The 244,955-nt window shown below is 41.9% G+C and overlaps 2 protein-coding genes and 2 pseudogenes across 4 annotated transcripts; 1 reads left to right on the top strand and 3 right to left on the bottom strand.

Moving 5' to 3' along the window:
- Window positions 1-15,111: 15,111 nt before the first annotated feature.
- On the bottom strand, window positions 15,112-151,230 carry LOC118581843 (annotated as a pseudogene).
- Window positions 151,231-152,049: 819 nt separating this feature from the next.
- Window positions 152,050-153,440, bottom strand: LOC118581842 (annotated as a pseudogene).
- A 1,108-nt stretch (window positions 153,441-154,548) lies between these two features.
- Window positions 154,549-174,611, bottom strand: LOC118582968 (APAF1 interacting protein). Of its 3 annotated transcripts, XM_036186154.1 has the most exons (7): window positions 174,442-174,611; window positions 163,627-163,727; window positions 160,145-160,193; window positions 158,557-158,674; window positions 157,730-157,865; window positions 155,422-155,589; window positions 154,549-154,725 (listed from the first exon to the last, which is right to left on the bottom strand). In XM_036186154.1, exons 1-7 carry the CDS (start codon window positions 174,493-174,495, stop codon window positions 154,626-154,628), a joined length of 726 nt encoding a protein of 241 aa, XP_036042047.1. In that variant the 5' UTR covers window positions 174,496-174,611; the 3' UTR covers window positions 154,549-154,625. The 3 variants fall into 3 exon arrangements, with proteins under 3 accessions (XP_036042047.1, XP_036042048.1, XP_036042049.1); XM_036186155.1 differs by lacking the exon at window positions 160,145-160,193; XM_036186156.1 differs by lacking the exons at window positions 160,145-160,193; window positions 163,627-163,727; window positions 174,442-174,611 and adding an exon at window positions 159,749-159,779.
- A 225-nt stretch (window positions 174,612-174,836) lies between these two features.
- Window positions 174,837-231,985, top strand: Pdhx (pyruvate dehydrogenase complex component X). Its single transcript, XM_036183936.1, has 11 exons — window positions 174,837-174,996; window positions 190,722-190,802; window positions 201,413-201,513; window positions 208,207-208,409; window positions 210,811-210,909; window positions 216,431-216,608; window positions 218,147-218,294; window positions 221,651-221,709; window positions 223,688-223,846; window positions 228,479-228,543; window positions 230,837-231,985. Exons 1-11 carry the CDS (start codon window positions 174,837-174,839, stop codon window positions 231,093-231,095), a joined length of 1,512 nt encoding a protein of 503 aa, XP_036039829.1. The 3' UTR covers window positions 231,096-231,985.
- The last annotated feature ends 12,970 nt before the right edge of the window (window positions 231,986-244,955 follow it).

Genomic DNA, 244,955 nt, shown 5'->3' with positions numbered 1-244,955 from the left:
AGCCTTACCCTTCACTGCTTCTGCTGTTTTTCCTCTCTGCAAGAGACCTACTTCTGTGTGTCTTTTCTTTTTATAGACTTTCTGTTCTGCTTTCTCATTGGTTGTAAACCCAACCACATGACCTCCTCATCACTGCCTGTCTGTACAGACCTCCAGGTCTTCTATGGTTGGTAATGAGATTAAAGGCGTGTGTCACCATGCTGGCTGTATCCTTGAACACACAGAGATCTTCTTAGCTCTGCCTCCCAAGTGCTGGGATTAAAGGCGTGCACCACCACCACCCAGCTTCTGCTCTGGCTTGCTCTGACCCCAAGGCAACTTTATTAACATACAAATAAAATCACATTTCAATACAAATAAAATATCACTATATTTCCCCTTTTCTATTTAATAAAAAGAAAAAAAGGAAGTTATAACTAAAATGTCTAGTCCATTTGTATTTGACAAATTCAGAGAAAATAATTCCATTATCTATCCTATTTTTGTAAGTCCAAAATGTACCTGATTAACTTTCTATCCTAACTTAATTACTAATGGAACTGTCTTATAACGTCTTTCAAATTTATACACTTACAGCTCTTAGTGAGTTTTTCTGAAATCCTTAACAAAGAAAATTATAACTATAACTAACTGATCTTCAACTCCCTCAGAGACCCAAGAAGGAAATAATACTACCTAATAAAAAATAAAAACAGAAACTGCATGCAAGCAGCTTCCAAAACAAACAAACAAAAAAGTGAGTTGACAGAAACAGCCAGCTGCCCCATGTTGGGCGCCATTTGTAGTTAGAGTTTTCCTGCCTGGTCCACAGTCAGGACAAATCTCTCTCACCCGCCACTCCCACAGTCACTCAGACCAAGTAAGCACACAGAGACTTATACTACTTATAAACTGTATGGCTGTGGCAGGCCTTTTGTTATCTGCTTCTTTTATCTTAAATTAACCCATTTCTATTAATCTATACTTTGCCACGTGGCTTGTGGCCTACTGGTGTCTTTACATGTTGCTTGTCATGGTGGCTGCTGGCAGTGTCTCTCCCCCCAGCCTTCCACCTCCCAGAATTCTCTTCTCTCTTGTCCCGCCTGTACTTCCTGCCTGGCCACTGGCCAAACAGCATTTTATTTATACAGAACAATATCCACAGCAATTATTTATTATTTTATCATTGTCTCTATTATCTCATTTTTAGATACTCCAAAACAAGTTACAGGACCATGGAGTATTTTAGTGTATTTATGAAGTGCTAGACTTTAGAGAAAACTACAGTTTTCCTCATGTATTTTGCATCAGCTAGGATGTTGAAGGGTGAGAACAGTACAGGCTTTGGAACTACAGAGAGCTGCATCTCAAATCTGGCTAGCCCACCCCTTATCAGTATGTATTTGGGCAAGCAAGCCACTGTAGCCTCATGACCCTCCTGTTCAGTGATGACAGCACTTACTTTGCATAAGTACTTTGAAGATTTAATTAGAAAGTTTCATCAGTAGCTGTCCACAGAAAATCTCTATTCTCACAGTCCCTATACCCACTGTTCTAGGTGTTGTGATTGTGATAATGGAGCAGTAAACAGAACCTGCTGCCCTCGAGATGCCTAGAGCCCAAGGGACATGCTATGTAAACACTACCTGATGTAAGGGGAGCAGCCAGTAAGGAAGTGATACCCGGACTTCCACTAGACTTCATTTAAAAGGAAAATAGACTGCTTCCTTTTCTTTGTGTGTGTGTGTGTGTGTGTGTGTGTGTGTGTATACATGCGATGTGTGTGTCTATATATGTTGATGTGTGTACTCAAGTGTGCACAGGTGTTGCATACTTGTGGAGGCCAGAGGACAACCTTGAATGTAATGTGTATTGTTTTAGATAAGGTCTCTCACTCTCAGTAGACTAGGCTGGCTGGCAAGTGAGCCCCAGGGACCAGCTTTCTCTTCCTCCCCAGAACTGAGATATAGGTATATGTCATCATGTCCAGTTGATTGCTTTCTTTTTAAACATGGTATCAAACCCATGCTTGACAGGCCAGCACTTGACTGAGCTGTCTCCTCAGAAGGTAGAATGGTGATGTCTCTGAATTCTGTGCTATCTATGTTGGAAGGGCTGCTGTGGGGCCACTGTTTCAGGACAGAAGATTGTGTTCCCTGTGGTCCTGCCTCTGAGAGCACCTCTTGGTGGTCCCTGATTTATGGTGGTCTCTTTCTCCCAGCTCCCTTCTGCAATGTGCTAGCTTCCATCTGTAGGACCAGCAGAATGAGGTGGTATTGTGGGACATAGATTCTAATGCTAGGCTTAGAAGACAATGGGACTTCTGCCTTAAATATTCCTCTTCTGCCTCCCTCAGATGAGTTACTCTGAGGGAGACTTGCTGCCATGCTGTATTAACCTAATGATGGTTTCCACAAAGGGAGAAACTGGGGTCTCCCAACAATGGCTATGTCAGTGTACTGGGATACCCTAGCCTCAACCACTTTGTCAGATAGTTGTATCATTGGCTAACAATGAGTACAATTTTATGGGAGGCCCTGAGCAAGACTCATTCCAATAAATAATTCTCACACACCTTAACTGTTAGAAAACTAAATATTTGTTACTTTGTATATTTTGTCTTTGAGAATATTATTTGAGCATTCTTGGTCGTGATGCCTCCTAGGTCCATTCTCCTTATATTCTGCCATCAGCCAGATGACACAAGGTTAGCCCCTGGGTTCTTAGACTAGGATTGGCCCTTCTGTAGCAGCCATGAGTGGGCCTTTCTTCCTTCAGAGATGATAATCCTGGCCCTACTGCAAATTGAGAAGTCACAGGACATTTGTTTCCCCCTTGGGCCTATTTTATCTACACATTGTGACACACCAGTTAAGAAAGCTTTCACCTGAGCCCCTGAGGAGAACTGTCCCTTCAAAATCATTCTATTGTTGTCTTCACATTTCTCCCTGGAGATTAGGCTCAGGGTGTGGGGCACTCATGCTACAGCAGGTGAGCTCTCCTCTAGTCTTGTTAGGGCACGAACTGAGACTATCAAGGCACAGGCTGATAATGATTTCAAGGTCAAGCCAGGTCTTGGAGATTCAGAGTCTAAGGCCTTAGGCAAAGCCTGGCCCTCTAAGAAGCTGCTAGGTTCATCTTGCTGTAATCAAAACGAGTCAGGACTGCTCACACTGGGAAGAGCTCAGGACTGTGTGTATTTGAGGGTATGCATGTGTGGTCATGTGCACTGGACACCAAGTAGGTACTAAACCACATTTTTTTCTACCGTCCGTGTGTGTGTGTGTGTGTGTGTGTGTGTGTGTGTGTGTGTGTGTGTTCATGTTCATATGGGCAAGTGTAACTATGCATGTGTTACAGTGTGTGTGTAGAGGTCAGAGGTCAGTCCTCCCCCCTCCTTTTGTGAGACAGGGTCCCTCACTGTTCACTGCTGTGTACATCAGGCTTAGCAGGCTGAGGGACCTCAGCAGGTTCTCTCTTTTTCTGCCTTCCATCTTGCTGTGGGAGTTCTGGGATTGACAGTTCTACAGTGCTGCATCTGACTTGATGTGGGTTCAGGGAATCTAAACTCATGTCCTCACACGTAAGCAGTAAGTGCTTTATCCACTGAACCATCTCTCCATCCCCTATATCACATTTCTTCTTCCATTCAGCATCATGCATTTCTGAACACACAAGGAATATGGGAATATTGTGTATCTTCCAGTTTCTGGGACTATATGCCAAAGATAAACTTTTCTTATTCATTTTAACACTAAAAAAAAAATCACTTCTTCATGCCATAAAAAGAACAAATCACCAAAGAACCCTCAGACTGATTACCTAACAAAGTGTGTGTGTGTGTGTGTGTGTGTGTGTGTGTGTGTGTGTGTTTCAATCTTCTGTGAGGCACATACTATTGGAAGCTATACTAACCTACTGCATTTGTTTCCTCCTCAAGTTCCTATCACAGTCCATTTTCTTGCTTCCTCAGAGCTCATACTTCATAAGCAGAGGTGAGTCTAAATCTAGGGTGTGTGGGTTTTAAGGAAAGACCCCTGCACTTTCCATCACACACATTGCTTCCGACTGAGCATGGGTGACATGGTCCTTCAGTCTCTAACTGCATGGTCACCCTGTTGAGCGAAGAGACTATGTGCATGTGAGGGCTCCTTGGAAAAGACAGGCCTCTGTGCTGCCATTCATTAGCAACAGAGTGCTTCTACATCAACTGTTTTTCTATTTGGAAAGTTTCATTTGGACAAAGCATTTCAAAGCAAAACCAAACTGAATCCAGCTGGAAAATCCAGAATGTACTAACCTCAATGTCTTGGGAATGTCTAAGACTTAAAGTTCTGGTCCAGCTCCCCACTCCCTGAGCCATCTGTGTGCCGATATCAGGGAAAGGCCAGGGCTGGACTTGGTACAAGATGATGGCCATTCTCTTCCAGTTAGGCTCAGCTTCAGAGTTTAGGTGCCTGGGAGATGGTGAAGCAGAAGATGCAGAGAAACATTAGACTGAAGAGATTCACTATCTAACAGCCTAATCACCAAACCTGCAACCCAGCTGGTATCCTAATGTCTGCCTACCAACTTTGGACTCAGACATATCTAAATTTTTTTTTTCCCCAGGACACAGCAAATTCCTCTACTCCGCCAAGCCTCAGGTCATCCTCATTGGTAAATAGGAGACTTGAATAATGACCATTTCACAAAGTGGTTAAGGAGGTAAGAGAACACACAGAGGCAGCCCTGGAGATGTCATGAATCGAACATTTCCCATACACAGGCAGGCGTTCTGCTGAGAGTCTTTATTCATCGCTCCAGTGAGTCTTCCCAGCAATCCCACAGAGGGAGGGTTTGATCGGTGACTGGTTACTTAAGAAGCAACCATCGAGTGGGAGTTATCATTATTGCTGTGACAAGGACATGGTGTTGGGTTAGCCACGCAGGATGACTGAGTGCCCACATGCCGGACAGGCCCCTCCTTCCGGCTGCCCTGCCTGGAAGGGAGAACGGCATCCACCCAGAGCTGAGGATGTCTCTGTGATCTCTTCTGTTCAGTTTCCCTCTCTTTTGTTGTGAAGAGCTGCTCCTATCTTCAGCCCCGGTCCAATCAACTTCCTCTGACTCCAGCTGACAGTCGTCGACAAGAAGGGAAAAGAATATTTAGAAAGTGCATTAGCTTGGTTTTATATACATATAAATTACATAGATGTACATATACATGTACAGGCCAGAGGTTAATGTCAGCTCTCTTCCTCAACTGCTTTCCATATTAGTTCTTGAAACATGCTCTCCCTAAATGTAAAGCACACAGATTTGGCTAGACTGGCGGCCAGGGATCCTCTTGTTTCTGCCTCTTTTGTCCCGGGAATATATGTGTATGCTGTCACTACTGGCTTTTTCAAAACACGAGTTCTAGATTAGGTTTTCATGCTTTTGTGGCACACCCTTTGCCAGCTAAGCCATCTATCTGCCTCAGAAAATGCATCAGATTTAAGATCAGAAAACCAGACCTGAGTTCTTTTTCTTCCACTTTCAGACAGAGAAGGCTAACTGCCATCTGCCACTGATGTGGGAGACTGCAGAATGGTAGTGCCTCACTAAGCCTGAATCTCCCTATGTCACAGAAGTGAAAAGGCAATGCTATGGAGGACCAACCACATGTCAAGGGAACCTTATGAACTGTCTTGATTGTTCCACACCTTGTGGTCATTGTCACCACTTTACAGGTTATAAAAAAAATGGCGGTTTAGGGATGGTGAGACTCAACCAAGATCTCCCTGCCATGATGCTGCAGAAGTAGAACTGGGATGCTAGTTAGCTGAAACCAAGTCCCAGGCACTTCCAAAGGTTACTCTTAGGCAGCCTCTCAGTTCTCCCTTTGTCCACATGTGAGGACACAATAACTTTCTACTTGCTTGGCCATTTTGTTGCTGAATATCTCTGTAAAATACTCACACATTGGGGTACACATTGCTAATGCTGTTCACAGGGCTTTTAAGGCTACAGTACCACCATCTGCAGGCCACCTAGCCTATCACATTTTGAAAATAATTTGAACATTGATAGGAGTTTCTAATTAGTTCCTGATATGGTTTCCTCTCTGCATCTTCAGGCTTAAACAAAAATGTGGCTTTGATCCCTGTCAACAAGCATGGCTACACAGCCAGGTGAGTCACACACCACTCATTCCCAGTGGCTTTCCAACGCGTGGGCATGGAACAGTACTGACCACTTAGCTTATCTAGTTTGTCTCCATAGAATCTGCTTTTTAGTACATGCCTGGAAAAATAACTCACGTGTCAGCCACCTGTGATGCCATCCTGTGAGCATACATTTAGGAAATGAAGGAACTCTTTTAGTAAGAGAGATGCCTCCTTTCTGTTTGAGGGCATCAGAGACAATCAATTGATTTAGAATCTGATGAGAGCCAGGCTCCTAGAATGAAAAAGAAAAAAGGATGACTTGGGACTTGGAAGATGAGAGCAAGTTTGGAACACTGCTGACTAACACAGATAGTAGATTATTCAATAATATGACCATGTGGGAAAATCTGGAATCTTGAAATATGCTTAAGATATGGGACTATTCCATTAATCTTACAATCTCTTGGCCATGGAAAACCAAGTATCTGGGAGAGAAATTTTCTTTTCAAGTCTGCTATATATTGGCCACCTAAACTTTCATCTTGAGATTTTAGCGTATAAGTGTATTGGTGAGGAATATATGAGCCAAAGGATAGACTTCTCTTAGGATGCTGTCTCCATTGACCAGAACAGCAGCACCGGGCTACTGTGTTGAAGTCTATGGTGGGACAAGTTTTTGGGTGGAATACAAAATAGTGGAGAAGGTGCTACATGGTCACCTTGATTCACCTTACAGTAAATGCACTCGTTCGCTCAAACAGTGGTGGTACTTGAGTGTGAAAGAAACAGCTAGGAGCGAATCTCAAAAATAATCAAGATGCTTTTCCCATTAAAATTTGCAGAGCTTAGAAAGCCAGAAAACAGTAAGTATTAGAGAGAGAGAGAGAAAGTTCATCTCTCTTCCAAGTATATGGTGCATATGCTAACAGATGTGATGAAGTTTTGCTATACACTTATCTACAGTTCCATGGAGGACTGGTTGCAGGAGCCCCTTATATACAAGACTCTCAAGGTCCTTTGTAAATTGGGATTATATTTGCAAATTCTTTTATGCACTTAAATTATCTCTGGATTACTGGTACTCCCTAATACAGTACACTACCAAGTACATAACTGTTATACTGTTGTTCTTCAAGAAATACTACAAGTAAAATGTCTGTACATGCTCAGTACAGGCATTGCACTTGCTAAATATTTTTGATCTGTAGCTTTTCAAATCTCCAGATATAGAACCCATGAATGTAGAGCTAAGTGTGTTTCTTTCTCAAATTCTTTTGTACATTAAGTTTTGAAAATATAATTCATATCAAATTATGTATCCTGCTTTCCTGCTATACTAGACCATAAGCAACCTGGACATTATTATAAATATTTATTAATATTAAAATAGCTAACCAAGTAGTGTTAGCTGCTATGTGCTAGACACAATCCAGAACCACTTTGCATTCACTTAGTTTCTGCTGGAGTGAGCAGGCTCTCTCACTGCTCTGATGGCACAAAGATGCCACCAAGGCTTAAGTATGTCTCTTCACTCACCAGCAGGCACTCACTTCAAAGCCCGACTTGGAATGTCAACACAGGTTGGCCAGGCTACAGAACATGAACTAATTTTTTCTTAAGGATCCTTGCATTGACTGCTTTTCTTCTTACTCAATAGTACAGAGAATATGGAGGCCTTACAATCAATGGCGTTTTTGAATTCGTGGAATTAGTGGTCTTATGCCAAGATTACTTACTGTATTTCTATTACCCTCCACAGGAAATGGCGCGCGCGCGCACACACACACACACACACACACAAACGGGCACACGGACACATATACACAATGCATTTCCTATTTTTCTCCATTTGTTGTCATGCTATTGTAAGCCACAAATGTTCTGAATCCCCAACAGACCGGCAGAAGTGTGGAATCTATTTAATTAAGCATTTCACATTGAGGAAGAGACAAAACACCAGGTTTATCAAACCAACATTATCTCAATGGTGGTAAAATATTCCAGCAAGTGGGAAGAATGGATCACTTGATGGTTCCCTTATCTACAGGTATTTCTGTTGGGTCACTTTTTTACCACATAAACAAGATTGGAGAAGTGAGTAAAAGATGATGGGGGAAAAAGAGAGAGCAGAGAACATGTCCATTTTCTCTCTTGGTACTATTCTTGTACAAGGCTCATCATGAAACTAGGAACACAGGCAAGTATACACTGTGTCTTCTTAACAGTACCTGTAACAGATGTGTTCACAGGGCTGTCCTTTGTTATTATCCTGATGGTCAAAGTGCTTGTGGACACGGTGGTGTGTGTGGTACTCAGTTTTTCCACCTATTCCTCTCATCCCTGTGTGACAGGATGCCTCAGACTGATGCTCAGATTTTTCCCTGAATGAATTGTTCTGTTATTACCCTCCCAGAACTGTGGAAGACCATTCTTGATGATAAAAAGGGGATTTTGGTCTCTGTACATTCTGTTTTACTAGACCCTGTGCAGACTTAACAAGAGCATCTATATACCAAGTGTGTTCTCTTTGTCACAAACCATGGGAGTAACTTAGTACAAGTGGGAGTTCATTTACACCTGTAGCATCTTCTTCTAAACAAACAATGAGCACACAGAGGACAAGAACCTGCCCATTGGCAAAGCTCATCCCACTCTGCAGTTTCTGGAGTGTATTTCATTTGGTTCATAAAGTATTTATTCTTTTTGTATGTGTGCATGTGTTATTTTTCTTTTTCATACCCACTCTCAGATCCACACCCATGCTTATGAGCCATATGTGTTTCTTCTTATGACTCACATATAAGTCTTTTAAAAAGTTATTTACTTATTATGCACTTGTTTATTTACTTGTTTTTTGATACAGGGTCTTACTGTATAGCCACATATGGCTTGGAATTTGCAATCCTCCTGAATCAGCCTTCCATGTACTGGACTACAGGGATGTACCACCATGCCCAGCCTACAACTAGGTCTTTCATTTAGTATGTCATTTAAATATATCTTTCTAGCCATGTGCTTTATTTCAATTATGTGCAAATTGCATTTAACTGCACATCTCAATCTATTTACTTTTCCCATAGAGACATTTGTGAGGCTCCCCTCACACTGCTATTTACAGCAAGTCCATTGTGTTTATAGCTACATAGTGTTCCAAGGCTAGTGCTCCCATCACCTGCCTCTCTCCTCTCCAATGGGAATGCTGGTTGCACCCAAGGCTTTGTAATCACAAACAACAATAGAGTGAACACTTTTGTACACAGTCTCCTCTTGGGTTTGTAAAGAATTTATTTGGGGAGTACAGCCAGGTGTGTGGAATCACTGGGTTTTGACTCCTCCTCAGAATGCAAGAAGGTTATGTCTGCCTGCCTTCCTCCCTCCCTACCCCCTCTTCCTCCTTCCATGCTCCCTCCCCTTCCCTCCCTCCCTCCTTCCCTCCCTCCCTCCCTCCCTCCCTCCCTCCCTTCCTTCCTCCCTCCTCCCTGTCTCTCTCTCTTCTTTCTTTCTTTCTTTCTTTCTTCCTTCCTTCCTTCCTTCCTTCCTTCCTTCCTTCCTTTCTTTCTTTCTTTCTTTCTTTCTTTCTTTCTTTCTTTCTTTCTTTCTTTCTGTCACAAGGTGAAATTCAGAAGTCACAGTGGAATTTTTTCCATTTGCATTCTCCATTTGCAGCTCACACCTAACTAGGTCTTCCATCCACGCTTGTTTTTATAGTTTGATAGGCAGCCAATTTTCTTCATCTTATAGTTTCCCAATTTTCCAGTGACCTTTGTTGACCAAGGATTGCCCTTAGTGAGTCTGCAGTCAGTATATTTATCTGCTAATCTTTTGTTTTCCACTGTCAACTTCTATTCTGTTGGCTACTTTGGTTTCTGATCAAATGTCAAATTTTTCATTATTGGTTTCAAATATGCCCTAGAGTTAATGTCTTCAACATTTGTGAGTCAATATAAATTTTCAATGATCTAGTTCCTAAAAAAATAACCAGTTGGAATTTTAATTAGATAACATTAATTCTTCATCTGAAGCCCAAGGGAAATTTTGGCTGTTGGTGACCTTGTGACTGCTGGCCCTGGGCCAGCTGTGGCACTTAGGATTGGCAATGCCAGAACATCTGGTGAAGCCAGCACTTCAAGACACTCTTGGCTCCTGGAAATCCTCTTCATGGGGATGACTCATGGTTTCATGAAAAGCTGCTGATCTCATGAGTTTCAGAAACCATTGCATGGTTGGGCAGGGACTCTCGGCTGGATGCCGTCCTGACGGCTGCCTGGAGCAACACCTCTCACTTCTTCTGAGGTGGTGACATAGCCAGAAACTAGTTCCCATCTAAACCCTGGAAAGTACCATGGGTGAAGTCATGTCCACGCATGTCAGGACCTTTATGAGATTGCTATCTTCATAGTCCCTACAACTACTTTCCACCAAATCTAAATGATGGATGGAGAAAATAAATCCAATTGTGTTGATTTCCATCCCTTGTTATTACTAAAGGAATGTGTACTAACCACTCCCCAGAAGGAGAAAAAGCTGAAATGTTCTGCTTTCAGAAATAATAAAAATGAATTGGCTTTCTGAACAACAAAGGAGAACCAGAAAAAGAAATCTCAAGGCAGAAAAACAAGACTCAAGCAAACCCATATGCCCAGAGATGACAACTACTGAAACCTTGAGCTTTTCTCTTCTGGACTCTTACAACCATTGCAAAATATTTCTTATGCTGAGGAATTCTATGGAGAGTTTTCCTTTCTTTTTGAGAAATAATGAGTTAAAATGACGGGTCCAGCCAGAGACCTCAGTCCCAGTCTCTTGTTTCTCTTCTGAGGGTTAACTAGCATTTTGAATTCCCTTGCTTATCTGTATACATTTGTAAGCTTGTCTGCATGCCTAGACTCCAATAGTAAAACCTGCCCACACTTCAAGGCTTTGTACGGTGCCCTTACTTGGTCTGTGTCATTGTGCTATTTGTTTTTGTCGACACCAATACACACTGTTCTCACACTATCATTTTAACTGCTGAATACTCTGCCACTATATAACTATAACACAGTTTGTCCATTTTATTGATATTGAAATCATTTCCAAAATTTCAAACACACCCCCAAAACCCCTGCAACAAATCTCCCTCTCCTCTCTTCTACTACCCCCCCATGTGTATCTATGAATGTATTATCTGCATGTTCATGTGCTTGCAGAGATGTATGCAGGTACATATGTATACACATATGTAGAGACCAGAAGTCAGAGTCAGGTAATTCCCTCACTATCTCCCTATCTTATTTTTTGAGACATGGTCTCTCAGTGAATCTGGAGCTTGACAGTTGATCAGACTGGCTGACCAGAGGGCTCCAGGCACCTGCTTGTCTCTGTCTGCTAAGCGTTGGGATTGGCAGCTGCATGTTGCTACCCTTAGCTTTCTTATGAGTGCTGGAGACCCAAACTCAGGTCCTCATGCTTGCGCAGAAAGCACTTTGCCAACTTAGCCATATCTCCAGCCCCCAGTATACGTATTTTTTCACATTTACTTTTAAGTGTTGTTAGAGTTTCTCTAGAACACTGAATTGGAGTCTGGGCAGTTTTAAAGTACTTGGGTAAGATCAATTGTCTCTAGACTAGTGGAATCAATTACCCTTCCACCAGAATTTGTAAGTACCAACAACGTCCCGGGTCCTTGCCAACACTTGAGATTGTCATAACTTTGAACTTCTATGAATCTGGTCAAATGGCATCTCATTGCTATTGTACTTTGTGTCATATTAATGATCACAAGACATTTTCACACACTCACTGTCTTAGCTCTCCCCCTGCCCTGCTCCCTACATTTTCTGTTCACATTATTTTCCCATTTCTTTGTGTTGGGGTTTTAAAATTTCTTTATCTGTAGAAACATTTTTTTTAGGATTTATTTTTGTTTTTATTTATTTTTTTAAGGGTATATAGGTGTTTAGCCTGAACTAGGTCTGTGCACCATGTTTGTGCCTGGTGTCTGTCAAGGCTGGAAGAGGGCACTGGAACTCCCTGGAACTGGCATTAAGATGGTTGTGATCTGTTATGTGGGTGCTGGGAATCAAACACAAGAGCATCCAGTGTTCTTAACCACTGAGCTGTCTCTCCAGCTCTGATCTGTAGGAATTTTTTAAATGTAGATAGGTATGAGCCTTGTCTGTTTATATAATTTACATATTTCTACACATGGTACTTGGCATGCCTTTTATCTTGTAGAATATATCTTCTGTTTTGCAGAGGTATATATTTAAATTTATCAATATTTTTCTTTATGATTTTTCCTCTCACATTATGTTTAAGAAACAGACATTTCAATGCTCAGCTCATATTCTCCCCAATTGTGTGTGTGTATACATATATATATGTATATATACATATATATGTATATATACATATATATATAGTATCATTTTTGCTTTTTGTAATTTGGTTTTATATCCATCCAGAACTTTTTGTGTGCAATGTGAGATAAAGAATTACTATGTCTGGGTGGTGGTGGCGGCGCTCATCTTTAATCCCAGAACTCAGGAGGCAGAGCCAGGCGGATCTCTGTGAGTTTGAGGGCAGCCTGGTCCACAGAGCAAGATCTAGAACAGGCACCAAAACTACACAAAGAAACCCTGTCTTAGAAAAAATAACCCCCCAAAAAGAAGAATTCCTATGGGAACCCTGACCCCATTTTCTCTCACTGTGTGGTCCTGGCTGCCACAGTGTGAGCAGCTTTGCTCCTCCAAAGGCTCCTTGACATGGCATCCTGCCTCGACATGGCATCCTGCCTTGCCACAGGCGCAGAAGCTAGGGAAGGTACTGACCACAAACTCTGAAATTGAGCAAAAATAAGCAACTCATCCTTTAAAGCTGTTTTCTCAGGTATTTTCCCACAGCCATAGGCAGCTGACTGAGATGCATTAGAAGTATAATTATCCCAAAGGCCATTTCACAAGAGGCAGAAAAAATTTTGAACAGAATTATAATTTGTTACCTGTGCTCATAACACTTTCCTAATGAAATCTAATGTAAGAAAGCACATCATATGCCAATATAGCCCCATAGAAGACTCAGCGCAGCAGGAAAAAGGTCTCTAACTACACAGACCACATCTGTACGTGGTTAAAATAGTCAACAGAGACATTTTCTTCTCGACAACTCTTATTGTTGCCAGAATATGAAGTCCATCTGTACTGCTCTCTACCCAAACCCGTGCAGTAAACTATGTCATGTACACTCTGCTCTGTCTGAATTCTTTTGATGGAGATCAAGGACTTGGGAGAGCTAAGGGGAGGCCAGAGAGATCCCAGTGAGATTGCATCATCCCAAGAGCTGGTTTCTTGGCATGCACACTTCATTTAAAGAAGGTGCTATTCTCTGATGGATTGAACTCCCTTAATGACTAGACATTGACAATTTCTAAGAAATTCAGCAGATGCCATTTTATACCTGTAATCTCATGCCATTTCTTACTTTCTTAAAAACCTCTGCCTTTTAGCCTATGTGTTTGGACAGCCTCCATTGACTGTAATCATCAGTTTGTTGTATTTGAGTTTGTTTTGTGGTGTCTTTTGTATTTACACCATGCTTTTCTTCTTCTTTTCTCCTTTTTCTGACATGGCTTCTTTTAAGCTAACTGAGTAGATTTTTAGTTTCATTTTGTCTCTAGTATTGTCTCGCTGTAGTTTTCTTTCATCTCTGTTTATAGTTAACCTTTCAGGTTGCTTTAGATGTAGTGGAATCGTTTCTAACCTTTGGTGTTGCAAAGTACCTACTGCTGTTCCTCACGAAGCAGTCCATGTGCACACTCCTAAAGTGCCAATGTGACACCAGCAAATTTTGCAAGCCCCAATTTGACTGAAAAATTATTTCTTTTCTAAACATGAAATATAGTCTTGATGATCATAGAGTTCTAGCCTCATAAAAGCTGCTTCTTTTGTCCTTGGTGGTTGGTTACCCCACAGTCCTGGCATCTCCACTGCTTGCATCTTCTTCAGTGGCCTTCTGGCCTCGCTTCAGGGACTCTGAGCTTGCCACATGGTGCACAGCCTTGGCAGCTCTCCATGACTCCCTCACACCACCTAAACCAGTACCATACTGGAGACACTTATACATGACCAAGTTTGGCTGCCAACTGGAGATACAGCCTCTGTCCCCTCTGGACCACAGCCTCTGTGTACTGATCCTAAGGAAATACATCCTAAAGGATTTTGCCCCAATGACACTGATTGCTTGTCTGCCACAGTTGATTTTGAGACTCAGCTGACCAGCTTTCACTGTCCCAACAAAGCAAAGGACCCATTTCCACAGGTTCTTAATTCAGATATATCATGAAAGAGCCAGGGAGAGTCTCAAACTCCCCCTGGAAATTCACATGCCTCTCTCCTCTGCATTTCTCTCAGTATTCTTCCCATCCAGGCCCCCACAGAACAGGCCAATAAACTCTGAGACCTTAGCAGCTTTTCTGGGGCAATGTTCCAAATGCCACCACTCTCCCCCAAAGACCACGTGGTCAGGTCTGTTACGGCAACGCTCTCTGATATCAACTTCTGGGGTAGTTTGCTTCTCCATTGCTCTGATAAAACATAGACTGGAAGCAACTCAGGGAGGAAAGGGTTTACTTCTCCTTACAGCTCACACCCATCACTAAGGGAGGCCGAAGCGGGAACTCTCAGCAGGAACCTTCAGGAACTGAAGCTGTGGCTGTGGAGGAACACTGTTTAGTGGCTTGCTTCACATGAAGTTTTATTCTTTCTCTTCCTGTTCTCCTTCCTTCCTTCCTTCCTTCCTTCCTTCCTTCCTTCCTTCCTTCCTTCCTTCCTTCCTTCCTTCCCTTCCTCCCTCCCTCCCTGTCTCCCTCCCTTCTTTCCTCCCTCCCTGTCTCCTTCCCTCCCTCCCTTCCTTCTCTCCTCCCTTTCTTATACTCCAATGGTTTAATTGATTCCGTTCTCCTCAGAAGTAGCCGAATACTTCTTGGCAAGAGAGCTGGAAGGGATGCTAAGAAGCTCTGGCCTCAGTATGGGTCATTAAAGGGATACAGAGGCTGTGTGGCATCTCCAGGAACCTTTCCTCTGTAATCCTGGGTATCATATCACACCAATGTTTATTCAGAGAGTCTACTTGCTTCATCTCAGGGCTGAAGGTCAAATCCAATGCCTTGAATGTTCTGAAGGATAGGAGAAGGAGTGACACTTTTGGGGATGCAGATTACATTCTGCTGAACCTGCAAGATCTAAGCTAGCAGACAAGTTTTCCAGTTAGGGTGAAGACCATTTGTTCCTCAGGCAGGACAGGCTCATCAGGATGGCACCAAGCATGATCAGAGGAACACAAGAGGCTATATAAGCAATAACCTCCAAGTTTGTGTTTGACAATGGGCAACGAGCTCATTTTGAGCTGGGCATGGGTGGCACACTCCACCTGCAAGACAGCTGTGCACAGAGAGGCCACACTGAGGACATCATCAATCTGCCAACAGCTTGTTGGACAAGCCCAGAGCTCTCACCAAGCCCCTTCATCAGCAGTGCCTCCAGAGCCTTCCCTGTCTCCTTATAGTGGGTAGAGTCACATTGGACAGTCCTATTGGTGTTCTTGGGGAAGGGAATTGTATCCCTGTTCGAAGGCATTTGGCCAATACAATAAGTACAGGTCTAGATACTCCAGCTGGATATCAGCCATTGTCTTCTGGAGGGCAGTTTCTACATCCTCATAGTAGAGTTTAGTGTTACAGAGCTTGGAGGTCACAGAAAGTGTCTCCCAAGGCACTGCCATGTCTGGTTCCACATTCTCCTTCAGGACCTCCCATCTCAGTCTCAATCCCATATACAGCAGCACAGTCAATGTGGTGGTAGCCTATACTAAGGGCTTATTCGATGGCTGTTTTTAACCTGATCAGGTGTTCTCTTCTATATACCCAGACCAGAAAGAGGTACCTTCTGTCTAGTGTGCAGGAGGGCACAGGAAGCTGTACTTGCCCTCCCCACATACACACCAGCAGTGAACCCAAGCTGCAGGGAACACAAAGTGGCAAGAATTCAATTCTACACTCTCATCTTGCTTTTTTGTAGAACCCAGTACCACCTTCCCAGGGATGGCACCACTCACAGTGGGCTGGGCCCTCTCACATTAGTCATTAATCAAGAAAATGCCCAACAGATATGTCCACAGACCAATCTGATAGAGGCAATTCCTCAGCTGATATTCTCTTTTCCCAGATGACTGATTTGTATCAAGTTGACAAAAAATAACCAGCACGCATTTTCTAAATAGTTTTGGTAACAGCAGCAGAAATGAATCTGAAGTTATTAGTATTGAATTTAGTGAAAGACATAGAAAACCCCTACACTGAGGACTCCATGACACTGAAGAAGAGAAAGATGAACCAAGTGTGAAACTCAATATTAGTCAGGTTCCATCCTTTGCAAATTAATCTCATCTATAAATTCAATGCAATCATAGTCACAATATCAATATACTTTTTCTTGGTAGAAATTAATGCTATGATGCTCAAATACACATCGAATTGCAAATGAATTAAAAGATGCAGAACATGCCAGGCAGTGGTGGTGCAGACTTAAAAGAGGCAGAACCAAGCAGATCTCTGTGAGTTTGAGGCCAGCCTGGGCTACTGAGTGAGTTCCAGGAAAGGTACAAAGCTACACAGAGAAAGCCTGTCTCGAAAAAAAACAAAACAAACAAACAAACAAAAAAGATGCAGAACACTTATGAAAAACATCAAACTTATAGGACACACACAAAGCTCGAAGACTATTGTAAAACTACAGTTACTAACACTACACCCCATGGGTAAGTAAGGATTGTATTAATTTCCTAGGACTATGTGAAATAGAAGTGTCCTCTGTATTAATAGCTATTTCAATTATATTGTACTGCTACTATAATCTGAGAAATGTACTTTTAAGTTGGCACAGTATGTCATATATAAATTCTCTTTGATCTAGTAGAGGAGTCTGGAGATGATGCCCAGAAATGGCACCTCACAAGGGGAAGGGAAAGAAGAGGGAAACGTCTTCAGTTTTGGACCTCAAGTGGCTGAAGGATAGGATGTGGTTGGTGTCTACCACATCTTTGCACCCTTCGGTGATACCTTTGTCCATGTCACCGATCTTTCTGGCAAGGAAACCATCTGCTGAATGACTGATGGAATAAAAGGAAAGGCTGATCTAGTTGAGTCCTATCCATATGCAGCCATATTGGCTGTCCAGGAGAGCCCAGAGGTGCACGGAGCTGCGTATCACTGCCCTGGATATTAAACTCGGTCACAGGAGTAAATAGGATCAAAACCCAGAGCCCAGTCAGCCGTCAGAGCTTTTGCTCATTCAGGGATGAAGATTAGTAGATAAGGATATCACCCCCATTCCTTCTGACAGCACCCAAAGGAAGGAGTCATCATAATCGCTGAAAATAGGACTTCTCGGATTATTTTTTGTCAATAAATTGATTGTATAAGCTAAAAATTTAAATAAATAAATAATTTCACTATGAAAAGAAAGTCATCTAAATAAGTACAAAATTCTTGTCAATGAGTTGACTACAGGACAGACATAACCTAGTGTTCCACAAGGCCAACTTTGGTGGTTCTGTTGAGATGTGTATATATGGTTGTAGAGTAAGACAGTGTTGGACTGAAAGGTAGACATACAAGATCTACCAGAGGCTACTGCAATGATCCTAGTGAGAGTTACTGGTGACTTGAACCACTCTTGAATATTGTTAAGTACCAGCCTTAATAATATTCTTCCCAGGGGCCCAGGAGAGAAGCTACAAATGGCGAGAATTATTTTTGGGAAAAGAATCTCAGCACACTGAGCTCTTAGTTCATTGATTTATTCCTCTGGGATAAAATCCTATGTACATAGCTTCAGTTCTGTTCTCATGCCTAGCTCCTTTCTTGCCTGATTTCTCTCTACATTTGTCTGCTGTCCCCTCTAAGTTTTATCTTAGTTCTTTCCTCTTAGATCTGCTCTATCTTGGTCTTTCTCATCTTGTTCTTCCCCATCTGGCTCTTTCTCATCTTCCATCTCATTCTTCTAGTTCTCCATCTAGTTCTCCAGTCAAAATCCTCTCTCAGACTCCGAGGTTTACAGTTATATACCCATGCAATAGCAGTGCTCTAGCCAAAGCAAGGTCACCAGTCTTAAATTCTTACAGGGTCATAAAGGTAGTTAAGAATTTTCCTCAAGTAGTGACCATCAGGCTTTCTTTTACAACTCAAAAAGGGAGTGGTAAGGGAGGAGGTCAACTGAGAGCTAAAATTGGTTAATATATCAGAAAAAGGGAATTTATGTGCTCAAAATACATTCCTAGAAGTGGTTAGGTAAAAATGTTAGGAGTCTATAACGTCAGTAAGGCTGTATGAGAAAGGAGGGTCTCAGCTAAAATTGCACAAGAAATAAAGCTATCCGCTTGACCTAGGAGACAGTGTTGTTTTCATAAGGGTGTTACCTTAGTTCAGGAGATCGTTTGGCCTTGGATGCTTATATGTGTTTTAGATAAATAGACTGCTAGGAATTCTTGGGGGCACACAAGAAAATCATTAAGAACCAGCTAAAATATCACCAAGACTTCTTAAGCCATGGCTTGACCTTTGGAAAAGTCCTTGACCTTTCCAAGTAGTAGCTTTTGTGATAGTAGCTGGATTCCATTCCATTTTCCAACGGCTTTCAGCAAACCACAAAAGGGGGGCAGGCAGAAGAGAGGTGGTGATAAGGAAGTATAACCTGATACTGTGGTGGTTTGAATAAGAATGTCTCCCATAGGCTCATACATTTGAATGTTTAGTCATCAGGGAGTAGAAGCATTTGAAAGGATTAGAAGGATTAGGAGATGTGTCCTTGTTGAAGGAAGTATGCCACTGGGGGTGGACTCTGAGGAGTTAAAAGCCCATGCTAGGCCCAGTCTGTCTGTCTCTTGGCTTATGCATCAGGGTGTTGCTCTCATCTACTACTCCAGCTCCATGCATGCTGCCATGCTCCCCTGCCACATGATGATAATGTATTAAACCTCTGAATTTGTAAGCAAGTCTCCAATTAAGTGCTTTCTTCTCTGTTAAGTTGTCTTGGTCATGGTGTCTCTTCACAGCATAGGACAGTGACTAAGACAGATACCAAATGTGTTTTGAGGGCAAATGGCATGATTTGTTGCTGGATAAAAGAGAAAAGAGAGTTGAGGGATAGTAAAGATTTTGGCAGGAGAAAATGAAAGGATATTGTTCTCAGCATCTGAAACCTGGAAGACACTGAGGCAGGTTCAGATGCCTTAGTGGACATTTAAACAGAGATGGTAGATAGGCAGTGAGATTCACAAGCCTGGATCAGAGAAGTGTGAGTTACTACACATATTTGGGAGTTGTTAAGGCAGAACTGATACTGGATGTTATAAAACTAGATGAGGTCATTTGAAAAGTGATTATAAATAAACAGGGCCTGAGAAGGAAGACCCAACTGTGTGGCCTTTGCAAGAATGTGGGACTGATGAGGAAAAATAAGGGAAGGAGACTGGAAAGGACTGACTAGAGAGGTTAGAAGAAAACCAGGCAAATGCGATGCTCACAAAGGTCAGTAAGTGTGTATATTAAATCACATAGGACAGTGAGTGTGTATATTAACTACTGCTAGAGAGGCAGAAAGAGCAACCAAACATTGGATAAGTATCATGGTGATCACTGGTGACCTTGATAGGGGATGAGAGAGATTAGTTAGGAAGAGAGTTAGAAGAAGCTATGTCAGATTCTTCTGTGAAGGAGAACATGGAATAGTGGTTGGGAGTAAGTTTAAGTCCAGAAGGCAAACAATGGATTAAAAACTTGTGAGAATTAATGATCCTAACTTTATAAGAGTATCAGAGACTCAGAAAAGCAAAAGTGAAGCTGTCTATCTATCTATCTATCTATCTATCTATCTATCTATCTATCTATTATCTATCAATCATCTATCTATCTATCTATCTATCAATCATCTATCTATCTATCTATCTATCTATCTATCTATCTATCTATCTATCTATCTTTGACCTTACAAAGTCAGGTGATAGTTTAGAGGAAAGGCAATAAAAAGGCCCCTCAGTTTCCAGTTGGCTGAGTTCTTTGTGAAGATACGGTCTCCACAGTATCTAATATTGTCCCTCTCTAGATCTCCTATTTCATTTGTTCTGGATGCCAAGCCTTATCTAATATATATCCTGGGACTCAAGAGTCCCTCATTTTCTGAACATGTGCTTGGTCACGTACCAGACTGCCTGTAACTTTTCAACCATATGATGAACTGAGAAGCGCCCAGCCAAGCAACTGTTCACTAGGGAAGACAGGAGCCTAGTGCCTCTGGCTTATCTGCAATTCATTAATGAGCTCTAAGCACACCCCATACTGAAAATGGACCATAATGATTTATTTCTTGCAAAGTGATGGTAATATCCAGCAGCAAGAGCGAATCTGACAATATGGAAGAGAGAGGGGAGGATTAGTAAATGTGTTTTTTTGCTTTGGGGTGGAACTATGGCGCACAAATGAAAGACTTACTCTCATTCAGAACAAGAAGTAAGGCAGAGTATTCAGGCTTAAGTGTCGGTGGCTAAAGACAACAGGAAAATGGAGAGTTCTTTTCCAAGGAGGGTCATCAGCTGACAGTGTGTGAGAACAGAGCCATCATGAGGATGCATAGGGAAGGAAGCCATCATGAGGATGAATAGGGAAGGAAGCCATCATGAGGATGCATAGGGAAGGAAGCCATCATGAGGATGCATAGGGAAGGAAGCCATCATGAGGATGCATAGGAAAGGAAGCCATCATGAGGATGCATAGGGAAGGAAGCCATCATGAGGATGCATAGGGAGATGTCCCTTGTTTGACATGGCGGTGGCCACTATAGTCCCAATCATTAAGAAGGCTGGAGCAGGGAGATAAATGAGTGCAGAAGTTTGAGGATAGCCTGGGCAATATACCAAAACCCCGTCTCAAAAGACAACCCCCACCCCCAAAAGCAGCCTTTAATATCTAAAAACTAAACCCAATAAAGTAAAAATGAAAAGCCTCTGCCCAAAGAACTTACAATCTTCTGAGGAAGAGAAACAAACAGAAAACACAGTACCAATATTTGTTTTGCCAATGAGTCAGAAGATGGGGATTTAACCAAAACTCTATGGGCATACAGAGGTGTAGGTAGGTGAGCAGTTCTGCTGTCACATGACCATGTCCTTACACAGGGCTAACATTCTACAAAAGGAATGGCACAAATAAGTACTCTTTGAAGCCCTTCCTCCAAGTCGATAGACTGTTGGGGTAGCAGAGCGTTTCACTCTGACTTTGCTCTGAGCTCACTCCTTGGTTCTGTAGCCTACCATAGTTGGAGGCAGATGTTCTTTGGAACCCATTCCTTACAGGCCGAGTCAGTAAGAAGTTAATCATACCACACTGGCATTCTACCCACAGGTCTGGACGGGGTTATTCAACATGGATGGATCAAGAGTGTATTGCAAGGTATTTTATTTCATGCCAGATGAGTGGGCTGGCAGTGTGAAGGAAGCTTGAAAAGGTCTTGGGCTTTGGCTATCTGTCCAAAGCCCTGTGAGCTTGTGGTTTGGCAGAGCTGATTTTTCAAAAACTCTTCTCTTAGCAAACCAGTTTGAAGCTTTTCTCTGACGTCATTGCGGTTTCTGCTCTGGCACGACCTGGTTGTAACTTTGCCACTCAATTGTGGCCAAACGGAGTTTCTACATGGCAGGCTCTTATGGAGTTGATTACAGTACACTGACCTCACATGGCTCACATGCCTGCTTAATTGAACGGTGAGATAGATGCAGATATAAAGAGGACTAAAATTCCAAACCAAGGATACCTCCTTGTCTAAAGCCTTTGGGAAAGAAGTGAGGCATTGAGATTAGAACATTCAGAGAAAACAGGGACAAGGACCAACTGGGCAGAGAGAAACGCGAGGCAGGTATCATTGAAGAAAATGATGCTCCAATGACGGTGTTGCTGAGACTGAAGAACGGGTGAAGTTCCACTCGTTTGGCTTTCCTATGCCTGTTCTGTTTGCTAGGATGCTGTTCCCATCCTCATACAGTGGTTAGCTTAGTATCTTAGAGGGATTCAATCCCACCCTCCTAACATTTAGAAAAATATAATTAGACAATCCATAGTATATTTCCTTGTTCGCCTAGCGTCCCTTAGCATATGTGCGTGTACATACATACCTATTGTTTGGCAAGGCATTTTGTTTTTTTATATAATAAGCACTCAAAAAAGACATGGATAATGAATAAATATATGAGTGAATGAGTGTATAAATAATCTATACTTTAACCAGCAATGTGTTAATTTATTGTTAAGTCTAGAAGAGTAGAGAACAGTTAGGACATGGGCATACCTGAGTGTCATTCTTATGATTTTGTTGTACTTCACTTGGCAAACATGGATGTTTTTATTAATTTCTTAATTCAAATGCAAATAAACATCCAGGTATCTAATTTGCGTAGGGCATTGTGTTGAATACCAAACATAGAACTGTGATGAGGACGCTCTGCCAGACTCTTGCTGAATGGTGGGAGGAGTCGAGGGAGTGCAGTAAACAGTCAAGAGAGCTTTATTGGAGCTATGTTCCGAGTACATGAACGGAGACAATGGACTAACGTATCGTTATGGAGGCTGTGAGACAATGAATGTCTCCCAGCAGAAGTGACATCTCACTGGGGAATTTAAGGTTCTGGGAGGACAAAGAATATTACTGGAATTTCTACTTCCAATGATATAGAGGGTTGGAGAGTATAATAAAAAAAATCTTTTTCAAAAAGAAAGAAGAACAAACAACTAATGCTAGTACAATATCAAGCAACCCTTTTAAAAAGCAATATGCCTTCTACCTATTACAAGGAGAGAAGGGAGCCCTCGGATGCTCATCCTCCAGTTAGAACATGAACCCACAGCTGACAGCTTCTCTACTAACCTATGACCTAGATTGCTGTGCGTGTTTGTTTTGACAGCTGCCCTTGTAACAAGTGAAGAGAATGGACAAGGGCTTGAGAATGCTCGGAGTGGGCGTTAGAACAGAGACTCCCACATGAAATTCAAGCCTGCAGAGGGCTAGCCATTCCCTCGGTGAAGTAACACCTTGGGAGAGGGACACACTCAGTGCGGGTTGCAAGGGAAGAGGCATGTCTCAGCTTTGGCATGGGGCAGAAGTAAGAATGATTCCCCCCACAAGTTCATATGTGCAAGAAGCAAGAATTAATGTGTACTTAAATTCAAATTTGTTCAACCTATGGTATCAGAAGTAGTTCCTGAGTTAGTTCTCATTAGTACCTAGCACAGCATTCTAATATTACATAAGTAATGTTTTATTGTTTATTTGTCTACCTACCTACCTACCTACCTATCTATCTATATCTATCTATCTATTTATTATTGAAAGAGAGAGAGACAGAGAAAGAGAGACAGACAGATACATATATTGAAAGAAAGCCCCCCACAGGGGATCTTTCCTCAAGAGAGACCCCAAACCCAAGGAACACACCGAGACCACGGATCAGATGCAAACAGCAAGAGGGTTTATTTGAATACACAGGTACCTGGGGCGACAAGTCTCTGGGAGGACTTGCGCGCCTTCCTAGGGGAAGGGGAACTTCTTATAGAATCCTAGGGGCAGAAGCACGGTTACAGAAGCGAGAAGCATAGTTACAGGGTTCCCATTGGTTGATTCAAATAAGGCCAGGGTGAACTTGGGGGCAATCTTTAATTTTCAGAAATGTGCAGCTGTTTGTTCTCCAAGGCCAGGTAGCCAATTATAGATATCTTGTTCTGACTCAAGGTTTTTTCCTCCCAAGACCGGGTGTTTGATATCTCCTGCTTTGACTCAAGGTTACTCTCCCAATTATCTTTCTCAAGGGCCGTTTCTTAGGCTAAGTTACTGAGACGAGAGGGCATTTCAATATACATATACATGCATGCACACACAGGGGTGGAGGTGGGGTAGAGAACACATATGACATTGTTTGCATGTGACAGTTAGATGATAACTTGCAGGCATCAGTTCTCTTGGTTCACCATGTAGGTTCTGGAAATTGAACCCAAGTAATTAGGATTTGTGGGATGCCTCCTTCCCTATATAGACATCCGTGGCCCCCTTATTTATTTATTGAGACAGGGTTTCACTATGTAGCCCAGGCTGTCCTAGTGGAATACAAGTGAAAAATCACAATGAGATTCCATTTCACACTGTGGGACGGCAAAACAACAAAGGCAAAAATCCCCACAATGCCAAGGACGGGCTAGAAAACAGAGCAATAGAAACAGACCCAAGAGCATGTGGCAGTACCAAGTGGTGCCACTTCACTTACTGAAGTTTGAAAGATTCCTCACTGTGGGAAGCAGAAATTATATTTTTCTAGAGTATGAAGAAACTCTCAATCTATGAAAATATCAATAAAATTACTTATGGTTAAAAAGGACTCCTAAGAGTTTTAAGTGTATATTAATAAGAATTTGAGAACAACATTTTTAAAAATCAAATGACACCTATGAATAGCCTTTGTGTATTAATGACAGTAACTCTTACATGGGCTTTAAAGACAGGAATATCTGGGTTGAAACCTGGCTTGCCCGTGTAGCAGCTACATGACCTTGGTCTGATGGTACACTCTGAACCCTGACCTTTGTCCCCATAGATTGAGGATATAAGCCCTTTTTATAGACTGTTGTGATAATTAGGCATGTTATATACAAACATCTAGTATATAATAATAGTCCTTAGATGTCAACTATCATTCCTGCACCATTGATCACATCTGACAGGATCCTTCTATGAAAGAAACAAACAAAGAACCAGGCACTACTGGGCATCCCCAATATCTCAGTTACTCTTCAAGAGGAGAAAAGATAAAATCTTCGAGGTAAATTCAAATGAGAAAAGAATATTCCCTTCAGGTAAAATGTGAAGCATCAGGATGAGGATGGGTTGAGAGAAGGATTTAGAGACTTGAGTTCTAAATGTGAGTTCTGTCTCCATACACTGGACCTCTGACATTGCAAGAGTCTTCTATATCTCAGTTGACTCCATGTAAAAAGACAGTATTGATGTACCAGGTCTCTGTGAGGATGAGGAAGGTAATACGTGCTTTTAAAGCTCTGATATGCAAAAGGTTCTGCAATGTTAAATAGTAATAGCAGCGATGTTTCTGCTCTTATTCTTCTGTGGATAAAAATCCTATGTCTGCACCTGTTTGGCAACCAACATTCTATTGCTAGTTCTGGGACTCCTAAAACTTTGGGTTCTCCCTCCTGGTTATCAAAACTTACCCATCAGGAAGATGGTTCAGTCAGTCAAGTGCTTGCTAGGCAAGTATGAGGATCTGAGCTTAATATCTAGAAACTACACTTTAAAAACTTCGGGCATGGTGGTGTGTGCTCACAATTCAGCATTGAGGAGACAGAGATGGGCAGGTTCTTGGGGCACAGTAGCAAGCTAGCCTACTTGGGAATTCAGACCAGTGAGAGATCCTGTCTCAAAAACACCAAGGAATGATAGTTGAGGTCATCCTTGGGCTTCCATACCCTTGTGCAAAAATGAACACACACACACACCACCCACCCTAAATCTGGATCCTTGGGATATTATTGCTGGAGGACTGGCTACTTGATGAATACTGCATTCATCCACCAGGATAACCATGGACCTTCCCATTCCATCTCCATGTTGTTATGGGACCTGTTCCTATTGGTGACATTTTTCAAGAGGGATAATCTTTTAGTGGGAATACTGACAAACACTCATAACTGTAGTCATTGTGATAGATTGTTGGGTGGGATACAGCATGTCAAAAGGAACTCCCACAAAGCCTTGACCTCCTAGAGCATCCGGGAATAATGTCGAATAGCGTTTTCTGCTGCAAACAGAACACCCTGCTGTTGTCTCATTCAGCCTTTACTCTAGTGTTGTGGGGAGGATGCTGAGACAGAGTGTGACCCCCAGGTGTAGAGATGAAGACTGTGGCTTGGCATGTTAAGGGAGTGGCTTACAGAATCCTACACCTATCTAGTGACCAGGCTTCATGTTCCTCCTTCTCATCTCTGGAGCATCTGGACACAGCTCCCACCTGGACTACCCAACAGACTGTGGAGTCATTGCAGACTGGCTTTTCTCCACTTGGTCTTCTCACTTCCTAGGGAAAATCAGCAAGTCACATCAGCTGGAAGTTGAGACAAAACAAAACAAAACAAAACAAAACAAAACAAAACAAAAAAGTAGCCTGTGGTTCTCTGTATGTCCTAAAATATTTTTGGTTTATTCACACTCAGAAAGACCCAGCTTTCCAGCACAGGCTGAGAGCAAGCTATGAATAGTAGCTGCTTTCCTGTTTCCCTCCCCAGAGCTTTTCCTGTGCTCCCAAGGTTTTTCTCATCTAGAGCATTAGATAGTTGACCCTTTTCTACCAGAAACTTTAGACACAATAATTAACTCAGCCTCCTAATAACTTAATAATCATGCCTTGCGACTCAATGGGCCTGATCTTTTCAGGCAACTCACAGTCATTAATTAATTCTGCATCCAGCTGCCTGGAGCTGTAGGTCACCCTGATCACCTTCAGGGTGTGGCTGAGTCAAGACAGGCCAGGGATCTACCTAAGGTCACCCAGTATCTGAAGCCAGCTGGAGGTAATCAGGGTTATAAGGGCAGGCCTATCTCTAGGATCTTCGTCCCCAGGGTCTGATGTTCTTATCTGGGCCTCATGTCCCATTCTACCTACCTGGGTTAAAGCCTGCTATCCAAACTTAAGTGTTCTGGTGTCCCCAGGACTAATTTCAACAGAGAGAGTCAGTCATATGCAATAATGTACACTATTGTGTGACTGACTTAAATTATTGCCTCAGAGATATGTGCATTTTAACAGAGGGTCTTCTGCAGCTCCAAAAATTCAAACTATATACACAGAAGTGCAGTGTACACAAAGGCAGGTCTATGTACACACACACATGAAGTTTCCATCTTAAATTTGGATCCTAAATCTGGATGATGTTCTGGTGGCAGGATCCCAGGCACATGTCAGCATCAGCACAAAGGCTGCTTTAGCAACGGGGTTCTTTACGGAGAAGTTTCTTGTACTATCCTCTAGGCCATGTAGGCTTGGATGCTTTGCTGGGTTAGCCTTCAGGCCCATACTTCGATAAACTTGGCCCTTAATTCCCTACAGGGACATGAGAGAAGCAGAGAACTTGGATGCAAACATTAGACGCTAACTAAGAGCAGGAAGTCGGTGCTCTCAATTAATTTCACCACATCCCCTTAGACAACCAAAACAGGTACCATGCCACCCTTTACCTTGGCGATATTTGCTCTGACCCAGCACATGTTGCCAAATTCTGGGCTACTGAAGTCCATGACTCATAGTAGTAGTCCAACATACTTGTGTGTGCACATATGTGAATGTCTGTATATATGTTCCAATACATGAAGAGGAGGAAAAGGGTCCCCCTGGGGGCTGAATCTGCCCAAGTCACTCTATCTAGAAGGCTCCTGGGAACTCAATCAATGCATGAAGCTACCCAAGTGGAGACAGCTGTTGACAATGACAACTGAACTTCATATGTTCTAAAGAGGGGCTCAGAAGGCTCAGGGACACAGTGGCTAGTACAAACACCTTTTTGAGGGACTTAGGGGAACCCTGGGTGACTTTTTTAAAAAAAATCTCTGCTGGAGCTATTATTATTCTTAAGCAGAAATTGGTTGGAATTGGAAATCAAGAGAGCTGGGCTAGGATGCCCAGGGCTTGGAAAAGCCTTTTCAAAAACTGGTATTTTCACGTAGCTTCTTATACAAAGGGGAGTTTTGGAACAATAAATCTGGGCAGAAACAATTGGCACCAAATCATTGAACACAATCAAAAGATTCTGGAACTTTCTTTTATTACATTTACTTATTTTGTGTGTACATGTGTGAGTGTATGTGCCACAGTACTGCATGTGTGGAGGCCAGAGGTCACTTCTAGGAGTCAGTTCTCTTTCTACCCTATGAGTTACAGTTATTGAACCCAGGTCATCAGGTTGGGTGGCAAACGGTCTTACTAGCTGAGCTCTCTTGCCAGCCCCTGGAGCAAATTATCCCAGTTTTTTCAGTAATGAGTTTAGGAACTTGGCAAAGACTTGATAAAAATCTCTCATGGAAAATTTTCTTTCTATCTTTCTTGTTAGTCCTTGAAAATTCTAAGTTCACATCTTGTGAGTTATGTAGGCTGGGCGAGTGATAATTCTCTGAGCCTCAGGTTTTCATCTCTAAAGATTTGGCATGGTTTCAGTGGTGATTAAGCAAGATGATAATTAGGATTGTTGTTTGTGATAATGATAATTGTTAACATGTGCTGCATTCTTGCCATCTGCCAGTTGACTGTTGTATTCCTGGTTTACAAATAACTTCTGAGACATCAAGCAGGGGATGGGGGCTAAGGGAGGTGACACAAAAGGAGTTTAAAAATATCTATTTGCTCAAGACAAGATATGTGAAGCAATTGCATTTTGGCTGAGTTGGAAAGTGTGTGGAGATACAATGGAAAGGACATTGCAAAGTATTAATTATGGTTTTATCTAAGAGGTGGGTCTGTACATGAACCTAATTTTTCCCCCTATGTAGTAATCTGTATTTTTGAAATGACTACTTATTACTTTGGTGGTATGAAAAAAATGATAGTGGGGTGGAGAGCATGTGGGTGGCGAGGACAAAGGCATTGCTCCCACCTGCCTCCTGTCCCGCCTTAGGCAACTGAGGCTTGAAGTCCTGTTCAGTTCACTTAGCGGGGATACATTAGCATGGCAGCTCTGTAGAGGGTACTCAGAACTGGACATTTACTGGTTAAATCTGATGAATTTTTTTTTAAATCAGTTTTGTGTGGTTTTAACTCAGATTTTAAAACCTGTATTAAAATCACTAAGCACAATTACTGTTTATTTACATGCACAAACCTATGTGTGTGCCCGTCTTTCCCTTCTCTGAAGACCCAGACCTCGAAAAACCATTAACATCCAGTGTTTACAGACTCAGAAATGACTATGGAGTCAAGGTCACTATCTTGGGTCATAGAAAGGAATGTTCATCTTGGGGTTGAAGAGAAACCCCAAACCCCTCTCAGGACACGAGAATATGGTTTTGTTTGAGGACTGGTCTTGGTACTGTCCTTCTGTTACCAAATGTAAGCAAAGGACCAGAACACACATGTGGTAAGCAGAGGGAGGACATTTGTAGATTAAACCAAGCTCTCTTGTCAAGACATGCCAAGAGCATCTGGTGAGTGGGAACCAGGGATCCATGAACTTGGTAGTGGAGAGAGGAGAGTAGGCTAGGTAGAAACCCCACCACATGCTGAGTGCTCAGCTCCACCTTGTCTGGTCCTCTCATATTTTCTCCTCCGTGCAAGAGATCCGACCACAGACCAGGAGGGCCTTGACAGGTAATAACAGCAGCAGTACCTCCATTCAATGTTAAGTCCTTCAAGCATTATTTCAATCAAGCCTATGAGATAGGTATAATTGTGGTGATCTCACATCTCAGGTGAGGCAGTCTAACTTGTAGAGGACGGGTGCCTTGCTAATGAGTCTACAGTTGCAGAGTGGGGACTCAACTCATCTCTGTATGACTCCTCAGCCCGCCTTGCCAAGCTCCCCTGGTCAAAGGCACCTCAGCTTCTCATGTCCCATAGCTCCGTTTACCCACCACAGGTGTACCAGATGGGGACTCACTCTCCTGTAAGTACGAGCTTCCTTACCTCATTTATTCATTCAGCCTTCAGGCTCAGCTGAATGCTTTCCTTGACTTTCCATCTGGAACTAATATTTCCCCTCCAGGCTCTATCACAGCGAAGTGTAAAAAGTAAATAAATAAGCAGTTTATATGTATAATTTACGTATGCATATTAAATTTGCATGGTTTTAAACAGAGTGTAATATCGCCCCTCCCCTCAAACATTCACTTAGATCCCAATTCCTGGGATCTGTGGTTGTGTTACCTCATGTGGTACCATGAAGATCCAGAGCTGGGAGCATCTTGGGCTATCCAGCTGGTCCTAATCTAATCACTGAGGCTTTTAAGATGGGAAGGAAAGAAGAACAGGTCAGAGGCGTGGTGTGGGAAGACCTCCACCTGCCACCGGCCCTGCTGACTTGAAGATGGTGGAGGGCCACAAGCAAGGAAAAGTGACCCAGTGAAATTTTGGGTCATCATCACCTAACATAGCAAAAACCAGGACCTTAGCCCCATAACTACAGGAAACAGTCCACCAACACCCTGAAGGAGTGTTCTCCAGACAGGGGAACGGCATGTCGACATCTGATTTTAGCTCTTGAGACCTGTGTCAGAATTCCAGCCCACAGCCTATAGAAGGATAAATTTTTGTTGTTTTAAGCCATTACATCAATGATAATTTGCTACAACAGCAATAGGGGGCAATAGGCTTCTATTAGGGTACCACACTCTTATGGATTGTTTGTGCCATTTTGTTCACTGTGGTTGTCTGAGAATGTGGATGTTTCTCAGATTAGCTTTAAAAGTCTTAATTATTTTTTGTTATTTGTAATCCCCACCCCCAGAGCCTCAAATAGCCATGAATTCCACTGCAAATCAGTCAGTCATCTTTATCATCTGAGTAACCATTTTAGCTCAGCATCGTCTTGGGTACTAATGGATACAGTCAAGTCAGCAAGGGAATTGGAGCACTTCCCAGACACCTAGGTTTTTATCCCGTTCAGGCACAACAAGAATTTTCTGCCCACTCAAGATCAAGGCTGTGTGACTTACTTTGGCCAAGAGCTCTGAAAAAATTTGAGCACTCCTCTCTGTGTGTATCTCTCTGTCTCTGTATGTCTCTACCTGTCTCTGTCTCTGTCTCATCTCTCTTCAGCATGCTACCTGGCCATGGTTCAGGATAGTACCTGTCTGATAGCTTGCATACCATTGGGATTATGCTCAGCAAATCCTGGCAGCTGATCCATGATGTACATGGACATAGAGAAAAGGAGAAACAAGCTTTTTGCTTCAATAGTTCAGATTTTGAGGTGGTTATGGTTACATAATTTAGCTCATTTCAGATAAAGCTATGTTCTGCCTTTTGCATTCCTACAATCTCTGTAAGGAAAATGAGGCATATGAGCAAGAGATAATCCAGTTCACTGTTGGGTACTCACTGAACCCCAAAGGAGGAGGAAATACAGCTCCTGACACAGCTGAGCACATTAGGGGTGACGGCCTATGGTTGATGCAGGCAAGTGGGCTATGGACAGAGGCTGTGAAAAGCAGCCTCACACCCAAGTTAGAAAATAGGCTCTGAAAGTTATAGACCTTGTTTGAATTCCATCCCTGGTCTTTCACATGAGATGCTTGGCATCTTTGAAAATGAGACTTTTAAAATCAAGCCTGCAGAGTGCCAAGAATTGGGAAAAAAATATATTCCAAAAGCCTAGCCTGCTGGGGTGACACCATGATGTGAGCATCTCCTTGAAAGAAGTGGCAGTTTGGGAATATGGGGCCACACTGCACAGATGTGAGCATGTCTCCTAAGCTGTGAGCTGCCTGGAAAGCAGGAAAGCTGAAGTCCAAGGCCCCAAGACAGTTTCCAGCCCAGAGTTTCCAGAGAAAGGCCTTCCTCTCCTGGATTTGCATCTTTGTAAGGGCTTCTGAGGAGAGATGACCTCTCTGTGACCTCTTGGTTTGATGCTTGAATGCTTCTTGCAAGCACAGAGCAAGCTCTGACTCACCAATACTATGTGGGCGGCTGGGACCCTTGTGGCTACAGCCAAGACTTAATCTCTAAGCCACCTACAGTCACGTCTGCTCAAGCCCATGCTTCAGAGAGCCCCAGACCATAGGCTGATAAAGTCAAGAGTGCCAAGAATGGGCTCCTGGGAAGCCATGAGCCTTGGTGAAGCCTCTTTTAAGATAAATTCTTGGCTTGCTGAAGCCTTTTCTTTCTTCTTTACTCAAGTATTCAAATACCTTACATCATCTTTTATCATTACAAAAACAAAATGAGACGGTTACAGAAAACGCTGATGAATAAGTAAATCAATAAACCAATCAGCCATTATTCTGCCATTTAATACCTTGAATTTCCCCTATCAGCTCTTTCCTTGACCATGTATATGTGTACATACATATGTACAAACACAATACATAACATATGATAGGCATATTTCTATGAATGTTGCTCTATCACATAATCACATATCACGTATTGTGTAGTAATTTTCACTTTGTAATTACATAGCAGTATTTTGGTAAACTCCTTTGCGATCATTCCTTTTTCTCTGTTCTTCTTTTATTTCATAATTTCTAGCAATAATATTTCACATCTTTTGCTAGTTACTTGGGATGTACTCTAGTGGCACTGTTGTGGAGTCAGAAGGATAATGTGATTTTAGGACAGTCATCCCTACTTTGGGTTCGATTCCTTTCTTGCAACGCCACAGAGCGATAATGAAAAACATCTCTGCGAACCAAATTCAAAGTGTTAAGTTTGGCTGTCTCTGAGTCCCGTGCACAGAGCTGCGCTGTCTTTAGCTATATTTTGGGGCTATTTCCTTCCCGGATTCTGTAGCAGCACCAATCACAGCTGTGTTCTCTGGGATTGCGGTTGCTTTGTGTGCTGTTTTCTGAGACCCCCTCCAGCTGGGCTCACGAAGGAGCAATGGGCCATTTTCCAGAAGCACCTTCACTGGTCTGTTGAAGCAGGGGATAGAGGTTCTGGCATAGCCTCTGCTTGAGAAGGTGGCGCCAAGCTTTGCCTGACCCCTCCAAGCCCCTCAACTCTAACAATAGGCCTTTATGCCGCTTGTCTGGCGACACCTGCGAGAGTGTGGCGTTCCTCCATTGTTCCGCCCTTTTCTTGGCAGGCTCGCATATTGAGTTTGGCTTCTGCTGACTAAAGTAAGGGAAGCTGACCTAGTTGAGATGAGAGGCTGAAAGAAAAGTCCCAATGTTGTCATATGGCCCCAAGGCTCCATGTGAACCTGTCAAAATAAATACAGATGCACTAATTATCCCCAATCCAAGTCCCAATGCTGAGCACAGTCTGTGGCGCTCAGTGCAGCATGCTGAGAGTGTTGCATGGTGAATGCAGGGGGGCACTAAAGAACCCTGCCTTGTCTCGCGGAGGGTTGTGTGTTTTGTCACCAGAGCGAACTGCTTATGTCTTCAGGAATGGTTGCACAAGGAGGTGCTTAGCCCATCCTTCATGGGTAAGGTTAAATGGATGCCTATTCTTCAACTCTTGAATAGACGAAGGCCAAGTGCCTGTTTACAGTAAAGAAGTTGAATGCACCAAGTCACCTATCAAGTGTGAGTTTATAATTAAAAAAACCTTTAATACATAAGGTCTCAAAACTGTTAGAAGATGTAGTTTACTGAAATACAGGGATGCATGGGATCCAAGGTCCAGAGACCTAACTCAGAAGCGGGATTCTGGGTTCTTAGTATGAGATAACAGTCCAGAAGAATAGCAGTAATACAGACTGCCAGAATACCTGGCTACGATAAAGGAGGAAGAGGGATGGTCATGGAAGTTTTTGGCCACATTATAGGTTTGTCTATACAGAGATCACATCCCTGAGGGAGAATGCGGTGTGTGTGTGTGTGTGTGTGTGTGTGTGTGTGTGTGTGTGTGTGTGAATTAATATTGAGTACACAAAGCCAGGCAAAGGAAATAGAACACAACTGTTAACAACAGAGTAAATATATAACAAAGAAACAGAACCATGGCATGTTACTTGGCTCATCTGTGGCCAATATGTTCATATATATTAACATGTAAACAGTAAATGTTGAATTAACAAAAATAATACAGTTATGTGCGAGTGACTAGGTGAGTGGAAGTGTGTACGTTGGAGGAGGATCCAAGAAGAGTCAAAGTGGTAATACCAAGATGTGAACCCTTACCATCCACCGCAGAAAGTCAGAAACAGCCGGCTCTAATAGGAGAAGTGCATTGTTTAAAAATAAAGAGCTCAGTAGCGAGGAGATTAAAGTTGAAGGCCATTGCCTTTTAGGAGAACAAGTTACAGATAGGAAGAAGCATAGCAGGGACTCCATTTTTCATGATGGCATTATAAATTTAAAACTAGGTCCTTAATGTTATTTTAGTAAAATTAATTAAACTTTTAGGGAATATGCAACTGATAAAAAATGATGGTGATTGCTCTTAAGGTCCCAATGGATAAGTCATTGATTGTTTCTTTGTTTTAAATCATGTTCTCTCTATTGTTTTAGGAACACTCACAAGAGAGAAGGGGTGGCTGGAGGTTGTTTGTGGATGTGTCTGTGTTATGTTCTCCTGGTGAGATTTCAATTGAATTAAACGTTCAATCGCTTTTTGTTTGTTTGTTTGACAGCACAGCCCAGGTATGGCAAATATTCTAGCACCAGATTCTCCTTGGATCTTATGGGTCAAAAGTTAGCCCAATGGCTCCCTACAAGATGCAAGATGTTACACAACCACCGAGGAGATACTTTTCTCTTTCTCCATCATGGTCTCCTCCTTTCCTCTCTAGTTGGAAGGATGGTTATATAAAGCATCATCCACATTTTTCACTCATTCATTCCTGAAACCAAAGGCTATTCTTTGGGAGGTCAATAGTTTGAGTGTTGTATGATACTAACAAGGGAAGAAGCTAAGAGGAACCTGTGGCCCTGACTTCACAGTTTTAGTCTCATTGTCCCCCTGCCCTGCCTGCTGAACCAGGGCACTGTGAACACATGCCCAAGACCACATCCATGCTGTAGTGAATCTCTTGGTGGCAAAGATAAGCAACTACGAATCCCTTCATGGTGTCAGGCTTTGCTCGGAGCCCTTCCAATGGATTAATACCTTTCATCATCACGGCATTGAAAGTAGCCACCAGTCCTTCCCACATTTTATAGATAAGGAATCAAAGCCCAGCGATGTCAATGAACAGGTCCACAGTCACACAGCTAGCAAGCTGAGATGTGAACAAAGAGCTTTCATTCAGAGCATGTGTTCTCCACTGCTCCCCTTAATGACCCTTCCCTATCCCCACATTCCTCTTCTGGAATTCTCTCATGGAGGCTCTCTGGGAGGCACTGTAGACCCTTTTCATCCTCTCTCCCATTTTGTTTGTGGTAATTAAATTGGAGTTTCAGCAGACACCAAGCCTGGAGACTAAAGTAGGGAGAAGAAATTCTTCATCGACAGAACTCTTGACACGAGAGAGGCATTTGAAATCCTTGGCGGCAATCTGATCCCCGTGTGGTAATGGTTTGGAATTAAGAGTTAAAGTCTCACACCCAGTGGCTGACACCCAAAGACATTGCTCACTAATCTCTCGGTGCTTGGGCGGAGTGGTGGTGGGCCAGATACATCTTGGGTGACAGTGAGGAAAAAGAGGCCCCTCTGCATAGCAGAAACCAGGGACTCCCCAAACCAGTGCCAAATAGCCCAGGAATAAACTTTCCCCAGCCACCGATTTGATGCACAGAGGGCCATGGCCTGGGGGTTGAAGGGGGTGGAGTGGAGAGGGGCTGGCCTCATTGAGAGCCCCTATTCCTCCATCACTCCACTCCAGCCTCAAGGGGTCTTCTTTGAGGTTCTCCACCAGGCCAGGTCTACTCCTACCTGAGAGGTCTCCACCTCATTAAGAATGAGCTTCCCCATCTGACATTTGAACAGATCTCACTTCTATAACATGTCTGCCAAGAAGCCATCCTGTCACCCGAGTGAAGGCAGCCACACATTGCCTTTCTTGTCTTTCTCCTATACCGGGTTTAAAAGTAACAAAAACAGAGCTGGAGGAATGGCCTGGCAGTTAGGAGCACTTGGTGCTCTTGCAGGGGATCTCTGATTCAGTTCCTAGCAACTCGTAGCCACCTATAAATCCAGTTTTGAGGGCTCAGTCACTCTTCTGGCTTCCACAAGTGCCCACACATATGTGGCACACACCCACCCCAAAATAAATCTTTTTATAAAAAGTAACAAAATAAAACATCTTCATTAACACTTATCATTGGTTGGTTTATGGATTTGGTTTGTTTATTTGTTGTACGCTTCCTTTCTAGAAAAGCAGGGGCTTCATCTTGCATAAATTTCCTCCTGGAGCCTAGAGCCTAAAAATAGTGTTGTTCTACAAAAAATGTTTCTTGAATGAATGAGTGATATCCAGGAGCAAGGCAGGGAGGTGGGGCAGCTTGCTTGGTCCTGAGCCCATGCTAGAGGAGAACAGTGTGGTCTTTCCAGCCCTTCCTCCTACCTAGCCAGCACTGAAGACCTAGTTCCCACTATAAATAAACCCTTTCTATTGGAAGCTCTGTGACTCCTCTGGGGGATTAAAGCCAGGATCATCTAAAGGCCCCCTTGTTTACAGGGAATAGTGGAGCAAAAGCTATCCTTTGAGGATGCCTCCTGGCATCTAATGCCAGGTCAGCCTAGCTGGAACCATTGATCCTGGGTTCTAGAATAAGGGCTTTGTTTACTCTCTTCTTCTCCTTGGAGGGTCCTGGAGAACCCTCTAAGCTCTCGGCCAAGTGAGCAGACCCAGGCATTCTTGAACCAGGGTGCCAAGCTTGCTGGGCTCAGTGGAGGGACCTCTCATCGTCTTTATCTTGATCGGTACAGCTCCAGTACTCATCTGTAACATACCCCTGCTTAGGTAGGATGATGGAGACCGTGATGGTAGGGGAGTCAAACCCAGCCTCAGTGGGGCTTTTGAACCAAGCTTCTCCCTCTCTCCCCTCCAGCCCCACCTTAGTGTGGTGCAACCCTGTCCTCATGGGTCACCAGACTGGTGAAACCTGAATAGTTGGAGGCCAAAGGAAGCACTTGATGACAAGAGGGTGGGGAGGTGAGCAAGTGGAGGAGTGGGGACTTCAGACAGGAGCCTGGTAGGGGCAAAGAGAAGCACTGGGGTGACTTATTTTCTAATAGAGGCGGATTTTAGAATAGCTCTACTGTGTTTATCACAGTGAAATCTTATGAGGTTGCTGTGAACGGGGCCCTGTATGCATTGTTATGCTATTTGGTTTTGATAAAAAGTGGCATTGTACAAGATGTTCCTTGGCCACGTAAAAGCTCGCTGCATAGCTAATGGTGGCACAGAGCCATACCACAAGTTGAGCAATGTCGTGGAGGGGATTAAGGCTGGTATTTTAACATGAACTTTAAGAGAAGAACTGAAAGAAGCAAGAAATAAGAAGAGACAGAAACTGAGAACTGGGAGGAAACAGGAAGAAAGGAATGAAGGAAGGAATGAAAGAACAAAGGCAAAAGATGACATTTAATGGGGGACACACAACTTAGTAAAATGGGAGTGAGCTCCCCTGTTCTGAAGAGGAAGGAGGGAAGGCATTTCTTTGCCCTCTTTTTCTTGTCTGCCTTTGTTCCAAAGCTTTGCTCATTTGTATGTACACTCATTTCTCTCCTTCCTTCCGTTCCAGACTGGGAGCCAATCTGTCTGAGTGCTTTCCCCAACGCTGTGGGTTGCCAGAGTAGTTTAATACTACCCTTTTACTTAGGTCGAAACTGTAGACTTTCCCTTAAGCAACATCTGAACCCGGTACCAGGAGCATGAGCTTGTCAGTGCCCTCCCAGAGATGTGAGCGGGGATGAAGTGTACTCTTTTCTTTTTTGTTTTGAAAGGAAGTTCTAGGGTGTACACAAGGACGATGGAGAAGGAGAAAAATGTAATCTAGAGGAGAGGTGTGGGTTTGGAACAAAAGAGTTAAACGTCTCAACTGTACAGTGGGTTTTAGAAGGAAATCAGAAAGGCATCTAGTATTATCTAGGCATCTGATAATTCTTGTTTTCCTTGTTGACAATTCGTCTCATCCTACCAGAAAATTGTGGGTCATCATCACAAGACCAGTTCATTTCTTCATCCTGTACCCAAGCCATGAGATTGTAGACAGTATAGAATCTGGGCCCATTTCTGAGAAAAACCCAGTGAAGGTCTTGGCATTCAAAACAATGCCTTCCACCATGTGCTGAGGACTAGTGCCTGATGGAGAAAGAAACTGATATAATCATGGTTGGGTCCCTGGAACCATCTGAAGAACCATGGCCAAACCAGTGAGGACAAAGGGCTATGGCATGCCAGCATGAATGACTGGCAGTAGAGCTGGGACTTGGGTGACTTCTGTTCTGTTGTCAGCAACAGTTGTGCAGCACTGATGTCCTCCTTCCCCAAGCAGCTCAGTGTTTGCTTAAAGATTTCCCATCCAGGTCATCCACTCTGACCCCAGCGACCTGGATGTACTTTCTAGGTTATACAGGACCATCATGCATAGTCAGGCCTCGGTGTATGGTTTCCTCTGCCCATCTTCTCTTTGTTTCTTTTTAAACTGGAGTTTCAATTTCTGACATGTGATAATTGCACATATTTATGAGCACAGTGTGACATTTCAATACACACATGCAATATTTAATAATCAGAACAAGGTAATTGGCAGATCCATCACCTTGGACATCCATCATTTCTTTACTAGGCACACTCTAACTCCTCTCTAGTGGCCATTTCGAAACACACAGTTAGCTGCTGTCAATCATAGTGGCCTATTATGCCTATTGTGCCTTTTGACATCAGTAGCTCCTCTGTCCAGCTGCCTCATCTCAGCTCTCTTTTTCCCACCTCAGATGGGCATCTGCTCATCTTCCATGGCTTGTCTGGCTTCCACATCTACACTTCTTAGAGCATCCTTTCCTATCTCTGCTCTGCAAGAACCCAGTGCATCCTTCTTTGTCCCTCAGTGGGGCCTGGACAAACTCCTGACCTGGCCTCTGTGTCCTCTCCCATTTACCCAGAAGCTGTTTGAGCTTGACGATCGTGTCTGGCTTCTGCCTGTATCCTCCCTGTCTAGTACTGTTCTTAATACACTGGGGGGCTCGGGGATTTCAAGTAAATAAATGAAGGAAATGAATGACGGGAATGAGGGAATTTTCAGAAGATGACGTAAATTTTAAGAATCAAGAGGTTGGTTAGTTTTAGCATGCTGTGCTCCATTGGGCGCTTTCAGCATTGCAAAACTATTTCAACTGTATTCTAGTGAATAACCAGCACCTCACCAGACAGGAGGCCTGGGAACACATGCAGGAAGACCAGATGTGCTTTTTGAACAAATGGAACAAAAGGATGAGCTGTTCAAATTGTTATGATCCTTTACACACAGCGGAGAAGGGAGACAGCGAAGGTGAAAAGGGAGAGAAAGATTACCTTACTGGGCCAGAAATGATATCAAGTACTTTGGGATATTTCATTTGTTCTTTGCCCCAGCCAGCGGGGTTTCAACGAGGGCGACCCACCTGTGGGAGAGAATGAAAGGAGAGGGCGACACAAGAGACAGCAGCAAGACAGTATTCTGATCAAGCCGCCAATCTTTATTGTTCTCCACATGGCTTATATAGCATAAGAGGAGAAGGGACAGAAAGGAGGCAAGGGGAAAAGGGGCATGTAGAACATGGACGGGGTGCAAGACGTGTGAGGCAGATAGTGCAACTGTGAGATGTCGGCTAAGGTCACTGGTCAGGGGCAGTTTATTCTGTTGCTAGGCTACCTGACCCTGGAATGCTCTTTACGTTCGGTTGTCATGGCACCTGACGGTGGGATGTTCTCTTATCTTTGGAGGCCTCTGGTTACTGCTCTGGGAAGGGGCTTATGACTTGTTCTCTGGTCTAGCTAGTACTTTCCATGGTTCATGTTTGGTTCCTGACATCTTGGTCCCTAACAGTTCTTCACAAACAGCCCATGCTAGTGTGCTTGTTACATTATTTTCCCATTGCACAGCTGCAGAAATCCCATTATAGATGGTAGACATGATAGCTGAACCAGAGCACATCTTCTTCTTCAGTCTATGGGGTGTAGAAGTCTAGAAATTGGCTTCTGGAAAGTTCTAGGGCTGCGGAGAAGGCTCTATGTACGAAACTTCTGCTAAGCAACTGTGAGACCCTGGGTTTGAGTCTCAGAACTCGTTTAAAGCCAGACATTATGGCATGAGTCTGTAATTCCAGTATGTCTATGGCGAGCTGGGAGGCACAGACAGGAGAATCCCCAGAAGGTCATGGACCAACTTGCCTGCTGCATACAGCTGCAAACAAAAGACACTGCCTCAAAAAGGTTGGCAGATGAGGACTGACACCTGGTTGTCCTCATATGTGTGGTGGCATGCATGTGTCTACACTCACACAGAGACATGGACACACAAGAACACACACACACACACACACACACACACACACACACACGAGCAGGGAGAGGGGAGTCAGGAAGGGAGAAGGAGGAACATACACATAGAGATTAAGATTTGTTTTAACTTTCTAGATTCCCAAGTCTCCTTCTTTCCATTCTCAGACAAGGAAAGTAAAGCACAGATGTGAGCATCTTGGCCAGGTCACTTATTATTGGAGGTAGTTTAAAATTCAACATCAGACCTCAAGTGCAGCCCTGAGAGGAGTCTGGAGGTTACAGTTCATAGACAGGGAACAAAATCAAACCCATGGTCCTTCTGTTTCCAGTCAGATTTCTAAGCTTTGAGTGCCTTAAGTGGCCAGAGTTTAGAGTTCTATGCTTTGAGTGGCTAACAAGCCAAAGTTTAGAGTTCCAAGCTGGAGTGGCTAACATGGCCAGAGATTTGAGACAAACAACTTCAGAAATTCCTCAGATCACAGAAGTCATACAACTTTGGGTCGATGCTGGGAATGGGGAGAGGAGACTAACCAATGTGTTTTTAAATTTTTCAACAAATACTTATGTTCTCACGGCAAGGCAGTCCTACAGACTGCTTACCATCTTAGCTCGCACTGACCTCTCTCTCCGACAACTAGAAAGGAGTGTTTTAGTCTGATGAACTGAAGATGGCATCTTCCACTGAGTGCTTAGTGAGGCGCTGCTGCTTTGGAATTCATACGGGATTTTCAGCGTTCTCATTACAGGCTCCCAGACATGGGTAATTAAGGGAGCTGATGGTGACTAGGGCAATGTGCTGGAAGGGCTTACTCCTTCCCAACTGTGTTCCTAGTACTGACATTATTTCATTAAATGGTGATAAAAGTCTATGAGTTGCTTATTTTAAATTCACTTTTATTGAAATACAATTTAAATTTGAACAAATATTTACAATCATTTAACTGTATCACAACCCAAACAAGGAACGATTCCATCACCCTCTATACTTCCCAATAGCTTCCCGATAACTCTTTATAGCAGTCCTGTCCACTCCACCCTCTGGCTAAACCAGTTTTCATGTCCTAGTTGTTGTTGAGACAGGGTCTCTTGTAGCCCAAACTTGCCTTGAACTTCATATGCAGCTGAGGATGACACTGACTTCTGATCCTCCTTACACCTACCTCCCAGGTGCTAGGATTACAGGTGTGTACCACTACACTCAGCAGGACTGGGGGCAGAACCCAGGGCTTTGTGCTTGCTTGGTGAGCACTCTTCCAACTGAGCTGTATCACCTGACCAGTGTGTCGTCCTCTGCCCTGGCTTCTTTCAAGCAGCACAATGCCTTTTAGAAGCCTTGTTGTGAATCGCTTACTTTCATTAGCACGCAGGATGTATGGTGGAACTAAAATCTGCCATGAATGTGACTTGATCCTGCTAGTAAGTAACAGACCCAGAATTCCAACCTGGCCAGGTTGATCCTAGTACCCACTACCGCTTCAACTCCTCTCACTCCTGCACTGGCCGTCAGAGCTCCTGACCTGGCCTTAACTCACCCTGAGCCCGTACAGTGAGTCATAATGCAAGTTTCACGGACGGAACCCCAAGATGTTATATACAAAAGCACGAGCAGTTGTCTCCTCCTTTTCATCCCCTCTCCTCCTCCTCCTTCATCTTTCAGATTTGACCCAGAAAAGATTTCAGCACAACACTACAGGAGAAAAATCCGGACAAGAAAAATGTTCATCTGATTCCTAACGAAGAGTCTCTGCCGACCCCAGGCCCCCAAATTTCTGCATCCCCAGCTGTGGCTGTCTCACAGTAGCGACTGAGTACTTACTAGAGAAGACTCTGTATACAATCACTGGAGGCCTAGGTTGCCTTGAGCAAGTATGTAACCCTCTAAAGACTTAGCCTCCTTGACTGTAAACACCAGGGACATGTTGAGAATTACAGGAAACAGTACAGTTAGCACTTGCTCCGTGGGGAAAGTGTCATCCTAACTCCACGGCGGTAGGCCTTCTGTTCCTTTCAGTCACAACTATCTCCAGAACTGAACTCCAGTTGTGGTTCAGATGTGATCATGGTCTGGAATGTGGGAGAACTAGGAGAATCCAGAGTTCAATGATGAATTCAACGAACGTTTATTGACCACTGACTTAGATGCTGACCCCTAGGCGAAGCTGTCACGTGACAGATGCATTGTAACAAGGAAGTGGGCCACCTTTAATGACTCCTACTCACAAAAGGCCTGTAGTATATTTTACTAAGTATCTACCAACAATGAGGATAGTGATGCCAGTTAATACTGATCTAAGATCTCACTATGCTGGTGTTACTTCATTGAACCTTCACAACAAGACTCTGAGACTCCAGAATCCCTTTCTCCAGGTGAGGGAAGTGAAACTCAGAACATTGAGTGACCTTACAGGGTCATACTGCAAATTGGATTCATATGCAAAAAGTTTCCAGCCTAAAACAACATTTGTTGTTGTTATTCCTTTTGAGACAGGGTTTCACTATGTACCTCAAACTCAAAGAGATCTGCCTGCCTCAGCCTCCTGAGTGCTGGGATGAAAAGGTGTGTGCCACCATGCCTGGCTCCATTGCATTTTTTTTTTAATTGAAAAAAAATTTCATGAACTAGTTGGGTCTGGTGGGACCTGAGGGAGGCGAAACAGCTACCCTAAGAGATGTGACCTGGGAAAGGTGCAGAGAAGCCAATCAGTCTTCAATGAAGAAGGCACAGAAGAAACTCACACTCCTGTGAGGCCTACAGCTAGAATCACAAAAACTCTGACTCAGAGTGTGTGAAAAAGAGACAGTGGGATTCCTTTGGATAGAGGAAGATCCTTCTTTTAAAAGGGAGGATGAGGATTATCTGCCATTCTCCTGGTGACCTCATGTTGATTTGCACACATAAACCCGCCCCATGTTTATTCATTACTTTTAGGATATGTTAAATTTATTCTTTGACTATCTCCTGTGTTTATACACTGTATTTTGATCATATCCAACTCAAATCTCCCCTCTCATTCTCCAGGTCCCTCACTATCTTCCCCTCCAACATTATTTCTTTCTTAAGTTGGAGATTCCCCAAAGTTTCTCAGGCATCCTTTGTACCACAATGATCTGAACTGAAAGGAGCATTTCACAGTTATGTTATTAGAGACATTCAAGTCAATAAATATTTATATATAACAACTTGGGGGCTGCTGGTATTGCAAAAACACTTCACATACAAGTTCTTTAATGGCTAAGATTCCTCATTGGATATGTGTCTTCTAGGCATACACACAACTTCTCTACCCCTGGAATCAGATTGGGTTCTTTATTCTATGAATGTCTCCTGCAACTATGGAAATATTCTATGAGCTGCTCTTCCTATGGTGGGGATGTAGGGCAGAGGAAACATGGCCATGAGGTCACATCTGGAGGCAGCTGGCTGCAGGTCTGGGTTTCAGGGCCTGCGTTACATAAGACAGGTGACTGTTGACCTTTTCCTCTTGTTGGCAGATGACTGATTGCTTTACTGTCAAATATTGAGCACATACAAAATAGGAAGGGAGTAGGAAAATCAGCCGTGACCCTTTTAACAAGAAAGCAAAGCTGCTTCACATACTGTGCCTCACCCCGGCACAAGCCAGCTGATCTTCTGGAAGTCAGAAACATACCATTTGCTCACTACTGTCTGCATGGGCAAAGTCAACATTTAGCTGTGTGCACAGAACTCCAAGTCATGGTTTAAAGGATGGAAGGCAGGAGGTAGATACTGGAAAAACAGTGTCTACTGGAGAGTCACACTTCCTCACAGAAAGTTCAATGCAACAAGAATTAATTCCTGCTCTCAATAGCCTCAATTCTAGCTTGGAGACCAACATGACCTACTTTGAAAAATAATCACTGTGCAATAAGGAGGAGAAAGGTACTTCATTTTCCTGGGATGACCAGAGAAATTCCTAGGAACAGACTGACCTTACTCTAAAAGAAAAGGAGGTTCAGAGATATAAAGGAAAAATAAAGCGTGCTACATTGCTCCAATAGGATGTCTGAGTGTATCGTGCAGGGTAGGTTGGAGGTGGGGATGACAAGAAATATAGAAAAATCATAGGGACAGGTCCACGTGCTCTACTGACTCTGTGGACAGTAGTGTTGGAAGGATGGTGGACAGCTACTACTTGCCTTTGTTCACCTTGAGACTTGGCATCATTTCCTTTAGGAAATGCTTTTTCATATTCTACAAGACTGCCAGTCACATGGCAGAGAAAATTGCCTGAGAGTTGACCCCTGAAGAACCAATTCAGATCTTTTATGGGATTAATATGGGTGAAGAAAATGAGGCTTTGTTCCAGTAAATAAATGGAGCTACCAAGAGTTATGTTTTTCTTCTTCAGAGAAAAGAGCTTGAAAAATGGAAAGAGGGAGAGTTGGGGGCATGGGACGCTTGCTAGAGCATCTTTCTCATGTTCAGGGAGTCTTGCATTCAATCCTGAGTACTGCTCTGCGGTGGAGTACGCAGAGTCCCAGCACTCAGAAGGTGGATCAGAAGGACGGATGCTCACAGTTATCCTTGGCTATACAGCAAGTGTAAGGCCAGTCTGAGCTACATGAAACATAATAGGCAAATAAAAGAGGGCAAGGGGAAGAAAGGGTAGCAGGACTGGTGAAGTAACTGTAAGACCTGAATTCAACTTACCTCAAACCATCTCTATCTACTTTATGAGCTGCTTAAGTTAGTTACATTGCTGTCTTTAGGGCAGCTGGTTTGAGTTAGCTGACTGTCACTTGCAGGGTCCTTGGAAGCAGGAATCCTACCTGACACTCCCACAATGTCCCATCTGAACCTTCTCATATTTGCCTCCCCTAGCTTCTGGAAGAGAAGAGACAGTTTTGCACTGTCCCTTCATCCATGTGCTATCTGAGAGAGGCTCTGGTTCTCACCCAGCTGGCTGGCTGGCACCCACTTCCTGTCCTGTGAATGTGGGCTGTCTTCCCAGGCTGTTATCAGAATCCACTATCAGCCAGCAGGCTTCTAGGAAAGCAGTGTTCTACAAGAGCAAATGGATGTGGTCAGAGCAAAGGGTAACTCCAGCAGCTAAGGATAACACAATGGGGCTCTGGACACCATTCATGCCTTCTGGTGTTCAGGAGTCAGCCATGAGCTGCCACAAACAAGACAATACACATGCAGTTCTAACAATTCCTCAGAGGCTCTAGGGATGACTTGGCTTTAGATATCTTTTCTTTTAAGTGCTTTGTACCCTTCACACTAGCTGTGTGAGCCTGGGTAAATGATCTCACCTCTAAGCTTTTATTTCTTCACTGCTAAATAGGCCAATTACAATTATATATGGATGGCTTGGTGTGGACCAGACATATTCAAATCTGTGTCAGGGTTGCTTCTGTCTCAGGGGAGGTAACTGCTGTGAGTGTGTTCAGTGCAAGGCTGACACACTGTGACATTTCAGTTTGAGTTATTCATTGTCATTGTTAGCTATGTTGCTCCAGAAACCACCAGCTTCATTCCAGTCTTTTAACGGATGAGGAAACTGAGGCCAAGAAGCAGTGAAAGACTTAGTTAAAGCTACCTAGCACAATCCTTGGCCAGGAAAAAAGTTAGAAGCTAGTGTGTGTTCCCCAAACCTAGGTACACACACAGGAGCGACAAAGATTATAGAGTGCCTAGAATTATTTGACCAAGAAAACTAAAATTCTAACGTAAAGAAACATGAGTATGATAAAATACTGGCAAAGAGACTCCAAGAACACATCAAAACAATTATCCACCATGATCAAGTAGGCTTCATCCCAGGGATGCAAGGGTGGTTCAATATACGAAAGTCTGTCAATGTAATACACCATATAAACAAATTCAAAGAAAAAAACCACATGATCATCTCACTGGACGCAGAAAAGGCATTTGACAAAATCCAACACCCCTTCATGGTAAAGGTCTTGGAGAGATCAGGAATACAGGGAATATACCTAAACATAATAAAGGCAATTTACAGCAAGCCAACATCCAACATCAAATTAAATGGAGAGAAACTCAAAGCAATACCACTAAAATCAGGAACAAGGCAAGACTGTCCACTCTCCCCATATTTATTCAACATAGTAATTGAAGTTCTAGCCAGAGCTATAAGACAACATAAGGAGATTGAGGGGATACAAATTGGAAAGGAAGAAGTCAAGCTTTCCCTATTTGCAGGTGACATGATAGTATATATGAGTGATCCCAAAAATTCAACCAAAGAACTGATACAGCTTATAAACACCTTCAGCAACATAGCAGGATACAAGATCAACTCAAAAAAATGAGTAGCCCTCCTATATACAATAGACAAACAGGCTGAGAAGGAAATCAGAGATTCATCACCCTTTACAATAACCACAAATGATATAAAATACCTTGGGGTAACTCTAACTAAGCAAATGAAGGACCTATGTGAAAAGAACTTTAAGTCCCTGAAAAAAGAAATTGAAGAAGATGTCAGAAAATGGAAAGATCTCCCATGCTCATGGATAGGCAGGATTAACATAGTAAAAATGGCAATCTTACCAAAAGCAATCTACAGCTTCAATGCATTCCCCATCAAAATACCAACACAATTCTTCACAGACCTGGAAAAATAATACTCAACTTCATATGGAAAAACAAAAAACCCAGGATAGCCAAAAGATTCCTGTACAAATAAAACAACCTCTGGAGGCATCACGATCCCCAACCTCAAGCTCTACTATAGAGCTACAGTATTAAAAACAGCCTGGTACTGGCATAAAAACCGACATGTGGACCAATGGAATTGAAATGAAGACCCTGACATTAATCTGCACACCTATGAACATATAATTTTTGACAAAGAAGCCAAAACTGTACAATGGAAAAAAGAAAGCATCTTCAACAAATGGTGCTGGCATAACTGGATGTCAACATTTAGAAGGCTGCAAATAGATCCATATCTGTCACCATGCACAAAACTTAAGTCCAAGTGGATCAAAGACCTCAACATAAATCCAGTTACTCTGAACCTGATAGAAGAGAAAGTAGGAAGTAGTCTTGAACTCATTGGCACTGGAGATCACTTTCTAAATATAACACCAGTAGCACAGACACTGAGAGAAACAATCAATCAATGGGACCTGTTGAAACTGAGAAGCTTTTGTAGAGCAAAGGACATGGTCAACAAGACAAAGAGACAGCCTACAGAATGGGAAAAGATCTTCACCAACCCCACATCTGACAGAGGGCTGATATCCAGAATACATAAAAAACTCCAGAAATTAGACATCAAAATGCCCAACAGTCCAATTAAGAAATGGGCTATAGAACTAAACAGAGAATTTTCAACAGAGGAAGCTCAAATGGCTGAAAGACATTTAAGGAATTGCTCAACATCCCTAATTATCCGGGAAATGCAAATCCAAACTACTCTTACTGCCACCTTACACCTGTCAGAATGGCTAAGATCAAAACCATAGAAGACAGCTTATGCTGGAGAGGATGTGGAGCAAGGGGAACTCTCCTCCACTGCTGGTAGGAATACAAGCTTGTACAGCCACTTTGGAAATCAATATGGTGCTTCCTTAGAAAATGGGGAATCCATCCCCCCCAAAACCCAGCTATACAACTCTTGGACATATACCCAAGGAATGCTCAATCATACCACAAGGGCATTTGCTCAGCTATGTTCATATCAGCATTGTTTGTAATAGCCAGAACCTGGAAACAACCTAGATGTCCTTCAGCTGAAGAATGGATAAAGAAAATGTGGTACATATACACAATGGAGTACTACTCAGCAGAGAAAAACAATGACATCATGAGGTTTGCAGGCAAATGGATGAATCTAGAAAAAATCATCCTGAGTGAGGTAACCCAGACTCAGAAGGACAAACATGGTATGCACTCACTCATAGGAGGATACTAGATGTAAAACAAAGATAACTAGACTGCTATTCACAACTCCAGGGAGGCTACCTAGAAAACAGGACCCTAAGAAAGACACAGGGATTGTCCAATGACAGAGAAATGGATGAGATCTACATGAACAACCTGGACAACAGTGGGGGTAATGAAGGGCAAGATTTGAGGGAAAGAGAGCTTAGGGGAGCAGGAGATCCCAGCTGGATCAAGAACAGAAAGGGAGAACAAGGAATAACAGACCATGATAAATGAAGACCACATGCGAATAGGAAGAAGCAAAGTGCTAGAGAGGTCCCCAGAAATCCACAAAGATACCTCCACTGTAGACTGCTGGCAATGGTCAAGAGAAAGCCTGATCTGACCTAGTCTGGTGATCAGATGGCCAAACACCTTGACTGTCGTGCTGGAACTCTCATCCAATAACTGATGGAAGTGGATGCAGAGATCCTCAGCCAGGCCCCAGGTGGAGCTCCAGGAGTTCAATTATCGAGAAAGAGGAGGGATTGTAAAAGAGTGAATTGTTGAGACCAAGATTGGAAAAAGCACAGGGACAAATAGCCAAACTAATGGAAACACATGAACTATGAACCAAAAGCTGTGGAGCTCCCAACTGGATCAGGTCCTCTGGATAAGTGAGACAATTGAATAGCTTGATCTGTTTGGGAGGCACCCAGGCAGTGGGACCTGGACCTGTCCTTAGTGCATGAGCTGCCTGTTTGGAACCTAGGGCTTATGGGGGTCACTTTGCTTAGCCTGGAAGGAGAGGACTGGACCTGCCTGGACTGAATCTACCAGGTTGAGCTGAATCCCCAGGGGAGCCTTTGTCCTGGAGGAGATGGGAATGGGGGATAGGGGGTGGGGAGAATGCAGGGTCAGGTTGGGACGGGGGAGGACAGGGGAACCCATGGCTGCTATGTGAAATTAAATTAAATGTAAAAATAAATACATAAAAAAGAAACATGAGTATGGCCTAAGAGGAGATAAATACTCTGCATTTGAGTGAGCGACACCATATCACAAATGGTTATTGTTCTTTCCATGTTTATCCACAAGTTCGAAGAGGCCAGATCTGACTCCAGCAAGGCTCTTTGAGAGACATGAGAAGTGTATTGTAAGATGTCTGTGGAGGAGAGAGCAATGGGTAGGTAGCTAAGTCAACTGCAGAAGGTGAGCAGAGACTCATTTCGGGAGAATTATTACAAGGTGACAGTAATTGAAAGCAGCTTGGTGACTTATGCCACTATCACTGTGGGTGACTGGATTTCAAAATAACTGCAGAGACAAGAGCCAGGCTTCTAAACTGGTCCGGCCAGGCAATGTATGGAGTCTCCTACACAGCAGAAGAAGGCATCACAACTTCAGGGTGGAAAGCTCTGGTGTTTAGCAGACTGAGTAGAGGAGACCACTTCATTGTTGGGAGATCCATAAACAAAGTAATTGCTGAATGTATCTGTATATTAAAGATTTAAATATGAAAGATAAAATAACAAGGTGGAAAATACGGACGTCTTGACAACAAACAGCATTATTAATCAAATTGCTGACCAGACAGGGACAGGAAGAGACATTGGTATGTAGCATAAGCATCATTGTCTTGCTACTAAACCTCATGCAAAGAAAAGCAACTCCTGTGAGAAAAAAGAATCTCATAGATTATTAATGGGAAAAACCAAAACTTTGACAGTTAACAGAGTAGTGAAGTGCCCTGAATCATTCATTTCAGGCAAACAAAAATTAAAGCAGTAATATCAATATAATAGCAAATATCCATCAGATTTGATTATTTTACTACAGTGGCCAAAATTGACAAATGCAGGCACTTGAGAGCCATCTTTTCACTACAACACTGTTGTCAGGACAACATAAATGATACCACAAATCATAACTATTCCCTCTGATAGCTCCCCTGCCCACTACGACTATAAGACAAGGAGGGAGGATGTGGTGGTTTTCAGCTAACAAATGTATAAACAGAGCTTCAAGTCCACCAAGGTCTCAGTAGTAGTAGTGGTCTATCCTGACTGACATTCTAATTAAAAAGTCTTAGAATGCTCTAAGTAGAAACAGTCCATGTTTTTGAGTTGATAACTTCATATTTCAATGGTAATAATTATTCCCACATTTATCTATAAATTAAAAGCAGTAAGATCTCAGTAAGGCCAGAATCCCACAGGATTAGTAGTAGGCGGCAAGCATGCACCATCCTGGGCACTTGGTAGTAGCCCATAAATTCTACAAGCAATTCCAAGAAACAGAATCTGTAGACAATGCTAAAGGAGTTCCTATTATTATTTATTATCATTTCCATTTACAGAAGAAGCAACAGAGGCATTGAGAGCTGGCGTGGTTATCCACATGAGTAGTATAAACAGACTGGGATTCAAATGGAACCATTCTTAGTTAGGGGAAATATGTAGGTTAAAGCCAGGCCAGGCTCTGAGAGTGAAACATTATGCTAATGATAATTGGTTTGAAGTTTAATCCATGTACCAGATAACCTGGCCAGTGTGGGTCATGGGGCACTCTCTAGAGTCCAGTCTTCCAGTGGTTCTGCTGAACTGCCTCTTGAGAGATCCCAGCATCTGGGCCTCTGATTACACAGGCCAGTGTCCTTTCCATCCCAGGAGGTACGAATGAAACTAGATCTTGCAAACTCCCAGGGGAAATTGGCCCACAGGGAACTGAGAAAACATGAATGAGGAATGTGATCTGGTTTCAGAGCTGAAGCAGATGAATTGAGCCCTCAGGGACTTAGGTTGGAGCTGTCATTAGCAAAAGCATAGGCTCCAGTTAGGTCTTGGCTTCACGTCAAAAAAAGGGATGAAGAACCAGGAGTTGTGAGCTCTCTCCGGATCTGGGACTAAATTGGCCTGTTCCTCTCACTCTACACTTGGGGAATGGAAATGTGCCCCTCCCTCTACAGCCCAGTCATGCAAGGAGTTAGCAATTATGTAGGACCAGCTATGTTAAGCTAGTGGCTACACAGTGACAGCGTTCCCTCCGTGCCTCAAATCTATGATCTCATTCATTCCTCACAGAACCATATGAAGCAAGAATCTTCTTCATGATTATGACTATTATTCCATTCATTTTCCAGGTGAGGCAGCCAAGGCTGAAAGGTATTCAGTTGCTTTCTGAGAGTTTTATGATTTAGAATAAATCTCTCTGCCTTAAATCATGTCTTCACATATATCTCAGTTTCTCCAACCATTCTTCCCTATCAGAAAGAATAGTACCTTGTAGGGAAAGGGGAGGGCAGAATTCTTTACACTGACTCATCCATGAACAAGGAGTATTGGTGGTTCATGAAGATCAGCTCCATTTTTCAGTCATCCTTGGGGAAATCTGCTTAATTTGAAACTTCAAAGGAGCAAAATTATATCAGGAGAACTTCTGAAAAAATTTAAATAGAGAGTTGAAGCTGAATAAGACTGTGGTAATGGGACTCTTTTCCCAGGAGAAAAGATTTTTGCACAGAGGGAAACTGAGTCACTGTACCTGGCATAGCATCAGTGGCCTGTGCAGGTGGGGAAAGCTCCCTCTCCTCCCCCTCTGGCTGTTTATTGTCTCTGGCATCCCAAAGTCTCTTGGGCATGTTAATCAAATTATTGAAATTAAGAACAATCCTTGTTGGCAAAGCAAGAGATCTCAACTCCAATCTGACTCCCAAAGCTTAATCCTTATTAACTCGCTTCTGCTTTTGAAGATGGATAAAATTAAAAGTCTGGGTGCTGGTGGTTAGCACTCCTAAGGCAGTGGCAGTTCCCAGACTCACCCACACCAGTTCAGAAGGTGCCCACGTCCACTCGCCAGGAGTAACAGATTTCAGATTCACGAAATAAGTTATGCCTGTATGAGATGTGACCAAAAGACCCTCAACTCCTGACTCCTCACTTACCCTCTTCCCTTTTGAACTCAAATCCAACTCTTCGAAACTGATTAATGGAGAGACCTTTGCTGAGAGTCTACTCTCAGCATTCACTCTGAGTGATGCAATCTCTTTGGAATTTTGCATCCTTATCTCATTTCAACAAGAAAAGCAAAAGTGAGATTTACTTTTTAAGAATAAAAAAAAAAAAAATCAGAGCCAGCCCCCTTAGAGAATCCTCTAGTTCCTTTGGGAAGATTAGCTTCCTAATAACAGTTTCTGGCACCGTTCCTCAGGCGACGTAGCTAAACTGAACAAATAGCTCAATGGTGTGGTAATGTGGGGTAGTGGCCTAGTGGGGAGAAAAGGTATTAGGCAGCTGCCAAAGCACACACACATGTTTAAAGGTGGTTCTGACCTGAAGCCTCATGGGCAGAACAGAATCCTCATTCCTTTTCATGCAGCTTAACTTTCAAAACACTTTCCAATACCCAGCTTGGCAAACATCCAACTAAACACAAGAACAGAGCTGGCTTTTAAGGTAATGGAATTCCCAGAAAGTGGAGTTGAGAAGGGTTTAGAACTACTCCAGAAAGTCCACTGAAGTGTTCGTACCCTGCTGAAGCCAAGGTTTCTTCTTCCTCAATGACCTACTTCATGCTTTCTCTTTGAAGAAGAGATCATTGAGAAATGCACTTGATTCTATTTTGAGGTTCAGTTGGTTAGACCCTTACTGACTGTCAGAGCTTTCCTTGAGTGTTTTGGGTGTGTGTACATGCTTATGTGTGTGCACATATGGATGTGCAGACGTGTGTGTGTGTGTGTGTGTGTGTGTGTGAGTGTAGAGGCCAAGATCAATGTTGAGTATTTTCTCGTATTGCTCCTCACCTCTTTTTCTGAGACACAGTCTTTCACTGAACCTGGAGTTGACAGATTCATCTAGACCATTGAGGCCCAGGGGTCTTCCTGTCTCTGCCACCCAGCCCATGTAGTTGCATTCGGCCTTCAGTATGGCAGTGGAGTCCAAACTCAGGTCCTGATGCATGTGTGCACTGCAAGTACTTTCCTAATGGAGCCTCTCCCCAGCCTCACATCTCCTCTTTGCTTCTTCTCTGAATACTCACAAGTGAGAAGCTTATGCTTTGTAAAAACCACATCTTGGATTCTAAGACCATAATAAGATGATATTTTAGATTATTTTGTGATTTCTTATTTCTATGTTTTCAAGTAACAATCCTCCACTGCCCGAAGAGAATTGGTCAGAAGTGGTAACAACAGCAACAGCTTCTGTTTATTGTGTCTTTCCTCAGGGTCTGACCTTGTTCTCACCACCTTGTGGGATAATGTTTCATGTGCTCATTCCAGCGACTTTGGGAGGTGAGTACTGACACTCTCTCCATTTTACTAATGAGAAAACACAAACACGGTGTGTGCGTGTGTGTGTGTGTGTGTGTGTGTGTGTGTGTGTGTGTGTGTGAGAGAGAGAGAGAGAGAGAGAGAGAGAGAGAGAGAGAGAGAGAGAGAGAGAGAGAGAGAGAGACTCACTGGGTTTAATCGTGGTTACTTGTGTAAGCCTGGGTGGGAGGGTATTCTCTGGTGATTCTCTTCTTGGTGTGGCCACCAATGAATTGCTCATGCTAGTAAATGTTCGCATACTCAAAAGTCACGAAGGCACTATATCTGCCTTCTTAAAGGTAAAACAAGTTTTATCTTTCACATATATTTAAAATCTTCAACAAAATCTGCTTGAATTATTTTGTGAACAAATCAAGCTATTTGTAGTGCGCAGCCTAATATATGCATGATATATTCAAATATATGTATATATTAGAATGGGGATAAGTCAAGCTACTAAACATATATATCTCCTTATGTTTTGTTTGTGATCAGAACACTGAAAAACCTACTCTATTATCAATTTTCCAGCATATAATACATATATAGGATGAATTATTATTAGTTGTAGTCACTATGGTGTACAACAGATATCTCTAGTTTAATTGAATTTCATATTCGCTTTGCCTAACATTTCACAATCATCTCCACCCTCTGGTCATCACTATTTATTACCTCTTTAGACAAGCTTGATTTTTTAAATTTAGATTTCACCTATAAGCTACATCATATGGTGTTTGTCTCTCTGTGGCAGCTCATTTCATGCAGTGTCCTGGAAGTTTAACCACGCTATGTTAGTCACAGGATGTCCTTCTTCTTAAAGGCTGGCCAGTGTTCCACTGTGCATACATAGCACACAGCCTTCATCCATTCACTCACTGATGCGTGTGCATGGGTTGACACGCATCATATCCTGGCTTTTGTGAATTCTGTTGCAGTGAGTATGGAAACAGAGATGTCTCTCTGACACATTGATTTCATGTCCTCCAGATGTATAGTCAGAAGGAGAACTGCTAAATCACATTTCTGTTTTTACTCTTTTCAAAAAACATCCACGCTTTCCCATGATTGTTGTACTAATTTGTATTCCCAATCAACTGTGCACAAGGTTTATTTTTTTCAACAATTCATAGACATGTAATCTTTTGTCTTTTGTTTTTGTTTTTTGAGACAGGATTTCTCTGTGTAGTTGTGGTGCCTGTCTTGGATCTCGCTCTGTAGACCAGACAGGCCTTGAATTCATAGAGATCAGCCTGCTTCTGCCTCTTGAGTGCTGGGATTAAAGGCATGTGCCGCCACCACCACCCGGCTCTCATCTTGTGTCTTTTTTATAATAGCCATCCAAACAAGTATGAGATGCTATCTCATAGTTTCAATTTGCATTTCCTTGAAGGCTAGTAGTGTTGAACACTGTTTGATACATCTGTTCACTCCTTACATATTTTCTTCTGAGAAGTGTTTAATTAGGTTCATTGCCCATTTTTAATTGGATTATTTGTTTTTCTTCTTTTGAGCTGTTTGATACAAAAATATATATCAGATATTAACTGCTTATTAGATTAATAGACTCCAAATATTTTATCTTCACTGTGTTAATTGTTTCCTTTGCTATGCAGAGATGTTTAATAACCCTATTTGCCAATTTTTGTTCTTCCTGAATGTAATTTAGGCATCATATTCAAAAACATCAAAGCCCAGACAAATGCTATAGAAGTTTCTCCCAGTGTCTTTATAGTTTGAGAACTTATGCTTACTTTCATATTTTGAGCTGATTAACTTACATTAAATACTTATTTTGAGTTGATTTCTGTATATACTATGAAGTGAAGGTCCATTTCATTCATCTGAATGTGACATTGAGGTTTTTCCAGTATCATTTATTGAAGGAAATTCTCCTATTTCCATTGTGTTCTTGGTATTATTGTCAAGACTAAACTGAGCATAAATGTGTGGGTTCATGTCTATGTTCTCTATGCCATTAAAAAGGCATATTTTATAGCTCTAGCTCTGCAGTATGTTTTATACTCAGATGCTATGATGCTTCTACTATTCTTTTTGCTAAAGATTATTTTGGTTTTAGAAAGCACTTTGTGGATCCACATGAATTGTAGGATTTTTTTATACTTATATGAAAAATAAAGTTGGACTTTTGACAGGAATTGTACTTTCAGCTCACTTTAGAAAAATGGACATTAATTTTTTAAACCCATGAACATAGATTTTTTTCCCCATTTATTGTGTCTTTAATTTATGTTATAAATTTATAGTTTGGGTCTGTGGATATTTTGTTTCCTTGGTTAAATACTTTCTAAGTTTTTTGTTATAGCAATTGTAAATGAGATTTTAAAAATTTTCTTAAGAGAGTTCATGGTTGATGAACACAAACTACTGATTTTGGATCTTGCAATTTCATTTGAGCAAACTGTTTTTCATTTATTAGTTGCAGTATTTTTCTGTATGTTTAGGTTGAATATGAGTACGTGTGTGTGTGTGTGTGTGTGTGTGTGTGTGTGTTTGTGTGTGTGTACATTTGTGTATGCATATAATTTGAAAAGGAGACTAATTTCCCACCCCATTTGGCTGATGCTACTGACTAGATTTGGTTTGTCTTCCAATAGTTCATTTATTAATCTCCAGTGTGACCATGCTCAAGTGACAGGAACATTAAGAGCAGGAACCTAGTGGAAGGTCATTGAGGCCATTTCAGAAGGAACTAAAGTAGCTTTCATGGGATTCTGGGTTAGTGCTCAAGAAAAGGTTTTTATGTAAAGAACAAAGCTGGATCCTCTCCCTAACCCAAGTTCTTGCCTTTCTGATGGATGGGTCCTTCCTTTGGTGCACACACACCCCTCATTGTGGTGACATCCATCCAAGGCCATCACTTGAGCTTAACCAGTGTCAGTGCGATGCTCTCAACCTCCAGGACCTTGATCTAAACAGACATCTTCCCTTTATAAAGTACTAAGACACATTATAGTAGCAAAATGGACTAACGCACATGCCCTTTCTTTACTCTCTTGCCTAATTGCTTTGGCTGGAACTCCAAGTACTATGTTGAATAAGAGTTGTAAGAGGGGGGCATCTTTGTTTTGTTTATAAGGAAGCCGTTTCCAGAGAAAAAGTTTCAATTTTTAAAACAGTATTTGTTTTGAGTGTATGAGTGTTTTCCCTGCTTGTATATCTGTGTACCACGTTCATGCAATGCCTGTGGTGACCAGAAGAGGGCTTCAGATCCTCTTGGTCTGGAGTTACAGACAGTTGTGAACTGCCATGTGGGTGCTGGGAATCAAACCCAGGTCCTCTACAAGAGTAGCAAGTGCTCCTAACCAGTGAGTCCTCTCTCCAGGTCCAACACTCAACTTTTCACTGTTAAGTATAATGTTAGCTCTGAACTAGCTCCTTGTGATCTTTATTTCTGTTGATATATATATTTAACTTCTTGAGAGTTTTTATTGGAAAGGGATATGATGTTAGCTCTGGGCTAGCTCCTTATGACCTTTATTTCTGTTGAGATACACATTTAACTTGTTGAGAGCTTTTTATCAGAAAAGGATGTTAGAATTTGTCAAATGCCTTTTCTGCACCTGTTGAGATGTTTGTGTAGGTTCTGCCCTTCATTTTATTGATGAGGCATACAATTTATTCTTTTATGTACATTGACTCATTCTTGCATCTCAGACACAAGTCAGTTGATCATTGTAGGTGATGTTCTCAATGTGTTGTGAATATTTGTCTTACTTATATGTTGTTGAAGGTTTTTGCATTTATGCTCATAGGAGATCTTGAACTGTGATTTTTTTTCTTATAGAATGCTGTCTTGATTTGGTATTAGGGTAATACTAAACTTATAAAATGACTATGTAAATACTCCCTCTTCAATTTTTAGAAGAGTTTAAAGTGGTATTTATTTTTTTAAATGTCTAGTGGAATTCAGCAGTAAAGCCATCAGGTCCAGAGATATTCTTTAATGACAGAGTTTTTATTACCAGCTCTATATCCTTGCTTATTATTGTTCCATTCACATTTTCTATTTAGTCATGGTTTGGTCTTGCTGGGTTATGTTGATCTAGGAACTCATGCATTTCTTTCAGCTAATCTAATTTGTTGGCATATAATTGCTCATATATTGTTATGGTTCTTTATACTTTTGTGATATCAGGTGTAATGTCTCTTTCAATTAAAAACTTTTCTGTTTTTAAAAAACAACTTTTAATTTTATTGATCTTTTCTATTGTTTTTCTAATCTCTGTTTTACTTATCTATTTTCTCCAATATTTATTATCTTATTCCTTAGAATAAGAACTTTGGCCTTAGTTTGCTTTCATTTGTCTCTTCCTACTAACCTAAAGGTGTTACTTTAGATTGTTTACTTGGGATTTTTTGGACTGGTTTATTGCTATAAGCTTCATTCTTTAATTGCTTTTGCTGTGTCTCAAAAGTCATGAAATATTATGTTTTTACCTTTGTCTCAAGATGTTTCTGAATTTCTCTCTAAATCTCTCTTTTGAACTGTTGGTTGTTTGAGGTCATCTTATTCACTTTCTAGACAGTATTAGTTACTTTTCTTATGGCTGCCACAGAATGCCTAACAGAGCAAATTAAGGGAGGGAGGGCTTGTTGTGACACATGATTTGAAGGTACAGCCCATCAAGATGGCAGTCAGGACAGCAGTAGGAGAAGTGCACAGCAATGAATGCTGCTTCTCAGCTTTCTCACTCGTTTGTAACCCCACCCTGTGGAAAGGTGCCTCCTAGACCAGGGTAGCTCTTTCTACCTAATGAACCTAATCTAGAAAACTCCTCACAGACATTCCCAGGGGTCTCTTTTTATGATGATCCTAAATCCCATCACACTGACAACCAAGATTAGCCATCACACAATCTCAGAGAGATTTCAGTTTATTTGGGCAGAAGCTTTGCTCATAATGATGGAAGCATGCAGCATCTGCTTGTTCATGCTCAAGAGGAGGCAGGAATCTCAGGCTAGAACCGGGGAAAAGTAGAACCTTCAAAGACTCACCTATAATGACTGGCTTATGGCAGGCAGGCCCCACCATCTAAAAGATCCCCAGCTTTCAACACAGTGCCACAAGCTAGGGACAAAGTGCTCAAAGCATGAGCGTGGGGGGTGGGGGGGCATTCCAAACTCAAACCCTAATTTTGAATTTTCCAAAATTCCTATTGTCTTTTAATTGTATAGCTTTATAGCTGAAAAAGATGCTTGAGATAATTTTAGTCTTCTGAAATCGTTGAAAACTTGAGTCCTAACAAATGACCTATTCTGTGCACACTTGGGAAGAATGTGCATTCTGCAGCTGTTGATAGCATGCTCTCCTGTAGCAGAATCTTAAAAGTTCTTATTAATAAAATCAAACCTGAGGCCAGTTTTGGGGGTGAATGCTGGAAGATCAGAGAAGCAGAACAAGCCATAGCTTCCTCACTTCACCAATTCCTCAGCTGATCCTGATTCCTCAGACTGGAAGCTTCTGAGTCCTGATCCAAATGGATCTCAGCTGAACTGCTGCTCAAAAGCCTGAATGCTTAACCAGCCAAACACTTCTAGTTTCTGGTCTTCATGTCTTATATATCTTTCTGCTTTCTGCTGTCACTCCCTGGGATTAAAGGCTCACTTTCTGGGATTAAAGGCGTGAGTCACCAGGCCTGGCTGTTTCCAATGTGGCCTTGAACTCACAGAGATCCAGAGGGATTTCTGCCTCTGGAATGCTAGGATTAAAGGTGTGAGTGTCACCATTTTCTAGCCTCAGTATCTAGTGGCTGTTCTGTTCTTTGACCCCAGATAAGTTTATTAGGGTGCACAATATTTTGGGGAACACAATACCGCCACACTCTCCACTTAAAAGGTTCATTTCTGTAAAATATAGTTCAAGGCCTGGGTCTAAAAATACATCAGTAACTGATTTTTGTGTGTGGTTTGATGAGATAAGGAGGCTTGTGGTTAATTTTTATCTATCTGAATATCTCATTGACTGAGCATGGTTTTTAAAATGATCCCTCTTTTTCTTTGTATAATGAGAATTTTGTCTCATTTCTGATTTTCTGGGGGAAACATTTGAAGGTTTGTCATTAGAGATTGTGGTAACACTGTCTCTTCGGAAATATTCTTTACAAGTTAGAAAGAAAACTCTTATTCTACTTTGTTGAAGACTTAAAATTAGGGTTTGGTTTTCTAATTTCCAGGAGTTTTTTATTCTTAGGTGAGCATAGTTTTCTGTCTTTTTTGTCCATTGATGTGCTTTCTTTAATCAGATGTTAAACTCCACTGGGGGATGATAAGAAACTTTATTCTGGCATAATCCTATTTGAGAATAATGAATTATTCTTACTACCTGATAATTGGGTTATAAATGTTAGTTTATAATTTCCCATCATGGTCAAAAGATAAAGTGCTCTGCATGGTTTGGAGGTTATTCTAAAGAGAGGAGAGAACAGATTCCTCTTTTACTACTCCCTGAAAGAACACACATCAGGTTTAGTTCACTTGTTCTTTGCATGTGTGGAAGAATATACTAGTGAAACTAATTTGGGCCAAAGCATAATTTTCTTTGGGGGAATGATTTTCATGATGGAGTCAATTTCATATCATAATATTAAAAAGAGTCTGGCTTGCTTTTTAAATTAGTTTTGTAATTTAGCTTTTGATTTAATTTATCTATTTGGTTGATAATAAACAAATAAGATAGAAATGGTGCCGTTACTTTCTAATGTCTAGTGATCCTCCATTTTGAGTCCTGAGTGTGATTATATGTGGTTTCCCACTTAGCGTTCTTGATTAATTTATTTACCAAGTCACTGACCTTTTCAATGCTGACTTTGGGTTGCCTTAGTGGGAAAACAAGAGATTAGCAGGCAGGAGTAATGAGCTGTCTAATTTACTGTGGGTTAATCTCTTGTTTTATAAAATTCAAATGCTCAAAACAGTTTCCATTATTGTTATAGAGAGCAGCTGAATGGCCCCCTCATCTCTCGCTCTCTACATATTGTCCAGTTGTGGGTTTCTGTGTTAAATGGGATGTCTTCATTAAATCTCTCTTCTCAAGGAGCAGTGAGGAGGCAGAAAGATTGTAAGGTCTAGAGGTGGTGGATGACTCCAAGGAAACAGTGTCTTCCAGACACAGCAGGGCTGACAACACTCACAGAGACTTCTGGACACTCAAGAGCCTGTGATAACATATACAAAACATACATAAGTTCAAAACAGACAAAAGTATAGCACCGAGAAGGGGCAGTGGAAACAAGTCCCCACCCCTGACCAAGAAGCTATTTGCAATTGATAGTTGCTGCAAAAGGGAAAAAAAAACCAGCCTTCTCTCTCCAAGGCTAGACTGTTCCCAGGAGTAGCTGGGTAACAGAAAACCAGCTCCATGTTCATTTGTTTTGTGGGGAGGTTGTATCATTTTGTTTTAGTCATGTTTTTTTTTAAGACTTATTAGGGTTTTTGTATGTTTGCTTTGATTTTATGAGAGAGAGAGAGAGAGAGAGAGAGAGAGAGAGGAGCAGAACAGAACAGAACATGAAGTTGGGTGGGTAGGGAGGTAGGTAGGATCTGCAAGGAGATGGAGAGAAGGGAAAAATGTATATTGTTTTTCATACACAATATATTATATAGAAAACTGTGTATATGTGGGTTCACCTTTATTTGTTTGGAGGTGCATTTACATGCATGCATGGAGGCCAAAGGATGACCTCAGGTTTCATCCTTAGGAATGCTATAGACCTCCTTTAAGACAGAGTCTCTCACCAATTAGTCTGGTGTTCACCAATCAGCTAGAAGAGCTGGCCAGCAAGCCCTCGGGAGCACCTGTCTCTATCTCCACATGGATGGGATTACAAGCATGCATCACCACCCTTGGCAGTTTCTGGGAATTGAAATTGAGTCCTAATGCTTCTGAGGTAAGCTTTTACAATTGAGTATCTCTTCAGGCATTTGACTATTTTTTATAGATTTCAAATGTCTAATGAAGTTTCCCCCTTTTCCTCCCTCTTTTCAAAGCTATTTTCTCCAGTATTTGCTAACTCTGGGGTCTGGTCATCAGTTTCGTTCCCATCCCTTTGCTGTGTTGTTTGTTTTTGCCTAGACTTTTGGTCTGTGTCCTTAGCATATGAGAGTATGCATAAAGATCAAGACTGTCACTCAGCTGATTCTCTTTGATGGCTAGCCCCAGTTAAACGAATGAATCAGAGATCGGCTCTTACTATAGCTGCCCTGAGGTTTGGCTCCACCCAGAGCCTGGTGGGATGTGGGCAAACAGTTCCACTCCAGGGGCTTAGAGAAAAACAAACAAACAAACTCAACCTTTCTCTTTGAAGCATTTTATTGAAGGACACTGTTATAGAAAACTCTTCCTTTTAAAGATGGTCTATGTCCTAATCTACTCCCTGAGCTATTGCAGAAATCTTCATTGTGTTTCACAGAGTCTTTGCTCTGTGGTTTAAACTCCTAGCCACACAGCTTAATAATTCAACAAAGGTCTTAAGGAAAAACTGGGCATGTGTTTGAGGATTTTCAATTTCAAATTTGTCTTTCTAACCACCACACACTCTGCTGGGTTCTCTTTTCCTTTGCAGAAAACCTACATCCGGGCAAAGCTGGCATTTATGGTCTCTGCCCTGGAGAAAAATCAATTACAGAGGCTTAGCACAACTCTCAACTATTCTTCGTTCATGTCTGTCTTCACCTTTGAATCCTCATTGCTTCACCAGCTCTGCTATGGATGTAAGCAGATTTTATTTATTTATTTATTTCGCCATTTTTCAAGCTCTTTTACTTTCTGTGGAAGTTCTGATTTGTTTCAGACCAACCTTATGCCCAGCACATAGATATTTTAAGAAGAAAGATAACTCACAGAGAAAATTCTGGAAATGAATGCTCTAGAAATGGACTGAAAGAGACTTGATGTGACAAACGACCTTTCAGAGGGTGTCAGAGTGGCTCTGGAGGGTAGACAGAGAGGAGCAGGAAGAAGGGGGTCGGTGACACCTCTTTGATTTGTGAAGGAGGGCTGGCTTTTAGCTCCTTTTCTAGCCAAGTAACCCTTTCTGTGACTGGCCCTAAGTCTCAAGCCATTTGAGCAAATGGCCTTTGCCAATAAATTTTGTTGAATAAGTAAGAGTTAAAATAGGTAGAAAGAATAACCCTCAAGATAGTAATGTTCAACTAACAGTAGAAGTTTGCATTAAAATAGGATCTGTCTTAAGCTTTAAGCAGCACTTACTGAGAGAGATGAGACCTACTTCTACCCCAGACAGCAATGGCCATTGGCCATATACTGGAGACAGAAAGTGAGGGTTATGATATGATATGGGGGGGATTTGTATGTACCACTTAGAAACTTCAGGGAAATCTCAGAAGAGAGACAAGAGTACCACTCTGCTTAGAATACTTCCTTTCTGAAGATGTACCTCCTAGGTACCATACCCAGACTATCAACCAACTGACTTGGTATAGAGGGACTCATGAAACTCCATGTCCTACACATTTTGGTGATGGTTAGAGATCTTACCTGTGAAGTGCTGGGCCCCTGACACTTCAAGGGCTGGGACCCTGATGTGCCATGTAGTTTCAAGAAAGTGCCTTTAGACACAGATATACATCCTAACAGTGAGAGGATATGCAAGAACCATGAGAGTCCGTAATGCCAGGCACGAAGCTTAGGGTTAGAAAAAAATGACAGTAGCCCTTCGAAGTGGCTTCTCATTAAAGTTTTGGTTGAACACTTTGCCCAGTTCATTGAAACTTTTCTCTTTAAATAGTGTTTTTGATATAATTTTTTCTATCTCCATTAATGCCCTGCCTCTGCGCGCTGCTACTACCACACTGGTTACCTCTGAGATTCCCTTAGTTCTCCAATGCCAGTGCCCTCTCGTTTGAGAATTTTTCTCCCTTCCCAGGACCCTGTGCCTTCTCCTCACTATCTGCACTTGATTTTCGTTTTATGACTCTTAGGCACCCTCTACTACACTCAAAGCTTCTTGGTTGAGAAGGATGGCATTTCTCCTGCTTCCCAATGTATTCTCTGCCTTTAGTAGGCATCTGAGAGTATTGGTATAAATAATGAACCCTAGTTTAAGTCACCAACTCTACCTTCAAAAGTTTGCCCTATGGAGTGTTTCAGACTGACTTCTGACCATCAGTCTGTCCCAGTTACAGTTCTTGGTAAGTTCAAGTAAGCCAACAGGGCTCCTTATAATATTTTTGCAGAACAGATATGTGTAGGTCCATTCAACACTGAGAAAACTGATGCTCAGAGAAGCTACCTGATTTTTTCAAGGTGATGGGGCAACCAGCAGAGGATATGAGGGTTGGAGTCACATTCCTTTGCCTCCGGTACCCAGTCTCTTTGGATGACACTGTGTGACTTCCACATTTAAAGTTCCATGAATGCAAGACCTGTTCATGGATACAACCATTTTCTCTTCATGGTGAGTTCCCATGGCCCTTAGTTCTCTGTCCATAGTCTTCTAGGATCTAATAATGAGCAGACACACATTAGTGCTGGAGAAGGCTTCTGAAACCCTGAGAGTGATCTACAACCACTTGATCTATTTCCCCCAGCAAACAAATAAGTAAGCTTCTGGGGGGGGGGGTGCTCTCCTTTCTGACGTACCATTTCGTTTGTTTTTATTAATTCCTCACAGATGTTCTTTCCTCTATAATCTTTTTCCCTATAGGTGATAGTTGGCATAGCTCACATCTGTTGAAATATCTGCCCTACCCAGGGAAATAGCCAAATAAGCTGCAGTGCTTAGCCGTAACAATAAAGTCGGGAGAGCAATAAAAAGATGGTAATGCCGTAGGGTGGAGACAGCATTCCTTCAATCCCTCCCTGATTCATCTGCTTTGAACTGGGCGCATTGGGATTCAGGGCATCTTTTTGCCTCTGTGTTTCTGCTCAACAGTTCCACATGGGCGCATGCAGGAATGGGATCCATGGCTAGTCCATGAAAGTCAATTCTGAAAAAACAAATGCTGGACTCTGGTCACCAGTCCACTGCCATGTCCACATTTCTTCTTCTTCCAAAGTGATGCTTGGGGCTTCTATTCCAAGATATGCTTGTGGAAACCTTACAATGCTACTATTATTTTCCAAGTTGCAGTGTGTGTATGTATGTGTGTGTGTGTGTGTGTGTGTGTGTGTGTGTGTGTGCATCTTATCTACAAGAATGCTTGCTAGACTTGGATTCAGAGTCAGCAACTGTAAGAAGGGGGGGGGGGGTTATTTTAGTGGATCCCAGCATGAGTTCTCTGAATGCCAATGGTCCCAAATGTTAAAAAATACATATTAAATGTATTTGAGCTTTTGTGGCTTCTCTAATAATCTGAATTATTAGAATTCATATTATAACAAGTGAATCATAGCAAGTGATTATAATAACTGAATTACAACTAGTAAATTTTTATTTAAGGGGTGAGAAGCTGTACTGATAAGGTCTCCTTGGGCTTGCTAAAACAAAAAAATGTTGTTTCTCATAACTAAGAAGTATAGAAATAGATGGTCTCCGACCCATCAAAAGACAAGTGCTTCAATGACATCATTGGGACTCCATGCTAGGGTGTCCAACTGTCCTGGTGTATCTAGGATCTTACAGGGCTTAGTCTTAGATGCCCTCTCTATTGGGAAATCCCCTCAGTCCTGTTCATTGGCCTGTATTATTTGTTGACTTCTTTTCCCAGTTCTCCAGGCAAGAGTAAAGATGACTGTTGTCAACTATAGATTTCCATGAGCCTCACCACCAATGATCTCAGATAAGAAAAAGGGATTGGATCCCAACAGCATTCTGAAGATGGCTTTGTTTACCATCCTTGAGTTATGACTTCCTCCATATCAAGTGCTGAGCCTGAGAGACAGGGTATTCCTTTGAATACCAAGTGGAGAAGGGAACAATTTATATGTTAGATAAGGTAAAGCAGATTGCCAGAAAGAATGATACTGGGAAGGTGTCAACTATACAAAGCTATTTATCATTTATTCCATACCAATAATTTATAATATAATTATTACCAAAGAAATGTTTTAGAGGCTAAAAATATTCTAAATAATAAAGAATAGAGGAAAAACTATGTTTAATGCTTATTGACAAATAGACTAAAAAGCATTGATCTTGGCCTCAACACAGAGTGATAAAAGAAATTGTGGAAATGACTTTGACAAGTACCCTTCAGTCCTTTTATTAACAAGTTCTGTCCAGCACCTCAATTTTACTCTGTCCAACACACAAAGAATGAAGAGACCTGGGGATCATTGCTACAGGAGAAGCATTTAGTTATTCAGCTGGAGAAGCTAATCTATGGGGCTAAAGAGATTGCTTAGTGGTTAAGAGCACTTGTTGCTTTTCCAGAGGACCTAAGTTTTGTTCCTAGCACCTATATTGCTTGACTCACAACTGCCTGGGACTATAGCTCCAGGTGATCGGGTGCCTTCTTCTGGCTTCAGGCTTTAGTGGGCACCCACACACATGTGACATATAATCACATAGATAAAAATTAAAAGAAGAGGAATAGGATGAAGGAGGAGGAAGAGGAGGAAGAAGAGGAAGAAGAGGAAGAAGAAGAAGAAGAAGAAGAAGAAGAAGAAGAAGAAGAAGAAGAAGAAGAAGAAGAAAAGAGAAGCTATCTATGGGATCTCCTTCATGAAAGTTATTTCCAAGAGTAATTTACCCAAAATTCCTTTCAGTTAGGAATAAGCTCTATCATCCAATTAGCTCCAAGGGAGAGGATTCTTAGATTGAAATTTAAGATATCCATGACTGATATTTTACTTTTCATAGTTGTTTGACTTGAGCAGGCTAGTAAAGTGGAGAAGATGGATCCATGAGACTAAGGAAGGAATGGACTTGAAAAGTGCTGGGTATGGTCATACACATCTATAATCTCAGAATTCAGGAATCTAAGGCAAGAAGATTGCCATAAGTCTGAGGCCAGCCTGGTACCTAGACTACACGGTGAGAACTTGGTTCAAAAGGGAGGAGGAAAAGGAAGAGGAGGAGGGAGAGGAGGAGGAAGAAGAGGAGGGGAAGAAGAGAAGAATGAGGAGGAGGAAGAGGAGGAGGAGGGGACAAAAGCCTTAGAAAAGAGCAGCCCAGGTTAAAGTGGTAGAAGCAAAGTCGTGTGTGGTTTCCAGGTTCAAAGCATGGGGGATGGGACCCTCAAGTACACGTGGGACATCTGGTCACTTCACTCCTTGCTGTTTTTCTACACAAGCAAAGACTGAATATGAGTGTCTAGATCAGTTCTACTAGAGAGAAAGTCCAATTCTCAGGAACAGGATAATTACAGGACAGTAAGAGTATCCTGTGATCTGTATAGAGGTGAAGGGTCTAGACAAGGTCCTTCTCAAAGCTGACAACACAAACGCCCCTCTCTAAGGGTGAAGAATCAACTCCACTTCTTCAGTTAGGGTGAAGAATCAACCGCTCTAACACCCACCACTGAGAAGTGCCAGTGACCATGGGCTGACTTCATGCTTGGCTTGCTTAGAGCTGGCCCTGGCTCAATCATCTTTCAAAACCAGTGGTTAGAGCATTGGATCAAGATTCAGTATTAAAGCTAACAGAAGCATTAGTTGGGTTTGGCTTTTCTCTTTTTCCAAGCATTGGTAGGGAAGTGCTCACTGAATGCCTGACTGAAGGTTGCAGCACCTTTCCAGGTCCCACGCCTCTACTCATACACCTCTCTGTCTTTGTCTCAGCTGTATTGACTCTGCCTTCTAGCACCTGATCTAATATTCTTGTGTTAACTAACAAGCATAAAGGAGCATAGTCCACAGCAGGTCTCTGAAGACTCTGCTCTTGGCTGAATCCTTGGGACTTAGAACAATGCCCAGTTTCGGTGAACATTGTCATAATCAAAATGGAGTCACTTAACAAGATCATATTAAGGCCAGAAGTTTATGAAGGAAGGAATTGTGTTCACCAGGAAGAACTGTCCCGATATACCCTACTGAGGTACTCCACTGCACAAAACCTATTGCAACCTGATATGATATGGAAGGTACTTCTCCAAGAACACCTGTCCAATAACAGCCTAACCTCAGACTAGTGTCTCCATGGTTACTGATCCTTAAATACCATTGGCTGTTGGTGCAAATTAACTTACATGTCCTCCTCACTGTGCCTCCCAAAGTTTCCTTTTGCCCTGTCCTTTTTGAAGTCAACCTCAGTTCCCATGACAGGCATGTCCTGCATGACAGTTTTGCTTGCTTATCCCAAACATTTGCCATTTTTCTTTATAGAGACTTTCTTTGTTATTTAATCCATTGTTTTTGAATTAATTATTTCTGAAATAATGAGTGATATTAATTTATACACAGAGGATTTAGGAAAGTGTCAAACACATATTTAATACTCAAAAATGTTAGTTATTGAACTTTGACAAAGTAGAAATATGTATTCTGGGTTTTTTAAGTTAAAAATACAGAAAATAGGACTTCCTTTTCATGATACCCTGGAAATAAGGCAGCCAGTCAATCCCTAGCACTCTCTGCTGCTCACATCTCTGTTTCCTCCCAGTCCAGATCACTTAGTTCTCTGCATGCTGTCACCAGAGAACGTCTAAGTAAGCATGTGGAGAACTTCCATAAAGGCAATGATGACATATTTTGCTTATGAAGTCTGAAGATGTAAATTGGCGGCCTATAAAGACATTTTGATAAAGAGGAAGGCTCCAGATCTTGTTTGTGCCATCAGAAATTTGCAGCCCTCAGGGCACAATGGAAAACAATAAAATGAAGTCATATTTTCTGCTCTAGATAGGCTTAGCCTCTCCTGCTCCTGAGCTAATCTTTGGACCCATGTCTTACTGGTTGGTTTGAGGTTCCCTGGCACTCTGTGAATTCTGCTATATAAACCAGAATGCTGTGAGGCTCCCTTTCTTTCTCTTCCTCTTCCCAAAGCAGGCATAATTGGATACCAGGATGGCAGGAAGTTCTGCTCTTACTCATTACTTTATGAAACATGAGTAAATTGCTTTACATGCACTGTCTTCACCAGACTGCCCAGAAGATGGGGAGATGAGATGTTTAGAGAAAAATCCAAAAACTTTCAGTATTGACCACAAAGTTGACATAACAAGCAGAGTGGAAGATGCAGAGAATACAGTGGAAAGCCTCTACCATTAGGAAGAGTTGGTTCTTGGAAAACAAACTGAAGAAGTTGGCCCAGAGTGATGCTGGGGAAACAGCATCTTGGGACTCCCCAGGGACCTTACCACCTCCGTGTGACCATTTCATATCAGGTTAGTAGGAGGTCCAAGGGTGCAGCACAGGTCAGCCTATTTGTCCTTGGTTTGGGCTCCTATACTTCCTGTACATATAGATGACTTCCTCTGTGGAAAGTGGGAGCCAAGAAGAATTCACAGATTCCAACCTAGTTAGGATCACTCTGTACAACTTGAGGCCACCATAGAGAAGATGATGGCTCTGTTATTCATTCATTTGCACAGATTTGTGGGGCACAGGACTAGGTGGTCGATACAATAACAACAGTAATGAAGTAGTGATCTGTGTGCTCTCTCAAAGGCTTCACTAATGAGTTGATTTAATTTTCACAGTTTTCCTACAAGGCAGATAGATTTTTCATGTTGTACAACTGGGGAAACTGAGTCTAAGTCACTAGATCATAGTCTTCTATACCTGGTATGTAGAAATAAAACTATAATCTAATCTGCCTTTGTCATCTTAAATATTTTTTAAGATTAAAATAAATGTGTGTGTGTGTGTGTGTGTGTGTGTGTGTGTGTGTGTGTGTGTGTGTGTGTGTGTGTGTGTGTGTGTGTGTGACATGTATGCAGGTACCTGCACAGACCAGAAGAGGGCATCAGATCCCCTGAAGCTGGAGTCCTAGGAGGTTGTGAGACAACCAACATGGGTGTTGGGAATGGAACTTGAGTCTTCTGGAAGAACAGCAAGTGCTCGTAACTATCGAACCCTCTGTCTTCATTCCTGTCTGTGTTGCTAAGCACCAGAAGTATTAGAGTAAAACTCAATACTCAAAATAGTCACAGCCTACCGAGAAAAGGGATGAGTGAACATAGGGGTAGTGTAGTGCCTGCTACAATGGTGATTGATTTCAGCCTCTGTGACTGCCATAGCAGGAAATCTGTTGTCTGAAGCTTTGTGATCTCTCTAAGTGCCTCGGATGTGCTCAGCAACAGGGTTTCTAAGCTTTGAGAGCTGGAGGTGTCCTGTGAGTTGTGGCATATTGAATTACACCAGGTGCTAGGAGCCCAGACCCTAGCTGCAAATCCAGAAAATGCCTCCTGCCATTTGCCTTCCAAATGTCAGCAGACAACAAAGTTGCTCTGAGGTGAGGATCACTGCTCTACAAGAACTAAAAATTTAAAAGGCAGGTATCATGGCTTGCTTACCACGTCATTTCCCACTATCCAATCCAACTTATTTGTGTTTAAAAGATGCTTAACCATATAGCAGTGGAGTATGAAATCCTTGAGTCTGTGTGTGTGTGTGTGTGTGTGTGTGTGTGTGTGTGTGCGCGCGCACACGTGCACATGTATGGGGGTATGTTCACAAATGTGTGGAGGTCATCAGTCAGTGTTGGGCATCTCCCTCTATCACTCTCCACATGATTTTTTTGAGACAGGATCTCTCCTGAGCTGAGTGCTCAGTTATTAGCTAATCTTACTGGGCAGCTATCTCTGGGGACCGTCTATCTTTGCCCCATCCCTCCCCTCAGCACTAGGGTAACAGACACATGCCACCACACTCAGATATCTGGCTTTTTATGTGAGTGCTGATGATCCAAACCTAGGTCCTCATGCTTATACATTGAGCATTTTAGTGACCCAATCATATCCCCAGCTCAAATTTATATTCTTTTAAGCTCCCACAAGCACCCCCTAGGGCAGACTGTATTATCAACCATAAGGAAATCTCAAAAGGTGTAAGAGAAAAAGAATCATCAGATCTAGGTTTTCTAACCACAATAGAATAAAATGATAAATCAACAAAACAGAAAGAAATACTAGGAATAACACTTGACTAACACATTTCAAAATGCCCCATCGGTGTAAGAAAAGAAAAATCACAGTAAGGAAATAGCATGAGCTGAAAAAACCTGAAAAATGCAACATATCAAAATGTATGGCAGACATTTAAAGCAGTCCTTAGCTAGATATGTATAGACTGAAAAACTTATATTCTAAAGAAAAATGTTAAAATGTCAATAATCTAAGCTTCTAGCCCCCCCCCCCAAAAAAAAAAGCCAGAAAGAAAAGCAGAAGAAAAAAAACAGGGATGGGAGTGGAAGCCAGAGAGACAGAAGCAGTGGGAGAGCTTGTGTGCTACAGCGGATTCTGGAAAAAAATCACAAAATCCATAAACTTTGAACTATGTGTACTCTGAGCAAGAATATACATAAATTATCAAACCCATGTACGGCATCATTCACTATAATCACTACAGAACTAATAGAAATTTTGCTTGCTCTTGGGACCCTTTTCTTCCTACTGGGTTGCCTTGTCTAGCCTTGACATGAGGCTCCATGTCTCGTCTTATTGTAACTTGTTATACCATGTTAATATCTCTTGGAGGCCTGCTCTTTTTTTTTGGAAGGGAAGTGGAAGAGGGGTGGATCTAGGAGAGAAGGGAGGTGGAGGTGAGATCTGGGAGGAATGGAGGGAGAGGAAACTGAAGATTGGCTACTCTTCCAGAGGACCTGAGTTTGATTTCCAGAACCCACATGGTAGCACAAAACCATCTGTAACCCTAGTCTAGAAACATTCAATTTTAATAAGTGAAGTTTTTATTTTACATTATATTTTATTTGCTTTTTAAAAATTATGTGTGTACAAGACCATCTTGGTATGAGTATATAGGTCAGAGGACAATATTCAAACAGGTTCTCTCCTTCTATGTGATTCCCAGGAAACAAACTCTGGTCTTCAAGCTTGGCAGCAGAGACCTTTGCCCACTGAGCCCCTCACCCTAAATGAAGTTTTTTGCTTTAGTGTCTTACTATGTAGTCTAGGCCTTAAGCTCACAATCTGTCTCAGCTTCCCAAGTGCTTAAATCACAGGTGTGTGTTACCATTCCTGGAAATAATGAATGAATTTTATGACATTTAAATTCTACCTCAGTATCATATATACCTAATATCATATATACAGGTGTGATGGCACACACCTTTAATCCTGTACTCAGGAGGTAGAGGTAGGCAGATCTCAGTGAATTCATGGCCACCTGGTCTACATAGTGAAACCCTCTCTCAAAAGAAAACAGTTTTGCAGTAACTTTGTAATGAAACTAACTATGTCACTTAGACTCAGAACTATTACTTTGTCATTGCCCTATTTCTGTGAGAGTCCAGAAAGGTCTGAAGATATGCCTTTGGCATGTGCGTTTATGATTCCTGGCTCCTGATTTTGTGGCTGAATGGTTTCCCTGCAATTCAACAGCTTGTACTCTCTGTTCACTTTAAATTATTAAACCCCAGGGGAAGAGGAATCAAATGGGGAAATGTACTGTAACTCCCTAACACATGTTCATTTTCAGCTACCAAAGTGGCCTGGAATCCCAGGTGTTTTCAAGGTAATCTGCAATACAAATGCTGGAAGGAACCATGTGCTTTCTTCCATAGTTGAAGGACTTCAAAGGGTGATCCATGAGCCCCCTGCATTGGAATAACCTGAAGACACACTCCTGTCTTTAAATCTGTTGATTAAAAAGATCCGGGTTGGGGATTTAGCTCAGTGGTAGAGCGCTTGCCTAGCAAGTGCAAGGTCCTGGGTTCGATCCTCAGCTCAAAAAAAAAAAAAAAAAAATCCTTGAACTTGCTCTAGAGTTCACAAATCAGCTACTGATGGATTCATCATCTCTGGTGAGGTTCCAGCAACAATATAAAGAGCGTTTCTGATATGCCCCTGGGCATTTTTAATGAAGATTGAATTTAAGAACTATTAATCCAGGACTGACTTTCATCATTGGTGAAATGAGGAAACCACACAAGACTTATTTCAAAAATAGTTTCTAAGAATTATATTCTTTTGTTCCTTTTCCTTGAACCCTACATTTTTCTATATTTTAAAAAGCCTCTAGTTCTTCTCTGATCAGATACTTAACTTTTTTTCTTTTTTGAGACATGGTCTCACGTTGCCCAGGCTGGCCTCAAACTTGCTATGTAGTTGAGGATAAACTTGAACTTCTGATTCTCCTGTTTCCACTCACATCTTGCTACTGTTATAGATGTGTGCTGACAACACCGAGTTCACCTTGGTCTTGAACCCAGGGCTTCCTGAATGCTAGGTAGATGCTCTACCAACTGAGCTACATCCTAATTCTAGCTCTTTAACTGTATCCATACTTCCTTGCAAAAGGCTGAGTCCTGTCTTGTGTCAGACATTGTTAAACAATCTCCTAGTCTTTGTAGATGGTGCCTCTTATCTACCCCTAGAGCAGGAGGTGAGATTTGTGAATGGAACTCAGTGCTGGATAGAGTGGACATGCCTGGGACAGATGTGGAATGCAGATCCCACTTGCTACCATGCTCCCCAGGACTTCACCATTCCCTATGTGCCACTTCTTAATGACTGTTTAAGAGAGCCTTGTCTATGGATACAGCATACAGCCCCTGGAGTTCTGGGTTCAAATTCTGCTCAGTGGTTTGACAAAACCCTTTGATATCTCTATTCCTAGTCCTCATCTATAAACATGTATAAAAATATTCCTAACTCACAGATTGTTGGAGGACAGGTGAGTCTATATCTTTAAAGGGCTCTGGAGAAAAACCTAGTGTGTGGTAGCTAGCATGTAATTGCATGCTAAATAAATGTCCACACATTCAGGTTGATTTCAGACATTACTTTTACAGTTCTGAGATGTCTGGAAAGTACTTGGGAACACACGTAAGGTACATATGTTTGTTTCATGTTTTAGTATTTGGAATATCACATTATAGACAGGCATTTCAGAAGCTTTACTCCAAGGAGACTCAGCATGTGGTTTGGTTCATGCACTGGTATACACATGAGCGTGCGTGTGTGTGTGTGTGTGTGTGTGTGTGTGTGTGTATGTTGGGTATTGGAGTGGGAGGGATGAGCAGTACCCCTACCCTGTAACGAACCAGGCTATCTCAGACAGGAAAATGAGGTGAACAAAGCAGGGTGATAGGCTATCTGGAGCCTGAAGCCTTGTTGCTGTTCTTCCCGAGTGTCTGCTGTAGACCTCATCATATCCGACTATTCGTCATGCCCAACCCAAGGCTCAGCAGGTAGGGCCTAGCAATTTCAACTGCACACGTGTCTTCCACATCATCGCAGCTGATCTACTCCAGAGGGTCAAATAGGCCAATTTCCCACATCCTGTGCTTCCCTTTATTTAAAAGCACCAAATGACTAGCCCAGTGACACCCCTGTGAAAAATTTTCCACGAACTTAGGGGCTAAAAACCTTCCTTTATTTAATTTTACCTTAATTGCATCAATTAGGCTCCTTTCATGTTTGCTCAACAAACTCCTTTGTTTCTTTCATTCAGCTCTGAGCAACAGCTGCCAAGTGGAGTCTTTGTTCTGGGAGCCTTTCCGAATGGTCTTCACACCAACCCTGTTTGTTTTCCTCAGGGCTTCTCCTAACAAACCTGAAGATGTGTGACTATTAAGCCTCAGAGGGCAAACTTAGTTGCCAGCTGCCATTGACCCCACCCGCATCAAGTGCCCAGAAAAGAAATAAGGCCTTTCTTTCTTCTCCACTCTGAAGGGAAAAGGATTGCATTAGGAGAGGCTTCTGGAACCTTCAGGTATCTTGAATTTCCCTCATTGTCTCTCCTTGTGATGGCTCCTTCCCTTACCCAGCCTCCAGAGCATCTCCTGGAACATTTGCTCTTTCAGGCCATAGAGACATCCTCTTATCTCACCTCCTTGCCTCCAGAGCTGCCCTATCTCCCCACACTGCCACAGCTGTCAGAGACCTGTTATTCTAAAGTGACACCATTGCTCTCATCCCAGGGCTGAAACCTTCCCCTACTTTCTCTCAGAATCCAGGGAATTTCGTGTACCCCTAAGCTTGCTGTCTCAAGTTCTTCAATCTTGATTCTAATTTCTCAACCCCTGGAACCCACTTGACCAAGACAGTTGCCATTAAGGCCTCTCCCTCCTTCTGTTTGGAAACCATTCTTCTAGTAAGGGAAGAGGTTATTTCTCCTATCTCCCCAGATCTGGGCTAGCTGTGGTTTCCCGCTTGATTATTAAGATCCAAAAGAAGGATGTTCAAAACCTTCCAACCCTAGAGTATAAGAAGTTTGCTGACTTCTACCTGGGCCTTTGGAATATTCTCTTTGAAATGTTTGCTCTGGGGCTGTAGGATGCCATATAAGAAGTCCAGTTATCCAGAGAGTGCCATATTCTGGAAAATATAACTCATGTGAAAAAGTGCTAGACAGTAAGTCCTGGTGAGGGAAAGAAGTCAATAAATATCAAGGCATCAGAGTTATCCATGAAGAAGCCATCTTGAAAATTGATGTTTAGCCCCAGCCACACCAGCTGACACCAAATAAATGAGAGATGAACAAGCCCAGCTAAGCCCTTCCACATTCCTTAAGCACAAAATTAGAATAAAAAAATTAAACACTGTTTGGGAGGCATATTTTCAGTACAGCATAGACAAGCAGGCAAACATTTCTTCAAACATGTCTTTCAGCTCTTCCTAAAACCCATTCAAGGCTATTTATTGCTCATATTCCCATCTCACTGTCCCTGAACCTACTTTCTCCATCTGTGGTAGCTTTCCACTTTTCCTTCCTGCTTTTTCCTTAAAAATCCAAACAGCACTTACATTGGCTAGAATTTTTATCTCAGTGCATGAGGATTCCCTTCTAAGTCACTCAACAAATGCTAAGTTCTTACGATGTGCCAAGCACAGAGATTTCAATGGTGAAACATAGTCCAACAGTGCTGGCAGTTCTCTCTTCTATCAGGGACTTCCATCCTATTGGAAACGGCTCCTACCTTTGTCTGATGATAAGCTGCTGAGGACAGAGGCTGCCTGGTTCCTTCAAATTCTTGGGACCCCGTACAGTGCTTGTACAAAGCAGTTGCTCAATAAACTCCAACCCAATAATTAAATGAATTGTGTCTTTGCATTGGTGTTTATATGACCAGTTGCCTTTAGATTTGGTTGAGTTCATCCAAGTTGATCTTTGCATAGTTCAGCTTCCTGAAGAGGGTGCAATGAGCAGAATACAGGGAGGGTAATGATGTCTAATAGCTGATGGCCTGGCTTGGGCACCCTACAAATTCAAATGTAACAAGAATGAGCAGTAGGAATGTTCCACAGATGGGAATGCTCAGGGAAACCTTCTGTGCTGCTGGAGAGAGGTCGAGCTAGCAGGTGCAGCTTTCACATGTTACAAGCACCCACCATGAACTCAGTGCCCCTGTCTCTTCCCTGGAGATAGCAAGCAAATAAAACCCGGGGAGGAGGCCAAGCTTCCATGGGTTTTGTTTTGATGTGATATCAAATGATCTAGCAAACCAACTAGCTCTTAAACCAAAGCAATGTGCACTTGCCTGAGGCTGGCTTCAAAAGAAAGATTTATCGAGATCAAAAACTCCCTCCGTTTGTAGGAAGCTGCCTTGCAGATCCGTTTTCCCATACTCTTTAGGGCTAAGGAGTCACCTAGAGGATCTGGCACTTATTTGTCAATATGGCTCAGACGAAAATCAAGAGCACAGAGGACTAACATGTACTTCGCCCATTAATTGACCAAGAGGTGACTTTTCCTTTAACCAGAGACATTTGGTGATGGCTGGAGACATTTCTGGTTATCACATTGGGATACGGAAAGAAAGCTACTGGCATACAGAGATGCGTGCTAAAGATGCTGCTGAATGTCACACAGTGTACAGCGCTACCCCACTACAAGGACTCATCTATTCCAATGCACAAACTGAGCCAAGGTTGAGAAACAGTGACGCAGACCTTGAGTGCTCATTAGAACCACCCAGAAGCCGCCCTGTTGCTGTGATGGCTATAGAGCAAGGCCAAGAAGGGGCCCTTTTAACGAATTCTGGTGCTGGTTCTTGAGTCACAGTTTGAACTGCTGCTCTAGTGCTTCGCTTCTTGACACAGCAGAAGCTGAGAGCGTTTATCTGTCGCTGAAGCATGATGGGAAGCTCCAGATAATACGCCTCCATGTAGTTCTTTTGGAAGGCTTTTCTGCCATTCAACAAGAATCTTTTACTTGGGTCCATGAACTTCATTCTGACTCAGTCTAAGTGTTTACTGGGGAGGAACTGAGAAAAAATAAAATATAAAAGCAGTAACACGCTTGGGGGAAAGAAAAAAAACGAGAACCTGAACCAGGAAGGGAACTCAGCAACTACTAGGGTCACTTTTTTGGCACATCATACAGAAAGACTTGGAGAGCAGATGACAAAGGTTGATTCTCTGGAGGGGCAGCCAGACCAACAAAAGTTCAATTAGTAAGTCTTGGCAAATAAAGACAACAAACAATTTGGCAATAATAAATTAAAGCCATACTTGGCTCCTACCCAGGCTCGATACTGTATCCCTGCCAGGCTTTGTGAAAGGATGGCTTTGAAGGCTTCTGAAAAGGGTCCATTTCTTGAACAATTCCTGCTTTTGTCCGTAGCCTTTCTTAGCTTCTTGGTGCTCTTCTTCACTTGTTATGAAGGGCGCTCACAGCAGTGTCAGGCTTCAGCGTCCCAAGATGTTGTTGGTTCAATCCCCTCTTCCCAACATGGTAAGAGATGCCCTCTGCCCATTTCTGCTATCACCTGTAGAGAACTTCATGGGTGGAGCCCACAGGCTGAGAGACTGAAAGAGATGAGCTTTTTACCTTAAAAAGTCCATTTCTGAGAAAACAGACAACACAGGCTACACATATGTAGACACCCAGTTTTATTTTGATCATGTTTTTCATGTTAAGGAAGTTAAAAACATTTACACAGTACAGTGTAGGAGTCACATCTCTCTAGATTCTTTGAGTTTCCCAGAATGCAGACAATAGTATTCATAGGGATGACATTATCTAATGTATCATTGAATTCTTCCAGCACACCAGATATTAGTCTGAATGTTTTGAATCCATTGTTTTCTTAATGTCTGTGAGATAGTTGTTTTGTCACTCATATTTTACAGGTGAGCAAGTAGAGCCAAAGAATTAATGAAGCCTCTTTAAGTTGAGACCAGAAATTATAATTCCTCTATAGAAAAATAGATCTTGATTCTAGCCCACAATTGGAACTACTGTATGCTAGATGGGCATTCTAGAACCTATGGGAAATCCATCTTTAGGCAAATAGATTTGTTTAAGCAAACACATTGCTGTAGATCAATTCTTCCAAACACCGGGTGAGGGCTGGCTGGCTGGCTGTTTCCAATCCTGCTTTGGCTGCTGGCTTTGATGGTTAGGAGAAAAGGAGTGATGTTTGGACCACTCCTAGACACACTGAGTCCACCTTTCCTCAAAGGAAAGGAGAATCCACCCCTCCCCCAAAGGAAGGAAGGAAGGAAAGATGGAGAAGGAAAGATTTAGTTTAATATTTTGTGAAATTCAAACTCATGGGAAGTTTGGGTTTTGACTTTGGTGATCAAGTCACAGCTCATCTATCTCCTCAGAGTCTACAACAGGCAACAGAGACCCAGGGTTGAGCTGGCCCAAGGGTACACAGCAAATGATAGGAGACTAGAACTTGGAACAACCCATCTGTGTCAGTACTCTTGCCATTGTCCCACTCATACACCCATCACAGGCTGTCCATGGCATAAGCCATGTGGGATTTCTGAACTCAGTGAATTTGGTAAAATTCACAAAATTGGAAAAAATTCAGCACCCAGAGAAATGGTTTTAGTCTCCTTCTTTCTAAAAGGCTGGAATGAGGGCAAGAGACTTCGCAGGTGTTGTCCTATATCTTTACTTAGAGATGTGACATGTATACCGTCCTAGCACTGCTTAACCTTTGAGCTCACAATGAGTTCCACAGGGACCCACATACCGCCATAGGCTATAGAACCAAGTAAGATGGTAAAATGTAGTCAGAGGTCTTAAGGTCAAAGAAGCTGAGTGATCAGTGTCCACTATACACAGGAAGAGTTAGGATATTAGCACAGATAATTAACATTGATGTTTAATGATGAATGATCAGGATGTCAAATCAGAAAGGCTTAGTTTCATTTCACAGACAATGGGAGATTACTGAAGCTTTCAAGGTGGACTTTTTGATATGAACAGCATTTTTCTTTGATATGAACAAGAATGGTAGGTGTTCAGATTTTGGAGGCTGATACCAGATGGAAGAAAAAGAAGACTAGAAGATTATGCAACAGTCCAGACACAAACTCATTCCATGGTATAGCAATTGTGCTTCTGGGGTTTATCAAATAGAAATCATAACATAATAAAATCCTAAAGGGGGGGGCCTTCATATACAATCAAATCCAAATAAATTTTCATCAGAGGAGAAAATGGATAAGCAGATGATGTGTTGTTAATGTGGTGGAAAACTATTCAATAGTATTAAAAAGTGAACTGCTAGTGTATGACAAAAACTTGTTGGAGTTTCACAAGGAATGAAGCATGTTATGATACTGGTAATTCTAGAAGCTGAGTGATAGTCACATGGGAGTTCATTTTACTATTCTGCTTATTTTATGTACATTTGAAGTTTTTCATAGTATAAAGTATTAATCACAGTCAACAGGTCTGGGTCAGGACATGGGAAGAGAAAAACCACAACAGATAAAAGATATTGCAGGGATGGACTTAAAGCATCTTAGTAACTACTGAAGTGTGGGGTGCTTTTAAAGACAGATTTTGAAAACAATGTATCTCAGTAGCAATGCTTTTAAGAAAGTAAGGAGCAGGTTTTGAAGGGAAAAGATATGGCTTCTGTACATGGATACTATATGGGTTTTGAAATTTGACTGGGACAAAGAAAGATGACACTCAGCAAAGAGACAGAAAGGAAGAATCATCCTTTGTTGAGTGTTCTCTTGATTAAGGCACAAATTTCAGCCTTAAAATCAATTATCCTATAGGCTTGTAGCTCACTAAGCTGATGTCAAGTATCAGGTCAGGTAGGAGACATCCAAACTATCTGCATTGAATGCTTGCAACATACCAAGCCAAACTCTCCCCACTGAACCTATAATGTAGCAGTACAGACAGATACATCAATGTATGTCCAATATAATATGATTTGTGTGGCAACAAAGACCACAGATCATGATGTGGAGTCCCAGGAGGGAACTGTAAGCCAAGTCTGGTGGAAAAAGGAGATATACACCTTAGGTGTCCTCAAAGACGAGTCATAGCTCAGATGGAAACCATGCCAACAGGTACATTGGAGTTTACAAACTTCTGAAACTCTATAGGATTGCTACTTCTCAATTTGGTAGTATTCATATAACTATAGACTTCTAGAATCCTGAATTAGACTCCAGGGAATAATTGTTAGTCACCTAGTGTGTTAAAGACATTATGTTATGCAGTATGGAGGGATTCAGACTTGAAAAATGAAAAGACTGGTAGCTTGCTCTACAAATTCAATTTAAAACATCACGAAGAAAGAGATGGTGTGCAACCAGATCACCAAACAATCTGTTTACTTTACAGATAAGGACAATACGTTTCAGAGAATTTGTGCCACCTGTTCAAGATTGCGAAGTTATTTTTCTGAGAACCTGGAGCGATTTGAACCCACCTCTGCTGCCCTGACTTAGATAGACTTTATCACTAGCCCAGGGTTATTACTATGGTGGCATTTCAATTCTCCCATATTTACCGTAGTTAACTCTTTCTCAAGGTCCTTTGACGTCATGAACTCTGGTTGTGTGGAGTTGGTAGAAGTGTGCCTCTCCAAGTGTGAGTCTAGTGATAAATGCCATAAAACTCAGCTTTAGACAAATGGCACTGCCGACTCCCTCCCATTTGAAGCCAATCTTGCCATCAATTAAGGCCTTCATATAATCTCTAGCTTGTGATTAAACATATTTTAAAAACACAATTAGTTATGAGCAACTATGCAGGCCTTTGATTCATAATTGGCTGATTGTTTCCAAAAAGTTGACCAAGGGAGCAATAATACCCTGTTGGCTCTATAAGACACATTGCAAACACACACCCTAATTCCTGCCTCTGCCCGGGGTTGAAGGTACCATTTGCCAAGTGGGCCCCTACCTATCTTTCCAACCTCACTTGTCCAGACTGTAAATAGACTTATGTCACCCACTAAGTCAAAATCTCTCATAGGTTCCTATTGTCCTCTGGAAAAAATTCCCAACTCATTTGCATGGCCTATGAGGCTCTTTATGCTATGACCTCTGTCTCTCATCCAACCCTGTGGGCCTTGCTTCTTGAATCCTGGCAACCCACCTTTAACAGGAGAGCAACTAGAATAGCAATTCCATTAGCAAGTCTATATTCATTCATACAGTCATTGATTCATTCAGAAAATATTTCATGGGGCTTTATTGGGTGTCAGTTCCTCTGTTGGGCACTAGTGATTAAATGATAACTAAGAAGTCAATGAGCTTCAATTCTCAGAGGTGGACATTATAGAATCATACATGGTCACAAGTGTCTACATGTGAAGAGGTGGAGAAAGGCCATTCTAGGCAAAGAGGGGAGTCAGGACAAACTTCCTATGGAGGGAAGAGCCTGCCACTGACAGCATACTGGAGGAGGAACAGAAAGTGAGTGAAGAGATCAGAGACACAGCAAATACACACATCATGCAGGATCTGGAAGCTATTCACTTTGAATTGCTGTCCTGGGGCAGGATTTTAAGGATAGGGAATAACACAGAACCTATGATCTAGAAAGAAATTGTTCTGTAGACTACTGGTCTAAAAATAAGGACATCAAAGATGAGAGCTGTGAGGAGTGTTAGGATGTTGCTAAGGAAACACCAGGCCATGGGATAACCAAGCATCCCAGCGTGCCTACAACTGAGGGGTACTAAAGTTCTAAAAGCAAAACTAAAGCATGCAACATGAGTCAACCTCCAGGCAAGACACAATGGGTCTTTTGTGATAGGATAGTACTCAACAGAAAGAAATGGGTGGTCGGTAGGTAGAATACTTATTGATGGACAGAAGAAATGGGTACCGAAAAAGGAGGAGCTTTATGTTCTGGCTTTTGTAACCAATTGGAGCCTTCTGTTGATAATGGAGGAACAACTTCCCATTTCTCTGTGCACCCATTGTAGTTTTGATTTGTTTTTTGTAGTGTTGGTGATCAAGCCCAAGGCTTTGAACATAGTAGGTCCCATTTTACAACTCAACTGCATTCCAAGCCCTGATTCATGGCTCTTTTGAGAAGCAAGCCAACCTGGTAGGACAGCATAAAAGAAGCCAGCTAATAACTGCGTGGCAGTTTCCAGGGCTTGTAGCAAATTGATGGCTTGAAATAGGGCCAAGGCCATAATCAGCCAGTTTACTTTGTGCCTTTTATTTTAGGAAGACCAAAGCAATTTATAAATTTTATGATGATCTTCAGAAGCCCCTCCACTCCCCATGCCCCAACCCTGCCACCTATGGCTCCAGCTAACAGACAGACCAGGAGACAGATAGATGGAGATTAGGTTAACATTGATCTGTTAACTTGATAAAGTCAAAACCTCTTGTGTTCCCTGGATCATGAACGCTGCTAGGAATACATCTTCTTGCAGATAGCTGGTTCCCCCCACAGTCAGAGATGGGTGTATGGAACAATGAGCATGAACTCCATACTCTGGTTTTGCCTTCCTCCTGTATAAGCATCTGTGTGACACTGGGCAAGTTACCTAACCCTATAAGTTTCCATTTTCTTCCCTATAAAACAGTGGTAATAATTACCCACCTTAGAGCATTTTGGTAAAAGTTAAAGTATGTGCTTGCAGAGTAAAAAGCTCTCAGGGATGGCTCCTCTCATCTTGACTGCATTCTTCATATAGAGTATTGTAGCTTTTGTTAATACAGTGAAGGGTGTTGAGACCTGCAGAGTCAACACGTGTGTTTCCTTTTAAACTCTAAATTTTAGAGAAACTCCCCCGGTGGTGTTTGAGAAAGTGGAGTGGGGAGCTGTTAGAGTGGATGGAACCTCATTCCCTAGGACTCTGTACCACCTACACTTGAATCTCAGCTCCGTCACTTACCGGAGGAGTAAGGGCCAATAATCTGTGCAATCGCTCCATGCTTCCCTCTGCTAGTCTGTTAAAAAAAAAAAAAAGATGATTTTCCAATGTAGCTATATGACAGGCCTTTTGTGAGTATTAAATGAGATTATTCATGCTCACTACTTAACATGGCCCCTGGCACACACTGAGAATTAAGTAAATACTCTCTACAAACAATGGGAAGAGGTTACCATTGGCTCTTGCTACTTTCCTGTTCATAACTGACATGCATATTATACTTCAAGGAGATTCTTGCTTTCTACAGAAGTTGGGCTATAGATAATGCAAAGGCTAAAATTAATTTCCCTTGAAAATACCCATCAACAGCCCCCCAAAGTCCCATGCACTTGGTTTTATGTTTATAATGCTGTAAGTCAATATATATATATATATATATATATATATATATATATATATGAATTTATAATGTATACATAGTATATAATAAAATAGATATAAGCACAATTTGTGTGTACAATACTCTCATGATATTTTCATATTGTTACCAAATAACAAGTAGATGAATGTCCATGACTAGCATGTATGCACGATATTATCTCTTTATGAATGTCATATTGGGAATTTCTTTGCAAAACTAGTACTCTTCTATAGCCAAAAGAACTGTAGATAAAGCAATGCTAGGAGATAATCAATGTGGTATTTAATAGTGACAAAATATAAATAAATATTCAGCTAATCAAATATTAAGTAGCTGTACCAATCATCATTTGTTGAGTGGCATGTATTGATTATTACGAGTCAGTGAGTTACAACACTGTCTTGTCTGCAACTTAGCCCTGTGGTTAATGATCTGACAATCACTGCTGAGGTACCAGTCCTGGCTCCACTGTCTAGCAGGGTGGCCTTCAGTTTTCTCTGTTTGCAATATGACAGTAGTAACAGTACCTGACTCAGTGGGTGGTTCAAATGGATTAGGAATTCATTCAAAGTGGCTAGAATAATGCCTTGCCTCCAGAGAGTGTACAGATGTTAGCTTTTGTTGTTATTATTTATTTTTATATCCAGGAACTATTCTCCCTGCTATTTCATGCAAAGGAGTGTTAGGACAGAAAGCATGGAGGATAATGTTTAGTTGATATTCATGTGTAGAATAATGTTTGGTTTATATTCATTATAGATATGAGACATTTTTTTCTCTTTACCATGTCCCCATCATAAAGGAACTATTTTAACCTCACTTTTGAGATAAAGACACCAAAGCCCAGAGATATCACTGCTGAAAAGCTAAAATTTGGGGGATTGCTGTGGGGAAAAAAACCCACTAGAACCTCTAAATGAAAACTCTGAACTAATAATGATAATTCAATAGAGACTCTTTTGTAATTTATTCAAGATTAAGGACATCTTTCTTCTATAAATTTGTTCTTTTCTTTTAAAATAATTGTTCTTTGACTATTACATGTGTGTTACTTGATAAAATCTGTGGCTCAGTATGTCTGTGCTAGTTGCTGAAGCTCTGCTCCATGTACTGGATTTGTACTCACGTATTGGGAATCTTAAAGAAGATAGCCATTTCTCGTAGAGCCCAGGGTCATGTGCCCATGCCTCCAGATACCCACTTGAAGAGGCTACCCCTGGTATCAGATGATCCTATTTATGTCATATACCTCTAAGACATTGACCTTGACCTCACAAGCACTTTCTAACAGTTAACCAATCTCACCATTTCAACTAGCTCTCCCACCAAGAGAAGGCTGAGTTTGGAGGTATAATGGCATTCACCACAAGGAAAAAAACAGATAAGCATGACATGATGAAACTTGTGGTGAGGGACTGAATCATTTGATTTAACTGTATTTCTTCAGAAGGATTTTTTGATGTCTTTACATTAAATTGATTCACTTGAATTGTCCTGTTTTGTAGAAGAGCCTCAAGGTCATTGACTAACAAACAAGCCCAGGCAGTAGTTTAGGCATCTGGTCAACCTGGAAATATTGTGCAACTATCTGACTTTTTAAATTACATTAATGATGTTAGTATCTTCCCCATATCTCCATATTGGGTCTTCAGGTAATGAAATACTAAGACTGGAGATCAACTCTTGGTTTTCCCTGAAAAATCAAATGACCACAGCTGGATCATCTGTGTCTACTAGCTTTAGCCCAGACTGATGCCATTAGTCAATCAGTCATCAGTTTCTTTCCAAAGCTAATGTTCTATCTCTTTTGGATTTCATTTCTGAGAATGGTTTGCTCATAACTTGAGCCTAAATATTACAAAGCTAAATTGTTCTACTCAGGTGAACAGGAGAAATACAGAAAGTAGTTTCATGCTAGGAAGTCTACATATGAACTTTTTGGTAGCAAGGAGATAATTTTTTCTTTTACTGTATTATAATGATCGATATTTATTTTCCTTATAATAAGGCATTCCAGGATTACTTTTGTGTCCAAACAAGCAGAAAGGTAGATCTAAAAAACAAACTGTAGGAAACAAAACACACTTCTTGGTACCAATGAAGCACTCAGTCTCATATTACCAAGATGTGTGAAACTAACCAAGTTCTGCTTCCTCACTGCCCTCCTCCTGCCAAATCTAATAAGTAGCACATGGCATGGCAAAGGTGTTCAGTAAGTACCTTGGTGCCCAGGATTCCAAGAACTACACCAGCTTTCTACCAGGACTGTTCACATTTTCAGAGCCAAACCAACAGGAAATGATTTTTCCCCATGTTTTCATCCCACTACAAGAATAAAGGAAAAGTTGCCAAACTTGACTTGGACATGTCTGGTGCTACACAAGAGAAGGGGCATCATGGAAAAATGGAAATAAATCTAAAATCACCATGCCCAACTTCTCCTCCTCCTCCTCTTCCTCCTAGTCCTCCTCCTCTTCCTCCTCGAATGCACGTGAACACGCGTGTGTGCATGCGCGCACACACCCCGCCACACCACACCACATCACACCACACCACACCACACCACACCACACCATTTCACTCCCTTCCTTCCCACCACTGCTTGCCCTAGTTTGGCCAATCAAAAAATTCTATCAGTGTTTATCTCAGCAAAAGTCCAATGAAAAGCATTAGAATCATCAGGTTTTCCTCAGATGAGTCAACAATTCAAGTCCTTGCCATTGTACTCCATAGTATCTGCCAAAGAAAACAAAATTCTCCCCTCCCCAGCTCTTAATCTCATGCCAAACAAAACACTGACTCTTTTCCCCAACCCCTAAATATCAGGAGTGAATCTGTTTGTGATGATGGTAAATCTGAAATATGAATTTTAAATGACTTTTAATCAATAAGCAGCATCAACACTCCTCAAGGAGATGAGTGTGCCCATTCTAGATGGCATTAAGTACCTTCCTTCATGGTGCTTCACTCCTTAAGGAGATGAGTGTGCCCATTCTAGATGGCAATAAGTACCTTCCTTCATGGTGCCTTATGATTCACACTCTTGGGTACATCAGTGCCACCATATGTGCATTAGCACAACCAGGTTCCATTGGGTTCTCTTTTCCACACATATAGAGAGGGCTTTTGTTACTAAATCAGCTATTGCTGGATATAAATAGGTATCAAGAGAAAGATGATTTAAGATTATGTCTATGATGTCAGAGACAGTAGGTTGGGGTGGTAGGCAGTATTGTGTAGTAAAAAGTAAGAATGCTCAAAAGCATGATCCCAGGACCAGCTGGATGAAAACCAGCTGCGTGACCCAGATATAACTTCTTTGGGCTTTCTTTGTCCTTACTTTTTTACAAACAAAATATTTGGAATGGACATTTCCCAGTAAGTCTTCAAAAATTATAATTGGTGCTTTTGAACCTTTTGCTGTCAGCAGCCTCCACTTAGGGTGAGTTAAAATACTCTCTTGCTGGCATATTCTCTGGTACCGAAGCATGGCAAGACAAAACTCTTGGACTTTAGGACAGATAAATACCAGAAGTCCTTCCCAATGATATCTCCTTCAGCCCTCAGTTTGGTCCTTCCTACATCAACTAGGTTAGGTTAGGGCACATTTACTTAAAATCATCCCGGCTTCTTCTTTCCTTTTATCATTCCCCCTTCTTTTGCTTCTTCTTTTTCTTCTCCTTTTTCTTTTTTTTTTTTTTTTTTTTTTAGGTCCTTCCTGGATTTTCTGCCCCACCTCTTCCCAGTAGTAAGAGAGGAACTTGTAACCACGCATAGAAACTGACAGTGAGAAAATGATAACCACATGGAGATATTGATCTGTACTGCCAAACCCAATGGGAACATTTTCCGGATGTAAGTGGCAACTTTCCACAGTGCTTTAATAGGAAATCTTGTCAGGTTTCCAACAGTGTCTCCAGTTGGGTACTACTGGCCACGTATTGAGTGCAAAGACACAATGGTTCCTGTCTTAGAATACACTTTAAATCAACAAACTTTAAAATCTTTATAAAAAAGAAAATGCTTTTCATAAGTTACTCTTAGATTTGTCCCTTTGTGACAATGTATTTTAATACTGTAAGCAATTTTTCCTGATATTTTTGTAAAATAACATTGCATTTATTTATCTATCTACCTACCTACCTACCTATCTGTCTGTCTGTCTATCTATCTACCTATCTATTTATTAACTTCTTTATTGATTCTTGGGGGGAATTTCATATAACACACCCCAGTTCTGCCCACTTCCCAGTCTCATGGCCTCCCCTCACCCGTGAAGGACCCCTCCATAAAAGAAAATCAAAGCAAAACAAGCAAGCGAACAAACACAAACAAACAAACACCTCTTTGCTTCTCCTTCTTTGCTGCCTCTCCAACACCTCTTCTCTGGTGGCATTGGGAGCTTTGGTGTGTCATATAGTACACCACTTTGTCTGATCAGTTTTACTAGCAAATGTTCATTGCAATGAGTCACTGGTCTGGCTCAAGGCCTCTGGTTTCTGGTACACATCATCACTGGATCCTCACTGAAACTCCTCTGGGATATCCTGTGGCTGCCCCAGTCCCTTCACCAGCTCCAGCAGGTCCTAGATGGAGTAGATGTAAGGCCTAGTTATGGGCCTCACATGGTAGCTCAGCTGGTCAGTCGGGGCCACTGGGGCCACTGAGGCCACTGCCTCAGACGAAAGGGTGGAGTCAGCCCCCCTATGCCCATGCTTCAGGGTTGGTTCACATACCTCACCACCACCACCATCACCACCCCACCGCACCCCACCCACACCCACACCTGTGGTGAGGAGTGGCGCCATCTTTCCTTTGAGGGTTGTGGCTAGCTCTCTTGCTGCAGTGTCCAGCAAGAGGCAAGGCTAGCTTCCCTTGGGCCAGCAAAGGGCAAGGCTTGCTCAGCATGGCCTTCTGCTTTCTTCTGGCATGGTTCCTATGACCCTCTGAGGTGACATGAGCCACAGACATCAACCCAGATCCCAGCCTCAGCTGGACCACAGACCCCGACATACCCCCAACCCAGCTGCAGCCCTGGCCCAGATGTCACCACGGCATTCAGGTCTATATGGCCCTGACTACAGCATGGCCCTAGGGCACCAACATGGTCCCCAGGTGGCAGACCCCGAGCAACCACACAGCCTTAGGTTGCAACAGGAGCCACGGTTAACTCAGACCCTGCCTGCTCTAGGACCACAGACCCAGGCCTGGCCCTTGGCAGCAGCCAGGCCAGACATCAACTATGGCCCTGGGTGGCAAGCAAGCTTCCAACATCAGCCTACTCCTTACCGCCTTCATTTCTTCCTTTCTGCTTCTTTCCACAGTACATGAAACATTCTGTTTCTCTTTCCCATTTCTCCACCATATATTTGCTCATCATAATGGGATCCACCGGCTGGCACCACAAGGTACTGGGCAGGCCACGAATGTCTTCCTGACAGAGTTCTAGGTTTCTTCATTACAAGTACACTCCCATGCTGTCTATGTTGTTATAGATTCACATTTTAAGTAGTTAAGGTCATAGTTCTCAGGAATTAAATAATGATATCGCCATTTATCTCTTTTGGAACATCTTGTGAAGCAAGTCTTATTGACACAATAGCACTGAAGGGGAGGAGTGTTGTCAGAGTGTGACCCTGGGGGATTTCCTGTGCCAGTTGCTCTGGTAGTTTAGACTCCATTGCAATAGTTAATGGATTATAATTACCACACATGATAATCTTCCATGCTTCCAGGACAGACATGATGCTACCTACAGCTCTTCTGAGAAGTGTTCTTCAATGAAGATTACACTCATAGCCCTCATGCAGCTCTTCTCAGAAATTTCAATTCTTTTGAGGTGGTTTATTGATAATTTTACATAACTACACTCAAGTCTTGGTGAATAAAAAATTGAAATCAATCATGTGCCAGAAATAGGAGTAGAGAAAGATTTTTTTCCTGTACCAAGTAAGAACAAAGGAGCTATTTCCAAAGCAACATATCTGAAAAAGTAAACCAAGGGGATTTTATTGGAGGGGGGTGTTATACTGATTCTTATGGAGAAACACTTTGGGGGCAGGCACATTCTGAACACACTTGGTAAAGGTATATTGATGAACATACTCAGTTTAAGGTCACTGCCCAGCAAGTGTTGATGGTGGATACATCTGGAGGCATTCCTAGCCCTAGGTCATAAGGTGTTATTCAAAAAGGTTAATATGGTGATGGGAACACATTTGAGCATGCTCAGATTGTATCATAAAGATAATTGACAGTAATGTCTCTGGGAATTCTTAGTTTTCTCTAAATAGTTTTGTGTGTGTGTGTGTGTGTGAAATGACATTTAAGAGTTTCCCCCTAAAGATGCCTGCCTTGCTTAGCAGCTAGTAACACTACCTTATAGATATGAGAACATCTCATGTTTTGGCAGTTGAAAGATTTTCCAGCTTCGATCTATCTAGGATACATTTAAAAAACATATAGAAGTCTATGTTACAAAAAATTGCTTAATCCTAGCTTAAGCTGATGAAGCAGGGGTATGAAGGCCATGTCTTAATTGGGTTGGTATTTCATGGTTCTTTATTTACAAATTGCTAGGGAAATGCCATGTGTGTGATTGGTGTTGACATCATCTTAGTACACAGCACCACACCTGGAAAGGGCAGGTGAAGGGTAATGATGTAATTTGGTGGCAGAGCACCTGCCTAGCACACACAAGGCTCTGGGATCAGTCCCCAATAGGCCACTGTTAAAAAGTATTTGGGCTGATGTGTATTGGTGAGTCCATATTGATAATGAAGGAACTACTAACTTTTATCCCAAACACTCCCCAGCCATGCTTTGGTTTCATCTCAGGAGCCAGCCTAAAACCAGATTAAAGAAACAATGCAAAGTGGGGCATAGGAAGTCACCCAGGAGACAACAATACTCACCCTACAGTCAAAGCAGATTCGGGTTGGGATTTGGAGTTAGTCATTTAACTCATTCTGTCACCCTGTCTCTCCCAAAGCACCCATTTCCTTCTCTATTGGTTCATGAAGCAAATGGTTTCATAGGTGCAGCATTGGAAAGTAGTTTAAGTTTCATGAAGAGTATCCAACTTTGATCACATTTCCTAGATGTCAGGCAGAACTAAACTCAAACCTCTGCTCTACCTCTTGGCAAGAGAATTCCTCTCCATGCCTCTGTTTCATAGTTTCCTCATCTATAAGATATATCCTTGGGGTTGTGGTGAGAGTCAACTATTGTAGCAGGTGTTAGATAACATGAATGGTACAAAAAGTCAGTTGTCAACCCCAAGAAGGTAGAAACCAGTAAAGGGCAGCAAATTAAACACAAAGTGAGGTGGAATGTGGTGCACACACTGGAGAGGGAAGAGTGGGTGAAGTTATAAGAGTTGAAAACCAGTCCACGCAGGAGAAAGGATCTTAGCTGTGCTATACAGAGAATGGACGGTGAGCACAGGCAGGGGTTTAGTTGAGCAAAGTGTGCTTGAGGACCTAAGAGTTGATACAGTGAGGAATGAACGTGAAGCCAGGATGGAGAAGGATTCACTATACAACTAAGGATTTTGAATTTTCATTCATTCTACAAGTGTTTATGGAGTGTTTGGTATGTTTGTAGGCATCACTGTTTAGTGATACAATTATAAGCAAAACATGGTTCATTCCCATCTGTAGTATCACAGCAGTAAACATCCAGCCATATGAGAAGCAAAAGCCACTTGTTCTGAACTTGCCAGAGAGACTTAAGGCAGGACTATCAGCCATTATTACATTTTGTAAGTCTGGAAAAGTAGGACATTAAAATTGGAAAAAGGAGACAGCATTAAGTGTTCTTGGCTGGAAGCTACAGGCATGGAGAAACTAAATTGGCTGAGATACTGGAGTTAGGCACCTGTGTGATTGATTAGCGGTAAGTATTTCATTTTCTCTGATTGTTCCCCAGGGACAAAAATTAGGGAAACTTTCCAGTGTTAATCAAGAGCTGGCCATTTAAAGGCAAATGGTGTGAAAATTGTTGCTTGGCCTCCTACATTGTCACCATAGATCAAAATCTGCCTTCCTGCAAGCTTAACTTTTGGTAGACTGGCTTCCTGGATTGTTTAGTATAGATAAAGACTGATTTCCTGAGAATACTGCCATGCTGTCGGGGTTCCATATATAGATATGGATAGCTTTTGTGTATATGACTATTCTCTATTCATTAGCAGGGTTTCAAAAGGTTATGAGGAACAAATGCAGAGTTAAAGAGACTAGATCATTATTGGAAACCTGACAGCTGGGCTAGGGGGATCTTCAGATATTGTAGTCAGGGAAAGAAGGTCTGAGGAGGTGTAAACTATTCAGGTGCACAGTTTTGTGGTGAGTTGACAGAAACGAAGCATTGGTGTAGCCAGCCAGGGGGAAGAGAGCAAGATGTGAAGTATGAAAACCTGCAAAGACTCAGGTCAGACAGCACTTTGTAAGCCATGGTGGAGATCCAGTGCAGGCACAAAGAGCTTAAGCAGAGAGACATTGTGGTCCTATTGGCTGGTCTACTGGTTGCTGTTGAAGTGCCCCTTGGTGATACAACCATGTGCAAGGCTTAGTCTCACGGAAACTGCAGGAAGCAGTCTTCGCTTTCTACTTCCTGGAGAAAATGGAAAGAATCAGGGAAGAGTCCCCAGATTCCACAGCTCTCAGTATCTTGACCTGAGTGCCATGCCTTTCTCTTGCTGCAACTGAAGGATTGCCTAGGCTCTACCTGAGCTTGGTACCCCCACTCTAGGTTCCAACCTTTCCCACTGAGTTGGGGATATTGTTCTAATGATATTTTCCTCAACAACGCATGTCTCTTGCCAACAACAAATTTACTACCCCTGATTCCATCATCAGAGAATTTTGTAAAAACAAATGATAACACTGTTGCTTCCTTCCACTTACCCGGACTTCCCCACTAGCCAATGTATACTTCCTTGCTCTCACTCTCAAGGGAGTTGTCTCTTTTTGACTGTAATCACTTTCTTTCCATTTTCTTAGTGTGAATAAAGTATGGTGTATAAACAAGATTCATCTTCTGCAGCATACATTTCCATACATTTTGGAAAATGCATTGTTGTGTATCTATCACAATAATTAAACTGGTAGCATACCCCACCTTAACGAGTTCCTTTGGGACTATCCAACTTAATTTTCCTCTCCCTCCGTCCAAAGTGATCACATATTTGATATCTATCACTGTTTGTTTTTGTCTCTTCCCAAATGTCATATAAATGGATTCATGCATTGCTAGCTTGTTCCTTTGTATTGCTAAGCTGAATCTAAGTATGGGTATCTATAATAAGTATTTGGGCTGTATCCTGTTGTGTGAATAAACACACACAAAGAGTTGCAGGGATTGTATCACAGTAAGAGGTTTTTGCATGATTTAACATCACAAAAAATTGTTTTACTTTCGAATTTCTGTGGTTTTAAATCTGATGCTAATGTCTATAATACCCTCTATGTTTAATTGTTTGAATATGGTATAAGGTGAATGAGGGGTCAATGCTTTTCTATGTGAATATTCAACAGTTACTGCCCCATGTGATGAAAATTCTATTCTTTTCCTTCAAATTACTTTGATATCCTTTTTTTGGTGTTTTTTTTCAAAATTGATTTTCATATAATTTTTAAAATATATAATTTAAAAAAATCAATTTTATTTTTTCTATGGCAGAAAAGAATGAAAATTTGTATATATGTGTTTGGATTTATGCTCTATTTTCCATCTATCTATTTTTATGTCATGAATACACAGCAAGGCACAGTGGCATGGATGACAGCTTGTGTGAATTGGTTCTCTCCTCCTAGTATGTGGTTGCATGATATCAATCAAACTCAGATCATCAGGCTTGGTGGCAAGCATCGTTACCCACTGAGCTACCTCACCAGTCTTAACTCCTACAACTTATAGCATAATATAGTATTCACTCAGGTAATGTGAGTCCTCTGGGTTCTTATTTTTAAAATGTTGTTGTAGTCATTATAGGACTTTTATTACTCACTATAAACTTTAGAATTTGATTGTCATTCTGTCTAAAAACAGCCTACTGTAATCTCACTAGGATTGTACCAAACCTATAGATTAAATAAGACAGAATTAGTATCATCACAATAATAAGCCTTCCAACCTCTGAACTTAGTATACTTCTATTTTTATTTAGGATTATATCCTAAAGTGTTTCAAGATTTGCAACATGAGTCTTGTACATAGATTGTTCAATGCAGCTCCAAGTATTTCACATTTTTTGATGTTATTACAAATAGTACTGTTTATTCATTTTAATTTTCATTTCTTTTCTGGCATAGAAAAAATAAAATTGATTTTCAAAATTGTGTGTATATTTGTGGCTCTGCGTGGATATGTGCATGTGAGTGCAGGTGCTTGCAGAGTTCAGAAGAGGGGGTCAGAACCCCTGGAACCAGAGTTACAGACAGGTGTGAGCCAGCTTATGTGAATTCTGGGAACGGAACCTAGGTAAGAGCAGCAAGTACACTTAACGCTAAGCCATCCCTGTTGATTTTTATGCATTGACCTACCTTACAATCTTGTTAAACTCACTTAGTAATCCTATTATCTTTGTGAAATAAATTCTTTAACATTTTCGCTATGCATGATCACATTGTCTACAGGTGTTTATCTCTTATGCCAAAAAATATTTATTAGCATTTACTCCAATTTTCTCATTTTATTTGAATATTTTAAATTATGATATCTATTGTGGCTTTTTGAGAAATAACACCAAAAGTACAAAGAGTAAAAGAAATCATAAACAAAATTGTATTCATCAAAGTTAAATACGTCTGTGCATTAAAGGACACTACTAAGAAGGCACAAAGATAATCAACCAGAAGAAAGTGTTTGCAATCATAGTACTGACTAGGGATGCACATTAATATAATATATATATATGTGTGTGTGTGTGTGTGTGTGTGTGTGTGTGTGTGTGTGTGTGTATTCCTGCAACTCAATCTTAACAACCTGAAGCAGAGTATGAAATGGCAACAGAGAAAATGGCAACACTGACATCTCCAGACAACTGAAAAGGGAAAAGTCACCCTTTTGTACTAGAGAGAGAAAGATCCATTTCATGAGACATTTGAGCTCTTGCATCTTTTAGGCTGATCCTGTTAATTCTCATTTCTCATCATTTCCCAACAGAGGGCTTCATTCTTCAAGATCAGTGTCTTCCTACTGGAAACATGCCTGGTTCTCTCTCACTATGAGGCTGTCATGTAATGTGCTCTGTGCCCAAAGGACTCATGTATGTCACGCCTATTCTTTATAGCTAATTAAATTCCCAGTTTCTGTTTCAATGCAAATCTTTGATAATAGTCTCCAACCTATAAAACAATATTATCTATTGTAATACTAAAATATAGTCTTTCTGGTTTTTAAATTAGGGGTTCTCTCTTCTCTGTAAGTAGATCACATACATTTTGGAGTCAAGAAATGTATTTTATTCCCTATTGCTATTATGCATTCTGGCATACACATATTGACCATATACTAGCTAGCTGCCCATTGCTAACTTAAGTAAAAAGGTTCATGCTTTACTGAGATCAAAATAGACAGAGAGATGCAATAACATATTATGTAAAGATCATAGAAAAATGTCCAGGCAATGTAGCAAGACACTATTTCAAAAAGAAACTTGGTGGGGTGGGGAAGGGATAGTTTTGAGTAGCACTAAATGACCGTTAAGCAGGTGAAAGATTCAAAATCACTAGACATTGAATAAATTAGAATAAGAACTATAATGAAATGTCATTCATAACCACTAGTATTGCTATAATCACAATGACAGATGGTGATAATTATTGCCAAGGATACCACAGGACAGTCTTAGATATAGTCCCAAGAGCATTGAAAACAATGTACAAAACCTTACATACAAGCATGCATATCAGTGTCGTTCATACTCCAAAGTGGAAATCGCCCCTTATCCACCAGCTGATGAATGAGTAGACAAGATATGGTAGATCTGGAAAATGGAACACAATTTGACAATAAAAAGGAAAGAAGTTCCAATAAATGCTGTCACTTGAATGAACTTGAAAACATGCTGCATGAAAGCAGACAGTCATAAGGAACATGTTGTCTAATTCCAACTACGAGAAATACCATAGACCAAGCTATGGCAGAGGGGACACCATGGCCACCATGTCTGAAAGCAGGAAGGCTGAGGGGTGTGGTCTGGAAGTGTCTCCTCCATGGGAATGTTTGACTGTGGTGATGGTTGCACAATTCTGAATACACTAAAGGCTGAACTTTACACTTAGAGAAATTACGTGCTTTATACATTTAACCTAAAACAATCAAAAAGTCAGAGTCACTTTTATTCTTTTTCACTTGGTAGCTCAGGCTGAACCTGGTCTTGCTATCCTCCTGCCTCAGTTTCCCAAATGCTGGGATTATAGGCCTGGGCCAGCACATCAGCTTGGAGTCATTATTGATTTCATTTTTTCTTTTACACTGAGTGTGCAATATATAAGGAAACCTTCCTGGCTTCGGTACTTTTGAACGGTAACTTCATTTTAACCACCGCTTGTTCTTTGCATCCTCACTACCTAGTCTAAGCCACACAGTCTCCCTGAACTTCTGCAGTATCCCCATGGGTTCTCTTTGTGTTTACCTTGTCCCCATGCATTCTCAACACCACAGTCACTAGGCTCCTTTCAGAGTCTGACAGGTGATAATGTTACCTTTCTCTTCAGAGCCACACAACACTTAACAAAATACAGTGTGGCAGAAAAGTACCAGTCGAATCGATATTCCCAGGAGATAAATGGTAAGACAAGAAAGGGAAGGAAGAGGGGGTGTGGGTTAAAAGGGGTTACAAGACATATCAAGGTTAAGCTGGTGACTAGAGACGAGACTGAGGGGTAGCAATAGGACATTCAGAAAACCAGGAAGCAATTATTAGATAGCTCCTGTGGACAGGGAGACGGAGGCCTGACAGGGCATCGCCTCTGGACAGGCCTCCAGGGATCCTCAGATTTTTAATTCTTGATCTGGCAGGGGTTCCAAGAGTGGATTGCCTTAGTATTTCACAGAGCTATATGTTTATCTTCTGGGCTTTTCTGTACTTATATCTTTTATATAAATCAGTCAAAAAGCACAAACTAGGACTTGGGGAGGAGGCTCAACACTAAACACTTGCCATGCAAATGTGAGGATGAGAGTTCATTTCCTCAGTACCTACATTAAAGCCAAGTGGGCAAGTGGGCACGGCAGCCTGACTGAAATTCTGGTGCTCTGGGACACAGAGGGTAGGGAGCCACAGAGGGTAGGGAGCCACAGAGCAAGCTGGCTAGCTAGATGAGCAGAATAGAGCTCTGAGTGTATGAGACACCTTGTTTCAGCAAATAAAGTGAAGAGTGGTCAAGGAAAATATGCAGCATCACCCTCTGTCTTACACACACACACACACACACACACACACACAGACAGAGAGAGAGAGAGAGAGAGAGAGAGAGAGAGAGAGAGAGCTTTCACAAGCTCTGTCTTTTCACTCACTTGCTCCACTGTTCTGGCCTTGCCTCATTCCCTTCAGCTGGTCTTCCTTAACATTCCAGGCATATTGCTCCTGCTCTTCCCTCTGGCTAAACAGTTCTTTGGCTGTTGAGTCCTCTCAGCCATTTGCCCAGACCTCAAGCTTCCTAGTGTGCTGCATGCCCTGGACCTCACGGAATGTGACTACCCATTCTCAACCTAAAACACTGATCCATTCATCGCCTCTACTCTTTTCTGGGTCCCATATAACTTCCTACCACATGGGCCTTCCTTTTTCACTGAGTCCCGTTCTGTGGCCTGTCACTGATAAATATGTTCCATCATAGCATAATAAAATGATCTATTTTATTCACTGACACTACTGACAAAAGGGGGAAAGACAGGGCTCCAGAAATGGCTCTGTGGTTAAGAGCACTTATTTCTCTTTGGACCATGTAGGTTAAGTTCCCAGCACCCATGCTGGGAGGTTGAGAGGCTCATAATTATCTCTAACTCCAGCTCCGGGAGATCTGATGCCCTCTTCTGGCCTCCACAGATATCTACACACATATCACACACACACACACACACACACACACACACACACACACACACACACCATACACATATCACACACAGGCATACACAGGTGTACATACAAGTGCACACACATACACAAATAGGAATATAATTTTTTTAAAGGGAAAGGCAATGGTGTGTATGATTTCACAACCAAGGAGACAACTCACCACATTTAGGGAGCTCAGTATTTATACAGTGAAAAGAAAAAGCCAGAGATCACCCTGGGTGATCCTTGTCCAGGGCCTAGAGCGATGGCTCAAACATGTAGAGCACTGGCTGCTCTTCCAAAGATCCTGGGTTCGATTCTCAGCACCCACATGGCAGCTTACAACTGTCTGTAACTACAGTTCTAGGGGATCCAACACCATTTTCTGACCTCCAGGGGCACAAGACACACCTGTGCTACTAGACAAACATGCAGACAAAACGCTTATATACATCAAATAAAATAAATTATTATTATTGTTTAAAGGGAGTTACAACAGCAAAACCAAAGGGTCTGATGACTACCATGTGAGTTATGGGAGACTCCACAGCAAAGAATTTGAGTCATTTCAGAAGGCATCTAAGAAGTGTTCTATCATGCTGCTGTGTTTGGGGAAGGGTGTGGCAGAAAGCCCCATCCTTCCCAAGCCCCCAGGGACATCCTCCAGGATGGACATTTTACCAGGACTCAGCTAAGCTGTAGTCCAGACCTCTACCTGTGTGCGCTGTGTGGGTATGTGCAAAGTCTCTGGGGAGCCAGCAAGAGCTGTTCCCTTTCAAGTGGACATTCAATATTCATTTAGTGGATACACACAGTGCTGAAAGTCATCACCTTGGGAAAATTATACTGTGACAGAAAAGGAAACCCAAGAACATTTTGGGAGAAGCAATGTGGTTTCCAGTAAGAAGTGTGTGCTCTACGATCAGACTTTTCTAGGTGATAATAGTGTCTTGTCCCCATAGTGACTGGATATATGCACTATATGCACGGCCACAAAGGTGCTGTGCCCAAGAAGGTATAAGTTATACAACCCTCATATCTTCTATTTTAACGTTCCTTGAGGTGTTTATCTTCTTTCTGCTTACACTTCATTCACTACTGGGGACCAGACCATCACTATGTCTACTAAATTATAGTGGTAATGGAACCATTCCCTGTGAAGCATGGAGAAAACCTCACCTCTAACACACTTAGAACTGTCACGCTCAGCATTCTAACGTCAGCCCTCTGCTCCTTCCCTTATGTGGAAGCACATAGTTAGGATGTCTATTGTTGAGCTGTGTGAACTCACTTGACTCCATAAACCAAATAGAAACAGCCTCACTTTAAAAGTAAAAACATCGAAGCTCAAAGAGAGGTAGTGACTTGGCCCACACTATAAATGAGGTCAGAGTGAGCCTGACCTCCAGTACAGGCTGCTCATTTAAATATTATCATCCTAGTCAAACAACTAACATTCTGGAATGAAAACATGAATACTTTTCTACCTAGAAGTACATTGATAGCCTTAGTTCCAATGTCCATCAAGTGACCACATCATGGATTCCTTGATAATTTCTCCTAATTTTGGACAGTTAGTTAGGTTATTTAAAATTTTTCATTTTCATAAATAAGAGGAAATAAATATCATATATGTATATATATAATGGTTTTTCTATGGTTGGGATTAATTTCCTGAAGTTCAGATGCAAGGACAAAGGTAAAGTCATGCAGTTGGCTAGAAATCTTGGCTCCTAGTGGTTTTCCACACTGGTCTATATTCTGCTAATAGCCAGAAGCTTGCTGGCCCATCCCTGGATGTTCTGATCCATTAGATACGGCTAGTTCCCAGGAAATTTCTACTGAGTCTGAGGTTAGCCAATTAGGGGACTCTCTGGCCTATTTAAGCACCTTCCTTGATAAGTACATACTCAGGCATTTTTTAAATTTCTCTCTCTCTCTCTCTCTCTCTCTCTCTCTCTCTCTCTCTGTGTGTGTGTGTGTGTGTGTGTGTGTGTGTGTGTGTGTGTATGCATGGATGTGTGCATGCATGCACACATGAACACACTATGGTGGACATTTGCAGAGTCAGTTCTCTCTTTCCATCACTGAGACTCTGGAGATGGTACTCAGGTCACCAGACTTGACTGCAAGTGTCTTCATCTGTTGAGCTATCACACCACTACACTCTAGGACTCTTAATGTGTGTTTTTCTTGAGTACTGCCTTCAGGAGCAAATCAGTAACAAGGCCTCTACCTGAACAGATGTGGGCACTAGTTCTAATTCATCCAACAAACTAATAAATCATATGAGGGAATGGCTTCAGAGCTAAACACATAATGCTTTACATTAAAAATACCAACTTTTGTATTATACATATTACAGTGTGATTTGAGCGAGAAAATAAGAAGATAATTTCCATGTAGTTACCCAGGTGGATAAACCTCGTGGAGAGCAGCTGGACTGTGGGAAAGCTACTTTATCCATGATGGTTCATGTTGGCTGAGGAGGTGGCAGTGTTGGACAAGGGAATGTCAGATATGCCAGAAAATGTTCCAGGCAGAAGAAACTGCAAACTGCAATGTTTGAACAACAACAACAAAAGTTAAGTCAGCATGGGTAGAGTGTGGCTAGTGAAACAAGACCTCAGAGGAACTTAGAGGGGCAGGAAGAAAATCACACAATACAAGCTTGTTGGTTTTGGACAGGAATGGCTGTTGTTATAGCCCAGATACCATAGAAGGGCTGAAAGCAGAGGCATGGTATGCCGTGACACACATGTTAAAACAATCACTGAAGTTCCGGGATGTAAAGGGGCTTTAGAAGAAAGGGAACTGTGGAGAGACTTATGAACTCCAAGCAGGAGATGATAATGTTCACCTAGCATCATGACGATACAGATGAAGTAGAGTAAATGGACTCCAGCTGCATCTGGAGAAGACTCCATTGAACTGGTACCACATAGTGTGAGCCAAGAGAAGTTACTATAATGTAATATCCAAAGCAACTAACTTATAAATAAAATGGTTTAGCTGAATCATGTTTATGGGGACCATCATCTGGTGGAATCACTGCTTTGGAGCTCTAGTGAAGATGCAAAGTGTGGATATTAGTAAGCCATTCATATCATGAGTCAAAAGGCAGATGTGTGGAGTCCTACAATCCTATTTGGAGACATGTGTCCAGTACATTACAATAGGGCTTCCTCTTAATCTGGCCCCATCCTTAAAAGGTTCACAACACCTCCAGTGTCACCACAGCAACCAATTCTTTAACATATGAACCTTAAGGGGGTTACTACCATTATTTAAACCATAGAAAGCAGAAACTGAATGTATTACCCCTTGTTATGATTCGGATATGTAATGCCCTCAAAGGATCACATGTGGAAGGCTTGGTACCCAGAGGATAGATCCCATCATTGAGAGGTGAATGAACCGCACAGGTTCTGACTTAGATTCACTTGGAATGGACTGTATGGAGATGGGACAGCTGTCAAAGTTGGTGATGGATAAGAGGAAGTGGGTCACTGGGGTGTGTTTCTGGTTCCCTCTGCTGCTGTCCCTCTTCCCCCTCCTCCTCTTCCTCCTCTTCTTCTCCCTCCTCCTTCTCTTCTTTCTTCCTCTGCCTTTTCCTCTTTTTCTCTCTCTGTTTCTCTTTCTCCTATCTCCTCTCCTCCTTCTCCCCTTCCTCTGTCCTCATCTCTGCTTTCTGGGAACCTGAGATTACTTAAAACAAAACACAAACAGAACAAACACCACACCCTGAGTCGAAATCAGAGCCTGTGATTGTTAATCTTCATTGTTAACTGGGCTGGATTAGAACCACTGTGGAAATCCCTCTGGGGGCACCTTTGAGAGTATTTTCAGAGAAGTCTAAGTAAGGAGAAAAGATCCACCATGAATGTGCATGGCACCACCCGCATGCTGGGGTGCCAGACTGAATAAGGAGAAAACAGGCTGAGCAGCCTGTATCTCCCTTTGCTTCTTGTTTACAGATGCCACAGGACTAGCCACTTCCTGACCCAGCAAACCTGACTTCCCTACCATGACAAACTGTACCCTTGAACTGTAAACCGAAAGAAATTTCCTTCCTTAAGTTTGCTTTTGTCAAGTATTTTGTCTCAGCAGGAAGAAAAGTCCCCTCAACAATGAGTGTGCTGTGTTGAGTAGCTGGTGGGTTTGGTAAGCACACTGCTTGAGTTCAGATTAGAAACCTTGAACCTTGATACATATAATTCTCTCAGCTTTTGTGCAGAGCTTGGAGGAATATATCTGTCATCGGTCTGACATTTAACAGTCTGTGAGTTGATGCAGGTGATGAACGTGGCCTTTGGGCTCAGGCATTGACATCCCACCCCATCCATGGAGTGAAGGAGTTCCCTCTTCTTGTTGCTGAGACTACTACTGCTGATGGAGGGATGCTCAAATTGGCAGCCAGCAAGCAACGTGAGCCTGTAATCAGTGAAATGACCTACAGGCAGGACACAGACCTGCTACCAGGTCTCCCTGTGATACTGGAGCAGGTCACCAGATCTGGAAATACAGGATATGACTATAAGGACTTAAATGGAATGGACTTTAGACCCTAATGGCCACTTTTTCCTTTTCAGGAGGGCTCAAATCTGTGCCCAGAGGGGAACACAAAGTCAACCCTAGTGTGCTCTACAGCGCTTCCTGACTCACTGGACATCTCGCCTCCCTTACCCCATTCCTCACAGGATGCCAGGTGGGGAGACACTGGGGGGACTGAGCAGAGGGCTGTTTGCTGAATGTGAGCACTGTGGAGTACTGCCCTTAGCCCTTTCTCCCTGAAGGTGAGGACTGTGAGACTCGAGATAGGCAGGGATCTGTCTATCATTACACTGAGGGCCACTGAGATGTGCTGAGACCCTCTCTCTTTTATTCTGTTTGTCACACCTAGCTTCTTCTCTATCAAAGTAGGATGTGAAGGGCACAAATAAGGCCCAGTGCCTGGACTTAGAATGTGAGAAGCCTTGTGTAGCCCTGAGCCACCAAACACAGTATTGCTTCAGCTTGCAAAGAGGTCAGTACCCAAGAAACAGGAAGCTGCACTTTCTCCCTGTCCCAGTCAAGGCTGGCTGTGTGATTTTGCAGAAACTACCTAACTCCTCCATTGCCTTCTCCTCTTCCTCCCCAGATAATCTTCAGGACTTTCTGGCCTCTGTTCCCCAAGCTATTTGTGCAAAGGCGACAACATGTTGTTGCTGTTAAGCAGCCACCTGTGGTACTAGCCAGCCATCACCTCCTCATGGATTCCTTTAGAAGTTTCCAGCTCTGTTCAAAGAAGGGTGTGTTCAGCTTGGGGTATTCTCTCCCCAGGTGTGAGCAAAAGCCTGCTTAGGAACTCTAATCTAGTCAGGTGTGATATGTGCCCATGACCCTAGCACTTGGGAAACTGAGGCAGAAGGACTGCAACTTGGAGGCTACCATGGACTGCATAAGGAATTCCAGACCAGCGTGGGCTATATAGTAAGACCTTGACTAAAACTTAAGAAAATGATAGAAGCCTATGCCTATGAATTCTAAGCCCAATGCCTGTATTGGAGCAATCCGGAAAGCAAGCACCTGCCACCCTAGTCAATGGGCCCATTATGCATGGCTCACTCCACAGGGGAACACTGTGTCTCCGAGGGCCTGGCTGTAACTGGTCCTACCTGTTTCAAGTCAGTACATTCTGTTTGCTGGAGGGATGAAGGCAGAGCGGCACGCACTACCACCTCATCATCGTAAATGCCATTTCAGGTTAATGATTACCGTGCACAGGACTACTGCAGTCCAACTGCACACACAGCATGCCCTTCCCATGGAGACTGGCAGGCAGCGCATAAAGGGTGCCATTGTGTGTGCTGGGGGAGAAAGGGAGAGGATCCTGCAGGTGCCAAGTGTGGTCTCACGGCTCATGGGCTCAGGGGTGGGGGGGTGGGGACACTGTGCACATATTGTCTTGTTTTATAAGATAATCTATTTACATTCACTATTGACACTGGGGTACTGTTACTGGAGTTGGAATTCATGTCATTCAATAAAATACCCTATCAGCCTGACCTGACATTACAGAACACCAACGAGATCCCACAACTGCCTTTCCTGCCTCTGGCTAGAACTGGTTCTTTTGTACCCAGGGCCATCCTCCTCTTGCTGGGGCGTCGCGCAGGCCTGTCTGCAGATTTACCGGTTGGGGTGTCTCTAACCGCCTGCCCGGATGGCTGAAGTTAATGGCTCTCAGGCCCCAACCAGCCCCTTCTGCCTGCTAGAGACAAAGCAGGAATGTTCCCCTCCCGAGGTCTCAGTTTACAGGCCTTTCACATCGATAATTAAGCAAGGTTTGCCACCTGCACACCTCTTCAGAGGCACTGCCCAAGACAGTCCCGACCATGCCTTTAATCAGCCCAGCTGTGGCGCCACCTGTTTCTAATGCCGCCTCCATACAGAGGGCATTGCTCAGGGCTAGATGGCTATGGCCTTGGCTGTGGCTGTGGGTCAGTGAAACCAGCTGAATGATTTCACAGGAGCAAGGAGACCCTCTTCTCTTGGGAGGAATAGAACCCCTCAGTTCCTGAAATGCCATCGTGTATAGCATGACCCCTGCCTTCATGGCAGCTGTCACTGGGGGTCCAGATAATTCTGGGATGGTGCTAACAGAAGTCACTAGCATTGGCCCGTGAGTGGGTTTATCTGATGTGGAAAGGCAGCATGGCAATCCTGGGTGTTGGAGGTAAGAGAGCCACATTGGAAGTGGTGAAAGGGGGCCCCAAAAGACCAAGGGAGGCTGACTCTGAACAAGGGGGTGTGGCCTCAAAGCCACCACAGCAGTGTTTTCCTGGGTGGTCCAAGTTAAAGATACCTTTTTCCTGCTTTTTAAAAGAAACAACAACAACAACAACAATAAAAATAGCCTTTCATGCATATAGATTCCTAATGATTCTAGTGAATCATTTCATACTTCCCATTGTGGTCCAGATGAAATTGACTTCCCTCTTGAGTTCAAGATATCATCTAGGCCTGATCCATCGAGTCACAGTGTCTGCTATTCACTGACTAGTCACTATCATGTGAACAGGCATTGGCCTGAGCAAAGCTAACGAACTCAAATGTAGGGGTTTTGTCAAAATGATTGGGAAAGGGGAGCTGTCTTTCTGTTGGAGGGGTTTAACCAATGACGTGTTGTGCTAGACCAACCAGTGACCTCCTTGCCTTGGCATGTGAGGAGCCTGGGAGGGAAATGGACTTAGAGGGATGTAGAATGAGAATTTTTAGACAGCCACATTCATACAGACCTTATCCAAACACCTACATCTGAACAACCTCAGACATTAGTTACACGAAACGGACCCCCTCCTTGCCACACTCCTTTTGGCAGTTTGGGTTTCTGATGCTACAGAAGAAGGTCTTGACTAGTGTCCAGCTGGCTGCAGCAATCTTTTGAACATGATTCTGTCAGGATCTGGTGAACTTGGCTCAATCCTGGATCTTGATGTACCTCTCAGTTAAGTGGGGCCACTGTGGAATATAGGAGGGAGAGAAAGCAGCTGCCAAAATGGAAGCACTTCGATCTCCTAGGAAGAAACACACCCTAGAAATGTAGAGTCTTACATTGATGAAGGCAGATTCTAGAGCCAAATGAGTATTCATACCAGAATGAACATCATCTAGAACGTTATAGACGTGTGGAACCTCAGCTTATCCTCAGCACTAATAAGAACTTGAATTTTCATGTGGTCCTCAGGGGATTTATGCAGATGTGAAGGGGATCTCCTTGCACCAGAACCTTAGGATCACTTGGCCCGAGGGACATCACCATCTGTTTTGTATCTGACAATGATATGTATGGACCAAGGGGAAGTAGGTTCCTTTACTTTCAAAAAATTTGCAAGTTGGATGTGGATGGTGACTCACACCTATCTATAATTCCAGCCCTTGGGGGGGCAGGTAAAGGCATATCTCTGTGAGTTCTAGGCCAGCCAGGGCTACATAATAAGACCATATTTCAAAAAACAAACAAACAAGTGAAACAAAACCCCAAAATGTTTGAAAGTCACTTATCCACTGCACACCTGCACACTTCGATGTGCACATTTCCCAGAAGAGGAGCTGACTAGGGTAACAGCAACTGCCCACCCAGGATGAAAGCTGAGACTCTGAAAACCTTTGTGACCTTGGGCAAAATTCCTTAAAGCAAGTCATTAAAAACAAATGATAATGTGGTCTACATCAAACCTGAAAGTATTCTAAGACTCAACAGGGTTTTAAACAAACATTTTTAAAATGTAGGGGGTGATGATTTGCTGTGGTGGAGTCAAACTGCCATGCAATCCAGCAATATAAGCGCATGAATGCGACATAACGAAACCCATTACTTTCTCTGCTAACTTAAAATTTTTTAAAGTTAAAGCTTGTTCTTCAGTGTTAAGAAAAGATGAAGTGAAGACTGATTGAAAAAGGGACTTTTATCTTCTAAAAACTCAATAGTAAGAAAGCCAGTGACCCAATTAAAAGTGAGGAAAAGACTTGACTAGATACTTCACAAGAGAAGTTATAGGGTGGAAAATAAAACTGTGGATGTTCTTAGTTATTAGTAAAGTGAAATCTAAAACCGCAAAGAGATAGCTGGGCATGCCCAGTGGGCCAGCAACCCCAAACAAACAAGCCCACCATTGAGTGCCATGAAGATATATACCAGGGAAGTGTTCACCCATTGCTGGTAGAAACACAAGAATGCAGTGGTAGCTTTGCAAATGGCTTGATAGTTTCTTACAAATTTCCACATACACTTATCATATGATCTGGGGATCCCACCCCTAGGTATTTGCCCAACAGAAATCAAAACACACACTCACACCCAAAAATTGCATACATGAGCATTTACAGAGGCATTAGTTACAATAACCAAAACCTGGACATGATCCAAATGTCCTTCAACTGGTGAATGGATAAACAAACTCTATATCCATACAATGGAATACTTCTTAGCAATGAAAATCAATGAAAAAAATGTGTGGGCGAATCTCAAAAGGGTTATGCTGTATGAAGGAAGCTAGATTCAGGCTACATACAATATGTCTGTGATTTCATTCTGAAGGATGCGAAACTATAGAGTATAAAACACAGAATAATTCCCAGGCTAGAGTCAAAGGAGGTTACTGGTGATAAAGATATTAGATGCCAGTTTCCTGGGCTGTTGTAACAGAGTACCTCAAATGATGCTGTGAGGCAACAGGGATTCATTATACCACAGATCTGGAAGCTGCAAGTCCATGCTCAACGCCTTGAATTGTGGACTATAAGGGAAGGGTCTTTTTAGAGCTCTCTCCTTAGCTTGTAGATCACCAAGTTCACATTGCACTAGCTTCTTCCTTCACTTTACAAACTTTAATTATTCTCTCCATGACAGGGTAGTGTTGTATAGCCCTTGGTAGCCTCGAACTTGCAATCTTCCTGCATCTGCTTTCCAAGGGCTCAGATTACAGACATTTATACTGTTTGCCTCTTTTTACAAGGTCACCTGTAGGACTAGAGTAGGGCAAACCCTAATGACCTTGTTTAATTTTGTTACATCTCTATAGAACCCATCACAAAATAAAGTCGTCTTCTGTGGTTCTGAGACCTAGAACTTTAATATATGAATAGGGGTTGGGGGCGGATATACTTCAACCCATAAAGGGCACTGGGAAAAGTTTGGAAGGCTGAAAATGTATTATTACTCATTTCTATGTATTTATGCAGGTATGGAACTTCACTAGAAACAGTGTCCTTTCTTCATGTAACACAACTGAGCTTTTAGTGATTAAAAAAAAGAGCAGGAGGCCTGGGGGGGGGGACCCCGCAGCAATAGCTCAGTAAAGTACTTAACTGTGCAAAACGAAGATGTGAGTTTGATCACTAGAACCTATTAAAAGAAAAACCAAACCAACCAAACAAAAAATACTGTGGAGGAAGTCCCTTGAAGATGTTAAAAGCACCTGCTTCTCTTGCAGAGGACCGAGGTTCAATTCTCAGCCCCCACATGGTGGCTCAAAACTGTCTGCAATTTCAGTTCTAAGGGATCCAATGCCCTGTTCTGGCTTCTACAGGTGCCAAGTGTGCAAATAGTGCCCAGACATAAATGTAGGCAAATAACTGCTACACATAAACAAAATCATAAAATAGACAAAAATAAAAACCACAGGGCATGGTAATTCATACCTGTAATCTCTGCTCTAAGAAGACCTCACCAGGTAGATCCCAGTGGTCAACTAGCCTAAGCTGTTTGGTCAATTCCAGGCCAGTAAGAGACTCAGTCTCCAAGAAAAGGTATATATATGGTGCCTTGGGAATTATAACAGGGGTTGTCCTCTGACCTCTACATACAGGTGCACACATGTGTATATGCACTGGCATACACAGTGCACCTACATGTATCCACACACAAAGTGAAGCAGGTCTCTGAAACTTTCGTTCCAGAGATGACTACTGCACTTCCCTGTCTGACCACGAATCCTAAGTGTCTATGAGGGGAAAGGACTGTGTTTTAGAAGCCCAGAGTTGATGTCATTTTCAGAGGAAATGGTGCTTTCCACCACATGGATCCACTGACCAGCTTTCGTGAACCACCGTTCTTGGTGTGTGTGGAGGGGGCAGGGGGAGATGAAGCAGGAAAGTGAGGACCAGCTGGGAGAATCCAGTTTGGTACTTGCTGAGGTTTGCTGAAGTGTGCTACACTCCCAGACGCTGTGCATTTGGCCCATGAATCCGTGTCCTGTCAGCTTCCATCCGAGGCCACTCAGAGGTCACCTACAGAAGGAGACAGGAGATCAAACAGCTTGCCAGCTATGCTCAGAAACACAGGAAAGAACTCAGGAGGTGACCTCATCCTCAGGGGAGGGGAGTGAGGAGGTAAACTTGTTCCACACACTTCATGTGGGGGATATGGGTAGGTCAGCCACTTGGGGATGTTGCTTCACCAAGGTGGAGAAATGTTCGAGGGGCCAAAGATAACAAATGTTGGAGCCTCTTTCCTCCCCGCTCCCATGGCAGCTTTTCCTGTCTCTAAGCTTTCTTACCTGTCTTATCCTGCCCCCCTCTGACTTGTTACCATTCTGCAGGTCAATGACTGTACCTGCTCAAGCCAGATACAACAGCTTGACCAGCAGTCTGAAGCATGGATCAGGCACATGCTGATTTCATGACCAGAGCCTTCCTTTAGGACAGTATTATTTGTAGCCAGGCCCCACCAAATATCTGACTTCATTGGTTTGCCCAGGAATGGGTGGCACAGGTTGGAGATCAGGCAAAGAGCCAGTTAGAAAGAAGGAAACCACAGGATTAATCCTGTCGAGGGGCTAGATGGTACCCTCCCCTGGCGCAACTGAACTGGAGCTAAGAGAAACTCAATCCACATGGTGGCACAGCTGGTGTGGAGGCAGATTGCCTGGGCAAGGACTGCGGCAGGGGCCTCTGAGGTATGTGACCACATGGTACTTTCCAGTTATCTGCCAGCCATGAGGTCACTGTTTTGCTAACCTTCTCACCCTTCAGATTCCTGTGGATGCTCGGTCTAGCTTCTTTCTTCTAGTCTGCTTGACACTGCTGTTGTGTCTCTGAACATCTAAGCCAAGTGCTTAAAAAACAAAAAACCCGTCCCCTTAATGTAATATCATAAACTAAAACACACAACCAAGACAACCCCTACCTTTCTATTCCATGTGTTAGCCTTCTTACCTGTAAAACAGAAGCAAAGGGATGCTTACATTTTCACAAAGAGCAAGAGATGCAGACTCAGAAGGTCTTTGTTTCCAGGGAAGTATTTTCCTGCTGTTTTCTTAAAGACTTCTACAAATACTGCTGCAGGACCCCCCCAATAACCCAGTGAGTTACAACCAGTATCTCCACTTGTGTTTGTTTTCTGGAGCTACCATAACAAAGTGCTACTAGCCAGGTACAGTTATACATGATGTAAGTGAGGCTCGGGGCATGCGTCCCTCCATACATAGCTAGCTGTGGTGGCACACCGACAGATTCTCCTCGGACATTCTGACACCAGAGTTCACATTCCTAACTATACCTTGCTTCTCTCCCAAAGGTCAACTATATGACCTCTCTTTCCACGTGACCAGTGCTACATCCGATGGACCCTCTGAACTTAACCCTTCTCATGTGGCAAGTGGAGCCCAGAATAGTGAGTCACACTCAGTATGAAAGCTGCCCAGGCTGATGAGATGCCAGCCCACGCACAAGAGCTTCCCTTTTACATTCTTCTCAGACCTCTTACCTTGCCTCCAAACTAATGTTGCCTTTGCCAGAACCTTCTAAATAACCAAATCTAAAAGTCAGGAGAACGGAGTACTTGCAAGGTGCTGCACTAAGCATTTCGCAGGTGTTGCCTCTACCTGTCTTTCATTTCACCTCATGACGACCTTGGGAGGCAGGTGCTACAATTATCCCCATTTGACAGGTGACGGTGAGGCACAAAGAGGTTGAGTAACTTGTCTGAGTTCACACAGCCAGTCAACGACTGCAAAGCTGCTCCTCACAATGTGGCCTTTCTGATCCATTCTATTGCCCAATTGCATGGTAGGCAGCACACGGAGAGGTGCAGGGGTAATTGTATGGCTGAAATTGGAGGTGCTTAGTAAGCTCTACCTACAAGTAAGAACAAGAATTTAAGGTAGGAAAATATTATTGGATTGTTGCTTTGTGTGTGTGTGTGTGTGTGTGTGTGTGTGTGTGTGTGTGTGTGTGTGTGTGGTATGTGTGTGTGTGTGTGTGGTATGTGTGTGTGTGTGTGTGGTGTGTGTGTATGTGGTGTGTGTGTGTGTGTGTGTGTGTGTGTGTGTGTGTGTGTGTCTGTAATCAAACCTCTCGTCATTATTTTCTGGCTATCCATGCTATTGGTCAATAATGAATGTCTCTAAATAGCCACAAATGAAAGATATCTAATGCAAAACTTGGAGTGTGCACATCTAGATGTGTGAAGGTCTGAAGGCAGTGAGCTGGTTGGCTGCTAATAGTCTGTGGTCTATTTCAAAGTCAAATGAAAAAAAAAAACAATCCTGCAGCTGTTGTCATTTAGATATTGGGTTGTCATTTTCAAATCTCTGCTCAGCACTTTGCTTGAGGCAGATACAGGGTCCCTAATGAACTGTTTGAGGTAGCTGTGTGTTTTCTAGACATTCCCCACCCCCACCCCTGTTGGTCACTAAGGTCCTAAATTATATCCTGCAAAGGGAGGGGGAGGTCAAAGGATGAAGGGAAAGACCAGAGACTAGATACATGGTAGGCTTCTCTAGACTCCAAGTCCCATGATGCCAGCAGCTCCTTTGGGTGTGGAGACCCAGAGCTGAGCAGAAAGGGCCAGGACCCAACCCAAGCAGGGCCTACCACAAGACAAAAGACAGGCAAGTCTGAGCAGCAATGACTGACAGCCTTCCTGTGGAGGACCACTCTCCCTGCAGGTGTTTTCCTTCTAGACTCTTCTCCCCCAATCAATCCTGTAGGCCCTCTCCGCATCAACTATTTTCTCCCAAGATAGCTAGCTGTCAATAGCTCATGTGGACTGAATCTCCAAGAGCATATACATTTCAATAGGGTGGTTTTGTAGACCCAGAAGAACTGCTCATCCAGTTAGAGCCTCTGAGAAGGGACAGGACAGCATGTTGCTAGACTTGGGGGTCGCAGATCCACACATCTCCAAGGAGTTAAATACAGGAGTCTGAAACAGCCTCCTGATGACAGAGCCTGCTGGAAAGATCTAGCAGAGGAAGAGCCATGTTCTGCCTAAAGACATTCAAATTCCAGCATCTACATTATTCCGGCTAATAACAAATAGAAAGTAAAACAGATGGGAACAGCTCAGCCTGGATGCAATATGGTATCCTGGTTTGGGTCATAGAATTTAAAAAAGTGGCACAATCAATGAAATGTAAAAAAAGATGGCAGCTTAGCTAGCAATAATGTGCCAATGTTACTTCCTTTGTATTGACAAACATACATGCTTATGCAAGACAGTATATTAGAGGAAGATAGGTGAAAGGCATATCGCAACATACTGTTTGATCTTTGCAACTTTTTATACATCTAAATCTTTCCAATGGAATATGCGTATTTCAAGACAAAAGTTATATCTGCAGATAAAGTCAGTAGTAACCATAGCTATTACTTACAGAGATATGGGGCTTATGATGTCTACGGATTTCCTATGTGTTAATCTGTTTACTCTTCATGACAACTATTAGGTAAGGAGAGATGTTACCTTTTTTCTTCAGATCAGGAAACTAAAGCACAGGTCACTTAGCTTGTCCAAGGACACATGGCCACTGTGTGGCAGATCAGAGCTCAGCAGGTGATGATTTGTACCAGTGAGCCAGCTTGGGACTCCAGGGCATCCAGTGAGATCCTCCTCAGCTGCAGAGTTGAAGGGACAGTACTACCTCACACTTATTAGGATGCTACTATGATAAAAGGCGAGGGAAAAAAGAAAGGAATAGGTGTTGGTAAAGATGGGGAAACTGCAATCCTTCTCACCATTGGTGAGAATGTAAAATGGTGCAGTTATGATGAAAAGGCAATTCAACAGTTCCTCAAGAAATTAAGCTGGGTGGCGATGGTGGTGCAAGCCTTTAATCCCAGCACTCAGGAGACAGAGCCAGGCAGATCTCTGTGAGTTCCAGGCCAGCCTGGGGCTACCAAGTGAGAGTTCCAGGAAAGGTGCAAAGCTACACAGAGAAACCCTGTCTCGAAAAACCAAAAATTAAAAAAAAAATTAAAAACCTAGCAATTCCTCTTCTGAGTATAGAACAAAAAAAAAATCGAAAGCAGATTTCAAGCAGAAACTTTTATGCTCCTGCCCATGGCAGCATTATTCACTATTGCTAAAGGATGGAAGGAAGCAAGTATCCCTGAGTGGGTAAATAAATAACACGGGGGGGGGGGCACACACAAACACATACACACAGAAACAATAGTTACACAGAAAATACACACATGTGCACAAATACATACACACAAACATACACAAATATTGTTCATTATTAAAAATGAAGTAAATTCTGACCTATGCTATAATGTGGATAACCCTTGAGGACATTATGTTAACTGAAACAAGCCAGCTATTAAAAATATCACAATAGTCTACTTAAGTGAGGTGCTGAGGGTTTTCACAGTCATAGAGACAGAAGACAGGAAGGTGGTTTGCTAAGAATCAGAGTAGGAAACGGGAAGCTGGAGTTTAATGAGCATAGGGTTTCCTTTTGGGGAGAGTCTTGAAGATGAGTTGTAATAATAGTAGAATAACAATGTAAATGTACCTAATGCCTGAATGTTACACTTAAACATGGTTAGGATGGCAATTTGTATGTTCCATGTATTCTTTTTAAATCACAATTCATAACAAAGTAACATTTAAGGGACACTAAAAAACTTCATTCACCAAGCTAGATAACTCAATGATTATATATTTACATAGTATGTAGCCTGTTGGAGATCCAACCCAAGTCACTGCACATGCTAGACAAGCACTCCACCACTCAGCTATATCCCCAGCCTAAACACAATACTTAAAATGGATAAAAATTAATGCAAAACAAAGTCCATGAAGAAAATATGTAAAAAATCTTAAATTAAGTCTATCGGGGTCACTATCTTACCAAACAGTAATAGAACTTCAGACAAAAGGAAAACCCAGGGATTCTGCACCAGCACATGCCCTGGAGAGTCTGTGGAGCTTTTAGGAGCATGAGCTGGGGTATGGACATTGAAGATGCTCACTAGATGTTCTAATATCAGCCTCCCATTTCCACCACTAAAGCAGAACTATGCCAACATGTATGGGGCAGGAGAGGAAGCTGCGTACCACAGGGGTTTGCTTTGGTGACTTCTGTTTTTATGCAATGACCCAGTTTAGAGATAGCTGGGAACTTCCTAGCAGGGAAAGAGGTGATTGGAAGCTGGAGGCCCTGGGGTCCTTCCCCATGTCAGCTTTACCTCCAAGGCTCTGTGACCCCCTCACCTGTTTGGAGGTGCTCATCAGCATACCAAACCTACATCTCTGCTGCCAAACCTTTTCTTTTGGCTGATTTTAAAATGAGCTTCAGACCTAATCACCCAACAACCTGCTCCCCTTTGCCAACTGGCTTGGGCAGTTCCAGGAGGGGAGGCAGCTTCAGGACAAGTCTCTGCAGTAACACGGGAGGGCTAGGTACTGCCATTAACAATGCAAATACTGGGGAGTGTCTACTGATTTATGGAATGAAGCCCACAGAGGTTCCTATGTCACCCCTCATCAGTCCTGGGAACCAGGCTGGATGAATGGGCTACATGTAACCACCCAGGTCCACTGACATTGTTTCAGGGTTCTGGACTTGTGGAAGCTCTTTCATTTTCTGGATTCCAGTGAGTCTAGCTGGGAGATCCTGTCATTAGCCTTGTGGGTCTGCACACTTATCCTATAAGTTCTATTTTCTTTTCCAGGAAGCAGACCGTTTACTTCCTTCTTTCTCAGCCTTCCACTTCTGGTCTGAAAGTTATGGCTCCCTTTGCCCCGGGAATCTGGAAGCTCCAGGCACACAACTCTCCTACCCATGGCTTCTGCTGATACATCATCCCCCTTCTACTTCTCTTCCTCACACTTCTCTACACAGTCACCTTGCCTCTTCCCCAGCTCAACTGAGTCTCAGCTAGATTTTGCCCCACAGGGGACATTTGACGATGTTTGCACACATTTGGATTGGTCTCAACTAGAGCTCAGGTGGTAGAACTACTGACATCTAGTGGGTAGAAGGTCAAGACTGAGTCACAAGAGTCTACAGTGTACAGGATATTACTCTTTGCCCTAAAACTTGATCTAGGCGACCAGTCCTATCTACCTAAGCTCAAGCATCATTTCTTCCAGGGAGGTGGGCTCTGATGTGTTTTCCTGCCAGCCCCACCTCCTTCGGCCAAGTCCACTGTGCGTTAAGCCACATTCTCAACACAGCCTTTCTTTCCTTCCAGGTGCTTCCCTTAGTTTGTCATTCTATCTCTGTGTTATTGCTTGAGTAATATCCGCTCTGAAGTGCAAGGTTCAAAAATGCAAAGACTGTCTATTCTCAAATATCTGTATGGATGATGAACTCTTCTGTACACACACACACACACACACACACACACACACACACACGCGCCTCTACTATGTGCCAGGCACTATTAGATGTTACACACAGCCATGCACAAAGTGAACAAAACAATGATAAAATATGTTATTATAGGTGTGATAATGTTCCCAAGGGCAAGCAATGGTACTGTGGGTTCTGGGACTCAAACTCAGTTCTGTATGTTCACTTGGTAAAACACTTTACCAGCTGAGTCACAGCCCTAGGTCTTGATTTGAATTTTTACTTGAGGATATATGAGGTAATGCATACTCTGGAAGCTGATTCTGGTATGTAATGCCATGGGCAGGTTTATTGGGGTCATATCTCAAATGCTATACCAGCATGGTGGTTAGGAAGGCAGACTGGGATAGATGAGGAAGCTGGTCAAGGTGTATATCCTCAGGTTGGATAGCCCTGTAGATTGGTCTTGAATTGTGGTCAAGGAGTCCAGCCTTAATACCCACAGTGGCTTGTCACAGGCTCTGGGAAAACCTGCTAGGATGCTGTGACCTATATTGAGAGGTTTCCAAACAGAAGTGCATGTGTGAGGACAGGGCATCTAGGCAGAGCACTCTACCATCCCCACCACTAGAATTCACTCCTCCAGCAGTATATGTTGAATGCAACACACACACACACACACACACACACACACACACACACACACACACACACACACATCTCAGAGATTGTATGCCCTAAATGTTATGTTGATAGAACCAAGTCTAATGATCAGCTTAGAATATGATACCCATATCCTTTTTTATTTGCTCACTCCAGACTTTCAATACCATCATGGATTCCATGGTTTAAAACGACCCCCACCCTGCTCACACACATACAAGTGGTCCTCTAGGCTGCTACAGAAAGTAACAGAGTCCATCTTGCAGTTAGTAAAAGAAAAATCTAATTCTGGGTGAGAGGAGATAAGAGCAGGAACCACCCGAATGAACCTGCTGTGCTCTTCTGACACCACTGCATGCAGTCATATGTGGGTGGCTAGGGGTGGGCTTGCAGCCCAGTGATCGGGATCAGATATACACTACTGTCTGTTCATATGAACTTGAGCAAGCTGGCTGGTTTGCCTCATGTTTGTTTCCTCATCTACAGGGCGGGGGGGGGGGGGACAACACAAGAGTAGCACAACACTCACTTCATGGGATTGCTGTGAGGATTAAATGAACTAATACACGTAAACTGCCTCAGTCAGGCCTGAGACAGCGAACATTTAAAAGATGTTACTCAATACCATTAGGCTCCATGATTTTTTTTTTCCCTAGGGAACTGGAAAACTTAGGCTTTTGAACCTGCTCCAGAGTAACTTGTTAAGTGTTGCCAACTCTTACAGTAATGCCACAGTCTTCAAAGCCCCAGAATCCTCCTAGATTTATGCTCTGTTATCGACAACATCAAGATCCCAGCTCATGGATCAGTATAACATCGATAGTCCCAGGCAGAATATCTAAACTGCAACTTACTGGGTGGAAGAGGCGATGACTCCACCTTTAACATTTTATGAAATTTACACATCTATTTCCATTTCCATCTTATATACCAGGATTTAGTCTTGTGACTAAGTTTAGCTGAAAGGAAAGTTGGGAAATGTAGTCTGCATCCAGGGCAACCAAATATGGAGCTAAAATATGGAGGGGTTCTATTGCTGATGAAGGAGAGGGAGATACTGGAGACCATGTAGTGGACTACCAAATGTCCTGACTTTGCTGTTGACTTAGGGAGGGTAGGAAGGTATAGTCCACTACCCAAACGATGTCACCAGTGACTACCTGGACATCACTCCAGAAGCATGTCCGGGACTGTTCTTGTCCTGATCAGCAGATGGCAGCTTGATCTCCAGAGCTCACCATATGGAGTCTGGAATAGGTCCTGACTGAGAATGGACACCCCTCCAGCAGAACAAACTTCACAACACCTGTAGACAATGGGCTCTGAAGTCCTTCTACAACTTCTTCTTTGACAGTCCTTCCCCTCTCCTTACGCTGGCTTAGCTTGGCCTGTCTTCAGATGTCAACGTTCAGGTTGTCTGACCTGGCTGGAGGGTGAGAGACTTTGAAAGGCTGTGTCTCAAGGGAGGAGCCTAGGTGAGCTGGATCACCAGCATGTTCAGATGCCTATGATGCCTGTCAGACAGACAGATAGACAGACTGCAGACTTCTCTCAGTAAAAATTGCTTCCTACAGTCACTCTTATTATTATTATTATTATTATGTGTTTTAATTTGACACATCAGCCATGGGTTCCCCTGTCCTCCCCCTTCCAGCCCCCACCCCGACCTTCCCCCCATCCCCTCCCCTCCATTCCCATGTCCTCCAGGACCAAGACACCCCTGGGGATTCATTTAAACCTGGTGGATTCAGTACAGGCAGGTCCAGTCCCCTCCTTCCAGGCTGAGCATGTGTCCCTGTGTAAGCCCAAGGTTCCAAACACCCAGCTCATGCACCAAGGACAGGTCCGGGTCCCACAGCCTGGATGCCTCCCAAACAGTCCAAGCTATTCAATTATAAGAGTGACTGTCGAGGAGGGAGAAGAATACCTACAGTCACTCTTATTTTACAAGGGGGATTCTGTACTTTAAGGTCTTTTTTTTTTTTTTTTTGACCCAGAATTTCTCTTGTTACCCTGGCTTGGTATGTGACTGCTCCAGAAAGGGTGTGTGAGTCTCAGCTTGTCTTAGGGAAGGTTCCCTCCCTTCCCCTTTCAGGGGCCATGGAGGACTCCTGTGGAGAGTTAAGCACTGGGCACTAGGGTGGCCCAAGTCACTCATTTAACTCTAGAGGAGCCAAGACTGTAGTCTTCTTAAAGGTAAACACTGGCTTACCCAGCCTAGTGATCCCTTCTGAAACCTGCTACTGTAATTAATTACTAATGGGAAAAGGCAGCAGCAGTTACTAGACAATCACCATGGATTGGGACTGCACCAGGGGCTTAAACTGAGTCATTAAATCCCCACAATAGCCCTGTGGGATGGAGGATTTTAGCTACATGTTACACATGAGGAAACTAATGCTCAGAGAGGCTAAGTGAGTCCCCAAGGCTACACATTTAAAATTGGGTAAAGGAGGACCAGAACCTGCAACTAATTCTCAGAGTGTGTCCTTTTACCCATAAGAGCTGCCTTTTGCTAAGGGCATTGAGTAGTCAGTGGTATGGATACATGGGTAGTGAGGATTTGGAGACACAATGACATGGGTGATATAATAACGACAATAACAACTACAATGATAAAATCCAGCCCCTCCAGGAACATCAGATTAGCTAGGAAGACTCAGAGACAAGATCATTTTATTTGTAAAGATACACTGCATGGGATATTATGGAGTCTCAGCAGTATAATCCATATCTAGTTTGGAACCAAAGAGGGAACAGAGACAACCACAGATGTTCAAGGTTTCCTTGGCTACACAAAGAGTTCAAGGTCAGCCTCGGCTATATTAGACTTGGTTCCAACAGAACAGAGGTGCTAAGTTCAACACAAAACTACCAATTTAAAGATCTCATAAAGATCTCAGCATGGCCCATTAGACATCCACTGTGGTTAGCTTGTAGGCTCTGCTCACACATGTTCTCCTTCATTTGACAAGTGGCGAACTGATGTGGTGTGTCAGGTGAGAGAGCAGAGACATAAACATAAGCGAGGTGACCATGGGCTGTGTTTGTGTGATCACTTTGCAGTAGGAAATGATGTGGATGGAGGCTGTCCTCAAACCAATGACTACACTGCTTAAAGACTTGAAGCGTAACTGGATAAACACTTAGGGAAATGCTACCCCACCAGTACCCTCTCTGTCTAGAACTTGCCTTCTTCCAGACAGTTCCTAGAGGTTTTCTTTCCTATGTGGTTTGGTTTGTGTAAAGCATCTAAAACAAGCTCAGCAGCGTAAAACACATCTTTCTTGAATTTTTCCAAATCTCAATAAATAGTTCAAGGAACATGCTCCAACTGAACAACATATGGTCTGACTATAAAATAATAAACACTCACTCCGTGTGGTTCTTGAGATCTTTCAGGTGGTCCACTGGACCAGAAATCATTCTATAACACAAATCCATTGTCTGCTGACTCTTATTCCATCATGAGTGTACAAAGAATTCTTCCAGAAGCTATGTATCACGACAGCATCATAACACCAACAGACTTTGTGCTTGTGTAACCTAATCTTCTACATTTTCTGATTTTAATTTTGAGTACAGTAAACATTAATAACTGTAGCTCACAAGAAAAAAGTACTTGCTGATCTTCAATAATTTCCAGAATATAAAGTGGTCCTCAGAGCAAAAATTTTGAGACCCATTGGTTTAAAGTGCAGCATAATTTTTTTCATGACTGTGTCCAATCTTAAAGTGTCAGCATGTATTACATGCATGCTTTCTGCTACAGTTTTGTGTTAAAGGCTTAGTCCTCACCTTGGTGACACTGGAGGATGATGAGACCTTTCAGAGGTGGGGTATTGTAGGAGGCTTTCTTTTTTGGGGGAAGTGCTCTCAAATGAAACTGTTAGCTCTTCTCTCTCACATCTTGGCCTGAGGTGAGGGGGTCTTTCCTATGTTTTATTTGTTCTCTGCCATGAGGTACTACTCTGCCATAGGTCAAGTGATCAATGACAGTCAAAACTGTGAGCCAAAAGTGACCTATTATTGTCTTATAAGTTGATTATCTCAAATATTTGTCTCAGTAATGGAAAACCAACTTACACTTTGTATCCTTTGTTTTTCCACCCACTTAGTTCATGTATTAGATTGCAAATCTAAAAAAAAAAAAAAAAAAAAAAAAAAAAAAAAAAACTTGCTTCTCTCTATATTATACAAAGTAGTTTATAAGCCATATGGGAAAATAGGAAATTCTTTGTACAGAATGGTTTTTTTTAATCAATTTTAAAATACAATTTTTGGTTTTGAGAATAAAAGACAATATTTCTCATTGACCTTATTTGCCAAGTTGCATCTAAATGTTTTGTTATCTACTGATACTGCCTGCTCAGAGCATTTCTTACAGAAGTTATTCATAGCATTCCATCAATGCCTTGCCTCAATTTCAGTTCACCTGGCTGGCACCCATGCCTAAATGCTATAATATAAGGTCACCCGTAACTGTCAGAGGCTCTCTCTGATAAACAAAAGTGGCTTCACTTATAGGCCAGTGCTCCCACACATCCTAAAGATAGTCAGTAGCCAATGGCTGACACGGAGATTCAAGAGATTGACATCTTTCCCCAAAGGATGCCTAGTCATTGGGTACAATTTATGCAGCAGAGTTTTCTGTGGCACCAGACTTCTCCTGGTCTTCAACCAAGACTTAACCTTACCTAGGTCCTCCCACCCATGTTGTATTCTGTTTCTCTTTCCTTTCCTGATGGTAAAGTTAAAGGAGACTGCTCTCAAAAGATCCACAGCTCAGCTTCTGCTTCCAGAAAGCACCATCTAAGATGGCATCAGTAGTGGCCATAGAAGATGAACTGTAAATATGGGATCCTGGAGGTAGTTCATTCCCTGGTAGATGAGAATCGGGGTTCCTCTAGCATTGGTTGACGTGTTCACTGTATTTGGCATGCTGAAGCAGTGTGAGTTTCGCCTGGGGTAGGCCAACGCGCAGGTAGGTGATGCATTGGCTAAGGCTGTGTCTCCAACATTTGAGAGATGGAACAAATAGTCGCTGTAAGAGGATAATATGGGGAGACTGCTGTCAGGTGCCATTGATTCATGCAAGGAAGAAAATGCAAGGTTCAAGTTAACCAGCAATTTAGAGCAGAGAACCTCTTCAATGTCACTTAGAGCTCGCATCTCCTGCAGCCAGGCAGCAGATAGAGACTCAGAGCACAGAGCCTGGTTGTTAACAATGCAGTACTCTCTGCATTATTCAAGCAGACAACCCTCAGCTTAAGCAGATAGCCCATGCCAAAGGCAGGGCCTTAATAAGAAAAAAACAAACCCCTCAGACAGGGACACACTGGAGAACCTCGAATCCCAGATTTCAGATTTTCCAGAGCCCCCTTTGTCTACATAAATGACCCCCTATTTGCTGAAGGATAATCCTCCCTCCATTTCTCAAAAATAATACACAGAGATCTTGATACAATGCTTTCTGTTCTTGGATCAGCCAACCATATCCCCTCCTAGCCACTAGCCCTATAATTAGGACCAAATATCAGCTTACTGGGGAAGTACCAGGCCTGTGAAGGGAGGGGAGGTACTATAGGCCAACAGAGGTGCAAGAACTGGTCAACATGTCAGTACATTCCAGCAGGAACACAGGGAGTGGGACATGCACACTTGCCACAGGGGAAGGATAAGGAACAGTGGTCAAAACTGAATTAGTCAAGAGCCTCTGTGAAGCTAGTCTGTTACTGGGAGAGCGATCAGTTGCATTAGATGTGGTAGAGGTATCAATCTGCTTGGGAGGTTGTAGAGCCATTGCAGAGGAAGGGATTAGGAGTCAGAAAAATGAGTGTGCGAGAAAGAGTCAGTTGCATAAGACTGGAAAACCCATCAGATGACTGTTATTCCATTTACCAAAGCAACAAGGAATGTTCTGGGAAGGGCGAAGGGTGGGTACTGGAACCACTGAGAAGCTTCGCAGAGGCTGTTGTCTTTAGGCTGGGGCTGACAATAGAAGATGGGGTTCTGGAAACCGGTTTCCAGTATCAGTGAGACTAATATGGTGCTGGATGGTAGAGGGCAGGTAACAATGCTTCACCATCAGAAACCATTTATATGTGAATATTGTCAGCAAAGTTTACCCAGAGAAATCTGACCTAATAAATCAATGAAAATGCTTAATGAGACATGTTGTTTCTAAGGACAAGAAAGATTGTGACTAGTAAAGTTAGAAGTAGAAGACAGAATCTCTAAGGAGTTTATTGACTGGCTAGTACAGTCAAATTGGTGAACACCTGATGCATTGTGACCCTGTCTCAAAAAATAAATTAAAAAGTAAAAAATAAAGTGGAGAACAATTGAGAGAGACACTTGTACTGAATGGTTTTATGTCAACTTGACACAAGCTAGAGGCATCTGAGAGAAGGGAACCTCAATTGAGAAAATGCCTCCACAAGATCCAGCTGTAAGGCATTTTCTTAGTGATCGATGAGGAGTGCCCAGCCCAGGTGAGTGGTGCCATCCCTGAGCTGGTGGTCCTGGTTTCTATAAGAAATCAGGCTGAAGCTGGCAGTTATGGCACACACTTTTAATCCCAGCACTCAGGTGAGAGAGGCATATTGATCTCTGTGAGTTGGAGGCCAGCCTGGTCTACAAAGTGAATTCCAGAATAGCCAGGAGTGTTACACAGAAAAACCCTGTCTTTAAAAACTCAAAAAGAAGAAGGAGGAGGAGGAGGAGGAGGAGGAGGAGAAGAAGAAAGAGAGAGAAAGAAGGAAGGATGGAAGGAAGGAAGGAAGGAAGGAAGGAAAAGAAAAGGAGAGAGAAAAGAAAAAAGAAAAGAAAGCAGGCGGAGCAAGCCATGTGAAGCCAATAAGCAGCACTCCCCCCCCCCCCCCCCCCCCCCCCCCCCGCATGGCCTCTACATCATCTCCTGCCTCCAGATTCCTGCCCTGCTTGAGTTCCTGTCCTGACATCCTTTGGTGATGAACAACAATGTGGAAGTATAAGCTGAAAAAAAAACCCTTTACTCCTCAACTTGATTTTGGTTATGGTGTTTTATTGCAGCAGTAGAGACCCTAATTAAAATGACATTTAACATGAACTTCTGGTCTTTACATCACATACACACACACACACACACACACACACACACACACACACAGAGAGAGAGAGAGAGAGAGAGAGAGAGAGAGAGACAGAGACAGAGACAGAGAGACAGAGAGACAGAGAGACAGAGAGAGACAGAGAGACAGAGAGACAGAGAACATTTGTCCCCTCTATAAAATTAAATAAGGTTGAGAATGGATGAACAGAAAGCAGGGAATAACCATTACAACAGAAAATTAGGATCTCTTGCTGTTTCCATATCTGAGTCATTTCTTAGGTTCAGAATCCACTGCATACAAAAGGGGTTGTCTTATCCCAAGTGCTGAAGCATCATGGCAAGTATCTTGACGTGATTCACCCAGTTCTTCACCAATGGAAGCCATAGGGTTTCTACGAAGATAACTATATCCTGAGGGAAGAGGCATCTCCATCCTTCCAAGTACTATTGGATCCAAATCAAAGATTATCCCGATCTGTGTGAGTGCCACCAGGTAGGAAGTGGAGTTCTGAGAATGTCTTACAACTGTAGGGAATCCACAGATACACACAATTATGATTGGGAGGGTTGAGAAATTCCTCTTGCACCCATTGTTCCACACAGAATAACAAAAGACTCTGTCCACTGGCAATGGCAGCTTGCCTTGTAGACATATATTATGTAGGGAAGGTCACACTCAGAACACCCTCATAGAGTTTATCAGAGTGGCTCATGGAAAGCTAATGTTTAGGGGATCAGTACACTGCTGTAAATTTAGCCAAGTAGCACCCCCAGCTATCACTGATTTTTCACTGGAGAAAATAAATACCAATATACTTGCCTAGCATAGGTTTGTCCTCAGTACCATTAAACAAGCAATCAGAGCCCCCCCCCCCCAAAAAAAAATCACAAAACCAACCAAATAACAAACAAAAACTAAAACAAAACAAAAGAACCTCAGAAAGAGCTGGAATTTTGGACATGTGGATGTGATGAACAACGTACACATTCGTAGTGTTGTCTCAGGGATGCATTTGTTCCCCCTTTCTGTGTAAGCCTTAAAGATCTAACCTATGTAGTGATGGTGGTAGACCATTGCACTGATCCATTGCAGGATAGTGAGGCCATACGAGAAAGTGACATATTTTCTGGATGCTTTGGCAAGGTACACATGCTTCAAAGAGTAGGAGATAAAAGCTGCTGCATTGTGACCTACTTAGGAGTCTAGTCAACTGGGACATCTGGGATTGTTTTAAGAAGTCTCTGGACTTATATCTTATGCAACTAAAAAAGAAACATAATGGACTGTGGGGTACTGACAGGACATCTGTATCAACTCCCTTGCCAAGGACGAGGGTTCATTTGAGAAGAGGAAGTGCAAAGAATGTAAGATCTGGAAGACAGGGAGGAGTGCTATGAAATGATGTCTTTTGGACCTGACATGACCACTGTACTCACAAACCCACTACAACTCTTGTTACATGTCCAACATCAAACCGCAAAATTTGCTGGCATTGAAGTGGGCAGCACTGATTGAACTCAGTGGGTTATGTAAAAGCAAGGAAAAGACAGGAAGGTGGAAGGAGATGTGTTGGGGGAGGAGTGTCAGGGGAAGAGAGTGAAGGGGAGAGGGGTGGATATGATCAAGATGCACTGTATACACATGTGAAATTGTCAAATAATAAAAAATATTTCTAAAAAGTTCAACTAAAATAAAATTGAAAATAAAAAGAAAGACACAATGTTTGGCGGACAGCTCTGGATTAAGAAGTAGAATGGCTGGAGCATTAGTCTTTTTATGAACTGATGTAGAAGAATCCTAGATGGAGAGGAATCTAATAGTCACTCCATTAAATCTAAGTTATTGTTTTCTTCTTATGGTCTGCTTATAGGTGTTGACCTGAGACGGATGCCTCAGAAGAGGCACATTGTTCTGAGCTGGGAGACAGGACACCTGGCTCTTAGCTCTGAGTTTCTTCCACCTGGGATATCCAGGCATGTTCTGTTTCCTCTCTGGGCCTCCGTGTTCTCAATTGTAAAACATGGGGTTTGTGTTGGTTCAGCACTTCTTAACCTTCTCCCATCAGATAACAGACATGACAGATAAGATTTACACACATGACATACTTCCAAGGGTGTGCACCTTGGCACCCATAAGAGAGGTTGCGTGTTACGTACAATTCCCAGCAGGCAGTCAATAACCCCACCTCTCCCTCTCAGGCAAGAAAAGGTATTGGCGTGGAGAGGATAAAAATGGGATTATATAGTAGGGGTCTCCTACATGCTCTTCTGACTTGTTAAAGCATTGTTCAAGTCTGCTGTAGTTGGGTGTGCTTTTAGAGATTTACTTTGAGCAAACCTCACAATGGGCATCTCTTGACATGGTTCAGAATCTATAGTTTAAATGTTCTTCGGAAGAATGACTTCTGTTTCTAATATTTGAAGCCCTAACAATAAGCTACTTGGAAAGAAATTCTGGAATCTTTGTATATAATGTCAGTGTCTCTGTGATACTTGATATGGGAATACTTCGCATAAATGTTTGAGTGGAAGCTAACTACAGAACCGACAGGTGCTACATCCAGTCATTCACTCCTTATTTACTATCTGTACTATTTTGAAGAATCTAGAGTTCATAGGTGCTGTGATGTGACTTTGTTGAGTTTTTTGGCCTTCTTTTCTTGTAGCACTTTGAAAAGTTCAGGGTAATAAGTATCAAAGAAGAGAGGGTTTCTGTAATCAACAAAGTCTGGAGTGACTAAGCCTCCTTGGATTTCTGGGTTGCACAGTTTCTCAGGCCTTTTAATTCAACTGGTTGCTAAGGCTGCAAAATCTCTAGCAGAGAAATTAAGTTTGCAATGTTTTCCCAAGATTTTGCATATGGCGCTAATGTGTAAAAGACATGCTTTAGAAAAATTATCCTTACAGTAAACTGCTTCTGTGTGAGTTCAATGGTTCATGAGTAGTTGGAGATAATTCTGTGATACTATCTAAGTATGCTTGCCTACCCACCAGCAAAACTGCTCTACTGAGTGATGCAAGGTAGCATCTACTAAATCTTCTCCCTGTCCCTCCTCATTACTTCCTTCTGGATTATTCCAGAAAAGTCAGGGACTGCACCCCTCTGAGGCACTAACAGGTTATTTGTAGGCTTAATAGGCCAACCATCAAAAGATCCATCTTTGGGCCATCCTTTGAGTAGTAAGGTAGCATGAAGAATTGTGTTAATGAGAGTCAATAATTAAGAGAAAACCAGTTATGTTTGTGACCTGAGATGATGCTTTCAAATGTTGCTTAGTTGTGGCTGGCAAGATGCCTCAGCAGGCAGAGGCAGTTGCCGCCTACCCTGACCAATGGAGTCTTGTCCCCAGGACCCATGTGGTGAAAGGAAAGAAGAAAAGAATTGACTCCCCAGAGTTATCCTTTGACTACCAAATTCATGCCATGGCAATTGCCCATGCCCACACCCCCATGCCTACAATAAATCAATCAATAAATGTAAATTAAACATTTAAAAATAAAACAGAATATTGCTTAGAGATCCATTTGAAGAATAAAAGAAAGCACCTCCCACAGTTCCAAGCACCCATTAACACCTTGAAGTTGAGAACCTGGAAAGTAACATAGATGCCCCAGTTACTAGGCAGTCAGATCTTTGCTGATATGCCTCCTGCTCAAAGATGACTTTTATGACTGTCCTATTGCAAATAAGCTCCCTGTTATCCTCTGTACCCTAACTAGGCTTTACGAATTTTAGAATTTGTCACCACTCAGCATTACTCTAGTCTTTTGCTGGGTTTTGTGTGTCTTATCCACTGGAATTTAAGTTCTGTGTAATCAGTGCTTTGTATCTTTTTTTTCTAAGCTGTATCTCTACCATCTAGACCAGTGTACACAACATACAGGTCCTTGGTAAAGTATTTTATACAAGGGAGAAATAAGTGGGTGATCTCAGGGAATTCTAAATGCCCTGTGAGCAAAGTCCTATTATTATCTCCATTTGACAATTGAGAAGACCAGGCCACAAGGAGGTTAAGTCACTTGCTCAAGGACATGATGCCCAATTAGAGAGACAGCACTAATTAGATTCCCTTTGAGTTAGCAAATCTGCCAATAAAAAGAGATGCAGCCTTGGCCCAGATTCTGGAATTGTCAGAGAAGGCAGAGGGAATCTCAGGCATGGGGCCACAATAGAGAGAGTGAACCACCAAAAAACAAAAACAAAATACCAAACAAGCAACACCCCCCCAAACAAAAACAAAAACAAAAACAAAAAACAGGACTGAAAGTCCTGTGGGACATCATTTGGGCACTTGCAGAAAGCCTTGCAGGGTAGGTGGAATTTGCCAGGGCAGAACTCCTATTTTAAAGCAAGCCTGGTGTTAGCTGCTGACATTTGAATTGTTTAATAATCTTTCTTTTTCTTGCCAGGCCCCTGTTTTCCTTCATCTTACTGGGTCTGTGTCTCTATTCCCTGAGGTCATGTGGATTTACTGAGCTCACACCAGAAAGGTGAGCTAGAAGGCAAGACCTAAGACCCAAGTGCAGCATTCATCTTTTCTCAATTCCTGGGGTAGTGTGTGTGTGTGTGTGTGGGGGGGTTGGTTTGGTTTGGGGGCAGGGTGGGGTAGAAAGAAGGCTGGAATAATTACTCCACAGTCTGATGTCCCATCTTTCTGGATATGGATGACCACCAGAAAGAGAAAAGAGTCCCTTGTCTTTCTGTTGATCCAAGCCAAGCACCTAGTATCCCAGGACCTAGGGGAAGCTTTCTTGAGGTCCCTCTGGTCTCACCCAGCCACTCCTTTATTTATATATTGGTTAGGTGAAAAACACCCACTCTGATTGTGAAATGCCATTCATTGTTTTTAGTGAGTTGCTGTTTAGGTGTGGTCAAGAGGTCTTCATTCTGAGGGATTCGAAAGTGTTTCACAGCAATACCAATCTTGTAGATGTGCCCCTACGTAAAAGCACTGACCTGAGAATGCTCACAGTAGGTGAGGTAAGCAATTAAAGAAGGGGCTGTGTTTCATTATACAAATCACATGACATTTACTGTGAGCTAAACTCCCGATAGCCCTTCTACAGTCCCCACACATAAGGGCTTAATGGCTAAGAGTAGGCTCCAGGACTGTGGAGCAGAACAGAACATGTCTGTCCTTTACCTGCCATTGGGAAACAGAAACTAGATTGCATTGGGAAAAGGCAGCTTTCCCAGTCTCTAGTCATTGGAAGCTTGGCTTGGCTTCAGGGCTGGAATTCTGGTTTTCCCCCCAAAACTCCCTACCACTGGGTTATGCAAATCTTAGGTGTAGCAAGAATTGGGCACGAACTCAATTGCAGGTTTTAGACTGCTTGTGGCTTACCTGTGACTCGGTAGAGTGCAGTAATGCTTTCTTCTCACCTGGGCTGTTTTCCTCGTTTCTCTGGAAAGAAGCATGGCTTCAGGTTCCCAGGTTTACAGAATTCCAGTGCACACCATATAAATGGGCACTCAATGTCTTCCCCTAGAGGTAGGCAAACATCTACTTGGCCCTATCATAAGGCCAAATCTATATGCATAAATGTGTATGTATATGTTCCTGCCAAAACCGATGACTACATCCAGGTTAGATATTCCATGCAGACATTCTTTTCCCAGAACCTGGGAAAAACCTTTTTTCAGCCTCGGTGTCAAGAATAATGATAATGACAAGCGATGTCTCACCCAGCGAGCCTGTAAGTGACTTCAAAATGCTAGAATGATTTTCTTGTAGAAGATGTAAGAACTAGCTTTATGACCATATAAGTTCATTATATTTAATATGTATTTAGTTGTTGTTGTTGCTGTTGTTGTTGTTTGAAACTGAGTCTTGCTGTCTATGTAGGCCAGGCAGGCCTTGGATTCAGAACTTTCCTTCTCAGCCCCCCCATTGCTGGGATGACAGGTAATTCACCACTGTACCCAACTTGAAAGCAGGATTTGAGATCCCAGCCTTGGTGTCTGGAGTTGAGGCGAAATGAGGGCATGGTGTTCTTGGCAAGTGATGAGAATGGGTAATGTGTCCCCCACACTCCCCAACCTAAATAGTTTGTTTGTTCTTGTAACAGGCCTTCACTTATAAAGTCGGCTGCTTCCCTTAAGAAGTATGTATCCAACTAATCCCCCACATAGATTCTTGGCTTCAGCAAAAACAATGAGTTTGCCATATTCAGCATAAAACTTGATTGCACTTGCCTCCAGGCCTTTGAGCAAGCAGGCCTGCCTTACCTGCGATCATGGCTCCACAGGAACAGTGCCTAGGTAAAGGTCCAACAGCGTTTCAAGCCCTAGGGGAAAAGGAAACAAAAAAATGCTTAGTTTTCATTGAACATTGTGATATATGAACTTAAAAATATGTAGAGACATCAATTCCATTAGTTATTAAATTTAATATTCACAAACATCTCATTATAGTAAAAACAATTTGTGGATGAGTTTTTTTTTTTTAATTTAAAACTTCTCATGAGTGCCCAGTGATTGCTGAAAGAAATCATTAGCCAATTATAAAATAATTAAAATAATTTCATTATTTAGAAATATAATTATATAAAAATTGTAACCAATTATGAATCAAAGGAGTTACTAGCATAAGATTCATTTCAAAAGCCAAACTAGAAAATATTTTGCCCCAGAGTTATGTTGGATGTGGGTACATTCCAGTATGTTTGGTAAGATTGTGGGTGAAGCTACCCAAGAGTCAGGCATCTCCAAGGGGCACCTGGTGGGAGTTATTTGCCCTTTCTGGAATACTCTCTTGAGTGATTTCTGCCATCTACATGCTTTCTGTACCTGACATCTGTAGTAGAAAGTCTCCCAAGAACTCTTCTTTAATTCTGCTCTATTTCTAGTCCTCTGTATTTCTTTAGCAATCAGACATAGACTTTGTATTTGCTTATGTTATAGATAACACATATTCCTACTGGTTTTTGTTTTGGAGACCTTTCTTAACTCTATTTTACATATTTATGTTATATTTCAACTAAAATGAGGGCCTTAAGAAGGAAAATCTTTATTTCTTGAACAAAACTATCACGTGCCAGATGCTGAAATTTGGACCAGTCTTCTGAGACATCCAAGGACTAAGAAAACAGAGTAGAGTGACGCTTGAACAGGGTCCAACTGCCTCCTTCCTAGAGGCGACTCTGTCACTGAGCCTGGCACTGGGCTCAACATGTTTATATTAAGTTTATAGGGACATTCTGTGTGTCTGGTGCTATTTTAGCACAGGCACTGTTTAATGCCTTTACATTAGCTCATTTAATCCTAAAAGTGGTCCTCCTGGGCGTTCCTGATAACCCATTTTACAGCTAAGGGTCCTGAAGCCCAAGGTCAGTCACAAGGCAAATAAATAACAGAAGCAAGATTGGAGTCCAGTTGAGCTGGCTTCAGAGCCCTCACCTGACTTGGAGCGTCTGTCTGGAGCCATTGAAATTGGTAGGGAATGCTGCACAGCTGACTGAGGCCAAGAGGAGGATGACCAACAGAGAAGCCTCACAAAGAGAGGTTGGATCAATTGCTTTGCATGAAATACAAACTTGCTCAACAGATGTGTTGTGGGTTCAAGACTGAAAAGGGATTCCAGGCAGAAAGAATGGCCTGTGTCATGGTCTGTGTAGGCCAAGCAGATTCTGTGAGTTGTCCTAGCAGATGCAGTGACTCACATGATGGGAATTTGGTTTGCTTAGGGAAGATGGACAGAGACAGGATTTGATAGCAAACCAGGAAGACAGAACACTGTTGATCGTGATGAGGTCTTTAGCTTTTAATCAGTTTTCACTTTGGCACACTGACCGTTGATATTCTTTCTTTCTCTCTCTCTCTCTCTCTCTCTCTCTCTCTCTCTCTCTCTCTCTCTCTTTCTCTCTCTCCCTCCCCATGTGAGAATTATGAAGGACTATCTTGATAAAGGCAGCTATGTGAATAAATAAATAATGAAACAAAAATTTAAAAATGAGACTCAATTTCCAGGAAATGTTGCATATCCATGTGGGAGAAATACAGATGAAAACATTAAAGTGAGAGACCATTGTCACCCTAGGTTTGGCAAAGTTCAAAGAGTTCAGAACACACTGGCCTGGACCGCATTTGGGGACCTAGCGCCTGTACAACTTTGCTATACTGGGAGTAATTAGCACAGTTCCTATGAAAGCATTTGCTATCAAAAATCATGCATGTTTCTAATATAGCAACCCCACCGCAGGTATATTTAAATATGGAGGTGTCTTTGTGTTTACAAAGATATCCATATCACAGCATTTTAGTGAAAGATTGAGGGGAAATCTAAAAGTATCTGTCCCATCCCCACTTTGGATTTTCGAGACAGGGTTTCTCTGTGTAGCTTTGCACCTTTCCTAGAACTCACTCTGTAGCCAAGGCTGGCCTTGAACTCACAGAGATCCACCTGCCTCTGCCTCCTGAGTGCTGGGATTAAAGGCGTGCACCACCACTGCCCGGCAAGTACCTGTTTTTTAAAGCATTGTTTTCAGTATTTATTCTATCTTCATTTTTCAGATGTGTCTGTGTGGGAGTATCTGTATGTGGGTACAGGTACTCCCAGAGTCCTGAGCTGTGGGATCCACCTGAAACTAGAGTGACAGGCAATTGTGAACTGCATGACATGGGTGCCAGGAAGTGAACATGCATCCTCTACAAGAAGAGTGAGTACACACTCTGAACCACTAAAACATCTCTCTGAACCCCTAAATGTCCCCATTGGGGAACTGGTGCAGGTCCTCTGCAGTGTGTCTATAACCTGAAATTCTTTGCTGTCTTATAAAAACAAGTCTACCTTATGTACTTCAGACTAGTCGGGTCTCCAAAAAATGATTGAAAAAAAAGAACAATGGGCTGGGATTGTCCCTGTGTGTATATCTATATCTATAGCTATCTATGTATTTGTGTGTGTGTGTGTGTGTGTGTGTGTGTGTGTGTGTGTGTGTGTGCGCGCGCGCATTTAAGGAAGCTATACACATGGGCTGAAGCAGTTCTCAACCTGTGGGTCACAATCCCTTTGGGGGTCGCCTATCAGATATCCTGCATATCAGATATTTGCACTATGACTAATACCAGTAGCAAAATTATGCTTTTATGAAGTAGCACTAGGAAGCTTGAGAACCACCAAGCTAAAGACTGTATTAAACAGGCAAGGGCCCTCCACGGAAGAGGAGGCAGAAAGAGTGTAAGAGCCAAAGGGGATGGAGGACAGTGAAAAACCAAAATCCTCTAAAGCAACATGAGCAACGCTGTCCTACATGGGTCTGCACCAGGGACAGAGAGGGACAGAAAGGGAATGAGCTGGATGGAAGGGGAGGTGGAGAGAAACCGGGAGGAGTAGAAGGCGGGGAAACTTTAATCAGGATATATTATGTGAGACAAGATCTATTTTCAGTAAAAGGGGAAACAAAGGCTAGGACAGCAATTCAGAGGTAGTATGCTTGCCTAGTTTGTAGAAATCACTGCAAAATAAATAAATAGATCAGTTAATTAATTAATCAATCAATCAATCATTAAATACTTCCAGAAGACTCATTAAACAAAAACCAAAAAGCCAATGACCTCAAGGTCAGAAACCTTGTCACTGAACAGAGAGGGAAAAAAGGCATCAACTTATTGTGTAATTTGAGCCTTTTGTTTGTTTTTTGTTTTGTTTTTTTTTTTCTGCATATTATCTATCTTTGGTTCTTTTTTCTTTTGTACTACATGATCTGGATTGAAATCGCTATTAAAAATGGTGGCTCACCCTCGTTTCACTGTTCTTCCTTTGGTAGACAGGTCAATCAATCCGTGTCTCATGGATTGAACTGTCCGTAAAACTCTCAGCAAAGTTAGCTTCCCACAAGAGGGGGAAGGGCAAAGATCTTGAACACAGTCTGCAAGACTTAAAGGCAGATGTTGGCTTTGGGGAATGGCTGCTTTTGTGTACTGCCTGGTGCTTTCTGAGTCTCTGGCCTTCTTATGGCACAGGCAGGTGACAGACAGAGTATGCTCTGGCAAGGTGCTCAGCAGAGCTCCTGGGAAGACTTTTGTTTACACACTCTTCAAACACTGGCTGTCTTGGCACTTAAACTCAGAGATGGAGGCTGTGAAACTTCTTCCTGGCCTCCATTTGGGTGACAGCTCTGTGTGTGTGTGTTCCTTGACACATTCGGCACAGAAGTAATTTTCTTCGCTGACCTTCGTCAGTGTGAAGTTTCAGGCTTGCTGAAAAGGATGAATTTTTGGCAAATACCTGATATCAGTCTGCTCTGGTTTAAGATACATATGCAAGCTCACTGAAGGACTGTAGCAATGAGTTCAGAACAACCAAGAGCCCCATAGAACGCACTGTGCTATATCAGTCACAGCTAATAAAAGAAATCAAGGGTCACAGACCATGTCAACTGACAAGACCAGGCCCTTCTCATGAGTGCAAACTACCTAGTTGCTGCTGTGTGGTGTTTTCTCTGCCAGAAGACAACTCCTATCTGAAATGTTGAAGCGACTTCTTGCTGAGCTGGTTCTGGGATTAAGCTGTGTAATTTCATCTCTCTCAGGTGTGGGACACTTGTGTGTACAGAAATATGATTCTGTACCATCAGGCAAACAGTGTACCTTTGTCAGCACTGTTGGCTGTCGAACCCCTGAATCATGAGCTCACTCACAGGCAATCCCTCTGCGGGCCTAGGCCCCTTGTGGTTGCTGCTTGTCCTTCTGCTGGGAGGCACAGCACTTTGGCTCCCTGCACATGGTCATGTCACTCAGCACAGTGAAGCTGATGGGTGTCACCAGTCAAGCTGGACCTCAGAAAGGCTTTCCTTTCTAATCCTTTGGAGTCAGCTCCTTGGCACTAAGTAGTTGGTAAAACTACAATATTTGTAAGAAAGGGGGAGGATACGAATATTCAATAATTAATCTGCATTTGTTTTAGTTGGTAGCTATGTCAGTTGTGTTTCTGATGCTTTTGTTTCCTACTGAATGCTTGCATCTCTGAAGTGCTGTGTGTGCTCGAGAATATAACAGTCAAGCTAGACTCGGCAATCCTAACAACGAACATTCATCGCGTTCTAAACAAGAGCTATGTACTATTCTTCATACTTCCATATGCAGTTTATTTATTATTGGCATTGTTTTGAATACTGGGGATCAGCTTAAGGTCTTAGCCACACTAGGCAAGTGCTGTACAAATGAGCTATAATGTTCAACCCTTTATGAGTATTATTAATACAAGATGCTATCTTATGCCCACTTTACAGAATGGAAAATGAAACATGAGTGAAGTTAAATAAGTTGACTAAGGTATCCATTAAAGCAAGCAAGCAAACAATTAATAATAATAATAATAATAATAATAATAATAATAACATCTTCCTATTCTTTATTTTACAGATTGAGGTCATCTGTTCTTAGGTACCAGGACTTCAGTTTCTTTATCATAAAGCTATATAGACAACCTGAGACAGAAACAGCTGCTGCTTTCTTCTAGACAAAATCTGAATATCATCAATTTCTTAGGGTTTTACCTGGTGTGTGTGTGTGTGTGTGTGTGTGTGTGTGTGTGTGTGTGTGTGTTCAGAGAACAAGCTTGTATATCATGGGTGTTTAAGTACTGTGCACCTTTTTCCTCATACTGCACCTTGAGCTCTTAGTGGTGTCCACCATATAGTAGGCATGTCCAACAAACATGGTACACCAATGAATGAGCAGCAGACTCAGAACAAAATGCAGTAACTATGGATTCCTGTGTTCCTCATTCGGCGAAGGCAGTGTAGGAATATTTTCTGTACATTTAAATTCAAGTAGAGATATGTAGAAGAAACCTATTTTACTGCTTCTAGGGGAACCAACCAAAAGCCTATACCAGGTAGTAATGTTTGCAAGAGTGCCAAGAGTTCTTGGAATTTTTTTGTATGGTTGCCAAGCTAGTATGTAGACTAACTTAAAATGTGGGTATCAAGCTTTAGCAGGGAGAAGGGAGGGGCTTTAAAATCCATCAGCAACATAGCATTATAAACATGCAAACACTGAGCTTTCTGCCTGCTGGGACAATCTATCACCTCTAACCTCTCTGGCCAGCACACACAGCAAGGGAGAGCCCTGTGGTAGATGCGGTCATGTGGACACTCGCTGATGGGGCCTTTTTTCTAAGGCAACAGGTGCAGGGGACAGACTTCCATGAGACCGTCCGTTCACAGGGCTTTAAGGTGTTGGTTGGTACAGGTTGGGTGAGAGCTGGGACCAGCTGGGCACAGTAGAGGGCATGCTGGGACAGATTGAGGATATCAAGATTTTTGAGCCAAATTAGACTGTATCTACTGTCACTGACCAGTTTCTAAATCAGAGGAAATGAGTTGACCCTAAAGTTAACCCAAAGGCGAACTTTACAAAGATTAGCCCAGAGGCTTCCCTCCCTACATCTCAGAGCAGGTTCTGACATCATACGCCATGTCTTTGCAGAGCCTGTGACTTCTAGTGACTTCTGCATTTGCATAAGCTAGTGCACAGAGTGCTTTTTATACACCTGGGACCAGGACAGGGTGACCTGACACTTTAACTGCTCTCTGCTGCCTAGCAAAGATCATTATCTGCAGGTGGGGTGTGCTATAAAGAAGAGTCTGTCCCACTGACATTGCATGGAGATTGGGATGTCCTGCTTACAGCACACGAGAAAACCAGGCCCTGGGAAATGGCTGAGGTGGATTGCTTGCTTGGTAAACCAGCTCATCAAACAGGATGTGGTTTAAATAAATGGTCTAAGCTAAGCTTGAGTTGGTGGTGGCATAGCCAGAAAGCTTTGCCTCCATCTTCACGATGCACTTCTTCAAGGAATGGCTTAGGCTTATTCCTTAATGTGGTATATCTCGTTAGTCCTCTGACGTCAGGTCCTCTCCGCTGCTGGGTCTGAGTTGGCTGCTACTTTCTATAATTGTGCCCACTATTTCCCAGATGTCTCCTGCAGTTTTCCTCATTGCTGCAGTCCAAGGAACGGCAGAAAGTGTTGAGTTTGTAGCCTTTTAACTAGAGGCAAAGCACTGTTCTTCTGCTACAGGGACTGAAAGAGAGTGCTTCTCAAGGTCAAGTTCAGAGTCTTGAGACCCGAGATGCCTGCTCTGTTTAAATGTCCGTCTATGTGGCTGACCGCATAACCCAGCTAAGAGGATATAGCATCTGAGCAAGAGCAACAACAAAAATTGAGGCCCTAAATTCTTATCAGGAGAGCCCCCTTCCCCTTCCCTCCCCTCTTCTTACCTCACTAGGACTGTAGGGGTAGATTGTACAGGCATTGGATAGAAGATTCTATAAGACAGAGTGTGTTGGATTTTAAAGTTTCCAGAATTTAAGCAAGTGTCTCTGAGCAATTGTTGGGCTTTCCCACCCCCACCCCCCATACTTCATAGTCTTGATTATTTAGCAGGCTATGACGTTCAACCTTCTACCCCTTTTAAATTCTCATATATTAAAGATTTGTTTCCATTTTTTTTTATGTATGTGCTCCCATGTGAATCTGGGGATGTGTATACCTAATGTGTGCAGCTGCCAATGGAAGCCAAAGGAGTCAGGTCCTTTGGAGCTACAGATGGTTGTGAATCACCAGATGTGGATGTTGGAGATGGAACTCTGGTACTCTGGTACTCTACAAGAGCAGAAAGTGCTCTTAACTGCTGAGCCATCTCTCTGGCCCCAGAGGTTCCTGTGTCTTAAACTAAACACAATACTCTTCTGGTTTCCCATATGACCTCTTTCTCCATTTCTGTAACTGATTCCTTTTCTTGTAGGCTCCCCACTACACACACCAACTTAGGGTTTCTCTAGATCAGTGGTTATCAAGCTGTGGGTTGCAACCTCTTTGGAGGGGGGTCAAATGACCCTTTCACAAGGGTTTCCTAAGACCATCAGAAAACACAGATATTTATATTATGATTCACAACAGTAGTGAAATTATAGTTATGAATAGCAATGAAAATAATTTTATGGTGGGGGTGGGTGGGTCACCACAACATGAGGAGCTGTACTAAGGGCCACAGTGTTAGGAAGGCTGAGAACCACTTGGAGAAATCATCCTCACTCATGGCCTCGGTCATCTCTTTCCAAATTCTAGAACAACAGACACCCAATCTCTCTTTCTTTCTGCCAAAACCCTAGTATCTTGAAGAGTGCCTGATAGATATTCAATACATATTCTTGAGTGAACAAGTGCATAAATGCCCGAGTGAATCACTGGTATACTGACAATTCCCACTCTTGCCCCAATGTCCAGACCCGTACTTCTGGAAGCTGTTAGATAGTGCCTACCATTGTTGTGAAGTGGTACTAAGAATTTAGTAGAATATTGAAGTTTTCAGTAGTTTTCTGGGCTGCAATATTAGTTGGGCCCTCTTGTGTACTGGAGTAGCAAGTTGGGGTATGGCCTTTCTTACTGGGGAATAGCAGCTTGATTCTTCCAATGATATAGATCTGAGATCTTTTGATGGGGAGAGAGGTCCCCAAGAAGCAAGCTGTATGACATCCTTGCTAAGCAGACATTGAAGGAGGATAGTAGGCACATTGGAAACAACTGGTTGCTCATTTGAGGTGACAATATCACCACATTCATTTGGGCAAGTGTGTCCTTGTATTGACTGAGCAGGGAAAATGGAATTCCAGGTCAAGTTTAGACATGGGAGAATGATGAGCCTGTAGCCATGCAGCCTCGGTCCTATCAGGGCTTCCAGATCTGTCTCTTGGTTGCCTCCTCTTGCTGCTCCTGCAAATTCTTTATCTGCCCATAAAACCTGGCTGTGAATGTCAAAATTGGAGGCTGTCCTCGGTCCCTAGAGGTGTGATCCATTGAGGATTTGTGTGGCTTGAAATAATTAATTAAAGGAAGGATTATCATACAGAGGAGTTTAGAGACTGGATGGTATCTCTTGGTTGACTCATCCTGTCCACCTAATTGCTTCATACCTGTTCTGTAGTATGTGCCCTGTGTTACAACAATTCCAAGAGCTTCAACACTCTGTGTCCATGGATGTGTCTGTTCTCCATGCTTCTATAGCAGGCCGGGTTGGTCTCAGTGTTCTCAAGGGAGAACATAGCACAACCTCAGCCCACTTTGGGCTTGCACACCTACATCAACGTGCTCCTCTCATAAACAAAGCCCAGGTTAGCTCTTCCTCCATCAGCCAGTTGTAAGAATTCCCCCAAGTGGCCGTAAGGAGCTAAGAGAAAGGTGTTGGTGTAACAGTGACCAATGATGTGGAACCCCAGACTATCTGCTTTTTCAGCTTGCTCATGACCTCCAGACTAGCTCATGACTGACACTATGTATCCACTTCTGGGTGGGTATCTAAATGAACCAGCACTTGGTGGGTCTGATAAAACTCAGCTCTTAGCAATGAGTACTTCAGATGCATGGGCACTTAGTAGATTAGGATACACCAGAGAAACAGAAAACAATAAATAGATAAGAATCTTAATGAATACAGGTGGTACTTATGATGGCTCTACATAATGACTGTTTAACTTTATGCTGGTATGAAAGTGGATACTATACTTCAAACTTTGATCTTTTCCCAGACTATTAATAAGTTGTCTGATGCCTTCTTGTGATGTAAGGCAGTGGCACTGAACCATAGAAACCTGCACAATCACGAGAATAAATAACTAATACTAAGTTCTATGGTATACTGCATTTGATAAGCAGTGTAAGATATTCAGTACTTTATTAAAAGCGTGCTGATAGTTGATTTTGCCTAGCTATAGCAATGAACGTGTTTGCAGCACATTTCAGTTAGGCTAGGCTAATATATGATGTTCAGCAAGTTAGGGGTATTGAATGCATTTTCAAACTGAAATTTGTTTGTTTATGATGGCTTTATCCTGAACAATCTCATCACAAGTTAAGAAGCATCTCTGGATACACACACACACACACACACACACACACACACACACACACACACACACAAAGAGAGGGAGGGAGGGAAAGGAAGAGAGATGGAGATGAAGGGAGGGAGTGGGAGAGGGAGTTTTAGTGAATTGGTCCATAGCACTGCAGAGTCTGGCACACCCCCAGTTTGCAGGCATTAGGCATCCGGTCAGGCTGGAGACTGGGAAAGCTGATGCTTCATGTTGTGATCCAAAGGCAGTGTCTTGCATCCTCAAGTGATGCCGGTCATTTTCTTTAAGTCCTATTGTCCTGTGTCATGGAGGGGAATTTGTTTTACTCAGTCTTCTGATTTACATATTAATCAGATTTATACTTTTAGAGTAGCATCTAGACTGATGCTTGACCAAATATCTGACCACCAAAGCTCCCTTGGTGTCTCTTAGGCAGGTTCTTCTTGCCACGGTCCAACAGCACACTAGAATTTTCAAAAGACAAGTAATTCTCCCCTGTAGATAATATGGACTTGATCAAACACTTAGGGACCTGTATAGTGACTGTCACTGGGTTGAGTTGTAAGCTACACATCACATTGTTTCCCCTTATAAACTCTCAAATATTACAGGGCCTCCAGTCATTCATCTCTAATGTCAGGGAGCTATTACAGAACTCTTTCTTGCTGTGGGTCCTGCTGGAAACCAGTTGACTCTTAAGACACCCAATATGTGGATCATATTATGGTCCCCACATGTGAAATATGCTCAGTTCAGAAAAATGAAACTGTAACATTTGTAGAAAAACGGGTGAACCTAGAAATCATTAAGTGAAATATTCCAGACTCAGACAAATGCCACATATTTCCCCCACATAAGTAATCTAGACTTAAGGAGAGGCAGGGGCAAAGATCTAATGAGGGGTGGAGGGTGATAGAATTCCTGTGACATACAGCAGAAGGGACAATCATTTGAGGTAGGGGGAGAGAACCAGCAGGAGGGGGCTGGTGGAGGTCAGGAGAGGAGGAGGGGAAGGAGAAAGAACAAAGTCAACAACACACACCTGAAGCTGACACAAGAAGACCCATCTTTGGTATAGTAACTTAAAAGACTAAAGGCCAACCACCCACAAAAATAACTACCCCTCAAAACAGCAAAACACCTCAAATTAGATAAATGTGTGGAAATTTGCTAAAAATAAAGTCTTTTCAAAAAAAGAGTAAAATAAAATCAAAATATCACTGGAAGCATGAACAGGGACAAAGATAAAGAGAGGGGACACTCAGAAGGCAGAGGGGAGATTGGCCAATGAGGAAGAAATGCATAAACAGTATTAAATAAACATATGAAAAGTAAGAAAAATGCTACTACTATACTAGTGTATAGGGGAAATGGAAGAGGTGTGTGTGTGTGTGTGTGTGTGTGTGTGTGTGTGTGTGTGTGTGTGTGTGTGTATGTGTTTCTCTAGCTCTAGAAACTTGAAGACTGCTGGGATGAGCTGGTAACCAGAGTGTGAACTGAACTCAGGCCTCCATTTTTTTGTCTGTGATGTGCCCGTGCTGCTGAGCCTGAGCAGAGAAGGTTTTTGAGGTCTGCAGAGACATCTCCACTTCGATGGCTTCCCCTTCTGCAAGCCAACAGGCTCTGTTAGGCACACTTTGCTTCTCAGTGTGAGCTGCCCAGGTTCTCCCTCTCAAGTCTTCCCAGTTCATAGCAACCAAGCACTAATCACCCTGCTGGAGACGTGTGGGCTTCAAGTAGTCCGCTGGGTAGTCAGTGCTTCCAGACTCTCCAGCAATGAACTCCATGCAGACAGAGGCCTCCAAAGGATGAGTGGGCTACCTGCTTACTTCATGCTTAGGGAGGACATCTGCTCCCAGGTTCCGAGGGTGGGTCTACCTTTCCCCACATAATCTACCCTGTCCCAGGCCTCCTGTTATCTGCATAGTTTGTGTTGTTAGTGTCCAGCCCTCCCATTCTCCAGAACTGACTCCCAAGACTGTCTCTCACCCTAGGTTGTGTGAGGTTGAATCCAGACTCTCTGACTTACATTGGTTCCCTGTTCTCACGCCTGCAATGTAGCTGAGTTTTTTAAACATTAGATTTCCTCTCAAGACAGAAGCAGTCACAGCCCTCTGTGTGAGGGAAATCCTCCTCACTGCTGACCTACTCGTCAGAGAATTCACTGCTCATCAAGACCCGTAGCTGAATTTGATATTTGTGGGGGCGGTGGGTTTGTCCTGTGGGTTGGATGCCAGTCTCCACCATGGCTTTCTAGTGTATTTTTTGGTTTGTTTGTTTGGTTGGTTGGTTTTTTCAAAGCAGGGTATCTCTGTGTAGTTTTGTTGCCTGTCCTGGATCTTGCTCTGTATGTAGATGAGGCTGGCCGCCACCCGGTCTCTAACTGTATTTTTGGATGACCTGTCAACTTCGCTCCTCGAACAGGGAAGCCTGGTGGCTAGAGCTGTGTTGTGATTGACTTTCTTCCTTTTAGCTTGTTGCCCTTCTGGGTTTCTGGGCTGGCTGCTTTCTGGACACCTCTTCACCAGGTCACCTAGGGGCTGCTTCCAGCCACCCTACCCAGAACTCCCTGCAGCTCTGTTAATGAGATAGGTAACGTTACTTAATTCTGCCGAATTTGTTGCCCTATGTCTCGGTCTAAACTGTATGAATTGAATAGGAATATTAATAAGCCAATTTTTAATGAGATTTGCCGCCTCATTTCATATAAGGTCCAGACCAGTATACTTACCAAGACAGCTTTCCAGCACTGGACTGTGACTTTCTTAGTCCTGCCCTCGACTTTAATATCTGTTTCTGTGTCCCCATGATGTCACGCACATGTTTTTTACATGGCTCCCAATCCTATTGGGGATTAATACATGTACATATTAATGTGATATAAATACTCTAATGTCGCATATGTTCCTGAAACACTCATGTAAAATGAAAATTCATCTGAAAATTACAAAGCAAGTGGGATAGACAAGGCTAGGGAAGACATGAAAACCTTTTAGACTAATGTGACCGGGATGCTAGTAAAGATAACAAGCAGGGCCAGCTCTCTGTCAGTCATTCACACTGTCAGCCATTGCCTTCCTTATAACTCCTTGAGGAGGTGCTTCTTCCCTTAGGATGTAGGCGTAAGAGAGCTTTGGCTTCTGAAAGTCTCTACTTTCATCAGATTTTACAACGTGGCCACGTCTGTAGCCATCTTAGAGCCTTCATTCTGGGGCAGGTGTCGTCTATGTACCCCGGTAGTTAACAGAGGACTCTGAAGCCATGGAATCAGCTTTTCTTCTTTGCTATAAAGAATAAATTAATACAGATTTTTTTTTTCTCAAAAGTTTCTCATATATTTTGAATTCTTTCTTGTTAGTTGCAAGAAATCCTGTTTGGTTTCATCAAAGCAATGTGCCAAACAAAATTCTCTATGAGCAACTGAAGGCCCATGTCACACCATCTTACAAATATCATTCTTCTGGTCACAGTTCTGTAGCAGAATGCACACAAAAGTCCATTCTCTATGATAGGAATGTAAGGAAGGCTTTTATTTCATACAATTGCATGGCATTTGGTTTGCCACATAACCAAGCACCAAATTAGTTAATGTTTCATAATAGTTAATTAGGCACTAATATTGTCACAGCAGTTATGGGAATGCTGGTAACCATGAAAAGTGGAGTCCTCTTATAAAAGAAGCCATTTCAAGACAAGTTTGAAAAAGAAGCGAACCTGAACGCCACCGTCGCCTTAAGAGATGGCAAAGGCAGATTCAAGGGGCCTCTAAATCCAAGTACTGACACAATGTAGTTATAACTCCAGAGCGGAGGACACGACTCAGTGAAGCGCTTACCGTACAAGAGGACCTGAGTTCGACCCCCAGAACCCACATTTTGTAGTGTGCTTGGAATCCCAGGACTGGAGAGGTGGAGATAGGCAGATCCCTGGAGCATGCTGGCCAGTCAGCATGGCGTATTTAGTAAGTTCCAGGCCCTGTCTCAAGAAGGCACTTGAATCAGCACAGGGGACAGTTCTCTGGTTCCCACACATACTCACACACAAGCACTTTAAAAATAATATCCTTTAAATCCCCTCTTTTTTAGCAATTACTGCTGTTAATTCTATGACAGCATTCACTAGTGATCTTATCACACAATAGAATCCATTAGCTCATTTCAATAAGCATTAATCAATGTCATACACCAGCAGTCAATATGTCTCCTAGAAATATTCCAAAGAACTTCTTCCCTCCTTCTAAATTCCATGGCCTAATTGATTTTTCTACTTTGCCTCCTTTTCCCCAGAAGTCAGAATTGAACTCCTGCTTTGGGTTGCTGGTTGCCCTTCTGCCCCAGGAATGACATGTCTTACTGAGTTGTAGCTGGCATTCGGAAGCATAGTGCTTTGCTTCAGGTAGTTTGATGGGAACGCCACTTAGCATAAGTAGGGACTCTGGCTCATCACACAAAAAGTGTGATTTGAAATAAATGCTTTAGCTGCTGCTGTTAACCTGTAAAGGCTCAATGCCACTCACTTCAAGCATTCTTCTCACTTAAGAAGCAAATCACTGCCAATAGTTCTGATATGCAATAAGATAACTTACCTTAAAACAGACCTATAATATACATCTCTCACCACTCATAACCTTCTTTATGCTATCACACCTGGAAACTCAAGTGCTCACTTCTTTTCCTTCTTCCCAATTTCCTCCTCTCATTTATATTTAATAAGGGAAATTGTATTCATTGCCATATTACCTTTTTTCCTCTTTTTTGAAACTTTCTAGACACACCTCTTTTTAAATTCTTTCATTGTTCTGTATGGACTTCTATTTCTTACCTTGTTTGTCAGTGATGTAATATTTTCTCATACTTTTATAATGACCTTGAGCAGAATCACTTCCCTTTCTCCTACTGGCGTTTTCTAAGGGTCTTTGCCCGCTCGTTCCAGCCAGTCCTCTGTAATACTCAGTACTTCTTCAGTACGTGGGAGTTGATGTGTACTATGGTAACCCATAGTTAGTGACCAGCCAGTTTTCTTCTACTCTGTACCCAGCCTCTGGCTCCAGGTATAAGCATGTGACCTAGGCCTGCGGGTTGTAACATCCTTTTCTCTGGCCATGGAGATTGTTCCAAATATTTGATTTCTGACTCAGAGCTACCAAGGCTCCCTCTTCCCTTCCAAAGAAAGTGAAAGACCCCCATCGGAGATCTTCCCTCAGGAGAGACCCCGAACCCAAGGAACACGCCGAAACCACAGACCAGATGCAAACAGCAAGAGGGTTTATTTAAATGCACAGGTACCTGGGGCGACAAAGTCTCTCGGAGGACTTGCGCGCCTTCCTAGGGAAAGGGGGACTTTTTATAGGATCCCGGGGGCAGAGGCGCGGTTACAGAAGCGAGAAGCATAGTTACAGGGTTCCCATTGGTTGATTCAAATTAGGCCAGGGTGAACTTCGGGACATCTCGGAAATTTGATGTGTGTGGCTGACCTGGCCTTGTCTAGGGCACAGTGGGTGTTTTCCTAGCCCCTAGCCCAACTGTTTATTCCCCAAGGCCAGGTGGCCAACCACAGATATCCTGTTTTGACTCAACGGTTTCTCTCCCAAGGCCGGGTGGTTATGAACTCCTGTTTTTCTGGTACTTGCCTTGCAGAATGGCGTTTCTTAGGCTAAGTTATTGGGACCGGGGGGGGGGGGGGCTTTCAAAAGAAAATTTGACTGTGGCTAAAGATAATTGAACCAACACACAAAGAGAAGAATAGAAAAAAGAGCCAAGATTTGGAAATCAAAGTTTTGGTGTGTGTGTGCAGTGGGGGAGGGGGAAGGTACACGTATATGCATATGTAGAAGAACTGTAGAGGGAAATCCAGATGTGGTGGCGCACACCTTTAATCCAAGCACCCTGGAGGCAGAGGCAGGCAGATCTCTGTGAGTTTGAGGTCAGCCTGGTCACCGTAGTAAGATCCTGTCTCAAAAAGCAAACCAACAAAATCTGTAGGGGGAGATAGGGAAATAGTTGCTTATTTGATAGCATCCTAGAGTTCTAATATTGTCATATTAGTGATCTTTATGAATATCATTAAAATATGTATGCACTTTCACTGAAATGTCACAGAGATCCTGACCTTCACACAAGTAATGAGAAGAGGCAAGCCAGCCTGAATATGTCTCTACGTGTGTGCTGTCTCGAATAATTAAAAAAAAACTAATAAAATGTCTGTGCATTTGTTGAGATTTGTTTACTCAGACTGAGCAAATGCCAGGGAATTGAGAAGCTTAAAACAAATTCCCAGGCCGGTGGCTTACAAGTTTCAAGCAAATTAACCCTCCCAATCCTTTGTAACATGAGTGTTTATGCAAAAACAAAATATTTTAAAATAGTCAACAATGGATGGACTCAAGGTATGAAAACAGATAGGACCCAGCCCTAAGTCACAAAGTTTGTGTTCATTGGAGGATAGTGATGTCACCTAAACCAGATGATTCTTTTTTTTTTTAAGCTGAACTTTTTAAAATTAATTTATTGACTTTACATCCTGACCACAGCTTCCCCTCCCTCCTCTCTTCCCACTCCTTTCTCCCCATCCCCAATCCAGGCCTCCCATGGACATCAACAAATATGCAAGCTGCCTTAAGACCAAGTACCTCCTTCAGTATTCAGGCTGGGCAACACAATCCAGCATGAGGAATAGGTTCCCAAGAGCCAGTCAAAGGACTAGGGACAGCTAGCTCCTGTTCCCATGCCAGGAGTCTCACATGTAGAGCAACCTACACAATTGTCACATATATGCAGAGGGCCTGGGTTGGTTCCATGCAGGCTCCCTGGTTGTTGGTTCAGACTCTGAATCATGTGATTTTTAAAAAGATGGCCTGAGAAGTAAAAGTGCTTGATAAACTATGCGATTTTATGCAATTGTTACTATAGTTATTATTGTATTAAATGATTCGTGGTGGCTAATGGGAAGACACATAAAATTTAAAGACATCTAACAAAGTTATCAGATAAGCTTTATTGGGTCAATAAGATTTTATAACCCTATTCCTCCAAATTTCTTCCTTTGAGTTATAATAGTTTATTGATTTATTTATAATCTCCCCCTAATTCTGTCCCAACCAAGGATTAAAGACTTTTCCAGTCTATTCCATTAGCCACAATGGCCAATTATGCCATCATCTACAGTGGCAATATTTCATTTTGTCTACATAAAAGTTAACATGACATGCATTTTTTTTTCCTAAGCTCAATTCTCTCACGGTAAAATTGGGAGCAGGTGAGGTTGAAATTTTATTTCTTCCTTCTTTAATATTGCTGGAGGGCTAAGAGTCATCTATTCAATATTTATTGGCATCTGCTTTCAAATTTGATTCTTGAGGAAGGTGATGTAGGTTTACCAAGTTCACAGCAATGTCATTTCCACCCAGTCCTGGGCAGGAACATTAGTTGCTGAGGATGTCTCTCGCCATGGTCTTGCCTGTTGTGCACTTTTGGGAGTATTTTTAGGTCAGTTACATCAGACAGATGAGCTTACAGATGGTCATCAAGGCTCTGATCTGGACCCTTTCATTTGACATTAGTTTGACTTACATATTGCATGTCCTTGGTCTAGAGTATTTTTAGAAAATAATTCAAGCATAAATGAGCAAAAATCATATACATCTACAATCAGTTTTACATTCGAAGCATGAGAAGTACATACGAACAGTAAAGTTTATGGCACAAAGAAAGAGTAGAGGGACTAGTTAGCTAGTGAGTACTAAGTAGAATAGTGTTGAATCACTTAACCTTTGTGTAAAGGGACCGCATACCAGGGCTATATCTCCTTTGCTGTATGCATACTGAAAGCAGTGCATGGAATTAATCCTGAAACCATGAGTATTTGTGAAACCAATGGGAAAATTTGTGAATGATTTAAAAACATAGTAATTAGGCAAATGGTGGTTGTGGCTTTGCAAATATCTTCAAGGGAGCATAAATGACCATCTGTAAACAGCTCATGCCTATAACCACAGTACTTGGGAAGCTAAAGCGGGAGAAACGGGGCTTTTGAGACTAGCCTGGGATACACAGCAAGATCGCACTTAAAGAGAAAGAGAGAGGAGGGGGTGGGAGGGAGGGAGGGAGGGAGGGAGACAGGTTGGTTGAGGAGGAGATGGTTCAGTCAGTGAAGTGCTTGTCACACAAACATGAAGGCTTCAATTTGGTTCCTAGAACCCAGGTAAAGCCATTGTGGTTGTACACACTCTAATCCCAGCACTGGCGAGAAAGAGACAGGCAGATCTGGCTGGCCAACTCAGTGAGCTCAGAGATGCATGGTTCCTAATACACAACATCTAAGGCTGACTCTGGTCACCACGCTCATATATGCCTGCTCACTCATGCACACCTGCATAAACATCCACACATTCAGACACACAACTGAAAAAGAAAAAAAAAAGAAAAAGAAAAGAAGAAGGGAAGAGTTGGAGAGGAGAGAGGAAGAGATTTTCATTTGAAATGATAGGAAACTTTATCGCAAAAATAAAAAAAATAAAAAAAATGAATATGAATAAATATGAAGTAGGTACTCAGAAGAAGTATATATAAAAAATAGAAGTAAGAAGCCACTACATTTACATTGAACAGGTTAAAATCAGTCACACAATTGAATAATAATTATTGAATGCACCTTTAGTAAAGTTTCTGAAGTAGTTAGTTTTGGGAACTGTTAGGTTCATAGAGCCAACATGCTTCTTTGTGAAAACATAAAACATTCTGTTGAGTCATAAGTCCCTAGTACCTATGCTTAGAAGCTGAATAAGATTTTAGAGCATATTTGAGTTTACAACTTATAATCACAAAGGACTAAATTTAGTGGACATCACCAAAACCTGACAACTTAGCCCCTTACAGATTACAGATAGTAAAATGGTGCTAACTGACTTCTGTTGCTCTGATAAATACCCAAGAGAGCTGGACATAGTGGTGTACAACTTTAATTCCAGCACCAAGGAGGCAGAGGCAGGCGGATCTTCATGAGTTCCAGGCTAGCTTGGTCTACACAGTGAGTTCCAGGCCAGCCAGGGCCATGTAGTGAGACCCTGTGTCAAACAAACAGAATGTACCTGAAAGAGATCAATTTAAAAGGAGGAGAAGTTTCTTTTGGCTCCGGTTTTCTGCAGTTCCCTCCTGTGATTGGTTGTTTTCAGTACTGTGGGCCTGAGATGAGAATGAACATCATAGACAGCAGTGAGCCGCAGAGCAAAGCTGCTCACCACTTGCTCGACAGGAAGCAGAAAGGAACAAACAGGAAGGACCAGGCCCAGACACCCTTCCAAGACATACTCCATGCAGCCCTCCTACCAAGACTTATCCTATCAGCCCACACTGACAGGAGCTGCTGATGACACCCGGCAGCTTTCTTTCTTGAATGGAAACTATTTGACTATATTGAACATAAGGCAAGTTGCTTCTTAAGATTTAAAGCAGTTCAGTAGGATTAAAGGGTCTAAAATAATTTGAGAAACACATGACAATCTTTTGACTAAAATGTTTATGTCTGATTCAATTGGAAGGCGAATGTATACACTACACTTCATTTAATACAGCTAGGTTTGCTGTAGAGCTCTCATTAGCTTAATCTTCCACTGGTCACCAACCTTTGCCATCTTATTTGGAGAAGTAGTGGGAGAACATAAACTCAAGGGCATGAGGACTGTCACAGGGAAGACTGCCTGTCACCTCCTCAAATCACAGAACACTGCCTTGACGAGCACTGGGAACCAGTCCTCCTGGGCTGTAATTTTAGTCATCAAAAATGGGCCCTATTGTTTCAAAGAGAAAGGCTGAAATGATGGACATCCACCAAACCAGATTTCCTGGCGATGTGCTGCTGCAGTATAGTTTTCAAGGTTTATCTGAATGTCAATGACCTTGAGGAGAGCTAGGCTCAGGGTCCCTGAGAAGGAAGCTAATATTTGAAGTGCACACCATATATCTGATAGGTATTATGCTAAGATGTTTATATAAATCCCTTTGTTTAAATTCTGTACATTTATTTTCTAACCTTCAATTTCATGTAAGAACAGAGGAATACCTATCTTGAAAGATGATGATCCCAAACTCTTCAGAAACTCATCTAAAAAAATAAACCATTCTGTATTCATTGGTACTTACAGAAAGGAAAGTAATTAATTGAACACCTACTATAGATCAAGCATTATGTCTTTCGTTTATGTTTTCTCATCCTTAGTCCCACTTTAAAAATAAGACAAGTGAAATTAGGCAGAGGTGATCCAAGCTATGTTTCCCCAGTGGAAAAATCTCCATCAAGAATTCAGAAAATAGCCAGGCAGTGGTGGTACATGCCTTTAATCCCAGCACTCAGGAGGCAGAGGTAGGTTTGAGTTTGAGGCCAGCCTGGTCTACAGAGGGAGTTCCAGGACAACCAGGGCTACACAGGGAAATTCTGTCTCAGAAAACAAAACAAAACAAAACTAATTTAGAAAATATTTAGTGAGTAATTATGATATGGCAGGCATTTTTCTTGCTTATAGTGAATAAAATAGATTTTACTTCAAAAAGAATTTTGCCACAAGTTTCTAGAAAAAATGTCGGGAGATGAAGTGAGGTGATGGAGTATAGAGAAGAAAAGTCAATGGTACTGTGGGGTCATGGTAGGTAGGGCTAAATGCTAGCTAGCTAGCCAAAGGATGATGCTGAGTTGGAGAGAGAGGATAACTGTCTGGAGTGTACAGGAGGGTTGAGGCTAGTGATAAAATAGCACATGCTCAACATCTAGGCACTCTTTAAAGCTATGCCTGAAGGAGGTTGTCTAGGAGAAAAGAATAGAAGAGATATGATTAAGAACAGAATTCTAATGGCGGGCAGGGGAAGAGGGGAGGAGGTTGGGGGGGGCAATACCTCAGGAGCCTAGAGGATTGACTCAAGAGGTAGGTAGGGCATCATAGGCATCTGGCATTGTGGAAGGCTAGAGAAACATCCCCAAGAAGAAGCCACCACTAGTAATTCTGCTAAGAAGTAAAATACAGAACTCAAACCACAAATTTTGGTAGAATGATGGTTCCATTCCACAAATATTTATTATCAACTATTTACTAAATATTGCTACAGTGAGTAGGGATACACTGTGGAACAAAAGTGAAGATTCCTACCTCTAGGGGATTCAAAATCTAGAGGAAGGAAAACACCAAAGAATTCAATAATTGCATATTAGCTGGTTATACGCACTTCATAGGAAATCAAAGCAAGGAAGGATAGCCAGGAAGTAGCTCATACTTGCCATCCCAACACTGGGGAGGTTGAGGAAGGAGAATTGTGAGTTTGAGGATGGCCTGGGCTAGTGCATTCTAGACCAGCATGAACTACAGAGTGAGACAATATTGAAAAATAAAAAGTAAAAGCAAACAAAAAGCAGGAGGTAGAGCTCTATGTGAGGAGAGATAAGATACAGTTCCAGGTGACATTTAAAGATACGAATGCGTAGAAGAGGTCAAGTCCATGTGTGAAGTAGAAATACACAAAGAAGTACATGAGCACATAAAGAAGAAAATATGTAAGTGCCTTGAAAATGCAAAGGGTTCCAGTGATTGGAGCAGAGTGTGTGAAAAGGATCACCAAATGGGTTTGGAGGGGAGGGGCAAAGCGTGTGGAACTCTTGTCCAAAGAGGGTTTGGAGCAGGAGACCCTAGCTGACTGGCCTCCATGACAGCAGGATAATAGGAGCTAGTGTTGATTACTGTTAGACTTCTGGTATGAGAGGCAGAAGCAGGCAGATCTGTTAAGGAACATCTCTGGTACATTGGGTAAAAGAAACCAGTGGGTGCTGAGCCAGGCAGCAATGGAGAAGCAGTGAAAGGTTGGACTCAAACACTTCTTGATTGTGAAGCCAGTGAGATGTGCTGATCAACTCGACAGTGTCTGAGACTGGTTAGTCTACCATCAGGGTCAGCCTGAGCAACTGGAAGGAACTGGCAGAAATTCAGGGAATGGGGGCTCATTCTGAATATATCAGGATATAGAGAGACATTCCTGTGGCAACATCAGAAGCGAGGGAAGAGTTTGGAGATTAAAAAAAAAAAAAACATTGCTAAAGACGCGAACGTGGGATCTGCTGGGTGCAGCTGGTGTTTGAATCCGTGAAAACAGACAAAAAGTTGTCCAAGGGATGATGCAGTGGGCAGCTGAGACTGCAGAGCTGAAGAGGGAGGGGCCAGCACCGTGTGGAGCCTAGCAACCTGAAGGGCTGAGAAGGCCTTTGCTGATGAGAAACCTATCTCAGAGGTTAACTGTGTAACCACTATGGGAGGTTGTAATGGCACCTCCAGGCGAGTGGTATAGACAAAAGCCCAGCCAAACTCAAGTGTGGGAGAGAAGAGGGACTGCTCCGTGAGAGCACCAGAAATTCTAAAGCAAAAGGCAAAGAAACCGGGCAGCATCCCAAGCGCAGCGGGGGTGAGATATCTGTAAGCCCTAACAGTCATCTCATGTACTGAAGGTAAAGCATTAGTAGAGAGCAAAACTGATTGTTCAGGTGACAGGAAACTGCTCAGTGATGATCCCGAACACACACCAGTGGGAGATCTGGTCTCTGTGGGCAGCAGGGCTAGCTTATCTGTACAGTGTAGAAAATGCAGGGGCGAAAAGTCCATGGATGTTCTCTCTTGGTGTCTTTTCTTTTCAGTAAACTAGCAGTCAAGATCATCCACACAGAGTATGCAGAGACAAGTTTGAACTTTGAGAAGAAACAGCTGTCTGGAAGTGGGTGGTGAACCGATGAGGATAATAAAATTCCCCAGCAGCACCCAAAGCCCACCTGACAGTAACACAGCAATGTTTCTTTTGCCTTGCTAAGATGCACACACAGAGGGTGCCTGGAGCTATTAGTGAAAGGTTGCTGGAACAAGGAAAAGAAACGGAGATTTGATTGCTGTTCAAGGAATTCATCCATCCTACCCCCAGGCCCAACAATGAGAGGTAGCAGAAAGCATCACTTCAGTTTCAAGGGCAAGTGTCTTCAGGGTGAAACTGGTTTCATTTACAGCATGCTGAATGCTGGGTCATATAGTTGTCCAATAGTTAATTTTTTGAAGAACCTACCTGTGGTTTTCAATAAAATCCTATCAATAAGAACGTCTTAGCAATGCGTTTCTTTTTTTGGTGGGGGTGGAGTTTCGAGACAGGGTTTCTCTTTGTAGTTTTGGCGCCTGTCCTGGATCTCCAACTCGAGGCCTGTAGACTCGAACGCTATGCTATGGTAAGCTACGCTATGATACGCGACACCACACTACAGTACGCGACGCTATGCTACTGTATGCGACACTAAGGTACAGTACCGAACGCTACGGTACTGTTCTGTATGGTACGGTATGCTACGCTACGGAAGGCAATGGTACGCGACATTACAGAATGGTATTGTATGGTACGAAAGGGTCGGGTGGGCTGGGCTGGGCTGTGGGCAGTGGGCAGTGGGCTGTGGGCTGTGGGCAGTGGGCTGTGGGCAGTGGGCTGTGGGCAGTGGGCAGTGGGCTGTGGTGGGCCGTGGGCCATGGGCGCAGAGCAGAGCAGAGCAGAGCAGAGCTGAGCTGAGCTGAGCTGAGCTGAGCTGAGCTGAGCTGAGAGCTGAGAGCTGAGAGCTGAGAGCTGAGCTGAGCTGAGCTGAGCTGAGCTGAGCTGAGAGCTGAGAGCTGAGAGCTGAGAGCTGAGCTGAGCTGAGAGCTGAGCTGAGCTGAGCTGAGCTGAGAGCTAAGAGCTTCAGCTGAGCTTCAGCTGAGCAGCTTTTTTTCCCTTTGAAGGTAAAAATTTTATTTTTGAGGAACTTTTTACTGCACATTTCAGAAAGAGCTATGTAAGAAAGCAAAAAATGTTCTCCCCTCATCCTAGGAATAAATAAGGGCATTAACTTTTGTTTTAAATCATGACACTTGGAAGTTTAGCACCAGCATCTAAAATGAGCAACAAAGGAAAAAGAGCATTTACTATATATTTCAGACTTCTTTGGTTGGGGTAATCCCCATGTGGTATTAATATTTCTTCTTTTAATTCATATTACCAAAACAGGAAAAACCAGGAAAAAATATAAAGTTAGTGGTTGCTGAAACTGGGGAGGCCACTCTCCTGTGCCTGTGCAGGTTCCCGGGATGCAGCTTGATGGACATGGTTGGCTCATTCCCTTTGTCGCTGTTAGTTTCGTAGATAATAGCAGCAAACATTCTAATGTCCAAATCTTGGTTGGTCTTCCATTTTATTGCTTAGATGGTTCTTTGGTGTTGGTAAGGTCGTGGGTGTGCTTTTTGCCTTGTTTTTGAATTGTCATTAATTCTTAAGGTCACTCTGCTGGTGGTGCAGGTGCTTGGGGGCCAGGGTCACTCATTCGGCACTGCTCTGCTCAGTAGCTGGAGCTGGGTTCTCAGTCTATGCTTCACCTGCCTTGGTCTCTTTGCCATCTTGTGAAACAGTGTTCGGGGGCCAGGGCCGGCGCCGATAGTTGTATATAGTTGTAGATGGCTGGTTTGGACCATTGCCCGCTTGCTGATTCTCTTTATCTTCAGCCTCTCCAATCGCAGGGGCAGGTTGTGGGAGAGGAGGTCCCCTGCGGAACCTTGGGCGGTAGGTTGGATCCCGATGAACCTGGAGCTGTGCTCCCTCAGGGACTCCATCCTTCACCTCTCCAATCTCACCAGCCTGCATTCTGTTGGGATGGGGAAAGACCTGTGAGCGAAGGTCAAAGGTCTGTCCCACATGGTAAGGCGGGAAACACTGCTGCCTTTACCGAGGGCGATGCTGGGGGTGGGGGTGGTGGGCGCAGCTGATTCCTGGACCCAGAGAACTGCCCATCTGTGGCAGAGGGTTCAAATCCTTCACTGCTGCCGCTCCCTTCCTCCTCCTCCTCCCCAGCGTAATTACAGGGAGGTCCACGGCGTCTGCCATAGTAGCCGCGTCTGTAGTGGCGCCGATCAGCAGCATGACTCCCTTCTACAGGAACTCCATCTGGCCCAGTCACATTTGCTGCTTCAGCACCCTTTTCTCCTTCAGCCACATCAAACTCTACAGTTTCTCCATCTCCCACACTTCGCAGATACTTGTGTGGATTATTCTTCTCGATGGCGGTCTGGTGTACAAACACATCTTCTTTGGTGTCACTTCGATTTATAAATCCATATCCATTTCTGACGTTGAACCATTTGACAGTGCCAAGGACTTTGGTGGTGAGAACTTTCTTCTCCGCGTCCTCGCTGCCCAGCTCCAGCTCCAGCTGAGCTTCGCTGGATCTGGTGGTCCGAGTGGGAGAACAGAAGCCGGGTTGACCAATAGATAGGGGCTAGACCTGGGTGAAGGTCGAAGGCAAGGTCGCTAGACCTGGGTGAAGGTCGAAGGCAAGGTCGCAAGCATATACCTGTATGTGGTGCATGTTTTAAGAATCCTGGCAAAAGTAAAGGCCCTGGGAAAGTCAGGGGATGACCATGACCGGTCCAAAGCACAGTGGGAAGATGAGACTTAAATCACCCAGTTGAAGGAAGTGGTAAAGATGGCTGGCTATAGCCTCAGGGGCTGATTGGCCTGTGAAGTCTGATAATCAGGTATTTCTCTCATGGGTGTATCTATTTGCTCTCTCCTGGGGTGAGGTGAGAGTTGGTAATGTTGGAGATCTGGCAAATGGAGGGAAGAGTGAGCAAGGGGACCAGTGATGAGGTTGGAACAATACCAGGGCCTTGCAAGTGGCCTGTTTGTCAGTATCCAGCACTCACCTGGTTGTTCATTTGTCCCCCACCAGGCCTTGCTGCTCAGGTGCAGGTACTGTGTAAGTGGCTAACCAAGACTGAGGTCTTTCCCAGGTGAAGTAGTAAAGAAAATACTGGCCTATGCACTCTTCCTTCTTTTTGAAGGAAGGATGTAAATAAAAATGGATAGAGACAAAGTCAGGATATCTGGGTAAGGTGAATGAGTGGATAAAGGACATGATCTGGGGTAAATAAGCTCAAGAGGTGGAAGATGATGACCTGAGAGGTAGGATGATGGTGGTGATCATGTTTTCCCTCATTAGAAGTAGGGCTGGGGTGTAGCTGAACAGTAGAGTACTTGCTTAGTCCACTGGAAACCCTGAATTCAGTATCATTTAATTTGAATCTTATAACTGATAGCAATATACAGTAAGTGCCCTATATCATGTTATAGGATGACTGTCTCTCATTTTATGCCTGGGACTAGCAGTGTTTAGACTGGGGGATATTTGCATATACATACAATGAGATATCTTGGGGATGGAAACCAAGGGTAAACACAGACTTCATTTGTTTCACATACAACTTAGACAGGAGGGAATTTCATACAATGCTTTCAATGCATCTATTTCTTCACTTCAACCGGCCACATGGAGTGAGGTGTGGAGTCCATCTATGACACCATGTCTGCACCCAAACTTTTGGACTCTGGCCTTTTAGATTATAGGTACTTAGCCTGTATAGACAAGTACTACAGTTTGATTACAAGGGAAATCCATACAATTATTTTTATAACAAGTGTGAAGGATACACTAGTCTTAATAGTTCATATAATTTTTATGTATCTAATTAAAATAAGAAAGTATTCATTCCACAATTAAGTGGAAAGTGCCCAGAGAATTCTACTATTACCATTCTAAAGATGAAAAAGAATTCTCGAAGAGTGTATACAAAAGGAATGAACTGAAAGGCAAATATTTTGCTGTTACATGCTTTAAAATAGCAAATACCAAGCAAAAAAGTTTTTGCTCCACCTCTCTGCCACCTAAAGCTGTAAGAATATAAGTAAATATTTAATGTGGAGGTGATTGTGACCATTGGTAGTATTCAGAGACAAATTAGTGGCATCAAGAACATTTTCAACTCATTTAAAAGCAGTCAAATTTTATTTAAGGCATAATTAGGTTGGTTTCATCCTTGAAGATACTCAGGCATCCACTTGGCTCATACAATTCCATTTTCTCCGACTGGGAGCTGCGTTGGATCCATTCCCATCTTCTTCATGGAGACAGCAATGTCAAACAGGTAGTCATAGCACTCACACCTGCAGAGGAGGAGGCGGAAGGACTGAGTGGGTCAGGATAGAGCCTCCAGCAGCCCCCCACCACATCTCCCAACATGAGCTTAGCTTCGTTGCTACATTTGCTACTGAGTTCACACCAAAAGTTTCCTACTTTGACCCCAACGATTTTCAAACATGCAAAGGAGTCACACTGAATTGTACAACTACATCATTTACTTCTCGGGAAAGATACTATTCACATGAAGTTATATTTTTTATTATATATATATTTGTTTTGTTTTTTCAAGACAGGGTTTCTCTGTGTCGTTTTGGAGCCTTTCCTGGAACTCACTCTGTAGATCAGGCTGGCCTCGAACTCACAGAGATCTGCCTGCCTCTGCCTCCCGAGTGCTGGGATTAGAGGGTGCACCACCACTGCCCAGCATGTGCTATATTTTTTAAATAAAAGTTAAATTATTTAAGATCTGTGACTCTTCTCCTCTGTAGCAAACTTCACAGTGCCTTCCAAAATCAGAGCCGACCTAGTCAATACTTCCTGATGATTCAACAGAGTGAAAATCAGGTCTCTCCAAGTAACAATGACAGATTATTGAAGCTGAAACCAGTTGACCAACAAACATGAAAAACTTGCACTTCACTTTAATCCTAAGGCGTGTTAAGTTCTTTTTCACATTTCTGAGTGTGATTTGCACCAAATATTCCCAGACTGAGTCTTACATGGTTTTTGCTCTCTCCCACGTCTCTCCCCACACGTACACCCCATGACGCCTGACGAGTACTGCACAGGAGTCTGGGTACTCATTCATGGCGTGAGCCATTCGTTCCTTGAGGTCCTTCTCCTCAGGAGTGTTCTCAATAATGGGTACCACTAACACATCATCGTATCTGTAAGACAGAACGAGACATTTTCTCCCACTGAAGTATCGATATTCTATTGTAATTTTTCCTGTTAATAACCAGTCAGACACTCTTTATATCTAAACAGCACTCCACATCTTCAACTTCAAAAGAAGATGTTGCAAGTTATTCTGTATATCTTGTATAAACATCTATACCAAGAGATACCTTTGGAATTTGGCAGGTAGCCCTGAGTTTAAAAGGCAGAAATTTGTATAGTATACCAGAACCTAACGAAGAAATCAAGATCATACAAGCATTTCCTTGAAGCAAAGATAATCAGAACATTTTAAACATGAGATAGGAAATGATACACCTCACACACAGAAGGGTAGAAGAATGAAACACTGAACTATATATTACACAGAAGGAATATTCCCCATATAAAAATCACTGTATTTCATCTTTGCAGAATACCAAAATGTCTTGACAGGCAAACCAATCAATGCAGGTGTGGTTTGTGGCACCAGGACCATCTAGCAACAATTACCAAGGTTATGATAATCCTTTCAGAATAATCTCAAACCTGCTGCATTAGAACGTCTGTTTCCACTTTTTTCTCAGAAAATTCATGAGTTAAAGTCAGAATGTAATAATGTTCAAGCAAGCAACTTCACCACAAGTAAAACTAGGCCCGTTCTTGAGGTCACTTGTCACCAGTGACAACTCAGACAAGTGTTCCATTGTACATGGTTTTCCCCACACTGCCTTTTCACCAAAGCAGTGAGTAAACTTAACAAAAATGCTCAAAGTGTTATCTGAAAGACCACTTTCAGGCAGGCAGAGACTAAGCAGCTATCTTGTGATTAACAATTTGGGCAACCATATAGACTTGCCCGTGACTCCACTGTAGTTGAGACAGAAGTAATTATACAATACTGTAGTGTGGAAGGACTGAATTGCTGGTCTCACATCTTTCCTGAAACTAGCCAGAAGAGCGACAGACTTATATTTTCCTATAGCATTCACCACACTGTCAGAAATATTTCCAGGTGCAAAGTAACTTCAAAGTACAGTGAGACCAGAAAACAAATTCAAAGCATCCTTCATTTCACCAACACGATACTGATCCTCACAAGTTAAATACAAAACAGAGCCATGGAAGTCCTCTGATTGACTCTCAGTATCCTCTGCACTCTAGCAGAAGCATGTTGCTTCCAAAATGGACCACAGCTACAGTAACACACGCTCACCTCACCTGGTAAGGAGGGGAGTTCAATGCTGACTTTGTTTTGCTTAGCTCTGCTGCTGAGGACGGAACCCAGGGCCTCTCAAGTTTTCAGCACACACTTGAGTGCTTTATCTTTTATCTTTTGTCCATCATTTTCATAGTGCCGAGGAAGGCACTAGGCACACAATCAATAGGAAATCAAATGAGATGAACACACCCAACCTGTTCCCTGCAGTCACAGTAAGACACTGCTGTGGTTTCTTTAGTAACAGGGAGCACTTTCCTGCAAAGGGGAGGGGGAACCAGGCCCCACTGGAAACCAGGAAGGGTGAAGGTTCAGAAGAATGCTACCAACTAAAAGCAAGGCTCAGCTTGTACCTGGACACTAGGAACCTGTTTCTTCAAGCCATTCAAGTCTAGATTTATGAACAATGGCTACATTTTTTGCAGGCTGGTGGGCTTACTTAAATTTAGAAAGAAAGTCATTGTTCTACACTTTTATGTCACCCACATCACAAATTCTGAAATACAGTCATTTATCTAGTTAAATTGAATAGGAAGTTTTTATAAGCAGGAACATATTCTAGAAATACTTTAAATCAATATAAATTTTAATGGTATTCCAGTTCAAGCTTCTTGAAGACAAAATGGAGGTGAGATCTTGCTTTCTCAGTGCTGAAAACAGGGGCTGCCCTTGCCCATCTTGATAGAAATTCTAGCCAAGACTTCTCTTCATTTTAATGGAGCAAACATTCCATTATTCATGTTGCTAATAATTCACCCTGGCTGGGCAAGGGAGTAGGAAGCTGAGTTACTGAGAACCCATCTGAAAGTACATTGTTAAGAAGGGTATTACTGAACACAGATCCCACTGTACCTCATTATAAAAAGATCATGGCCTGACTTATCAAAGAGAAGGAAAAATGCAAGCCAAATAATTTAATAATAAAATCATACCTGTAATACCCTCCTGAGGTACATTTCCTTATTCCTTTGATCATCTCTTGATGTGTAATTTTAAACTCCCGTCCTGGAAACAGAAGGGTGGCCATGACAGCTGCCTTAGAGTGAGTATGAATCACTGCACCTGCTCCTGCAGGATGAAGAGTCAGCTGCTCAGTCAAGAGAACTTTAGGTCTTTAAGAGAAAACCAACATCTATACCTATGCACTTTATATGTTTCATTCTGGACTTAACATTTTGTGCCGTAGGGAAAATGGTGGTGGGTAAGAGGTGTCCTAGTCAGTTTCTGTCGCTGTGACAGAATGCTGACCAAAGCCAACCTGGGAAAGGAAAGAGTTTGTGGCATACACGTCCTGGATCACAGTCTACCACTATGGGAAGTCAGGGCAGGAACTCAGCAGGGACCTGGAGACAGGAACTGAAGCAGAGGCCAAGGAGGAGTGCTGTTGACTGCCTGGCTCTCATGGCCTTCCTTATACAATCTAGGACCACCTACCCAGCAGTGGCACTATCCACAGGGGGCTGCGCCCTCCCATATCAGTCTCTTATCAAGAAATGTCTCTAGAGACTCGCCTACAGGCCAGTCCGGTGGAGGCGATTCCTCAGCTGAAGCTCCTCTTTCCAGGTGACCCTAGCTTGTGTCAAGTTGACAGGAACTAACAGGCAGGTGGAATAACATCAGACCTTCTTCAGAGGCTGATGAGAGACATGCTTGTATAACTCAGATACTTGTGAGCTGTTAACTAAAGTCATAATGACTATTATTTATTTAGTGAGGCCAGCTCCGCAAATGTTCTTTAGACCAACAACTTTCTGCATACCTCTCATGGTGTAAGCATTCATAAAAAGAGGAGTACACTGGCTTTTTTTCAGCTTTTTAGATGCTGGAGGCCCACTTATGTCCTGTTCATTGATGTCACAAACAAACATATCTTCTGGCTATTTAAAGAGAGAGAAAAAGAAAAGAAAGTCTTAAAAATAACAATTAGAATATCTCTAATTGACATTCTTATATAATATACGCATGTGCAAAAATGTTTAACATTCAAATTAAACACTGATGTTTAACTCCCCCAAATTTTAGTACCGAGAAAAAAATTAGTTTTATAATGTGACTAGAAGTGATGGCTCAGTGGTTAGGAGCATTGACAGCTCTTCCAGAGGACCTGGGTTTGGTACCCAGCACCCACATGGCAGCTTTCAAACATCTAACTCCAGTCCTAGGGGACCTGATGCCCTCTTCTGGCTTCCATGGGAACTGCATGCACAAGGTACAGATAAACACATGTAGGCAAAACAGATACATACAAATTAATAAAATAAAAAATAAAGTTTATACTATCAAAAAACTTTCTTGAGAGTTAAAAAAATCACTTTCTTTTAGAATCTGAAGGCTAAGATGGGATGCAGAAACAGTTGTATGTAATGATGCTGCTGTCACTTCACAGACTTAGGCCTGCTATTTCACAACTACTGTTCCAGGAAACCATATAACGAAATCAACAGGCCCAGATGGATGCTAGAACTTTCTTACCCTTTCAGAAACTTCATAATGATGTTATTCATCAAGTTTCAGGAGTGTGTTGACCTAGCTTTTTCTCAGTGATGCCTGCATAGTTCTGATTGCAACTTCCAAAGGCAGGGGCTTACCACAGACTATAATCTAAACTTTCATTAAGAGAGCAACTGTTCTTTTTTCTTGCAATTGATCCAAGTTTTATGTATTTGGTTAGATCTGGGGTATTATTCTAGCATTGATATAAAATGCCACTTCTCAAATTTTCGAAAAACAATAAATGAATTTCCTCACTTTAAATTGGAATAGCTTTACAATTGAAAATGTGAATCAGTCGTGTGACCTGAACCTATCAGTAGGACCAGCTCACTGGTCTGAAAAAGGAGGGATGAGGCTGCGCTACTCACTGCTGCCTGCTACAGCTTTCTGAATGAGATTTTGAAGATTTATTTATTTTTATGTTTGCCTGAATGCATGCATGTACACCATGTGCATACCTGGAACCCTCAGAGGTCAGAAGAGGAGCTTTAGATCCCCTGCAACTGGAGTTACAGGCAGTTGTGAGTCACTGTGCAGGTGAGAACGGAGAACCAAGCCTAGGTCCTCTGCAAAAGCAGTGAGCGCTCTTAACCAGTGAGCCGTCTCTCCAGTCCCGATTAGAGTTTAAAAAACATGCTGGCTACATGGAAGATACTTGCCACCTTAAAAAACATTTCATAATTACTCAACAAATATTTAATAGTTACTTAGCAAATGTTTGTTGATTGGCTATTTAAATTATCACAAAAGAACCAGAACCTTCAAAACTAACCTAACCTTTTAGAAGCAATTCCACTTCATGGGATGGCGGTTAAGGAGAGGGACAGAGGGCTTAGGAAGGATCCTGAGCGTACCTGAATGCGTTCCTTTTGCACGCCTGAGGGAGCAATGTAGATTTCATTGCTGGCAACACAAAATATAGAAATTGGTTTTTGTTTGGCTACATTTCTGGTTTTAAACAAATAAAGTGTGTCCTTGCAGTCTAACCACTCATGTCCTTTATGCATCAAGCCCCAAATGCTGCTTGGTCGAGTGAAGGAGTTAGGGTGCACAGAATGAGTTCTAAGCTACTTTGAAGCACCAGTGGCCTAAGAAAACTCGTGGTAGCTGCTTTTGTCTTTCCTGCTTTCACATGTATTTCTTTTCACTAGGCAAAAAAATTTGTGGTAGCTAGCTAGACCACCATCTAGAGGAAAGGTAAATTTGAGTATGTTAATAATTATTTAGCACTTTTGGCATGAATGAACAGAATTTCAGTATCCTATGTAAAATATAGTTAACTTTAAAATCAGGCAAAATATATGCCTGACTGAGAACATTTTTGCATTCATTGTAAAGAATGAGGTTCAAATTTATTACATTAAGTCATGAAGCTCAGAGCCCTCTGGTGGACAGTCTGCTAAATTACAGCACTAACGCTCAGAATTTCCTCCATGATAGGCACGGCACGCAAGTCTTGAAAATTATTTGGCAATTAAGTGATCACAAAAAGTTAGAGATGAAGGTAGGGTATTGAGTGTGGTTGCATATGCCTATAATCATAGTACTTAGGAGGCTGAACAGAGAAGATCATGGGTTCAAGACCAGCGTGGGATATGCAGTCAGTAAATATCTGAAACAAAATACATACATACATACATACATACATACATACATACATACATACATAGAGAGAGAGAGAGAGAGATGCTTTTTGTTATGAGTGTTAGGCTGAGATCTACACCCTGTACCATTTTCCACAAGGTCCTCTACAGTGCTGTCAAATGTGACTTGCAACACAATCTCCAAATCCTCCCCGTTCTCTCCACTCATAAAGGTACTTCTCACTTATCAGTTTCAGTTGCCAGAGCATATGAACGAGCGGCCATAACACCGGAAGCCAAGGGAGCACAAGCACCCGGGCTCCAGCTTTTACCACACATGCAGAATGCACAAAGACAAATATCAAAGGCTTCAAAGTGAAAACGAGGATGGCCTGTATGAAGCTGTCAAAATGGTTACTACAAAACGTACGAGTGTGGAACTGACAGGCGAATCAGGGAAGCAGGAGTTTCTCGGTAATCTAAGGTCTAGCTGAAGCCGGATAGGTGAGCAGAACCCAGGAAGCAGTGGGTTCACGCCTCCATTAGCTTTCCTGAAGCTCAGCAGTGCTCAATCTCTGATGTATGGACAACAGTGTGGCGGCCCTCCCTCCAGAGCCAGAAGTCCCGGATCCTCGGCAGCCTTGGGATCAGAGAAGAGGGTCTAGCTGTGTTACATCTGCCTGGACTGTTGTCTCTGGGAACTTAGACTTCCAGCAACTTCGAGCAATTCAAAGATAAGCTAAGTAAGTTTTTGACAGCACTACCAACACAGAAAGAGAAATATGGGAAAAATACAAAAGTGACAGCTTTTGTTTTAGGAGATAACACACACAAGACTGAAGGAAAATGTTTGCTTCATTCTATAAGCCACAAATAGAAATAAGTTGGAAGTCCCAGAGAATGAGTTCTGTTTATTTCTCTATACACCATACTCTTTCACTCGATGGCAAACAAAAGGACAGACAAACAAAAGGACAGACAAGCAAGAGTCCATACCACATCTGTGTTCAGGTATGTCTATTGTTACTCACCCTCTAGTCATTAGAGATCACTGAGATATATGTCTCAATAGCTCATCTACAATATGTGCTTATCAAATGTGATTCTAACAGCATGCAACAAGCTTAGGTTGGCACATATTTATGAAAATAGGAAATGGTAAATCTAAACATCGCAGACCAAGCCCAAAGGCAATGGCTGCTGAGTGTCGTGGAATTTCTTTGATGACTGCTATGTGTGTCCTCACTTTCAATCCCTATGCATGTCCTCGCTGTCATACGCATGTGTGTATGTGTATGTATACATGTATATACATATACACACACACAACCACAACACACACACATATATCCTGGTACCACACCAGTCATGTAACCTGGAGTGGTACCAGCCAAATCTTGAAATCTGTAAGTAGTTCTATACTCCCCAGGACTTTATTGTCTGTATGATTCTAGAACATTATCTACAATTTGTAAGTCTTTTCAAATTTATTTGCACCAAAAGTCAGACACAGAAGACAAAACTATTACCAGAAACATGAAGATGAATAGAGGAGACTCATAAAGTCATTTAAATATTAGGGATAACATTCAATATTTTACTAAAAATACCCATTTTAGTCTGTAAGCACAAAGTGAAAGCCAAACAATGCCTTAAAACTTTGCTTCTTCCCATTTGTGGCCTCTAGGGGGAGCTCCCTGCCCATTAAAAATAAGGAAAACCTGCACATGATGCAACTTTCCTATAAATTGATTGTAGTGCTTTAAAAGCCATTATATATTAAGAGATGTGCCAATAAATGGTTTATGTTGGCCACACACAATCAGTGTGTAGAATAGTAAAGTTTTTCTAGAAAGAGAAGTCCTTTATAATTTCTTGCTTTAAAAAATTCTCTTTCAAGTTTTCATTCTACTCAATATGTAAATATATATACACACGTATACACATGAATATGTACACAAAACATATTATGTACATACATACTCAACATATAAATGTTTTAATAGCCCAATTTTGCTAAGGAAAAAAGGTGAATTGGAATACAGAAATAAAGCTCCCTCACTCAGTTTAACACTCAGCCTCCAGGCAGCTATATTCATATGACATTTCAGGAGGAACACATTAGTCCTACTTCCTCGGGAGAATGAGGCTTCACCTTGAGAGTCATTACCAGTGCTGTGTCTATTCCTCATCTGCTTGAAGACAAGGCATTCCTGAATCCAATGAGCACTGGAAAACGATTCCTTCTTTCTATTTTAAATCCAGTGCCTCAAAGGAGAAAATATCAGCAGGTGCTATGCCCATTAATCATGATATTTCTGCTTAGAATAGTACATGATCTGTTTTTGAACTCAGTGAACATGGATTTTTAAGTTTTTAATGATTAATAATCTATATTTAAGTGACTTCAAAATAGGTCTCTGAACTTTTGAAATAAATCTTCGACTATCTAGAGAACAGTATAAAAGTCCAGAAACATGAAAATACTGGCTGGACTGTTACCTACCTTCAATATTCCAAAGACAGAGAATCAAATTTTTCCAATTAGCAACTGGGATCCAAAAGCCTTCAGTGTTTATTATGCTTATTGCTTCTGCTCCTTGGTTCCATTGGGTTATGCAAACATCCATAGATCATTTAGAAAGTAAACAGCTTCAGTATCACATTAAACTGACTATCAGCTGAATGTGGTCACACCACCCGTGGCTTGCTGAAATGGAGACCTCCAGAGCTGAACTCAACCAGACACTTACCCATGCTTCAAGCTAATTCCTCCTCCAGTGCCAGTGACCCAGCCCAGATGGTAAAACTGTTTGCAAAGTTCTGGGATCAGGAATCTGGGGTGTTCCTTGTCCTTAAACAGAAGAGAATGACTTTTTAAACAGACTCTTTAAATTGTGTATTCCAGCAGGCATTTCTAACAAGAAACCAACTTAGGGACATTCAAGGAAATCTACCTAAGAAAGGAGGTAGTTAAGGAAACAAACACATTCTGCGCTTAACATTTAGAAAATGGATTTATTTAATTATTTGGCAACCTGGGATTGGTCAGTGTGGGGGACTATAGTCTAATGCTATGGAACAAGCTGTAAGAATAAGGCAGGGAAATGCCAGGGGTCTACGACACCGTGTCAAGAGGAAGACAGTGGAACCTAGTTAAAAGGAGCATGCTTCTGGCTCCACGGGAAGTTATTCACACAGAACAGCACACTAGAACACCATACATGAGACTCTGCCCTTGGTATCTATCCAACAGTCTGTGCTGGTTCAGTTTTATTTTTATCTTACAAATGTTCTGTTTTCCAAAATGATTTGAATATCTTCTCTTATTACAATTATAATAAACACCTACTATGAAAACTAAAATCAAGCAAATAACAATAAGCAAATCCTACTCAAAAGCAATCGTGATTCTTTTCTATGAAGGCACTTTGTTTAAAGGAGCATATGAATAAAGGCTGAGGTAAACATCAAGCTGCATTTATATGTGTAGCTCCAATAATTACCTCTTTAGAAAAATGATGTCATTCATTTCCTCCTGTTTTTTCTTAATAGTTTAAATTAATGAGAACAAAAACAAAGAGAAGTACAATGAACTTCATTTTGGCAGTATGATATATAGCACTACCTTGAAAATTAAGAACTGCAGATTAAATCACTTTTACAAATATTTCAAAACAAATTGCTGACGTGGAAAGCAGGATTTCACAGGGGTTGGGAAAGAAATGAGAGTGGGACATCTTGGGAGCAGGGAACCTCAAAGCCAGGGTTCTCTTCAAGGCACCTGAGAAAACCCTGGGGACCTGGAGCTTCAATCCTGATATCTGGACGGGCATTAGAAATCCGAGATATACTCCAGACTTGCACCACACAGAAACTCCCCACAGAAACTCAAGACCCAGTGGGCTGCATTCTCAAGGAAAAGGCAGACAAAAAACTCTTGCTATGGAGAAAGTGAAGTGAGTAACTCGACGGCTGGCCTCGGCCCTAGGTAAAGGGTTAATCATTCTTGAGGCCAGAGAAAAATCATTCTTTCAAAAGACTGGATCCTCAGATAGCTGGAACTGTGCTTTCCCAAAATTGCTTCCGATTCTCATTCTCTCTCCTTCTCCTCTCTCTTCTTCCATCTCTCTCTCTCTCTCTCTCTCTCTCTCTCTCTCTCACACACACACACACACACACACACACACACACACACACACACAGAGAGAGAGAGAGAGAGAGAGAGAGAGAGAGAGAGAGAGAGAGAGAGAGAGAGAGGGTAGTTTTAGGTAAGTACTATGAATGACTATTGATGAAGTGACCTTCCAAATATAAAACCGAGAGCATGGCAGAAAGCCAGACATTTTGTAAAGCTCAGATGAACACAGCCTTAAGATTTAGCAGGGCTGACAAACTACATTATGTCCAGTTCATTGTTTATATGATGCTGAATGTACTGGCTAGTTTTTATGTTAACTTGACACAGGCTAGAGTCATCTCAGAAGAGGGAACCTCAATTGAGAAACTGTCCCAAATGGACTGGTCTGTGGGCAACACTGTGGTGCATTTTCTTACTGACAATTGATATGGCTCAGCTCACTGTGGGTGGTGCTGCCCTGGGTGGGTGGTCCTGGGTTGTATAAACCATAGGAGCAAACCAGGATGCAGCACTCCTCCAGTCTCTGCTTCAGCTCCTGCCTCCAGGTTCTTGCCTTGTATTCCTGCCCTGATTTCTCTGGACGATGGACTATAAGTTGTAAGCTGAAATAAACCCGTTCCTCCCCACGGTGCTTTTTTCAGGTTTTATCATAGCAATAGAAACCCTAACTAAGACACTGAGCCTCTCTTTTACTCAGCCATTCAATGAGAACACGTTGAGGAATAAAATGAGATAAAATGATAAAATGAAGATAAAACACAGACCACAAAGCTGAATGGATGACTCAGCAGTTAAGAGCATGTATTGCTCTTGCAGAGGACCAGAGTTCAGTTCCCAGCACTCACATCAAGTGGCTCACTGTACCACCTCTAACTCCAGCTCCAGAGGGTACTGAAGCCTCTGCTTTTCTTAGGCACCTGCATGTACACCTTTACACAGTTCAAAGTAACAAAACCTGGGGCTTGAGTGATAGTTCAGAGGTTAAGGCCTACACCCTCTTGCAGAGGGCTGGAGTTCAGTTCCTAGCACCCATGTCAGGTGGCTCACAATCACTTGTTACTCCAGTTCCAGAGGACCCAAAACCCTCTGCTGGAATCCTTGGGCACCTGAACTCATGTGTGCTGCGGGATGTTTTGTATGCTAAATGTGTTGCTCTGTTGGTTAATAAATAAAACACTGATTGGCCAGTAGCCAGGCAGGAAGTATAGGCGGGACAAGCAGAGAGAATTCTGGGAACAGGAAGGCTGAGTCAGAGAGACACTGTCAGCAGCTGCGCCATGACAAGTGAGATGTAAGGTACCGGAAAGCCACGAGCCATGTGGCAACTTACAGATTAATAGAAATGGGTTAATTTAAGATATAAGAACTAGATAACAAGAAGACTGCTGTGGCCATACAGTTTGTAAGCAATATAAGTCTCTGTGTGTTTACTTGGTTGGGTCTGAGCGGCTGCAGGACTGGAGGGTGAGAGAGATTTGTCCTGACCGTGGGCCAGGTGGGACTGGAGAAAACTCTAGCTACACATGTGCACATACCACATAGAGCTGCAAACATATACACGCATTTAAAAATAAAATTTAAAAGTCTCTACAGTAAAAACACTACCTACAAAACCGTGCGGCACAACACTTCCTTCCTTCCATTTTGAAGAATTAAAGTTCTTGAACACAAATTAATTGCTTAAAGTTAATAATAAAATGGATTTCTTAACTTTTCTCAAGGAAACTAGCCAAAATTTTCTATGCCCCATATAATTTACTATTTCCTTTTTTTGGGGGGGAGGGACAAAAATGATATTTTAATTACATATTAAATACAGCTAATGGGAAGACTCCTGCAGTGTTCCAATCATTAAGACCAAATTTGCACAACAAATTGCAAACATTACAGAAAATGGTCTATTATTACAGATCCTCTTCCCTTTTGTCTTTCCCCAGTACTGAAGTATTAGAGCAATTAGCTAGCTTCCTGCTGCAGCATAACAGTGACAACAGGGCAGCACAGTTACTGCATCTCCCTCAGCCATTCAGATCAGCAAGACATAATTACAGGGAAGTAATGGAACCCTGGCAAAGGACACCTTTGCTGAAGATGCCCTCAATCAACCATGCGGCCCAAGTGTGTGAACATGGAAGTGCTGTCCTCGTAACTGGCAAAGGAAGGCTTAGCTGGTGTCCACTGATCCCTGGATGCCAACAGTACCTGTCAGAGCTGGCTTTCAGTGGGCACAGTAACTACATGACACGAAGCTAAGGATTCCCCACAATGAACTTTTTACAGAAACGCAGCTCTGGTGCAACAGACAGACTTGGTGACATTCAGAAGATACTACAGGCATTGAAATGTAAAACGCTTTCATTCCGCTTTGAAGAAATTTCGCCTTGACTGTCACAGAAATACCTAGGTATGTCTAATAGGGGCTCCACTTATTTCCCTTCCTTGCTTTTCTTTCACTTTAAAACACTAGCATGTGTCTGGACCCAGGGTTTCCTGGGAGACTCTGACACAAACATAAAATAAACTGTCAGGTGAGGGGTGCCATTCGATGATAAAGCATGCTTATTAGCATAAGCAAGGGTCCAGATGTGATCCAGGGATGCTTTCTGGGTGCTGGTTTCCTTATATGGATCAGTGATGCCTAGACTTCCGAATTTCAACACCAGTTTTCTTTCTTTCTTTGTTAGTTGGGGGTGGGGCGCACACGTGGAGGTCAAAGCATCACTTCCTGGAGTCCCTTCTCTCCTTCTATCTCTGTGTGGGCTCTGGAGAATGAACTCAGGTCAACAGGCTTAGGCAGCAATTGCTGTACCTGACTCAGCTCACAGGCCCACGGGTAGTTTCATTAATTTTAAGGAATGACATGTGGTTGCCAAGTAATGACACTAATTATATTTAACTCTCCACTATCATTGTCTTCAGAAAAGAGTGGATTTTAAACATAAAGATAGTGAGGAGAATAATGTCAGAGTAAAGGGCAATGTCTTAACTTGAATGCAATTAATTGGGGGAAATTCCTATTTTCATTGTTCTCGCTTTGTAGTCCCAATAAAAATTCTCCGCAGGACTAACACTTGGAGGTAGAAGTTATGCTTTTCCTGTTTGATCTCCTTGCCTGCATTTGCTTCTCCTCCAGTTCATCCTCCATTCTCCCATGAGTACTAAGCTAACACAGTACTTTGATCCTTGAGCGTGGTCCCTCCAATCAACAAATGCTCAAATACCATTTCCTTGGTCTGTTACTTCCCTTTACGTCCTAATCTACTTGTCAAGTATTTCATTCACTGATTGTTTTATATAAGTCCCTCAGTGCTGGTCAACTCCTGTGAGAATCAGTTACAAGATGGCTCTTAGGGATCACTGCGCCCTGACAGTCACACGGATGCTGCCCCCATGGTGCCATGGCTGGCTGATGTGCTAACAGACCACAGCAAAAGTGGCTACTGTACCACTTCTCACTGAGGCCGTAAGATGTGAGGTTTCAGTGCTGGATCTCAGGACTATCTCTCTCTGGGATCACTGGTTCTTTGCAGAGCCAGCCCATGCAGAAGGCCATCCCAGCCTACAGAAGTCACTTGGGAGAGCAGATCCCCCTTGGGCATTTCATCCTTGACGTGTCTATTGCTTGGGCAACAGCCCGAAGGCTGCCTCATGAGACCCCGATCCAGAACTCAGCTCGGCTGCTCCTAGATCCTAACACTGAGCATCTATGGGACACAACGGTGCCGTTTTCAGCTGCTAAAGTTTGTGGCGGTTTGCTTTATAGCAATAGGTAACTGAGCTATGTTTCCTTCCCGGCAAGAATAGTTTTCTTCATACTGTTCCTGCTCATGCTGGATCTCCAGTTGTTGCGATTCTCTCAAACTGCCCTCCCTCCAAGTCTGCGGCAACCTTGCTCTCTGCACTCATTTCCCGGCATTTACGATTTATTTTACTCCTTCACTCAACAAACCCTGAGTGCTAACCACATGACAGGCCCCAAAGAAGGAGATATAAGTAAGACAAGATCCACTCTGAGGAGCTTAATCTAGCAAAACCCTTGACAGTTATGGGATGGTAAGGTATAATACAAAATGGGTGGGGCATAATGGGAGCAGAAGCTGGAGATAGGGAGGAAAGGGGTGCTTAAGCTCATGAAGGGAGATGTGAATGTGCTGTGCAGGCAGATGGGGAGAACTCAGGAGAGGGAACTGGCTACAAATTGGGTTCTGTGGATGAAGAGGGGAGGCAGGGAATATCTGCCTCTTCGAAACCTTGACAATTTACTTATGTATACAGGTGCTTTGCCTGCATACATGTCTGTGCACTACTTGCATGCCTGGCGCCCACAGAGGCCAGGAGAGGACATTGGATCCACTGGAACCAGAGTTACAGATGGTTGTAAGCCATATGGGTGCTGGGAATGGAACCCAGGTCCTCTGGAAGAGCAGCCAATGCTTTTAACCACTGAGTCATCTCCCCAACTATTTTTGAGACAGGGTCTCTCTTTCTGAACCTGGAGGCCACTGTTTCAGCTAGCCTAACTGGCCAGCAGGTCCTGGGAATAATCCTTCCATCTTCATCCCTTCCAGGGCTAGCATTACAGGAATGTGGCCACTGCATGCAACTTGTATGTGGATGCAGCATGCTTCAGTGTCTACTGAACTCACAGCCCTCATACCCCGCCTTCAGACACCTGATTATGGTAGTGGAGAAAAGACACTGAAGGGTAGTGAGCACGAAAGCCAAGACCAGACCAGTAGGAAGGCCATGATATATTTCAGAGGTGAAATTGCAAGAGTGACACCGGAAATGGATTTGGAAGATTGAAAAACTCAAGAGAGAGGAAGCTAAAGGGCACGTACTGTAGAAAAATGACGTCATCCAACTCATCAATCATTTGAGCCACCCTCATTATGCCCCTTAGTAACAAATCTGCCCCCAACTCTGGAAAAGGAAGCCTGGTAATTGGGCTCTTGAGTATCTTCATGCACAGGAACATCACTCCACTGTAGTGTGTTCTGATCTTTTCTATTGCTTTGCTTCAACATTTCCGGGGAACTTTTGCAAATCAGTGTGGACTTTTATTTCAATTGCTTGAATAAGAAGTGAAGAACCTGGAAACATCTGATCCCGACCTCAAGCACCAGGAGCAACAAGAGATGCACATAAAGGTGAAAGGAGTCACTGTGGGGAGGGGACACTAGAGACGGCTGGGGAAAACAGAAGTGCTGTTGGCAGTGTAGGGACCCTTTGGAGGGTGACATAACCAGGAGGATGGCGGGAGATGAATGAGCATAGCTGTGGCATATTCCCTAACAACATTCAAATCCTTGGAAGCACAGCACGGTTCTGGCTGAGGGTTGCATGAGGCCCAAGGGCGTCTGTAAATTTAGTCAGCCTTAATTACCCTAAGGAACATTTTTCAAAATTGTTATTTAGTTAGTTGTGTGTGTGTGTGTGTGTGTGTGTGTGTGTGTGTGTGTGTGAGTGACACCTGGGTGGTCAGAGGATAGCTTGCAGGAATTGGTTCTGTCTTACCATGTGTGTCCTGGGAACAGAACTCATGTTATCAGGTTTGTCAGCAAGTACTTTTCCCCACTGAGCCATCTCACTGGCCCCCTAAGTAACAAATACTTTGAAGAATTGGATTTGGAGGCCAGACCAAAGTGGGTTTCATTTACATCATTTAGAAGTGACATTTGCAGGCATAAAATTCTAAAGACTCTTTTAGTAATGTTGCTATGGTGGGGGGTCCTAGATAAGGAAACAAGATTGAAAAGTCAATACAAATAGTTTTCTATTACATGTAGTATTAATCATTTTTCAGCCACTATAACAAAATACTTGAGATAATTAACATGAGAAAAGGATTATTTTGGCTCAGTTTATAGGTTCCAGTCCATGATTAGCTGGGTCTATTACCTTTAGGCCTTTGGTGGGGTGCAGGGTATTCATGGTAAAGGGAACATGGTAGCACAAATGGCTCACCTAATGGCCAGAAGGAAAAAAGAGAAAGAAGGTACATAGGGTGTACCATGCCCTTTGGGGTCACATGACATAAGGATTTCTTGCTAGTCCCTACCTTGTACACCTTGTACAGGTGCTTCTACCTCCAAATGGTGCAGACTTAGGGGATAAACCTTTACCATATAGGCCTCTTGGGAGAGTCAACATCCAAATGATAGCATATGCTAAGAGGCAGAGTTAGAGGACAAGAAGAGACGGAAGGCATAGGAGAGCTAAGGCCTAATAGATAGGTTCTCTGGTGCGGGGGTGGAGGGTTGGGGGAAGATTAGGAGAACAGGGAGGTAATTGCCTTCAACCAGGGGAAGAATGAAGACACAGGTAAATATATGATGCTATCAACAACAGGAATTACCAATATTTATTGGGTGCTTATTCCGTGACTGTTAAAACTGCATGGAATAATTCCAACCCTACTATACTAAAAGATGAGCTTGTCTAAGACTACCAGATACAAATGGCAGAGCCAAGATTTGAATCCAGGCAATACGGCTATAGATCCCCACTCCTTTACTGTTAAATTATACTGTAGATGGAAAAAGGAAGAAATTGAAGTTGAAAAGTTTACATCTAACAGCTTTCCCTGGCACTGCAATTTCAGGGTCAATAGGCCTGGAGCCTATTGAAGATGATGAAGAGAGACTGTAAGGTTCTGGAATAGCCACCCAGAGGGACAGCACCCAGGGCAGGACACTGTCATGTGTGTGGGTTCACCAATTCAGAGAGCTGACCTAGCCTTCCCTCTTATGAGTTCTCAGCAGCTTGGGGAAGAGACATTCAAGAGAAGGCACTAGTTGCCATATAGTGTAAAGGATACTCAGAGAGGTATGAGAAAGAAAAGCGTGTGTGATGAACAGACAGGGATTGGGGGGGGAGGGGGATAAGCTGACTGAAGGGAGGTGAAGGATGGTGGAATGCTGAGATCAAGGACCAGAGCAGGCAGGGATTCAGACGGCCTTTGGTTGTAGTGTTAGTACAGATCAACCAGGGTCTCTACTAGACCTTAGACTACGTCATGGCCATCTGCAGCTGTGTCCACCTCCTTCTCCTAGTTGCTAGCAGGCCCCTACAGTGACTTTCATCCTCACAGATATAGTGAAATGACAAGCACTCTGTTGTGCTTCTGAAGTCAGAGAGGGCCAAACGTTTTCCCTCTCCTCAGTCCAGGAAATCATAAGCAAACTGACTGCAAACACCTACTACTCATGAACTACATGGGCCTTCTCTCTTTTTCAGAACCCTGGAAGAGGGGGAATCCTGCTGTGTCTCTTGGGACTGACCTCTGATCTAACTCTGCTGTGCTGTGTGTTGTTAATAACTTTCCTGATTATCTCTGACACAAAAGAACATTCTGAGTCAGACCCAACCAAATCAAACCTTACAGTCACTATATAGGAGACCATGATAGACAAGGCAAAATAAAAGTGATGCCTTCCTGGGTTTTCTCCCCAGGTTTGGCTTTCTAAGGAGTAAGAAACATGTTCTTGGTAAGTTATACCTACTATAGTGCTTTGCTCAATAAACACTGGATGAACTAAGATCACATTTCTTACATTAATTATATCATTATATCAAAGGGTTCAAACTTGTATCTTGTGGACTATGCTGGCTTGTTTTATGTCCTGCTGGTGAAGACTTCCAAGCAGGTAACATGTAGATAAGTCTTAAAAGATATATAGGCCGAGCGGTGGTGGCACATGCCTTTGATCCCAGCACTCAGAAGGCAGAGCCAGGCGGATCTCTATGAGTTCCAGGCCAGCCTGGTCTATAGAGCGAGATCCAGGACAGGCACCAAAACTACACAGAGAAACCCTGTCTTGAAAAACCCAAAGAAAGACATATAAGTTAACCAAGAGAAAAAGTAGTTAGGTGTCTGTGCTGGCTAGTTTGATGTCAACTTGATAGAAGCTATAGTCATCTGAGAGGAGGGAGCCTGCATTGAGAAAATGCCTCCATAAGATCAGGCTGTAGGGCATTTTCTTAGTAATTGATGGGGGAGGGCTCAGCCCATTGTGGGTGGGGCCATTGTTGAACTGATGGTCCTGGGTTCTATAAGAAAGCAGGCTGAGCAAGTCATGAGGAGCAAGCCAATGAGCAGCACTCCTCCATGGCCTCTGTATCAGCTCCTGTCTCCAGATTCCTGCCCTGCCCGAGTACCTGTCCTGCCTTCCTCCAGTGATGAACAGTGGTGTGAAGTGTAAACCAAATGAACCCTTTCCTCCCCCAGTTGCTTTGGTCATGATGTTTCACCACAGCGACAGTATCCCTGACTAGGACATGGACTAACCCAGACCTACACCAAGTTGTTTATTTGATCTGTACAATACTTAGAAACCAAGCTAATATTTTTATATTTTTTGGTTGTGAGCCTAGCCTTTAACGGCTGAGCCATCTCTCCAGCCCCAAGCTAATATTTTTAAATCAAGAGATTTCATACAAAATGTGACTTTCTAGTTTCCCTCAAAAAAGCAGAATTTAATGATGAGCCCATACCTCCACACAGCAAGAAAAAGCTAGAGGCATGTAATAGGATGTCCAGTCAAGGTGGCCTTAGAGTTGTCGGGTTTCCTCAAAATATGGGTCAATTTACAATGCTAATTATTCATAACATTTTTCATGAATCACAAAAGCTACCTTCCTCTTTTTCTGTTTATAAAAAAATACTTTCAGCTTCTTTTTTGTGTGTGGCTACTTTCTGTCTTGGCAAACTCAATCACAGCTCTTGGATAGCAGCTTATCTTGCCAGTCTGGCAAAATATTTAGGATGAAAAAAAAAATCTGTATGTCTATGATGACCTTCACCAAGATTTACTAATTTGGGGACATAAACACTTCTGCTATCAAGACATCTTAGCAATGATTCTGATATATTGCTTTTATTTTTCTTATACACCTGCCTAGGGATGGCCACCAATGACCTGTGTTGTATATCAAGAGCTCCCTCTCAGTCTTGCCTAACTTTAAGGTTTTCTTTATGAATTTCGGAAAAGCCACTTATTCAAGAACAATAATGGTTGACAAATGTTCTGCACTAAAAATTTAGTGTGTTTTATTTTTAATTGAGACCTTTGGCCCGAGGAAAGGCTAATAAAAGGAGGTAATTTCGTGGCTTATCACAATGTATCGAAACTGTTTATTCTTCTAGTTCTGCTGTTCACCGTTTCATAGCACGTAGAAGGCATGCCATAAGACTGTGGCATGTTTAAATGAAAGAAAAACCCATGCACCCTGCGGACTCATTTTTCCTAAATCATCCCCATGATCTCCTACTTCATAAGGTCAAGTAAGACAGGCCGGGACAGTTTAGGTTGAGCAGCCCTACTGGGGGTATGGAGGGACCTTGGACTGGCGCGGACTGGGCTGGGGATCAGGCATCCAGAGCGCCCGAAGCGCCACCCCGAGTGCCGTAGACCACTGTCCTTACCTGCACGCCGCATGGCCGCGAGCAACAGTCTCCTTGAGCGTCACAGCCAGACATGGTTCTGACAGTCCGCTCGGTTATCCGCCGCGCGTTCTTTCCAGGCCTAAGCGTACAGCACAAACGCTGTTAAGCTGCGTAGCGGGCAGCCTGGGGGCGGAGCAAGAGCGAGAGGCGGGATCTGAGAGCGCCTCGCCTATTGGGAGAGCCTGCGCCGGCGCAGACCTGTCGGTGGGCGTGTCCACGAAGGTTGGAGGCGGTGCTAGGAAGGCTGTTCCTCGCGTCCTAAGGTGCGGAGCGCGCATTGTGGGCGGGGCTAGACCATGCAAGGCGGGGTCTGGGCGGGCCTTGGGGCTGTCGATCTATCCGCGCTGCGAGCAGTCCCGGAGAAGGCCGGGAAGATGGCGGCCTCCTGGAGGCTGCGCTGTGACCTACCGCTGCTACGTTACCTCCTGGGCTTCGGCAGCCGTCGAAGCCTGAGCCTGGCTCAGGGTGCTGCTGCGTGGCCTGTCGGCCGTGGAGCGAGCTGGAGGTGGTTTCATGGCACTCAGCTGCTGCAGGGTGAGTGGCTGGCGCTCGCTCAACTTCTCTCTTTAGCTGAGCAATGGGCCTGAATTAGGGGCGTGCTTGTCTGGGGACCTGCTTTTGTGAATGTAGGTGCTGAATCTCCCCTCTCCCTTCAGCCTCCTCCAGGAACGGGTCTTCCGACTTAGCCTATAGCTTGCGTTAAAGGACCAGTCTCAGACCTGGGAGAGCTCGACTCGGTCCCAGCCACCAGGGCTATATGGCTTCTCTGTGACCTTGCTTTGGAATCTGGATTATTTTTATGTTACCGAGAGGGGAATCTGTTTTAAATCCCCCTTGTTTTAGACCCTTTTCAATCACATGTCAGATTCCTTTAGTTTTTTTATTCATCTCTAACGTAATAAAGCTGCCCATACACTATTACCCATCCTTATTCACTCAAAAGGCCTGTCCTCATTGGGAAACCTTAAATCTTACTGCGCTTAATGGCTCCTTTGCAACATACAAGACTTTATAAATACGGAATCACAGACATGACCAGTATGTTTCAAGTAAAACGTGTAGCATGAGATTCATAAAATATATATTCATAAAATATAGCTTCTTACATAAAATTACTCTTAAGTAATGATATTGGATTCAGAGATATACCCAGTGTCCTTCCATTATTTAACATACAGTATAGAAAATGGCAGGCCTTTCTTATATGTGGGAGTATGGGCTGGGGTTTAGGATGGGCACAGAGAAGACATTTTTAGAGATCATTAGACATTTAAGTCATCATTCTTAGCACCCTCTGGTGCAATAAGCATTGCCCACATTTTCTAAGCTGTCTGAGGCCCAGAAAACAAAACAAACAAAAACACAGCTTATACAGTAAAACGGGTGCTTTGGGGTTCCTAAAGAGTGGGTAATGGGGACAGTTTACTTAAGTCATTTTGGTATGTTTAATAAATGCCCCCTCAGTAGTGATCTTTAACAGCATAGTATATAGTATTTTCTCTGCCCTGTTCTCATCTTCATTTGCTAAAATTGAACTTCCCTACACGTAGCAGAAATGCTGACTCAGATGGTACTTAGGCATCTGCTCCTTACACGCTTTGTGAATTTGGATGGACCACACTTTTGAGACTTCCTACCTCAAAACATCATGGAATTCTAACAGCTTGGAACTGGGGAAGAATACCTGTGAAGGGTCCTACCCCTGCTGTGTTCAGGGCTCTGAATGCCCTAAACGCCGTAAAAAGAAAAGAGTGTATGTGCTTACACACAGAAATGGGTAGTATCCAAGATTTCCTTACAGTCGATTGCTTCTGCCTTTACACAATCACATAGGCAGTTTCCATTTGATAAATCTTGACATTTTGCCTGTTCCTTACTCACTACCTCCAGACATACACCTTGAACAAGTCTCTAAACATCATCTGTAAGGAAGATGTTACTGAATGAGTAGTTTCTTATCATTGCCACCACTATCAACTTAAAGCATACATTCATCATCTTATAGAACTGTAAGACTCCAAGAACTATAATACAGTGGAGCCAGAAGCATAAAATGGATGTCATCAGGCTAAAGTCAAGGTGTCTAGCTAGGCCTGTTTTCTTTGGAGGTTCTAGGAGACAGTTTGTTTCCTTGTCTTTTTTTTTTTTTTTAGCTTTGAAGGGCTTCTTAGATTCATGGCTCCTAGCTCCTGTCTCCCCTCCAGCTCAGTTATGGCTAGTCTAGTATTGATCATATTTGTTCTCTCTCTTACCGCTTCCTCCTGCCTTCCTTCCATCAGGGGAACAAAGAAGTCTTGTTGCTATGTCGTGCCAACCTATCTTAAAATCATCATAGCTTAATTCCACATTCATCTTAATTCTCTCTTGTTAAATATATAGCATATTTGTAGGTTTTGGACATTATGACAGAAATCTCTGGTAGGGATTTTATGCTACATGTGGAGCCCAAATTTATCTACCAGTTCTTACCTATAGGCTTTTGTTAAGCTACTTGAATACACATGAACTATTTTAGGAAATGTGAACTTAAGGGAATGTTTTTTCATCTTTTATATGTAAGGAGTTTCTCCATGAGTTGGTGCTAAGAATGATGATGTCTAATGATTCCTAAAAATGTTCTTTCTGTCCCCATCATGAGCCCCAGCCCATACTCACATGTAAGAAAAGCTTGCCATTTTATATACTGTATGTTAAACAATAGAAGGACAGTGAGTATATCTCTCAGTTTCTCCATGAGTAGAAATTGTACTTTAATAAAATTAAACTGCTTTTTTGGACAATCAAAGACTCTATGAATTAGGTACTTTTATTGAACCCATTTCTCTTTAACACACCTATATAGGATTTTAAATCTGTAAATATGGAAGTACTCTTGTTTTGTTTTCCCTAAGAAGTATTTGTTGGCTGCCTTTGTGAACTGTGGCACATGCTATGTGTCTAGTCAGTACTTCTTAGAATTTTTTTTATTAACTTCTCCTAATGATCTAAAGCTTTGGCATTGTTGCTGTTTATTTGGGTAAAACTATAAAAGCTCAGAAAGATGAAGCCATGCAGCTGTATTATAAGTGAACTAAGCAATGCTCTGTGTATTTAGGTCTAACAGATCCTTTCTTTCATTCTTTCAACTGGCATGCTTTTTGAGAAAGGCAGTGTTACTTGTCACTTGCCTGTTTTCATAATGGAACAAATGTCTTTCAAGTAGTGGGCACGTGGCAGCCTACTTACAAAGTGTGATCTACTGAGGTGAACACATTCTCGGAATTCTGCCACGTGGCCCATTCCATCATATTACGTTCTATACATGCAATCATGAATTTGTTTGATATCCTTATTGGTAAGTATTTATAGGCTACTTGGGATAGAGAAACACTGAAGACAGGATTTCAGTGGTCTATGCAGTGGGCCCTCAGAAGGAAGTTTATGATGAAGCAAGGAGCACCTAGAAGAAGAAGTAGCAGTCCTTCCAGGCTGAAGGCACAGCAGAAACCCCTAGAAGGCACATGTGGTGGTCACAGAATGACCTAACATTTGGAATTTCTCTGTTGCTACCTTTTTAGAGTAGATAGGATTTGGGTTAGTTTTTTGTTTTGTTTGTTTTTTTAGATTATATTTATTCATTTATTTGGGTAAGGATAGGAGTGCCACAGCACTTGTGTGGAGGTCAGAGGACAACTTGTAGGACTCGGTCCTCTCCTTCTATCATGTGGGCTGTAGGGACTGAACTCAGGTCCTCATATTTGGCTGGAAGTTCCCTTACGTGTTGAGCCATGTCTTCAGCCAGAGACTTGGATTTTACTAAGGTATTTAGCATTACCCCGAGCATCAAGATGGAATGAATGTTGCTTGTGTTTTGCAATCACCTCTGCCTGTTCTTTTCATGTACACTGCAGTACACTGCAGTGATATGTTGAAAACTAAACACCCAGATCTACTCGATAATGATGTTTTGGGGTAAAGTCCCTTGGGGAGGGTTAGAATTAGGTGATGCCAGAAGAGTAGTGCCCCCATGATGGATGGCATCAATGTCTTCTTAAAAAGAGGAAGTCAAACCCAAACCCAAGCTAGCATACTATACCAAACCCAAGCTAGCACTATACCAAACCCAAGCTACCATGCTATACCAAACCCAAATTAGCACTATACCAAACCCAAGCTACCATGCTGTACCAAATCCCTTTGTATTGTATTGTATAAACTAGTTCATGAATCAGTCACCAACTTTGAGCTCTTTCTTTTCCACTAAAAACATAAAAATGAGCCCTGATGTGAGCAAAAGATCATAAGAGCTAGATATCAGGAAGGATTGGGATAAAACAGTGCCTTTTTTTTTTTTTTTAAAGAATTTTTTATTGATTTATTGATTTATTTATTTGTTTATTTATTTATTTATTATGTATACAGCATGTATATGATTGCAGGCTAGAAGAGGGCACCGGATCTCATTACAGATGGTTGTGAGCCACCATGTGGTTGCTGGGAATTGAACTCAGTACCTCTGGAAGAGCAGTCAGTGCTCTTAACCTCTGAGCCATCTCTCCAGCCCAAAACACATACTTTAATAACTACACTGTGAAGTAGTTGTTTAGCAACAGTCCTGATGTAACTATCATTTAACAAAGTTTAACATTTTGGATAAATGCAATTCTACACTATATGAGCAGTAGCAGAATTGTGTAGCATAGTTTGAAAATGTTACTTCTTGCTATTATGTTTCTAATTTGCCTTCTTAGTGTTCTCTTAAGCCTTACTTGCCTTCGATAGCAAAATGTGTAGACTCCTTTACTCTGACGCATCTTATGTCCATTTCTTTTGCTAAAGCAAGTGGAATGATGATTTCCTTTTCCCATGTTGCAGTCTTGCAAAATAAACTGGGATCCATGTACAATTTACTTTCTGGTTTAATGCCAAGCAGCCCAGCACAGAGCTCTTCTGGAGCCTTGGTATTCAGTGTGAGGACATAGATTCTACTGTATGGAATGGTATAACCCTTTCTAGCAGGCTTCTTTAAAATATGCATTGGCTGCTTCCTGAAAGTATGTGAAAAACAGTCAATAAGCTGGTGGTGGAGGCAGGGGGATGGAGGATAGGGAGTTTGGGGCCAGCCTGGACTACATAGTGAGATTCTCTCTCAAAAACCAGGGGCCAGAATGAATGCCACACAGCCCTAGGTTTTTAGTTCCCTGTACTATGGGGTGGTGCTGGGGGCATCAACAGATTGTCTAAAGGAAGTGAGCTCTGTATGACCGTGGAGGGAGTAGGCAGTATATTTTCAGTGTCTGGTGTCTGCTCACTATATTTCTGTGACTGCATAAGAACTTTCTTCCTTTACAGACATTTCTGGGGGAACTGGCACTGGCAAGCCAGCATTCAAGGCAGTCTTTGGGGGGATTACTAGCACTGGTTTTGAGAGGGGCATGTGTCTTTGAAAACCGAAACAAAGCTATCTTCCCCCCATTTTTCAGAAAAAAAAATTACACATTTGCAGAATTTTGTGTTTCAAAGGGACCTGGATCCTACCTACAATGTACCCATAAATACCACCTAGCCTGTTTGCAGGGACATCTTGTCTATTTCCTATAGAAAGTATTTGTGTGGCTTGAGAATAAGAGAGATGTATATTAATATAGAAATTTCATTTGTAAATAAATGGCTAGGTGATCCATGTATATAAGTAACCACAGTAAAGCCAGTACTTGGAAGTCTTGACTGACATCTAGATGTGGGTTAAGGTCACTCATGCATTTAGGATCATGAGACAACTTGTCCCTAAACCTTGTGTTTTCATTTGCTCAGACTCTTCCCTCAAGTCTTTCTTCATTATTTAAATGCCTGTCTCCCAAGTCTTTCTATATAATTGAGAGTCCAGATGGGAAATAGTGCTTCCTAAAAGTAACTGGAGGATTTAGTAAGTGACGTTTTTGTGAATTCAAGATGCTGTTTAGAACAAGGTGCTTGTCTCCACTACCTAGAGGGAGCCAGATAGGAATACCTCTGAGGTGCCATGTCCTATAGTAAAGCACACAGTCAGCCTCTGGTGACCCCACAGGAAGCAGGGAACTGCAGAAGAACTACACTGACTTCATCCTTCTCTTCCTCAGTTTCCTGACTGTACTGCCCATTGGCTGAACTCAACTGGAGGCCAAGTGCAAGGGAGCCAGTTTATGTAATCTCCTCAGTGTAGTGTGGACAAAGACAAATGACAGACAGCCCTCCATCACGACTTCTTCACCTCAGCTGTTACATTTCATTTCTCCCGTTCTTTTAGTATTTAAACTAGTAATCACTGTATGGTATATGTGTAAAAGTTCCCATGTTAAAGAGAGGGATAGTCCAAATATAATGTCTATGCCTGGAGAAGTACAGCTTCTGTGGATTGTGTCTGTAGAACAGTAGCATAGACAGGATTTTACTCTGCAGCCCAGGCTGGCCTTGAACTGAAGATGCCTATCAAATGTTCAGCCAAGATTTAGTCTTTATGTAAAAGTAAGCAAACATATCCATTTTCTATAAAACTTTGCTTCTGTCTTTAATAAATGATAAATTTATAGTTTCGTGTGTGTGTGAGTCCATGTGCATGTGGAGTGCAGAGAATAGCTTCAGAGTCATTCCTTTGGATCCTTCTTTTATGTTTGAGACAGGATCTTATCAGCCTGGAACTTAGAATAGGCTAGACCAGCTGGAATGGCCTTTCAGGGATCTACCTCTGTTTTCCATAGATCTATTGCTAGGGTCACAAGTATGCCTGCCACAGACAGCACCTTGTACCAAGCTCTTTTTCGGGGGAGGGACCCCAACCAGCTCCCAAATCAAGACATAGAGACTTTTTATTACTTGTGAATGCTTGGCTTTATCTTAGCTCTTATTTCTTGCTAGCTCTTATGACTTAACCAGTTTCTCTTCATACATTTGTCTGGGCCTTTTTACCTTTCTTTCTGTATGTCCAACTCTGTGTCTACCAGCTGGCAGCTGCCTGGCTGGCCCTAGGCGTCTCCCTCTCTTTCTCCCTTCTCTCCTCTGCTCTCCTCTCCTCCTCCTCCCTCTCCTGTCCTCTCCCATCTCTCCTCTTCATACATTTCTCTTTCTGCTCATGCTTTCTGCCCACCACCTCTGGTTATCCTTTCTCTGCTTAGCTATTGGCCATTCAGCTCTGTTAGACCAATCAGGTGCCTTAGGCAGGCAAAGTGAAACAACACATATTAACATAGTTAAACAAATGCAGCAAAAAGCAATGTAACATACTCCTACATGTTAAATAGAGGCAGCAGAAACAAATGTAACGCACCTTTACACAGTTAACGTAATATTCCATAGCAGTGCCTGACCCTTTGTTTATTATTATTATTATTATTATTATTATTATTATTATTATTATTACTTTTACTTTTGATATAATTATATCATTTTTCCTTCCTTTTTCTCCCTTCAAATTATCCCATGTGCCCCTCCTTGTCTGTTTCAAAGTCAGTTTCTTTTTTCATTGTTAATCTGCATATGTGTGTGTGTGTGTGTATGTGTGTGTGTGTGTGTGTGTGTGTGTGTGTGTGTATGTATCAATTCCTAAATATAACCTGCTTAGTCTATTTAATGTTACTTGTATGTGTGTTTTCAAGGCTGACCATTTGGTATTGGATAAGCAATTGATGTGTTTTTCCCCCCAGGAAAGACAATTCCCCTGGCTCAGCATTCCTTGGTTGTCTGTAGTTCATTGTGTATGGTTGAGGCCACATGGTCTTTCGCCTATCCACTTTGATATGCTGTTGTCCTTATTCAGTTCCTGTTTAGGCAGTCATGTTGCTGAGACTGTGAGCATAGCTTCTGACATTACTAAGAGATACAGTCTCACAGCAAAGCACTCCAAGCCTCTGGCTCTTAAAATCTTTCTAACGCCTCTTCTGAAATGTTCTCTGAGCCATTGTTTGGAGAGGTGTTTTGTAGTTGTATGCACTGGGAGTGGGTTCCAAATCTCTGCATTTTGATGGGTTGTGTATTGTGGGGATTTATTAAAGTAATTCCATGTAGTTTAAAAGGAGGTTTATTTTGGGGTAACTTACAGCCAATAAGAATCCGGGAGAGATGAGGTGCAGTCCAGTGGTGTTCTCTAGATCACTCTGCTCAGTCTACCATCCAGGATCACCAGGAACCAAGAGCCCCTGCACATCCAAATCTCAGGTCTTAAGGGCTCCTGTTTTGTCTTTTGGGGTCTTCTGTGGTTCCATATGAATTTTAGGGGAGTTTTCTTCTATTTCTGTGAAGGATGAGATGGAGATTTTGATGGGGATTGTATTGAATCTATAAATAGTTTTTGGTAAAATGGTCATCTTCATAATATTAATTCTGCCAATCCATGATCGTGAGATGTCTTTCCATTTTCTAGTGTTTTTTTATTGCTCTCTTTCTTTAGAGGCTTAAGTTTTCATTGTAGAGGAGGTCCATCATTTCCTTGGTTAGGCTTATTCCTATTCTATGTCCATGATCTTTTTCTCTGTGTGTTTGTAAGTGGTGTATAGAAAAGCTATTGATTTGTGCAAGCTGATTCTGTATCCTGCTACATTTCTAGAAGTTTTCTGGTAGAAGTTTTGAGATCTCTAATGTATAATGTCATCTGCAGATAGGGATAGTTTGACTTCTTCTTTCCCTATTTCTATCCCTTTAATTTCTTTCTCTTACCTTATTGCTCCAGCCAGCACTTCAAGCACAATAATGAAAGGGAGTGGGGAAAATGATATCCCTGTGTCATTCCTGACTTAAGTAGAATTGCTTCAAACTTTTTCTGTTTAGGATGATGTTGGCTCTGGCTTTCTCATAGATAGTTTTTATTATGTTGAGGTATATCCCTTCTAATCCTAAATTCTCTAAGAATTTTATCATGAAAGCATTTTGTCAAAGGCTTTTTCTGTTGTCTGTTGAAGTGATCATGTGATTTTTGTCGTTAGGTCCATTTGTATGGTTTATTACATTCATTGACTTACATATATTGTCATGCCTGTATTTCAGGAATAAAGCCAATCTTACCATGGTGGATGGTCTTTTTATGTATGTCTGTATTCCGTTTGCAAGTATATTATCAAGCATTTTTGAGTCTCTGTTCATCAGGGATATTAGCCTATAGTTCTTTTTGTAGCTGTGTCTTTACCTGGTTTTGATATTGGAATAACACTGGCTTCATAGCGGTTTGAGTGTACTCTTTCTATTGCTCAGTTTTTGAATAGTTTAGGAAGGCCTGGCTGTAGATCTTCTTTGACTGGCTGGTAGAATTCTGTGTGAATCCATCTGGCTCTTGTGGTTGTTGTTTTTACCAGAAGGCTTTTTATTACTAGGTCAATCTACCCATTTGCTATGGATCTGTTGGGTTGTTGACTTCTTGGTATAATTTTGGTGGTTTGGCTAAATCTAGAAATTTATCCGTATCTTTTAGGTTTTCCAGCTTGCTGGAGTACAGGTTTTTAAAGTAGTCCCTTGTAATATTATGAATAATTTTTTGTGTCTGTTGTAATGTTTCCCTGTTCATTTATTTCTTCATGTAGCTGTCATTACCATTTGGCTTTTAGCTCTGGTAGCCTTGAAGGTAAATTTGTCAATGATTTTAGTGAGAGTTACAGTTAGCATCGAGATGAAATAGAGCAGATACAGTAGATAATGCCCCTTTGCTGACAGAATAGGGCTGGATGACAGGGACAGTTTAGGCAGGGAAGGTGAAAACGGCACCCATGACTCCATCTCTCATTACTCCAGGAAAGAATCGTGATGTTCTGGAGTACTGTAGGATGTTTCAGTACACTTAGCCAACCCTCTGGATACCTTTGGGATCCATCTTCTAAGTGCCTGTCAAAAATATACTGCCTGTCAATAATACATGGTTGAGACTTAGTCTTCTCCAGGGCCCATTGTAAAGACTTTACATGTATAACCTCATTTCTTTATAGAAATCTGTATTGTGATTTACAAAAGAGGAAAATTGAGGTACAGAACAGTCAACTTACAGGTGAATGAGCTGTAATTTGACCCAGGTAGTTTAGTCCTACTCTCTATTCTTGTTGCCTTTAAAAGTTAAATATTTTATTTATATGTATATACTTGTTAAATAAGGAAACATTTCATTTAGCACAGTAATACCCACTATGTTACACCAATAGAGGCTTGTAACCCTAGAGTAGATCTCTGCCCCATGGCTCCCACTGTTCCAATGTCATCTTCCTTAAAAGCCACAGCTTTGACTCTAAGCTTTCTTCTGGCATTCTCTTTTTGCATTTTAGACATTGTCTGTAGATGATTTCTGGTCAGGAGAGTCCTCTCTTTTCGCTACTCAGTATAGTTATTTTGTATTCTTGGTTCATTTCATAGACACTGCTTGTACTAAACATATACTGTGTGCCCCAGAGGTCATGATCCATCTCATATTAACAGCTTGTTACTGTTGTTTTGCATTTCCTGCAGGAATTGTTGTCCTGCAAATTTTTTTTACTCCATAAAAGTACATCAGCTAATGTTTTGGTTAGCTGTAGTTTTTCATTTCTGTGTATCCTAAGCCAGGTAGGTTGAACCTAAATTCCAAAAGCCCCTTCTTAGAGAAAGGGTTCTCTGGTGTGCTGTTGAGTGGGAATGGGACAGTTACCCAGCTCTGTGCTGAGACACCTGGGCACCCCACTCCTCCCTGTTCACAGACTGCTCCCTGACTTAAGATGTAGCTTTGTGGGGTCCTTTTAATTGATTTTTTAGGCCACTATTTACTTTTCTACTTCCAAAATTGTGTGCCATTGTTCTCCATTTTCTTACTGGTTTCTGTTTGCAATGTGACAAAAACAAGGACATTTTCCCTCAGTGTTGGATAAGTTTAGGAGGAGGCAGTGAACTTCTGTAAATATATTCCAAAACTCATTTTAAAAAGAACAGTGAAAAGTACCTGTAATACACTACTGACTGAACTGAATAGCTGTTGTCATGTAGAGTACCTTGTTTTCATCCTCGCTTCTGTGCAGAATAGATAGCAACTGGACAGCATGGATTACTGTTGTCTTTGGAATGTTTGTTAGCATGCCAGGCAAGCCCGCCTGCAGCAGCTGTCTTCATACATACTGTTGTGTATCTGTTTCTGTCACAGGCTGTAGATGTCTCAGTCCGTTCTACCAGCACCACAGCAGAACAGGGAGGCACAAGGAAAGCTGGCAAGCAGTCATTTATTTTAAAGTGACACTGGAATTGCCTTTATTCACTGCTGCAGTCTTCCTGTTCTGTTCCTTGGTGCTGGTTTAAATCACGGCCTTCGTGATGCTGTACTTCATTCAGCCTGCAGATGGCAGGATTGCTTTACTTGTACAGCGGTTTTGAAGATGTATTTTATTAGTGAGTTCTTTGTCTATTCATTTCATGGTTTGTGTGTGCTTAGGTAACAGTCCAATAAATGGACTGGAGTGTGCCACTTGGCTATACCATATGTAAACTGCCCAATGTCCTTAAGTACTTCATTATTGTAATGGAGCATCATAGATCTGCTTCACATTAATACCACAAAGCAATTTGTATTTTACGAGTTTGTTATATTAGTTTCTCTGTTAATCCAGTGACCTTTTAGAATTCCTGTATATATCATAAATTTAAGTTTTCAATATAATTGATTTTGCTGAAGTACCAGTTTTGTTGCCAGGATAAAAATATACATTAGGAAAAATAAATTAGAATCAGATTATTATGCCAAATTTAAAGTTAAAGTCAGAATTTTGCTGAAGGAAAATTGGCAGAACAGATTCGAAGAGCTAAAGAAATTGCTTCAATTTGATGATAAATTGTTTGTATAGCTCATATTGTACATCAAGCAACAGCATTCCAAGTGGTTGTCATTTATTGTGTTGTTCTTATGAGACAGAAAGACAGTAAAATAGTTTTAATGGTTTGTGAGACATTTACTCTTAAAAGTTAGTGTTTCAAAAGAAAACACTAGAAACATATATAGAATACCCAGGGGTCATGGGGATTTTGCTACATCCGACGTGGGATATCTGAGGGGAAAATTCTACATACACTATGCTCGTATGTCTGTTAACTTTATACCTCTAAGACAAAATTCTGTCTATTACAGCTACAGCTCTGTCAGGCATTCGGGGCAGAAGTAAATGTAGATACACCAAGCTTTTTGTCCATCTACTTTATTCCTCTGGGATAAAATCCTATCTACATATCTTCAATTCTGTACTCAAGCCTAGTTCTTTCCTGTTTAATTCTCTCTGTATTTATCTGCTGTTCCCTCTAAGTTCTATCTTAATTCTCTCATCTTAGTTCTGACCCATCTAGGTTCTCATCCATCTAGTTCCTTCCCATCTTAGCTCCTCTCCCATCTGGCTCTTCCTCATCTTCTCTTGTTCCTTTAGTACTCTCTTTTAGCCCTTCAATCTATTTCTTCCCATCTAGTCTGTTCCTCTCCACTTCTTACCCATCTAGTTTCCCTGTCTGATGAGTAGCTGAAAATGGAGTAGCATAGGTGCAGGTTCATTACATTCCAGGGAGCTGAAGAAGTGTACACTATTTTCACAAAAGGAGATAGTGGTTACGTGGAGGCCTGATACCAAAGCCTGGCTTATTATTGTATACTTACTTTCCCTGTCAGGAAAAAAGTGTTTGTGATGAAACATGCATTCTTGTTAATAAATTAATGTGCATGGTTTAAAATGGCATTTCTAGCAGGAAGGTCTGCAGACAGACTGGTTAGAATCGGAGTGTTGGCACATCTGTAGTGAGCCAGCGCGATCAGTCAGGAGACTGCACTGAATAATGGCAACGTCCAGGTAGCTATTTGTTTCTTGTCACCTTCCCGAGAGGAGGATAGTGATCTACTGCAGGATTTTTACATTTTATTGTTTTTATTCAGAGAAGCAGTTCCAGGTCCCCCTTAAGGGGACTGTGTGAAGAATGGTTATGGTTTCTTTCATTTTACTTTTAAAATAAAATTTTGGAGTTCTTGATGTTGTCCTTTGGAAAATAATGCTTAATAAATGCAGACATTTCAAAATATAGTCTTTAATGTCAGCAGTAATGGGAATGTGAAGGTTTCTTGGGTGAGAGATTACCATAGGATGATAATAAGAGTTGGTCAGATCATGGCATCTGAACAAGTATGAAAATGCTGGAGAGTCTGTTTGGAGAGAACTGATTTAATATTTGTCATAAATTGGGATCCAATTGTGGGAGCACTGTCCTATTTTCACCTCTCTGAAGTGGAACTCTGTTGGGCAGATTAATGTATGTATGACCATGACGTCCTGTTCCCCTATGCCAGGCTTGACCTTTTTAATAAGAGCAATGTATTGGGACTTTGTTTTGAAGCTATGCTTTGTAGAGATGCTTGCTTCTTACCATGGTGCCCTTTAGAAGTAAGGGTGCTTTTGCCTTCCTATTTTCTAAGCATGTTTGTCCCTGAGTTTAAAAAATAAATGTTGAGAGTTGAGCTTGATAAACATTCTTTAGGCAGGTGTCTTCATTTGTTTAGCAAGTTGTGGAAAAGGTAGTCAATACCCAGCATAATCTGATTATACTTCAAAATGTGTTTCATGGATTAAGTTTTGAACACTTGTTGAAATTTTTATAACTACGAGTATACAATCATTACAATTTGGGATTAGACTTGCATTACTAATACTTCAGTTGGTTAGCATTCGTGTGTGTGTGTGTGTGTGTGTGTGTGTGTGTGTGTTCTCTAAGTAGACTCCTACTTCCAGTTGATTGAAGACTTTGGTGGTCTCTTAAGATAACAGAGTATTGAGGTGGTACATAGGCCTTTCCATTCCTTCTGCCTATCTAGAATCCTAATGTGCTGCTTTAGTGTGCAAAGGCTGGTTTCACTGAGAAAAAGACTTTCAGAGCTGTTTTGTAGCTAAAATTTCCATCTCAACTGGGGTTCAGTTGGGAATTAAATGAAATTATTGGTGATAGTGAATGAAAGCTAGAGCAGATAGGAGTTGAATGGTATATATTCTCCAGGTACTTTTCAAATAACAATGCTTTCATAATAAATTTAGAGTTAGGAGACCCATTGAATCTGTCCCCCTCCCCCCACATTTTTTTAAATTATTTTTTTAACTTTATTTTGTGCGTATGGGCTTTCTAACTACATGTATGTCTGTGTACCCACATGTGTGCCTAGAGCCACGTGGCCAGAAGAGGTCATCAAATCCTGGAACGAGATAGAATTACAGATAGTTATAAGCTGTCATGTGGGTTCTGGGACTCAAACCCAGGTGCTCTGGGAGAACAGCAAGTTCTTTTAACCACTGAACTAGCTCTCCAGCCAATATTTATATCCGTCCTAATACACTTGAGATTAGCTGCTCTCTGCTGCCTTTGAAATACTCCTTATCAGTTGTAGAAGTGCTTTCTTAACACTGCAGTTCTTTATGCCCAAGGTAAAGGTATAGTGGGTATTTTGTTAGACTTTGGAAGACTGCTCTTGTGGAGCTGATAGGTCTGGTTTGCTGTGGTTGATTTCTTGGTGACTAGACTACCATTTGGTGGTACTACTTACCTTGGTGGCTAGGTAACTACTAACAGTGGTTAAATGATGAGTTGCATTTAAGGGGCATTAAGGGACACAGTGACACAAAGTGCTGTAGCATATAGTAGAGGCCAGCCTTGAGTTAGGCAGGAAGACTAAACTCTCTTACTATGAGCTGCAGTCCTCTCATTGAAAATGGGAATGTTCCCCAGGTCGTGGTGGTGCATGCCTTTAATCCCAGCACTCAGGAGCCATAGGCAGACCTTTGAGTTTGAGGCCAGCCCGATCTACAGAGTGAGTTCCAAGACAGCCAGGGCTATTTGTTACATGGAGAAACCCTGTCTTGAAGGTAAAAAGAAAGAAAGGAAGGAAGGAAGGAAGGAAGGAAGGAAGGGGAAGGAAGGAAGGAAGGAAGGAAGAAAGAAAAGAAGCTGGGAGTGGGAATGTTGACAGGGAGTTCAGGTGGACTCATTGTTGGGCTATTTGGAGTGGTCATTCCACTTTGCTAGCTTTTTAGCACTGATACCAGCTAAAAGGCAGGTGAATAGAGATCAGATGGATAGGTAGAGTCTAAACACTGATGCTTGGTTGGAATGGGGAATGGCTTAGTATCTGAGGCCATCTGTGGTTGGACTTCTCAGTATAGCCCTTTTTGGTTATGTGTGAGAGGTTGTGTGTGAATTGCTTCCTCAAGCCCACAGAGCCCCAGTGACTGGAACAGAAAGAAATGTACCTGTGGATCTGCCCTTGCAAGAAGATTCATTACCACCCAGCCCATGGAAGACCCAAGAGGAAAACACATTTCCTATAACCAGAAAATTCTTCAAAGAAATGAGGACATGGCTCCTTATGCTTTCCCCAATCTTTCAGAGAGAAATAGAGAGTAGATAGTTTTCCTCTGACTGTGTGCTTTGAAAAAATTGAAAATGCCTTTATCATGAAGTCATAGACATTCTCCATTTGAAACTATAATAAAATCAATTTGGTTTTCAAAAGGAAGTTTCTGATCCCCTTAAACATTGATGTAACTCCTCTTGCTCTTAACCATCTAACATCAGCAGAGAAGAGGAAACCATGTTCTATCGTCTTCACATTTTTAATGTGTGGGTTGTGCTGCAGTCCTTGCAGAACAGAAGACATTCTGTGGGAGACTTCTGGGATTGGCATGTGTTGCTCTGGTATTCTACTGGAATAACTTTCATATAAGTTGTAATGTAAAAGTCACATGCTCTTCCAATGAGGTCTAAACAATGAAGACTCTTGGGAAGGGTACTGGATGATTATGTAGTGTCTCCTTTAGATGCATAAGAAGTAGTTCCTTAGCTGTGCTTCCCTGAGGGATCTCGAGGGTCAAGGGTGCATTTTTAGATCACCTGTTGGGATCTGAGGTCTGCTTAGGCTTTCCTGCCCAATCACTCTTGACAAGACCAATGTTCCTGCTCATTCCTACTGGCAACAACAGTTGCAGATTGAGTAGCATAGGATTAGAAGAAAGTAAAACAACCAGGTTCTTAATGTCTGGTCTTGATTTTTATTTTGTAGGACCTTAGAACCCTGTCTTGATTTTGTTTCTTATCTTTTAGTCATGAAAAAGGAGCCGAACGTATTCTAAATATTTAAGTATTTATTAAACAAACCTAAGGTTTTGTTTTTTCCCTAGTCCCTTTTCAATAGACTGTGAGGTACATTTGTGTGTGTGTGTGTGTGTGTGTGTGTGTGTGTGTGTGTGTGTGTGCGCGTGCACGTGCTTTGGGTTAATCTTTTCTGTTTTCAATTTCAGCGGATCCTATTAAGATCCTAATGCCATCGCTGTCTCCTACGATGGAACAAGGGAACATTGTGAAATGGCTGAAAAAGGAAGGTGAGCAACATGTTCCTAATGTCTTCCCAGCTTGCTTATTTGATCCTTTTGTTCCCATTGCACCATGTTTTGATGTAATTCATGATATAAAGGAAGCAGATGTGTTTCTTTGCTGGTTGGTGTAAATTTACATAAATAAAACCTTCCCATATTGGTGTATTAGAGTTTTCTGGGTTAAACTGTGTCTTTTCACTTTCACATAATGGTGAATGTTTCAAGGCTTTCCCTTTCAACATGTAGTCCTTTTCTTGGCTTTTGGTTTCAAAATCATTATCATTCTGCTTAATTTATAAGCTCATTATACTTTTATGTGTCTGCATGTTTTCCTGGAACTAGGAAGTTGGAACGTGCTTTCATTAGAAAGAACAAATAAATAAGAATATAAGGAAAACTCTTAAACAGAGGCAACAGTGGAGGAGTATGGTTTGCTAATTCCTGGGCCCTAAGGCTCTGAAATTAAAACTGTGATAGGTGCTTCAAAACAGACTAGGGGAGCTGAGTAGAAAATGGGGCAGCAAATACTCGGAGATGTTTTGAGTTTGAAAAGCATACAATATTAGATTCATTTGTGTTGTGCTGAAAAAAAAAATTTTTTTTTTTTTGTAGGGCTTGAGAAAATGTTTAGCAATTAAGAGCACTGGCTCTTCTTCCAGGGGAAGAACTCAGGTTTGAGCCCCAGACCCACATGGCAGCTCACAACTGCCTATAACTCCAGTTCCAGGGAATCCAACACTTTCTTCTGGCCTCCATGGGCACCAGGGACACAAGTGGTACCCATGTGTTCAGACCAAACATTCATACACATAAAACAAAACAATAATAATGATAATAATGTGTTTGTATGACAGAAAACGTGGTAAGCCAAGTAAAAAGAATCTAGTGACAAATTGAAAAAAAGAATATTGGCAGCTTGTATCATGAAGTATGAATACTCCTAAAACAATTCAATAAATGAACAGGTGGGTTACAGAAAAAAGGTTCCAAATTGCTCTTAAATGTTTAATCTGTGTACTGGTAAAGTAAGCAAACAGGTGCTACTGAAATATCATGTTTCACTGTTAGAAACAGAAATGTAGAAGTTTGACATTTGATCTGTGGATGGAGTGGTGGAAGTGGGTGCTCTCAGATACTCAGAATGCAAATAGTCTAAATGCCAAGAATCTACAGTGTCTAGAAAGATGACGTTTATAGTTCCTCATTGGCCCAGCCACTCTGACTCCAAGGACTTATCTAGGTGTTACCCCGGTAAAAATAAGACAAAACATACCACATGTGAAAACATACCGCATATTACAGCCCTGTTTACAGTAACAAATGGAGGCAGCCCAAATGGTGGTCAGGATGAGAGCTGTCGGTTAACCTTTACAATGTCCATATCTGTATAAAGAAGTGAACGGTGCTACCTCCTTTTAATGTTGTGGAGTGATAGTCACTGAAAAAGTAGCAGGGTAGAGATGAGGGTAGTGTGATTCATCAATAATTGCACAAAGGATTAAGTAGGAAGAAGGGGGCATGTCAGCTGGGGTGTGGCTTGTGGTCAGGGATTGAGGAAGCTTCATTGACCTTGACAGTTTTATGGTAATGGAAGGACCACAAATTCTTGCCAGAGCTGAGAATGAGTCCACTTTTTAGCAAGCAGGAACCCACATCAAGCCCCTGAGGGAAGGAGACTTTTGTCTAAATGCCTGACCCTGGGAAAAAGACTTTCTCTGGGAACCAGGCATTCCATAATAGACTATTGCATTTTTTGGTATGGCTTAGTTTATCCATATAGCTAAAGCTTAAAAGTGAGCATAGATGAGGCTAGACAAATATTACTTATGAACCAGAGTAGACCTTAGGAATTTATTAATCTTGATTATCAAATACACCTTATTTATCAAGCATCTTACTTATCTAAATTCTAGCAGCTTGATGTTGACTAATGTGAGAGCAGGCAGGGTTATCATGCTGTATGGTTTCCATGGTGGCAGGGACTTTTTCCAAAGAGTTTTTTGTTTAGAGAAGCTGCCATTTTATACATTTTCATCCTTCAAAGTCTATGCAAAGTTTCCCAAAGGAAAAAGCATAAGAAAACTCCCATAACACATGTGAGATGCATTAAAAATGAAAGTGAAAGGATGCTGGAGAAGTGTGTTTCACGAAGTTGAAGTGCTGGAACTTTTGAAGCAGCAATGGTTGACACGCGGTTCGCACCAGAAATGAGCTTGGTGGTTTAGGACAGGACTGCCTTTCTTTGAAAAAATCTGGGTACTAGGGAAAAGCAATAAGATGCATGACAGAATGGGCCTCATAGCAGAGGTTTGGTCATATCGATCAGGCTGGAATGGCACTAGGGGGTATGGTATATTTGGCTGACGGGTCTTGGATATTACATTTGACTGGTAGCATTTCTTAGCTCTTTTCCATTGTGGGGCATGTGTTTGTGTGTTAGTATGTTTTCTTTCCTGGTTCTGAGTAATTTAGGCAACTGCTGTAGGCAGTTCATTAGTGAGCACTTGAGTAGAGCCAAAAGCCTGGAATGTAACAGAAATCCTGGAAGGCTTTACAGATGAGCTAGTCCCTCTAGAATAAATGGACTTAAGAAAAGGTGAGAAGCCCCCAAGAGTCCTCAGAGCAGGAAACAGAAAGTAGAGCTCTGTGTCCTATTGGGCCCGAGCTGTGGCCCTGGAACTGCTGAGAAGGAGACAGAGATTTGAGCTGATCGAGAGGTAGGAAGAAGGAAATGGGGGTTAAGTTCAGGCTCGGATGTGGTTGATGTTGAGATCCTTGTTAGATGCTGAAGGCAGGATGCTCAGCATGTTATAGGAAGTGAAGTTTGAGCACAAGGTGTGGGCTGGTGACAGAAGTGTGGGTCATAGGCATATGGGCAGAGTTTAGTGCTGTGTGACAATATGGTTATTGTTGGGTTGGCAGTCTGTGTGGAATAAGAATGCCCATTCCCTTGAAAGTTTTCTCTCATCGGCTAACCATGTGAGGTCTTGGGGTTCAAATTTACAGTACTCAGGACTTTGTGAGTGAGCACTCACTGGCCCAAGCAAAGGGTCCTCAATTTCTAAAACCTTGGAATTATCTGGCCAAAGCCATCCTGGTAGGACACAGCGTGTAATCCGTGCAAGACCAGTTTGCTGAGAACTCAGTCCCAAACTTACTGATGTGCTCAGAAATAATCATCTAGGAGTGAAATCAGTAAGCATAGCCAGCAGCAAGGCTGCAGCTCCTCGATCTGCCACCAGTTGGGAGTTCCTAAGCTCAAAATATGTGAATTTGAATTTATTAAACATGTAAGAGAAGGAATTTATAAGGACAATATAGAGACACTATGTAGAAACATGAGGCAGAGAAAGACCAAATAGAAGTTCTAGTCATGAAAACTGTTGCCCATAGGTTAGAAAATAGCATTGAAGGTTAGGTGAGTGTGTGATAAGTCCTAACTGAACCCAGGATTTGTGAACTGAAAAACAAAAGTTCCATGCCACACAAGGCTGTAAAGCAGTAGAGATTAGGAAGAGAAGGCTAAAAGGAGACAGTAGGGCTAAAGGAGAGGATGGAAGCAGAAAATAGTCAAAGGAACATCTGGTGGTGCTTCCTAGAACTTTGCAAGTCTTGTAAGCCAAGCCTACAGTACTTCACTGAAGCACTTTGAGAACTGGCCCTGCATGGCTGCCGCCATCTTATAAAATAATTATCAGTGGCTGAGAAAGTTCCACGTTTATAAGTAGTGTGATCCAGGGGAGGTTATTTTAGCTTTCTTCCCTTTGTGACTTAGAGCTTTGTCTACTTCCATATGCATTACAGCCGGGTGTTGGCAACCCTAAATAACGATTCAGAAAGATGAAGTTCCTTCACATATGAGAATTTACAGGCCGGTAGATGTGGGTGTTGCAGTTCACTGGCAGTCTGAGGAGCTCCCAGTGGAGCTGGGCATTGTGATCAGGAGTCAGGATGAGTGCATTTCAGCCATCTGCTCTGCTTTTCCAACAATGCACTCCATCCATGGATGACAGGCAGTGATGTATTTTAATCTTCTGGAGCATATTTCCCTGCTGTTTGCTCCTAAAATTCTGTATTAAGCCAGCTTGTGTGTGTGTGTGGGGGGGTGTTTAGTAATATATTGGAAGTAATTGAGATCATTCTTAATCCTTGTTTCTTGGTAATTCAGGAATCCTTTAGAGATTGTTGCCACTATGATCTAATATGCTGAGTGCAATACATCTAGAATAGCTTAGTTAATTCATTTTGTGTTGAAAACAAATATATTCTGACAGATGGTTTTTATTCACTGTTTTGTTTGATAGTGAGATCTTTATTGATGATAGTCACTATGATTTAAACAATTACTTTAGAATTTAAAACATGTAAGAAGGTTGAAATTGCAAGGAAAGACTAGATAATGATCTGATACCCTGTAGACAGAATGCGATCTTCATAAGCTTTAAGGGTTCCTAAAAGTCTGAGACTTTGTAATTCCAGTCATGACCACCAATGCTGCTGTGAATGAGTACATATGTGCTAGAAGCTAGAGGGTGCAGCAAGATGAATCCTGCCCTAAGAGTCACGTCTGTCCGCTGTGCTGTCCACGCTGGGAGTGAGTTACCGGAATGAAATCTTGGCTTCAGAATTCTAGCAGAACTCATCTTCCTTTCATTTTCTAAGTTACAGAAAAGTCAGATAAGAAATAGAAGTTAGCTCCATCTTTTGAATGAGTGAGTCAGAATAGTTTTGTATTTTATATTTTAACATTTCATTTCAGTCTAAGAATGGAATAAAAATACCATACAGTTAGAGAAGGTACTTTGAAAATGTTAGTCTGTATCTACTTTTCCAGTCTATTGAAAGATGAGTTTAGCTGTATTGAAAGTTGCCTTATTGAAAGTTTTCTATGTGAAATGTTTCAGTGGTTTTCTTTGTGTGTGTGTGTGTGTGTGTGTGTGTGTGTGTGTGTGTGTGTAAAGTGAGCGTAGTTTAATTTTCCTCAAAATCAAGTGTATTTTAAAGATTCTTGTTTCCCACTTTGTGTAAAAGTCTATTTTCTGCTCTGATGTGAACCTCTGGAACAAAACCAAATTCAGATAATGGTGCAAAGGTCAGGGCCCTGCCTGGATGGCACAGGCGGAGGGAGTGAGTGGGGAATGTGATTCTTCAGAATCCACTCTCATGCCCTTCCTTACCTTATCCTGTGACTGTGTTATGCCACTGCTGTGTAAGTCGTACATGATCTGTAACTAGTGCCATGTTCCTGGGTAAAACTCAGAAGCGGTGGTTCTGAAGGATGCTGGTGTCTGAAGGAAGCTGGAGTCACCGGAGTGGATTGTACTGCAGCAGAGACCTTGGCTTATTTTTGTGATGCTAAAGTGGAAACTTTGAAAAGGGAATTCCACAATAACCCTTGTTCGGGACAGCACTATTTTGACAGTTTTATCGAGGAAATAGTTTGCATTACCATAACAATCATCGATTTTTGGCACACAGTTCCATAAAGCTATGGATGATGTGAGAGTCACCACAGTCCAGTTGTAGAGCGTCTCTCACTCCAAAGACACCTGCTGTCTGATGCTACCACTTACTTCCTAGCCCCAGCTCTTGCCAACCTGATGTCTGTAAACTTTTGCCTTTTCTCTGCGTTTCTTTTAGAACATAGGAGAAAATGGGCTTTTAATTGGCTTCTTACATCAGCCTGGTGGTTGCCGTGACTCACTGTAGCACGAAAGAGCACATTCTCTTTGATCTTCATACAGATCTGACTTACTGGCTGTATGGAGAACAGCCGGCTGTCCTCAGCACACATCTTTGAAACAGGTGTCTAGTCTTCATTTTTGACAGAGCAAAATTGTTTTGTAGGAGCCAGGGGATTGTGCTTGTTAATAAAATAAACATCACTGTTAACTGTGTTTAAGACATATTTAAGAGAGAGGGACGTCTCTGTGGACCTCATCCTCAGTTCTGTCAGCTGCCCATCTGGACAAAGGACCAGGATGATGCTGCTGGCTTCGGTGCCGGGGAGCGGCTCCCGGGCAGGCCTCTGCTCTGGCCCCTCCTGGGGCCCGCACTCTCGTTCCGGGCCCGCTCCACCTCCAACACTGACATGGACCTGGAGGAGATGTCCAGGAAGCAGAGGAGCTGCCATCTTCTGCAGCCAGCCACGGGGTGCTGAGAACCCACCTGTGAGCCTCAGCCAAGAATGACCCACTAGAACATAAACTGCCTGGTGGAACTGAACCCTTTGTTGTAGCCAGTGCTTTCTTAGTGTCTTCCATTCTTGTGTGTGGGCCCTGTTCGTGAATGTTTGCTGAATGATACGTTTAAATGACAGACTGTGGAATAAGGAGGGAGACTGCTTCTTGAGTATTAATGGCTTATTAGCTAGAAATATATCTGCAACTTTATTTTTAACAGGAACTGTTGCAAAATGTTATTTAAAGGTATATGTGAAGTGTTAACATTAAATTTCTGGGTCCGTGATTTTTTTTTTTTCTCCAATAGCCACACATTCAAAATCTTCTTGAAAGTTGAAGAGATAAGTAACTTGGTGGAGATGATTTGTGTCTGGGATGGCAGAGGCTCCTTGTTATTACTGTGGCAGGCAGCACGGTGCTGATCAGTACTGGAGTGCTGGGTTTGGATCTTTGGGACTCATCACTCAGTCTCAAATGTCCTGCATGCACACACAGTGACTGTTGCTAGAGTTTCAGGCTCATGATCATCACAGGCAGTGCTTCCTCATGTAATTACTCTGTTTTAAACTTCTCTGTGGGTCAGCAACTGACTGGTTTTTCTGTGTCCTGCTCTGTTGATCACATGCTCCCTGGAATCTCAGAGTGCTCGTATTGCTGACACAGTCTGATGTGTTAATAGAGAGAGATGGAGCTTTAAAAAGAAAGAAAAAGACTGTCTTTTTCAGATGTTACAAACTTGCTGCAAATCAGATGTTATAACCAAGTAAATGTAAAGGACAATCTAGTATTTTCCTTGTGAGGAACTAATGATTGCAGAAGCTACTGCAGTGTTTTTCTTAAAGCATTTTGCGAGATGGGGTAGAAAACACACAATAAATTCTATCATGAAGAAGCTTGTGACTAGTTACTAGGAGAAAGTATCAGCAGTAGTGAAGCATTCTCTGAGGCAGTTTGTGATTCAAGTTAGCAAAGAAATTCAAGAACAGCAGAAGTGAGTCAGCTGATGACTCAGAAACTTAGGTGCCAAAGTAAATTTGTGCCTGGTTCTTTAAAAGTTGTTGAAGTTTAAATGAGAGTGAAAACTGGTACAACATTATCTAATTTTTCTCTGTGGCCAGAGTTTATTGTCTGTGTATCTGAAAAGTTGCCTGCTCTAGGCACTTCTCCCATTGCTCCAACAGAAACACTGGGGGGGGACCATGGGAAGTAGAGCATCTCTGACTTTTAAAGCATCTGTGATTTAAAAAAAAAAAAGATGCACACAGCTGACATACACAGGTCTCTCTGGGCTGGTCTGTCTTCCTCCAGTCTGGTCTCCACAGCCCTTGTTCTGTTTGCCGGGAGCCTGGGGTGCCGTGCTCTCCCCCAGGGCTCTGGGTGTGTACCTTTTCCTGGCTCACTGCCCCTTCCACCCGCTCACTCCTTCAGGCTGAGGAGCTGTCCTCTTTCTCTAGGAAGCTTCTCTTTCCTTCCAGAAACTGAGTTAGATGACACCCCCAGACATTCCCAGAGCATTCTGACACCCTGCCCTGCTGCCTTCTCCAGTTGACTTTTCACTAGGTGTACAGGGAACTTCTGGAGGTCAGCAGTTCAAACACAAACCTGCTCACTTCCCACTACAGCATCCTCAGTGGACAAACAGGTTTTTTAGTAAATATTTGTTGACCAGAAGCTTCCCATTGGAGCTAGATGAGGAAGGGACCTTTTAGGTGTTCAGCAAATACCATCTAACAGCTAAGTTTACTTCATTAAAATACTTACTATTGGTAGTCCTGAGCATCTGTAACTGAGGTAAAAACGCCTGGTTGTTCATTCTCGTATACAGTTAAGTTTCTGTACATTGAATTTTCATGGCATGTTTATTAATGCTTTAGGTTTTTCTTTCATATTCTCCTCTGTGTTGGCCAGTTATATCTCTGCTGCATACAGCTGGGGACTATGTGTGAGTAGGTATGTTTATATATCTCATCTTTTTCTGACCCTGTATTTTCATTCAGCTTTGGTTTTGGTCTGTGTCTTATAAGCCACATTTGCAAAGATTTTTAGTTTTGTGTTCATTTTGATAATCTGCTTATAACAGATGGTTTTAATTCATTATATACTGGACTAATTTCTGTAATTTTGTAGACATTTCTGCTTTTGTTCTCTTTATTTCTTAGATGTCCACTTTCTACTAGACAGTCATTTTGTTGTTTTCTGTTTTTCCTGGGTTTTGAATGCTAGAGATTTTATTTGTATTTTTTAATCTAAATTTTGCCACTTGACTCTAGAGTTAATTAAGTTTGGTTTTCTTCTGTGCCAAAGTTGGAGCACAGTTAGCACTCACTAAACCTTCCCTTGCCCTCCTGTTATCTTTTTAAAGTCCTCAAGCACTACATTTTAAATGGAAATGAGTATTAGCGCCTCCAGTAGTAGCTTGTTTCTTGTGTCCGTCTGTCCTGTTGGTGTCTGCTTTTCTTGAACTACATTTTATAAGAGCTCTTTAAAGTAATTGCTATTAGTAAATTTTCCTACACTTTTTGTACCTAAAAATACTTTACAGTTCATTCTTAATTTATGGTTTGGCTGCGTCTGAGATTCCAGACGATTTTTTCTTCAACGTGAGTGTTACTTCGTTGTCCTCTGACTCTTGGAGCTGCTGAAGTGTGCTCTCAGTCTGTCATTCCATCGAGGTAATCTGTTTTTTCCTCTGATAGCTTTTTAAAATGTTTTTTCTATTGTTCATAGTGTGCAGTCTCTCTGGTTATCAAATGTGGATTCATGTTTATACAGTCTAATACTCTTTTGTTCCCTGCTGAATTTTTCATCAAAGTAAAGCATGTATAATATTGAAGCCCATTTAATTTTTCTGCATACATATTCCCTTGTTCGGAGCCTCCGTCCACACCACAAGACCCCTTTATGTGCCCGTTCTAGTCAGTGCGGTCGTTCCGATTCCACACGCTGACACCCATCTAGTGTTGGGAACATACATCTGCAGTGGTCTGTCTCGTCACGGTGCCTCTCAGCAGTCCCTCTAGCCACTGTCCCCAAAACTCCTGAGCGGACACCTGCTTCCTCCTCCTCTAGTTCTGTCTGCCTTCTCAGTCCCGCCAGAGCCTCCTTCATTACCATGCTTCTGCTGGTCTCATTGGCGCCTTAGTCCAGTGGCTCCAGTTCTTTCCACAGTTTTTAATTTTTTTTTCTTGACACTATTTTGTTTCATTTCTGTAATTTTTAAAAAATTTCTTGTGTTTGCAATGGTTATTTTATCTCAAAATATTTATTTGAAAATATTTGCTACAGTAGTTTTTCTATAATTCAATTTCTGTTCCAATTATTTGTTGTGTATTTTGTTTTCATAACATTAGATTTCTTAATGTGTTTTAGAAACTTGTTTTGGGATTTGCTTTTGAGTGGACAATTTTTTGTTGTTCCCATGTCTTCCCTCCTGCCTGTTCCCCACCCTGGGTTTGTTCATGTTTTGTCTTCAGGGGTAGCTTTCCACAGCTCATGGTGTTGAGAGATGTTTCAGCCCTCCCATTTCCTAATCTTCAGCTCGTGAAGAAGCCATAGTCTGTCAGCAAGCCTTGACTGGTCGGTCACTCTGTCGCTCCACAGCATCTCTTCCCCTGCTTCTCAGCCCAGAAACCTCAGTCCGCAGTGGTGGCTCCTGGCCTCCTTTTCAGTTTCATTTCGTTTCTGTTGCATAGAAATGGTCTTGGTTGGCTTCACTGACGTGTTTTATTTCTGTTTATGCCTTTCATGCTTTATTCACTCGTGCTGGCTAGTGCTGTCAGGGTGTCTGGATTTGCCCTACAGGATTAACCAAAAGCTGTTATAAATGATGACACTTCTCTCTTAATTGAATAGTTAAATTGTGCTTTAAAAAAAGAAGGGCACCAGAGAGGCAGAAGGGTCAGGAATCCAAGGCTATCCTTATCTGTTCAAGCTTAGGATGGATTACATGAGACTTCATTTCAAAAAAACAAAAATAAAAATAGAGAGACATGGAATCTTTATTTACCCCAGAGAAAAAAATGCTTCTCTTACTATCTCTATATGTATGAATTCATGTTTACTATTTGGTCTATCTTTAATCATTGTTATTATAGCAGATATTGTAGAGCGTTTAGAAGACACAAGACATCCTCATGCATGTACAAACACACTGAGAGCTACTTGTGTTTTCATAGCACAGAATACTTTGTTATCAGTTCATGTTGTGCACACAGTCATATTAATTTTCATATTTAAAAGAACAAAACAGGCCTGGTGAGATGACTCGGCAGGTTAAGGCACTTGCCTCCAAGCCTGATGACCGGAGATGGGTCCACACAGGAGCCATGGCTTGTATGCCTACATACACACATCAAATAATAAATGATAAATAAAATGAATTTAAAATTGTTTCAAAAAGCAGAACAGCAGAACAAACCTAGTCTTGTTTTTTAGGTGAAGCGGTGAGTGCCGGAGACTCCTTATGTGAAATTGAGACGGACAAGGCTGTGGTCACACTAGATGCAAGTGACGATGGCATCCTAGCCAAAATCGTGGTAAGACGTGATGTCTTTCTTTGTGTAAGCCCTTTTCAAAAGTCCCTCCTCTTTGTCCTCTTATCTCCTGTGGGAGTCGTTTAATTCACATTTGCATGTTTTAGTGCCAACACTTACTAGTAATTGCCAATTCCCCCTAGTTTTGTGTGGTTTTTGTTTTCATTTTTTGTTTTTGTTTTTTATTTTGTTGTGTGTCTGATGGTTTTCGGCTAGAATTTTAGACCATTTATACAAAAGCAAATAGGGTCAAAGCTGTGTGTAGGTGAGACATGGCCGTTGGGCTGTGCCATGTGCTCACTGTAGAGCCTGTCAACATACTGTCCCTGGAGCAGACAGTGTGGTGCTGCGGTAGCAGCTGAGACCCACCGTCACTGCCCAGGTGATAGTAATTGAAAGGTGCTGCCAGTTCTGCATGACATATAATGAATAGCAAATTCATTTTGTTGGTGTCTTTCTTTTAAAATGTGGAGACAATCTAAGTCCTGTAGTAGTGAAGGAGATTAAGTAGGAAAGTACCCAAATGTTCACTACAGAATCCAGTAGTGCTGCCACTGTTTACTTGGTAACTGTTAATCCCATGCCATGCTGGTTGATTTTGCCCTCTACCACTTGAATTGCACAAGCAAGCTGCCCCTCTGTTAGCCGTCCTTTGTGGATGGGTGTTTGGATCTGACACCCCGGCTTGTCTCTAGGTGAAACTTAGGTATAACCCCACTGTTGTCTGTCTGTCCACATACACAGTACTTCAGGATTTTGTACTCTAGTTTGGTATAGACCTTCTTTCTGTCATTTGTGTTTCCACTATAAAATGATCTTGTTGGTGTTTAGTTTTTTTAGCCTTTGATGTTTTATTCTTAACACTGTAGTATTTCCAACATCCATTTCTTGTCATGTATGTTATCAGCAGCCCGGTTAAAACACACTGATGAACATAACAGTTAATGCACTTGAAGGAAATGTGAGTTGAAGGTAAATTTTTTTTCTGTCTTTATAATTGGAAAAATCCATACCAAAAGTAGTTGGCTTAGTAATTTTATGGTGTTTTACAAAAGAAAAAGATTGCTTGATTTACCATATGCCTCAAACTCAACTACATTTTCCTGTATGTGCCTTTGGCAGCTTGTTCTTGGCTGCAGCTCTGGATTGTTGGGCTGTGTAAGTCTTCCGCAATAATAGCATTTTCCACTAACTGCTCAGTAATGCATTTCAAATTGCTAGCCATTCCAGTGGGTCAGTGGTGTCCATCCTTCTGGTCCTAATGCCTGAAAAGAGATGAGAAATAGATACAGTTGATGGCTGTTTTAGTGACAGCCGTTTTCCCCCAAAGGAAAGAGTGAATATAGATTTTAGGCCTCTGTGATTTAGCATTTTCCCAATGCTTTCCGAGTAATGGAAAGAGGAAGCATATACTGCTGCCGGCATGCAGCTTTACCAGGCAGACGGGAGCAGACCCACTAAGGCGGTGTTTCTAGTCTGATTTCCTCCCATCCTTTTCTGGCCAAGCAAGAGCTCTGTCTTTGCTTTTCATTGTGGATAATCCTCATGTTAGGAAACGTAATAAAATGATTTGCTAGGAAGATGCGCAACAGGTTTTTATTTTCAGAGTCAGGAGGTTAAGTAGTTGAGCTTATTAAAGATAAGGGTGCTATTAAATACATCCTGCAACTATTACCACTAAAGCAATAGTGTAGTGGGAATTCAGTTTTGAGACGATTATAGAGTGTAACTTCTTCACTCTTGGTAGTAGAATTCCTTGGTCACTGGGATTGTGTTCATTTGTCACACAATTTTATCTTTGTAAGCAATGTTACAGTTTTTGTATCCAAATTCCATTGAAATGTAAAGTATTTATTACATTTTAATTAGAACAAGAAGATGCTTAAATGCCCCTAATATGTTAATTAAGAATAAATACTGTTGGTGTGAATAATTTTGTGGTCTAGTTCCAATTTATTTCATTTAGTACAAGGGCTTTTAAATTTCCTTTGAATCAAAGAAAGTTGTACAGTTTTTAATTATTAATTATTTTAATTATTATACAGGAAGAATCAGTTCGTTAGCATAGTCTTCATTTAGTATTCAGCAGATTGGGCTTAGAATGACATATTAAGAGGGTTTATTAGACGTTCTCTGATCCTGCTTTCACAATGTTTAGTTTCCTATGGCAAATGTTACATATATGTATATAATCAAATATATAATTAAATTTTCTAACTTTTTAAATAAATAATGTGTTCTGTGTGTATACTTGTGTGTGTACATGCATGAGCACTTGCTGTGATGCTTATGTGGCAGTCAGATGACAACTTGTGGAAGTTGGGTCTCCTCCATCCGCCATGTGGGTTCTGGGGATCGAACTTAGAGCACAAGCTTAGTTGTGTCTCCACTCAGCCGTCTCACTGATTCACTGATAATTTTCCATAGCAGTGGATCTTTATTTGAGGGGTGTGTGTGTGTGTGTGTGTGTGTGTGTGTGTGTGTGTGTGCGCGCGTGTACACATTAAATACCTTGAGGGCTGGAGGGAGCACTCCACCACCAGTTGCCGTGGTACAAAGACAGGAGGATCAGACATTCAAGGTCACAGTTGCCTACAGAGCTTGTTAGATGCCATGCTAGGTGGGCTCTGTGGATCCCTGTCTTAACACAAAGAAAGTTCCACAAATAGTAAAGCACTTAAGAAAAGACTTGAATATCTGGAAATTACAAAGAACTGAACAGTTACTCTTGGCACTGTTCTGTCCTATAGTGCCAGCTGTTTCTCTAAAGCCGTGGCATTGCCATTTTCTAAGACTGAATTTTCACTTCAGCTTTGTTATTTTACCCCTTGCTTTCATTAAATTGCCCACAATTACCTCCATAGATACATATTAGAATTTGAAGGCTTATGCTTAGAATTTGAACCTGTGTAACCTTGAGTTAATCTCTGTAGACCATGATATTTGTAATTATGAAAGTGCCCTCTCAAAGCTCAGAGAAAATTAATCTACCAAATGGAGGCTGCTCTCAGTTCTAATCTTTTCATATTGAAATCGGTAGGTGATGCATTTTGAGGGTGTCCTTCATGAGTTAAAAATTAAGTCAGTTATGTCCACTGTATAGATACTGGCACCAACATGAAATGACAGGCAGCAGCATTGAGCAGAAGGTTGTGATTTAATTAACAGACATGGTGCTGATCTAAGTCATGCTGTCTATGGTCAGTTTATTTAAATCCTAGCTGTGGCATCCTGAGCAAGTTGTAACCTTGGGCCTCAGGTTCCTGATCTGTTTATTGAAATACTGATTTACTTCCTGGGTTGTCAGGTGCGTTGGATGCATCAGTAGAACCTTGCCTGGCCCTGGGAAGGCAGGCAACTATTACTTGGACTTAGTGTCTCCTCTACATTGTAGCTGTCATTTTCTATGTTGTAACTGTCATTGATATGCTTACCCCTTCACACTTCTTATATTGCTTCCTTTTAAGCCAGAGTTCAGTGTGCATGTAAACTAAGAGGTAATACTGAAGAGTACGGGCTATTTAAAACTGTGTAGAGACCTGAATCAGTGTATTGGTTGTGAGACTCAACTCCTCTGCACTAGCTGCTGTTTGAACTTCAGTAGTCAGTTCAATTTTAAAAGATATTTAAATATTTAAATAATTACTTAATGTGCTGGGTATTTTCTAATGCCAAAATTAAAAAGATAGCATTTACCATTAGCTTTTGTTGTATTCCTGTTTTATAGGTGACAGTGGGTCTAAGTAGCTCCGGTTGCCCTCTGATGCCCTGTGTAGCTGGATATCTCTTGATCTCCAGATCCTCCTGCTCCCGCCTCTGGAAAGCTGGGTCACACTGGTGTGTCACCACACCTGCCTTTACTAGTCTTTGATGAAGTGGGCTCTGAGATCCCCTGTCAGCTGGGAGTCCTGTTCTAGTCCTGTGTCTTCATCTCAGCATCCTGCCCTTTGATTCTGCTAGTAAGCTGGGTTTAGCATACTTACTATACAAGTGTCAGCTTACAGGAGCATCTCTGGTTTAAAAAATAATAATAAATAAAGAAATCCTGTAGGAGCTAGCCTAGGCTGAGGGATGCAATTCATCCTCTATTTAAATAGTATCAGGAGGCAGTTTGTCTCTTATTACAGTCCTGAGTATGTGCTGACTTATTAGACATGATTTCCAATCCTTACCAAGTTTACTTTGTAGTTTAATATTGATCCTTGTTGAGTATATTTGTTTTAAAAATTAATAACTTGAAGGTAAACACAGAAATTATAATTATACTTTTACTGTTTATGTGAAATGGCAGACACTGTTCTAAATCCCTTATATCTGAACTTGTTTTTCCCTCCTAACAATCAAATCTGTGCCATAGCTACTGCTGATACCTTCACTTGACAGATCAAGAAACAGGCATGGTGAAATAATCATTACTGTGCTCACATACCCAGTTATTACTAGCTATTGTAACAAAGCCAGTGTTGAAACCAGGAAGCTGTCTATACACATGGGAGGGAAGACAGTTGACCTGAACAGACTCAAGATTCAGGATCTTTTTATCAGCTGTGAGTAGAGCAGAGAGTGAAAATACTTCATTTAGTATTAAAGCACATTGACATAAGAGCAGTAGAGGGTTTTGATTGAGTAAGACAGTAAGGACATCTTGGATGCTTATTGTCCTCAGACTTGGGTGTTTTGCTGGAGCAACAAGCTAGGAGAGGGGAAGGTGGCGAAGGCCTGATATGTTTCTAAGTGCAGTTTTGCAGACTAGGTCTATGCTTCTGTTACTGTGTCTGAACAAGCTCTGACTGTTTGCTGAATGCAGCAGAAGCAAAGGTCTGCACCAAGCTAGCATGTGTGAAGGGAATGGGCACTGTCTTGAATTCATTCCAAGGTTTTCATGGCATTCAGTAGAACTGTTATAACCACTCTTTAACTGCTCTTGTGTTAGTCAGGCTGTAGGGTGGCACAGTATCTGTTCTTTCAAGGTTTTCATGGCATTCAGTAGAACTGTTATAACCACTCTTTAACTGCTCTTGTGTTAGTCAGGCTGTAGGGTGGCACAGTATCTGTTCTTTCCCCTTATATGCTTCATTGTGTCCTTTTTTAAGTGAGGAAGAAGTGTGAGTACTATAAGCTTTATTTGATATTTTGATTTAGTTGGTTACTAACTGGTGGTGAAAGTGTTGCTGTCATTGTCACAGGGTGAGTGTGGAATAATTTGTATGCTTTGTAGTAAGTGAAACAGAACAAATAAACAAAAAACCCAACCCCCCTTCCAAAGAAACTCCCCAAAACAAAAAAGCCAACATTCAAATGCAGAACATTTTGGGGGAAAACTTTCACTTTGAAAAATCTAAGTAGATTTCTAAAAGGTGACTTGAACAACATCCTAAATCTGAAACTGACTTCCATGGGCACCAGGAAGACAGACATGTAGGCAAAACACTCTAACACATAAACTAGTGTAAATAAATCTATAAAAATAAAAGTGCTAAAGGAAAATTAATAGTCAACAGAAGTAACATGTTTTGGTGTATGACAAACAGCTAAGCAACTAAGTTTTAAAAAAAAAATTTCCAAAGCTTATAAATACCTTCTTTTTGTTTGTTTGGGTTTTTTTTTTGTTTTGTTTTGTTTTGTTTTGTTTTGTTTTTTTTTTTGCTCCAATCTTATACATATATGAAAGTCTTAGTTAAACCTTTGTTCCTACTTCTCTGCTGGTAATTACTAAGCTTGGAAAGCTTCCTAACTCAGAAAATTGATACTTATTTTAAATTTAAGGATAGTGTACTTACTAATAAACATCAAAATTAGTGTTACTTTGTAATGTCACACATTCCACAAGGCATGTTTTTGATGGTAATTGTTACATCAGTGAACATCTTGCAGCCTGTCATACTATTCATGAAACCAATCTGTAATGAACATTAGTAGTTGAGAGGGAAGAAGAGGAAATCTTAAAGGAATAGCATTGTCTCCCACAACCAGAACATTCAATATTGTCATCTTTTAATAAATAAATTGTTGTTGACATGTTTAAAGTATTTTTATCTTTAAAAAAATCTTTATCTTATTTAGATTTTTAGTTGACAGATACTGTCTGAAAATTAGCTCATTAATTAGGACACCACTATATCACTGATGCACTTATGAAAAGCTCTGAGATAATTCCTGGGTTTTTAAGTCGATATTCCAGGAAAGATGTAAATAATAGGAAAAGACATAACTATCCTTAAATTAACCACAATTGTTAACTATCTTTATCTGCATAATGGGACATTTTCTCCCCACAGACTAAAATTACTGAGAAAATTTTACTTAAAATTATATCCTAGTAGATAGGACTAATTTGTTTAAGTTAACCCCTTATGAGCTCTTGAAATCCCAAAAGCGTTGTAGAAACTACTGGAGATAATTGACATCTGTAACCCCAGCCTCGAGGATGAGAATGAATAGACATCAGAGGAGGGGAGGAAGCTCTGGTTTTGAAGGCTGCCGGCAGAGGGTGCTATTCTGGGTCTCGCTCATTTCTGAAGGCAGCATTAGTTCTTGGAAGAAGAGCGGGAGTGAACAGGTGCAGGGGCAGAAGGTGGCGGTCGGAAGAGGAACCCCATCTTGTTCAGGTCTTTCTTGCAAGTGTAGAATTAGTGACTTTGTGTGATCCTGGGTTTTTCCATTTCCGACCATTATTTAAAAAAAAAAAAAATGCAGGTTGAAGAAGGAGCTAAAAATATAAAGCTGGGTTCACTCATTGGCTTGATGGTTGAAGAAGGAGAAGATTGGAAACTTGTGGAAATTCCCAAAGACATCGGTGCTCCACCTCCAGTTTCAAAACCAGCAGTGCCTCCTCAGCCCTCTCCACAACCACAGATTTCCAGTCCTGCCAGGAAGGAACACACAGTAGGGACAGCACGGTGAGTGTGTTTATTTGAACATGTATGCCCAATAAAACATGATTGTTATCATGTAAAAAAAAGTTCCGGTTGTTTTGGGGTTTGAAGTCAGTATCCTGTTCAAAGCATTTTCATTGGGATTTGCTGGCCTTCCACTTTTTCTCTTAGGACAATGAAATGTAACAATGATTATTTTACATCCTTCTTCATTCAATAAACGTTAGTGAATACCTGTTTTGCTTGATCCCTCTAAAAGCCTTGCTTGCCTAGTATAGAATAAAATCGTCTGTATCCTAATTGAACCTGAATTAAGTTCTAACATTGCAGAATGACACGCATGAGACCAAGCTTCATGTTTGTGTTTCCATTCACAGCATTCTAATTACTAAAATCAAGATGGGATTGTCATTTTAACATGTGTTCCTGTTCAAACAGTTCCATATTTGAGATTCTGACAGGGATCAGTTTTTCCCAACCATTCTGTGATAGTACAGGTGTTTGTGAATCCCCGCCTCACCAGTGCCAGGGTTACAGATATACACCTCTACACCTGGCTTTGATGTGGGTACTAGGGAATCTAAACTCACGTGCTCATGCACCAGCTCCAGTATTACTGTTTACAAAGCATACTGTGAGAACTGTGATAATTTGATCCAAGAGTACTGTGTCTAATGATCGGATCTGGGTAATCAGTAATGATTTCTTAGTTCCTTTTACCACAGAGTATTCTGATTTCTATGCCTAGCCTCCCTGTCTTTTCAGCTCTCTGATATGTGGCAGTAAAAGCCATGTCACCTGTGTTGTACTTCCTGGTCTTCTCTCCATTGCAGAGATAACACTGTGTGTGCTCTGTCTTGCTAAGACTAGCCATGATTAGACACTAGCCAAGAATCTGCCATGACCTGTCAGAAACCACCTGACCCATGGAAGTACACAGTATTGACCACATGGTAGCTTTTCAAAATTGCTTTGCAATCAATCAGTTTTGTCTTACAGAAAAAAGAAAAATCTTAAATTCCAGTGTCTTGAAAAAACTAATAAAGACTTGGTAACATGAGACTCTTTCACCTGGGTCTATTTCTCCAAAATCCTAGGGAGCATGACAGTTGCCTCCCTCTATTTGCTCCTTTTAAACCATCTGACCCAGCTTGTTTCACTTCCTTTGTCTGAGTACATAGACATTTACAGTAGCTACTTTGCTTAAAGGTCTTGATAGGAGAGTCTACACTTACCAGCTATAAGACTCTGTGTACCTCAGTTCTTTGTCTCTAAAAATCAGTGGAGTTTTCTGCTGGAGTGTTCATGTCTATACTAAGAACTTGAAGACATGCATCAAAGGTACAATTCAGTAATAGCAGAACAGTCTAATTAGAAGTGGGAGAAGGGCTTAGAGCTACTTCTTCCATTGGTGAGGAACTCTACCATTGTGTGGCACCACTGTACACCAATCGAGATCTCTGCTTTCAGAAGCCCCAGAGTATAGCAAGTGCATGTGGAGAAACTGGAGCCCTTGAACATATGCGAGTGAGGATGTAAAGTCAAAAGGTTGCCATGAAAAAATGGCATGGCAAGTCCTCAGAAAAATCACAAGTAGGATTTCTCTGTCATCCAGCAACGTCTGATACTCTGGGATCTGTACACAGAAGAATCAAAAGCAGAGATTCAGTGTTCTTGAATCTGTGTTCATGTATTCCTCACAGTAGTAGAAACAACTCATACTTCCCAAATGCTATATATATGGACAAACATTTAGCCTGGAAAGGAATGATAATATGATACATACTAACTAGTACACAGATGAGCCTTGAAGTCATTAAACAAACCAGCCACAAAAGCACAAATACTGCATTTTTCCATTTCCATTCCTAAAGACTTCATTGGGAGAGACAGCAGAACAGTGGTTGCCGGGGCCAGAGGATGAAGAGTCACTGTTGAGTGGGTGCAGAGTTGGCATTTGGGAAGAGAAGAGAATCCAGCAATAGATGACCTTAGTGGCTGCACAGCAGTGTACTTGCTCTCAAAGCTACTCCATTATATGCTGAAAAGTGCTCAGAGTAGGAAGTTAGCTTATAGTTGTACTGTGTGTGCTAAGTGGATGAAGGAGCACCATGGGTTGGTTCCCTATTGGTGTCTGTGATGCAGAGCCATAATCAGTCAAATTGGATGCTCTTTCTCCTAGTGAACATTTACTCTTATTTAAAGACTGTTTAGAATTGGTAACTCCTTTCTGCTTTCTAAAAGTGTCTTGACAATGAAAGAGATTGATAGAATTTATGTGACTGTGATTGACCATCTTGAGAATCACTTTAGCTTCAGGGTTCAGATTTCACTTTTCTAATTAGCAAAACTGTTGACATTTGGATCTATTTGAATCAATATAAGTGTTAATTAGCTTCATTCATCTTCATGTTTTTATTTTTAGATTCCGCTTAAGTCCAGCTGCCCGCAACATTCTGGAAAAATTTTCACTGGATGCCAGCCAGGGCACAGCCACAGGCCCTCGAGGGATCTTCACCAAAGAGTACGTGTGCTTGTGTGTCCCTTGCTTGCCTTGTTCTGAAAAGGTTTTAAAGAGCTTATTCTGTGTTGAAATTTAAAACAAGGTGCACTGTTCTTTTGTGATTTTAATTCCTTTTGTTAGTGTGAATTATAGTCTATGCAAAGATTGTTTGCTGAATAATTTACCATTGTTAAGAAATAGGTCTAATTTAGTAACTAAGCCACATCCTTAGAACTGGTGATAACTAGAGCTCAGAGCAGAGAAACATACTGCAACCGATATAAAATCACCAATCACATTTCCCTTTCCTGGGTATGGAAATAGACTTTTAAGACAGTTTAATTCTTAGCTCCTCAGACTGTTTACTTTTTCCAGAGCTGTCTTCATCTGCAGTTATTTCTCTTTGGGGATTTCCTTTCATTGATCGGTCTGTGAGTTAATGCCATTTTAATTATAACTGTTTTATAGTATACTTTAAAATCTGATAGACATATCAGATTTCCCTTGTTTTTTTTTTTTTTTTTTTTTTTTCAACAAAGTAGCTTTATTGGTATATCCTCTTTCTGAATGTAAAGCAGCTCTTAGGGTTCTGAGGGTGGAGGAGAACATGGTCACTTATGAAACGTGTTGAATTAGCTTAGTAAGAACTGACCTCTTCCTATGTGGATGACTTCCTAGTCAATTGTGTTTAATTGGTGTTATCTTTGTTTAAAACTGTCTATTAAGAGTCTGTTGATACAGATGTGCCTTTCTCTAATGGGACTTAGCCTAGTAAAGGTACGACAAAGGCTAATGAAATGGGCCTGCAAGCACATGGAAAATCACCATAGCCTGTGTGCACTTCGTTGGTGGCAGTCCCCCAATATTAGAGACTGAGTTAGAAGTGTTTTTAGAAGCGTGTTTATTCTCAGCTTAGCTGATACTGACTGGAAATGGCGATGTTGGCTAGAATTTTCACAGACTTAGAAATAGAAATAGAAATTAAGTGGTGGTTCTGGCCCGGGAAGCTGGTCTTTTGTTCATTAGCTTATATCTTAATTTTGTTAATCACCTGCCAGTCTGTACCTTAGTAGAACTCTGCAAAAATGGAAAAAAAACAATAATTTTCATAATAAGACAGATTTTCCTGCTCTGTTATCTGAGGGATAGGATAAAGGGTCTGTTTAATTCATTAACCACTGAAGATTTGAAAAAATGCAAAATAATTATAGCTAAACCTGAGACGGCTCAGTATGGCAAGTTCATGCAGTATAAATTACAACAGATAAGGGCCTCTGAGGCAATGGGATCAGTTGAGGTAAGGCTCATCAAGTAATGCAAGCAGGAGATCATGAATACTGCCCTTGACGTGGTTGGAAGTCATGCAGGAGCCATCTAGAGTGTGCATCTGGGACCCTGGTCTAGGTAGTGGAAATCCTGGCTCCAGAAGTAGATTGAATAGGGGCTTTGAAGTAGTGTTTGCCTTAGCAGAGTACCTGATGTCTAAGCTTATTGTCAGCACTGAGAAGCCTTCCAGGGACCAGGAGCCTGTGATGAAGATGAAGGAGATACTTTGAGTAGATCATAAAGCAGTGCTTGTCATCCAGATCAGCAGCAGCATTATCTTTTAGAAGACTAAATATCTGTGGTGGGATATTGAGAAATGATGCACAAGTCAGGGGATGTAGGTCTGAGGAAAGGTTCCTGAACTTGGTGACTTTGGCAGCCCTTTGGGAAAGCAGCTTCGTGGTCGGGCAGCCGTGGCACAAAGACTTGGGACTTTCTACTCTTGTTTTCCTGAGTCAGGCTTTCCCTACGTAGACTGGGCTGCCTTTGAACAAGAACAGCCTTTCTCCTGGCGCCAGGGGTGAGTGCTACTGCTTAATGCATACACAGGATTTCAAGAACTAGTGTAAACTGTGTTGGTACAGTTAGCTTCTTGATGCTCTAAGGAACAGTGTTAAGAGCTGTGCTTACAATGCTTTTGCCTTCTTTCTCCCACCATTTCCCAGTTCTTTCCCCAGCCTTTATGCCTTTTCTACCAGAAGGAAGTCAACTTCAGTCTTCTAAGGATGAACCTTTACAGATTTCATGAGAAAAAGTGATCCTTAGTGCATGCACTATGGAGGGGTTTTGCTTTTGTATGCTATTTGACATTACAGTGGAGTTTAGAGAGAGAGACATTGCCCCAGTGTCTCATTTCAGAAGAAATGCCCTCTTCTGAAACAGTTGTAAAGCTCCAGGCTTAGGCCTGAGCTTCCCCCAGTATGCCTAACAACACACTCTGGAAATGATGAGTGCCATCTCCTATCTGCTCCTCCTCAGCTGAGAATGCAGGGCAAGTGGTATGGCAGCAGCTCTGGCCAGTAAGGAGCACCTCTGAGCCATTGTGTCTGTGGAGAAGAGCGCAGGCTCAGAGCTGGCTTTTAATTCCATGTGGAAATAGAGGTAGTTCTCCAGGTATGTGTTGTGCAGAAACACGGAGTCATCAGCCAGCCTGCCTATAAGACTCTTTCAAGACAAGTGCCAGGCTACAGTCAGAGGCTCGTGAGCACCGTTAGAGTCTTTGCCTTAATATCTTTGGTGTGTCTAACTATTAAATCAGAATTGGACTGAATGATTTTGTTCATGTCAACCACAGCATCAGAACTTGGCGTGTTGGCAGTTGTCTAGTTTGAAGTAACAGTCTTTAAAATTAGTTGATGATGCACCAGAGTTAACTACCTTCTGAGGGGTGGGAAAGCTTCTATTTTAGCTAATGTCCCAAGCAATTCACTTGTTTTCTCCTGTTTTAGTGTTCTTAATGCCCAGTCAATGCTTCCAGTTGAATCTGATTAATTGTTTTAATGGGCAGAAATCATTAAAATCATCTCTGCATTATAGCAACTAAATTGTTGGCTGTTACTAAACAACAAATAACATTTACACTTCATGAGCTATATAATTATAAAATCAATAATAAAAGTTTATTGCAAATCTCTGGTCAGAATTATTTTCTACTTATTTTTTTATGATTAATGGCTCCTATTCACTTTTATTCCTCACCAAGTACTGTTTTACCCAGTAATCTTAATTACTTCAGAGTGAAACCAAATCATGTCTTCCTTGATAAATCAGTCATGCCAACGGAAAATAGTGTCAAGTTAACATCCCACTCTCGTTCTTTAGATTGATGAGTTGGGTACTATCCTGTTAGATTTTTACCAGCTCCTTGGGTTTGTTTTCATCTGATGACTGACAAAGCTAAAAATCTGGGTGAGAAAATGTGTCTGCTATTTGGGGATAATACAGGCTATAATGTTGGACTGTAACTTACAAGCGCTCTAGAAAAAGGAAATTCCTTTCATGGAGGCATCATTCTGGGTTAGTAGGTTCTATTTTATATCACTGCTTACGTTTTCATGTAGCTGGCCTTTGGGCTCATGACATCAGTCTCCAGGAATTATGTCAGTTGTCATTGACCTTGACACAATTTGAGTTTGGGTTATAAATATTGTGGGTAAAAATTGATTTCCAAGTAGAAGTAAACTGGTTAAAAGCCTTAAAGGTCCACAGACCCTTGTCCCTTCACTCCCTCTGCCACTCTGTCACCGGGTTGTAGGAAGCAGTATTGTCACCAGCTATCCCTCTGTGACTGTGTCTGGTGAGTTAGAGGCCTTGTCAGAAGGTCTTACTAGTAGTTTTAGATTAGGCATAGCCCAGTTCCTGTTCAGCCCCAGCATTCTACCCACTGTGGATTAATACCTTGCTAGTCTGTTCTTAGGAGACAGCTCTGCTTTCACTTTATTTCATTTGCATAGCATGTCCACTGCTTTCAGAGAGGGAGAAGACACACACAGGCTTTGTAGCCCTCCCTGTGTCTGGGTGTACCCAAGGGTTCTCAACCCTGGCTGCACTCAGCTGCCTACCTCTTCACCTTGGTCATTACATTTCTATTCTGGTCTTCCATCTCTTCAAAACCTCATCTTGGAAGCCACATGTTTTCTGCCTGGACACCCCTCTCCCAGCCCTTTAACCTGCCCACCTACACCATCCTGCAAAGGTCCGATCTGCCCAGGCCTCCCCCAGCTCTCTGTTTCAAAATCACCAGTCTTCTCACTCACTGCTTGTCTCACTTCTCTGCTTTATTCCTTCTTAAGAATGCTTTGCCATTGCTCTGGTTTGTTCATGTGACTGATGGACAACTCCTCTGTAGCCTAAAGCTTGGTGGGAAGAGTCTTGTCTAACAACATTTCCTCCCAGCACCTAGAATGAGTGGGTGCTTGAGACAAACTGTTAGATACTGAGTTTAACTGTTTTGAGTCCACATGTGTCTAAATGAGGAGTAGTACCTCGCCCACCCAGCTGATGTGAGTGACATAATATCAGCGACACTCGTGACACTTGGAGGGCTCACCTTTCCCCTCTCCCCCCACTCTTTCAGTATTAGGAATCCAGAATGACATAGCATTTCAATTGCTTTGTCAGTTGGAACTCTCATCTAAAATATTCCAAGAACACTTGCACAGAAACGCCTGCACAGAGACTGGGGCCACCCACAGTGGGTTGGGCCCTCCTGTATCAATTAACAATCAAGACAGTCCCCCACAGACGTGCCCATGGGCCAGTCCAACCTGGGCAGTCCTTTATTTAAGTCTCCCTTCTCATATGACTAGGCTCTGTCAAGTTGACTGCCAACTATAACCTAGCAAACTGAACTCAGGACTTCACATATCTTATAGTCTTAATTATATCCTTTTGTAAACAAATGCACCTTTGTTTTACAAAGTAGTCCAAAAGACAGGTCTGTAAGTAGCTTATTTTTTCATTCTAAGTGATAATAATTTAGGAAGTGTTCTAATGAAAGCCATTGGTATTATGAACTTGGCACTTTCTGAATGCCATGTGACAGTTATCTCATAAACATATAGTAAAATATATTTTAATTACTGCATTGCTCATCTAACTAGTGACACTTGTTTCCCAATAAAAGACAAGTTTACTTTTTAATAAAAATTACTATCTTTACCCAATACTGAGGGGTTATGTACACTCTAGGGTCAAATAGATAGACCTGTCACAGAATTCTACTTATTATGTTGCCATAAGATGCTAAATTAAGCAAGAGTTTGGGGAGGGGGATGAATTATCTCAGATATGCCCAAGGGGTTCTAATTATTATAAATTCAAATTATTAATTGGGTTTTGAAAATGTGTGACTAACCATTGGGTACCTAATAAGAATCAGAAGACCATCTAAGGCCAGTGTTTCTCAACTTTTTTAACACTTTGACCTTTTAATACAGTCCTCATGTTGTGGTGACCCCCAACCATAAAATGATTTTGTTGCTACTTCATAACTGTAATTTTGCTACTGTTATGAATTGTAATGTAAATAAATGATATGCAACCCCAAAGGGATCACAACACGCAGGTTGAGAACTCCTGGTTTAGAGAAAGACTTGCTTAGATTTTGCAGTATTTGTTTTTAGTGTTTATTTTCCTTTCACACTTCAGCACTGTTTTCTAAGACTGTCTATATTCCTTCTTATTTCATGGATATCCAATTTCCTCTCATTTCCAGAGATGCGCTCAAATTAGTTGAGCTGAAACAGATGGGCAAGATTACCGAGTCCAGACCAGCCGCAGCAGCTCCTCCATCCACTCTCTCAGCATCCGTACCTCCTCAAGCCACAACTGGGCCATCTTACCCTCGGCCAGTGTTCCCGCCAGTATCCATCCCTGGGCAACCTAATGCAGCGGTGAGGTCTTCTCAGTAAGATTGTATTGTTTAGATACATTAGAAAGAAAATAAAAACGGGTACTGTGTGCTTATAAGTACTTTTTTTCAACCCATTTAAATTGTAGCTTAAAGTTGTAAATATAGAGAGTACCCCAAATGGCTTTCTTATAGATTTCGTGGCACAAACGGAATTGTTTGTATGGCACTGTCTTCCAAATAGAACTGTGATTCTGTTCCATTTTACCGTGAGTTGTAACCCCTCAGTACAGTACATGTGTGCTGTAACCATGGCATTTCTCCTTGGATGTAAGAATAATTCGCAGCTCCTGTTTATGGGTGTATTTGTTTTTTGTTGAGGGAATGAAGAGCTATTTAGAATTACCGTACAACCCAGTCCACTTTCCTCCTCAGAGACAAGCAGTGTCAAGATTGTTTTTCTTCTGTTTACCCCCATTTTTCTTCTCTGTCCCTTTAAAATCAGGGACGTAAATGCACACTGCTTCCACTGATAGAGAAGATTGTTCATTATCATACTTGGAAAGAACTGAGGACTAAGTTTCATGGGCAACATTTTTTATGCATATTGACACTGTACTGTCCGTGCAGAAATTTGATAGTGTCAGATCTTCCTTAAAGTGGCTGTAGGTTATCAAGGTAGGAAGGTAAGTCTTTAAGACGCCCACAGAATATAGAGACCATGTATTCTATGTGATCCGAACACTTTGCTAACAGAAAGTGTCCTTAAAATATCATTTGTAAAAATAAAAATAAATTATTGTGTTTTTTTAATTATCCTTTGGTGACTATAATTCCATCCTAGAATAGAATAAAGGACAAGGAAGGGATTAAACATAACTAGACGCCCACGCCTTTACAAGAAAATTTATATTAAAATTACAGGAAGCTTTTATTATCTCATTTACACTTTATATTTTGAATTCCTAAGAAATAAGATACTCATTATTTTTAAATCACAAAATGCATGTTCTGTGACTGATTATCCATTATGTAGTGTGCTGCCTTTTTCTGCAATATGCCACTTTCATAAGACTTGCCTGTAGTCAACATTTGTAACAAAAATTGCCTACAGACTGTCTGAATGGACAGGTAAACATTTCTTTCCATGTTCTTCTCACATTCAACATACCTGTGCATATGTGCACATATATGCATTGTACATATGTATATAGTGACGTGTTCCTCTCATACTCGACACGTTTGTACGTACTTGTGTGTATGCACATATGTACATGGTGATGATGGACTGGTTTATTTTTAGCTATCTTAAACATGGTAATACAAGATGTCTTATTCATAACAAATTTAAATTTTGCTATGTTTTATTGCTATTTTAGTTGTATAATCTCAAGCCAAATACTTAGATTTCTTATATTCCCCCTTTATATAAAGAATTTTAAAGTACTTTCCTTAAATTAATCTTTTGTATCATAAATTATTAGGTCTCTAGGACTGGATTTCAGATAGGTAGTTGTTTCATTTTTTTCTTCCATTCTACTTATGTTTTATTGGACAAACTGCCTTTTTTTTTTTCTTCAGGGCACATTCACTGAAATTCCTGCCAGCAATATTCGAAGAGTTATTGCCAAGAGGTTAACTGAATCAAAAAGTACTGTGCCTCATGCCTATGCTACTGCTGACTGTGACCTTGGAGCAGTTTTAAAAGTTAGACGAGATCTGGTCAAAGGTTAGTAAAGTTGAATTGACTTGATGCAGAATGCATGCTAATCTGATGATCAAGTCCTTATAAAATGCACCTTGTGTATCTTTTAATTGTTCCATAACCCAATTGCACTGGCTTATTTTAGCACAGAGATGAGGGGGAGCAATGTTTTCTCCTGCATAAAGTAGATTGGGTGCATAATATTGAATTAGTCACAGATTATTACTCTGCACAATAAGGATTTCTGTTCTTCCATGCTTTCATTCCAAAATCTCCTTTGTGATGTTTCCATCCTGTCGTTCAGTTCACTCATCCTACACTCTGCCACACTCAAGAATCCTGCCAGTACTATTACGGTGCTACTTACTGGCCGGTGGTTGTTTTCATAAGTAAAAATAAGCTTAATATTTTTGTCTCCCTTGAGTTACTTTTTTTGTAAGGACAGATGAATGACTTGCTTGCTCAGGCTAAATGCTTGTCTTAATTTTGAATACCTTTGATAGTACTAGCTGAACAAACAAAGATCTTAATAAAACCCCTAACTGATTTAAGAATGCCAATTTAAGAGTGGGAAGTTTTAGACTTCACATAGGTGCTACCCTTCTTTATGGAATTTTTAATTGTATTTTCAAAACATATTTTCCAATATTAAATTGAACTGTCTCTAAGCACATTTCAAAATAAACTTTCAAAGAGGTGTGGATTGTTAGCATGAAGATTTTATTTCAACCTTCCCAGACCATTTGCTTTTTTTTCTCTCCTTATTCCACTCGCTAAGGCTTTTGGTACCATGACAAATGTCAGTCATATAGGCACTTATTCTTTGTATGTTCCTGTATTTTGGGTGGGGAGAAGCATTCAGTCTTTAACATTTACAGTAAGTTTTTTATAGATCGTTTTCAGGTTGAGGAAATTCCCATTCTCTGTATTCTGAGAATTTTAAGCATGAGTGGATGCCGAACTTTTGTCAAAAAGTTTTTGGTCATCTTTTGAGAGAACTTTTCCCTTTTGGTTAAGATACCAAACTACATTGGTTGAACTTCAGTTGTTGAATCAACCCAATATCCCCCACTCAAAGCTTCTTCATGGACCGTTTGATCTTACTAATGTTTTGTTAAGAGTCTTTACTCTGGCTGGGTGTTAGTGGCACTCAGGAGGCTGGGACAAGAGGATTGAAAGTTCTAAGATGGTCTGTCTATGTATAATTATATTAATATTTGTTATATAATTACACACATGCCCATAAGAAATATTGCTGTTCCACTTTTCTTTCCTTGGGCTTGTTTGTGTTCCCAAGGTTTGTCTTCAACTGGTGTAGAAAAGATGGAAAATGCTTCTTCCTCCTTTACTTTATGGTAGTGTTTGGTAGAATGGGATTCTCTTTTCAATGTTGATAGAATTTAAGAGTGAACTGTGTACATCTGGGATTTTAATTGGTACTTAGGGTTTGTTTGGGTTTTTTGTTAGTTTGTTTATTTGGTATTTTTAGGTAAGTTCTTTTTGCAGCCCATGGAGATTCATGATCATCCTATCCCTAGCTCTCCAACGCTAGGTTATAAGTGAGCATTACCAAGTTCAGTTTCTTAACCATGTGCTTAGTAACTATCATCAGTACTTGGAATTTCCCATAGTAAGAAACTGAAACTGAAAATAGTTGAGATGAAGCCACCTTTGCACACATTGGATTGAGAAGCCTATAGCTTTAGAGATAGAAGCATCTTATGTGAAGCTAGATACACAGTCCAGAAGCTCTGAACATGAAAGTTAGAAATGGAGTGGGGGGCAGTTATCGTCATATGAGGACATCAGAACCATGAAACTGGAAGTTCCTGTCTGGGACATAAGAACATTGAGATGAGGGACTAAGAGTAAATGAGTAGTCAAGAGGAGAAAACCAGGAGAATCTGAGCAGCCAGCGAAGCCAGTAAGTGCAGGTGTTGAAGGTGAAGAAAATGATAATATGCTGCAGTACGATGAGGACCGAATTCTAGTGAGGGCTGTGGACTTAGGTGGTGCCATTGGCTGGGGCTTCTGGCTGTAGGAATCTGGATTGTCACTGTATGCCTGTGAGCAGCTGACGGGGCTAGGTGAGGTCAACGGAATGAGTTCCTAATATGACTGCCATATATTTGAATTTGTATAGACCAAATCTTTAGCCTGTGGTTATCCTTATGTCTCCAAATACTGGAAATGCACTTAGATTTCTACTCCTAGAGGAGATTTTTAACAAACCAAACAGAATGTTTATATATTTCTAGATATGTGACTAGAAGACTGCTGTGCAGCGGATGCTTACTGCATGGTTTTACAGTGTGAGGGCTGATGCAGTTTGTCTAAGCTCTGTTTAAAATCTCCCAAATACTTTTGTAGTGAGCATAGAATTCCATGATGGTGCAGTAACAGGATACATGTTTCTTGCCATATACTCACTAGATCTTGACCATGAAGTCTTTCTACAAATTCTTGAAAGAAAGGGGTGTGCTTTACCCTCTCAGGTGCCATCATACCCATTGGCTGTAGCAAAGGGAAAAGTCAAACATTTGGTTATGATCAGTGACATAGGAAGGGAGGGGACCCAGCTTTGTCCTTAAATTAGTATGTATACTGCAAGGAAATCTGGCCACGTGGATTTACCATAAATTCACAATGGTCCTCAGCCTCTGCGCTAGGGCCAGTGCCAGGAGCACTTCATCTTTGGCAGTTGCTGTGTCCTATGGCATTGAGTTAAAAAGCAGCTCCCATTTAAGCCCCTGTTTAACACTTAAAGGAGTTTGTCTTAAATTCTTTTTGTCATACACTTTGTTAGTACAAAAAGGAAATGTTAAATGCCCTTTATGAATACAATCATCTATTTAATGTACTTACATACACTGTTCTTCTAATATTATCAATATGTTATAAAACGTGCATAGAATAAAGACAGTTGAAAATGAGAAAAACCTCTGCACAAGTACAGAGATTGTTGGCCCTTGAGTGGTGTGCTAGTTGGGCCTTTTACTTGATTGTAGTTGCACTGTATCCTTCAAGTTCTCGTGCGAGATTTCTGGATAACTTCACAAAATGGTAATCAAGGCTTAGAGGTGAACGTTTTGATGAGAGAGAATATTGAAAATAGAATGTAAGGTCCAGAGCCTAGTAAGCACAGTTTTCTGCTAAGCTATACCTCCACCCCTAGAAGTGAGCTTTATCTGTGACTTAAACTGTGTGTAAGACTTCATGTAATCCACATTTGCTAAAGCAAGGAAACCTGTTTCACAAAGCAAGTGCAGATCCAGTGTATTTTCATCACTGTGTGCCAGACTTGTCCGTAACCTACAAGTTTGGAATCATATGGGTCAGTGTTACAAATACGGGTTTGAATATGCTAATTTTTCTTTCAGATGACATTAAAGTCTCAGTGAACGACTTTATCATCAGAGCAGCAGCTGTTACTCTTAAAGTAAGTGGCCACAGCAAACTAACTGTGGCTTCTAAATGTCTCTTGGCTTAGAGTGTCTGTAATTTTATTGCTAAAAATATCCTGTTGTTTAATTTTGTTTGCTTTACAGGTAAAGACACTGCGAATCAAAAGGACTCACAAAGTAATTATAGCAGAATAAAGATGATTTATTCAGTAAATGCTAATGTGTCCTCTGTTGTACTAAGTGCAGAGTAAGTCTGAGCAGTGACAATGAGTGACACAAGCCTTCATGGTTCCTGCAGTTGTGACTTTACAGAGTTCTGTTCTGGGTTAAGTCTGATTACCCAGGGCCTTGCCCATGCATGCAGGTGCTCTGCCTCTGCGCTGTCTTGTCACTCCAGCCCTGTCAGGACTTTATGAAGTGAATTCTGGCTCTTTTCTTATCTTCACCCATACTCATTTCAGGTCATTAGAAGCGCTTTTATTTTTAGAGTTTATGGAATTCTCCAGTAAAAGTCGCCGAACCTAGTTGATTTTAATGAGACCTTGGTGCTTTCTCATTTACCTTCATAGTTATTGCTTGCCTGGTTTTCAGCCTTCTCTTCATTTTTGAAGGATGTATTTTTTCCAGAAAGTTGCTCACCTTGTTCAGTTTCCCAACCATGTTAGTCTGAAGCCTCTGACTGCTCTGATTCTTGAGTGTTGATGTTGTCTAAGATGTTCTTAAATGTCCTTGCTTGTATTGTTGCAGACTTGTGTTCCCACTTACTTTGTTTTATTATGTATGCCTTCCCTTTCTTAGGTCTGTGTTAGAAAACTTGAGTGTGAATTCATTTTAATAATTTGTAAAAAGGGTTAAGATTGTGAATATTGTTTTGAATCCAATTTAGACTGTGTCCGATGAGTTATATAGTTATTAATTAAAGTTATTAATTCCAAGATAGCCTTCCATGTTGGGAGTCTTACTTGTGTGTGTGCATATTTGTGTGTTTCTGTGTATGAGCTTGTACACATATGTGCATATGCCCATGGAGTCCTGAAGAGGACCCTCAGATCCCTTAGAGCTGGAGTTACAGGTGACTGAGCACCTGATGTGGATGCTGGGAAACAAGCTCTGATCTTCTACAAGAGCAGTATAAGCTCTCAACCTGAGCCATCTCTCTGGCCCCTTGTTTTTTGTAGTTTGTATGATCTTTTGAGGGATTAGGATGTTGTTTTTTACTCTATTAACATTGTGGCATTGTTGTAAATGGACAATACAGAGATGGTCTAAGAACGATTGGCATACAGTGTAAAGGAAGAAAACGAGAATCTACAGAGTGAGAAAGTCATCCTAGCAGAGTGGCACAATCGCAGGGAGATGGGCAGAGTGGAGGCAGACTGCTCTTCTGTTAGTAAATGGCCTATTTGGATTCATGGGCCTTGCTCTGCAGAAAGCAGAGAATTTCTGAGAAGAGAAACTGGCTTTTGATCTCTGTATTCAGCACCATTTTCATCCTGTGATACTTGGTAACATCAATACACACCTGCCAGACATTTAGTCACTTCATATATTCTTTTCATCCTTCAGAGTAGTTCTCTTTATGTTAAATCTGTACCTGTGCATCTGTAATGTCTATCTCCTGTTTGTGATGCTCAGGAAATTGCTTTTAAATGGATGCCTCACTACTTTTAATATGTATTCAGACTTGGGCTGAAAAGACAAGTTTTCATGACAAAGGAAAGTAGTTGAATACCATTACTGTTTTCTACTGCATTGTCTCCCTCAAGGTCATATTGGTCATGTAGTTCAAAACATACCATCAGGATTGTCTCAGTCATACTTCGGGAAAGTGTTAGTTCTTCCCAAACATGAGCAGTAATCAATGGTGATCCAAGCCATTTTTTTCCAAAGCAAAGTTTTATGTATTTCCTTCTGTCCAGCTGTCGTCACATGTGCAATAATGTGAGTCAAATTTCTCTGACCACTTTAATCTCAAACTGCTTCTTTCCTAGCATGTTTTCTTTCTCCTTGCAGCAAATGCCTGGGGTTAATGTCAGCTGGGATGGAGAAGGCCCAAAGCAGCTGCCCTCTGTTGACATTTCAGTGGCTGTGGCAACAGATAAAGGTTTAATTACACCAATCATAAAGGATGCAGCTGCTAAGGGTGTACAGGAGATCGCTGACTCTGTAAAGGTATGTGTCCAAAAGACTGTGCTCTCAAACTGTTGACTAAACTTTCATCTTAGCACCTGCTGAGAGCCTTTTTTTTAATGTGTCTCTATGTCAGGGGAGGATATGTCCATGTATGAGTACAGATGTCCTTAGGCCAGAAGAAGGTGTCCAGATGCCCTGGGGCTGGAGTTGTAGGCAGTTGTGACTATGAGTGCTTGGCAGTGAATCCTAGTCCTCTGCAAGAACAGTGCACACTACTAACCACGGAGCCATGTCTCCGCCTCCTTCTGAGATTCTTGACTGATCAGAATGTACTGGCTTTGAGGGGGGAAGTGGTGATCTCAGGTGTTTCTCTTACAGTTTTAGGTTTTCAGTTTTTATCAAGGCGTTACCTATTTTAGGAAATTTAACATTTAAAAATTCTAAAAGCAATACATAGCTAAATTAGAGGTCAGCTTCATTCATGTTCTGGACAGAACCTTAATTTTTCAAAGTCCAAAATTAAATCTTAAAGATTGTCTTAGTTGGGGTTTCTACTGCTGTGACAAAGCACTATGTGTGAGCAAAAGGCAAGTTCGGGAGGAGAGAGTTTACTCCACAGCACTGTTCATCCCTGAAGGAAGTAAGGATCCTGGAAACGAGCTGATGTGAAAGCTATGGAGGAGTGCTGCTGACTGGCTTGCTCAGCCTGCTTTCTTATCAAACCCGGGACCACCCACAATGGGCCCCCTCCCATCAATCACTAGTTAAGAAAATGCCTTAGAGCCAGGTCTTAGGGAGACGTTTTCTCAGTTAGGGTTCCTCCTTTCAGATGACTGTGGTTGTGTGTCAGCCAGCACAGCAGTGTTATTTCAGGTAGAGTCTAAAGTTGTAAATTAAGACCACTGAAACCAAAGCAAAGATACTTTAGTTTTTCTTGAATCTCTTGAAAAGCAATTTTTAAAGTTCCAATTTGAAGGAATTTTTGTCACTATAAAGCATACCACATTCCGAAGTAGAGATGCTTACAGGTCAACTCCGACAGCCACAGTAATTTCCAAGGGTGTTTCTTGGCAGAAGTATCATGGGCCTTGAAGTGTTCACATTGAAACTTTGATACTCATTTGATTGATTGTTTTCATTTTTTCTATAGCAAGGATGTATTTTATACTGTGGGAGAACAGGTTATGTAATTAGATAAAAGGCAGAGGATAAGACTTCCTTGGGGAGCTCACGGTTCTATTTGCCCAAAGTAAACGTTGCAAGTTGGTCTGTTTTCAAGCATAAAGCTATAAAAATTTATCTTAGAGTTTTAGAATTATGCATAAAGATGAATTTAGTGGGTCTAACATTTTTAGTTCTTCATTCTTCTTTGAAAAGATTTGCAACATATATTTATATAAATTAAAATATAACTATATTTCTTAATTGAAAGGTTGTACTAGTTAGATCAGTTCAAAAGTCAAAGTTAATAGACTGATTTTCTGGGATATAACATAAGTTGTTTCTTATTGCCACAAGGGATACATTCCAAGGCCCCCTCATAGCTGCCCCAAATCAGTCTATATGTACTTTTCCCTGTACATGCAGACCTGTGCAAAACTTAATTTATGAATAGGGCCCAGTATGGGGGTTAACAATAACACTAAAGTGGAACAATTTATAACAGTAGCATGTAATAAATTGCCAGCGTCATTACTCTTGCCCATTGAAAACATTTTTAAGTACAGTGTGAGTTAGGTGAACATGAACACGGTAGTGATCACTGTGGTGATGTCAGGAGACTTGATCTGGTGGAGAGAGCTGTCCAAGTGTTGTTTGGGCGGGCAGTACACACATGCGGACGCTGGACCAGAGAGGCCGTGCATGCGTTGTGTGGCCCCATTCTCTCAGCATGCTACTCAGAACAACATGTAATGTCACAATTACTATTCATATCTAGAATTTTCCATTTAATATTTTTAGCCTGTGGGTTGACCACAGGGAAACTGAAATGCCACAAAGTGAAGCTACAGGGTCTGGGCAATCCTGTTCATGAACTTTATTTATCAAGGATTCTTAGCACTTTTGAGAAACATGTACTTCAGTGTTGTGAAGGTGAAATGAGATTAAGTGTTGAAATAACATTTTTAAAATGCTCGGTGGAAGTTACTGATCTGTAGAGCTGGAATTCCCCCGTCTTTGTGTGCATTACACTTTAACTATTGCAGGTTTCATTGGTTCTGAGCAATTTGGCAATTTTTACTACTCTATTACCACATTATTAAAGTCGCTATGCTAGCATTCTCTGGTTCTTGCATTTGAAGGAAGCTTAGCTTAAGAGATGAGGAAGTAGTCCCAGCACCTTTCAGGTTTGCTGAGCACTGGCTGAAGAGGGCACATCTGCTCCAGCCAGGTCAACCTGCCACTCTTGATCTGATGGGGGCCAGGCACTAAACCAGGTGTTGTGCTTAATCGCCTTCGTCCTGATGACTCAGCTGCAGCTCTTCTGGTAATAAATGCACTTACTGGCCTGTGCTTTCATGTGGAATTTTGACTCCTTACCCTCCAGGGAAGGTAGGCAAGCCAAGTTCCAGTTTTGGAAGAACGTCACTTTACAGTGCTGTTTTGTTGCTGTTTATATGTGAAGATTTTATATTGTGTTTGTTCAAAAATAGAATACTTTTGTGTTTGAACAGAAAAAATTTAGAATGATTTTAATTCTAGAAGTAAAATCATTTTGTGACTATGTAGACTAATAAGACTCTCTCTTAAATGAATGCTTTGCAATCTTGTTATACAATTCTAAAGGTGTTTGTATAATTAACAGTGACAAGAATGACTGTAATAACAGCAGCTGGCATTCTGTGTGTCACCTTTTTTTTTCTCCTTTTTGAAAGGGGTCTCTCTACTTAGCCCTGGCTGGCTGTTTTGGAACTCGTTTTATAGACTAGGCTGGCCTTGGACTCACTGAGAGCCACTACTTCTGCCTTCTTCCCAAGTGTTAGGACTAAAGTTGTGTACCACCATGCTAGTCCTGTGTGTCAGCTTTTGTTGTAAGCTTTTCTTACATATTAATTCTCTTCAATTCTCTTTAAAGACATCCTATCAAGGACAAGATAATAATTTTATGAGATTGGTAAACTGATGAGGAAAACACTTAAATAATTTGTATAAGCCCCTGTGCTGTTAAGTGATGGATCTCTTACTCAATCCTGTCTGTCGGCTGGGCTCTAGAGTAGAATGCTACCAACAGGCAGGCTTTACATTTTCCACCAAGTTGTTTGGCCATTGAACAATTAGAGGCCACTGTTCCTCTAAATCAGTAATATTTTCTTAACAAACAAACAAAAACATATTCCATATTAAACAGATGAACAGATGGAAGTCCCTGAAGAATCAGCAGTTACACACACACACACACACACACACACACGCACGCACACACACACACACACACACACACACACACACACACACACGGCAGTAACTTGATGGACTACATAGAAGAGAAGGAAGGCAGCTATGCAGCTATGCAGCTACAGTGTTCTGGCTCTTAGACCAATCGTGTAGCTCAGGATAGAGATGCTGAGACAGAAAGTTCAGAACTGAGAGCCTTGAGTTACCAGTCATCCACCAAAGGAGCAGTAAAGGCTAGCAGGAATGTGCAGTCAGGGCTCCAGGAAGCTAGTGAGGAGCTGTGAGGAGACTGGCACTCTGCCTGGGCAGGCGGGAGCCGTCTTTCCAAGAGGTCCCTGGATCTTGGGCAGATTGGCCTAGGACTCATGCTGGCAATGTACAGCTTCTCCTGGACCCTCGCTTGGCTGGCTCCTTCTCACTGTTGGTATCAGTTCCAGTGCTACCTCACAGGCCTCTGTAGCATCCATGGCTTGTACATCTCCCTATCCTGTGTTCCATGACCCCATTGCCTCACTATTTCAAAGTAATGTGTTATTGTTGACCGTTCTCTGTTCTTTGCTATCTGATGTTAACTGCCTTGTTCATCACCATTGACCCAATTCTAGGAAAGTGCTTGGAATCCACTAGTTAGCTGTTCAATGAATGTATATTTTTAATAAAACTTGCTGATAATTTTTCAAGGGCCTGTGTATCCCTATAAACCCATCTGTGGTCCTCTGGCTAAGTAAACCAGTGCTACTTACTCACTTCTTGACCCCCAAGTCACCCCTAAGATGTCAGTGTGGGGTTAAAGGCAAGTTCCAGCCAAATTCAGATGTGCAGAATATCATTTCTATATCATTTGTATGTATTTTATATATTATATGTAGTTAATATTACTATATATGTAATTATATTTATATATAGTAGCAAACCCTAGGTCCTGTGCTATGCTTATTTCTTTATTAAAAGGCAAAGGCAGGCTTATCCTTTTAATTGACGAGACATGTGCATTATTATAATTTCTCCAAAACCTATGAAATTGACAAGAATGCCAACTTTAATATTTTTGTGGTACAAGCAAAAAGCTTTATAGGCAGCATATAGTGTTGTGTATAGAGGGTGTGGGACCATTGCCCAGCCTTGGTAATTGAGAGCTCAAAAGCTTTCAAGGAGCATTGTTGAGCTTTGACTTCTCCGATTGCCTTGAACCCGAGAGTAGACCCTGTACAAATATTTCCAGGGACACAGTTACCTAGAGCATGATTTTGTTGTTGTGCTCTCTTCTTTTCTCAGGTTCTGTCGAAGAAGGCAAGAGATGGAAAATTGTTACCTGAGGAGTACCAAGGAGGCTCTTTCAGGTAGGATTCAAACTCTGAATTATCAGTAGCATCAAGCAAATAGAATAAGACTTACTCAGTCCATGTCAGCCATTTTTGTGTGTTTGTTTAAGACGTTTTAAAAATATAGGCTCAATATCATAGACTTTAATATAAATAGCAGACATATGAAAGCATTGCTCAGAGTAGTTAGGCACAGCTAGAGGGACCTATCGGTTGTGAAATAAACATTCTCTTTATTAGCTGTTAGTATCATAAAATGATGCTGAAGTTCTTCAACTTTTGTTTTCAGTTACTTTATAAGCAAGATAGAGTTATAAACCTCAGCCATTTCCTTTCTTGTGATTATCATCATTATCATCATCATCATCATCATCATCATCTAAATAATGAACCAATGGTAGTTTTTCATTACCAGCTCTACCTTTAAGTGTCACTAACATAAAATATACTGAATGTAGGCTGTAGATTTTATAATATGAAGAAATATGATGCCACCAAAGATACAGAACACATCTTCAAATGCTGCTTTTTATTCTTCCTAATGTCATCTCTTTCTTTTTTTTTGGGGGGGGGGTTCTGACAAATTCTAAAAGTGCTATGATGGCTGTCACCCCTCTTTCAAAGGTAATGTCAGTGTGAAATGGTCATGGCTTCATTTTGCTGCTTTATCGTTGTGTAAATACAAAGTACTTAAATAGTATTCGGCAGGAGCACGGAAATCTTTCCATCTAGCCCTTTGCCGTTGTGTTGATGAGCTTTCCACCACGACCACTTGGTCGTTGGTTCACTGCTGTGGTGTGTGGTGGCCGCTGGATCAGTGCAGCCATGTAGCTCTTGAAGTTCTTTCCAGACCATGCACATGCTTCCCATTGTCTTAGGGTGCATACTTTTGTTGTGTGGTCCTGAAAGTAGAATTCCTGGATTAAAAGCTGTCATAGATTCTGTCAGAGTTTTCCAAAACGGCTATACAGATCTGTACTTCTCTATCATTGCATGGAGTCCTAGTGCTCTGTCTTTTTGACAGCGTTTTAATGTTAGGCTTTAAATGTTGCCATTTCTTGGGGGTTTTTAGTGGTGCTTTTGGGGTCAGGAACATGCCAATGAATAGTGAACACTTTTTTATTCATCAATTATTTGGTTGCCTGGCAGTCCATCAGATGAAGTCATTAAAGTCTTACATCTGCTTTTTAAACCCAATTTGTAGGACTTAGCACATGCAGATAGATGCACAGTCTCCATAGATGCATGTACAGGTGGCTTCAGATCCTTCTTCCTTGCCTCTGGCTCTCCTGGTGATATTTTAAATTTGCCCATGTTTTTCATCATGGTTGGTGCCATCTGTCTTGTCAGGAACTTTGGCTTTTGCAGTGAAACTCTTTCTTTGGGAGGCATTGCCATTTTCTTCTCACAGGAAGCTAGATCACAGTCCATCAGGAATTAGAGTTCCACGTGGGGTAAGGTAGGAGTCAAGGGTCTTTCTTTCCTGTAAACACATGAGATCAACCCAGGAGTGCATACGGAAAGCTTTCTCCCGTAGCACTGGGAAAGTGACTTGAGCGTCCTGTTCAGCTTCCATTGTTTGCCCGGCTCTTGCTCAGTTAGCATTAAAACACTACTGTCATATGCTTGGTAAGGAAACCTTCCAGTTTGTTCACACTCATGATTATCTTTTCTGGCTCCTGATAGTCCAACAAATTTTAGGGTCCCTCTGTCATTTTTGAGACAGATACGCAGCATATGCCTAGCTGAGATTTTGACTGGGGTTCTGCATTAAATTTGGCGATTCAACCAGTATTGGGTGTTTTCGCATGCTTTGATTTCTTTCATTTGTTTTATTCTTTTCTCTGTAGAGGTCATGGGTCCTCATTAAATCTACTACCCAATATGCTTTATTATTGTGTCATTATGCTAAATGATACTATTTTCCAATTTCATAGTTAAATATTAATAACTTACATATGGTATAATGATATTGGCCTTTTGCCTGGCAATTCACTTAGTAATCTTGTTTCTGTGCTGAGTTTTAGCCCTGCTGTGTAGACCATCCGAGCAGCTGTAAATCCTAAGCTGAATTCCTTCCGTCACTGGTCACACTTCACATTTCTGTTCCTTGCAGTATGTCACTGCTTAGGACCTCCAGTTGAGTACTGGCTGTTCAAGAATAGTTATGATATTTGTATGTATGCTGATGGACATGTTCTTCGTCCTTAAGTAGCATGGTGTAAGGCTCAGTAGCAGACTACAGGTATTAATAAAGGACAAAGTGTATTTGGAGCCATGCTGCCTTCAGCAGTTTTTCTCCCCTCTCCAGTATTTCCAACTTGGGGATGTTTGGCATCGATGAGTTCGCCGCTGTGATCAACCCTCCCCAGGCCTGTATTTTGGCAGTTGGGAGATTCCGACCAGTGCTGAAGCTCGCGGAGGATGAAGAGGGGAACCCCCAGCTGCGGCAGCACCAGCTTATAACTGTCACAATGTCAAGTGACAGCCGAGTGGTTGATGACGAACTGGCTACCAGGTTTCTTGAAAGTTTCAAAGCAAACCTAGAGAATCCCATGCGACTTGCGTAGCCTTCGAAGACCAGACATTTACTGAGTAGTTGTTAACCAGATATGCAATTGAGTGTGAGTATGAAGTAGATGAAATGCTTATTTATATAAGGTGAAAGCCTTGGCCTGAGTTGTGTTTCCCTGTACATTTATTGTAGAAATGTGTGATGATAAGTTGTGACTAATAAAGAACATTTGCTTAGTCAGATCCATTTTTAACCTCTGGTGCTGTACAGGAGGGTATTAAACTGATGTAAATCACATCCCATGTTTGGTTCATTGAAATTTGGGGATAATTGTAAATGTATGATATTGTAAAATTAAAAAAAAATAGATAGAACTCTACCTTAATCGTGTTGAAGTTATAAATGACCTTCAAGGAGATGTCCGGCCATATTGGGACCTCTTTTTTTAATAAGCAATGCTCTTGATATACTGGAACAATTTAATATGTACAGTTACTTTATTCTGGATTAGTAAATAAGGATTACATTTTATTAGGGGTTGTGACAACATTATTAAACTTTTGTGTATATAAGGCCAAGTGTCTTAGCTATATATATTTCCAGTCTTCTTTTTCACTTCTATGACACTGTGAACTTTTAAAGAATAAAATAAAAATGAAGGAAGAGGAAGAAGAACAAGAGAGTTGTTTGTTCAGAGATCATACCTCATAAAAGTTAGGGGAGTGACTGGGCTTGCATCTGTCGCCTCGAGCATTTGAGAGACTGAAGAAAGAGGGTAGCTCTGAATCTGGGCTAGCTGGGCTACACAGTGGACCTCCATCTCACAGACAGTACTGGGAGAATTCTTTCCTTGAAAAGCTGCAGTTGATCTAAACTTCAGCACTAAGTAAGCTCTTCCTGCTGACTTGGAATAAATGGAAATAAATTGTGTTCTCTCTTATTGCACATTGTAAGTTTGTATTGTTTTAAATACAAAATGTTGTTTGTTAAAGCATTGTAATGAACTTTGTATTGTACAGTCAAATGTGAGGAAATAAAAAAATTCTAGTTTAATATGACATGCAAAATAGAAAAGTAGCTGAGAGACCAAGGCTGGAGGATTCCCGTAAGTTCAAGGTTTGCCTGAGCTACAGAGTGAGACCCTGTCTCAGAAGAGGCTAGAAGACCTAGGAAGCAGAACAGAGGGGAAATAACCTTCTTTTATTCCGTCTGTTGAACCAAATTGTCCCTCATTATCATTAATGTTAGAACAGCTTCTCTCTGTTGGCAACTCTGGCAAGATAACAATATTTAAATTGAATGGTAATGAATGGTAATTTAATTCACCAGTCACAGAAAGGCTCTCCTTAGTGTCAGTTGACATAAATCCACCAGAAAAAAGACTATACAGTACAAGTTGTATTAAGTGTGACATGATGAACTATAGCCCTAACAAAAGAACCTTCATAAGTAATTAGTGCCCCAGTATATCACTTGCTAAGAAAATACTTAATTCAGCCATTCAGTTTTAAGAAGCCATTTTAAAATGTACTCTTCAAAACTTTTCTCAAATTAATTTAAAATTATTACCAAATACCGTTTTCAAAATAACTTTTATGAGTTGCATTACTTTCAAGGTCAGTTTGGCTGAAAGTCTTTAAATATTGTGAGGGTGTATGGATGTGCTTGGGTGTGTGGGTGTAGACATGTGCTCCCTGGTACGCGTGAAAACAACCTGGGGTGTGGATTCTTGCTTTCCACCTTGTTTGATACATGATCTCTTGTTCACTGCTGTGTGCACCAGGCTAGCTGACATGTTGGCTCCTGGCAGTTTCCCTGTCTCTGTCTCCCATCCCCCTGTGAGGACAGGTAGGGTTACTGTGTCTGGCTTTCACATGGGTTCTGAGGAGCCAAACCCAGGTCGTTAGGTTTGCATGGCAAGTGCTTTTCTCTGAGTCCTCTCCTCAGCGCCCCCCTCTAATTTTTACACCTGAGGACTGGAGCACGAGACAGCCATAGCTAACCCTTTACTTGCACTCTGGCTTTGTGGATGGATGTCATCTGCAGTAGTGCCTCCATTTCCTATAGATGCTAAGGACATTGGTCCCCGCCCGCCCGCCTTGCCTGTACAGAGGTACTGTTTCAACTGAAGCCATTTTAGTTCATGGGCGACACAACCTAGTTGCCTCCCATGGTTTGGCCTCTTGAATAATTAGGTAATAATTGGCTCAGATGCTTGCCCCTTTTGATCAAAAATAATTTCTCTAATATCTCTGAAACGATTGGGCTCCTGTAAGGAAATGGTCCTTTATGGAAAGAATCCTGTCTGTCACAGCATGAGATCAAAGGACGACCTTGACTTGGGGGAATGTGTACGTGGTCCGAACTGTGTGTGCATCAGCAAGCCTCTCCCACACCGCACTCCTGTTCATAACAGGCAGATATACTGAGGGGCAGAAAAACGAAGGTTTGTACCTTGTCACTTTTTTCCTAAACAAGGGAAACACCCTAACCGTGGGAAAAAATCTGAGGGAAAAACAACATCCATTTTAGCTGATGTTGAGTTGAGAAAGTATCAATGAATATTTACCTCCTCTAATCAAAACGAGCTGCTCCCTCGGACTGTACTTTCTACTTAGTAGGTAAGCATAATACAGTTTGCCCAATATTTTGTGTTGCATTAAAATCACCTGGATGCTGCTGGCCAGACTTGAATGAAGCGTTTCCAGGTAATGTATGAACACTGTTACAAGTATTTACATAATAATAAGCAGAACTTCAATTTTTCCTTTTTCCCCCTTGTTTTGTTTTTGTATGTATTGTATTTGTTTGTTTGTTTGTTAATTTATTTTTGCTCTTTGAATTAGCTTTACTATTCATTGTTTAAGCTTATCTAGAAAATAGCCTTCTTTTCTCCCCTTTCTCTGAAAGGTAGGTGGTGCTATAAGTTAATATATTGTCATTTGAGTAGGGGAGAAATCATCTGGCTTTCGATCTTAGCTTTCAAATTCTGTTCTCATGACAAGTTGCATCATGATGTGCTTGGGCTCCCTTTGCAAAGTGAAGAAACAGACTGTGATGCAGATTAAAAAAAAAATACCACTTGAATCGATGCTATGAATAGGAAGCACTAGATTTCTGCAGACGGGAGTAACGGCATAGAATGACTTTGAGATGAGTCTGGCCATGGTGCCAAGTAGATTACAACAGAGGATGCTGGTCTGCAGGAAACGGCTGCAAGGTTTGTGTTAACTGAAGCATGACTGAATCTGGATCAGCTTTACCTCCAGGTTTTTAGAGAAGAGGGAAAAGGAAGCGTGTCTACCATGTCAGGTCTCTGTGTGTATTATGAACACACTGTGGGCGTACCCTCTCCATGACAGGGCCACAAGCACAAGCCTTCTAAGACACAGTTGCTGGGGCTCAGCATTGGCAGTGCTCCTAACCCCTGGACCATCTCTTAGGCACCCTTAATTGAAATGTGCAAAGGTCACATGCGATGAACCTGGGAAGGTAACTAGCTTCTCATGTTAGTTTATTTCTTTGACCATATTGCTTATTTTCACATTTTTAAAAAGTCATTGCTCTGGTTTTCAAAGGAGTCCAAACCACCTTTTTCTTCCTCAGAAATTGAGTGTTGTCAAAGCTCCTTGATTTAAACTACACCATAGAGGACATAAATTTAAGGGAAATGTAGGCTTCTGTTAAGAGAAAATATTACACAATCAGTTAAGATTTTCATATCTAAATATATTTAATTTTTTTCTTTGTTTATGATATCTTCCTTTGCTCCTGTCACAGACAGGTAGGTCTTCACTGTTATGGCCAAATGATATGTTAGTTATGGCCTTTATAAAGCATAAAGTGTATAAACATAAGGTGTTAGTGTGTGTGTGTGTGTGTGTGTGTGTGTGTGTGTGTGTGTGAAATTCTTATTTGTATGTTACACTTAAACTTTTTGCAGGCCCTCACTATATAGCTCTGGCTGTCCTGGAACTTGCTTTGTTGCTGGCCTTAGACTCACAGAGATCCACCTGCCGTTGCCTCCTAAGTGCTGGGATTAAAGGTGTGTGCCATAAACATCTGGCTCATACTTAAACTTCTCTCTATGGCTCATCAGTCCACTTGGGAGAGAATGCTATTTTCCAGGAAGTTATAGGATGGAGCTTGGTAGTCACCCTTCCCAATGCCGTAGCTTCAGCTCTGTGGGACCATCCATTTCAAAGTACATATTCAAGTTTGCATACTTGCATCAGGAGTATTTTAAGCCTGGGTTCAGCCTGGCTTGAAATTACTAGACTTCTGGCAGTAAGCTGTTCTGTGCCATAATAATTCTTATCTATGGGGGGGCAGGAAAGCTCATTCGTGTGGCAGCTGCTTATCTGATGTCATCTCTTCAGCTCTGTGTGGGAGGTGTATCCTGCTCTACAGCTGGCCTCCCTCATAGTCTCAGACTGTGCACACAGACTTGAGATTACGTGAACTGATCTCAGACAAGCTGGGCCTGAGATTGAGCCTGTGTGGTACAAAGCTTAAAGTGTTAGCCAGCCTCCAGAGTTCTGACACAGGCTGAGCTGGTTCTACTGAAGCTCTTCACAGTCACTTCATGTGCATCCTATAGCACCACTCTTAGCAGTAAGATTGCACAAGAAGTACTGAGGGATTTTTTGTTTTGTTTTCATTAAAAATACTCCTATGAAGTACTGCATTAAGTATCATGACCTAAGTATATCTCCCAATGAAAACCTTAGAAAAACCAAAGCTTAAAATTTTAAGGGCTTCAACCCTTGGGCATATACCCAAACGACGCTCCATCCTACCACACTTACCCAACTATGTTCATAGCAGCTTTATAGATAGTAGCCAGAAACTGGAAACAACCTAGATATCCCTCAACCAAAGAAAGGATAAAGAAAATGTGGTACGTGTACACAATGAAGTATTACTCCCCTGTTAAAAACAAACAAAAAAACCAGAAAGTGAGGTAACTCGAACCCAGAAAGACACACATGCTATGTACTCATAAGTGGATGTTAGCTGTTAAGGAAAGAATAATCACGCTATAATCCACAGACCCAGAGAGGGTAAGTAACAAGGAGGGCTCTAGTGGGGGTACATGGATCTCCTTGGGATGGGGAAATAGAATAGATTTGGAAAGTGGACTGGAGGTAGGTGGGGATGGGAACAGGATGGATCAGTCAGTGGGTGGGGAGGGATGGAGGAAGGGAGTTCAAGGAGAGTTGACTGGAATTGAGAGGGAATGTAGAAATCTAGTGCAGTGGAAATCCCCTGGAATCTCGGGGGTGACCCTAGTAAAGAATTCTAGTAATAGAGATACAGAGCCTGAACTGACCATCTTCTGTAAGCAGTCAAGGCTTCCAGTGGTGGGACAGGGACATCAACCTAGTCACAAAACCTACAACTGCCTGTTTGCAAGATGTACTGACTGAGGTATTGGTGGCATAGAACTTGTGGGAATGACCAAACAATGACTGGTCCAACTTGAGGCCCATGCCATGAGAAGGAGCCCATGCCTGATATTGCCTGGATAGCCTGGAGACCTGGGATAGAACCAAACACAACTAACAGAGAGAAAAGAAAAGAAAAAGTCAATGAAATTATTCCTAGTCCAATTGTCATCAGAGGAATCCAGCAACTGATGGGAGCAGATTCGAATACCTACACCCAAACATGAGGCAGAGCTCAGAGAACCATGCAGAAGAAGAAGAAGGATTATAGGAGCCAGAGGGGTCAAGGACACCAGGAGAACATGGCCTACAGACTCAACTAAGCAGAGCTCATAGGGGTTCACAGAGACCAAAGTGGCAATCAGGAAGTCTGTATGGGTCTGAGCTTGGTCCTCTGCATATACGTTATGGTTGTATAGCTTGATGTTCTTGTGGAACTCCTAATAGTGGGAGTAGGGGGTGGCTCTGACTCTTTTGCCTCCTCTTGGGACCCTTTTCTTCCTATTGGGTTGCTTCGTATAGCCTTGATATGAGAGTTTTTTCCTAGTCTTATTGTATCTTGTTATGCTATGTTAGGTTGATATCCATGGGAGGCCTACTTTTTCTTGAAGGGAAATGGAGGAGGAGTGGATTGGGAGAGGAGGTAGGAGGGATGGAGCGGGGAAGTGGTTAGGACATAATGTAGTAGAGAAGAATAAATTTTAAAAAAATGTTATCCCCCCCCCTCCAAAATTTTTTAAGGGCTTAATCCCTCTAGGGATAAAATATATAGATGAGCCAAGTGCAATGGCATTTGCGTGTAGTCCCAGGTACTGAGGATGGAAATGCAGGCATTCAAGACCAACCTGAGCAACAAAATGAGAATAAAACAAGAACTCAGCCAGGTGTGATAGCACACAGCCCTTGAGAACGGGCAGCAAGAGCATCAGGACTTGAAGGCTAACCTGGGCTCTGTAGTACCATCCTGTTGTTTGTCCAAAAAGAAAAAGAATGTTCAAATAAATTCAATAAAGAGCACCTTAGTTTTTAATCTGGTCCATGTTCAGAACCCAAAATTTTTTTCCATCCCAGTTGTTCCTGTCTTCTATATGAATAACTGTCCTTGGACCTCCAATCAGTCAAAGGTTAATAGCTGGTGACAGTTCATTAGTTTACCCAGACCAGCTATGTGGATAGGGACCAAATAAATAAGCAAGCCTCCAGGACACAAGTGAGGGCAGGAGGCTGGGAGCACATGGTATATGTATTGGCAGAACGTCAGTTGGTGATCAGCAGGGCAAGCCAGGGCTGCCATTTTCAGGTCTGCAGAGCCAGGACAACTTTCTCGATTAAGGAGCAAGGCAGCAGCTGGATTCTGCAGTCATCCTTCAGCAGAGGAGTCTTCCACTGAAGAAGTTTAGCTTCAAGTTTATTGTAAGGAAAAATGCCAGAAAATACAATTCAGAATTGTAAAGCAGGCAGAATTTAAGAGTAAATATGAAGCTGAGTGACATTGATATATATAGTAACTGGCACAAGAGAGAAAAGTGAAATATCATTAATTTGGAGTGGGATATAATGGCAAGATGATTATAAATCTATCGCATTATAGATGGTGATGGTTCATTTTAATTGTCAAATAGACAATCTAGAATCACCTGGGAAGGGAGTCTCAATGAGGGGTTGTCCAGATTTGGTTGGCCTGTGGGCATGCCTATGAGAGATTGTTGTAGTTGGTTCATTGAGGTGGAAATACCTATTCTAAATATGGGCTACAATCTTTGAGTTGGGTGCTAAACAGAATGCAAGAGCAAGCTGGCCATTAGCATGATTAGTTCCATGCTCTTTGCTCTTGACTGTGGATGTCATCTGTAGTGGTTTGAATAAGAATAACTCCCATATTTGAATACTTAGTCACCAGGGCATGAAACTCTTTGCTAGGATTAGAAGGATTAGGAGGTGTGACCTTGTTGGAAGAAGTGTGTCACTGGGGGTAGGCTTTAAGGTTTCAAAATCTCACAATCTCAGCTACTGATCCAGTGCCTACCTCCATACCACCTGCTCCCGCCATTAATGACAATGGACTAAACCTCAATAACTGTAAGCAAGCCCCCAGTTCAGTACTTTCTTTCCTAAGAATTGCCTTGATCACGGTATCTGTGGTAGTTTGAATGGAAGTGGCCCCATAATCTCATAGAGAGAAGCACTATTAGGAGATAAGGCTTTGTTGGAGTGGGTATGACCTGGTTGGAGAAAGTATGTCACTGTGGGGGTGGGCTTTGAGGTTTCCTATGCTCAGGATACCACTCAGTGTCTCAGTTCACTTCCACCTGCTTCTGGTGAAGATGTAGCACTCTCAGCTCCAGCACCACATCTGCCTGCACACTGCCATACTCCCCATCATGATGGTAATGGACTGAACCTCTGAAACTGTAAGCAAGCCACCCCAATTAAATGTCTTCTTTATAAGAGTTGCTGTGGTCAAGGTGTCTCTTCACAGCAATAGAAACCCTAAGACAGTATCTTTTCACAGTAATAGGACACTGACTAAGACATCATCTGACCAGCTCTTCAAAGCTTCCTCTGATATGACATTCCTGCCATAATGAACTATAACCTGGGATCATGGGCCAAATAACACTTAAATTGTTTTGGTCAGAGTATTTTGTTATAGCAACAGGAAGAGAATAAGGCAGCCTACTATTGGGGGCAAAACAAATCGATGTCATTTATTTCAGTACAGTATGACCTGACATTGGTCAAATTATAAATAAAATGTGAATGTTGGAAGACATTCTTCATTTAGCACCTGTGAATACCTGTGTGCCTGGCTACCAGCCCTTACCTGCAGTCAGCTTAAACAGTAAGTGGCCTTTATGCTCCTGGAGCATAATTTAGCAAGTTCTATAATCAGAGCATGTGTGCAACTGAGAAGGTTTTATAGAGGAAGTGACAGTTGAGGCAGATTTTTAAATTACTGGTTACAGTAACCCTCACCGCCTCTTGCCTCTTTTTTTCTTCTTTCTCTAATTTTAGTAATCAAGTACACCAGTTTTTTCCAAGACCTTGTCTTAGTACCTGTTCAAGAGTTTAAATCCCAGGGGGCGGAAATGTGTTATGCCTTGCCACTTACAATGAAAATATTCTGGCCAGATCAGGGGCCTAAAGAAAGGTAGCTTCATTTAGGAAGAAACACTTGTTCTTTGTTTAATTGAAATGTGTTTTTACTTTCTCCACACTCCTGCCTCTCCTCCAGCCTCTAAATTGTTTGGGGTATCTTGTGTAGGCAATTATATTTTTAAGAATCTCTATTCCTGTTGTTTTGTTCAGGGTTCAGTGTGATAAACTTTTGTTCTTTTTGAGACTGACTCACCAAGTAGCCCAGGGCCTCCTCCTTGGGGTGCTGGGGTTTCAGTAACACCCCAGCTTACATTTGTTTTCAGTTTTTTTCATCTCAGAGCAAATTTGTCTAAGCAAACAAAAATTAAGATTCTGGGGGTCTTGGTTGGTTTTGTTTGTTTGTTTTTGCATTTATTTATTCATTTGGGGGGTGGGGTACATGCAAGCCATGGCACTTGTATGGAGGTGAAAAGACAGCTTTGAGAGTCAGCCCTCTTTCCACCACATAGGTCCCGGGGATGAAACTTGGATCTTTAGGCTTGGTGCTGATTGACTTTGCCCACTGAGCCACAGACTCTCAACTTTGAATTTTAGCCTTCACTATCTTCAATGATAAATGTTGTGTTGGGAGTGGGTCAGAATGAGCTTTTGCAATGTGGAAGCCAAGTCTATGCACTTGGCTCAAGTTACGTAGTTACATCTTGTAAAATATCTGGACTTTGTCACTAAGTTCAGTATGCTGTACATGGATGTTTCATCATGACACCGAATCATTACTAATAAGATAATTTTTGTCTTGCTGACTCCTAATCTAAATATCGTGATGCATTACAAGTACTTATGGCTTGCAACAACCTCAGAAGAATGAGAACGGATCTAAACTGCGTGGATGTGCCTGTTCCCGAGAGCCAGCTGTGGTCCTTTTAGACACTGCAGTTTGGGTCATTTTTTTTCAGAGATAGCCTAAGTCATCATTACTGTAGGCTGCAGATGCATGAGCCTACGAACTGCACAAAACAGAAACCCAGTATTGGGGGTGAGGAGTAACACAGCTTTTGGATACGGCTTTTCTCATTTCCCAAGTGAATCTTCCCAACTCTAGAAAATGTTGGCTAGGATAGTTTAGTAACAGTCTTAAATGTAGAAAAACTGATAAATATTAAGTTTTAAGTACCATTTGGGGGTATTACAAGACTCTCTGTCTTCTAAGCAGTTGGTTCAATATAATTTTCTAGCTATCTAGTCGCTTAGTTTTCCTTAAGTAGAAGCAGTTTGGGTTTTTTTGTTTTTGTTTTGTTTTGTTTTCACTGTGTTCGGGGCTAGTTTTAAAATACACTAGTTTAGGACTGGTTGCTGACTTACTGAGCTCACAGCATTTCTGTGAGCTCTGTATATATTGTTGACTCATAAGTCCCCACCACAGTATTACCTATTACCAGCATGTCACAAAAGGGAAGTAACTTGTTCAAGGCACAGCTTACAATAGCAGCATTTGAGCCCATACCCTGGCCCTAGAGCCTCACAACAGAGTCCTCTTTCTAAAGCAGAATAGTTAGAAAATTCTGGGGTTTAGACTAGCATGTGAACAAGATTTTTTATGAATAGGGCAATGCTTCTCTCTTGATAAAGTAGAAACAGTATGTTGAATTTCCCAGTAGCTTCTCCTGTGGCAATCGCTTGATTCTATATTCATGAAATGATGTGTTTCTTTAACATTCTCCCAATTGAAAGGGAGAGAGTTTGTATGACTTAATAATTGTTAAGTGGGCTGGAGAGATAGCTCAGTGGGTGAGAGCACTTTCTTATCCTACAGAGGTGCAGGTTTGGTTCGCTGCACCCACATGATGGCTCTAATTATCTATAATTCCAGTTCCAGGGGACCTGATTTCCTCCTCTAGTATTTAAGGTACACATGTGTAGCATAAAATAATGATACATACATACATGCATACAGGCAAAACACTCATAATTTTTTTAACTTTTTAAAGTTTAGAGTTGGGCTTGGAGAAATGGCCCAATGGTTAAGAGCATTGACTACTCTTCCAGAGGACCTGGGTTCAATTCACCCAGCACCCACATGGCAGCTCACACCTTTCTGTAACTCCAGTTCCAGGGGATCCAATTCCCCCACATTGACATACATGCAGGTAAAACCCCAATGTACATAAAAATAAAATAAATAAGGTTTAGGGTCAATCAAAAAAGCACCATCTCTTTTTATTTAGGAGATAAAACAATGGGCAGTGGCCAAAGGGTTTTTTGTTTGTTTGTTTGTTTGTTTTTTAGTTTTGCCCAGCAAAAAGCATGTTACAGAAAAAGAAGTACATTTAAAAACTAAGCTGGCCAGTGTGTGTACACCTTTAATCTCAGCACTTGGGAGGCAGAGGTAGGTAGATCTCTATAAGTTTGAGACCAACCTGACCTACATAGTGAGTTCCAGGCCAGCCAGGGCTACACAATAATATCCTGTGTTGATGATGGTGATGGTGATGATGATGATGATGATATCTTTGTGGTTGAAAGTATATACTTTAATGCAAATATCAGAGTTTCATAGATAGAAATATATCTCCACTTTCCTCCAATTGTTTTGCAAATTTCTTCATAGATTTTTGCATAAGCACAAGGAGTAAGTGCAAGGCTCACTCTTTGCAATATTCCAGGCTACTAAGATGACTCTGACTCCCCCAACCCAGGCCCCCACGTGTTGTCAGCTGATCTTCAGCAAGCACTCCTTCTCGAAGGACTGGGAGACTGCTGTTGGAGCAGTTCTGCCCAGAGTCAACGTGTGTGTGTGTGTGTGTGTGTGTGTGTGTGTGTGTGTGTGTGTGTGTACTTAAGGTAAAGCACTGTTTGCTAAGGTGGACCGATATTATGCACCCCAGATTTTTTTGGAGCTGTTTTCTCTTTACTGGTGGATTGATATGTGGATAGTTAAAGTGGCTACATCAGTTTATATCTTCCTGGGAGATAGAAAAGTCTTTTGTGTAAAATTACTTTTAAAATGTGACAGCAGACTCCTTTTTATCTGTAGCAGTTTTGTTTTTAATAAGTGAAAATGTTTGCTTCCTTTAGCCCAAGGATGACTTTTTAATCAGAGGTTTCTACACTAGTGCTCAGATAGTAGCAAAATATCCTGCAGACATGTGGATGCAGACACTCAGATGTGTACATCTAAGGCCAGCATCAGGCAGCTTCCGATGCTCTCCACTGAATTTTTTAAACAGCCACTCACTGACCCTTGCTGTTTCAGCTGCAGGGTTTGACCAATGAACTCCAAGGGATCTGCCTGCTCCCCACAAACCCCCAGGGTTGGGGTTACAGACTTGCACAACCACGCCTGCACTCTACTTGAGTGCGGAGGTCTGAAGGCAGGTCCTCATGCTTGCACATTAAACACTCACCCACTGAGCCATTGCCTCAGCTCTTACTTAAAAAAGAGGAGGGTGGGGGCAGATTACAAAGGAGAGAAAGTAAGAAGGAAAATGAAATGCATCAAATGGAAAAATGCTCATGTAAAATATTGATCATGCAATTTCTTTTTCTGTTACTGCGAACATACAAACAATTGAGTAGGCACATGGATAAGGACTAAGAATAATGTGGTGAGTCAGTGATGGATTAGAAGCAGCATAGTTATTCAAACGCCAAAGTTTGTCTGCATGCTTTCTCCTCCACCGCAGGGAACTCTTTTACAGATATTGTTGGTTATTGGCATTTGCCTGAAGTTATCATACAAGTAATAAGATCTTTAAAGTTTCTATACTTCTTTGCCTATTGGTTGTGTTTTATTTTACTTCCACAAAACTATCTTCAAATTCCAAGCAATGGAAGTTTTTAAATACATGTGGGGGCTGGAGAGGTGGCTCAGTAGTGAAAAATGCATAGGACTCTTTCAGAAGACCTGAGTTCGGTTCCTAGCACCCACATTGGGCAGCCTGTGACTCCAGCTCTGCAGGGCAGGGATTTGATGCTCTGTTCTGGCCCCAAAGGTCACCTGTACTCATGTGAACATACTTACACAGAGATGCAAACATACACATAGAAGGTAAACTATTTTTAAAATAAAAACCTAATGTGTTGGAAACTGTGCTATTCACCTGCACTCCGTTCATTAGAAGATAGGGAGTTCATTTTTCTGAAGCAGAAACAAGTTGAAGATTTGACAGGTATTCAGACTCCTTTGTTCTCTTTATGGATCCCTCTACTCCACAGCCCTCCAGCAGCCAGCATCGACAATGGTCTGTAGTAGTTAACTCTTCTCTCTTTGTGGATTCCTCTACTCCACAGCCCTCCAGAAGCCAGCATTGACGGTGTGTAGTAGTGATTCTTCTCTCTTTGTGGATTCCTCTGCTCCACAGCCCTCCAGCAGCCAGCATCGACAACCGTCTGTAGTAGTGACTCTTCTCACTTCGGCAACAAAGCACCTGACAAGAGCACCCTGGGAATGGAAGGGGTTGTTTTGGCTCATGGTTTTAAGGTGATGGTGAGGAAGTCATTGCTGTGGGAGCAGAAAGCTGCTATTCACATTGCATCTGTAGTGCGGAAGCAGAGAGGTGGATGCTCAGCTTTCTTCTATGTGTTAAGTCCCGGCCCCCAGCCCATAGAATCGTGGCACTCCCAAATGGGGACACATCCAGGGGAGGATATTCATTAGACTACAGCACCAACACTGCCCTCTCGTAGGATTAACTATCCGTTTTTTTCCACATGGGGGAGGGTGTGGTCAGATCAACCCAAAGCCTTGTTTGACAGCCTCAGTAAGGAGGGCCGGATTTGCAGATTAAGTTGTCCACTTTGAGTCTTAGGGAAAACTTAGCCTTTTGATGTGATGTTTTGTGTTTTTCTTGGTGGAGAGTTGAGGTGAGGGTGTAGATCTAGAGGATAGAGCGGCCCAGGCAGCCAGAGACTTGTTGGCTTAGTGGTCTGGTGCCAAGTGTGTAGCAAGCAGCTCTCTAGGGAAGAAAGACACTGACAGAATTTACAAAGAGCAGAGTGAGCAGTTCTCTTTCCTGGACACTTTACATTGGTCATCCTCACAGGATGCTTCCCTGGTTTTATAGAACTCATTTTCAGAACACAGCCCACCTAGGATTCTGCTGAGTGACTGTGCAGGGATGTCAGCTAGTCAGGGCCTTCATATGAAGCAAGAAAGACTGATAGAATTCTCCTTATCAATGAAGAAAGTACTCTTCTGAATTAGACAGTCAAGAAAATTCCTCAAATGTCGTCATCTTCAAGTTTAAGCTACAGCATTTAGTTGCCTCACCATTTTCCAGAGACACTCAACATTTCAAACCCTGATGTACTCCTTCCATTGGCTCATTTCTGTAGTATAAATGTCTGGCTCCAAGCGCTCAACATGGTAT

The sequence above is a fragment of the Onychomys torridus genome, chromosome 4, assembly GCF_903995425.1.
Source record: "Onychomys torridus chromosome 4, mOncTor1.1, whole genome shotgun sequence".
Taxonomy (NCBI): domain Eukaryota; kingdom Metazoa; phylum Chordata; class Mammalia; order Rodentia; family Cricetidae; genus Onychomys; species Onychomys torridus.
The sequence above is the reverse complement of the archived record's forward strand: the minus strand, read 5'-3'. Positions and strand labels throughout refer to the sequence as shown.

Excerpts from the sequence above, each read along its gene's own strand:
- LOC118582968 (XM_036186154.1), bottom strand. The coding sequence starts at position 174,495 with ATGTCTGGCTGTGACGCTCAAGGAGACTGTTGCTCGCGGCCATGCGGC. Across the intron at positions 163,728-174,441 it reads CGCGGCCATGCGGCGTGCAG|GACAAGGAACACCCCAGATT; the intron begins GTAAGGACAGTG and ends CTTCTGTTTAAG. Across the intron at positions 158,675-160,144 it reads TGCAAAAGGAACGCATTCAG|CCAGAAGATATGTTTGTTTG; the intron begins GTACGCTCAGGA and ends CTCTTTAAATAG.
- Pdhx (XM_036183936.1), top strand. The coding sequence starts at position 174,837 with ATGGCGGCCTCCTGGAGGCTGCGCTGTGACCTACCGCTGCTACGTTAC. Across the intron at positions 190,803-201,412 it reads GAAATGGCTGAAAAAGGAAG|GTGAAGCGGTGAGTGCCGGA; the intron begins GTGAGCAACATG and ends CTTGTTTTTTAG. Across the intron at positions 221,710-223,687 it reads CAGCAGCTGTTACTCTTAAA|CAAATGCCTGGGGTTAATGT; the intron begins GTAAGTGGCCAC and ends TTCTCCTTGCAG.